The sequence below is a fragment of the Panthera pardus genome, unplaced genomic scaffold (assembly GCF_024362965.1).
Source record: "Panthera pardus isolate Hobbes unplaced genomic scaffold, ASM2436296v1 HiC_scaffold_2, whole genome shotgun sequence".
Classification (NCBI taxonomy): Eukaryota; Metazoa; Chordata; class Mammalia; order Carnivora; family Felidae; genus Panthera; species Panthera pardus.
Window position 1 is genome coordinate 31,403,936 of NW_026526765.1, and position 247,144 is coordinate 31,651,079.

Here is a 247,144-nt window from a genome sequence, read left to right on the forward strand (position 1 = left end):
TCTTTCTCAGTGCTTTTCTTAACACAGCTGCTACCATATAGGGTGAAGCTCTGACAAGCATATCATGTTAGCTAAAGAACAACAACCTAAATTTAGGGGTGCCTGGGTGACTCGGTTGATTGAGCATCCCACTTTGGCTCAGGTCATGAAAGTCTCAGGTCATGACCTCGCGGTCAGCGAGTTCAAGCCCCACGTTGGGCTCTATGCTGACAGCTCAGAGCCTGGAGCCTGCTTAGGTCTCTGCTCCTCCCCCACTCACGCTCTGTCTCTCTTTCTCTCTCTTTCTCCCAAAAATCAATAAATGTTAAGAAAAATTAAAAAAAAAGAACAAAACCTAAAATTTCACCCTAACTTAAAGAGTTTTACTCTCAATATTACTCCTAGAAGTATGATGGAGACTCAAGCTGCCATAAGTGATGGTGAGGGTAAGATCATGAGTTTCAAAGGGAAGAGATAGTTTACATGCCTGAATAAGATTCTTCATTAACTTTATTAAAGGTTTTGAAAAATACTACAATATCTCAAAGATCTGTTTCTAAGAACTGAAATGAGAAGGTGGTCGTAGAAGGTATTTCTTTGTTCTTTGTTAATAAGAACCCGGCCACTAATGGTCTGTATCAGCCATTATTATTCTCAGTTGGGCATGTCCCAAACCACAATTTGACTTTAAATTTCTGTTTCAGGCCATGGCATTTGCAACATATCAGATGCTAAGAAGTTAGTATGCAAGCAGCATTAGTTTTTTTTATGATTATATTCCTGTTAGACCTCTCAATGGCATTCCGTGCTTCTAACAGAAATGTAATCTGGCTGTCCTAGACACTAAATAAGGTTTGTCCATCACTCACTCCCACAAAAAGGCTCCTTATTATTGGCAGGTTGGAGAGCTATAGTGTGGCCTGTGCTTCATCTGATTTATTTCGCATCATAAATGGCTGATGTTGCAGAAAAATGGAAAAATGTATGTGTGAGAGGAAACAGGGGAAGGGAGGCAGGGAAGGTTGGAGGAGCCATCAGAGAGCAATGCAAGTCTGACCTTAATGAAGAGGGGAGGGAAGAATGTCAGAAGGAAGCATCTCAGAGTACTATGCAGCGTAGGGAAGTTTTAGCAAGGCTGTTGGGGAGTCTTCAAGCCACAGCCCCACTACCTGAGGTCTTCTGTATCTTTTAGGAACAGGACTGCTATGCTCAGCCATCGGCTAGGAGCAGTCTATGGGAAGCCTGGTGTCAGCACAAGTGTGGTGATGGGTTTCAGAGTGTAGAAGGTGGGATCTATGGTGAATTAAGCTCCCCATAGTTGCAGGTCTTTGAAGCACATCTTTCTGGTTGTCAAATGTTCCCTACCATTTTAAGACGATGGGATGAGAAAAGAAAGATAGAAATGGGCTGTAGTTAGAGAGATATTTAGATTCAAGGCAAGGTTTCTGTTGGTTTTTTGAATGGGAAAGACTTCAGTATGCTTGTAAGCCTAGAGGAGGGAATCTGCAAATTGCGAGAAGTTAAAGAAGAGGAAGGGAAGAAGGGAAAGGGCAAAAGATGGGTGGGGACTTTGTGTGTGTATATGTGTGTGTGTTTTTTTGGGGGAGCAGGGGAGAATGAGAATGAATTGTGAAGGAAGAAAACTCCAGAGAAAGAGGAAGAAATTGGACACAAGTTGTAGCTTTGAGGAGTGGCATCTTATTCCCTGGGACAGTGTCTGAATATGATTAAGATTGGACATTGTTGGAAGTTGAAGGGAATTGTGTTTGATTATTTCAATTTCATTCCAAATAGGAAGCAAAGTATCAGGGGCAATGGTGGAAGGTTTAGTCTTGAACAGGAGGAACAACATCCTCTGAGGTTAAAGCAAAAAGGTAAGATTGGGCTTAGAGAAAGACTTGCAGATGTGGGATGAAAATATGGGAGAGAAAGGCTGATGACCTCAATTTCTTGATGAAGTAGGAGGCAAAGTTATCCATGGAAGGTTTTATTTATTTGTAGCTCTTCTCATGTGACAAAATTCTATACACAAAACTATAAAAGAAATAATATTTGGTATATTAAAATTAACATGTCAAATATCTTTTATATTAAGATTATTACCTATTACATTAATCTTTTGTAGCAATGTGTGTGTCTGTTTCTTGGTGTATAACCCAAAACTCAAATATTCTCTTGATTTAATCTGGAATTTTAAAAAGTGACATTGTATTGAATTTATGTTATTCTCAATCAGAAAAAATTACCGGAAATACACTGTCAGTGTATTATGTATATTTACTACCAAATTTAACAAAACGAAACCACTTTTGAGCTATGTAATTTAGTATTAAAATAATTTTATCATATGAGCATATACTGGCTTACTCCATCAAAAAGTAGACATCAAAGTATTTCATAATTGGGAGGGGACTTTGACATCATTGGTTTCTAATGTGGGGAGTCTCAGACCTCCAGAAATCTATAAATTGAGTAGTAAAGGTTTATGATCTATTTTCAAATCTCAACACACCAAATGGAAATCCCACTTCACCTATATGAAGGCTGAGGTACAATTATTTCTTTTAAAGTTTATGTATTTATTATTTTGAGATAGAGAGTGTGAGTGGGGGAGGGGCAGAGACAGAGGGAGAAACAGAATCCCAAGTAGGCTTTGCGCTGTCAGCTCAAGCCTGATGCAGGGCTCGATCCCATGCATGACCTGAGCCAAAATCAAGAGTCAGATGCTTAACCAACTGAGCTACCACCCAGGTGCCCCTGAGGCTACAGTTATTTGAAATGATGTCAATTCAGTAGGGCCACTCTTCAGAAGCTCCAATGGGCCTTTGCAATATTAATCATTAATCATTTATCATTATTCATGATTAATTTAATGATTAATTCATTAATCATTAAATTAATCATTAATCATTATTTAATCAATGAGTTTTAAAAATAAACAAAAGCTTCTGAAATATGAGGTTGGGGCTGGGGAATGGATTATAAAAGTTTGAGGTAACTGGTGTTGAAAAAGTTTGGAAAAACTGATTTAATCTAATTCTATAATTTCCAGATGAGCAAACGGGGCAGGGGGAGATAAATAAATTACCCAATCTCACATCACCATTCATTACTAGTAAAGCCAGCATTATGATTTGCATATTTTGGAAGTTGTGAAAAAATTACTTACCATGGGATTTTCCTGTGTGTTAGGGTTTTGCATTTTGTATCATGGTGTTTAGTGTTCTTAGCATTTGGAACCCAAATGCCCCATGTTTTGTTTTGGAGATGCTTTGGGAATGAATATGTGAGTAGGGAACACCCTACTCCAAACAGTAGGCCAAATTTACTGTAAAGTGGTTAAAAAAAAAAAAACAGTTCCACAGAGGTAATTGAAAAACAAAAACCTTCAAACGAGGCTTTGTAGTAAAGAGGTACCATAAAAGTCTAATTAATTTCAAAGTCCGTTCTTCCATTCTTCATAATTTTAGGGTAGCCCTCATTTATATCTACTCTAGTTAAAACAGTACTTTAAACAGAGCACATAATTAAACTGTTAGTGGATGAATCTGCAAAAAGAAAACTTATTTTTGACTCTTCTACAGTTTTAATCTTAAATGTGCATACTAAATGCATACATTCTTATCAAATAATTAACATATATTCACAATTAACAATCAGGGGCAATCTTTATACAAAAATTCTGCTACAGCTATAATTTTTGAAAACATTTATCCCTCCAGCAAGTTCTACCTTTTTCAAGATAGATACTTTGAATGAAGAATATAAGATACAATCATAATTAGCGGTTCAAACAATGGTTTTCCTTCTTGTGGAATGTCTTAAAATTTCCTTCCTTATATTTCTTTATTCTTTGTCCTCATGTTTCTTTAGACAACACAGTCATTTCTTCTTCTTCTTTTTTTTTTTTTTTTTAGGAAGGGGAGGTCTACTGATGGTCTCAGAGAAGCGCCTTCATAATTGTTGCTGAGGCAGAAATGGAATATTTAATAATTCTACATCTCATTGACGCAGTCTTCCAAGATGTTAAGATCATTTTCTAAGCCCAAAGTTTCAAAATTTCGTAAAGATAATCAGAATTTTAAAACAAATGGTAATAAGTCGTTTCGGAGTTCATTTTCTGTGATATCCAATAATAGGTCAGCTAAAGCTCAGATTTCATACTGGCGTCAAATGAACACGGCAGAATGAACATAGCTGAGACCTAGTCATTGTCATAGATGCAACCTGAAAAAAAACAACAAAAACAACGAATTTCAATGTAGTTATATAGAACACATATCTTCTAAGTGTTCCAAGGTTAGAAATGTGGGTGATTCACACTCCTCTGATTTAGGATTTAAAAAATGTAGAACTGGCTCACTTTATGAAAAAGTAGTTAAATGGAAGACCCTATATGTTCATTGCTCGGTATGCAATCCTAACAGAGTTTCTGGATAGATTTACTCTTTATCAAAATTAGACTCAGGAGTATTTTATCTGGCATTTAAATGTACTCTTTGGTAGTTATTCTAATTGAGATTAAAGATGTTAAAATCCAGCAAGAATCATGTTTAAAAGGAAACTAAAAGACCACATGATTAACTCCATGTATCATTTCAGTTGAGATTAATTTTTTAGATCTTAATTTATAAATATGTGATGCTAAGAGAATATTAATGAGCATTATAGGTTATAAAATAAGTACCTACTAATTGGTCAAGTATGCGTATTTTTGTGTATGAAAGTAATTCATAGTAAGATTAATGGTATAATGAATACTCACCAATTATTTTCATACTTCTGTTTTCAAAGAAAATACATAAGATTCTTGCTTGATTTTCAGTCATGTGCAAAGATAATTTTTTAAAATTATACCACGGCATTTACCTTTCCTAACGTTTTCAAGTGATTCAAATTCTGATCAGATTAGAAAGCTCTAATTTATCCAGCAAGCTATTTTTAGTATTTGTAAGAATGAATTCACTGTTACTGTTCTCTGCGGTGGGTGCCATGTGAAACTTACCATCAGCAATATCATCATAGATCTCTCCATCACTGTAAATGCAGAAAATAATTTTTATCTTAAAGAAGGTATCGTCTTAACATTAAGGCAATATTTAGATTAAAAAGTTAATCATATGATTTTATATGACACAATAAAGCATTTAAGGCTGAGAAGTTACATGTTATGCTTTTATAAGTGGGAAAAAACTTCATATTCATTTACATTGTCTTTCGTTGGCTTAGCCTAATCTTCTGTTCTATTCTAAAAATAACCAAAAAACCCACAACTTATTCCATATCATAGACACACAAAATAATGGAAACGTGCCTCAAGAACATACACCATGCTTTATCATCTTTGGATCCAACCATGTGCCTAGCACACAGCTATATCTGGTAAGAAAAACTTATTAAGTTTGTTGAACTGAACAAGCTGAAAAATCATGGCATGATACTCCACTGGGGGCCCTAATGGATTTCTTTAAAAAATGTATTTATTTATGTAATCCCTACACCCCACATGGGGCTTGAACTCACAACCTCGAGATCAAGTCATGTGCTCCTCTGACTGAGCCAACCAGGTGCCCCGTGGATTCTTTATATTTGTTAATATCAGATTTATACTTTTACTTGAACTTCAAATGTTGAATGAAATAGAATACATTTGGCATAGGAAGTAGGTGCACCATTTTTGCATGTTTCTAATTATAATTTGTAAATATTAATTATAAGATATGTAAATATTAGTGACAAAATGAGTAGCCAAGATGTGATTATTATGATGATTCTTATGTCATATAATTCTAAAAATATTTATAGTTATAGGTTACATGCATAATAATAGTTCTAGCGACTTTTACATATTTTGGTTTTACTTGGTCCTGAATCTTTGTGAAATATTCTATTTTACATACCTACTGAATCCCTCCTATATACCAGGAGATATAAATATGAGTGAGATACGGGTGCCTGGGTGGCTCAGTTGGTTAAGTGTCCGACTCTTGATTTCAGTTCATGCCATGATCTCACAGTTCGTGAGTTCAAGCCCCACATTGGGCTCTCTGCTGTCAGCACAGAGCCTGCTTCAGATCCTCTGTCCCCCTCTCTGCCCCTCCCCTCCTTGCTTGCTCCCTCTCTCTCAAAAATAAAAATAAGCTTAAAAAATAAAAATAAAAATAAAATAAATATGAGATACAAGCTTTGATTTCAAGAAGCTTACAGTCTAATGGAGGAAATAATGATATATAAGTAATTAAAATAGAAAGTATTATAAATGCTAATATAACCTTGAAGTGTAGGCTACAGTTTCAAAGTTCAGAAACACAAGGTGACTGTCAGACCAGACCCGTTTTGGGTTCCTGTACTGCCTCTGTGCTTTTATCATGGAAGCAGCAGCAGGCCCTCCAAGTTGGGGCTACTATGGCAGATGCTATGAGTTGCCTATGTCTTCTGTTTGGATCCTCTGAGACTGAGGGAGAGTTTGGCTCTTGGAAATCTGATATAAATGCAAAGAGGACAGATTTTCCTATCATTCATTCAATAAACATTAAGTATCAATTCACTTCAATAGATGGTGAACCAATAATTACTTAGAGTATACTTTCTAAATTCTCTCTTAATCATCCTGTAATAATCACTGATGAAGATGTGGTCCTATGGTTTGCCACATATTCTTTCTTGAAATCTGTATCTTTCATAAAATAGAAAAGTCCCTTGCCTACCATCGTGATTAAGGTTCTGAGAAAAATAAATATATTATGATTATCTTTCTTTTGACTCTTTACTAGTTTTCTGACAAAGCATTTGGCATTGATTTGTCTCTTTCTGATTAGTGTCGGTTGTTTATGGATATACTTTGTGAACCTTCCTTGACTTTATTATAATGCAGAATTCTGTAAATCTTTATGTTGGCATATGACCTGATAATGGAGGTCATTTCTTGCACTGATATGCTTGGAACAGTATCTTATAACGTTTGAGGGGGGACTCTAACAGCACACTGGTAACAGGCTGTGACAACATCTTATTCATAAGAATAGAAGAAACATTGACGACTATCTTTTTTTGGGCATGCTTCCAAAAAGACAACTTAATACTCTACTATGCCTAGTGTGAGTAAAGAAAAGCCCTCAACTGGGGGCCAAATTACTAACAGGTGACATTAGCACCTATTGTGTAGATACTAATTGGTCCCTGATTAATTCAATTCAACCAACTGCATTAATCAATAAGTGAAAGGCAAAATACTTATGAAAGTGTTAGTGGTTTTGACCTGTCTCCAATGTTTGCCATGTCTGTCTCCAATGAATGTGAACTGTATACTCATGAATGAGAAGGGTTCTTGTCTATTTAGAAGAGTAACACTTTATGAAAACCTTAACTTTATTAGGTATTACGATATTGACATTAGTATAGCATATTGTTTTAAAATTTATTTATGATAGTTTAGTAGGTTGTATTATTTAAATGATATTAGGAATCTTTCTTAAAGAAGAGCACAGCATTCTTTTTATAAGTATAGTAGTAGAAGGAAATGAGCTTACTTATCCACCAAGTAACTCCGAAGAACATAACCATCTATGAAAAAAAAGAAAAGTAAATTTTATTAATAGTACAGCATTGAAAAATCTTTACTGTTTCTTTTAAGAAAGTGAAAAAGAATGGAATAACTAATATGATGTAATGTGATCTGATAACTGAATAATTAGATCTATCTCCAAATATGATCTATTTTTCTTACTTGTGTCCACTTTTCTCTCCTTCCTTTCTTCTCCTTTTCTAACTTTTCTCTCTCTCTCCTACACCTCTCTTTTCCTCCGCTTACACTCTTTCCCCTTAAAGAGAAACAAACTATCTTAAGTTACTGCAAGTTGGCACACAAGCCTCTTCCACATTTCCACATTTTACCCTATTTCTTCGAGGTGTTATCCATGTGCCCCAGTCTTGTGAAGAATATGCAGTTTCTCCAAATACAAAAGTAGTTCATAAATAGGTATTCCAAATACCACCGATCAGAACCTTAACTTATAAAATGTGATTAGGTTGAACGGAGTCAAAACCGTGTTCAACTCCCTTCTCAGCTCAGCAATCTGGTGATTACTTGGGGGAGGATGGAATGGTTTGTATGCCCAGTGTGGAAGATCTTCCACTGCTGCTTTTGCCATTTGACCATGCCTTTTCATCTTTCGTGAATCAGATCATTAGTTTTTAAATTAAACTAATTTTTTATAGAGAGTCAGTGAGCGAGCCAGAGTGGTAGAAAGAGAGAGAATCTTAAAAAGTCTCTACACCCTTTGCAGAGCCTGACACAGGGCTTGATCCCATGATCTGAGATCAGGACCTGAGCCGAAATCAAGAGACAGAAACTCAACTGACTGAGCCACTCAGGCACACCTCCCTTTCTTAAATTTAATTTTGTTTTTGAAACAAATCATTATTAGAAGAACACAAACCAGGCAGTCTAGTGATTCCCTGTTAAATAGAAAATAGACCCATTTTATGCAAGAAAGCAAAGATTTTTTTTGAGTACCTTATCTGCGCCTCTATTGTGCAAAATAATCCTAAGAAAAAATATAAACGATTTTTCCTGAAAAAAAAAAAATGTCTGTTGACATTTAATTAGTATTACTAACATTTGGAATTCGTAGTTTTGGATTGGCACCTAAACACTACTGTATGCTTGAGATTGGTACCATTTACTGCCTTGTCAATATAGCCTCTAAATTCTTTCACTGAATCAATCTATTGGGCTTGGTCCACTTTAGATATAAGTTTTATTAGAGTAAATGTGTAAAAAATTATAAACCAGGAAACTCATAGACAAAGATTAATACAAATAATAATAAACTTACTTAGACACACTGATGTCATATTGCCATTGACTTAACATGCAAAAACATTTTTTAAAAAAGCTGGGATCATACAAGTGAAACTCTAGATTAAAACTTAAGAAAATGAATTTTTCCTTGAAATATTCCAGGGTAAAGAGAACTCCATCGAAATATTTTACCAAGAAATTCACCACTTTTTTAAGAAATATTTTTTTAATGCTTATTTATTTTTATGAGAGAGAGAGAGAGAGAGAGAAAGAGGGAGGGCACGTGCACATGAGCAGGGGAGGGGCAGAGAGAGAGGAGGGTAGAGAATCCAAAGCAAGCTCTGAGCTGTCAGCACAGAGCCTGACATGGGGCTTGAACCCACGAACCACGAGATCATCGCCTGAGCTGAAGTTGGATGCTCAATCTACTGAGCCACCTGGGCGCCCCAAGAAATTCACCACTTTTTAATGAAAACTTTATTAAAATCCTATTTGGAAAAGGAAAAATCAAGGTTCTCTTTGAATTCTTGTAGTATGGAAATAATATAGCATACGTCAAAATGATAAAAGAGCAATAATGTAATATTTTCCTCAGAGTACGAAAAGTCAGACCTTGTTATACCTTCCTTTTTTATTTCAGTTAAAGCAAAAGTAGGAAAAATTATTAATGTAAGAACATCTAAAATTAACATCCTTGGTTTCTTTTATATCACAGTTCTTTTATCGATTTCATGTTAACAGACTTCTAAAAAAAATTAAGGTATATATCATAATTTAACACCATTTTTAAAGGGGAATAAGCTTGTCTCTCACAAATTCAATCTATATGTGTCTCTCAAAAGAGAAAATCTGTGCAGATAACAAGTTTTTAGAAGAAGTTGTGGATTTTGTGTCAAGGTCCCAGTAGCTGAAATCTGTCTGTACCTGTACTGATGTTTGGGGCTAAAATAAAATGTGAAGAGTGCTCTATAGGCAGTAATGGTCACAAACTCCCCACTAGTTAAAATTGGTGGTTCTGCTTATGTTTGAATTTTTTTCCTTAGAATAGAGCGGGAAATAGGGGCGCCTGGGTGGCTTGGTTGATTAAACATCCAACTCTTGGTTTTGGCTCAGGTGATGATCTCATAGTTTCATGACTCTGAGCCACCCCCCATCGGGCTCTGTGCTGACAGCACAAAGCCTGTTTGGGGTTCTCCCTCTCCCTCTCTCTCTGCCCCTCCCCTGCTCACACTCTCTGTCTCTCCCCAAAATAAGTAAATAAACACTAAATTTTTTTAAAAAATTGGGAAATAAAAGAATACAATAATAAGTGTTCTCATGATATATTCATGTTTAAATTAATAATTTAAAAAAATGACATGTATGAGCTGAAGCTTTTACAGTGGAGGTAATCTCATTGTGAGCTGTTCAGGCTTTGCAAAGTCTCTGAACTAAAATTAGAAGATACAAAATTAGGAAAATGTTTAAGAGATTATAAACGGCTGCCAGAGGTTGGACTTACTCCAGCATTGAATATATTTCTGGTTTTTTTTTTTAGTCTTTATAATATTAAAGGAAATAAAGAACAAAACAAAGAGAATATAATCACCATTTTTGGATCTTAAAGTTTTCTATTTTCCTGTGCTTTTAGATAATCTACTTTCAAAAACTCATTTATGCTAAAATTTATAAGTAAGCAATAAACAGTCCTTCACATGACCAAAGTTAGTAACTCATGATATACGGCTTAATAGCCTGTCTTCACAAAATTAATTATAAAATACATATTCTTCTAGATTCTAAAGCCCCTATTACATTTCCTCCTATATCTTGCCTGTGTGAGAGCTCTAAGGAATGGCTTTCTCTTTTGTTGAATGCTCTGCTGTTGCTGTTGCTTGTGTGTGTGAGATAAATAAATATGACTGATTGTGAACATTATCTCAGAAACATGTATCAAGGAGATGCGGTGTGGGATGTACTGTATTCCTCTATTTTAGCTTTCTGAAGTGATGTGATAATTTGGGGCTCATTAGCTGTAAAATTACTATTGTATAGCATCTTTACAGGGTTAATGACTTTTAATAGAGCATAGGTTTTGATGTCTAGTACCTTTAAAAATCTCTAAAACTTCATTCTCTTAAAAGCATGATTCATGACAGTGTAAAAACAAGTGACTTACCATGAATTTTTATATTTTATATAATCTCCCCATTATAGTCCCTAGAAATAATTTTTTTTTGCAGTAGAAAAATGATCTCCTTGCTTAAATGTTCCATGTACATCCATTATAAGGAAAATTAATGAAAAATATGAAGGAAATGAACAAAAAAGTCATCACGGCTCCATACCACGTAGAATGGTCGCCATGTTTACTGTGGGTGCTGGCGTACCACGGATTCTCACACAAAATATGAATTTATTATTTGGAAACTTCACATTCATAAAGCAGAACAGTGGCTTGAAACAAATGTTCTGAATTATGCGGTGGGTTAGAGCTAACTGAGAAAGTAATACCCATGCCTTACATGTGCCAGTTCTCAGGATTGACTCACCTTCCAGAAGGTTGTTGTGAATAAAATTATGAAGGAAATACAAAATCATCTTTGGAAAAGTAGAAAATATCTTCATTCTAATGTTTCCAAATTTTTTACTTAGTAATAAGCAACAAAAAAAGTAATATTTTTTATTATTTCATTTGTTCTAACAAGTTCAGATATAAAGTTAAATTTACTCAACTTGGCTTCACACAGTTTAAAAACAATAAAGTCATGTTGCATAGATTTACCTCAGCAAATGGAATAATATCTGACTTCAAGGAAACATGGTCATAATATAACAGACAGAAAAAAATGAAACACTGTGTATAAGACTAGATATAAATTATTAGCCTTGTGTTATAGAAACATTCTCTCTCCCTCTCTTCTTTCTCTCTGTCTCTATTTATTTCTAGGGCTTCAAATCAGTAGACTTTTAAAATTTCTGAATTAAAAAAATTTTCTTCAGTGAGCATGTTTTATATTAAACTGAAAACAAAATAACTTAAGGAAAGAAATGATCAAGTGGATTTGAGAAAATCCAAACTCTCTTTGAAATTCCCCTTTCTTAGATGCCCAAAGGAAATGGAGAACATTTTAACCACAAATAATTCAGTTCATGTCTCCTTCCACACTTTTTATAGAAAATTTTTTCTCTGGTGACAGGAGGTGGAAAAACCCACAGCTTATGAGACATTGAGTTGTGGAATATGTGCAAATATTAGTGAGAAATTCTAAACATTGGGGAATGTGCCAGAAATACATATTTAAGATCTCAACACCTCTGCGATATGTGTTTCCATAAGTCAGTGGGTGAACTGATCAAATGTGATAATGCTTGTGAAAGTGGCTTGTACTCCACTCCACAATGGGAAGAGATTATTGTTCATGCTTTCACCTCTAATTCTACCATTACAAAATAAGTTGAAGTAAACTATGCTTTCTTTTCTCTGATGGATTGAAGAATGGAAAGTAAGAAAATGTTAGGGTTACCATGGTGTTGGATTGCAAATGCCTTTATGGCGGTCAGATGTAGAAACAAGGAACTGAAAGATTTAAAATCTCCTAAATGATACATAACAAGCAAACCACATCACTAAAGCTAAGATGGAGAACTTCTGTCTTCTAACAAGTGAAACTATTCCATAGACTTCTTCCTGTGTGTGTCTATATGTCAGACTTTCATCTGGTTTTCCAACTGCAATCTCCAAATTGTTATATTCAGTTTAGTAAGCCAGCCCTGAGCAAGGTGCCAGGCACCAGATGTACTGGCAATACAATGTTGAGAACATTTCAGTGAAGCTACTCTCAAGCTCAGAGGCTAATAAGAATAATAGATTGGTAAAACGGTAAGGACAATTACAGGGACAAAAGCCATAGCATGGTGGGACAGAGGAGAGATGAACTGTGATTGGTGACTGGGGAGCAGGGAGTGGATGTGCTCCCAATTTTAGATGACAAATGGATTGTTGTTAATAGACAAGTAGGGAGGCACCTGGGTGGCTCAGTCGGTTATGCATCTGACTCTTGATTTCAGCTCAGATCGCGATCTCACGCTATGGGAGATCGAGCCCTGTGTCCGGCTGCGCGCTGAGTGTGGGGCCTGCTTGGGATTCTCTCTCCCTCTCACTCTGCCCCTCTCCCACTTGCATGATCTCTCTCTCTTTCAAAATAAATAGTTTTGTTTATAGTTATTAATAGATAGTTCAAAATAAATAGTTTCTCTTTCAAAATAAAAAAATAGACAGTTATGGACATTCGAAGTAGAATGAAATAGCACAGAAAGATAAAATAGCATGGCATATTCAGGGAATGACAAGGAAGTGATATATATTTTTGGAGTGTCAGTTGCAGATGGAGAATAGTTGATGAGCCTGAAGACAGATCTCAAGAGTTTTATGTATTAGCCTAAAGACTTTGTGTTTTTAAAAATAATATTTGAACAACAGTGTGGCAGGTGGATTGGATGAGAGTAACAGTAAGGTAGACATATCATTTGAAAGGCTATTGCAATAATCTAGATGAAGAAGGGTTAAATCTACACAATTATCCCAAATCCTATAGACGTACATGAAGAATGGATCAGAAATTAGGGAAACTAAGAACATCAAGGATCCAGTTCAAGGAAGGAATAAGCAGGAGGTTTAGAGAAATTAAGAAAAGCAGGAAATTTGGCAAAATAAAAGTGAAATTAAGCAGATATGATAATTAAAATTTGGAATAATGCTTAACATGAAAGGTAACAATAGATGCTCCAGGTGGCCTTGCCCATAGACCTTCACCCTCACCACACCAGTGACTTTGGTTCACTCAACTTTCAACTGACAGCACTTGCATTTTTTTTTTTTAAAACAGATTTCTTTTCTTTGGCTTCAAAGCTCTTCGTCAGCTTGCCCAGTATCCTGAGTGGCTCACCACCTGCCCAGGAGTTAGGCTTCAAATTCACATGGACAGGAGTTGATGTATAAGCATCGCGATTTATTTCCCACTGGGTGGGATAACACTGCCACTCTGAGTTCCTAACTGGAATAAGCTCCAGTTATTCAAGTGGCAACCTTTTCCATAACAAGGCTTTGTTGACTGCCTTTCTCTTCCTGTCCACTTTTCCACTTGCGCATGATTTTTTCCCAGAATCACCTCCTAAATGGGGAAGCCAAGCTAAGACAAAGCCCAGCCAAAGAAAGTATCTAAATAAAAAGCAACAGGTACACAAGCGCTACTGGTTTAATCATCAGGTTTCCATTCTGTTTGGGATGGACCCCAAATCACCTAAGACTTGAATTAGTTATCAGTGAGCTTAGGAATTGTAAAGTGCACTTGGTATTGCACCAGAAAAAAATGATAAAAGTTACATGGAACCCTTGATTGTTGTCTATCGGCACTTCATGTAATCTTTCCACTTCTCGTTTTTAACTGATGATAAATTCTAAGAGGGTAGTAGCCCTCCCGTATTCATAGCAGTATTCAGAATTAATGTATCCAAATAGGAAGGGATAGCAGATTACAAAATCATCCCTGAGTAGTTACTATTTTCTTCATCCTTTTTTTTTAAAATATTTATTTATTTTTGAGACAGAGACAGACAGAGTGAGAGCAGGGGAGGGGCAGAGAGAGAGGGAGACACAGAATCGGAAGCAGGCTCCGCGTTATCAGCACAGAGCCCGACGTGGGGCTTGAACTCACAAATCACGAGATCATGACCTGAGCCCAAGTCTGATGCTTAACTGACTGAGCCACCCAGGAGTCCCTATTTTCTTCATTCTTAAGGTCCACTGGCTTCTAGGAAGTTAAAGGTCTCTTTCAAATTTCTGTTTCTGGTGCCATATCTTCTTGCTCATCTACATCTATACAAGTTGTTGATGAGGTCATTTACACCTTTGTTACTCAAGAGTTTGTTCCGTGAACCTCAGCATCAATTACCTGGAAACTTGGTAAAATGCAGAATGTTACACCTCATCTCAGACCTACTGAATTAGAATCTGCGTTTTTGACAAGATTCTCATGTGATGTGTATGTACGTTCAAACTGAAGACCATTGCTTTAGATGGGATTAGTTGCTAAAGATAAGAATCTCAGGACAGCGTGGCAAGGTTGGTCTGAGGCTTGTGCCCTGGGGAAAGGGCCACATGACAAGTACTAGGATAATTTTCTCTTATGAAAAAGCAGAGAAAAGAAAACAGGTTCACTTAGGCTCATCACCTCAATCAGCCGCTATTGGCTGTTTAGATAATTTCTTTTATTTACATAATTTTTTGATATGGGTATAAGTCCTATCCCACATGAAGCAGGCTTCTTCCTTCTCTTTCTATTGTGTCATGAGAATTTCCGCACATTAATATCATAGTCATCATGTAAATATTCAGGCTGATATATTAATCATAACTTACTTCATACTTTTTAAAATTTTTAAACATTTATTTATTTATTTATTTATTTATTTATTTATTTATTTATTTTAATATGAAATTTATTGTCAAATTGGTTTCCATACAACACCCCGTGCTCATCCCAACAGGTGCCCTCCAAAATTTTTAAACTTTTAAATATTTTTTCTGACCCTTTAATGCATAGAGTTTTTCTGCATTTAAAGCTATTCCTTGCGTTGCATCCTCACAAATGTTAGTGTGGATGTGGGTTTTCTTTGTCTCCTGGAGCACTGTCTACACATTATCTCCAGTGACCTTTGAGTGTTAATACTACACTACTCATGCCTTTTATCCTTTGTATCCACATTCCATTTTCTCCTTTTGAAAGCCAACCACACCTCCTCCATGATAACTTTAGATCCATTTCCCCAACCTTGAGTCACTGGTTTTATTCTTAAAACTCCCATTTCAGTTCCTGTCCCTGAGTCACCTTCCTGTCATTAAAATTCGACTCAGAGTTCATGTTTCCACACAGACTGGCCAAGCTGATATGGGGCAGCCACGCTGACCATTCAATTTTAAATACAGGGCACATAATTTTGAATTACTCTTCCCCGGACTTTAAGTGAAATAAGCTTCTTTTTAAAGTTTGACAAAAACATTTCCATCTGTCAGTTTTAATAGCTGATAAAGTCAAAGAAGACAGGGACTCTCTTGTGTTCATTTGGAAGAGTATGTTGTATTAAGTGTGTCCACATAGGAAATGAAAACAAGTAAATTTGCAAGGTAGGAAAACTGGAAATTCTGCATGTGACATGTGCTGTATAATTTCAAAACCAGATGACAGCAAGAGCCACTCACTGCTTAGCACAGTGGTTCTTGCTTCAGTATACTTAAGAATAAGCTAGGGATCTTATGATCACAGGTTCCATCTGCCACCCCCCCAGAGCTCATGACTTAGCAGGTCAAGAGTGGGGCCAGGCAACTGTGATTTTAATACACAAAGGGTTTTCTGATGCTGGTGGTCTGTGGGACTGCATTTTGGGAAGTACTAATTTGGCATTACTTTGGCACCACAGTGCCGAATATAGCAGGTGAGAAACGATAAAGGATGAAAATAAGATACGCTGATTTCAGCACCGCAAATCTCTAGTTTCTTAATGTTTTCCACAATTCATAAAGCATAGAAAAAACAAAGTTAATAAAACAGGGGTGATCAGGAAAACGTGTCTGATTATTAAATCCTGGAATGCCATATTGACAAAGAGTAAGCAGTGACTTACATTTCCCTTCTTCATTCCTGCAGAGAACTTTCGTATCATCAGTGCTTTGTATAACTTCGAGAGATTCACCGGGCTTCACCTGTAGATCTCTGGTCCCCCACCTTTTAGAAGTTAAGGAGGGTGCAACTTTGGTTGAATATAAAACTCTAATTTCACCATCATACTGGAAAAATACAAACATTTATATTATTGATTGATGTGTATTATTAAAGTAATCCATTTACTGACAGATTTATTAAGAAAGTCTTTGCTAGGGCACCTGGGTGGCTCAGTTGTTTAAGCATCTGACTTTTGTCTCAGGTCATGATCTCACGCATGGTTCGTGAGTTTGATCGTGCATCGGGTGAGCTGGAGCCCGGCCTCGGGTAAGCCCTGCTTGTCTCTCTCTCTCTCCCTCTCAAAAAACAAAAAAAAAAAACAAAACAAAAAAGTCTTTGCCAAACAAGCAAAAAATAACGTAAAAGCATTACAGAAAAATTTTCGAGAGAAAAGCTACTCATAATCTCACGAAACTAATATAATCATTATTTTTAAAATTAAAAAAATTTTAAGTGTACACGTGTGTTGATTTGATACATTCATACGTTGAAAAATGATTAGCAGTGTAGCTTTACCTAACACCTCTATCGTTTCACATGGTTACCACTTTTTGTGGTGAGAACACTTAAGATTTACTCTCTTTACAACTTCCAAGTATATAAGACAGTATTGCTAACTATAATCACCAGGCTATACCTGAGACCCCTAAAGTTCGTTCATCTCAAAACTGAAAGTGTGTACCCCTTTGACCAATATCTCCTCCATCCGCCCACCCCAGCCTCTGGTAATTATCACTGTACCTTGTTTTTGTGAGTTTGGCCTTTGAAGAGTCCACATATAAGTGATATTACAGAGTATTGTCTTTCTCTGACTTACCTCACTTAGCATAAGGCCCTTAGGGTTGTCACAGTGGCAGGATTTCCTTCTTTTTCATAATTAATATTCCATTACATATACATCATATCTTTGTTTTATCCATTCTAGTTTTAGATTATCCTCTTACTAAAGTTCAAAGAACAACTAAATGTAAATGATTATTGCAGCATATATAGTGCATGTATGAGAGACTTCACTTAATTTGTTATAAAATAAATTCAAATCTAAATTTTGTAGTAAATAAAGGAGTTAGGATGGATAACTCATATTGATAATTACACTTAAAATTTTTTTTTTAGTTTATTTATTTTGAGAGAGAGAGAATGCTCACATGAATGGGGGAGCAGCAGAGAGAGAGGGAGAGAGACAATCCCAAGCAGGCTCCATGCTCTTAGCTAAGAGCATGGAGCCTGACGCAGGGCTTGAACCCATGAACCGTGAGATCATGACTTGAGCCAAAACCAAGAGTCGGATGCCCGACTGACTGGGCCGCCCAGGTGCCCCTATAATTACACTTTTTTTTTTTTTAATGTTTATTCATTTTTTTTGAGACAGAGAGAGACAGAGCATGAATGGGGGAAGGTCAGAGAGAGAGGGAGACACAGAATCTGAAACAGGCTCCAGGCTCTGATTCATCAGCACAGAGCCTGACGCGGGGCTCGAACCCACGGACCGCGAGATCATGACCTGAGCCGAAGTCGGACGCCCAACCAACTGAGCCACCCAGGCGCCCCTATAATTACACTTTTAATAAGTGCATTGTGGTACTTAAAAGTCATTGTTTTTTTCATTAGCATTTTGTACTTTGTCTAATATTTAAATATGACATACTTTAAACTTTTTCCTGAAGTCTTTCTCTTCTTTTTCCTGCTTTTTTAGCTTCTTGGGGTCTTTTTCTTCTGTCTTAGCCTTGGCTCCTTGACTAAGATGGCAGAACACACATAAAACAACACTTAGTTTAGTTTGAAAAGAATAGTGTACAACAAAGACTTTATCCATCACTTAACAATTCTGTTAAATTTTGTTTTTAGTTAGTTCCCTTTCTTAGAAGTCTAGTACATTCATTGTAGTAAATGATAATATTTCATACACGGAAGAGATTCTTCACAAGAATATAGTTAAAGTGGAAGTAGTGATTACTTATGTTGAACCACTGAAATGACTGAGGTATAGTGTAAACATGCTTACACATCAGAGGTTCCATATAATTCAACCTGTCTATTGTCAAACTCCCTATATATTTTCAGCCCTTCCTACGTAATTACGTGGCCTGGCCAATGTCATAGAAGAGGCTTTTTGAAAAATAATGTTTTTTAAAAAATTGATTTTTATGTCTTGAAAAGTTTATCTATTTAAAAATAAAAAAGTTTAAAATTCTAGTTGAATTTTCTTGAGCGGTTTTTCATATCTACTTAAAATGGAGCCAGGCTGGCATCTCATAGACACCAAATGGACTCCAGCTGATTGACATTAGAAGGGTGAAGAAGCCAAAGATAGTGATTCTCCAGCCTGGACACATATAGGATCACCTGGAAGTTTTAAAAAAGTACCACTACTTATGTCTAATTCTTAGAAATTCTAATTAAATTAAATACATTCTAATTAAGTAGAACTGAGTGAGGTCTAGATACTGACATACATACTTTATAGCTCCCCAGATAATAGTAATTTGCATCCAAGGTTGAGGGACATTTGCTAGGGCTGAATGTCTATGTTAGGGAAAGGTTGGGAATCTCTGAAGGAGGGAATGTTAAAATCAGAATTTTTGTGTATAATGAAAAATTCTAAACACTGATATTAATTATTATCTGGCTTACCTAAAATAAAGTTTTGTTTGCAACTGATTTATTGAAAATGTTTGATTCTTTAACTTTCGAGTCTTGGGATTTAGTTCATCTACTGTGAAATGGATTAGCACATTATCCTTCCTTGGGTTCTGTATCCTTCCTCAGTTTCTCCTGTCTTATGGTCCTCTAGGCAGTAGTGGAATTGCTGTCCCAAATCAGCACTTTGGAGCCATCGGGACATACACGAGTGTTCAAAATGCCCCATGAGCTCTCTTTGAAAATACCTTACTGAAATTTAGATTTAGCTAAAAATAGAATATTCTGTTAGAGAACATAAAATAGTCTTAAAGTCTGAAAATAAGCAGCAGTAAGGAAAACGGTACCTTTTTATCACATCAAGTTTAACCAGCTGGGGTTTATTCTACTTGAAGAAAAGGTCCAGTGCATAACCAGGTACCTAGAGAGCTGTTTAATGGAATGTGGTGGCATTTTTACAGGAATATAAAACAGAAAAATGCATTTAAAAATGTCAGGGATAGAAGTGACTTCCCAATGGTGAGGAATTTTCAAACCAAACGTATCACTGAAGAAGATTAGATTTTCCTTCCAGAAAAAAGGAGAACAATTCTCTTTTCATCTTGCATGTTTGTTTTGCCTGTGGAACTTGATCTTTACATAGAAATGATAACATATTCTCCCTTCAGTTTCTTTGATCTTGAAACTTTCATTCAGTAAAATTAGCTTAACGGTGTTGGTAAAAAATAAATGCTAAATGAATACATGCTCATGCACTCTTGCAGCATAGCTTAGAAGACGCTATGTATTATCACCGGTTTATGTCACTTTCAGCCTTTAACTAATCAAGACCAAGATCTTTTTATTCATCCTTTTCTCCTGAGAAAGCTACAGACGTGTTCTTGCTTTCATACACAGTATGTATCAGCTCATCGCTTGTGTTTATTGGAATATAGAAAAATCTTACCATGTTATTTCCTATTTCAAAAGAAGTTTCTTTTTTTAATTTTTTTAAACAATTTTTTTAACGTTTATTCATTTTTGAGAGACAGAAACAGAGTGCAAGTGGGGAGGGGCAGAGAGAGAGGGAAACACAGAATCCAAAGCAGGCTCCAGGCTCTGAGCTGTCTGCACAGAGCCCGATGCAGGGCTCAAACTCACGGACCGCAAGACCATGACCTGAGCTGAAGTTGGACGCTTTACCGACTGAGCCACCAAGGCGCTCCTCAAAAGAAGTTTCAAAAGAGACTCCTTTTGTACTAACTGATCTTAACAGATTTTCATACAGTTTTAGCCTCAAATGAAATTGAAACCTTAGGTGAGCTGAAGAATGTCACTATTCACCTTGAACAATTTTTTTTTTTTAAATTTGAATGGAACCTTTGAGAATCTGATGCTTTTGTGAAAAAGAGACATAACAAAGTCCTTTTAAAACACAAATCATTTTTTTTCATAAAAGGAAAAAAAATCTTGTGGCGGACAGAAGAGATTTGAAGAAGTTAGGTGAGGGTTGAGACGTAAACTAAGAAGTGCATTCAAGACAAAAAGCTTTTAGGAAAAGGGTAAAAATAAAGGGAGGAGATGAATTGGTGAGATCAGTCATGATCAGGCTCTCAAATATTTCCCCAGTGAATGAATATTTGAATGAATAAATGAGTGCAGACATCAGTGAGTCACAGGGCAGGGGATAATCAGGGGACCAGCAGCAGAACTACTGGGAGAGGGGGAGGGGAAGAGGGAAAAGCAAGGGAGGAGAAAGGAGAAGGGGGATCAGGGCTCTCCACCCACAAATGGAGCAGAACCCTTAGAGCTTGGGTCAGAGAGAGGACAGAGCAAACAGGAGCGAACACAGGAGATCCATAACCCACTGGGGTTTTATTCTAGTTGAATTTTCTGGAGCAGTCTGATTTCTGTTTCAAAATGAGGACATTTTAATTACCTCAGCTCTGCTGGTGGAGCAGGGAAATCAGACGCATCCACATCGTCATAAACTTCATCTCCCATGTCTAACAAAAGACAAAATACCAAATGTTGAAACACTTTAGGTTTGAAGTTTTAAAATTATTATTATTATTATTTTTTAATTAAGTAGGTGCTATGTCCAACATGACCCCGAGATCAAGCATCACATGCTCTACTGACTGATCCAGCCAGGGACCCCAGTTTGAATTCTGATATGAACATTCAGTCATGTTTTTAATTTAAAGATTTTTCTTTCAAAGACAACAAAATAAGTTTCCCTGGGGTCTCTGTACATTTCTCCTGGAGGTAGTGTCTATTCCTTCAAAGGGAGAGGTTTTTCTCTCCCTAGATGCTTCTGTTAAATTTCCCTCAAGAAAGCCAGTGACCATGGTTATAACTAGCATCACCAGGATAAGTCCCCCCAAAACAGTGACTGAGATTATTTGAAGATCCACACTTGTCATGAATGGAAGATAAGTAGATTGCTGACAAACAAATCAATATTACAGCCCATTGGCAGTAGGCAATAGAGATTGAAATCAAGATTCCTAGGGGATTTAGGATGCTAAGATAATATATATTATTTTATTTATATGTGTGTCTTTGTCTATGCCTGTCTATCTGTCCATCTGTCTATCTATCTATTTATCTATCCATCCATGTATCATTCTTTTTTATTCACTGATCTGCTTGCTCCTTATTAACTTTTAATTTATAGCAAAATTAGGTGTGGTATCACCTTAAAATAGAAAGAATATTTCTGTTAATAAGACAGAGCTGGTACCAGCAGGTATTGAGAACCAGTATTGGTGGAAAAGTGGCAATGACCTTAACGAGTACAATGGCTTTTCCAATCCATAGATACTTTTCTTCCTTCTAGAGCTCTTGTTAATAAAGTCAGGAGGATTGCTTCCTCTTTGTACCTATTGAGTTGCTCCACAGCAAATTAAGCTGAAGAGATGAGTTGAAGAGAGTAAAATGTTTTAAGGAATGATTATCATAGAAAGTTTAAATGCTCTCTGCTAGTGGCAAGGATCTAAATTCCTTTAAGAATTCCTCCTCTATCTGTAATGTAGAGAGTATATACATATATGGTATATACATATACTACACACACATGTGTCTGTGTGTGTATTCCTCCCCCCCCCCCACTCAGGTAATTAATTTCACAGCTATGTGAAGAATCCATAATTAATATATAAAAATATGACATATCATTGGTTTCCAGAATGGGAAATATTACTGTTCCATGCACACGCACTTAAAACACACCTGAGAACAAAAGAAAATGAAAAAAAAACCATAGTTTTTACTTAACTGATCACATTTGTTTCATTTTATACCTATCCTTTGTGGAGCTAAGATTCTTGAATGCTTTTTTTTAAAAATTTTTTTTAACGTTTATTTTTATTTATTTTTGAGACAGAGACAGAGCATGAACAGGGGAGGAGCAGAGAGAGAGGGAGACACAGAATCTGAAACAGATTCCAGGCTCTGAGCTGTCAGCACAGAGCCCCGACGTGAGATCATGACCTGAGCCGAAGTCGGACGCTTAACCGACCAAGCCACCCAGGTGCCCCACTTGAATGCTTTTTGAAAATTATACATTAAGATATAAGCTCATTATTAGCTATTGATCAACTTTTATTAGTGCCTTGCATACTTTCATATTGACAACTGAACACGAGGTCAGATAACCAGTTTGGAAAAAGAGATTATCTGTGTATTTAGTTTTCTCTTTCAATTTATTTATAAATTCAAATAAACTTTTTGAAAGACCCTGAATATTCTTTTTTTTTTTTTTAATTTTTTTTAACATTTATTTATTTTTGAGACAGAGAGAGACAGAGCATGAATGGGGGAGGGGCAGAGAGAGAGGGAGACACAGAATCGGAAGCAGGCTCCAGGCTCTGAGCCATCAGCCTAGAGCCTGACGCCGGGCTCGAACTCACGGACCGCAAGATCATGACCTGAGCTGAAGTTGGACGCTCAACCGACTGAGCCACCCAGGCGCCCCAAGCCCCTGAATATTCTTATGAGACATTTTATTTTGTTCAAAGTGAATTTAAGAAAAATCTTTTAAAGTTCTGTCTCAGATCTTTAAATTAAAAAAATAAGCTGACGGAAACTGTACAAAGAAGAAACTGTTTTATATTTAGCAGTGGAAGAATTTCCAAATACAATATAAATGATACATTTAAAAAAAATCAAAGAAATTTAGATTTAGAAGGGCCTTGGTGGCATATAATCTGGTATATTTTTAGAAATCATTGCACAGAGGCCCAATATATCAAGCTCTACTGAATTGGGGTGGATAAGAGATGGGAAATATCGATGTCCATCCCTGCCCACTTCTTTATTTCTCCTTTGTGACCCCTATGACTGGGTGAACTGTTTAAAAACCATCAAGATGAAAAATTCTCCTCTTCCCACTCTTTCACTGTTGAAGAACTGTGGAACAGTTACTTGACAGCTTTACACAAGTTATTTTTTCCAGAGTCAGAACTTTAATCCAGACACCATGACTATATCCAGTGCCTTCCCACCACCCTATCTGCAAAAAAAAAAAAAAAAAAAAAGATATAAAATATATACTTAATTTTTGTTACTTACCCAATTGTTTAGGAGGAGCAGGAAAACTGGAAAGAAAATGAGAACACAATTATAATCAGACCAATCTAAACACAGAAATTGAGTCCTTTATCTAGGGATAGGCCTGAACAAGTAATAGCCCGGAGGCTTATAAAGGCCAATTAATCCATTGACTATCATTCCTTTCTCATCCTCCATTTTTCCACAGAGTTTCAGTTTCTGTCCATCAATTTGGAATTTCATGAGACTTTTTGTTTTTAAACTCCAATGGTGGCCAAAAAAGTCAACAGTCAAGACATTCAGTGGTTTATTTTGCCCATGGCCATTGGACCAGTATTTTCAGATTTGTCCTATGGGGTTTGGGCATATTATCACATCAGAGTAAAATAAATGGACTCAGTGTTTTGGAGTCATCGTGGCATAGCTCAGGCCAAAAGCTTTTACTTGACTAAAGGAGTAGAAATAGAGAGCTGAAATCAACAAAGGTCATAGGACTCTTTGCATGACTACGTTTTCCCAATATATGTACCCAAACAGGAGAATGGTGAATAAGAGAGGAATATCCACCAAAACTACAGAGGGGGAGCTTATTAATAGAAGTGATCCTAATAGAAATTAGGACTGGGTGGCATTTAGTTGCAAAAGAAAAAGACCTTTGCTTTTATTACTTTTTGAACTTTAAACACACACATAAACACACATTATTGGCAGAATGGTGCACAGTTACACTGAAGTGTGAGAGGTCATTAGTTCAGATGATTTAAAATCAAAATTAGGAATGTGCAGGTGGAGCAGGAAAAATAATCTCTGCTTTTATTTCTAAGTAATGTCTGCATTTGAATAATTCTGCATCGAGAGGATTTATTAAAAAAAAGAGGATTTGTTATGTTTACTTATAATTTTGAGTGTCCTGTTCACTAACTGTTGTTTTAGGTTTCACAAAAGAGTTTATAATGAGGAATTCTATGTGGAATTAACATTTTAGAAGGACTGTAATGAAATATGGAGACTCTAAATTTAACTACAAACACTTTAAATACTGTATTTAGAGAAAAGAAATTCCAAATTGCATCCTTATTTCCAGAAAACTAATTTTTAAAAGAGAATGTATATTTTGAAGAGTAGTCACTATATTATATAACGTGGCATTGGAATTGTGAGCTTTTAGATATGACGCTGCAGTTAAAAAAAAGTCCTACTCAATGGAGTGTATGTGTATGAGTGTGTGTGTGTGTGTGTGTGTGTGTGTGTGTGTGTGTGTGGTGTGTGTGTTCATTTGTGTGTCTTATCTGTGCATGTTTGTAGGGAAAGCAAAATATATCTTTGAACCATATGACAATTTTTGAAGACTTTGTGCTCTTCTGTAAATGTCTGAGTGTAAGGGTGACACAGTAAATAAGGCTCAGATGACTAATGGAAAATAACACTGAAATCACTTAAGCCTGTCAGAATTTGGTTATTGGTTATAAAATATTAGTAGCATTTGATTAAATTAATATTAGTGTAGTTATTGTGCACTGGATTTGTTTGGTTGACTCTTACGATGAACCTTCATTATTGTCTGACTCAGAGACTTTAGGTTTCTCTCGTATACTTTTCTTTTTGTCATCTTTTCCCTTTAACATCTTCAAAATCCCCCAGGACCACGAATTACTCTTCTCTTCAACCTGTAGTGTGGAGCTTAGGAGCATGCAGGCATTGATCAGAATGGAATAATCAGCGGAACACGAAGACATTGGGTGGACATTCAGATTTTTTATAACTATACTGCATTGATCATGCAGGCAGGAAGTTACTCATTGTAATCAACAAGATGATGCTTTCAGGTTTATAGGCCTCAGTCTTTGAATACTGCTGCTGCTAGGTTAAGTAGTAGGTAAGTTACTTTTTTTCTATTTAGTGAAATTTCTTTTAGTTTTAAAATAGAAAGCTAAGTCAAAATTAAGTTTTAGACATCAATTTTGCTTTACGTTATGTTTAAAATTAACTAATTAACAGATCTTAAAATTTAAAATATGCCATTATAAAAGTTTAAGCAAGTACAGAATTAAGTCTTACACTGGTTTTGCCACAGATAGCAGATGGTCTCAGTGCATTTGGATTGCCTGTAACTATGATCATTATATGGAGGATAGCCATGCATCAGATAAGCTCTCCAGAGATTACTGATTGATAAATAAATGATTGGGAAGAGTTTCAAAAAGAATCTACAGCATTGGTAATTCTTTATTCCTTTTTCATTTCTCTTTTTTTGTTGGGGTTCTTTCAAACAATATACCACTTCATCTGAAGTCTTGTGCAATTATACTTTCTGACTTAGGACTGCTATTAATTAAACATTCAAATAATTTTTGGTGTTATAATAAGGAACACTATATTTTGCTTTTTATTCTAACCAGAAATCAACATTAAATTTCAGTGTATCCAAAAATTTACAAGGAAGCAATTCACTGATTATTCTTACCCATCATCAGTATCTTCCTCTTCAATCCCATCGTAAATATCATCATCTGGGGGAGGTGGGAACATCCCTTCATGTGGATTGGCCAAGGGGAGAGAATCTTGTGTTAATTTTATAATTTTGTCAGGTAATAGTCACTCAAATTTGATAGTAAATCCGCCTTATTTAACTGCAGAAAACGTTTCTTAATAACCATGTAACTAAAAAATAACTTTATGTTCCTATTCTCACATAGATAGTAGGTAAATGAATTTTTTTGTTGAATATTTTTAAAGGAATTCTTAGAGATGAAATTTAGTGAATGTAGAAAGAGTGCCGAGCTTTGGAGATAAAAGGGATGGAGAAGAATAAATATGAGAAAAAAATTAAATTGAATAGAGTGTAGAGTTAAATACTGTGGAAAAGAGGAGGGAGGAGGCGATAAGAAAATTTTAATTAATAGTGAGGAGACATTCAGGAAAATATACTGATCAAGATATAAGTGAGGGAAAACAAATAGAATGAAAGGTGAATTTGTGAATATTGGTAGTAGCTCTGGTTCATTTAATCAGAGTGATATTTTAAGGGATAAACCCTTTGTTGTAAACCCTTAGGAACCTTGCTGTTTGACAAATATTTATTTAACAAGTGTTTATTGAATACCTCCTCAATGCAGAAATGTGTACAAAGAACTTGAAATCTGACTTTTAGGATGAGTATTTTAGCACTGTAAATTAGTGCTAAAGGTATTAGTAAAATATCTTTATTTTGGTGATGAGCAAATGAGGAGTCTTTATACGTTATCATCCAAATAAGGATACTTCTGAAAGTGAAGGGGGACGCTATTAATAACTGTGCTCAGACAACTGGCATAAATTAAGATTGCCCTGGGCACGCTGGAAATGGAGTCACCCCATGACCCATAACAAACTTGGAAGAGAGAAGTGACTTGGTTAGGGTCACTCAGTGACCAGGACTGGAATCCAGGTCATTGGCTTCCAGTCCAGTGGTCTCTCTACCACTTAAAGATCTTCTTCATTATTTGCAGACAAAAGCATCTTGTAGTGATGACTCGAAGAAACTGCTGATAAAAGTTTGTGGCTTACCTCCACTTCCACTCTGACTGTGGCTAGGAAAAAAAAATAAATTAAATTAGCATATGAATTATGTAGCTATTGGGAAGAGAAGTACATGTATTGAACAGTTATACAAAAGAGAAATAACATTGCAGTTAAAAGTTACCAGAATGTTTTATGTGAAGAGGAAGAGACATTGTTCCTTATCACAATAGATGAGTAGTAACAAGGCAAAAACAAAACAAAACAAAACAAAACAAACCTAATAAGGATCAGATGAGTACTACATAAAGTTTTCAAAACAATGTTAATGTTTGCTTCTAACATTTCCCATGAGGTAGTTTTTAGCTTATACTTTATTGCACCATTCCGTACATGGATAGATTTATGAAAAACAACCAACCAACCAACAGTATTATTCCAGGAATCATACAAAGCCATTAGTTTTTTAATGCTTTTTATATTTTACTTATTTTGAAAACGCGAGAAACAGCATGGAGGAGGGACAGAGAGAGGGAGAGAGAATCCCAAGCAGGCTTCATGCTATCAGTGCAGAGCCGGATGTGGGGTTCAAACTCCCCTCACAAACTGTGAGATCATGACCTGAGCTGAAATCAAGAATCAGATACTTAACCGACTGAGCCACTCAGGCGCCAGGAACCATTATTGCATTCAATTCAATTTTCTTTTAATATGTTATCGCCAGAGCATTTAACTTTTAGCCCAGTAGCATTATATTCTTTTTTAAAGGGAGAATTTCTAAAAAAAATGGAAATCTTACTCATGAAATATTATTCTTATTATTACATATAATGTGGCCCTGATTTTCTAAATTCAGATTGCCTGTACTTTTTGTTTATTTCTAGAACATTCTATATTTTCCCCATTAAAATTTTTTTGATGTTTATTTATTTTTGAGTGAGGGAGAGAAACAGAATGGGGGGGGGGGGGGAGGAGCAGAGAGAGAGGGAGACACAGAATCCGAAGCAGGCTCCAAGCTCTGAGCTGTCAGCACAGAGCCCAACGTGGGGCTCAAACTCACAAACTGTGAGATCATGACCTGAGCCGGAGTTGGACAATAAACCGATGGAATAACCCAGGCACACCTATATTTTGCCTATTTTATAATCATCTATTTTCTTGCCTCAGTCTCCCACTAAAATGTGAGCTGTGCTACAGCAAAGGAAGAGTAGATTGTGAGAACTGGAAAAATCTCAGAAGCCTGGTTTAATCCCCTTGTTTTGCAGAAAGGAAATGAGAAATGGAATGACTTGACCAAACTCACTTCTAATTAACTGAAGAGCTGAGATAGGAACCTTGGTGCCCTGCCTTCCTGTATAGTGTTGTTTTGTCTATACCTCACTGCACTCCCTGTAAGCACCATTTTCGACCTTTGGATAATCTGCCTCCAACAGGTATCAGTCTGATATTACAACCATACATTATTAATTATACACTCATATCTGATTCTTCAATCTTAAGGTCAGAGTAAAGGAAATTGGCCTGACACAGATCTATGGGTTAATTTAGAAATAAAACCTGCCCTTACTAATGGAACTCTGTAGCAAAGCATGCTATAAATGTCCTAATATATAAATAAGGAGTTGATTTTTGATGAAGTTTAAGTATATTCTCCACTTGCTTGCATACTGTTTTCGCATTCATTTTGTCTGACACTTCCCTTTGAGCATGAAGCAAGCAGTCAGGATTATGCGAAAACTTGCAGTTTTGGTTGGCTGCCACTCCTGGCAAATAGAATTCATCCTGGACAATGAATACCAATCTCATACCAATCCCCAAAGAACAGGGTTTTAATAATCAGGAGCAAAGCTGCCGCACATCATTTTCTTTTGAGAGCAATTCTTCAATTTCCCAGACTTGTCTGTTTGGAATTCAAAGCACTTACCAGCTGAAGTGGAGGTAAGGAGAGGAGAGGGTGAGAAAGAAGGGAAGAAAACAAGGGAAGGAGAAATGCAAGGAAAAAGGTTGGGGAGCAGGCAGAGAAGCAAGCTTGTCACATGATGGGGAAGTATGTGTGTGTGTAATTTCCTTTTCTTCAAGGCCTCGTTAGTTATTACAGAAATTGCTTTAGTTGAGAAAAAAAGGAGAAAGACAGCGGTCGGGACCTGTGTTTCTAAGCCTCTTGTCTGCTCACAGAGTCTGAAGTTCGAAGTCAGTTCCCCCTTCTCTGGAGGAATAAGGGAGAGCAGGGTGCGGGGACAAAGGGGGCTTCTGGAGAAGGGGAAAGAGGGGATGGTGCTTTCTCCAACTCTAGCTGGGGCAGCTCCCGGCTGTCCTCAGCATCTTTCCTTGTTCTACTGAGGACAAAGCCTGTTCTGTTGTGAGATCTCACAGGGAACAGCTGTAGCTTCAAAAAAAGAAAAAAAACACTTGTGTTTTCATTTTCTCTTCTTTCGTTTTCTTATTAAATATGCATACGGGGGTGGCGCCTGGGTGGCTCAGTCAGTTAAGCATCCGACTTTGGCTCAGGTCGTGATCTAACCGTCCGTGAGTTCGAGCCCCGCATCAGGCTCTGTGCTGAGAGCTCAGAGCTTGGAGCCTGTTTCAGATTCTGTGTCTCCCTCTCTCTGCCCCTTCCCGCTCATGCCCTGTCTGTCTCTGTCTCTCAAAAATGAATAAACGTTAAAAAAATTTAAAAAATATGCATACCGGCTGCAAGATGCTAGTATATTCTCTGGGGCTATATTTGTTTAAGATATTGAACATTAAAACCATGCACCTCCTCCAGCTCCATTTCATTAAATGGAAGATTCTTTTTCTGCTGCATGCTTACTAATCAGAGCATGTTTAAGAGTTGTTGTCTGTATGGACTCGATACAATGGAAAAAGTAATAGTATTAATTAGGGGAAATAGTTGCCACTTACAGTTAAATAATATTTCATTTTAAGAACATCACCCCTTTTCACGGATTTAGTATTTTTTCTTGAGTTTGTATATCATAAATATGTATTTATTAATATTACTGGGGTTCTTTACTCTCAAAATATGAGAATTTTTTTAAATAAATAAAGCTAAAGTATATACATTGATAACAGACATGGAATGACATACGTATGTACAGGAAATTTTGTACGTCTCAATATGGCCTTTTAAAACTTTGACCTCAAAACTGGCATTTACAAACCCCTACACTAGGTCAGAGTGTTTCTGATTACTAGAGCCAATTTATGATCTGTAAACTCCAGGGCACACGTGGCATGTTTTGATATGTGTTGCATAATTTATGGAGTATTTATTAAATGTACCACAAATTGTGCAACATATATCAAAACACGTTGAGAAGACATTGCAGGTCTATTTAGAAAGACAAAACTGCCAGAAAGCAACATGACAAATTTAACTGATGACATGAAGTGAGCAACTACAGGAAGGAAATGGAATTCTTCCTACATTTTATAAGTATATTACTATTTTGATCATTTCACATTTTAAAAATGTTTGATAATTGAAGCATTTTTTTTTGAACTTTGAGTTATGAAGAATGCAGACCCATTTTTACCCAAGTGAAGAGCTAGCCCAGATTGTGTGTTTTGAGATCACAGTGGATGTTTCCCAATTCTACAAAATGGGCACAGAAAACAAGGATTCTTACGTGGGCTGGAGATTTTCATCTTCCTTTACCTTCAGCTTGAAGGGGTTATGGATTTACCAAGAAAAGGGAGATATTGGAGGGAGGAAGGAATGAAAGAAGGAAAATGGAAAAGCAAGAAGAAGAAGAAGGGACAGGGAAGACCAGAGCTGGGAAAAGGAGCCAGAGAAGGAGGGATGGAGAAAGGCAGTTGAGGAACTGAGAAGGGAAAAGACGGGAAGAAAAAGTGCATGGGAGATAGCCAATCTCCCCTCCTGCCTCCTCCAGTAAGGATGTCTTGTGTTCGTCTGCCCCAGGAAGACGTTCCCATAATTCCTACAGGGAAGGCCATTCCAATCTACTGGAATGAATGGTCCAGGAAAAATAAATTGGACCCTTTGCTGATTCACAGCGATCACAGAGAATTGAGCTTTTGCTTTTTATGTTTAAAATTTCCTTTTTAAATGTTTATGTATTTATATTTTTTTGAAAGAGAGAGAGAGAGAGAGAGAGAGAGAGAGCATAAGCAGGGGACGGGCAGAGAGAGGGGGAGACACAGAATCCGAAGCAGACTCCAGGCTCTGAGCTGTCAGCACAGAGCCCGTCGTGGGGCTCAAAGTCAGGAACCATGAGATTATGACCTGAGTCGAAGTTGGCCGCTCAACCGACTAAGCCACCCAGGCACCCCTTACGTTTTTACGTTTAAAGAGCAAAGTAGGGGGGTGCCTGGGTGGCTTAGTTGGTTAAGCGTCCGACTTCGGCTCAGGTCACAATCTTAGGGTTCATGGGTTTGTGCCCCGCACTGGGGCTCTGTGCTGACAGCTCAGACCTGGAGCCTGCTTCTGATTCTGTGTCTCCCTCTCTCTCTCTGCCCCTCCCCTGCTCATGCTGTCTCTCTCTGTCTCTCAAAAATAAATAAATGCAAAAAACGTTTTTTTAAAAATAAAGAGCAAAGTAGAGCTGTATTAAAATTCATTCTTTTTTCTGTTATGTTTTCAAATAAGAACAACAAATACATTTAGACTCAGATTTCAGAGCAAAAATTTTTATATTTTTAGAGCTGAATTTTATATCTCATGCTTCATGTTTTTATGAAATCATATTTACTTTAGGCATAGCCCTAAGATCAAATCAGAATGATTATTATTAAACAGCATTTTGGAATGCTAACACATTTGGCAAGACCTGGCAAATGGACTATTCTTTTTTAAGTAGTATTTGATACATACAACCAAAGAGTAAAGTAAAAGACTACAGAGTTTTAAATTTTTTTAAATATTTATTTATTTCTGAGACAGAGACAGAGCATGAGCAGGGGAGGGACAGAGAGAGAGGGAGACACAGAACCAGAAGAAGGCTCCAGACTCTGAGCTGTCAGCACAGAGCCCAACGCGGGGCTCGAACTCACAAACCATGAGATCATGACCTGAGCCAAAGTCGGTCGCTCAACCGACTGAGCCACCCAGGCGCCCCAAGACTACAGAGTTTTAAATGACCTTTCACCCCTATTGGAATACCTGTAGCTGTAAAATGGTATTCAGGGATAGCAAGCAGTAAGAGACACGGAAGGTAAAATTTTAGGATCTTAAAACACATCATCTCTGACGAGCCAGCAGTCTGATGTGTTTTACAATTTGTATTTGTCCATACCTGCTAATATCATCCTGCTCTGCGACATCATCATATACCTCCTGGTCATCTCCAATCGGTCTTGATGAAAGAGCACCGAGAGAACTTTTCTTCAGCCTCAGGGAGTCGTAGTCAATCTCCACGGCAGTTGTTTTAATATAGCCATCTACCGAGAGGAAGAAGGATTTATTGTCAGGCAACTGTAGTTTCAATATCTCAGAGTTGTAGACAGAATATCAATTGCACATCTGCACATCTTTCCCTTCATTTCTTTGCTTGCACTCCTGATTTATAGACTTCCGACGCAGACACATTTGACTGGACTTCGTCAAAGTCTTACGCTGTTGTGGTTTGGGATAAGCCTAGAGTCTATTTTAAAGATTCCACAGTGACTCACAGGACTCATTTTTTCACCTTTTAACATCAGTGAGGAAACCAATGCCCTTTGTTTCTCCCTGGAATAAAACAAATATTTACACTGTTCCCCAGTAAAAAGACAATGCAGATGAAATGAAGGTATGTCAATGTCATTTTCAATCTTCCTATTTTTGTCCACCCTGTAAAATACTCCTAACTTAACAGAATGTCTTAAAAAAGAAAACAACAACAACAACAACATTTGGAGATGTCATAGGAAAATTTGTACTCACATGACCCCCTGGCGGTTCTGCCCAGCCATTTTCCTTCAGGGTTGTCTGTGATGCGGATTATTTCAATTTGCTCTCCTTGCTTGAAGCTCAGTTCATTCTTTCCTCCTTTGACATCACAGCAAGCTTTTGCTTGATGGATGACTTGAATAGGGCCTGTTAGCTGCAAAGAAGGGGGGACATCACAATAGGCTTCCTTACTCTTCGGAAAATCTTTTAGGAATGGAGTTTTGAAAGCAACTTGCCGACCAGCCTATTTACAACATTTATGGTTTGAATTAGACACTGAAGGTGAATATCATCTAACGAATGTTCTTATAAGACGTGGTAGGGGAAAATCACAGTGGTGAGGCAGAACCAGCAAAGGACAGGTAAGCATGTGCTTGGGGTCCAGGAGAGAGTAGCAGTCATCTGTTGACCTTAGAAATCTGTGAAAGGGTTGCAGAGGAAGCCACTAATAACGGAATACGATTTATGTAAGACAATACACACTGGATGCCATGGTTTTTATGGGATATGATGGTGGTCTGCTTGGTAGATGGAGGTTTTTCCATGTTTGCATTGTGTAGTTATTCTGATGGCTATTTTCAGGCTTCAAACAGCAGAGGGAAGGGAAGATGGTGAGTGGTTGTGGGCTACACTTATGGGAGAAGCATTTTTTTTTTCTTTCTTTCTTTCTTTCTTTCTTTCTTTCTTTCTTTCTTTCTTTCTTTCTTTCCTTCCTTCCTTCCTTCCTTCCTTCCTTCCTTCCTTCCTTCCTTCTTTCACCTTGCGGTGTTGTCTGTCTATAAACTTAGAGTAGACATTACCTGCTATAAACAAGATAACATTCTAGAAATAGCTTTGTAAATAAAAAATAGCAAACAAGTGTTATGTGAAGTTTTAACTTTTTATTTATTTTACTTTTTAAAATGTTTATCTATTTATTTTTGAGAGGGAGGGAGGGAGAGAGAGAGAGAGTACAAGCATGAGCAGGGCAGACAGAGAAAATCCCAAGCAGGCTCCACAATGTTAGCACAGAGCTCAGAGCAGGGTTCAATCCCACGAACTCGTGAGATCGTGACCTGACCAAAAATCAAGAGTTGGACACTTAACTGACTGAGCTACCCAGATGCCCCTGTTATGTGAGGTTTTTCAACTTAATATCCTGGATAGTATAGTGGTTTCTTGACAGCAGAATGCAGTACTCCTCCCTTGTCTGTGGTTACATTTTCTGGGGTTTCAGCCACCCATGGTGCACCATGGTCTAGAAACAGATGATTGCCCTTCTGGCCTATTGTCAGAAGATCAGTAGTGGCCTAATGCTATGTCATAACGCCTAAGTCATTCACCTCACTTCATCTCATCAAGTGGGAATTTTATTGTCTCACGTCATCATAAGAAGGGTGAGTGGAGGACAGTAAGATATTTTGAGAGAAGCAGATGGACCACATTCAATAACTTTCACTACAGGAGAGTGTTACAATTGTTCTATTTTATTGTTAGTTATTGTTCCTTTCTTCCTGTGCCTAACTTATAAATTGAGCTTTATCATAGGTATATGTGTGTAGGAAAAAACATAGTATATATAGAGTTCAGTACTATCCATGTTTTCAGGCATCCACTGGGGGTCTGGAAATGTATCCCCTTGGATAAGACGAACTACTATAATCTAGTTTAGAACATGAATCCTAAACTCCTAATCCTAAATGTGTATCTTTCCAACATAATTTCTTAGATCTTTCGATATGCAAATATGCATTGTGATTTTTGAAGTTCTGCCTCATTTTATTGAACTCATGATGCTATGAATTGTGAGACATATCATCAATTTCGTATCACTGAGAAACAGCTTAATTTAAATTATGTTACACCAATGATGTTAAGATGCATTATTTCAGAATTTTAAAATGTGAAATATTTTATACTTTAGAATTAATGAAATATGGTGCTGTGTAACAGTTCTCACATTTAATTTCTTTAATTTTAGCATGTATTAACATTTTTGTGGAAGGAATACAGCTTGTGAAGTCCTAGTCTTTACAAACCTTGAATTCATATTTTAGTGGTATGATTTCCATACTGTATTTTTTCTTACTAAGAAATTTTATTTGAGTGAATGAGTGAAACAATGCAAAATTGATTTCTCCAAAGGAAATGCAAGAAAAAACTTCACGTAACTCTTTCAAAATTACAAAGTACCTTCCTAAAAATGTGTTATGAAAAATTTTTTAAGTTTATTTATTTATTTTGAGGGGAGGGGAGCGGCAGAGAGAGAAGGACAGAGAGAATCCCAAGCAGGCTCTGCACTGTCAGCACAGAGTCCAACATGGGGCTGTAACTCACAAACTGTGAGATCATGACCTGACCTGAAAGCAAGAGTCAGACACTTAACTGACTGAGCCATGCAGGTGCCCCTGTTATGAAGACTTTTTTTAAGAAATTAATTTTTCATATTTGCCACTTGGAATATATGAACATTGGTACCCATACGTCTGTATGAGTTAAATGTCTTAACATTCATATTTATTCATACCTAATTTTACTTATATATAGTAGGCTTTTTCAAAATTTAATGAGAACTTTGGTAGATATAGTGCCTTATGTACGTTATTTTATTTAATTCCACAACAAACTTTCAGGAGAGATACCATTTATTCTAAGAATAAGAATCTGAGATTCAAAGACATAAGAATCTGAGATTTAAACAAGTTTAATAATATGCCCACAATCACATAATTCACATGTACAACTGGAATTTGAATCCACATCTGTCCACTTGACTCTAAGCTGCTTTATGTTTTTCTTGCACCATGCTGTTGAACCTTTCTTTTTTTTTTTTTTAATTTTTTTTAACATCTATTTATTTTTGAGACAGAGAGAGACAAAGCATGAACGGGGGAGGGTCAGAGAGAGAGGGAGACACAGAATCTGAAACAGGCTCCAGGCTCTGAGCGGTCAGCACAGAGCCTGACGCGGGGCTCGAACTCATGGACCGCGAGATCATGACCTGAGCCGAAGTCAGACGCTCAACCGACTGAGCCACCCAGGCGCCCCGAACCTTTCTTTTAATACAACAAATATACTGGGGAGTTATATAGAAATCAAAATTTTTATAGCTGAAACCATATATTAAATGTTCCAGGGGAATTAAATGTTTAAAAGAACCTTGACATGAGTCTTTTTTATAGTGAAGAATAGTTCGGTAATACAGTCACCTTATGTATAGCTGACACACCAGACCCATGCCAGATGGGCCATATCATCAAAGACAGTGTAGACAAAAGAGGATAGCCTACAAGCTTAGTGATGGTGGTAGAAATTTGAAATCAGGGGTCCGAAAAGAGAGAGGTCAGAAATCTAGGTGGGAAAAGAGGGATGGGAAATAGCGGGTATCAGAAGTCAACAAGTACATAAGCTAGAAATAAAGGCAAAAATGTAAGTCAGGTCTAGATACCAGCAGTGGGAGTAGTTCATAGAAACTTTATTCTGAGACAGGTCTGATTCATCCAGAGACATTTACGTCCCTTATACCATTGTGATACCTGCCTCAAGGATTCTTACGTGTGTGGTCCAAGCTCATAGTATAAGTAGGTTAATAACAAATATGAAATCTTGAGAGCCAAGAAGCGTTTGAGCAATGAGTATTCACTCACTCAATCAACAGAAAATTTCCTGGGTGCCCACTAATCATAAGCCACCATATTTTATCTTATTACATTTTTAGTGCAGGGATAAGGAGGCATATTGGGTAAGATAATTACTGTTGTGAAGATAGTTACTTTTTAAAATTTTTTTTAACGTTTTATTTATTTATTTTTGAGACAGAGAGAGACAGAGCATGAACAGGGGAGGGGCAGAGAGAGAGGGAGACACAGAATCCAAAGCAGGCTCCAGGCTCTGAGCCATCAGCCCAGAGCCCGACGCGGGGCTCGAACTCATGGACCGCGAGATCGTGACCTGAGCTGAAGTCGGACGCTTAACCGACTGAGCCACCCAGGCGCCCCAAGTAGTTACTTTTTAAGGAAACAATAACTAAGTAATTCTCCCACCATGTAAGTTTTCAAGAATGGTGTGGTGTCCCTTTTGCGTGAAAATCATAGAGAGATCACTCTTTTTTTACCCATCAGCAAGCAAGCTCTTACTTTAAATTTCTTCTTTATTTCTTGTTCTTTCTTTTCTCGCTCTTTCTGTTCCTTTTTCTCCAGTTCTAGTCTCTTCTTTTCCTCCTTTTCCCTTTTTTTCTCTCTTTCTTTGGTTGCTTCTCTGTGGATAAAAATTGTTAAGTTGTTTTGGCACTTGCGAGCGTTGATGTGTTATGGCTCACATATCCAGGAGACAGTATCTCAAGTATAGACGAAGGTGAAAAGCCAGGAGTTGTCAAAATTACTGAGCGTGTGAGATTGTTCTTAAAACCAGTAGGAGGCATACAAGTGGGGATACCTGCCAAAGGCTCTGTTTCCACTTACACCCTGTGCCAGCAAGCGGAAGACACTGCGTATATATAAAGACCCTGTTCTTTCTGCATATGGGCATGAATAGAATTGATCTCTGCCCCCCCCCCCCCCCCCCTTCACGTGCATGCACTCCCAGGTACAGGGCATGCACATGGACATACATGCAAACCTTAGCTCAGAAACTTTAGTGAGAATTCATTGCTTAAGAACTAGGTAGAGCAAATTAAGATATTTGAATCAACAAGAGAGAAAATAACATATTTCTTTCTCCTTTCACTCATTTTCCAAGAAATTTCTTAGTCCTGGGCTATGGGGAAGCCTGTTTTGGAGCTATTCTTTTAAACATCTTTCTGCTGTAGCAGGTTGACACTTTGTCATCTGATGCTGTGGTAAATTATTTCTCAGAGCACCCTGGTGAGGTGGAGCACTGCCTCGATGGGGGAGTTGTAACATACAAATGAATTCATTTGCCCAAGGACACACTGAGAACAAGAAATACAGATTCCTAGCTCCGTGATTCCCTGCCTGTGGTCTATCCAGTAGCTGCAAGTCTCTGGCCTCTCACAGAACAACATTTTTAAGAGTCTTCCATGAAATTCTTAGGCAAATAAAGAATCTTTAGTCCTTTGTATTGAAATAAAGGTTATCATTATATGCCAGTCATTTGAACAATAAAGCTTTTTCCCCTTAGTGTTGAATATCCATCTATTCTCCCTCATACAAATCATAATATTCATTTTAGGCAGAAAAATCACGGTAAAAAATGTAACCCATACATGTCTTCATAGGTTTCTCCTTCACTGTCTTGTTCCTGCCAAGAAAAACATTAATAATGATTAATTTTAATTCCTAAAAAAGGGAACATACACATATTACATTGATCAAATACGTAGTAAAACAATCATAAATGTAAGTGTATGTAAATTTGTCTTGCTTAAAATATTTTTTCCCTTAAAGAGATACACTGGAAAAGTAAGCACAAAAAGATCTTATTTTATATTCTGCTATATAATTCAGATGTCCAGCCAGACTTAAGTTTACGTTCAGTGCTAAAAAATTACTGTGAGTCAATGTAATGTTTGGTGTTTAATGTCCCAAGAATTTTAGATGAAGTAATATTATAAATTGAAAAATATCATTATTACCCATAACAATTTTGATTTGCTGGTTTATATCAATAGAACATAAATCACAGGAATGGTTAAATATTTTAGTTAAGCAATATAATATAAGAAGGGGGAAAAAAAACTGACCTCATCTAGGTTTCCAGTACCTAAAATGTTTTAAAAAAAGAATAAAATTCAATATACTTTAATTAAAAAGCAGTTTACTACAGAATTATTAGACATAATCTATCCAAAACTGTTCATAATTTAACAACTTCTGCTCTATAAAACACATAGAAGTACAAAATAGAATATGTGGTTTAGATCTTTACTATGGCCTCTTTGATACTTATAATTTAATTGTAAAACCATTTCATTGGCTTTCATAAAATAACACAAAAGCCAAAAAATAATGAAGACATTTTAACCTCTTTGTGAAAGGCATGCACATTTGCTTTTGTGGGCTAATGTGGAACAAAGGTATTACCAGAAAATCACAACTGGTTTGTTCTTTTTGACTTATTTGTTCCCAAGGATTTGTTTCCATGTATCAAGAAAATAAAGTTAATTAAGTTTTTTTTTAAACTGATAGCTTCTTCTTCTTCTTCTTCTTCTTTTTTTTTAATGTTTACTTATTTTTGAGAGAGAGAGAAAGAGAGCACAAGCAGGGGAGGGGCAGAGAGAGAGAGGGAGACACAGAATCTGCAGCAGGCTTCAGGCTCCAGGCTCTGAGCTGTCAGCACAGAGCCCAATGCAGGGCTCAAACCCACCATGAGATCATGACCTGAGTTGAAGTAGGATGGACGCTTAACCCACTGAGCCATTTAGGTGCCCCAAAGTTAATTTTTTTAAAAAAGATCCTTTACTATCCAAGTGTTTAGTAGTATCACCTAATTATTAGATATTAAGACATAATCTAGAGCAACAATAATAAAAACAGTGTGGGGTTGGTACAGAAACACATAGACCAATGAAATACAGCAGAAAACTCAGAGACGGATGCATAAATTTACGTATACTCTTTCATACACATGTATTGCCCACACAAATACACACACATACGTGCATAGACATATACACACCTGTAGAGTTAATGGAATATAAAGATGGCATTAGAAGTTATTGAGAAAATGATGGATTTCGGAATATGGTAATGGGAAAAATGGTTCCCTAGGTGAGGCAATAAATCTGGATTTCTACTAATTCCTCAAAGGTGGACTGCAAATATAAGGAGAAAAGACTCAAATATAAGGGATAAAGTTCATAGAATAAAGAGGAAGATAATAGTTTTATTTTTTAGGGATAGGACTCCTTAAGTAAAACTTTAAAACAAATTACAATGCAGAGTTTAATTAATTTGATTATATCAAAATTTATTTATGTTCAGTGATGGGAAGCTTGGGTTAATTGACAATGGATAGGATGAGAGAAGACAGTTGCAATTTCTGCAACCGACATGAGATTAATATCTGAAATTCAGAGGTGCTCCTGAAAGTCAGCCAGGAAAGGATACCAACTCTAAGAAAAAAGTGGTCAAAGGATATGAAGTGGCAAGTTACAGAAGAGGAAAACACAAAGGCCAATACACAACTGAAGTACCCAGACTCAACTGCAAGCAGAGATATGACAATGAAGTGAGATATTATTTTATACATATAAGACTCAAAACAATTGGAAAGCTAAATAATACCAGGCACTGGTGAAAGGTAGGCATCTTGGAATCTTCATGCCCTGCTGATGTGAATACACACAGATGCAGCTTTTCTGGAGAGCACTCTAGTCCTAATTCCATAGTACTAGAATATTCCATGAATATTCCATAGCTTACAAACAGCCATTCCACTACTAGATATATATACTTTAAAGAAAGCCTCTTGGAGGTCCACATGGAAATACGGACCAGAATGTACACTGAATTATTATTTGTAAGTACCAGTGAACTGGAAGTAAAATGCAAATGCATAGGATACATATCATGGAGTACTGTACAGTAGTTAACAAATTAAATATACATATAGCAACATGGGTGGGACCCGTAAAACATATTATGCTGAGTGTAAAAAAAAAAGAGCAGAGTGAGTTCTAACATACTGTTTATGTAAATTCAAATATATACACACATACAACAGTATGCAAAGAATATGTACAAACAGACACACACACACATTAAATGTATTAAAATATTTGTCTCTGGTAAGGGAAGCAGAGGAAAGGGAAGGGATCATGGAGATAAAAGGGAATACACACATAAGTAAAACAAGAGAGTGGTTTTGCAGGGACCAGTGATGACAATGGCCCAATAATGATCCTATCCAAATGATTAACTCACACTTCTGTATCTGAGGTAACAAATAAATAAATAAAATATCTTTGTCTCTTACCATCAGAGTGCATGACACTATCTTGATTTTCTTCATTTACAGCGCTTCTGAAAACAAGAAAGAAGAAAAAGTAAAAATGGAGCAAATAGATGCTCGCCGTACAATGAAAAAGGAAAAAGACTAAAAGGATCATATTTTAAATTATTCTTTTGTCTTTAACTTCAGCTCTGATTTAAAACTTCAGAAGTTATTAGAATGAGCTTTAGCCTCATATTTATGCTGCTACTGAGGCAAAAAAAAAAAAAAAGAATAGGGGAGCTTGAGGACAATTCTGTCCATTCACAGTGGACACATATAATCAATCCATTGCCTCAGGGTAGTAATATGTCTTCTGTTAAAATGGAAGTATATAAATAATTCAATTCTGGGATTCTGAAGGCATTTGACTGGTTTTATGGTATAGATGCCAAAGAGAATCAGTTCTAATCCTTGACTCCTTCTTTCCAGAGGTTCTCCTTCTGGCTTTACTTCCATCATTTGTGTCTTGGACTCTAAGTGTCACTGCACTCCAATTGCTCTTCACAGTTATCAGTACCTGGGCCCCACAAATCCCTAATGATTGATGGAACCATCTATATTTTCTATTTTTTATTCTCAGGTTGATTAGCATAGCTGGAGAAAACTGCCATTTCACTGATTCTGGATATTACAAATAATTGACATTCGATCTCAACTTTATCCTCAACACTCTTCTGTAATTTCATATACCTTTTCCTAATGAACCTTCTTTCCCATCATCCTTCTCAAAGGCTATTCAAAACCGTCACTACTTTCCTTAAATCTCCTGTCCCTCTCATCTCCCCTATAACCAGATGATCTTGTTTCTTATTTCACAGATAATAGAGCAAGAAAATATATTCTCTTTAGAAAATATATTCTTAAGAAAATATATTCCTTTAACCCAAACTTATGCTTACCTGCTATCTACCAAAGTTCCTTCCACCTGTGTTCTGAATTCTATCTAAATTATCAGTGTTTTGCCCCATTTCTTTCTTCTGTATGTCATTGTATCTTTTATATTATTATTATTATTCTTCTACTTTCATTTCCCATTCCTAAATATCTCATACTTTGCTTTCTCTCTCAGCCCCAGTTACTCTCATTCATAAAGTCCAAAATCTTCTCTTTACCTTTCTCAATTCTCCACATTACCACAGATACAGATAGTCCTTTCTTTCCCAGCCAACATGGAGAAGGCTGTATGGGCTCACAGACTGGACTTCTTTTTCTCTTGCTCATTTCTTCATGACTACGTTCTGGCTTCTTTTGCCAATCCTTCGCTGAAACCACTCTTAAAGAACTTACTTACCAAATCCACTGGATACCTCTCCATGATAATCTTACATGATTACTTTGTGGCCCTTAACAATATTGGCCATTTTGCTTTCCTGGAGTCTCTTTTGTTTCCGTAAGAGATCTCTCCCGGCTCACTTGTGTTTCTAACCACCATCCCACAATTTCCTTTGTGGGTTTACTTGCCTCTGACTTCCCCCTTTAAGTGATGATATTCCTTTGTGTTCTGGTCTTGGTTTCCTTTCTTTTTCCACTCTACCCCTGTCCCTGAATGGCCTCACATATGCCCACAGCTGCACTTATTCTCTTAGTGTTGGTGACTTCCGTATTGACATCTCCAGGGCCGGCCTCTCTTCCGAGTTTCAGACTCACATACACACATCTTGGATATTCCACAGCCAGTGCTACATTAACATCGCAGAAACAGAGGCTTTCCTCTTCTGTCCCAGCACAAACCTGTTTTTCCTACTAGGTTTCTTATCTTAGTGAATGGCACCACGATTCCACATATCCACCTAAGCCTTAAAGGCATTCTCTTGCTCACTCTTCTTCAGTCCCTTACCAAATTAATCATGTTCTGTCAGTTCCATATATTTAATGTCTCCTCTAATTCACGGCCCCACTCTCCATCTCTCTCCTCTTTCCTGGTGGACAGGGGAACAGAGTTCTATTATCGCTAGTGTGGACTCTTGCAGTAGCCATCTGCCTTGGCTTCCAGTGATGAGCATTGCTCTCCATCTTCTCCATCCTTACAGTCCCTTCTCCACACCACTGCCAACATTTTCTAATGCAGATGTGATCATATCACTCTCATGTTCACTACTCAAGCCACTTAAAGAACCCAAGAGATGCTGGTTACAAAGCCAACCCCATTGAAGAATCTGGGCTGGAAATGCCTCGTTATCCCTTAGATCATCAAACAAGCTCGGTGGGCACACTTGAGGCTCAGGAAGAATTGTCATAGATACGTGTCTCAGTCTCCACCCGGGATGGTAAACATATGTGGTCATCGATTGTTGATCCAATAAACTTACTTTTTAAACAAATTGAAATTTAAAAATTTAACTTATATATGCTTAGCTTTTAATTTAGGTTAAGTGTAAAGGCCCAATTAATCAATTCATTAACTTGATGGTGACAAGACGCTTGTTTCCCTTAGTGATTTTTTTTTTTTAGTCCTTGAAAAATTCAGAATAAAACACAGAAATGATGCAGTAAGTCAAACCCGTGGTACAAAAATTTGTGAAACAAGTTTTACAGTCATGGGGACAATGAACCTATGTTCAATATTATTTATTTATTTACTTATTTATTTACTTACAAATGTTTACTTATTTTTGAGAGAGAAAGAGAGAGTGAGAGAAAGAGAGAACACAAGCAGGGGAGGGGCAGGGAGAGAAAGACACAGAATCCTAAGCAGGCTCCAGGCTCCGAGCTGTCACTGCAGAGCCCAACATGGGGCTCAAACTCACAAACCGTGAGATCATGACCTGAGCTGACATCAGATTGCCAACTGACTGAGCCACCCAGGTGCCCCAGTGTTCAATATTTTAAATATTTGTAATATTTAAGATATTTGTTACACTAGCAAATATTTAATTAGATGTGTCAAACTAAAATTTGTTATTTAGACTTTTTAGTGTAGTTGAAAAGTATGGATTCGTGTCAATATTGAGTGTCAATGTCTTCTCATAACAAAAAAGGAGAGTCAACCAGACTTTACAGCCTCCTGATAAAAGAATATACCATCACCTAGGAAGTAATCTGACCAAAGAAACTAGAACTAAATTTGGTCAAGCTACCTTTACCTCCAACTACCAATTTATAGGAAATAGAGGAACATACAAGCTAAACTATAGGAAAGCATTCAGCAAGATCTAGACTATGGATAATTATAGTCCCCTCAAAGAGCTTGATTTCTTCAACAAATAAATTGCAATAAATAGATAAATATAGTTATAGAGGGTAGACTAGTAGCTTCAAAGAGAATTACCAACGTATAAGCCAATGAAAATGTGCAGACTTTATATGGATTCTTCTTCAAACAAATTTAAAAAACCATACACACACTCAATTTAAGAGACAACTGGAAATTTGAACATGGACTTGATTTTTATATTACTATATAAAGTCTAATTTTTAGGGATACCTACTAAAATATTTATGAATATTTGGTATTAGCTTCAAAATAATATGAAAGAGGGAAGTGGGTAGGGGTATTGATGAAACAAGACTAGTGATAAATTTATAATTGTTGAAGTTGGTGTAGGGGACATGGAGGTTCAGTTTACTCTTCTCTCTGCCTTTTACATATTCACCTTTTATAAGTTTTTTCAAACTAAATATGCTTCTTAAAAAATATAAGAAAAATCCCATAGAAAATACAAGTGAACATTTAAGAGAACTGGATGTGCTTTAACAGATTTGTAAGAGTCACTTAAGTTCTTGAGAGGATTTGCAGTTATTAAATTTGTTCAGTCAGGTTTTTGAAATGCTTAAAAAAATTCAATATATAGATTTATCCATGCAACATAAAACATGTAAGGGGGTAATTAAAACTGAATTTTTTAACGTAAGTATCCATTTGAAAGAATTTAACCTGAGTTGTCTAATCATTAATCAATGATCCCCCTGAAAGTAATTGTTCTTATTAAATAAAAATTACTAGATGTATAAATAAGATAGCAAGTTATATTATGTGAACTTAAGTACCTAAAATAAATTAGACTTTTGCCTCATTAACTTTAATGAATTGAGTATTAATTAAAAGCACAAGACATAAATACCTTAGACGTCAAAATATATTGACATTCTACAGAATAAAATTTACAGCCCTTTCATGGTATACAAAGTTCTTATGCCCAGCCCTATTCTTTTACAGTTTTGTTTTTCCTGTTTCTTCTTCCTTTTTTAAAAAATAGTTTTTAATGTTTATTTTTGAAATAGAAACAGAGACAGAGGGTGAGTGGGGGAGGGGCAGAGAGAGAGGGAGACACAGAATCCGAAGCAGGCTCCAGGCTCTGAACTGTCAGCACAGAACCCAACGTGGGGCTTGAACTCATGAATCATGAGATCATGACTTGAGCTAAGTCAGACGCTTAACCAACTGAGCCACCCCAGCGGCTATTTCTTCTTCTCTCATCTTCTTTTCATGTATTAATACCGACTCACTCTCTGAACACTCTCTGGTTTCTTGTTGCTCTGTGCTTAGCTCGCTTTCTTTTCCTTTTCTAGGATAATCTTTCTTCTCATCATCTGCTTATGGCCCTCCTTCATCTTTAAGGCTCTGTTTAAACATTCCCTCCTCTGTGAAGTTATCTCTGATGCCTTAAGCCCACATGGTTGCTGCTTCGATGTGTCATACATTGCTTCATTATACTGATTATTCTGTGTTACTATAATTATAAAGCAATTGCTTGCAAGTGTCTCTTCCTACTATGAGACTATAATCCCCTTGATGAAAGAGATTGCCACTTTGCTAGTTTATTATTAGTTTATTATTATTATATTATTATTATTATGACTGACTATCATTTTTAGAAAGCTATTAGAATAATTCCAGTCATGAATAAGACTTTGATTTTTTGTGATGAATTAATTTTGTCCCCATTAACTTTTGTTATGAAAGTGAATTGTTTATTATCATTAAAAAAATTTTTTTTAATGTTTATTTATTTTTGAGAGTGAGAGAGAGACAGAGTGTGAGTGGGGGAGGGACAGAGAGAGAGGGAGACACAGGATTGGAAGCAGGCTCCAGGCTCTGAGCTGTCAGCACAGAGCCCAATGTGGGGCTCGAACTCACGAACCGCGAGATCATGACCTGAGCCAAAGTCGGACACATAACCGACTGAGCCACCCAGGCGCCCCTGTTTATTATCATTTTTGAAAAAAAAAATTAAGTCAAAAGGACTACTGGACTTGCAGCTTACTTCCTAAAACACTTGGGTGGATGAGTAACAAATATGTGCAGAATGGAGAGTAGCTGCATAGCACTTTCATACATATGCGGCTGCACGTTTATACAAACCATTAATCACTTACAGATAATGTTTGCATGCACACATTGGTTCATAGACCTAACACGATAGCGTGTAGATGTTAGTTTACATAAGTCTGAATTCACCATCTATAACATGCAAATGTTCAATAGATATGAAATCGTATAAGAATGAAAGTGAAGAATAAAAGGGAAAAACACGAGGTAGGTGAATGTCATGAATAAACCGAGATTAAACTGTTGCCGGGTCGAAAGGGTGGCTCAGTCAGTTAAGCCTCGACTTTGGGTCAGGTCATAGTCTCAAGGTTTGTGAGTTCAAGCCCTGCATTGGGCCCCTCGCTGTCAGCACGGAGCGCACTTCAGATCCTCTGTCCCCCTCTGTCTCTACCCCTCCCCGGCTCATTCTCTTTCTCTCTCTTTCTAATAAATAAGTAAAAACTTTAAAAAAATAGTCACCAATTATTTAAAAAACAAAAAAATAGTGCTGCAGGCTCTGAGAAACTCTGCCCCTGGAGGCAAACAATGAAACCAGTCACAACCCATAGTGGCACAGACTGTAAGCAGAGGGAGCAGGTAAAGGAGAAGAAAAGGAAGTTTATCGGTTGTTATAACCCTGTGTCTGTTCACGAGGACCTCTCACGAGTTCTTTAGTTTCACACTGTGGCGTGCAGAATTACATAGGAAAGGCAAAGTTAACTCAGTATCAGGTCCATCATTTTTAGAAAGCTCTAATGTGCTCTATTTCCTGACTTAAAGATGTAAAGCTGTTGACCTTTATATCTTATTTGCTATTCATGACTTTAGCTTTTAATTGTTGGTTTTGTTTGTGTTTTTTAAAGAAGAAAGTCACACAACACTTTGTTCTATACCTGCTGTTGCTGAGAATAAAATCTCTGTGAACTTTTCTCTGGAACATGTCTTCCTGTATTGAACGCAGGAGGACTTATAAAAAGTACGACTCGCTTCAGCCAGTGCTTTCTAAATGGAGCTAGGTAAGCCCACCCGGGAGTGCCCGTCTGATAGGGCAAGTCTCAAATTCCAGAGAATGTTAAGAATTTATAACTAATAAAATGTTATAATGGTGTAAGTTCTGACTTTTCGTCTGATTTTAGAGCCAATAAACTCTGAAGCTGGCTACGAGTGATCTCACAGTAAGAACTGTTGAACTTCTCCCTCTTCAAACCTTAGTCACTTCCCATTATTTATTATTTCTTATTACTTCACTTTTCCTGTCTCGTTGCTATTAATAATCATGGAATTTGTTTTGTATACCAAAATATTCAACTGTTGGTTCTGTCTTCACATGAAGAATTAGTTATGCTGTTAAAATTATAGTTAATCTGGGGCGCCTGGGTGGCTCAGTCGGTTAAGTGTCTGACTTCAGCTCAGGTCACGATCTCGCGGTCTGTGAGTTCGAGCCCCGCGTTGGGTTCTGTGCTGACAGCTCAGAGCCTGGAGCCTGCTTCCGATTCTGTGCCTCCCTCTCTCTCTGCCCCTCCCCCTTGCATGCTCTGTCTCTCTGTCTCAGAAATAAATAAACATTAAAAAAAATTAAAAAAAAATTATAGTTAATCTTTAACGATGGTGCCAAGAAACGTGTTACACAAAAAGATGTTGACCTGAACACTAATAATGATACATGAGCTCTTTCGACGGGTTTCAGTTTCTCTTCAGATGTCTGAGTAACAGCAGAAAATGTAGCTAGCTGACTTCTCACCACTAGGTGGGGAAACAGTACAATTTAAAATAAAATAGAACTTTGGTCGCAACTACTGTATTGTTAAAGATGATTATTATTTCTGATTCTCATCTGCCTCCAATCTTCTACATTCTTAAGGCATCCTGATCGGAATGATGTCATTACAAGTGTCTTCCTGGGAGGTAGGTGAAAAAGGCCACCCTATCTCCTGAAATTCCTTCCCTGATACCAATTAAAAATTCGCTTTTTTGCCTTAAGCAACACAGACTCCACCCTAGAGAAGATTGTAAACCTTTCAGTTCTTTATTCCTTTGGGAAGCCACTCCCTCACCTGAACACTACTTCCCAGTTGCTCTAGTCTTGTTTCGAGAATTCTCCCCTGGCCGCCATTATCATTTTCCTCTCTTTACTAGATCTTTCTCACTGCATACAGACACGCTGCTATTTCTTGCATCTTAAAAAAAAACAAAAAAACTCAATTCCTTTTTTCCCAGCAGTTACCGCTCCATTCATTTGCTTCCCTTTTCTCCTTGAGAAAGAGAACAACTCTTCAAATAGAGTTGTTTACCGTTGCTCTTTCCAATTCCTGTCCTTTCTTGGTCTTCTAAAGCTATTTCAGTCAAGCTCGATTCCAGGAGACTTCACCCACACTGACCTTCACAGTCCTCACTTATTTGACCTTCTGCAGCAGCTGACACAGTTATCACTGCCTTCTCCTTGGGAATACTCCCTTTACTTGGCTTCCAGGACACCACACTCTTGTTTTCTTCCTATCTTATTCGTTGTTCCTTTTTATCCCCCTTTGCTCATTTTTTCTTCTCCGAGGCTAGTAGAGTTGGAGTGCCCCAGGCCTCGGTTCTTCTCTCTAGTTATACTCACTTCCTTGGTGATTTTTTTTAAGTTTATTTATTTTGAGAGAGAGAGAGAAAAAAGTAGGGGGGCAGACAGAGAGGGAGAGAGAATCCCAAGCAAGCTCCGCACTGTCAGCGCAACCCACAAACCGGGCGATCATGACCTGAGCCGAAATCGGGAGTCGGACACTTAACCGACTGAGACACCCAGCCGCCTCATTTCCTTGGTGATTCGAAGTCTCATGATTCTAAGTGGGGAATATATGCCTATGACTCCCTGATTTATTATGTTTTTAAACGAGAACTTTCTCCTAAACTCTTCACTTCTTATACCCAATTACCGCCTCAATATCTCCACTTGGATGTTTAAAAGATCCTCAAGCTTAAAGTAGCCATGACTTCTTGATCTTCCCCACTCCCAAACCTGCTCATTTTTAGCCTCTCTCATTTCAGTTGAAGGAAACATCATCCTTATAGTTGCTCGAGGCAAAAACCCCGCAGCCCTCTTTGATTCTCCTTTCCCTTCAGACCCCAGATCCAAATTCTGTTGTCTCTACCTTCAAAATATATTCAGAATCTGGACACCTCTCTCCATCTCCACTGCCACCATTTTGATTACAGCTATCACGATATCGTGTCTGTCTTTCAGCAATATCTGCCTGACTAGTGTCTCTGTTTCATTTGCCTACTGTCTCTTTTCATACAGTTGTTAAGGTGATCTTGATAAAACATAATTTAAAACATCACTGCTCTGCTCGACCTTTTTCAGTGGTTATCATTCCACTTAGAAGAACCACGATGTCAGCCATGACCGGCAAGGCCCTACACAAGCTAAATCTTTTCCTACTCTTCCTTTCCTTGCTCACTCTACTCCAGCTCCAGTTACCTCCTTCCTAGTCCTTGAACATTCTAGGCGTTTATTCTGTCTGTTCTCTCTGCCTGGAATGATCTTGCTTAAGCTATCCGCAAGCCTACCCCTCTCATTTCCTTGAGTCTTTGCTCAAGTATAACTGCCTATAACGGGAGCTACCCTCACCTTTCTTAAAGTTGCCACATGCTGTCCCTAACCCCACCCTCTCACTACACCACCTGACCCTGCTCTCTTTTCTCCTACCTAGTATTTCCAAACAGACTATCTCCTTGGCCTGTTTATTATTTTTGTTCTTTTTGTCTGTTGCACCCTGTTCTATGTGGGCAGGAACCTTTACTTTGTTCACTGATATTTCCTGAACTACTATTACAAAAGCACAAAGTAGTGGCTCAAAAGAACAATTCTTGAGTGAAGGTAAAAAAAAAAAAAATCTATTAGAGCTTGACCTGAGAGTGGCCTTTGACCAGTGAGGGGAGGAATGGCATTTGCAGGCTGGTAGAGAGAGCCTCTGGAAAACACCCATGCGTGTGTTTTAAAGGGTGGCAGCAGGGGGAAAAGCACAGGAACACCCCTATCTCACAATTTTACTTAAAGATTTATCCTGTAAATTTCCCTCTCACATGAAATATGAGTTTTTGAGCCTGAATATCAAGACTCATTTTGCTCTTATTTCTTCTTTGTATCTCATCTAACTTCCCCTACTTGGGGGTAAGTTTCTGACCCAGATATTTCTTCATTTTGGGATTTACTTAAGCTCTCTGATGGGAGTCTGAAAGTCTTTCACTACACACCACATTTTTACTTTAAAAAAAAATTGTAAATGTCCCTTAGCTTTCATTCACTCTAATCTCTCCATCTGACAATTAACTTTCAGATTCCCCAATAATTGTTTGTCTAGGCAGTATAACATCCAAGAAGACTCTTGTTTCTCTTCATCTTTCTCCTGAGTGTATGCATTTTGTGGAGTCAGGAACTCTTAGACGAATCCAACTTTCTAATTAGGAGTTCTTAATAGGGATGAGGTAACGCTTATTACAATTGGTGGATTTTGCTAATTTCTGATGCAAACAGTATTACAAGAAAAAAATTTGAGTCTTGTTGGTTGGAAGACCCCTTTCAACTTTTTCAAGAATTTCCTGAAAAACCTGAGAAATTGACGAGCATTCTTATAAATTTGTAGTACAGGCTATAGGACTATTCTTGAAATCCTTTCTTCTGTAAACAACTTTTTATTCCCCACCATATCAAAATGGATTCTGGAGTAGGTATGGATTCTGGAGTAGGTATGCCAAAAAGAATTAATATCGCAAGCCTGAAGCTACTCATTCTAGAAGAATCTGACACCATGATTGGCCCTTGGCTTGCATCTGGGAATTCAGCTTCTAAAAAATTCTCTACACTGATATGAAAAATTGCCTGATTGATAAGAGTGATTTGTTGTGCCTAGACTGTATAGACAATGTGACTTAGGGTGAAAACCTCCTCTCCTTCTAGAAGTCTGGTATTTCGGTAGTGAATAGGCAAAAGGTGTCTATGTGACCAACTCTCAATAAACATTTGTCTCTAATGGGCTGCCTGGGAAGCAGCATTACACATTTGCAAAGCTGGAGAAAGGAGAAATCTCAGCATGTCCCTCCCAGGCACAGAAGGACAGTGTCACTGTGATAAATCTTAGCCGTGAGTACTACTATTTGCTGGTCCTCTGCATCCTTTAAACGAATCATCAAATATATGGTGGCCTTGGTAACTCCCCATATAGCAAGAATAGTGCTGAATACTCCTCTTCTCCACAGTTTCTTCAATCACATAATTATCCGTCTTCATGTCTTATATATTTTCAGGGATTCATGCTTAGGGTATTTATTAAAATTTCTCACTAGAATTGGATACAAGTGAAGCCAGTAACTGGGATAGGTCACATAATAATATTCAAATGTACTAAGATCATGATCTAATGGATTACATTTATCAGACTAGGAAAAAAATTAGGGAAAAGAAACAGAATTTTATTTATTTACTTATTTTTTGAGAGAGGGAGTGAGGGTGAGTGAGAGAGAGAGAGAGAGAGAGAGAGAGAGAGAGAATCCTAAGCAGGCTGCATGCTCAGCGCAGAGCCCAACACAGGGTTCCATCTCCCAAGTGTGAGATCATGACCTGAGCCAAAATTAAGAGTCAGATGCTTAACTGATGAGCCATTCAGGCACTCCAAGAAATGGAATTTAATACATGTGAAAGCAAAATAATTATAGAAGTCAAGTGTATGTAAGAGCACATGTTAATTAGTTGTTTTAACTAATCAAATATTTATTTAGCATTTACATGTTAGTAGGCAGATGGCTTAAACTCTTATTTGGTAGCAAGATATCATGGGGTATTAGAGTCTTTCAACTAGAATTCTTAAAATCAAATGCCTGGAAGGCCACGAAGGCCACGAAGTCAATATAAATGCATATTGCGGGCCACAAATAAGATAATAGCCACTATGCTGCTCTAACACTTTCTAGTTTCTGCATTTATACTCCAAACAAACACAATAAAGTGAAACATAGTGGTGGCTACCTATTTTCAACCTCTGCTCTAAACTATGATCATTATCAATAAAGGAAAGCTGGCAATCAGGCATCGATATTGACAGATTCTATTATATAGATTATGGATATGAAGTACTTTCAATATAAAGACATGATTAACAGATTCTATTATATGGATTACAAATATTAAGTACATTAAATGTAAAGAACATCAGTCTGGTAAAGAATTGAAGTGGAGGAAAAATTAACTGTTGCCAAATATTTTGGGATATTGCTTATTTGTGTTCAAGGAGAACGAAGTAAAGCAATTTTCTAGAAGATGAAAAGGAAGATACAGTCTAACTTGCCATAAGGATTTATACTTGCCGTTATCCAATTATTTCCTTTTAAAACGGCATTCATTCTAGTCCAACTTTCTGTTTGCTTTTTCTTCAACCAGCTATTCTGGTCAATCATGGATAAAAAACTTGTGCATAGCAACCCATACAGTCTTGACCTTTCTAGAAAGCACCATCTAAGAAAAGCAGGAGTGGGCTTGAATAACAGTTTCTTAGTTTTTAAACACACTGCCAAAAATCTGAAGCCTGAGAGAAAAGCTGCGCTTTTTGCTTAAAGAGGTTATTTAGCAGAGTGGTTAAAAGCACATGTTTACTTTGGACTTAGACTGACCTTGCCTCAAATTTCTACTCTACGTTCCCGTGTGATCTTGGAGAAGTTACTCAACCTCTGTAAATTCCCATTTCTTCATCTGTGAAATGAGGAAAACATTTTTCACGTATATATATAAAGTTCCTAACAAGTCATAAGTAGTCAGTAAATTGTGGTGCTGGTGCTCATGATAATAGTGGTGACGGTGTTGATAATGCTGGTGGTGGTGATGGTGGTGATAATGGCCATAGTGGTGATGATGGCGGTAGTAATGATGATAATGGTAATGCTGGAGGTGATTTGATGGTGGTGATGATAATGGTGGTGACTTTAAGGATGGTGGTGGTGGTGCTGGTGATGATGATGGTGGTGGTGGTGGTGATGGTGGGGGCAGTGGTGGTGATGGTGGAAGAGATAGTTGTAGTGCTAACCTGAGGAATGTTTCAAAACTTTTAAAAAGGCGCTGGAATTTTTTTTCGAATGAACTCCTAAGGAAAAAAAAAAACCACGGTAAAAACATAAAACAAGAGTTGCTCAAGGAAGTGGGGGTATGAGAGCAGCCTGCTCAGCCCTTCCTTCTCCTTGCATCTGCTCACATGTGTGGCCCACGCAGTTTACCACGGAACTCTCAGCGTTCAGCCAAGCATAGTTTGAAAATCTATGGCAAGAGACCGACAAAGAAATAGCAAAATAATCTTTGCTTACTTTAGATCTAAGGGAGGCTTAATGTTTCTGGGAGGTAGACTTGGGACTGGCGGTTGTGTTGGGTGAGATGCTGGCAATGGTGGTTGGCTGGCTGGATGGGGCGGTGGAGGTGGTGGGAGGGAAGTAGTTGAGTAACACATTTGGCCTTTGTTGGTACCTAAGAAGCAGAGGAAAAAAATACCATGAATTAAGATAAATCTTCAAAACACAAGAGCCGGCTATTCTGAGTATGCAGAAATGAAGATCTTAAATATAAAAACGTAAGAAATGCATCCTAGGTTGAATTAATGCTTTAAAGAATCTAATATTCTAAGTACCACAGAACGTGGCATTTAAATTTTCTATTTTTTTCAGATTTATTGAGGTATAATTCACAAGTAAAATTATCAGATATGTAATGTCTATAAGAGGATGATTTGATATATGTATGTATTTTGAAGGGTTTTCCCCATTGAGTTAATAAACACATCCATCATCTAACATGTTTATCTTTTTGGGGGGCAGAGGGTGAGAAGACTTAAGTTCTACTCTCTTCACAAATTTCAGTTATACAATACAGTGTTAACTATAGTCACCATGCTTTACTTTAGATCTTCAGAACTTACACATCTTATAACTGAAAGTTTGTACCCTTTGAGCAACCTCTTCCTAGTTCCCCCACCCTAGCCCCTGAAAACCACTTTTCTACTCTCTGTTTCTATGAGTTTGACTTTTTGTTTTGTTTTGTTTAGATTACACGTATCAGTGATACCATGTGAGCTTTGTCCTTGTCTGGCTTTCTGGCTTATTTCACTACCATAGTGCCCTTCAGATTCATCCATGTTGTCACAAATAACATGATTTCCTTCTTTTTTTAAGTGGAATAATATTCCACTTTATATATCTACCACATTTTCCTTATCCACTCATCCATTGATGGACACTTAGGTCGTATCCATTCCTTGGCTGTTGTGAATCATATTGCTATAAATATGAGAATACAGATATGTCTTCAAGATAATTATTTTGTGGCTTTTAGATGTATACCCAGAAGTGGGATTGCTGGATCATACGCAGTTCTACTTTTAATTCACTGAGGAAAGTCGATACTGGTTTCCATAGTGGCTGTGCCAGTTTATATTTCCGACTGTGTAGACAAGTGTTCCCTTTGCTCCACTTCCTGGCATTTGTTATATCTTGTCTTTTTGATAATAGATATCCTAACATGTGTGAGGTGATATCTCATTGTGCTTTTGATTTGCATTTCCATATTGACTAGTGATGCTGTTAAATATTTCTTTTTTTTTTTTTTTTGAGATAGATAACTTCTTTAATTCCCATTATTAAAAGGACTTTCTCTACTTCGCTTAGGAAAAGCTTAACAATTGTTAAATCTAGGTATTGAGTATATGGGTGACAAATTTCATAATGAAAAGTGAAACAAAACAAAACAAAAAAAGAACCTTACTTTTTTGAAACTTTTGTAACTTTTAGTTTTAATATTCTGGACTTTATGAAGAAGCCTACATCAACTTTAATATGACATTCTTTATGATTTAAAACATGTAGATGGTTTTTCATCAGACTCATTATTTTAGACGAAAGACGTTTAGTTTTTGTGTCTGATACTGGTAACACATTCTTACTTGTTTTCAAAGATTTCCTTGAATCATTAATGACAAGATGTATTTTGTTTCATGTGTGATTTCTCAATATTGAAGTTTATTAAACAATCTCACAAGTAAATCATATATATAGTAGAGGTTATAATATAAAGACAAGCAAAATCAAACAAATATAAATCACCCATAAAATCATCACCCAGCAATAGCTACTGAGTTCCATGTATTTTAAAACATTTTAGTGTAAACACATACTTTTATGGCAGAGGAGCAAAATGGGACCATTTTGGTATTTTGTTATCAGTTTAAAATTTTTCTCATTGTTCATAAATATAATTCCAGGTTAATATAACTACAATATGATTTTTAGTAACTAGACAATTTTTCTTTATGCAACTCTACCATGATTTAAAAAAAAAACACACTAAGGCTCTAATATTGGATATTTGCATTAATTCCTTTCTTTTTTGCTATAATAAAAAATGGCTTAGTCTTTGCACATATTTAAAGTTTTTTCTTAGAATGGATTCCATTAAGTGGAAATGCTGGGTCAAAAAACTTTTTTTAAGACTTTGATACAAAATACAAATTATTTTCTGGAGTGATACCAACTGCTGGCTCCATCACTTAGTATAGGAAAGTGCTGATTTTCACATATTTTTGCCAACATTGGCATCATATGTTTTGAAGTTGACAATAGTATGGAAAACTTCTACCTTTTGCTTTAATTTCATTTTATCAAAATATCAATATCAAATACCAAAACTTCCAACATTTTAGATGTTTCTTTTGCATTTGCCTTCATATACAGACACACACACACAGATACACATAGCTACTGCTTGAAAAAATTATTGATTTTCGATTTGCTAGATGTAGGTATTTTCCCTCCTCCCTTTCCTTTTCCAGCGTAGCAAAAGAATAACTTTTTTTTTTTTTTGATTAAATCCATGTTCATGGTTTTCATTATCATGACTAGGTAAATATTGTGCTTCTCTGAATCAAGTAGGGTACTCTAATTGCATTTACTTATTCATTCAACTTACTGTTTTCCTGGAGTTAACAGCTGTCTTACTTTGTCATTTACAAAGATTTTTCTTACTTCCCACAATTTCCAACAGTGCTGTAAAATGTCTGTAAAGATTTCCTACAAAACCGAACCTGTCAGATAATGAATCGGTTCCAGCATAACTATCATCCCTGTCCACTTGTTCTAATGTGCGGTTGCTTGTAAAGTCTGCCACATATCTGACATTCGGAGATGTCTCTTTGTCAGCGTCATGGCTCTGATGCATTGAGAGAATGCATCTCTCAAAAGGGTCCAAGATCTGGAGCCAAAGTGCTCAGGTTTAAGTTCTGGCTCCACCACTTACCTGCTGGGTGACTTGGGTAAGTCACTTCTGGTTTCATCTGTAAAATGAAGATCATAATAGTGCCCCCTCATAGGGTTGCGGTGAGGATGTTAGACTTAATACACATAAAGCACTTAGGACAGTACCTGGCATATAGTAAGTTGAACATTTTTTTTTTATTTAACAAGTATTTATTGAATGTTTACTGTGTGTCAAACTCTGTTCTAGGCACTAGGATACAATGGAGGAAAAAGCAGCCGCACATTTCTGCTCTTACGGATTTGAGGAGATAGATAAGAAGTAAATACATATAAAATTATGAGAAGTGCTAATAAATGGTGGAAAGACCATCTAATGGTATACTGTTGGCATCTCTTCCCTATTCTGCATTCAGTGACCTCACTATGGTAGATTGAACTTGGGCATAATGGGAGTAGCTAGGTCGTGGAAATAAACGAGAACTATAACTTTCATTATTGTTCTGTTGATTATTAGGTATAAGAAAGTGATGGAGGAAATGCTTATCATGCAGATTAAACTTAAAAGCATGTTGTTTCTATACCTATTACATGGTAAATAGCATAAAACATTCAAGAAATATTTTCCAGTATTTGAAAGCTATTATACAAACTCAGCAAAATATTCACTCACATCATTGACAAATGAGTGAACTTCTGACATATATCTTTGTTTCTCATTCATCTTGTTAACATAAATGAAAATAATAATCAACATTCAGGTTGGAAGACACTCATTGCTTAATGTCAACCATAGGTTAGCTACAGACACAAGAGACTGGCAAAAATCAACAATTGGCCATATGGAATTATCAATAAAGAATATTGTATAACTTATTCTTATTTATATATTATGTGCCATGCATCTTTAATACCAAAAAATTTAATACATGTATGTATATAAACATTACACACATACACACACTCTTTCTTAGAGAACTAGTTAAAAATTTACCAGCATATCATGCTTATAATTCGTAGGTTCTTGTGGCTATATCATGAATAGAATGTCTCTGTATCTCCCCAATTTGCATTGACCCTTTCTGATTTTATACATTATGCATTGGAATTATGTATGTTGCCTACTTTCCCGAAATATGCGGTTTGTTTTTCTTGTCCTCCTAATTTTGGGGCAATTTTTTTGAGAGGAAAAGGGGATGCATTCTTGAAAAATGTTTTCCTTTAATGTTACATGTCTTTGAGGTCCATCTTTTCATTTTTATAACCATTTTTCATTTTAATTGTATTATCTACTCAAATCCTTTGGCTGTTTTTATTTTATTAAAAATTTTTTAATGTTTATTTTTTGAGAGAGACAGAGAGTAGGAGCGGGGGAGGAGGAGGGAGAGAAGGGAACAGAGGATCTTAAGCAGGCTCTGTGCTGACAGCAGAGAGCCTGATGGGGAGGTCGAACCCATGAACTGTGAAATCATGACCTGAGCCAAAGACAGAAGCTTAACCGACTGAGCCGCCCAGGCGCCCCACTTTGCCTATTTTCAGAATAGTATTTGCTTTTTCTTAGTGGCTAGTAGAACCTCTTTATTCAGGGTATTAATCTTTTTGCCACTTATATGGACAAACAATATAAGAATCAGGCTGCTATGGCTCCTGCTTCTGCCTATTCATACCAAAAAACTCCCAACAACAAAAAGGAAAACAAACAACTAAACAAACCACAAAACATAAACCAAACTATGCCTCAACCAATAAAACCAAAAGTCTTCAAAACCTTTGAAGGAAATATAGTACTTCACTGTAAATTACCTTAAAGGGCTAATGGCAGGGTTTTAAATGACATATAAAAAGCTTCTTTGGCTGGTAGAGAGAATTAGTTCCCCTGCAAATCTGATAAATAAAATTTTCCAACTGATTCTATTTATGTTAGAAATATTTTTCCATCCCATTTTTGTAATCAGTAAAGTTAAACTTGTTTGATATATAAGACTTACTGCCTTTTCTCTGATTCAGTGAATAAATTCTTTTATATATAACTTCTATCACTAGAGTTATGTTTAAGAAGGCCATCCCTGCCCTGAGAAGACATAATTATTTTTTAGTTTATTTTTAAGGATTTTATTTTTAAGCAATCTCTATGCCCAATGTGGGGCTCGAACTTACAACCCAGAGATCAAGAGTTGCATGCTCCACCGACTGAGCCAGTCAGACGCCACAAGAACACATAATTATTAACCTTACATTGTTTTCTACTTCTCTTTGGACTCATTTTTTAACATTCAACTCTTTGAAACTATGAAAAATTTATTTTGGGGTTAGGAGTTAGGTGTGAGGTTGGGATCTAGTTTTATGGGTTTTGTTGCTACTGCTGTTGCTTTTAAATCATTTACCAAATGTCTCATCACCATTTATCTAATGGGCTATTACTGACTTGAAATGACTCTTTTATCATAGAATAAACATTAAAAATTCTAGTGAATTTGGGGCGCCTGGGTGACTTAGTCGGTTAAGCGACTAACTTCAGCTCCCATCATGATCTCACGGTTCATGAGTTTGAGCCCCTGTGTCGGGCTCTGTGCTGACCGCTCAGAGCCTGGAGCCTACTTCAGATTCTGTGTCTCCTTCTCTCTGCCCCTCCCCACTTGTACTCTGTCTCTCACTCTCTCTCAAAAGTAAATAAACATTAAAAAAATTTTTTTAAATTCTAGTGAATTTCACAGACGAAAATGACATTTCAATTTATAAATAATATGGTTTGATTGATTCATAAGTGATTTGAAAGCTGTACGCATGGAGAATAAGCCACTATAGGTGGAAATTAACAAGTTGTTGTCTAAAAAGAAGAAAAATGTTTTTCATCCATTTGTGACTTATCTTTTCATGGAAAAGATTTTGACGACCTGGGGGCATTACCATCTGAAAGTGATCTAAGGCTTGGAGGTAAGAAGTTATAGACATGGTTGGGGAAACAATGCACTGGAAACACTAAAACGTGACTTATCCCAAAACCCATGTACTACTTTTTCATTTTTGCACAGGCTTCTGAGACTTTCTGGTGGGGCGTCTGTGACAGGCCCCTGACCTTCTGCTTGCTTGGCATCTATTCTCCTTTCCTTAGTGATAATAACTTGAGCTACCCAGAAAGGGGTGTGCTGGCTTCCCCCTGGACTTGGACCTTCAGGGAGGGCCCCTGGCATTGCCCTCTAACCACCGCCAGGGAAGGGTTTGACTGAGGATGTGGTGGAACTGGGGCAAAGTGCCCCTGAGAGACAGAGAGGGACTGGTTGGATTTTTTAAAAATTACCTTTGGAAAATTGCCAGAGATAATTTGAAAGGCTTAATGAGGCACTAAATTAATTATTCAAGTGTTCTGCTCCTCATCAAACTTGGGGGAACCTAAACTAAAGTCTTCCTATATTACACTAGTATTTAGCAGTGAAACATTTTGCTTTGCAAAATCTGCGGTCACTTTCAAATCCTACAAGGGATATATTTGCATGTATACAAAATAATTCTAAGGAAAAGCATCTTTGTTTTTCTGGGGAAAAAAAACAACAACAGGAGGCTTACCTTAATGTATGGTTGGCTTTGAAATCTCTTTCTGGACTTTTAAAGTATGCTAAGATGTAATTAATGATATTGGAATTCTCAAAAGCAAAAATCTAGTCTGTTGTTACAGAAAGCAGAGGGTGGGTATTGAATTATAATAAAATAAAGAGGAAACAGAAAAAAGAAATCTATAGGACATTTCTGAGACTGATAACAACAACACTAAGTAATCACTTTTTTTTTTGACCCAGCACATTCTAGACATTTTACATATTTAATCTTATTCAATCTTTACAATAAATCAATGGGGTTCTTCTCTAGTTTCCATTCAAAAGTTAAGAAAACTACACATGTTCAGAGAGTTTGGAAGCAACAGAAGTAGGGTTTAAATGCAGCCAGAATTTGAACTTTAGTCAATTTCTATGCTGTCTACACCCTTTCTGCTATGTTCTGTGGCTCCTCAAGGAAAGGAAGTAGACATTACTGGTAAGTTCCAATGCACGTATTCACATACTTTCCAAAGATCTGAGTGTAAGTCTAGGTTTTCTGACTGATACCTTTCCTCATAGTGTGATTTTGTACAACTATTTTCAGTTTCGTGTAGGGCAGAACTAACTCTGGAAAATGTAAAGTAATTCTGGAGCATATACTCACATATTTGGGTGCTTTAGATGCTAAGTTTATAATTTATACCAGAATTTGATTTTGGAAACCAGATAGCAGGAAAGTGGACATTCAAGAGCTAGTGGAAGATGGGCCCCCAAAGATGGATGACTGACACAGACTAGCAAGGAAAAAGTCTCAAGAAATGGAATTGAGGAATTCAAAATAAAGTCATAAAAGGACTTAGAAGATATGAAATAAATAAAATAAAGGAAAAGACCAGTTTAGAGTTTAGTGTGCATTAAGAATTAAGGATACTGGGTGCCTGGGTGTCCCAGTTGGTTAAGTCTATGACTTTCGATTTTGGCTCAGGTCATGATCTCACGGTTCATGAGACTGAGCCTTGCACCAAGCTCTGTGCTGACAATGTGGAGCCTGCTTGGAATTCTCTCTCTCTCTCTCTCTCTCTCTCTCTCTCTCTCTCTCTCTCTCTCCCCCTCCCCTGCTCATGCTCACTCTCTCTCAAAAAAAAAAAAAAAAAAAAAAAAAAAAAAGAATTAAGGATGTAAGCTGAGAGATAACACCCCAAAATGATCTAATATGGGTCTTATCCCCGAAGGCTCAGGAGGTGTTTGTTGCCTGGGTGATCTGTGGTTTTAAAATACTAGATCTGACAAGATCATTTGGAATTCCTCAAAGAATGATAGGATCGTGCAGGGATATGGGCCTCCTAGGACTGCTCTCCTGGACAGTTCAGAATGACTCAGTGGAAATTAAACTAATCAGGTGAATTTGCAACCTACTGCCCACTCTCATCCCAACTCAGAATCCCCAGAACTGTGTTCCTGGACATTTTGGGAGTAGCTCAAGGCTTCAAGAAGGAGATATGGGGCATTTTGCTAAAATGTCAAGTGGGAGCTTGACTGGCATCTTGCTGTAACCTTTGAACTTTCACCAGAGATGTAATAATTTTAATAATGAAATTCTTTTTTTAATTAAAAAAATTTTTTTAATCTATTTATTTTTGAGAGAGAGACAGAGTGCAAGCGGGGGAGGAACAGAGAGAGAGGAACACAACAAATCTGAAGCAGGCTCCAGGCTTCAAGCCATCAGCACCGAGCCCAACGCAGGGCTCGAACTCATGAACTGCAAGATCATGACCTGAGCTGAAGTCGGATGCTTAACCGACTGAGCCACCCAGGCACCCCTTAATAATAAAATTCTTAACCGTAATAAAAAAATGTGACTAATGGCAAAATAAGAGAGAACTGATTATTTTTGTAAAAGAGGACAGTTCATACTGGTTACAAAAAAAAAAAATGGGAAGGGTTGGGAATGAAGGAGAGGGATGTAAAAACACGAAAACAACTCTCAAGAATCTGGGAGGTTATCAACCTTTGGTTCAAATTCTCATCTTGTTTAATTTTGGAACCTCAGAAGAAGCCTTGCACAAGTCAAACGCCCCTGCTCAGGCAGGCCTGAGTGTGTGCCTGATGGTTGGAACGCCAGCACCAATTACCAGGAAGAAACGACTAGGCCCTCCGTGAGTCAGTGGTGCACAGGATTCTCTGGTTCTGCCCTGAATGCTCCAGATTCACTGAAACACAGGCTGCCCAAAGGGGTGACATTTTGTCAGGATCTAAAACTCTCAAAACTAGCAAACAAAAAGAGAACTGAGGGGGAAGAAAAATGGGGTAGGGAGAAGGTGAGGGGGTAATTAACAAAAGACATAGTGAGGGTGGCAGTGTCCTCCTATTATGGAGAATGGAACAAACAAAAGTATACAAACTTTACACTTTGCAGTTTTTTTGCGAACGAAATACTGCTTCTAGATATTGTCACAATACTCTTATAATACGAAGATGTATGAGGTCTCAGGAAATCTACCCCAGAGATTCTGACATTTATGACTTTTGACTAAGAAGGTACCTATTGTCTTCGTGTCCCATGGGGTCTGAGGAGCATGTAGCATTGTGGTTCTTGATTCCCTTTTTAATCTATGGATTCCTTTACAAAACCAAGGACACTGTATCATACTTGGGGGCCTGCAAGTGCACCCAAACCCTGACCCTAGACCAGGTATTTTTAACTTTGGTTTTCTTGGGATGTCTTGAATTGGGCCAGGTATTAAAAAACTTTGATTTTACCACCAGCTCCATCACCAAAGAGCTCTTTGTCTTTGGCAAATCAGTTAATCTTTGCGTTGAATTAGTTTTTCCATCTGTTGAGTGGTAGTAATAGGATCTCAACTACTTCACAAGGGTTTAAGGGTTAATGAGCTGATAGGCATGAAAGCATCTTGAAAAGCCCAAAGTATTGTATAAACGTAAAAGATGGTCCCACAAGGATGAGGGGCCTGTAAATAAAACCATTACCAAGTTACCTTGACTTAGCATACTTTGAAATCCTTTATAAAGTTCATCATTTATTTATTTGGGAATTATGACATGCCTGCCCCAGGATTTAGCCATTGGACTGGCAACTCAGAATCTAGACTTTTATTTTCTTTGGGCCTGGGCAGGCACATAGCTACTGCCCACCCAAGAGGGAAGAAGAGCGCTAGCAGCTCTTTGGTATTTCCAGAGTCTGAACTGGCGAACCCTACACTAGGTAATTTGTACAATACTAGGTGCACACTTAATGGAACCCCTAGCAGCTGCATGCCGATGCACATTCATTTATACCTAACTGAACAGGAACTTTCTCAGGACCAAATATCACTGAGATCTTATCACATTTACCATAATGGCTGTTTCAATGCTCCCCACATTCCTGGACCTCACCCATGCCTTCCTCTTTCACCACAGATAACTTTACTTTTTATTTTACTAAGAATAGGCAGAGCACTCCAACTGGCCCTCCCTACTCATCCTTCATTTTAACTTTTTAAAACCTCCTTATATTCTGCTCACTCTTTTTTTTTTTTTTTTTTTTTTTTTTTGCCCCTGGTTCTCTGGAAAAATGTCAATCTTTCTTACTAATATTAACTGGCATTCTTGGCTCTTATCACTGCCCGCGTCCTTCTAGACCCTGTTCTGTTGATTATTCACTCCTTCACTGGCACTGAGTACAACCATTTAGTAAGCACCTACTATGTGCTCTGGACTGTGTGTTTCAACCTTTAAGGAGGACTTTTCTTTTTTTAAAAAAATTTTTTTTTTTTTTTTAACGTTTATTTATTTTTGAGACAGAGAGAGACAGAGCATGAACGGGGGAGGGTCAGAGAGAGAGGGAGACACAGAATCTGAAACAGGCTCCAGGCTCTGAGCTGTCAGCACAGAGCCCGACATGGGGCTCGAACTCACGGACCGCGAGATCATGACCCGAGCCGAAGTCGGACGCTCAACCACTGAGCCACCCAGGCACCCCAGGAGGACTTTTCATCTTAAACATGGTCAATCTTGTCTACTCCAAAGAAACACAACAATAGCCTCTCTTATCCTTGTCCTCCATTCTACTACCAGCTGCTTTTCCTTCTTCCCTTTATAGCCAAACTCCCCGGAAAAAAAGTCTCCATCGGCCACTTCTCTATCTTTATTTTGCTTGGGTGGCTTCATGACAGGACAAAGAATGAACAGGTTTGGGGAGGTGTGGGTTTGAGTTCAGATTCACCACACTTATGAAAACCTTCAATTGCTTATTACTCAATCTGAGGCCTTGAGTAAGTTGCTTGATTTCTCCAAGTCTTTATTTTCTCATCAGTGAAGGAGTCATACACACCCACCTTGCAAAAGCACCTGACCACACTGTAACGCTCAATGAACGTTCCTACTCTTTTTAGCTCTTACTTGAGATGGCTACCTCATTGATACACTGCAGTCTAGCCACCTCAGCTGTAAACAAAACAAAACACCCTTTCCCCAAACCGATCATGCCAGTCCTGGTTCTGTTAGGATATCTTAGAATGAATGAAACATCAGGAAGTTTAACTTTAAATCCTTAGAACCATCGAATTAGGTACCCAAACAAACAAACAAACAAACAAACATTACTTTCACTTTCCTGGTTCCTTTAAAAATTTTTTTTTAAATATTTATTTATTTTTGAGAGGAAGAGAGAGGGAGAGACTGAGTACAAGAGGGGGAGGAGCAGAGAGAGAGAGAGGGAGACACAGAATCAGAAGCAGGTTCCAGCCTCTGAGGTGTAACCTCAGAGCCCTAGGCAAGGCTCCAACTCACGGAGTGAGAGATCATGACCTGAGCTGAAGTCAGAGGCCCAACCGACTGAGCCACCTAGGTGTCCCTCACTGTCCTGATTCCTAAACACGCCAGAAGCAATTTTCAACATGGGAAGAGGAATGGTTTGGTAGAGGGAATAGTTGTGCTGGGGTCATTCAAACTTGGGTTTGACTACCAATCCCATTCAGCACTAGTTGTGTTACACTGGATGACTTATTTTTGTTCTTTGGGTTTTCTATTCCTTGCCTACGTTGTATTAAGACTACAGATTCCTAACTTGCAGGATGGCTATGAGAATGAGGAATAATAGAAAGGTGTACCTGTCCAGAAAATAACAGGTGTTCTACTTATGAATTATCCTAGAACCTGCAACTGTTGTGTTTGTTCTATATGGGACAGGCTCTTCTTACACGTTTGAGGGCACATTTGTTTCCATCTGTGTAGAAAGAATAGGATAATCATACTCTAACAACTTAAAAAAAAAGTTTTCTAGGGGTGCCTGGGTGGCTCAGTCAGTTAAGCATCTGACTCTTGATCTCAGGGTCATGAGTCAAGCCCTGCACTGGGTTTCACACTGGGAGTGAAGCCCACTTAAGAAAAAAGTTTTCTAAACTACCATTTTTGCCTGAAACCACATGCTAATTGCCATACATCTGACCATTTTGTGGAAAGAAAGCTTTTGAAAGGCCACCTGCCCTTTTAAATGTAGTGTGGTTGCACTGCCCTTCTGTAGTGTTAACACTGATGCAACCTAATGTCGCTCAGAGAGCTCTCCATTTGTACACAGAGCACGCACAGGTGGTTTCTTACATTAATTTTATTTTCTTTAAAATTCCCAAAGTTTATCATCTGTGTGTGTATCTATGTATCTATGTATCTATGTATCTCTGTATCGATTTGTTTTTTTCCTGGTTCCACAGTGAACTTCTGCGGGTGGGTCTCCACTGTCAACATCTGTGTGTACCCAACACTCTGTGTCTATTTACTTGGCAGGGCATTTAATGTTCTACTGATTTGGACATTCTTTTTCCTTTACTCTTTTCCCTTTAGAAAAAAACAAATAATAATTTGGGGCACCTGGGTGGCTTAGTCTGTTAGACATCTGACTTTGGTTCAGATCATGATCTTGTGGTTTGTGGGTTTGAGCCCTGCATTGGGCTCTGTGCTGACAGCTCAGAGCCTGGAGCCTGCTTCGGATTCTGTGTCTCCCTCTCTCTGCTCCTCCCCCACTCACGCTCTGTTTCTCTCTCTCTCTCAAAAATAAACATTAAAAATTAAAAAAAAAGAAAAAACTGATTTAAAATAGTTTATTGTAAAATAGATATATACATGGCAAATCATTTAAGAAAATAGAAGACGGACTGTTGAAAAGAAATCTCACATTCTAGATCCTGTCTCCCAGTCTCCACCCTAAAGACAACTGTTACCAGTCTTTTAAGAAATGTACATTTTTCAAGAAATACTCCATTTTTTTTCTTACACAAATGGGACCATGGTACATGTTATTCTATATTTTGTTTTCTTCATTCAAAAAAGAGATTATTCTATATATAAGGAAACCAAATTTCCCCCCATAGCTATGGAGCTCTTCCTTGCATAGGTTTACCATCATTTATTTGACCAGTCTTCTTATTGATGGAAATTTAGGTTATTAAAAAAAATAACTTTATTGAGGTATAATTCAATAAACATACTAGTTTAAAGTCTACAATTCAATGGTATTTGTATATTATAGTTGTACAACCGTCACCGTAAACTAATTTTAGAACATACGAATCACCACAAAAATAAACCCTGTAACCTATTAGCAGCTGATCCCTGTCCCTGCTCTCCTACTCCTGCTGTAGGCAACCAATAATTTACTTTTGGTCTCTTTAGATTTGTCTACCCTGGCCATTTCAAATTAATAGAATCATACAATGTGTGGTCTCTTGTGACTGGTTTCTTTCACTAAGTTGTTTTTGGAGTTCAGTCGTGTTGTAGCAGATACCGATACTTTATTCTTTTTTATAGCTGAATAAAAACCTACTGCATGGGTGCCACATCTATTTATCTATTCGTCAGTGGTGGGCATTTGAGCTTTTTCCACTTTGTAGCTACTATAAATCATGCTGGTACGAACCTTCTTGTACACATCTTTTGTAGACATACGTTTTCATTTCTCTTGGATATATGCCCAGAGTAGAGTTGTCTGACCATTGGAGGGACTCTAGGTTGTTTCTTATTCTTCCATATTTTTGGATTATTAGATAATTACTATTATAAAATTATTCTTGTACCTGTGTCTTTGTCCACAAGCATAAATACATCTGTAACATCAATTCTTAGAAAGTGGAATTGGTGGGTCAAAAAAACCAAACATTAAAATAATTTGGTAAATAATGCTATTTAGTGAGATTTTACAATTCATTTGTCTTCTAGCTCAAGAGGAGGATACCGATTTTACCATAACCTCACTAACACTGTGCATTATCATGCTTTTTTAGTCTTTAACAATTTCTGGGGAGTAAAAAAAAATGGTGTAAAATTTTAACTTGCATTCTATGTTTTTGAGTGAGGCTAAGGATCTTTTCAAATGCTTATATGACATCCTATTTGTGTGTGTGTGTGTGTGTGTGTGTGTGTATCTTTGTGTCTCCTTTATATATGTTAGAGGTATACATAGCATTCTATTTAGCTAAATTGTTGAGAAAGAACATTATCTCTTTTATGATTGGCATTTGCTCTCATATAGAATATCATTTACAATACAGACATATAAGTAGATATTGCCATTTATGTTAAATTATCTTAAAGTTTTTGACAAGATCCCCAGCAGCCTTCAAAGGTAGGACTTGAAACTTCTGGGTCACAGGCTTAGAACACCTCATTTTACCAAATTTCTCCTTGCCCTAATTCAAAGCCATCTGTTCTTATCTTCAAAGGATTTGTAAACCCATAGTGGATGGGAAATTTTGAAAACCAATGTAGTTGAAAACAAAGCACTGTAACTATATTAGTAAGAAACACTTTACTTTGAAAGCAAGCCGCCAAGAAAATCATGGCCGGCTTAGAATAGTCCGTCAAAATGGAAAGAAAAGTAATACTGAAACATGTGTGTTTACATTGTTAATCAAAGCAGAAATTTGGATGAAGGTGAAGAAGTAGAGATCAAAACAATATGATCGTCAATTAGAGAAAAATAAGTAAAGAAAGTCTTCATTATCTTAAAACTTCTCTATGTCAGAACTAACTAACATTCAGGGTCTCTGAATATTTTTTCACTCTTAAAACTTCACTACCCCAATAACTTTGTTGACTACTCATTTGTTGTCTATATAATTATTCATATAGTTATATGTCACCATGTATCAAGTGTAATATATTAAATATCAAATGTAAATTGTTTTTATAAATGATTTTATTTTCTATTCATAAGATGAAATTCAAGTTATTAGGTGGTAATTTGACAGAAGACTACTGACTTTTGAATCTTTCCTTTTTGTAAAGACTATAAGTTATAATTTAAAAAGTCAGTATATAGGAAAGATTTATGGGGTTTTTTGGTCAAATGCTCATAATTTACCAAGTGCCTCTTTCTTGCTCTGAGATAGAGCATATTTGAGCAGAAGACAAGAACTGTATTTCTTTTCTTCAAATACTAAAAGGTGTTTTAAAAGTATACCAACAACTTACATGGGAGCAAAGAAAGTACTAGAATTCAAGTTTTAGAAACATTTGCATGTGAACTACTTTATATGTTGAAGGGATAATGAATGTTCTGGAGAAATTAATACTTTGAAAATAAAATCAATATAACCCAGATACATAACATCTATGAGCAGAAAAGGAGTAAATTTTGATGCTGCAGAGACACTATCACAGCTTTAGAATATGAGCAAATAGAGGAATAATTAAAGCAGGGGATTCAAGGTCAACTGTCATTGGAAGCCAGGTAGGAACATGCTTGTGCACACTGAGGTGGAAATGTGACTTTGGAAGATTTCATAGAAAAATCTAGATTCATTCGTCACGTATTTACAATGAGCTAGAGTCTCGCAGTAGCCACCCCATTGAGACAGGGCACAAGTCTCCTGTTTACCAATTTCTGAATGTTGGCAACTAGGTAAACAAAACAAAATAAATAAATAAAACAAATAAAAATCTGAAAAATTCTGCACACCAAACAAAGCACAATTATAGGCTATATTAATTTGTGACAAATCACCTTTGTAAGTTAAGAAACAGGAAGTGCCATAAAGAAAAGTTTTATTAAGGGAAATTGATCACAGGTTCATCCAGGAAGCCTTTTTTTCCCTGCTAAAACTATGGCATTTGGAAAGGGGTAAATTGGATTGTCAGACCAGGTAGAGAGGCATAGGAGTTCAGGAAAGAGGACAGAACTGCCAACAAAGAAGGAAAAGCTTCCCTGTAGTTCCTGGACAGAACAGGTGTTCTGGTGAGACTCCAAAGGAAGAAGCATTGGAAAAACAAACGTGACTATAACCCCGTGTAACTGCAAAAAGCACGACTATGTAGAAGGTGGGTGTAAATAGAAGGTACTCGGTTCAGTGAATGCCTACCTCTTCCATGACAATGACTATTATTGTCATTGCTGTTTTTGGAAGATCACCTAGGGAAAAGAAAGGTGGGATTCTGAGTCAAGAGCACAAAAGCATCAGATGATAAATCATACCTAGAGAAGGGGGCACCTGGGTGGCTCAGTCGGTTGAGCATCTGACCCTTGATTTTGGCTCAGGTCATGATTGCATGGTTCCTGAGTTTGAGCCCCATGTCAGGACAGAGTCTGCTTGTGAGTCTCTCTCTCACCCTCTCTGCCCCTCCCCTGCTTGCAATCTCTCTCTCTCTCTCTCTCTCTCTCTCTCTCTCTCTCAAAATAAATAAACATTAAAAAAAAAAAAGACCTAGAGAAGAGAAAGACATAGAAGACCCAGAAAAGTCATAGAGAAGCTCCTATTAGAGGTATGATCTTATGCAACTTTCTCTCTTCCTTCTTTTCTTAAAAAAAAAAAAATAAGTATTTTTATTTACCCAAATAATATATTAAACATTTCTGGAAAAAGTTTTACGGCACAGATAAAGTAACATTTCACATGACCTCTCACCCTCTATTCTGCTCTTCTTCCCAGAGGCAATTATTGTTTACCTTTGCAGAACTTTTTCTATGCATTTACTCACCTATGAATGTATGCATAGCAATATTGAGTTAAAACCTCAAATATTACTGTACTCTGAATACCATATTACATATACTGGGCCTATGTCATTCTTTGTAACTCTGGCAGTGTGTTGTGTGATCAGGACAATCCATGGTTTGTTTAGTCTTTTCCGCTTTGCCTACTAACAAGGGGCAGTGAGCATCCACAAACATACTTCTGTGTATATGTGACAGTGGTTTTCTAGAAGAGATGTCTAAAAGTAGAGTTGCTGAGATAGAGGGACTTGCACATTTTATATTCACAAAAGTCCTGTCAAATTGTCCCCCAGTGGCTGTCACTATAGACTAGCTGAAGTCTTGTCTCTTCATAACCTGTCTACCACTGGACGTTTTTAGCCATTTTTCAATGACTTCATCTTTCTGAGCCTCTGTTAAATCTGTAAAATGATAAAAATCCCACTTCACAATAATTTATGATAATTATGTTAGTTAACAAAAGTGCCTACCCAAGTACCTAGCTCACAGTAGGTACTTCGTTTAATGTTCATTCACCTTCCTTATTATGGATCTGTGAGGGAAAATTTAGTTAAATTAGGTGTATTTGTATAACTTTTTTATGATGCTAATAAATCTTTGCAATTATTAGCATGTGTTTAACCATTGAGTAAACCCACTTTTTAGTTCATATTCATATTCTATTTTCTTCATATAATATTTTTTAATGTTTATTTATTTGAAGGGAGGAGCAGAGAGAGAGGGAGAGAGAGAATCCATGCTCGGCGGAGAGCCTGACAAGGGGCTCAATCTCACGATGAGAGATCTCACAATCTGGGCTGATATCAAGAGTCAGATGCTTAACCGACTGAGCCCCCTAGGTGCCCTGTCATATCCTATTTGCATTTACATTAATCCTAAAAATAGGATATCCTATTTTTAATTAAAATGATCTAATTAGGAATATTCTTTCGAGTTTAGTGTCGCTGTAGTTTTGTCTTGTGTTATAACTCAATCTTCCCCACTATATTTCTTTTTCTAATTACTGTGAAATCTTTGTTTTTATAGTTCATGGTGACACTGTTTGGCCTTCATTTGTTCCTTTATCATTAGTCTGAGGCAAATAAGAGTGTACTTTAGTGAAAATTAATGTAAATCCAGGCTTATATTATTATTAATTTTTTTAGTTTTTCACTTGACTAAAAACCCAATTAAAAATTTTGTATAGAAAATTTAAGATCTCTAAATTTAAGGACCTCTAAGAATGTCCAAAGACCTCAGATTGAAATACACTGTCTTGACTGTCCACAGCTCAGTCAGGCTTACCAGTTGGATGTACACATTTCTCTACCTCATTGATCTTCTCTGTATGCTTTGCTTAATTATTCTAAGCAAACAATATGTACCAAGTTTTACAGTCCCTAAATCGAATTGATAAACTCCAGGGGCACCTGGGTGGCTCAGTCAGTTAAACATGTGACTCTCCATTTCAGCTCAGGTCATGATCTCACAGAGACTGAGTCCTGCCCTGAATGGGCTCTGCGCTGACAATGAACAGCCTGCTTAGGATTCTCTCTCTCTCCCTCTCTCTCTCTCTTTCTCTCTCTTTTTCTATCAAAATAAATAAATATTCCTCTTTTGTTTTTCTGACTCATTACACCCAATACGTGAGCAATTCCTATCAATGCTACATCTGAAACATTCCAAATTTATCTACTTCTCTCTCTTCCACTGTGCCATTCTGGTCCAAACCACATTGTTTCTAACCTTAAAGCCTTCTAGCCAGTCTTTCAGCTTAATTATTATCATTATTATTATTTAAAAATTTTAAATGTTTATTTATTTTTGAGAGAGAAAGAGACAGACAGCATGAGCAGGGTGGGGTAGAGAGAGAGGGAAACACAGAATCTGAAGCAGGCTCCAGGTTCTGAGATGTCAACACAGAACCCGATGTGGGGCTTGAACTCACAAACCATGAGATCATGACCTGAGGTGAAGTCGGATGCTCAACTGAATGAGCCACCCAGGTGCCACATTATTATTATTATTTTAGACAGAGTTGTGTGCTCAGGGAAGGGCCAGAGGAAAAGGAGAGAGAGAATCTCAAGAGGGCTCCACACCCAGCACTGAGCCTGATGTGGGGCTTGATCTCACAAGTGTGAGATCATGACTTGAGCTGAAATCAAGAGTTGGACCCTTGACCGACTGAGCCACTCAGGCATCCCTTTCAGTTTCATTTTTATTTGCCTACATTTTATTCTCCTCATAGCAAAAGAAGTCCTAAAATGTAAAGCAGATTGTAACATTCTTGTTCATAATGACTCCAATTTTCATGGCTTCCTTTCACAAATTCCAAAGTATGACTTCTTAGGACCTGTGGGATTTGGTCAGTGCCTGTTATTCTGGCCTATTCCCCCTTCACCTATCATATTCCAGACCACTCTATGTATTTCTATTTTTTTAACCACATTAAGCTGGTTCTTGCCTAAGGAATTTGCCCTAGCTGGTCTCTGCCCAGACATTCCTATCCTATATCACTGTATGGTTGGACACCATAATACTAGTTTTAGTACACAGTAGTGGAATTGAATGTTACAGGGCACTGAATAGAAAGAATTATAGTCAGATATAAGCAGAAGTTGTAATTAGTAGAAATAATAACTTTTAATATCAGTCTTGGAATTGGAATAAAATGCTACCCAATAGAGAAATTCACTAGGTCTAAAATTTATTGAACTTAAAATCAGTGACTTGGCCAAGAGATAGCAAATCTTTGGCAATAAGAGAGCAGGACCATTTGGGAGTACAAGACCAAGACCAAGGATCGTGAATACATAAGAACTGGACTAGTCAAAGGTCAGCCAGAAATGTCAGCCAGGGAGGAGACAAGAATCCAAACTAGTCGGACGTGAGTATCTGTCAAGACCATGTACTTTGGACTTGGAGTCACATCCCTTTTAACTTGTAGAGAACTTCTGCCCTCATCCATTGACTGATCCTCGTTACTTGATTGTTGTGTGCCTGTAGAGAGCTGGTAGTTAATCATTATTACGTAGTTTGTGGTCAATGAAGCAAGACAGTGCTAGTAACCTAGTGAGAAATTGGACATGAAGTACCCATATTAGATCCAGATAATGTGGCTTGCTAAATGCATCTTTCATAACCATGAAAGGTAGTGATGTTGGAGTTTCAGTGTTACGAAACTGGGAGGAAGGATAAGAGTGTTGGTAAGCCCCCACTTTGGGCTTTCCGTATGTTCCAGGACTTCACTCAAACAATCGACGTATGATGGATACCAACCCACCTAAAATCCCCCAGCCTGGTTTCTTCTGGTATGCTTTGCTAAAACTGTATTACTTATACTTGGTAAACTTTGACACCTACAAATTGTGTCACAGTGCTCATTTTCACCAAACCTCCAATGCAGTTTTTTGCAGGACTACATCAAAGGGGCACATGTAACTCAGATTGGTGATAACACCTCGTTGTAGGGGCTACAGTTGCTTTAGAAAATAAAAACTATGTTGAAAGATTCCCTGGTAACTTAGAGAGGTCTAACTAGGATGACATTAAACAGAAAAAAGTACAAGTTAGTTACTCAGTGACAAAGAAACGAGTACATGTTGGGGAAAAATCAACTATGTACAGCAATATGTGTACCTTTATAGGTGTGTACCCTTACATGTGAAACATCAGTAAATTACATAGCATAGTTCTTTTAAAAGGTAAAATGGCTGGGGTGCCTGCATGGCTCAGTCAGTTAAGCGTCCAACTTCAGCTCAGGTCACGGTCTCATGGTTTGTGAGTTAAGCCCCCGTGTGGGGCTCTGTGCTGACAGCTCAGAGCCTGGAGCCTGCTATGGATTCTGTGTCTCCCTCTCTCTCCGCCCCTCCCCCACTCATGCTGTGGGTGTCTCTCTCTCAAAAATAAATAAACGTTAAAAAAATAAAAAAAAAATAAAAGCAAAAGTGGTATTTGTTATTTTAGATACTTCAACTGAAATATGACTCCTAGTTTCTGGAAAGAATCCTATTTTAGGTTCTTATTCGATTTTCAGAATTCAACTGTTCAGACCTTGGTTATTAGCCTGATTACTGAACTTAGATCTATAGCAGTAGTTTTCACAATTTAGGGTGCATAAAGATCACTTGGGTGCTTATATAAAAATAGGTTCTAAAAACTCATTCCTTAGACATTCTGATTCGGGTGCTTTTGGAAAGGGCTCAGAGGTCTGTCTTCTTGCTTAGAATCTTGGGGAGTTCTGATGCATGTGGTCTACAGACCACACTTTGAGTAACACCGATTTTTTTTCTTCTCCTTTAAATGAAATAAATAGTGAAAGTCAAGTCAGCTAATGCTGGCATTACTGAGCTGGTAAAAGGTTTAGATTAAGACATAAAAAGATGTTTTAAGTAGATTGTTTTATTACTTATTTATTTTTTAACTTTATTGATTTATTTTGAGAGAGAGAGAGCACAGGAGGGGCAAAGAGAGAAGGAGAGAATCCCAAGCAGACTCTGCACTGTCATCATGGAGTCCAATGTGGGGCTCGATCTCATGCACCATGAGATCATGACCCGAGCCAATATCAAAAGTCGGACACTTAACCAACTGAGCCACCCAGGAGCCCCTAAGTTGATTGCTTTAAAAAAAAAAAAAAATTAAATAACCTGAAGACAGAGGCATCTAGGTGTCTCAGTTGGTTAAGCGCTGACTTTGGCTCAGGTTGTGATCTCACCATTGGTGAGCTTGAGCCTCGCATCGGGCTGTCTGCTGTCAGTGCAGAGCCCGCTTCAGATCTTCTGTCTCCTTCTCTCACTGTCTCTCCCCTGCTTTCTCTCTCTCTCTCTCTCACACACACTCTTTGTCAAAAATAAACATTTAAAACAAATAAAAAAAAAATAACCTGAGGATAGCATTTGTCCATTTTAAAAACAGTAGTTTTTGAAATCTGGGCCCAGTACCAATAGCATCAGCATCACCTGAGAACTTACTGGAAATTCAACTTCTCAGGCCCCATCCCAGATCTACTGAATTAGAAACTCTGGGGCTGGGACTCAGCAATCTGTGTTTTAATAAGTCTTCTAGGTCATTCTGACATACACTAAAGCTTGAGAATCACTGGAGTAGAATAAATGGTGCTATACCTTGTCCTATTCAAAGGTCAATATACAAATGTAGAAGACTGTGAAGAGAATGGTAACTTTAAGTAGTCATTGCACTACTAAGGTGTGCAACTTGTTGCCTGCAATGTAATATTATCACAACCTCCTTTTTCAGCCTTAAAATGCAGGTTGTTTATTTTTGACCTTCAATAATATTGTATCAGCTACTAGCTGACAGTTCTAGTTAGTACTTCATTATCTGAGAGTTCCTTCTGGTTATGATTTGCCCTTTCCACAAGGACCAAACCTTATATGATCCCACCAAAGTTGAAGTAAGAGAACTTGGTGATTATGAATTGGGAAAAGACTCATTGAAGATGCCCGGGGCACTACCCCATTGGTAATTGGATGGATGGGGAAGTGACAAATAGAAGCGGAGGGTGATGAAGGCAATCGGGAAAACCAGAAGATGACGTTAGGAGATGTGGCAGATTGAAAAGATTGGGGAAAGGAAGACAAAGTGACGAGGAACACTCTTTAATATACTTTTTATAGAATGCTGACGGCCAGTTTTCTATCCAGAAAGGGAATGGAACCAGGCAAAGTGGATTCATCAAGAAGGCAAGATGCCTTTGACCACCTACCCTATACCACTTATGGGGCAAATGACCAAGGAATAAGAATCTCTGATCCTAAGGACGGAACCATAAAACTGTAGAACTGAACATTCTTGTGAATCTACTATTCCAGGGTAGTTCATCAAGTTTGACATAAATAGACCTTTATGAGGCCATCTTCTTGCTTCTACATAGGACTTAGAAACACAGAAGAAGGGAATCACTTAGTCTTAGGATGATATCTTATGTGATGTCCTCTTAAAAATGTCCTCCATTCTGATCAAAGATAAGAAATCTGAGGTCTAGATAAGTTTAGTGATTCACAGAGCTTAAAATCAGGAGATTCAGGGACAAGCATCCTGTTTTCCTTATTCAAGTCTTATATTCTTTCTACCATTCCATGAAACCAAAAACTGTGCCCTCTTTCTCTTTGTGTCTCCTCATCTCATTTGTTTGAAAGCTCTAAAAAGGTAAAAGCTAAACATCTTCCTTTTGAGAGTTTTTTCAGCATCTCATTGGTGAAATAACAGAAAAAATACATGCTACTCTGTAAAATGAAAGAAGCTAAGGAGGGACTTGGCAAAACCAGAAAATCAACAACTGATAAACTAAGCAAACATGCAGGTAGAACTCTTCCCCCCATACGGAAACAGTTTCTCCAAGTGTTTTGTTTTGTTTTGTTTTGTTTCTATGAAAAGGAGTACCTTAAAATTTCTCAGAAGTCATGGCTGTATGTTTGCTTGCCCATCCATGTGTTTGCATGTGTGCATGTGTGTGCTGAGATGATTCTAGGGGTAAGCAAGAATGATCGCTAACTTCCCAGAAAGGAGGGAAATTGTTGATAGTCAAATCTCTGAGCTAGGGGAAAGAAAAGGGGACCTGAGGTGGGAAGAGAGAATAGGGAGGACATTTCCCAGGCAGACTCTCTATTGACTGTTCAACCTTTATGGAGAATCCAAGATAACATTAAAGAAGCGACCCATTTGGTGGAGTGGGGAGTACGTCAATAGCATGTGGGTTAGACATCTATTTGATAGGGTTTGGAGAAGACTCCAGTTGATACAATCCAGCCATAGCTGGGCGGATTGAATCAAAACTGTTTGGAGATGAGAGTGGCTGACATGGGCTGGAGTGCGGGAGTGCCTGATTGTTGTCACTAGTGGGGGCTTCTTTTGACCTCAGTGGGGTAAAAAGCCCTGCCTTTCTCTGGACATCACAAGAAAAGAAGGACAAAAGTTTGCTGTGAAAGTATGTGGAATTGCTGCTTTGTAATTTCATAATGAGTTCAACTGTTAGGGCACCTTTTTGTGCAGCTTTCTTACTATGTAGGATGTTTCTATGAGGTGTAAAACTGTAGTCTTATGACTGCTCACTGTTTCTCCTGGCCAGTCGTTATAGGATGCTGGGCAAAAAGGAATCTCAGGATATATCTGCTCATGGTTCCAAGTGGGGGTGGGACAGTACCAGCTTCCAAGGAAGCATTTGGAATTAGGGGTGGGAGTGGAGGAGGGACTGGTTTTCGGTTGCTGCGATGGCTCATGAGTGCCACCAGCTTTCCAGTGGCTAGAAGTCAAGGAGGCAAGATAAGCAAGACAGTTGTGTTCAGTGAGGAATAGTGTGTCCTCAATGGCCAGTGGCATTTAGAAGAACCGAACAGCTCATTTTATTTATGAGATCCAGGGGTTATGTGCTCCAGAGGCAGGTACGGAGCCTAGATCAGCTCTCTCTAAATACAGCAATGCAGTGTCCCTTCTACCAGAGCTCATTCTGCTGCCCCACCAAGGCCTTCTCATAGCTACCATCTTGTATGCAGAGAAGCCCAAGACATTTTTACATCCACCTAACAACATGATTGGAAAGGCAAGTTACTTTGACTATACTCGACATCATCAACAAAAACAAATCCATACTTTCAAACAACTGAACATTTAATAACTTGCCGCTGTGAATGATCTTATGATTAGTCTTCTTCTGGCACCGATGATCATGAGCGGCTTTCCTTTGAATGTGCCAATCTTTCAAAAGATAAATGTTGTTTATCTCTCAAGACAATCATAAATCGTGCAAAGACAAAGATGCAAACATCGGAGTTTTTCAGAAATGTGGTTTTTTGTTCAAAGTAAACTAAAAATAGCAACACAACTTCTTGATTTTCTGATTCAAGTCATCTCATGTGCTAGTCACTTGGTTTGGTTTCCCAAGCCCACTCTAACTGAGATGGTGTAGGCAGTGAAAAAAGGGGCACTGGTAAATGTCTCACGAAGTTTCATCTTGAAAGGTGGGACTTAAACCAGAAAGGTAAAAGGCTAGCCTAATTTCCAGAGACTGAGTGGTTACAATTTCAATTAGGCATTATACACCCATAGAGGAAGGCAGTTCTCATTCTCATATATATTGCATTTCTGACATTGAAAAATGTGGACTCTGTCTCAGGAATTTTGCCCTGGCAACCCTGGAATAGAGGTTTTTGACAGCTGTCATTATTTCCAGGCCTTCATGGCCCACAATTACTGGTTCAGAACCATCACCCTGAATTTCATAACATTACACAGCAGCCTGCAGGCTAGGGCCTAGACACTTTTCTGGTTTCCTGGGGGCTGTGGCTAACCTCCAGCATTTATTGTTTTTTATCATTTTCTTGCGGCCTTCTTACAAGGCCCCTGCTATCCAGAGAAGTTTCTATTTCCTGGGAATTAACATAAAGAAGAGGTATGTAACCTACTTCTTTCAATTTCACAGATCTGTAGAGCTGGAAGGTGCCTTAGAGGTGGTCTAATTCACATTCTCTTCCTGTTTTGCAAATGAGAAGGTAGTCAAAGAAATTACTTGCCAAAGTCACCCAAAGTTGATAGAGTTGGGCCCCAAATGGAATCTCTCAACATTAAACACAACTACATTGTCCCATTCAGTATCTGTGGGCTGATGAGGTTCGCTACCACTCAGAACACTCAAACTACCCGTTGTCATATAATTAGGGAATCATTCGGAATACAAAACCATTTCTCCCCCCCGCCCCAGCAACTTTTTCAAACTTTGAAATTGCTTTACTTCAAATTTTTGAACCTCAATCTGTATATCACAAAGGGTGCCACCAAAATCCCCAACACTCTTCATCATCTTGCTCATGTTCTTGGGGTTGTAGGTGTGTGTATGTGTGCTTTCCGAGGTAGGATGTCTTGCATCTCTGGCTCTGAACAACAAAGTGGCTGAAGCTGTTAGAAGCTGCAAGAATGCCCACTTCCTACTTGACTGGTGACATATTTTTGCAAAGCTGTTCTCACTCAGCTTCCCCATATCAAGCAAATTAAGATTTAGAACACTGACTTCAAGTTCCTTTTTATGCTGTTTCTGTTCTGTACAGTAAAACAACTTTTTTCACACACGCAAAATATTTGTCACCAGTGAATTTGAATTATAAGTATTATCTGCCACTCTGCATTTACCTCATACAGAATGTCTTCCATCATTAGTTCCTGGTAATATTGGTCCTACTGAACTACTTTGAGAGAAAAAAAAAAAAAAAGGTCTATGGCCAAATACGATTTGGAAATTGCCTTAAGCTATACTCTCATTAAAAAAAATTTTTAATGTTTATTTATTTTTTAGGGAGGGAGAGAGACAGAGCATTAGCAGGGGAGGAGCAGAGAGAGAGGGAGACACAGAATCTGAAGCAGGCTCCAGGCTCTGAGCTGTCAGCACAGAGCCCTACGCAGGGCTCAAACTCGTGAACCATGAGATCATGACCTGAGCTGAAGCCAGATGCTTACTGAGCCACCCAGGCACCCCTATTATCATTTTTGATATTTATAATGCCCAGTAGTGTATTAGAGACCTTACAGTTAACAACGAATTTAACTTTGTTTAACCCAGGATTTCCCAAACATACTTGAATTACTTTTTCCCTAGAACATTTATTAATATCCTACAGAACTCAATGTCAATGGGCAATTTTGAGATATCATCTAGCCTTTATTGACTGTGTTCTGCATGCTTTACAGGGTTCTAAGCACTTTATGGGAATGAAATTTTGCTAAGGCTCAAATATCAGAGTACAAATTCAGACTGTAGTCAAAAGGCTCAGGGTTCCATTTTGGTTACATCTCTTACTAGTTGCATAATTTTGGCCAAATTACCTAATAATCTCTGAGCCTCAGTGTCTTCGTTGCAAAATGGGGAGAATAAGAATATATTGATATAATGTGGGGAGAGAAGAAAGGAAGTACTGATACAATATCCAAGTTGAAGAATAGTGATACTTAGATTTTTTTTTTAACTGAACCAAGATTAAAAAAGAAAACACAGAAGTCCTGTCATTATGTTTTTGATAACTGAGGCTAATTTTTTTTTTTAAATCTTTAAAGAAACTTATCTTTGGGTTTTTTCTCCAAATCTTTTAACATATTGCAATAGTTTTCTGATAGATACCTGAAACTTTTTTCATAATCTTAGGAAATCCCTTATTTTAAGAAAAATGTCACCTTCTGTAACACATAGAAAACTTAGTGAGGTTTTTTTTTTTTTTTAATTTTTTTTTTTATTTTTTTTTTTATTTTTTTTTTAAAACTTAGTGAGTTTTAAAACCTTCTTCCTAGCCCTGATTCTCAGCGGGTTGGGGCACAGAAAAGTTTGTAAATTGCTTCCCGGGGAAATGTACGCTAAATGTTGATTTCCTCATTAGCGAACAAGAGCCTTTTTAGTTCAAAATAATAACAACAGATAACCTTTTGTAGAGTGCTTACTAGGTGCCTGGCACTAAAAACTCTACTTATGGAAGTATTCACGTAATTCCTCCAAAACTGTAGAAAGTAGGTAGCATCATTGTTCTCATTTGTAGGTGAGGAAACAAGCAAATTATTAAATTGCCCCGAGGCTGGCAGCTACTGAGGGACAGAGTTGGGAATGAATGAAAGGCAGCCTGCCTGGCTCCAGACCACGTGCAGCAGCCCACCCTGCACCAGCCCCCGTGTTGTAGCCCGGCAGCAGGATTGGTTTGGATTCCTGTGGAGGAGCAAGAAACATAGGGTAGAATAAGAAAAAGGGGAAAAAAAAAAAAAAAAAAAAAAGATGAGATCTTTTCTAGTTCTAGGGGACAGGGAACAGTATGTAGACTATCTTTCCAGCAACCTTTTCACTTCCCACACTTCTCTGGCCGATACTCTAAGTTACAGAAAACTGCACTTTGGCACTGCCAAGCTCTCACTTCTGTCCGGACGTCTGACCTGCTCATCCGTTCTCCCTCAAGCCCCTCTCCTGGGCCTCTTTCCTCTTTCTTCACTGGTCTGGGCAACACCTACCCTTGGGGCTTAGCTTAGGCATCAGCTCCAATAGGAAGCCTTCTCCTTAGACCCGCCAGGAGTACCTAAGTCTCCCGGCACCCAGAACCTGTGTTCTTCCTACCTTACGGCTTATCGGTGGGCAGTATAGGTGCCCACTGACTTGCTCCTCTTACACGACAAGCAGGGAAGCAGAGATGCATTCGGCTCACCTCTGTTGGATCTCTAGGGTCTAGTGTGGCACCTAGCACATGCTTGGTGATTCATGATGATTGTTACTATCCACAAGCGTACCATTTCCCAGTGGTTTACCATGTCCAAAATACTGATTCTCACCTACAGTTTCCTCTTCCTAGTGCAAAAAGAGGACAGTTATTTCAGACCCTGTCATATGGCTGGAAGAAAGAAGAAGGGGTGTGTTTCTCCTCAAGCTTTGCCTATTCTATTTTCCTGTGCCTCTTCTTCCTCCCAAGCCTTCCATCAACACTTAATTCCTATTCCAGTCCTCCCATCCTTAGGTGTGATGAGGACATCCTTTGCAGAAGCATATGGAGGTTGGATGTTGACTAAGACTCTTAGGGAAGTCCCTATTGTGACACTGACCAGTACCAGGAAGACTATGTGGGTAGAACTCTCACCACAACTATGGCTGTCCGGCCAGCAATTTTGACCCATTAGAGGCAGAACTCATGACAGAGAGAAGCAGAGATGTTATAGCAACAGACACTATTGCTGCTGTTGTCTTCACGAAGTGGCAATGGGTGGTAGATGTTACGCACTGAATGCTGGTCTGGTTCAAACTGACTGCAGTAGGGGCAGAAGGCAGCTTGGGAGAACACCTTCTACTTTCTATCTCTCCTTCCTCTCCTCTGATCATGTTATAATTATGTGTGATAAACTCTCATATGAAGCTCTCTTATAAGCCAGGTTATATTACTCTGATTTTCAATTTTTAGTAGCTGTATCATCAGCATAAAATCTAAGTAAGACATACCAAAGTGATTATTTTTCTCTTTTTTCTATATGTTTTTGAAACAGAATTTTAGATATTGGCTTACTCAGTTACTCATTTATTCAACCAGTGCTAGCTAAGCATATAGTACAAAGTACTTGCTAAGCACATTGTGAGGGGCTTGAGAATGAGTAGGGCATGGTCCTTGCTTTTATGGAACTCACAACACACAAGGGTTCAGGCACAGAAATAACTAAAACCATATAGAATGTAACTGGTATGATATTGCAGGAAATGTTAATTCAGTTTCATAGATGTAGCTGAGAGACCAGCAGGTCATTAGATTAGCACTGTTTGGTAGAATGTTCTGGAATGATGGACATGTTTAGTATCTGGGCTGTCATGTACTATAATCATTAGACGCTGTTGGCTATGGAGTATATAAAATGTGGTCGGTGCAACTTAGGAACTGAATTTTAAATTTTAATTAATTTCAATTTTAGCAGCCCCCTGTAGCTAGTGGCTGCTGTAGTGGACAGTACAGATCTAGATAGTAGTCTATCAGATGAAATGCAAAAACTTAGAAAAGCACTGGGTCGCAAGAAGCAGGCTGACATGTCAACAATGTAGAGAGAGAACTCAAGTTCTTATGAGCTCCAGACCCTTATAACTACCTGTGTATTTGAAACACCAAAGCCTTTTCTAATTGAATACATTCAAAATAAAAATCATGGTCCTCCCACAGAGCTAATGCCTCATTTTCTAATCTATCTATTCTCTTTCCTGATTTCTACTGCCACCTGTCTAGTACAAGCCCCTGCCTGGATTACTGCAATGGTCTCCGACTACTTTATATTGTTTCTAGAACAATCCTTCCCAAATACCAAATCTGACCAGATCACCCTCACACTTAGTAAAAGCTCCAAGTCCTGATTATGGCCTATAACAGTTGGTCCCTGCTTACCTCCCAGTCCCACCTTTTCCTGCTTTTTTCCCTTTATCTCCATTGCAACCTCATTTACCTTCTTATTGTTCATTAAACCATGGGGGTGTGAATGGAGAGCAGGTGGCATGTACAGATGCGATTAACATGCATGTGTGTGTGCATATGTGTGTGGTGTGACCAAATATTATATACCGCTATCATGTGGTTTCACCAAAATTTGAGGAAGCTTCCAGAGGCACTGTGCAGGTGCCTCTGAGCAATAAAAATAGATGCTTTTGCTTGGGCCTAAGTTCTGTCTTTGTTTAATATAAGCTTTGATTAACTAGAAGGCTTTTAAAGAGACTCATGGACATCATTTTACCTGGGTTAGTGTGGCCTATGCAAGTACAACATGGGAAAACAGAGTTTATTTCAGCACTATCGTGTCCCTTGCTATCTAGGTCATCACAGATCCAAATCAGAGAGAAGATAATGAGCCATAGCTAAAGCCCTTCAAAGGTCAGGGTCCTTGGTATGTGGGTGATGTCAAACATTTGGCAGAATACAGTGTCCAGCTGGAGGTACAGAAATGGATAAGAGAAGGCTTTCTTTATGCCACTACTTTCTTTTACAGCAGTTGGTATCTGGGTCTCGCACACTTTTGTGGTGTTGTTTCTTTTTCTATTTGTTGTTATTAGTTTTTCTAGGTGTTTCAGGAAAATTTCATTAACCTCAAGTGTCACTGAGGCAGAATTGTCTTCCCAGGAAAAAAGGAAACACACTGTAGGCAGCCCTAGCTCTAAGCCAAACTAAACTGACAGAGTCTGTCTTCCAAGACCCTATGCCTCCTCTTGATATGTTTCCCTCTGTGGGTATTTCCAAACTCTGGTCCAGGAAGGAAAGTGGTCGTATTCAAGGTGTTGTTAGTTACAGCTGAAAACCAATGTCATGTGAGCATTTGGTCTGCCAGGACCTATCTTAAGGGTACCTGCCTCTTACAGGAGGACCAGCTGGGCTCCCCAGCGTGATGGGAGAGTCAGTGCTGTCCAGGAGTCGTCTGTGATGCTACACAAGTCCACTGCCAAATGCCAGCTCGAGCAGCACGCCAGGACAACCCAATGTCCTGACAAGATAATCTGGCATGGTTGCAACCAGCTGTCTGGTTTTCCTTGATATCTCCCCCCTCCGATCCCTACTCCATCCCGGGCTTTCCTAAGGAAAATGAGTTCCTAACACCACTTGAAACAATCTGTTCTTGACTTTGTAAAATCTAAAATGGTAGTTGCCATTTAAAGAAAGACTGATTTGAGTTCGTTTTTTTTCTATTGTCAGGTTCATAAGAATCTCCTGGGCGAGTTATTAAAAATGGAGATACATAGGCCCCAAAGCCAGCAGTTCTGATTCAGCAAGAGGGCTATGGTGGTGATGGAATTGGGGGTGGGCAGCAGCAGTCTTAAGTTTTTTGAAGTGTCTGAGCCTGTTCTGGTGTAGACGGTTCACAGGCCACCCTGGGAGAAACAATGCCTTGAGAAACTATGGGTAAAAAGAAAATTTTATAATAGGTGTCAGGTGAGATATTTTGAAGTGCTGAAAATTTACTTCATCTAATGTCAAACTTAGTTGTATTTAGCAACTTAAAAGAAAACCCAATATTCAGCGATTGGAAAGAACATAGTAATGTAGTAAAAACTCATTTTCAAGGCGCCTGGGTGGCTCAGTCAGTTACGCATCTGACTTTTGATTTCAGCTTAAGTCATGATCTCATAGTTTGTGGAATTGAGCCCCATATCAGGCTCTGGACTGACAATGGGGAGCCTGCTTGGGATTTTTCTCTCTCCTTCTCTACCCTACCCCTGGACGTGCATGAGTGCTTTCTCTCTCTCTCACAAAATAAATAAATAAACTTAAAAAACTGTATAAAAATGAATTTTCTAGGCTGATTTTGTGGCTATATCAGAAAATCTGATTATATTTTTCATAAAACTATCTAAAGCAGATAGTTTCCAAAATTTTGAGGTGAATTATAATTCAATGAATTGATCAGTGAAATCTGAAACATTTTGCAGTGCTGTACTTGAATAGAATAACAAAAAGTTACAATAATAAACAATTGTGGTTGGATTTCTGCACAACAAGAATTGAGAGAATAACGAGGAATCTGAACAGAGCTGCAGGCGCTGCAATGTCCAGGAGGGAGGGGCCGTCCTTGGCAAAGACTAGCCAATTCAATTATTTTAACCAAAAGAAAGTTTGGTGATTTTCTTCTACAAAGAGGTATACCTATCTTAATAAAATCAATGTTGTTGACTAAATTAAGTTACTAAAATATGAAAATTTGAGAACAAAAGTTAAATGGGTTATTTTGAGACATTTCAACATGAAAATCCTAAACTATTGGGTAATATGTATAATTGATACAAATGTCTCTTTTTTCTGTTCACTCACAGACTACAAAAATGTTAATTTTCTTGCTTTTTCAAGAAAATTTCCAAGGAATTTTCACATTGAATGATTAGTCCATTTGAAGGAAAGACTAATTTTGTACTTGCAGAGTGTGCTATTAAATGTGCTACCATTATTGAAAACTGGGATTTTCCTTTAATATTCTTTGTTGAATCAAGATGCTGAAGTAACTTACATCAATTTACTGGTGTGGAAAAAAAATCTCTTCAGTAAATGTATACATTTCTTGATGGTTCACCCTTTGCCCTCAAATTTATTTTAATGGTGTTATAGAGAGATACTTGCTGAATATAGCTTCTGAGCCAGTGCTTTCTCTCAAAAGTGAGAGATGATACACAACCTGTTCTGACATAGTTATAAAAATTTATAGAAATCACCTCTAGCTCATTTATCAGAAGTTAATTAATCTCTATCCCATGGACATCTTTCAATACCAATTTACATTCATTTTTTTTCCCCACTAAATGGAAAACACTTTAAGTAAAAGCAGTATTGACCCAGCTTTAGTTGACTTTGATTCCAGCTTATACTCTGCTAGCATTTATACCATAAGTCTGGAATCTAAGAAAAACCTTTCTCTGAAGAATATAAAACTTTTTAAATTCCCAATAATAAATTACATGTCATTTAAAGCACTCAGCACTTTTCTAGAAGCTCTATCTTTAGATCTAATAAATTCTTAGGGATAGGAAAGAAATACTCATTAATGTAAACATTGTTTTTCTTGCAACATAGTTCAAAAAGTGAAAAACCTATACAATTTGCTTCTTTAGGACATTTATCTTATTTTTTATTACTAGATGCAAACTCTACACTGACATATACATGCTACCAATACTTGTGGATGGTTGTATTTTTCAGTTTTTTTTTTTTTTTTTTGCATTGTGTAAACCCAAACATTAGGTGATTCCTTTAAGATGACCCGTTGGGTATTTTTTCTGATATTGATACTTTATAATGGTTAAAGGTCCTATTAATGTTTTTCCTCTTAGATACATGATTAAAAGTTCCCAGTCAAGATGACAGGCTGACTACATGCTATAGTAAGCTCTCTTACCTCAAATCTGTAGAAATATTGGAAAACGTGATAACAAACACATAAGCAAACCATAAATATACTGGAAAACAAGAAAGTAAATCCACAGTGAACTAGAAGCCATGAGAAATCCCTAAAAGACAGATTTAAAGAGAGATCAGCTCAAAGAGAAAACAGAAGTCCAAAAGGAAGACAAGAGAGAGGGTGAAAAAGAGTGAGAGCCCACCCAGAGTGCTCTATACCCAGAGATGGAGAATGCTGGGGATAGGGAGGGGCTCAGAATGAGTACTTGGGGGAACAAAGCATGTGAAGTAAGGTGGTTGGATTTCTGCACAACAGGAATTGAGAGAATAAGGAGGAATCTGAACAGAGCTGCAGGCGCTGCGATGTCCAGGAGGGAGGGGCCGTCCTTGGCAAAGACTAGCCAATAAAGTGCCCTCCCTACAGCACACTCAGCCACCCTCTTGCTCCCCTGAACTTGGGATCTTCACCCAATCTGGCTGCACAAACAGAAACACCAAACAATCTAACTGAATCTCCAGTACCCCACGCACACAAATGAAGAACCTCCGCATTTAAGAAAAGCCCGTACCAACAAAGGAAAACTTGAGTCAACAAATAGTAGATCTCACACGGAAAGAAAGAGTAATGTGGCAAGAGAGATGCAAGGAGATACAACATCTCAAAGGATCAAGCTGATATAGTGATAATGAAAATCTTTTACGTGTGTTTAAATAAATCACAGTGGGATTTAATATTTGCGACAAGTGGGCGACATTGTGGCTGGTACTGGCTGATACCTGAGGCAACTCTTGATGGCCACCATCTACTACTCCTGTATTTATCAATGGGGTCTTTATTTGAGCATTTCTCCTTTCCCCCTTTGGCAAATGTAATTAAATTGATGCCAATGACTTGAGCCTTTAGGCTATATCAGGAACCATACTAAATATTTGTCATGCATTTCTGTTTAATCCTCACAATAAGCCAACAGCAGAGTAGACTTATCTCTATGAAGAGATGAGAAAACTGAGGTGGAGGGGGGCTGAGGACCTTCCTTGGGGTCCCACGGTAACTGTTGAAGCTTTTACTGGATCCCGAGGCTCTCTTAACAACAAAGCCTCTGCTCTGAATGCTCCCTGATCAAAAATACTCGTGTAAACTGTGCTTTTCAAAACCAAAGAGTGTTCCTGTGTTAAAATACACCCCACTTCTCCTAGATCACTCAGTGCTCATAGGGCTTCCTGAAGGCTCTCCAATCAACTTTGCAGCAAGATTAAAAACAAGTTTCCAGCTCACAAAAATAGTGACAAGCCCTAAAAAAATACCCGTTTTTATCTATGCCACATTCACCCACTCCTTTTCTCGTTAGACTCACAGACGCAGGAATTTGTCCCCAGCATCAAAACTTGAGAGCACTTTTCTTCAAACTTGCATTCCTTTGAAGATCAACCAAAAAGCGGTAGAGAGGAAATGCACCCTTTATTTTTGGACAACCACCTAGCTTTCTTTCTCATTGGCTTAATTTTTTTGAAGTACTATATTAACATAGGACTATTTTAAAGATTAGATTCGTAATACCCTAAACATTGTTGAAGAAAAAGATGAACGTTGTTACCAAGTGATGTTATCTCCATGGTGGAGAAACTAGGCCAGTACAGTTGCACTTGAGTGGTGACCAGATTGAGAGCATAGAAACATCCAGAGCTTCTGATTCTGCTCTTTCCTTAGAGCTCCTGGTCAGTTTGGGTGGAGGGGAGAGTGAGGGCCCTCAGCAAGCATGGGGACATCCAGAGGGAACAAGTGAAGTCACCTTGGGCAGAACTGTGGGCTCCAGGGTCATCCTGGCCTCTGTCAACCAAGTGGCAGTTTTTACAATGGCACACAATTATTCAGGCTTGCTTTCTTCCTTTCTTTCTTTCTTTCTTTCTTTCTTTCTTTCTTTCTTTCTTTCTTTCTTTCTATTTATTCATTTTTGAGAGAGAGAGAGAATGAGCATGAGTGGGGGAGGAGCAGAGAGAGAGGGAGAGAGAGAGGATCCCAAGCAGGCACCATCCGCACTGTCAGCGCAGAGCCCGACACTGGGCTCAAACCCATGAACTCTGAGATCATGACCTGAGCCGAAACTGAGAGTCGGACACTTAACCAACTGAGCCACCCAGGCGCCCCCATTCAGGCTTTCTGAGTCTGTTCATCTTAGGGAGCACTTGTGTTGTTCTTCTTTGCCTTTCAATACTACCTGTAGTGCTAAATATGGGTGTTTAATTTAATGAATACTAATTATATGTGCCAGGTGAAAAACACTGTGCTGAGCTAACCTGAACGCCACTGGATGGCAGAAGGGGAGAAAAGAGATGAAAACAAAAGGGAATAGAGAACAGAAAAAAGGAAGAAAGGAAAGAGGGGGAGAGAGTGGCAGAGTCCTTGCTTACAGGTGTTCTGGGGGGGCCGGGGAGCACTACACTACTCCAGGCTGACAGTCAGGGCCAGCTGGTGGGCACCAGTCAGCTGATGTATACAATTTAACCACCAGCTGTTAAAAGAATGAACTAGCTAAAGTCCTCCAAGGGTTCCACTAAGTGTAGTGACCCCTGGACCTCTTTGTGATCCAGCAACTAACAGGTCAATGCCTGACACAGTAAAGAATTTTCAGGATTTTGGTGCCAGCCATCCAGATGTTAGATATTTGAATATCTATCACCTTTGCACTTTCCTTAACTAGGCAAATTTTTAAGATCAACCATAGGATACTACCTGTTTGCTTAAACAGATCACTCACTCATTTCCATGTTTGGATATAATCACTGACTCTCAGTGTCCTGCTTCAGTGGTATAGCATTTCTTTTGTTTTTAAAAAAATACCTATGGCTTAGGAAGAAGCCCTTCCTCTCCCCACCATTCTCCTTCCCCTCCCCCACTGTAACAGCTCTCCCAGCCTGCAGTATTTCTTAAGGTGGTCTCAGGACAACCTGCATTAGAACCACTTAGTGACGTTGATAACTATCCTAATTCCTGGGTCCCATCCAGCTTCTTGAACTACAAACTTTGGGGTTTTCTTATGCAACTTAAAGTTTGAGAATCTTTGAAAGAGTAAGACCCAATTTTGATGTTCTCTTGTTCCTTCTGAGTATATGACACATACACTGTTGATTAGACCATCTACCCATTTTGGCCATCTTTCTCCTTAGAGACCCATTTAGTGTCAGAATGGTGAGGAAAACGTGTAAGGAACAATTGATTTGCAAGGGTGTCCTTGTAATATTTTAATTCAGGAAAGAATCTGAAAACTTTCAAATCCCATGTGTGATAGAAGAAAGCCATCTCTAGCACTTCTGTCTAAAAATAGAACCTATTTTTTAAGGATCTTTGGTCATCAGTCACTGGAAATTGATGGGAGGGGGCACCTGGGTGGCTCAGCCAGCTAAGTGTCTGACTTCAGCTCAGGTCACGATCTCATGGCTTGTGAGTTCAAGCCCCGCGTCGGGCTCTGTGCTGACAGCTCAGAGCCTGGAGCCTGCTTTGGATTCTTTGTGTCTCTCTCTCTCTGCCCCTCCCCTGCTTGTGCTCTGTTTTTCTCTCTCTCTCTAAAAAATAAACATTAAAAAATTTTTTTAAATAAAAAAATAAAAGAAAATGGATGGGAGGATCAAACAATCACAACAATTGGAACGATTTCGTTCTCACACTTCTAGTAGCATCACCCTAACTCCCCTGGGTGTATTCTATTTATTAGCAGCTTGTTTCTGGTAATATAATGGCCATTAATAGCAATACAAAATAAAACCACTTCCTCCCCACTGGCCATCCGTCCCACCAATGTCTTCCACTTTCAAAGGAAATGGCATGGAGACTTTTGAATAAAGAACTTCTGTTGATATACAAAGGAAGGTAATAGTTTAGTGTAAGGGTTTGGATCGCAGACAGCCAAACTATCCTGAAAAAGAAAACAGAATGTTCTCTGGGCACCTGGGTGGCTCAATCGTTTAAGCGTCCGACTTTTGATTTCAGCCCAGGTCATGGTCTCATGGTTTGTGAGTTTGAGCCCTGCATCAGATTCTCTCTCTCCCTCTCTCTCTGTGCCCCCGCATCTGTCTCTTTCAAATAAGTAAATTAACTTAAAAAAAAAAAAAAGAAGAAAGAATGTTCTGATTCTTCTTTGCCCTTAGGAAAGAAAGGTCAAAGAAATAAGGAAGGAAAGGAGAAGGTGAACAGCAGAGGATGTGAGGGGAACCTGAGGTATAAAATCCCTAGCTGCCAATATTCTGTTTTAAATTTCTGGCTTTGATGCAATGTAAATGACTCCAGTGTCTGACACCTTCACTGAAGTCTGTCACGCACAAAAACGTCTTCGGTGAGTGGTTTGTGGTGAAAACTGAGGAAAGGCTACAAGTCTCGTCTGGGTGACTGCAGTACAGCGCAGGGCCAGAGAGGCGGTTCCTAAACTGTGACAAGTTAGAAGAGGCAAGAGCCAGAAACCTGAAGTGACCTTGAAAATTCAAGTGGCTTTGTCCTTCATTGATCGGATTCAATTTTTCCACGAAACACGGGCTGGCATTTGAAATTAACTTTATCTAGATTAAAAAAAATGTTTTTACTTATTTTTGAGAGAGAGAGCGAGAGAGAGAGAGCAGGGCAGGGGCAGAGAGAGAGGGGGGCAGAGGATCCAAAGTGGGCTCTCTGCTGTCAGCACAGAGCCCAACGTGGGGCTCAATGTGGGGCTCATGAGATCATGACCTGAGCTGAAGTTGGATGCTTATCCCACTGAGCCACCCAGGTGCCCGACTTTATCCAGACTTTAAGGAGCACACCAGCAGCTTTTCTATTTTCTGCCTTAGGTTTTCCATTTCAAAATCATGTTGGCCCATGTAATTAACCATGGTTTCTTAGTAGTTCAGAACTCAGCAGCCTCTTTGGTTGTCATGCCTCCATAAAGCTCAGCATTTTCTGTAGGTTCTACTAATAGGTTTCATTGACCCAAAAGAAAGGAGATTTGCAGTGATGGTACGGAGGAATGGAAAAGAATACGATTGAAAACATAATCAGAGCTTAGAAGACAAGAATGCAGAAGAAAGCAAGAGAATAGGAGGGAGGCAGTTGGGTGCATTGTGGCGGAGTACCATTTGCTAGGTTGAATGTCACAGGCCATCTTCTATACACTGAATGCATCCCTCAAATTCAGGTGTTGAAATTTAATCCCTAATGTGATGGTGCTAGGAGGGCGGCCTTTAGGAGGTGATGGGGTCCTGAGGCTGGAGCCCCCATGAATGGGATTAACGCCCTTACAGAAGAGATGCCAGAGAGCTCCCTCATCCCTCTGCCATACCCACACTGTGAGAAGACAAGCAGGAAGTGGGTTCTCACCAAATCTGCCAACACCTTGATCTTGGATTTCCCAACCTCCAGAACCGTGAGACAGAAATTTCTGTTGCTTCTAAGCCACGAGTATTTTTGTAACTAGCAGTTTGAGCTAACACACTGCCTCACCTTGTAACAGTCCACCCAACCAGTAGGTCCATTTAGATAATCACTCAGAGTTAGCGAAGAAAGCAAGAGTTCCCAACTGGCAGATAGAGATCTGGCAGAAGATCTACAAACCTCATCTGCTTTCATGCCACTCAGCCAGACATGATTAATTTCTCCCCGTGAGGACTAAGGACTCAAGGCTTCAGAGAAATCAAAGACGGCTTCTTTCTACAATATAGTGAGGTTTCCTGCCTGTTAAACTGCTCTATCAGGTCTAGAAAATCTTCTTTATTTTAGAGTAACATGAATGACAAATGTATTTTGTAAACTTGACTTATCCTCCTGCCACATGAGACTGCTTTTGAAGAAGCGGCTGAGGAGAAAGTCATGTGCATGCATGCATGTGTGCGTGCGTGTGTGTGTGTGTGTGTGTGTGTGTGAAGCTGAAGTTCTGGAAACAGGGAGAAGGGGGTCCTGAAGAAGCTGCAGTCCAGATCCTCAGTAACTGAGAGGATGTGAGTACATCAGCTTCTTTAAGGTGACAATTTGGAACAAAAATAGAAAATACTGTACGAGTTAAAAACAAACCACTATGAGGGGGCACTTTTAGTACTCATCCAGGATCCTTTCTCCCCATAATGGAGTTGAGCAACTGTTATTCCCGAATAGGGGGAACGAACACTCGAACACAATCTGGATACCTGTGGTATTTATCCGCCTTGCGCTTACTTTGGAAAGATTTTCAGCCGCCTGGTTGTACTCGTGGTATCACTACACACGATGCTCTTGAACGCCAGATGCACTACGTGATGGTTCTGAGAATTACAGGCAGATCAAGAGAATAGTGGTGTTATGTGGCAAGAACCTTTTCCTGTGCCTCAACAGATCCACTGCCAGCCCTGGAAAAACACACTCTCGGTTGCCAGGAGCGTGCCGCTGGCTGAAGAAGCCGTTGTGTGCAGACGTGCAGCTGCAGAGAGAAGCCGACTGCTATAATAAATACAGATAGTGCTTCTACAACACCCGTTCTTACTTTGGGGAAAGAAAAACCTCATATGGTTTTCTGTTCAAATTTTTTTTTACAGCCAGATGTCTCACCTTCAGTTACTTTTTCCTGATAGTATCTATTGCTATTGGCTGTTGTACGTGTTTTTTCTACCTTTGCTATGCCAGACAGAATAAAGTACAATCGTTTTTCTTTAGTGGCAATTTAAACGGAAGAGAAACATGTTTTTGTGTGTGTGTGTGTTTGCTAGTGGTGAATATGGCAGTTAAAGTCTCCGACTTCTAGAATCTTTCTTCCCTGTTTCTCAGATGCTGGAAAAACAAACAATCTAGTGCTCTAGGTGGTTCTCGGGGCTTTAGAGCCTTGCCATAACTATCATGATGGTGTTTCTTCTAAAAGAAACGGACATTTCCAGATATATTTGTAAAAACAAGCAGCTGGATTTCTCCTCCTGAGGCATAATTTGTTCTTTCAATAATTGGAATTATTCATGTGTCATGTAAGTTAATTTCACTTTGGTTTGAAAATAAAAAACATATGCACAAAGAGGTGTCATTAGCATATGAACCCATAATATTCAGAAATAATTTTCGTCACGGCCAAGAAGGAGCATTTAGTGGCAAATGCATATGGTGGAAATCCAATCCTTTAAAAAAAAGGGTACTGGCTTGGAAATAGTTTTAGCAGATTATATGAAGCAAGGTATCTCCTGCCCAGTGAGCAGACTGAATTATAACATTTACCCAATCTTTCTATCTAGTCTTTAAATTTCTTTTTTAGTTTTTAAAATATTTTAATGTGTGCAAACACAATTGAAAGTAAATCAGGAAGAGTATGTATTTGATTATTAGACTCAATATGTATTTGTATTTGATTTTTAGATTTGACTTTCTAATTTTCCTTTCTTAAGTATTTGACATTTCATTTTAATGCTTTTCCCTCTATGGGTTACATGACTATTTTAAGACTTAAATAATTTTAATCAAATTTGGTATATACTAAACATCTCATATGCATTTTATACTTTATTTATGGGTAAGTCAGTCACTATAAAAGAAAATATTTATGTTGTAAGTTGCTGTATCTTCTTTGATCTAGCACAGATCCTATGTTGACATAATGCCACTAGATTAGGCAGTATTTCCGTATTTTATTTTGTAAGCAGCTTAAAAATATACCAACTTGCTGCTTGATCACAGGAAGTTATTACAATAGGATAAATCATGGCATGTTGCTCCAAACTGGGTTTTACAGAAATTTCTCTTCCCTAACTAAGAAAAGCCATAGTCCCTCATACAGATATGGTTGACTATCACTATAAAGAAAATTTCCCCTGCAGATTAGATGACAAGTATGGACCACTGTTGTGCTAAAACTAATATTAAAAGACGAGCTGGCACCTGAACAGTTAAGGAAGAAATTTAAAGCCAAAGAAAGCATGGAGCAAGGAACCAGGAAGCAAAATATGTGGAGGGGGCTTTTCTATGACAAAAATGACTTAGACCCTGAAGAGAGGAAACTGCCTTCCTCAGAGGTCAGCCCCAGTGTCCTCTCCTTCTTCCGGCTCATTTTCCTCTCCAGTACTCCATTCTTCTACTAGTCTCAGTATAAAGTAATTGGCTATTAAAAGCTTAAAATATAACTACTCTCAGGGAGTTTTCAGGTTTTTAGAGGTCAGACACTACCCACACTCCAGAGGTAAACTCCCATCAGGTAGCTGGAACTCTCCCTTGCCCTTCACCTTGATTGTGACCTGAAAAACTCTTCAGGACAGATTCCTGGAGTGGTCATCGGAGTGTCTTTGGCCAGCCAGCATAGTCCAGAGGATACGAAACAAGCAGTGACCATGCACTTCACATCAGTCTCCTTTCTGCCTTGTGAAGGAGTGCGTTGATGGTTCCTTTGGAAGTGTTGCTGATACCTAGATCATAACTGAAATACTTATTTAATATTAAGTAACGAGGGAGACTTGCAGAATCTCCCTCTTCCAATTCCAAAATAAAATAGTAAAACTAAAATAGGGCAAGATAAATAATATCCCAAACTCACTTTAGTGGCCATCACCCATAAAAATAACATAGTTGGATAAACATCAACAACTGTTGGCCTAGGGGAAGAAACAGAAGGTGCCATAGGAGGCAAATAAAGCTTTCCACCTGTTCCCTAGAATGAGGAGCAATACTAGGGGAAAACAGTGATTTGACTTGATTAATTTAAAATTTTTAAAGTTTGTTTATTGAGGGAGGGAGGGAGGGAGGGAGGGAGGGAGAGAGGGAGAGGGAGAGGGAGAGGGAGAGGGAGAGGGAGAGAGAGAGAGAGAGAGAGAGAGAGAGAACATGCCAGGAAGGAGCAGAAAGAGAGGGAGAGAGAGAGAATCCCAAGAAGTTTCCTCACTGTCAGCCCAGAGCCCAACATGGGGCTTGAACTCAAGAACTGTGAGATCATGACCTGTGCCAAAATCAAGAGTCAGATGCTTACTGGACTGAACCACCCAGGTGCCTCCAGAAGGCACTGATTTTAGAAAACCTGTGAGTTCTCCTTAGTACACTCCAGGTTGTAGAAGTGGGCTCAGGGGTGAGTGAACACTCTGGGGAAGGTCAAGGAGAAACCTATAGCGTGAAAGCCCTAAATACCATGACAGAATCATATCAGAGGCAGAAGGGGGATGAGCCACCATGATTGGCCTTGCCCTGGTATAGGAAACAAAATGAAATCTCAGAAAATGGAACAGCATCCAGCCCTCAAGATCAGCACAGCTATCTTTTGCTCCACAGAAGAGTGGATTAGAAGCAACACTCAGAGCTGGTGAATTGATCATACTGGATTAGAACACATGCATTTGTCACCCATCAGCCAGATCTAAAGAAATTGGTGTGACCTCTATTTATATGGAACAGAAAATCCCCCAAAGCAAAGAGGAACATCTCTCAGAAAATACTGACGATGGAGTGACTGACACTAACATACTTTGGCTAGGTTTTTAAACCTTAAAGACAGAGATTTCTTTGGGAATCCGGATAGAAAAGATAATCACGTTCAAAGGGGGGGAAATTCAGGGTGGTCCCAGACTTCTCCACAGTAAATTTAAATGCCAGAATAGGGGCGCCTGGGTGGCGCAGTCGGTTAAGCGTCCGACTTCAGCCAGGTCACGATCTCGCGGTCCGTGAGTTCGAGCCCCGCGTCAGGCTCTGGGCTGATGGCTCGGAGCCTGGAGCCTGTTTCCGATTCTGTGTCTCCCTCTCTCTCTGCCCCTCCCCCGTTCATGCTCTGTCTCTCTCTGTCCCAAAAATAAATAAAAACGTTGAAAAAAAAATTAAAAAAAAAAAATAAATAAATGCCAGAATATAAAAATAAAGACCATATAGATTGGTTATAAAAATGATGAAAACATTAGATTAAAAAATGCCCAAAGGTTACTGTTGGGATAAGGCAGGTTGTTTGTGAGAACAGGGTTTAGACTGAAGAGCTGGTTTATCTTAGAAGAGCAGAAGTTAAGAACTTAGAGAGAAAGATGAAGAATGGGAAGCTCTTAAGTTTTGAACAGTGGCTTGTGGGCTTTTGTGGTTAAGAAAGGGAATGCTCTTTCAGAGGCATTTCTGCTTTATTTTATTTATCTTTTTGAAATATTTATTTATTTATTTTGAGGGAGAGAGTGCAAGTGGCAGAGGGCAGAGAGAGAGAGAGAGAGAGAGAGAGAGAGAGAGAGAGAATCCTAAACAGGTTTCACACGGTCAGCACAGAGCCTGACATAGGGCTCAATCCCACAAACGGTAAGATCATGACCTGAGCAGAGATCAAGAGTTGGATGTTTAACTGACTGAGCCACCCCGGCACCCCAGGAATTTCTGTTTTAGAGTTAAACCCAGGTAAGCTGCCCAATTAACAGTCAATGGTTCCCCAGAAGTTTCAACCTGGAACAGAAGATCCAGAGGTCTTATGGCAAACTGCTTTCCCAAAGACCAAGGAAGGCAAATGAAGTAGAGTGGGCTCAGGATGGAGCCGAAACTAAGAGTGACAACAGCCACAAAATGCACATCAGACACGTGGACAGTGATCTAGCAGAACAACGTGGCCACCTGAAGCCAACCCATGCTTCACTTTCAGTCTGTGTACCATAGAGCTTTGCCTTTAACTTTTCAGTGTTCTGAACTGGCCCAATCTGTGAGATGTTTCAGAAACTGTGCCTGGGTACTGGCACAAAACCAGACACTCAGATCAATGGAACAGAATACAGAACCCAGAAATGGACCCACAAACATATGGCCAACTCATCTTTGACAAAACAGGAAAGAATATGCAATGAAATACAGTCTTTTCAGCAAGTGGTGCTGGGAAAACTGGGCAGTGACATGCAGAAAAGCAAAACTGGACCACTTTCTTACACCAAACACAAAAATAAACTCAAAATGGATGAAAGACAATGTAAGACAGGAAGCCATCAAAATCCTTGAGGAGAAAGCAGGCAAAAACCTCTTTGACCTTGGCCACAGCAACTTCTTACTCAACATGGCTCCAGAGGCAAGGGAAACAAAACCAAAAATGAACTATTGGGACCTCATCAAAATAAAAAGCTTCTGCACAGTGGAGGAAACCATCAGCAAAACTAAAAGGCAACTGACAGAATGGGAGAAGATATTTGCAAACGACATATAAGATAAAGGGTTAGTATCCAAATCTAAAAAGAACTTATCAAACTCAACACCTCCAAAAAAAAAAAAAAAAATCCAGTGAAGAAATGGGCAAAAGATATGAATAGACACTTCTCCAAAGAAAACATCCAGATGGCCAACCAACACATGAAAAAATGCTCAACATCACTCATCATCAGGGAAATAAAAATCAAACCACAATGAGATACCACCTCACACCTGTCAGAATGGCTAACATTAACAATTCAGGCAACAACAGATGTTGGCAAGGATGCAGAGAAAGAGGATCTGTTTTGCACTGCTGGTGGGAATGCAAACTGGTGCAGCCACTCTGGAAAACAGTCTGGAGGTTCCTCAAAAAACTAAAATTAGAACTACCCTACGACCCAGCAATTGCACTACTAGGTATTATCCAAGGGATACAGGTGTGCTGTTTTGAAGGGACACATGCACCCCCATGTTTATAGCAGCACTATCAACCACAGCCAAAGTATGGAGAGAGCCCAAATGTCCACTGATGGATGAATGGATAAAGAAGATGTGGTATACATATACAATGGAGTGTTACTCGGCAGTCAGAAAGAATGAAATCTTGCCATTTGCAGCTACGTGGGTGGAACTAGAGGGTATTATGCTAAGTGAAATTAGAGAAAGACAAATATCATATGACTTCATTCATATGAGGACTTTAAGACACTTAACAGATGAACATAAGGGAAGGGAAACAAAAATAACATAAAAACAGGGAGAGGGACAAAACAGAAGAGACTTAAATATGTAGAACAAACAGAGGGTTACTAGAGGGGTTGTGCGGGGGGGATGGGCTAAATGGGTAAGGGGCATTAAGGAATCTACTCCTGAAATCATTGTTGCACTATATGCTAACTAACTTGGATGTAAATTTAAAAAATTAAATTAAATTAAAAAAGAAAAAAAAACCAGAAAACGTGCCTGGGATCTGTTTTTTAGGTTCCTTGTTCTTAGATTCCAAGTGTACAGTATTATTGCAAATGCCTGTAGAAACTCTGCTGTAAAAAGGTCTACTTACCACCCCCCCAATTTTTAAAATGTGTTTGAGCATAGAATCCCTTTCCCTTGTAATGGTTCGGAACAGCACACATTGATATAATGTGATGTATAAATATCCAATTTTAGAGAGAGATAGTTTAGAGTATATGAAGGAGAATCGTGCCTCCTCCTATCCTTGCTGCTGAAAATAGCCCGGGCACCTTTAGGTTCCAAACTACTGCTGGCTGGATTAGTTGAAGCGATGCATAAGCAGGTATGGAGGGTCAGTCACACCATTAGCCCTTTGCTAACACCCACTGGGACCCTGGCCTTACCTCTTCAATTGTCAGGATGCTTAACTGATCATTCTTAAAGCTAACATATAGAAAGATGAGCTTAGTTTCTCTCCAGTATTAAGAACAAGACCAGAAAAAGGGTTGGATGGAATATTTCCAAGCAGATTTATTACTAACTCCCACATGCAAACCAACAGTCAAGCCAGGGGATCTTAACAACCAAAACTTTGCTGGTTGGGCACACACTGATGCTTAGGATGAACTCTTCTCACCGCTGGCCCAGGAAACAAAAGGAACCAGAGACAAGGTTAGTTTAGAAAACATTTTGATATTTTGGATTTTTTATCTTTTGAAAGTTTAGGCTTTTGTAATCCCAAATGGTTCTGGGGGAAAAAAGTTATTAGCTTCATGTTCAGAAAAACAGTATGTTATATTCGAGCTTATGGTTTACTAGTAAGTAAGCCAAATAGATCTATAATATAGACCCCATGTGTAATATTCATTTCACATGGAACCTCTATTCAATGGAATGCAAGCCTATTGACAGGGGTTATCTAATTCGTTAAAGTAATTGCTAAGCTATAGAGAATATTAATACTAAAATCTGATTAAATAGACTTTGGTGGGATGACAGACCCGAGCAATGAACAAGAAGGTATTATTTCTATGCTCCAAATAAATAATGTTAAGCAGACTGGTGTCTGTCTTCATGTAGCTTACGGTGGTATTTGTAGTTAAAAAAAAAAAAAAAAAAGTTTCAGCCAAAGAAGAGAGAGAGAGAGAGAGAGAGAGAAGAATGAGAATTCTTTGAATATCCCTTATGCCCCAATTATTATCTCAAGATATCCTATGTTTCAAGAGAAGGAGCCTAGCAGGGAGTGTGCTGAGGGGGACCCTAGCCCTGGAATCAGAGACACCCAAGGATCAGCTCTGCCCCTGCTTAGTCATGGTACAGCCTTGGGCAAATTACCCAACGTCTCTGAACTTTAGTTTCCTCATAGAATTCTTATTTCATTGGGTTCTTGGGAGGAGCGAACAGGGTAGTGTGTATCTGGTATGTAACAAGTCCTCAATAAATAATACATATTTTTGATGGGCAATATACTGGACAAAGATGATAAAAGATGGAGAGTAGGTCTGGGGAAGAGGTTTAAGGGGTTGGATATGAACCTGGAAAGGAAGGAATCAGGTAGAAGGCTAAGAAAAAATAGTTTTAGAGCTTTGAAAACCTGCAGAGTAATTAGATGAAGCTTTGGTTAATTCGAACACTATATAGTTTCTAAATCTGGTATATTTTTAACCTTCTTAAGTGGAATGCTAAATTCCTTCGTGTAGTTTGGGAAAAATAGCAGTGGTAGGATCAGGAGTCAGCAGACCTGCCTGTTAGGAAATTCTCAGTGTTCAGAAAATAACATATAAGTCACCTATACAAGCTTATTTTTTGCAGCATTGTTTTGAAGAGAAAAGGTTTGGAAACAGTACAAGTTCTTCAATCGATTAGGTAAGTCATTCATTTACCAGAAGATTATGCAACTCTAAAGAATATTCAGTTACCTCTTATTAAAATATGAAAAGATATACAAGATTTTTTAATTATTTTTTTTAAAAAGCAAGGAACAAAGCATTGCATATAATGTCCTACTTCTTGAGTATAAAGCCAAGGGGATTAATATCTATGTTTACATTTGCGTACATAGACATAAGGAAACTGGATGGACATAGAAATTAAGAAAAGTGGTTTCTGTGGGGCAGAGGCTGAGAAGACCCAGAAAATGACAGACAAGGACTGTATATCATTTTATACTTGTTTTTTTTTTCAGCCAGATGTAATTTCTATTTAAAAAAAATCAGTTAAAAAATTTAAACATTAAAAAAAAATGTGAATGCTTTAAAGGGGTATTACCCACAATTTACAGTTAGGAATCTGCTTGCTTTATCCTGACACTAACCTGAGGTCAGTTCAAATCAAGAAGGACTGAGTTTTGATTTGTGAAAAAGGTGGACGAGGAGGGAACTGCCTCACTTTTGGAGGATAATATATTCCAAGGGATCTGAGTTAGAGGTGGGATACATTATAGGAGGAGTTAGAGTCTAAATTGTGTCGTGGGCACTTGAGCAGTAGGGAGGCAGCTCAGCGTGGGGGAAAGGGAGAAAAGAAGGCAAGGACCCACTCTGCCTACTGGGCAATTTGGCCTCGGTCCCTTGGAACTTTATCGCACTGGTGGTCAGCTCAATACTGACCAATAGTGACAGTCCCTTGCCGGGACTGTAGAGCAGTGGACTCCATTAGCATTTCAACAGCATGACACCAGACAACTGGTTACCACCACCCAAACCTGGGAGTTGAGTGGAAATAAAGATGGAGAACATGGAATAAAACGCCCAAGGATTTCTACTTAACATCACTAAGTCTCCCTGGTTTGATGTTAGAGGTTAGACGGAGGTTATGATAGCTAATTTTTTTTTTTTTAATTTTATCTGAGGCACAGAAGAACTAAGGGAAGTCAGAGGGAATCTTTTAGAAATTGTCACAAAAATAATGTTTCTGAGTTATGGACCAGTATTAAAATGAGAAGGTGACAGATGAGGAGGACACAAATGTGACAAGGCTGAATCCTTCTAGAAGATGGATAATCATGGCGTCATTTCAAATGTGCTTTCTACAGGATAGATTAATGGGGGATTTGATCACTAATCTGTTGATCAACAGCAAGATATTGATCTGAGGAAGATGATAGACTGCAAGATGCTTCTGCAGAACTGAAAAAGAAAAACATACTTATACTTAGAACTGCTTTAATTAGGCCATATTTTTGTAAGGAAGAAAATATGTCTGATAGTGGTGTGGTCACTATTCCACAAGCATCCTTTCTCCACCTTCCCCAATAATAAACAATAGTTGCACATTATTGGCCTAAAATATTAATCATTTCAGGTATAAGTGAGCTTCCATTGTCACTCTGCAGGGTTACAATGACGTGGGAAGTCAGGCCATTCAGCATCAAGTTTTAGCATGTGCCATAGGACTGTAACATCTCTGGAAGAAAATTAAGCTATTTACCCCAAAGGAGACTAAGGTGTCCCTTTGGCTTATCCTAGTTAGGTACTACTTTAGGAATCAGCAAAGTTCAGAAAGATTTATGTCGAGAAGTAGAAAACAGCTGAACTACAAAACAGCAAGTGGCATTTCCTGAGCCCTGTTTCCTCTCTTATTTGAATATTGGGTTTAGGAAACGCATGATGACATTTTGGACATTTAAGATCACTTGGAAGCGGTTTTCTCAAGCTCTGTACTATTGACACTGGGCTGGCTATTTTGCTGAGGCAGGCTGCCCTACGTGGTCCGAGATGTTTCGCAGCCACTCCGGCCTCTATCTGCTACCTGCCAGTAGCAACCTCCGGTAGTGACAATCACAACTGCCTCAAGACATTGCCAAATGTTCCTGGGCATCAGAATTGACCCAGTCTGAAAACCATCAACTGAAAAGTTTGCTCATCTTTTTGTCTAACTCTTTTGTGGTAGTAAGGGGAACACACCTTAGCCTCATCCAACAGAAATGAAACCCAGCTAAGGAAGTAAATGAAAGCAAAACCACTCATCGATCAAGTGGATATATTTCCCTTCCCACCCCAAAAGCGGCCCACCAAGGCACATGCTCACAGAACTAAGGATTTTTGCCTCTCACACCTCCCATACTGAAGCAAAAAAAAAAAAAATGCCAAAGAAAGGTCACCACATGCCAGGAGTCCCGGTGATGGAATCATTCCTTGTTATAATTTTTTTCCCCAGAAGGTAAAACACCCTCTGCTGTAGAACAAAACTTGTTAAATAGTGAACGAGAAAAGAACTCACTGTTTCCAGAAGCGGCTTTGCGGAATCTCGTCAGGTCAACATTTGGGGGTCTGCTGGGCTTTGGTGGCGGTGGGCCCAGGGTGAACAGGGGAGGCAGGGGCTTCTGCCTGGGGGTGGCTGAATTCTTATCTCCCTTTTCCTTCTCCTGACTTTGGCCCCATGGCCCTGCCCCTGTCAGCTTAGAAGGCGTCTTAGGGAACTTGGCAGGAGGAGCCCCAGAGGCTGGGTCCTCCTGATTCATTTTGCTCAGAAAGACGTTCTTAGCAGCATCTATCTTCCTCTCTTCTTTTTTCTCCTCAGCATTTTTGGAGAGGCCTGGGCTTCCTCTGTTCACGGCAGGTTTCAGAACCACGCCAGGGAAAGGTGAACTTGACGTCTCTCCTCCCTGGTCTTTATTTTCTTCGTCATGCCTTGTTGGTTTTAAAGGGGTCATTTTGGACTTGGCTCCAAGGGGGGTCGGGAGGCCTTTCTGTAGAGACGCGTTCTTGGTGGCGTTCTCGTCTTCATGGCTGTCATCGCTACTCAGGGATGGCTTCTGGCCAAAGACAGGCTTGGTTAAGAGGGGCTTGGGGTCGTGGTCTTGGGAGGCTGGCCCAAACTTGCCTTTAACCCCAGCCAACTTGGGGAACACTTGCTTCTGCTCAGTTTCCTGGGCTGGGGGATTAGAGCCCGGCTTGGGGCCTGGTGGCTTTAGGTCGTGGTCTTCGTTTACATTGTGAAGCAAAGGCTTATTCCCATGGGGCCGGGGAAACACAGGTTTGGAATCTTCCTTGGGCACATTGATGGGCTTGGGGCCTACAGGTTTTGGAAATCCCACTTTTACCTCAGGGTCTCTGGTGGCTGAGTTTGCCGGTGGTCCAAATCTTTGGCCCACTCCCGTAGGCTTTAGAAACGGGGGCTTGGGCTCCTTGTCAGGCTTCTCCTCAGATGAAGGTTTCACTGCCAAAGGTGGCTTTGGGGACCCAAACCTAGGTACGTTGCTAGGTCCCGCAGGAGGGCTGGCACTTCCTTGGTTGTTGAATAGGTTCTTTTTAGCTTGTACTCCTGAAGGTGAGCTTTGCCCCGCGACTTTGAAGGGGCGGCTGTTGACAGAGACCTCCTCCGTGGGGTTGCCCCCCGTGTTAAACTTCGCCATGAGGGACTTCACATCTGCTTTTGTGTCCTACAAGCACAGGGAACAAAAACTAACTGAGAGCCAGAAGTCTCACTTGCACAATTTAAAATACTACACTCTAAAGGGCTTCCTGGTTTGAGGCTTGCAGCGTCCCTGATTGGTTAGGAAGACATTGTAACACTTATCTTCCTCTATGGCAAAATATTCTGTGAGAGTTTCTTGAAGGGGAGGGCTGTTACTGTGCATAGAGTGTTTTGTTTTGTTTTGTTTTGCTTGTCTTAGACTGACTCGTCTATTTCTGTTTAAGTTACAACCTACCTTTTGTCTTTCTCCAGCTCTCCTGTTGGATTTCTTCTAAAACTTGGTGTGTTTCTCCTTTGTTTTACTTGACAAAATATGGAAGTGACTAATAAGGGACTTCTTCCATATTTTACAGTCGGGCCTCTTAAACAGAAACTGCACTTGAAAAAATGAAAATAAGTTCTTCTATAAATCCAGCTGGCACGCTTTCTACAGCACGGCCATGTTTAACATCTCTGTGGTTTGCAAGAGGACTTCTGTTCCCATCCACGTTTAAGGTGTTATCTGCTTGAGAACTGAGATGTGGCAGAAAAGCTCATTCATTTGGATAAGTAAATAGTCAGTGAGTTTTTCTACTTATTTGTAAATATGGAGTGCTGCTGATTCAATTGGAACCAGACTAGCAGGCAGAATGTGATCACCTCCCAAACTGGTCCTCTCTTGGGAACCCACAGGGAAGGTGACCAGGAAGCAGTAGAGACTGGCTGGGAAGTCTCACATCCAGACTTGTTGTTTCTCCAGTCTCCTCTCTTCTAGAAGGACATTTAACACTCCCTCTTAGAAGGCCTGCTGCACAGTTTCTGTCCTTGTCTAGAATTAGGATATTATTCAGTAAAGACAACAAATAGTTACCCTTCTCTGAATATAATCCCATGTAGTCTGGAAAAATTCATGGTGTGTTTGCTCTTTCCTTCCAAAGCAAGGATTTGACATTTTCTAGTTCTTCTAGAAATATTTGAAAATCTGGGGCGCCTGGGTGGCTCAGTCGGTTAAGCGTCCGACTTCGGCTCAGGTCACGATCTCGCGGTCCGTGAGTTCGAGCCCCGCGTCGGGCTCTGGGCCGATGGCTCAGAGCCTGGAGCCTGCTTCGGATTCTGTGTCTCCCTCTCTCCCTGCCCCTCCCCCGTTCATGCTCTGTCTCAAAAATAAATAAACGTTAAAAAAAAAAAATTAAAAAAAAAAGAAAAAAAAGAAAATCTGAAGCATCAAAAAAAATCACTGAAGATACACCTGTGGCCGTGACAGTTTCCATTTTTGTGCTTTAATATTCACCTAGAAGATGTTTTATTTCTCTCCACTAACACCTATCTGGCCACATGTCCAAATACATCTCACTTTTCGATGCCCTACTCCGTACCACAAAACCAGATCATGGGCTCAATATATGGAAACTATTATTAGAAATATTGGGGCGCCTGGGTGGCTCAGTCCGTTAAGCGTCTGACTTCGGCTCAGGTCATGATCTCGCGGTCCATGGGTTGGAGCCCTGCGTCAGGCTCTGTGCTGACAGCTCAGAGCCTGGAGCCTGTTTCAGATTCTGTGTCTCCCTCTTTCTCTGACCCTCCCCTGTTCATGCTCTCTCTCTCTGTCTCAAAAATAAATAAACGTTAAAAACAAAATTAAAAAAAAAAAAAAAGAAATATTAAGTAGCCTATTCAAGGGCTCACAGCCAGGAACTGTGAGCACAGGAATGCAAACTCAGGTGTATCTAGGGATCTGAAGTCCACAAATGGTCTCATTCCTTCTTGTATCCCCACAACACGTGGGCTGGGGTCTGAGACCTTCAGGCTTCTAATGCATATTCGGGGAAATAAGGGTTGGCAAGGAGCTGAATGAATACTGTGACTTGCAATTTAAAAGAAGTGGTGCCCTCAGCTGGAGTTTTTCTTTGTTCCAAACCACAATGCATGTGTGGTTGCAGGATGGGGGAAGGGAACCTAGGTGCTAGGAGGAGAAAAGCAGACGAGAACACCATTTTCCAGTTTGAATTTGCTCCTTTAACTTACTACCCTATCTTCAAGTTGCTGAGAACATCTTGTTTTTTACGTTGCCTACCTTGACCACTCTTTTTGTCCCCATGATATCTTCCAATCCTCAAACAATCCCTGAAGGCCTTAGGCAGGAAGACAGCAGGACTAGGGAGAGTTGGGGTGCTGGGGGATAGAATGGGAGAAGATGGGTCCTTCCCTGTGTCCTCCCAAGGAGATCACGGCTGCAGAGACTCCAAACCCTAACACAAGATGCATACAGAAGTATTAACACAAAAACGTGCTCCCCATCTGTAAGAAAGTTGGTCTCCAGGGAAGAACTCCTTTATTCTGGACTCATTTTATATTTTGCAATGTATATTCTAGATCTATAATTTATTCTAGATTTATAACAAGAAGCTACATTGCAGAGTGGTTAATAGCACAGAGTGGGGAGCCAGACTGCCTGGGTTTGAATCTTACCAGCTGTTTAACTTAGGGCTGGGGACATAAGGTCTCTGGGCCTTAGTTTGCTCAGTTCTATCATAGGAATAACAATGCAGCTTCATGGGGCTATTAAGTCGATTAAGCTAATAACTGTAAGCATGCTTATAACATCAGAGGGTCTCCTAGTTTTATACTGCAAGGGAAGCCTTAGGAATCATCTAGTCCTCCTCTCTCACTGCACTGGAGAGGAAAGAGCAAATAAAAGATTACAGCAATATTGTACTTAGTGATCGCAACTGCTTATCTTGGGTTTCATGGGGGAAAACCCATGAAACAAACAAACCCATTGTCAAACTCCACGTCCTGGTTTTACAGTAGAAAATATGGAAGTGGTTGATTCAGAACTGGAACTTAAGTCTCTTAGCTGCCAGCCCAGACCCAGGAGGCTGTGCAACATCATGGTTAATAACCCAGGCTCTAGGATTATTGACTTGGGTTCAAATCTTGATTTTGTCATTTACTGGCCACGTGACCTAACAAGTTACTTAACCTCTCTGAGACTCAGTTTTCTTCATCTGTAAAATGATAATAATAACTCTCCGTTTTTCACAGGATTCTGTTTTTAAATCAAGATTAAATGGATGAATGCATGTAACATTCTTAGATCAAGAATTACCTGTACTGCACAGCCAATGATTGTTTGCCAACCTTATTTTTTATAATTCACTAGTCATATAATATCATTTTCTCCAGGTGATCAAATTCTGAAGTTATAATAGTTCACATTATGGTTTTTTTAAAAAAATTCTTTTTAATGTTTATTTCTGAGAGAGAAAGAGAGGTAGACAGAGTGAGCAAGCACGAGTGGGGAAGGAGCAGAGAGCGAGGGAGAGACAGAATCTGAAGCAGGCTCCAGGCTCTGAGTTGTCAGCACAGAGCCCGACGCGGGCTGCAAGATCATGACCTGAGCTGAAGTTGGACGCTTAACCAACTGAGCCACCCAGGCACTGCAGTTAATGTTATGTTTTAATTTAATTTAATTATATTTATTTTATTTGTTTTGAATTTTAAAATGTGAGTGTAGTTGACACATATTACATTAGTTTCTGGTGAACAACATGGTGCTTTGACAAGTTTATACATTATGCTATATTATGTTCTTTTTTTAATGTTATTTTTATTTATTTTTTTAGAGAGAGAGAAAGTGCATGTGTGTGCATGTGTGTGAAAGGGGGAGGGGCAGAGAGAGAGGGAGAGAGAACCCCAAGCAGGCTCCACCGTCAGCTCAGAGCCTGATATGGGGCTCAATCCCCACAATAATCTGGTATTATCTGGTGAGATAATACCAGAGACATTATCAAGAGTCGATTGCTCAACAGACTGAGCCACCCAGGAGCCCCATACGTTATATTATGTTGTAATTTTAAATCAATGTGACTGAAACACACATACTGCTGGATAACATAATGGAGTTATTGTGTTGGAGTTTGGTTTACCCACACTCTGAAACTTTTCACTGAATGTTGAAAGATAGAGAAAGAAATTGTAGTAAGTTCTTACATAGGATGGACACTTTGAAGAAACAGGAACTGCTAATAAATCTGGCAAATCAATAGCTCAATCTCTACAACTATTTAATCACTTATTCTGACTGCTTAGCTTTAGGAGTTGTTTGATCATTATCATTGTTTTAAGTTTATTAGAGAAGATTTTCAACATCCAGATTTGCCCTTAATCTTAACAATAATAGCTAGATTTCTTGCATAATGGTAAGGATAGAAAGGTAAAAATGATAAAAAAATTTTTTTGACATTCTTTCATCCTGATTTCATTGCCTCACCAGAGTTAACCACTGTTCTCAGGGTCTTATGTATATTTCTAAGCTGTGCATATGCAATTATATATAAACACACACACACACACACACACACACACACACACACACACATTCTTCCTGTCCCCACTTTTTGCACAAGTGGAAACCCTTGCTTTGCAGTTTGCTCTTTTCCAGAACTGATAGTTGCTACATTCGAGCCCAGCTGGATATATCACAAGCAACCATTCTGATTGCTTGGTACCTGTACAATTCCAGTGGTTAAATATTTTCAATATTATCTCTGTCATCTTCCCTTACAGTTGATCCACATCAGTGCATATTATTTGCACAATTTTTTAAAATAGATTTTTATTTTATTTTATTTTTAGAAAGGTTTTAGATTTACAAAAGCACTGAGAAGATGGTACAGGGAGTTGTGTCTGGTTTCCCTTATTAACACTTTACATTAGTTTGCAGAACCTTTTTAACTTTTAATGATTTAAAGATTGGGCCCTACTTATTCCTAAGAAGAGGTATTTAAAATCTGGAAGACCTTTTGAGTTCAGGATATTTTAAGTAAATCAAACATTTCATCTCAAATTACCCAAATTTCTTTTCCAAAGTCATTTGAAGCAATTCATTATGATTTCCCTCTGTACCTACATTTCCATCTACTTATATAATGTTTAGTACAAACAACTCCCGTCTCTTGCTCTATAATCACACAGATGTAACTGTAGAAATGCTCTTGATAGAAATGAATTTCCTTTAGCCCCCATATATTTTTCCCTTCCTCAGAATTGTGTATCTTCACTGGCATAAACTTACCACGCTTGCCACAACCCCCAGGGAGGAGGTTGTGAGTGAAAATGCATTTGCTACACCCGCTGCACTGCTAGTTAACAACTCCAGATTCCAGAAAATCTTTCTTTGCTTTTAGCAACTTATGTGAAGGTAATGGATCAAGTACATACTTAAACAAAGGCTGAGATGACATTTAGGGCAGGCATCAAGAAACTGAACACATTAAGAAAATGTTCCCCTTTGTAGCTAGTTCGTCTACGTATTTTCATATCAAAAATTAAAAACACTTTATCACTGTTGATGATAACAGGGTTTTGCTTAGTTGGGGATTTATTTTTATAGTACTCATACTTTTAAACATATCTTGGATATTAGGTGAATCCAGTGGTTCTCAATGAGAAGCATTTTTGGCAATGTCTGCCAAAATCTTTGACTGAGATGACTGACCAAGGGAGTGTTCTTGGCTTCCAGTAAGTAGAAGCCAGAGATACTGCTGAACATCCTACAATGCACAGGACAGCCCCTCAACAAAGAATTATCGGTCCAAATAGTGCTGCGGCTGAGAAGCCCTGAGTTAATCTATTGCTCCTGGATTATTGAAAACACTTTACCAGAAAGTCTGCTTTTGATTTTTGTAATAGAATATAATCTAAGATCTATAAATACCTGTTTGAAAACTAAATAATACAAAAAAGCTGTTGCGGGGCGCCTGGGTGGCGCAGTCGGTTAAGCGTCCGACTTCAGCCAGGTCACGATCTCGCGGTCCGTGAGTTCGAGCCCCGCGTCAGTCTCTGGGCTGATGGCTCGGAGCCTGGAGCCTGTTTCCGATTCTGTGTCTCCCTCTCTCTCTGCCCCTCCCCCATTCATGCTCTGTCTCTCTCTCTCTCTCTCTCTCCCAAAAATAAATAAAAAACGTTGGAAAAAAAAAAAATTAAAAAAAAAAAAAAAAAAAGCTGTTGCTAGAGATTGTTTTCAAAGTTCCATGTCTTTGAAAGTGTCATCTTTGTAAAGTTTCATTTACAAAGCACACAAAAGATAAAACAGCCATGAATCATGGGGAACTAATGAATTTAAAATAATTGAAGCCTGATTTTACCTCAAGATGTGTTTGTGTCATTTTTGAAATTTTTTTTAGTGTTTATTTATTTTTGAAGGAGAGAGACTGAGCGTAAGTGGGGGAGGAGCAGAGAGAGAGACACAGAATCCAAAACAGGCTCCAGGCTCTGAGCTGTCAGCACAGAGCCCCATGCGGGGCTTGAACTCAGGAACCACGAGACCATGACCTGAGCCAGAGTCGGACGCTTAGCCACCGACTGAGCCACCCAGGCACTCCTCTTTTCTTTTTAAAGAGACTTAATCTTCTATACTCAGTGAACTTGGAAAAGGGAATTACTTTAATCTGAAAACAAACTTTCTTAAAACTATTTATTGTCAGAGACTACTTAATAAAACCACTCTACTTGCTATTAGTTGTAAAGACAGAGTTAATAGAAGTTGGTTTGAAAATACAGTACTTGTTACAACTTCTCACAAGATGACAGACGGCAGGTTGGGCACTAGAGACAGTGAAACTGCAATACGTTTTTTTCATCCCCATTAACACTTTCTAAATATTGAGGTACCTAATGGATTCTAACTTAAGTACACACTGTGTCTACTCTTCTTCCCCAGTGAGTTGTAAAAGCAGGGAACTGTTTTTATTTTTCTTCCTCGAAAACAGCCCTCCTCCGCCACCACTCACCCAAACAAGACCTCCCTAATGCCTGGCACGTTTCTTTCCATAATATCTATCACACATACTGGCTGATGGGCTGAGTTTATTTGAATTTCACCATGATTGAGCCCACGCTTGATAGCTGGGGACATGATTTCCTTAGCTTCTTGAAGGGTGTTGAACCCCTCTCATGAATCTGTTTTTAAGAGCTCTCTCTCACACAGAGTCTCTACCTCATTGCGAATGGGCCGTGATGGATTCCAGTTGGCTGAGCCTCCGAGGTTGGAGGAGCACCAGGCCCCTCTTCAACAGGATGTGGGAACATGCTCCTCACCACAAATTGAGTTCTCGGGGCAAGCTCAGGCTCTGCAGAATGGGCAAGGGCACAGGTAGGAGGAGCTGATGGCGGAAGCGGTGGGGGAGCCCTCACAGGACTGTCGGTGGCTTGTAAAGGTGAAGAAGGAGCTGCTGACAAGCCCGGCAGCCAGCCTCCCGCTGTGAGGTGTAAAGGAGGAAGAAGACAGCACCTGGCATGAGTGGGGTCTCTCTGGGAACTGTGTTGCTTGGATCCCCTCAACACAGGTGAACTTGGCCATTTCGCTTCAGGAGGCTGGCCTAAGTACATTAGCAGAAAACCTCTGCATCATTATTCCCCCTTGTATTACCTCAGGCACCTGTTCTGGATCCTTTCCTTGTTCCTACTGTGTTCTCTCTTCTAGAGGGAATTGGAGTAGAGGAAACAAGATAGTTCAGCAGCAAGTAAAGCTCAGCCAGTGGTGGCCCACTTTCCAAATGTTGTGTCACCTTGGACTCTCAAGGTATATTGATGCTTTAGGCTTTTATGTACCTTCTGTATTTAAAATCAGGCTTGAAAATCACCATCTTTCTACAAAGTAGAGCCTTCCAACCTTTCTGGTTATCCTACCAAATAGCTCCTGCACCAACACGGTTCTGACTTTGTCATGGCTTCTGATGCCTTAAGCAAAATGGATCAGGAACTTCACTGTGACTTCTTATATGTTTCTGAAGTTTGTTCTGCTATAAGTTGTTGACTCCTTGATGCTAATGGAATGGTGACAGGATGTAGAGAATACGAAGTCAGATGTTGGTGGTAGGGAACGACAAACAGCCCCCAAACCATTTATTTTTGTTAGCCCATTTTGTATAGCTTATATAGAAAATTTAACTTACATTTGTTTACTGTATAATTCACTCAGCCTGAGTTAACTAAATATATCAATTAGAAGATAGTCTCTGAGGAATTTACAGTTTGGCTAACAAACTTGTAGGTAATTGAAGTGTTTTCATAGATGTCTTACTAGCGGCTTATTTGGATCTTAAGACAATATTTAAGTACACTCCATTATGTGACAGAACTTCTTTCATTTTTCCTGTGCCTCCAACTCTATCATCTCAAAGAGATCTTAATTTCATTTACTATTTCTAGTGGTTATTCTATTTTTATATATACGTAGTACACACCAGCAAAATAAAACTTACTTTGCTAAAAACATACGAGATCTAAAATAAAAACTCTTGATGGCTGAGAAAGATGCTGTTTGACCTGGGAAAAAATAACATAGAAATGTTCTGCTTCCTTTTTTCTCAGTCTCCATGTTCCCTGCAGCACAGACACAAACACACAGACACACATAGACACGGGAGCCCGGGCCGTGAGTTCTCTCTCTGCACTTGACAGGAAGTTAGAAACCGAAAGTGTATGGTCTACACGGAGTGGGCTGGGGTAGGGAGATGAGGCCATCTATGGGGTTTTCTAGAGACTTCCTTCCCAGCATGTGAAAGTTCTGTGAGAAGAAATCGGCTCAGAAGAGGAAGGTGTTGACAAGCTAATCAAGACCGGTTACAGTAAAGGATCCGGAGTGTGAATGGAGGAGAGTGAACCTAGCCATTAGAAGTGAAGGATTATGAAAGATTCCACAAACAGAAAGGGAAAATTTGAAACCTCACTCTACAGAACATGGCTGTATGAAGCCCTCCCTTCGTGTCCCCCTTTGCATTCCTGCTCTGTCTCTCCTTTTGAACTTTGAAAATAATTCATTCAGTATTTAGTAATCAGGATTTAACAGTGCGTTCACCTCACACCTCTTGCCTCGCTTCTCCTCTCCCATAAGTCACAGTAATAAGACTGTGTCATGAGATGAGCAACTTCTCTCACCTTTGTCACCACGGGACTTGTTAGAGCAGGTTGCGCCCTTTCTTATTAAAATCGTGCTGTTCTCAATTTCAGACTTTTCATGGTGTATATCTTGCTCTTAACACCAGCTACCCTCTTTCCCCTGGTCCCTCATCTTTCCAAGGTGCTTCATGGCTTCCACTGCTCTGGGCTTTCACTTATCCATTCCTTCATACATTCCTTCATTTTCTTCTGAGAGAACTGATGACTCCTTGCTAATGCGCCAATAGTTGTTGGATGTAGCACATAGCCACCGTCTAGTTTAAAATTTGTGCTTATTAAGATTACTCATTTCAGGGTCCAAATGCCCTCAACACCCCCCTCCCCCTCCCCCCCTCCCCCCCCCCCACCAAACTATGTACACTTGTATGGTTAGCAAAAATTTCTAGAGTTTGGAGTTTTATATCTGTTCTAATTCTATTATTAGACCTAATAATCACATTTTAAAACAAAATTTTACATACAATATCTTATTTGATCCTCTCAAAGCTTGATTTATCCCTATTGTCAGAGAAGGAAAACCCAAGCTCCAGCACATGGTAGAAAAGAGAACTAAACCTAGGTTTTCTGACTCTAAATCCCATGTTTGCCTAAATACATCAGAGGAATCATGACTTTCTTTCCATCTTGTATGGTTACAAGTTTGCGTTTGAATCCTCAGCTCACATAGAAGACAAATTTCTCATTCTGACCCAAAACGTCTTCCACCTAACCTTAATGATTTACCTTCTGCCCAAGAACCTTTCATTATGGCAGGTGGTGTGTTAGTACTTGTTCTACCCATGGTCTTGACCATAGCAGATCTGAGATGAGCAAGGAGACAAAGCAAGACAGGGGATATGGGGCCTGAGGCCAAGACATCCTGCTGGACTTTGCAACATCACAGGCCATCTGAAAAGGGTGAGAGAAGACAAAACGAACAATGCCGCTGGCTTTATTTTTGATGTTTGGTCTCGGTGAGTGTCACATCAGGGTGGGATGTTTACTTGGATGACCTATTAGGTCTCTTTTCTCCCCAAACAACTGCCCCCTAGAGTCAGTGACATGAATAATCCAATTGGCAGTTCAGGGGCATTCGGTTCATCCATTGTCCCCCTGGGATGGTGTTTGTTATTCATCTGGCTGCAGAAGGAAGTTGAAGGGTGTGAACTGATCTAGCTAGGGAAGGAGGCTATGATTTGGGAAGGCCCAAGGCAAAAATCAGATTGATAGCAATGAATTCATATAAAATAACTCCTTTTGTCTGGATAAAAAGCAATGTGTGTGTGTCTATATATATCTATATATCCATATATCTATATAACTATCTATCTATCTATATATATATATATAAACACACATACATACTGTTAACATCGATGGTTCATTCAAAGAACAGAAATAAAAAATTAAATACACCAAAATCCCTTCTTGTTTTTATGATTTTTAAAATTCTGTGGTTTTCCTAAAGAATGAAAATACGACAGGGGCGCCTGGGTGGCGCAGTCGGTTGGGCGTCCGACTTCAGCCAGGTCACAATCTCGCAGTCCGTGAGTTCGAGCCCCGCGTCAGGCTCTGGGCTGATGGCTCAGAGCCTGGAGCCTGTTTCCGATTCTGTGTCTCCCTCTCTCTCTGCCCCTCCCCCGTTCATGCTCTGTCTCTCTCTGTCCCAAAAATAAATAAATGTTGAAAAAAAAAAATTAAAAAAAAAAAAAAAAAAAAAAGAAAATACGACAGAGAAAGTCACCTATTATTTTAAAATAAAGATATCCTTTAATTAAAATATTTAACCACATGAGCTATTACTTCACACCCATTAGGATGGCTATTATATAAAAAAAAACCCACCAGAAAATAACAAATGTTGGCAAGAAATGTGGAGAAATTGAGCTCTTGTGCATTGCTGGTGAAAATATAAAATGGTGAAGCCACTGTGGAAAACACCATGCTGATTCTTCAATCCAGCAATTCCACTCAAATAAGTGAAAATGGGGACTTGCACAGATATTTGCACACCCATGTTCATAGCAGCGTTGTTCACAGAAGTCAAAAGGGGGAAGCCATCCAGGTGTCAACGGTGGAGGAATGGATGAAGAAAGAGTGTTATATGCACACAATGGAATGTTATTCAGTCTGAAAAAGGAAGAAACTCTTTAGTGCTACAACATGGATGAGCCTTGAGGACATTACGTTAAGTGAAATAAGCTAATCATAAAAAGAAAAATATTGTATGACTCCACTTATCTGAGGTACGTAGAGTAGTCAAATTCATAAAGAGAGTAAGTAGGATAGTGATGATCGGGGGCTGAGGGTAGGAGGTGATGGGGAATTAGTGTTTAATGGGCATAGAATTTAGTTGGGGAAAAGGAAAACATTCTGGAGATGGATGGTGTTAATGGCCACAGTATAGTGTGAAAGTACTTATGACCATGGAATTGTACACACTTAAAAATGGTTAAAATGGCAAATTTTATGTTCTGTATATTTTACCACAAAAAAGTGGTGTAAATAGTTGAGTAGTATCTGAAAGATTATTAAATTAAATGAAAACTCTTTGTAAATGATACAATTGTTTTGATATTTTTCCACAGTGGGATATTTTCTTTCTTTTTACCCTAGTTTTAGTAAATGGAAGAGGAAAATGAACGTGACTTGAAATGGAGGAGAAAATGATCTTTCAACAAGATCAAGCTTTTTGAAGACATTCTACTGTCCGGATGAAATTTTGTTTGATTGAGAATATTTTTTCAAAACTTTTAAGACGTTTTAAATGACGTACATATAAATGTGGCAAAAATGTCACAAAGGACCAATGTCAGATCTCTAATGTAAATAAAAACAATAAAAAATTACTTGAGTGGTATAAGCACACCTCACTGACTAAAGTTATTTTTGTAACTGATGTGTGAAATAAACAAAGGTGTTTTGGATGGTCTCCTCTGACACGGGACAGGGAAAGTTAGAAGCACAGGATATGGTACAATCACCTTGGGAGATTTTTTTCAAGCAGCTCATGGTATATGACCCATCCTATCCTGCTGTGCTCATCTAAGGGTTTCTTTATGCATAAGACAATCACCAGCCCTGCCAACCATGAGGACAAATGGGAGCATGTGGCATGTTGGGATACCAAAGTGATTATAAACACTAATAATGAACTATCAGAAAGAGAAATTAAGAAAACAAACCCATCTGCAATAAAATATCTAGGAATAAGTTTAATCAAGGAGGTGAAAGTTCTTTATATTAGAAACTAAAAGACAGTAATGAAAGAGACGGAAGAACACAAATAAATGGAAAGGTATTCTGTGTTCATGAATTGGAAGAATTATTATCATTAAAGTGTCCATACTACTCACAGCAATATACAGATTCAATAAAATCCCTATAAAAATTCCAATGGCATTTTTCACAGAAATAGAACAAACAATCCAAAAATTTGTATGGAACCATAAGAAAAAAAATAACCAAAGCTATTTTGAGAAAGGACAAAACCGGAGGCATCATGCTACCTGACTTCAAACTGTATTACAAAGCTATAATAATGAAAACAGTAGGTATTGGCATAAAAACAGACACACAGATCAATGGAACAGAATAGAGAGCACAGAAATAAACCCATGCATGTATAGTCAATGCATTTATGACCAAGGAATCAAGAATATACAACAGGGAAAAGATAGTCTTTTCCATAAATAGTGCTGGGAAAATTGGACAGTCACATGCGAAAGAATGACACTAGACCACTATCTTACACCATACATGAAAATTAACTCAAAACGGATTAAAGACTTGAATGTAACACCTGAAACCATAAAACTCCTACAAGCAAACAAGCCAACCAATTTTAAAAATGTGCAGAAGACATGAATAGACATTTTACCAAAGAAGATATACAGATGGCCAACAGACACATGAAAAGATGCTCAGCATCACTCATCAGGGAAATGCAAATCAAAAGCATGATGAGATATCAGCTCACACCTGTCAGAATGTCTATTACAAAAAAGAAAACAAGAGATAACAAATACTGGCATGGAGGTGGAGAAAAGGGAACCTTTGTCCAGTCTTGGTGGGAATGCAAACTGGTGCAGCCATTATGGAAAATAGTATGGAGGTTCCTCAAAAAATTAAAAATAGAACTACTATATAGTTCAACAATTATAGTTGAACTGACTTAGCCACCCAGGCACCCCTAATTAAGGATCATCTGATGAGATCATCCTATATTATCCAGGTGGCACTGGATCCAGGAACAAGTGTTCTTATAAAATACGGAAGGGAGAAAGATAAGAGGAGGAGGAGAAGGCCATGTGAAGACAAAGACAGATTGGAGTGATATAGCCACAAGCCAGATAATGCCTGGACCCACCAGAAGCTGGAAGAGGCCAGGAATAGATACACCCCCAGGGCCTTTGGAGGGAGCATGGCCTGGTTTACAGCTTGATTTCAGAATTCTGGCTTCCAGAACTGTGAGAGAATACATTTCTGTTGTTGTAAGCCATCTAGTTTGTGATAATTTGTTGCAGGAGCCACAGGAAACTGATATGCCCACCTTCACAAAAGTCCAATATGCTTTGTGCTGTTTTTCTATGAATATCCAAGTGCCTAAATGGATGAAGTTCAGGATGAAGGCCAGAAAGTCTTTTTGCATGATAACCTTGTCTGGGCCACCATACGTTATCACCCTAGAGTAGACATTCCTGCTGGGGTTGTCCCTGACTTGGAAAGACAGAGTGGGGAATCAGTTACATGTTGCACGTGAGCTTTTGTGTCATTTAACCTGCTCTTGGAAGCAAGATCTGACCAACATCCAGGGCGCGGACTCAGCAATATTATTAATAAATCATACATTGAATTTATATACTGAATGGTTTTATTTGTTTCTTGTTCGAGTAAGGAGGCCAGTTAGCAGAAGTAGAAGAACAGGACAAGCCCTGAACTCTCCATATCTATGAGAGAAACCCTCTACTAGCTTCTGATCAGGTAATTTCAGCTTCTAAAATTTCTCATGGGATTTTCATCTCTTCTCAAACACATACATATTTGGTTTATTCCTAGTGGCTGATACAGAGACGATTCCAACATCCACTTCTCTTCACTCAGCAACTATAGAAATACATGCCTGGGACATATTGCCTCTGGGCTTTCACAAAAAGAGAGATTAAAATGGGCTAAGTGCTTGCACTTAACTTTTAGACCACTAGGTGTCAGTGTGACTGCTCGATGGGACCGCCATAACGTTCAAGAGTGAATTTCCCCTAGAAACTCAACTTTATTGAGCTCCAAAGTCCAAAGAAGGGGGCCTATGGGATGTGGGCAGGAGCTGTGGAGCATTTGAAGCTCCTGGTAGTTAAGTGGATGGAAGTGACAAGCAGGCAGCATGAATTTGAGTCTTGTAAATAATTCCCCTAGAGAAATGGAATCCTTCCCAGACTTTTGTTTCTAAAACAGAAGGCTGACTTCTCCCAGGATGTTTCTCGAATACACTGCAATGCCTTTGATATTCGTGATAACTTTTAGTGGAGGATTTTTAAAGATGTGGTTTTACTCGAAAGAATGATGTCTTCCTTTTGCCCCTCACCTGTAACATTAATTTCTCGGTTATTATCATATTTGAAGTTTATTCCTTGCCTTGTATATGCACATGTTTTGGTCTACATAAAACCTCTCCTGACAGGTCTTGCAGCATGGACAGAAAAGCACAGCCATGACTTTGCCTTGTGTTCATAAACCTATCTATTTTTCCACATGGAATAATCTCTACCTAATGCCAAACTGCTTTAAGTGGCAAATATTAACAATCTACTATTACATATTAGTAAACAATAACTTCATATAATTTTATACTTACAACAGCTCTCTGAGGTAAGTACTACTTTTGTCTTCATTTTTTAGAGGAAACTGAGGCACAGAGTGGTTAAGTGGCTCACCCAAAGTCACATAGCTGGTAGGAGGCAGAGTAAGAGGCCCATGCTCTTCTGTGAACTACCTCATCATAACTCTCATGAAAAGGATGGGAAAAGGCCTTATGAATTCTTCAGAAGAGGCAGAAATTCATATAAGAGGGCCAAAGGCTCCAACTGAATTTTGTTTTTAGTTACTGTCACTTTGAAAGATTTCCTCAGATCATTTGTAGTCCTTTGTCATCCTTTGTCCCTGTTTGCCAGGACTCCTTCTGAGATGGCAGGGTTGATGGCGGCCTAGCTTCCTTTCCCTGGTCTGTGTAGAAATTTCACACGAGTCCCCACCCCCTGCCAGATCTTAAGGTTGAGGGGAAATTGAAATTTGCTCCTCCTCATCAAAAGAATGAGCACACACTTGTTAGGAGCCAGGGTGAACTAAATCGTCTGTGCCCAATAGGACCAGGTTTCATGTTCTGTTGTAAGACTTCGTTTAAGAGCAGCTGAACCAGAGGCTGGAACAGGAACATGTGAGAGGCCCTATTCAGTTACGAAACAGCAAGTGACAGACACATTTTTATCTACTTAGCACCCTCTGGCCACAACGAGGCTGTGTTTTAGTGTCTGATGAACACCTCTTTGGCTATTTTCCAGCAGAATGTGTCTTTCTCTTAGTTATTTCAGCTATCACAGTCGATACTGCCAAAATTTGGAGACGGCACCAAATCCTGCTGTAAAAACTCACACGTTTATTTGAAAGAAGCAGTTACCTGACTCCTGCAGAATGAGGTGGGGGGGATGGCCTCATGTGGCTCATCTTCCTGGGGCCAGGGGCTGGGCCCCCTCACTTTGGGCTGTTGTGTCTGCTCAGCATGCAGAGTCTGAGGACTGTGGAACTTTCTGATGCCTGGCAGGGTGATGTCCAGGGGAATGCTTGAGTGAGCCACCCCTCCCTCCCCCCACTAGGCTGACCGAGTCAAGAAAAGTTCTTTTATGTCCTCAGGATATTGAGTAAGAAGGGGGAGAATAAGGGGAACTAAAAACTGTCTGTTCAGCCTGGACGCTTCTGCTGACATTCCCACCAAGCATATGACAGTTTTAAGGACAAATTCGGAACGAGGTTCTCGGGCCCGCCACTCTGGCATGCAAGGGGAGGAGCCAGAAGGCTGTGGTTCTGGAACCTGTTACACACCTGGGGCTGCCCTCCTGCAGGAGGGGTCAGAGAGAGGACTGTCGATTAGGGAGGTCCACTCTGAGCCATGAAGATTTGGGACTTAACTGCATCTGCAACTGGGAGATGAAATGAGTGCTCGGCTCTATGAGCCGATGGGGGTGCATGTGGCGGAAAGCCCAGTGGTTTCACTCTTTTCTGCTGTTGGTTAAACTTTCCTTCAAACTCTGGAAAGACTGGAGTATTCAAGTTACAATCTCTGTTGAGAGACTACCATTGGGACTAAGTGGGGTTTTAACAAATTGCGGTTGTTAAATTAACCTCCTCACCTTCTTTCCATCCATCCATCCATCCATCCATCCACCCACCCATCCATCCATCAGTTGTAAACATTAAGCACCTACTGTATGGGCCAAGCACTATACTGAGACTAGAAAAGTGAACAAGACAAGATTCTTCTTAGTGTTTATAATCTTGTAGCAGTCGCATCAGAGATGGTCACTTCCCTCCCTGTCTGGTTTCCTCCCCTTCCACAGCAGGGGATTGTAAACCATGGCCCATGTGCCAGCTCTGGCCTATGGCTTGTTTTGTATAAGCTAAGCTAAGAATGGATTTTTACATTTATAAAGAGTTTAAAAAAACAACAACCCAGAATCTAAAAAGAAGAACAACAACACATGACAAAGCCTGTATGTAGCCTAAAATATTTACTATCTGGCCCTTTCCAGAAAAAAATTTGCCAACGCCTATTTTATGGCAAGAGAATTCTTGCATTTTTATCCAGGCATATGACTACACAGAAGAAAACATTTTCTAGCCCCTCTTGCCACTAGATGTGGTCATATGACTAAGATTTGGCCAATGGGATCAAAGTAGAAGAGATTTATGTAGCTCCTGGATAGTACCCTTAACCTAGCACGCTTTCCCCTTCCTGCTGGCTGCAATGCTGTGGGGGCCTGAGTCGCTGCCGCTCACTGAAGAGGAAGGAGAGCAATGCTCTAGGGGTGGCAGAGCCAGAAGGGGGCCTGGGTCCTGACATCAGGGGGCAACTCTACTGTCCTGGGATTTTGCCGGATGAGAGAGGGAAAGACAGAAAGAGAAGAAATATTAAGGTTTCAAAGTCAGTCTTAATGTTTTTTTTTCTTGCCCACCAACCTCCCTCTGATGCCAAAGATATCAACAAAACAATATCTCCCCAAACCCAGAACATGCCCTGCCTTCGTGAAATGCATCTCCTCTCTTCACATTTACCTGGAAAACTCCTGTGCGAGCCCCAAAGCCCAGTGTAGATGTCATCTCTATTTGAACTCAGTCCCTTAAGACTTGGCAGGATGTCCTTGCTCTGGCTTCTGAGGTATCTTTCAGTTTTTGGAGACAAGTCTGTCTCTCTCACTAGACCTTGAGCTTTTTAAGGGTGGGGGCTGTGGCTGGTCTTTGATCCATAGTTCCTAGTACAGTGCCTGGCACACAGAGGCACTTTATAAACATTGTTGAGTGAATTAATTTATTACGGGCCAAGGGAGGCTTCTTAGTTTGTGGGGTACTTTTTTTTAATGCATGTATCCCAGGAAAAGTGAACCCAGCAATTTTCACCTCTGTGAGATAGAAATAAATTTTGCTCTAAAATAGGGGAGAAGAAATGTACACATTTACAAAGATTATATTTAAAAATTTAAGTATTTAAATTGAATGGTAGCTATGCTCATTGATAGTGTCTGAAAGGTTTGGAGATTTAATAAAAATAAGTAAAACACTATGAGGTGAGTTTGGTAACATAATGAAATGTTCCTGAAATAAATGAAAAGTGTAAATACTTACCTGAATCTATCTTATATTGAGTTGATCTTATTATTACATAATAATAAACAATTTTTCTCTATTTTTATAATTCTTCACAAAGGAAGAAATATGCAATAATTTATTATTTGATAAAACCATGATAATGATGATACAAATTCCATTTGGCTCTCCCCATGCCCCTCGATGTTATGTGGCTTATAATCAGAACATGCAAAAGTAAAAGCACTTTTTCTGGCCTAAGCCTGTTTTACTGGGTGCTCTGGATACATGCAACGATTTTTGTGAAGCAGCAAATTAACGTAAGATTTTTAAGTCACTGTATAGCAGCAGTATTTTTCCCCTTCATTTAAAGGAAAGAATACAAAATATGAGAGGTATATTTTTCTTCACATATAATCCTTCTTGAGATGGTGCTACCAGAGGATGGAGTCGGAAAGAACTACTTGCATTGTATTTTTAAAGGAAAATAATAGTGTAATATTGCGTTATTATTCAAACACCTACTTTTCATTATTTTTGTAGCTACTCACTAAAGCTTTTAACAAATTACAAGGAAACCTGAGCAATTTCCTAAAATAAAATCATTCGAAGGTTTCTTAACTCAAATACTAGATCTTACATTACATCTGCTGCAGAATTATAGCTAACACCTCAATGCTTCTGGCTCTTTTATTAAATGTTTAGGACTCTCCCCTCCTCCAGCAAGAGCAATTCTAAGCAAATGATGAAGGTCTCAAATGAATAGCCCTTTCTTTGTGGACTTGAAAACCAGGCTCATTCTTCTCCATTATGTGCAGCTCTATTGTGCAACACAAGGAAATAAAATACCATAGGGGGAAAAGTAGTGAGTCAGGGGTTATGTTAGGAGGCTGGAGGAAGTCAGCTTACTCAGCTCGATGCTACCTGTAAAAATACCTATTTAGGATGCCAGAATTTCTGTCTTTACAACCCAGGTAAATTCTTCTACTATTCCTATCTGACCGTCGTCTTCACCTGTACCCCAGGTTGAGAAACCTTACCATTTCTGTCTGCAGCATGGGACTGTTTATACGTGTGGCCTGTCAACGTGCCTGCTTTTCTGTTCTCTAAATTAAATGCTGTACTTAGTGTTCCTGAACTGAGCAATTATAACATTTATTTCCTCTCAATTAAAAAAAGTGACAGTTAACATTCTAGTTCTTCAGGAAGAGACACGAAGCCAATGGCCAGTGGAGCCACCTTTCAAGGAGAGGTGATCTGGTTCTGGTGGCTATGCCGGCTGTGCTGTGCCTTTGACGGTCTCCAGGGAGTTACTTGGAAAACAAATCATGAATGTGTTTGGGAGTGAAAATGATTTGGTCTCAAGTTAGGCTTTAACACAATCCTGATGGCTTCCCTTCCCGTGAGGATCTGGAGATGGTGCGAAGGCAGATTGGGCGGGCTTCGACCTGGCTTGCTCAGCAAGGGAGTGCATTTGTCAGGAGAGCCCCAGCCTCACCAGACTTACCAGACTAAGTAGCCGCAGGTGAAGCACAAATGAGGCCACACCCTCCCCAAACCGGCCCCGCCGGGCTGATGGACTTCCCCTTGTCAGGAGCTTTGTCTTGAAGCCAATCACGTTCTGATCACAGGTTATGTAAAGTGTAAATTCCCAGAGTGAGTTCACTATCTGCTGTCAAAACTCCCCAGTGTGTCCAGACACATTGGTAACTGGTATGAGAATGCATCACATAGGACAGAAGCCAAGAAACAGGTCTGCTTAGTTTCTGTAGCTGTAACAGTTCCCTCCCCTTCCACCCCTCAGTATTCCCACACACAAACCAGACAAACATTACAACCTGCAAGGGGCAGGACTGGCTCCAGATTAGTGTGTGAAAAAAAAAAAGATGGTTTTTCTCTACTTTCCTCCACCCTGGATCCCTCTGACCCCACCCTCCTTCCTCCAACCTGCCCTTTCTTTTTGCTTCTCAGGGAAGCAGAAAACTAGCTGATCAATATCAAAAGTTTTTCCAACGCTCAGCTTCTTAGATTCTACATATGCATTCAAAATAAGAAAAGGTACAAGGACTTGAATAACTTCCAGGGGTTCTGCTGTGTGAGGTTTTGCTAACCGGCAAGACTTTTTGAAAGATGCCAGCAGTCTCTGAGAAGTCGGCATGCGAGACCTGGGCCCATTTCTCATCTTCTCCTGGAGGCTCTCCTTTCTTGAGTTTTTGTCATGCAGAAGAGTGGCCACTCAAGATTTTTGATTATGTGTAGCTAGCAGTAAGATATATTTGAGCATGTGCCCCTAGTAGGTGGATATCTTTTAGTGAGCCTTATCTATCTAGCTAACCGTCCACACACACAAGTGTATTACTTTGCAAATATACTTTACCCATGATAAAGTGTAAGCAAAAATAGAAAAGCAAAGGTGAGATTTTAAAAATATAATCCCGCTAACAATTTCCCTCCTTGTCCAACAAACTGTCTTGAGCCCTCCTTCTGTTGTGTTCACTCCATTTCGGAGACCGCTATTGAGAAGAGTGGAGAGAGAAAATCAATGCACTAGAAGTAGGCAAAGGGCACAGGGGTGTCAACAAAACCATGGGGTTTCGTACTAGTTGGTCGTACCCATTCAAGTGGGCTTACAAGGTCCTTCTTGAGCACACATGTGCGACCCAGCCTTCTGTCTGATCTAGAGTCTGTCTCCCCTCACCATCCTGCCCCAGGTGCATCATGTCACGGTGCATGTGTTCAGTTCTGAGGTACTTGCTTACTCTCCTGGCCAGGTGACCACCTAACCTAAGGGACATCTTCACCTGAATGTCCAACAGGCATCGCGGGCACCTATTTACATGAGACCGAACAGTGAGCCGAGGATCAGCCTTGGACTCGCTTCTCTGACTCCTGCGTGCATGCATGTCTCAGCAGCGTGTCCTGTGGCTTCTGTGAAGTGTCTTTTGAACCCCACTTGCCCTCCCTCCCCAGTGCGCTGCCTGCATCACTGTCTCTTTAGCTGCAGTGGCTTCTTATGAAATTGTTCTGCCTCTAATCCTTTCTTCCCAAGGCTTCCCAGTGTGATCTTCCTATGATGAACTGGATCGTGTCTCCAGAGCCCTTCAGTGGCTCTCCAACCCTTCAGAAAAAAAAAAAAAAAAAATCGAAACTCCTTAACATGGACTATGAGGATTTCCTTCATCAGCTCGTGCCATGTCACATCTCCAGCTGCATGCGGCTGAGCTTCTCATTCTATTTCCATACCTTCTTCCCCTTCCTCTTCACCTGGGGTAACCCAGTCTTCTTCAGACCCCACTCAGAGATCACCTCCCCCACCAAAGCCTTCTCTGACACTTCCTCAGAAGTTCCACTCGAACTTGCTGGCGGGAGGGCCCAATTCTTAATTTATCTCTGTGTCTTTAGAATAGTAGTCCTCAAAGTTTAGTGTTCTGAAGAATAAGTGAAGGTACTTTTAAAAGTGTGATTCCTGGGGCGCCTGGGTAGCTCAGTTGGCTAAGCATCCTACTTTTGGTTTCGGCTCAGGTCATGATCTGAGTTCATGCGTTCGAGCCTCGCATCAGGGTCTGTGCTGGCGGTGTGGAGCCTGCTTGGGATTCTGTCTCTCCTTCTCTCTCTGCCCTTTCCCCGCTTGTGGTCTCTCTCTCTCAATAAATAAATAAACTTAAACAAAAGTGTGGGGTGCTGAAGTGGTTCAGTCAGTTAAGTGTCCGACTTCACTCAGCTCATGATTTCACAGTCTGTGGGTTCAAGCCTGCATTGGGCTCTGTGCTGACAGCTCAGAGTCCGGAGCCTGCTTCGGATTCTGTCTCTCTCTCTCTCTCTCTCTCTCTCAAAAATAAATAAAATAAACATTAAAAGAAAAGAGTGATTTCAGATTTGGTAGGTTTAGGGTAGAGCCCCACAATCTCATTTGTAGCCACTTCCTCTCCCAAGTGATTCTCATCTAATTCATTCTTAACACTAGTCAGTGCTAAAGCCTTCAACAAATGGCAATGAAAGAAAGAATTCTCTTTCTCATCTTTCCATGCCTAATAGGTAAATGCACTAATAAAGACTATATATATACATATATATATATGTATATATATATGTATATATATATGTATATATATATGTATATATATATATGTATATATATATATGTGTGTGTGTATATATATATATGTATATATATATGTGTGTGTATATATACACACACACACACACACATATATATATATATATATATATATGGTTTTGGAAGTGGGACTTTGGATGGACCATACCTGGGTGCAGAGATAGGCCTCCCAGCATGAATCTGGAGTGTGGACCTGCTTTTGTGGCCTGTGTGTACCAGGATGCATACACACACATACACAAATTCATATAAATCATATTCATTAGCAACAATTAAAAATAGTTTTGAAAAACATAAAAAGGTAGGGGAACTCTTCTAGATTAAAAGATGCCAAAGGGATATAATAAAATGCAGTATGTACAGCTTGATTGGATCCTGGTTTGAACAAAACAAAATTATAGAATAATGTTGGGACAACTGGAGAAATTTTAAAGTGGGCAATTAAATGATAAAGAAATTTTTACTTTTCTTAGGTGTGATAATGGTATTATCGTTAAAATGGAGACTGCCCTTGTTATTAAGGTGATGCATGCTTAAATTTTCAGGAATGATTGTCATAATTTGCACAGTTTACTTTCAAATGGTTCAGAAAATCATTCTACATATACGTATAATGTGGCAAAGTGTTAACCTTTGGGTGAATCTAGCTGAAGGGAATATGGTTGTTTGCTGTACTATTGCTTAAGCTTTCTTGTAGATTTAAGGCTTTAAATATATTTAAAAAATGGGGAATGTAAAAACTAGAGTGATTTCATGTAAACATTCAGATTTGTGACTTTCCTTGAAAAGTCTGGTTTCTCAGTGCAACAATTCACTGGAACTTCACCGGGCCTCCATGTTTTGCTGTAACTATTTGGCTCATTGAAATCACCTGTCTGGCCCCAGGAAGCATTTGACTTGCAACCCAAGAGCCTTGGAAATTCTGCTGGATTCTCTTCATTGGGTTGTTTCTCTTGAATTCAGTAAGACTGACCTAAAGTGCCTTTTGCTGGGGAAGGCCTTTCACCTTGAGAAGCCCACATGGGAACCAGAAAACAGAAGGCTTGAGCTGGTTGTGTAGGCTATGTCTGTCCTTGGCACACACACAAAACCTAGGGCATCTCTTCCGGCGTCAGTAACCAGATCTGTATGAAGTGAAAGATCCAGTCAACAGCCGGGGGTGACTCTTAACTGGAGCAGTCACTGTCTCCAGCTTCTGGGGCTTGGGGTCCTGGTCACACAAGTCAGGACGAGCAGAACTGACCTTTGCTAGTAGACAAAAAAGCAACCTCAAAAGAGTCACAGTGAGACCACAATAGAGACTGTCTTGGGGAAGCAACGGTGGGAAATGGAACTGGGAGGGAATGATGACTGACTTCAACTTAATCCTACTGTTTATTCATTTCAGATTAGAAAAGACTTCAAACAAAGATGAGACTTCTTGGTTGATGGACCCATTGGTGTTATACATTTCTTTGTGCTGCTTACTATTATTTTTTTGTATTTAAAAAAATTCTCCAAATGACAAAGCAAAACGTGGCTTCTGCCTCACGAGGGATAGAAAGATTTCCAAAAGTGCTCTACACCACTGACAGGCCAACTTTGGAAATACTGTCACTTACAGCAATGTGCTGCCAGCCTCTTTCAAGAACTGAAGGAAGAGGAAATAGAATCATGAGGCTCCGGTTTTCCTTAATACTAAGAACAACAAATTTTAATTTTAAATCACCAGAGTCAATATTTTTTGATGTGGTATTTCCCCTTAATTCCCCAGAAGCTAAAAAACAGAGGCTAGCAAAGGAAAATACAAGACAAAAAATGTATGAGGTCTTTCTTATATATGATATAATTTCCCTTCTCTTTTTCTCTCTTTTTTTTGACTCCAGAAGTTAATAAAGCAAGATCCCTCACTTATGATGTAATCTCTCTCTCTCTTTTTTTTTTTTTTATTTTGGAAGCTAATAAAATTTAAAAACACTCAGTACTACAATTGATGACTTCTCTGGGATTTAGTTAAATATAGCCTTTTCTCACTATAAAATTAGAATGGTTCTTTTTGTGCATTCTAATCTCAGCAATGCATGAAAATAAAATGGGATAGTGTAGGGGCTTTCCTTTGTGGTGGCATCATGCAAAGCATCTCATTTCTCCACGGGACAGGGTATGGCTGCTGCACATGGACTGGGGTCAGTTCTGATCGAATGTCCCACGTCATGGGCTGGGCTGGGGATTCTAGGAATGTGAACTGGGTCTTTTAGAGGACAGGGGCTGATACTCTCTTACTAAAGGAAAGACATAATGCACCAGCAGGACTAAGGACTGTCCTGGGTTGGGACTCAGGGCATATATCATTCCTTAAGTTGACAAATGGAGACAACTGGTTGTCTGCACATGATGCTAATCTGATTTGTCCCACAGACCTAGCCTGTGTTGTGCGAAGGGAGTAGCTATGAAAGGAGAAAAATCCGAGGAGAAATCAGCCTTTGCCAGAACCAAATGAACAACTAACAACTCTCCTGAGCTGTGTCAGTTTGCAGATGATCTAAGCAGAATGAGTTAGAGCTCTAAGCTCCTTTGAGTCTGATCAAGAGGGGTGAGTTTGGGGTATATCCCTGGAGATTCACTTTTGATATTTACTTTTGCCATAACTTAGGGATATAATTTGACCCACACTATAAAATTCATAATTACAGCTACCTTTTATTGGGTTTATAACATATGCCAGGCAAGCACCCAGAATTTTATATATATATTACCTAATTTAGTCCTTATATAATTATTATGCCCATTTTATAGATAAGGGTACTCTGGTTTGGAAAGGTAAAGTGAGTAACCTAAGGGGCTGAAGAGGCTCTTAAACTTAAGTTTGTGTGATGGTCCACATCCACTTTCTTAAATACACCCAGTGGCTTTCTTTTTTTCCTTTTTTTAAATTTTTTAAATGTTTATTTTGAGAGAGAGAGAGAGAGAGAGAGAGAGAGAGAGAGAGAGAGAGAGAGAACCAGTGTGTGAGCAGGGGAGGGGCAGAGACAGAGGAAGACACAGAATCCAAATCAGGCTCCAGGCTCTGAGCTGTCAGCATAGAGCCCCAGGCAGGGCTCGAACCCATGAGTAGCAAGATCATGACCTGAACTGAAGTGGAGCACTTAACCGACTGAGCCACCCAAGCGCCCCCACCCAGTGGTTTTCAAACATGGCTTCACAATAGAGTAATCTGGGGTACTTTTAGGAAATGCTGATGGCCAGGTCTATGTGGTCCAGTTAAATCACAGTATTTGGGTGAGCGCCTGGGCATTTGTTTTCTTTAAAGTTCCTAAATGATTCTAATGGTCAATCAAGAACAAGAATCTCTGAGTCACCTTACACTACTCCCAATATAACCTAAACCATCTCATAGTGTGGTAGGCAAAATAATGGTCTCCCAAAGATGTCCACCTCTTAACCCTAGATGATTAATATGCTACCTTATATGGCAAAGGGGAATTTGCAGGAAAACAATTAAGTCAAGGATCTTGAGATAAGGAGACTATTTTGGATTATCTTGGTTGGCCCAACGTACTATAAGAGTCTTATGCAGAGAAGAGGGAGGCAGGAATGTCAATACCAGAGTGATGCAGCTTGAGAAAGGGCTACACCAACCATTATTTTCTTTGATGACAGAAGGAAGCCATAAGCCAAGGAATGCAGGCAACCTCTAGAAGCTGGAAGAAGCAAGGAAATGAATTCTCCGTGAGACTTCCAGAAGGAACACACACAGCTTGAACCTTGATTTTGACTCAGTGAGATCTGTTTTAGACTTCTGACCTATGAAACTATAAGAGAATAGATTTATGTTGCTTTAAGATATGAAATCTGGCCTTTTGATTATACTGTAAGTGATATAGTTATATGTCAGAAAATTTTACATATGCTCAGTGGCTATCCAATTGTCCATCCACCTGTCTGCCTATCCATTCAAATGTCTGTCTATCTATCTATCCAGAGAAAATTTGCTGAAAACATACTAAATATGTGAAGCATGGATTGTCATCTCCATTTCACTGATGGACAGACAGAGAAATTAACAGCTAAGGCAGGATTTGATTCCCAGTCTTTTCATCCGTAAATACACTGTTTTTTTGTTTTTGTTTTTTTCTGTACAGTGTTTCCTCTAGAGTTTATAATTACTAGAATCTCAGGCCTTGTGGGTAGGGATTCAGATATTGTTATAGCAGACCAATAGAGGAAATGTTTTAGTGCATGTACAATTTGGTAGCATTCCTTAAGGCATAAAGTTGGTGAAGTGAGTTTGCCCTCCATAGTTGCATGGCTGGGATAGTCCTGCCAGATGAATGTTTGGTCTTCTCCAAATTCTGACCTGTATAGCATAGGATATCTAGTAATGGTTAGGCTGGATCTTACCTCTTTGCTGAGAGTGGTGCCTATAGCAACACAGCACCCAAGGCCTGAGATTGGGTTTTAGAAGATTTCAAGATTTTTAAAAGTTGTAGAAGACTTTCCTCCAAATGAAATTTGTGTTAAAAAAGATATAAGTTAAAACCACTCTAGTAGAGGCGGGGATGGGTATGTGAGAACCTCTTCTTTCCCCTACACAACCCTCTGATGTATATACTTGGAATTGCCTTGCTTGCTTGCTTGCTGACTGACTGATTTATTTATTTATTCAGAGTGAGAGGGAAAGGGGCAGAGAGAGAGAGAGAGAGAGAGAGACCTAGTAGGCTTCACAGCCAGTGCAGAGCCCAACATGAGGTTCGATCCCACGACAGCAAGATCATGACCTGAGTCAAAATTAAGAGTTAGATGCTTAACCGACTGAGCCACTCAAGTGCTCCAGCATCCCACCATTTAAAAATTATTAGGCTATAGTATTAGTGAGAGAGTAGAATGACTGATGGCCTCAGGCAAGCCATAATAAGAATAGAGCATAATCTTGTACAAATATCTTTCCGTCTTAAAAGGAAAATATATTCAAGTTTCATATTCTGATATTGATTGATATTGATTAGGAAGAGGAGGAAGAAAGAAAAGACGAGAAGAGCTATTAATTAAGACTTATGTACTGGGGGAGGCAGTGTGATGAAACAGAAAAAATATTGCCCAGCTCAGAGCCAAAAGCTTCAGCTGCCAGCCCCAACCATCGTCGCTCTCAGATTGCCGTGTTACCTTGGACAAGTCCTTTCATCCAATTCAAGGATTAAATTACACAATATATGCAAAACCACCTGGCACAGTGCCTGGCACATGGCAGGTGTGGAATAAATGTTGGGTCAGTCTTTTGTATCTCAGTACCTTTCAGGCTACGAAGCATTCTGTCTGGTGCTGTGGTCAAAGATGAATAAGACAGAACCTCTGCCCTCAAGAAACTCAAGGCTGTTTGGAAGACAGATGATGTATTTCTGGAAAATTCGTAGAACAATACTATTATAGGGCAGTATATTTCAAATGCAAAATAAGCAGGCCAGATGTGAGAAATAACCATGCATTAGAATGATTCAGAAATGCCACTTGAGGCGTGGGTAGAAAACAGTGTAAATACTGGGAGAAGGATTGTTTGGATTGGATGAAGTGCTAATCCCGAGTTTCTCAAAGGCTACATAATTCTCAAAATTCTTCTTACATGGCTGGGAGGTAAACAGAGGTACAGCCAAATATTTCTCTTTCATAGAGCCAGGAACTGAGACAGGGAAGTCTAAGTTCTCACAGAATCAGCAATTCCCAGCTGTACTCTGTCCAGCTGGGTTCAGTCACTAGACCACATTGCCATCAGCCTGGTGTGGGATGCCTTTGAGATGGCCTCTAGGTAAGATTGGGTCACCCAAACAATAATAGATTGTTACATAGGTGATAGGACTTGAAAAGTGATTTTAAGCAGGATGCAAGATAGAGAGAAGCTACTGAGACACAGAGAAGTATGTTCTCAAACTGGCCTTGCTCTGAGCTCCTGGTGAATGGATCAGTGTACATCAGTCAGAAATGATGACCTTCCTCTGAGCCAAAGATAAGAGTCGTTGAAAGAAGGAGATTTAAAGATACTTGAGATCATACATACATGCATGCACACACATACACACACACACACAGGCATGCCAATGCCCTTTAGTTAAGTCAGATTTTAAAAAATTGGACATTGAAGTATTTTACAAAAGGGACCAATTTAATATAAACTTGCCTGGTATTAGCCCATGTTATCTAAAAATATAAATCATATGACACTAAAACTAATAAGCTACTGGGGACTCTTTTGGACCCTGGTCTACCCATTCTCTTTGCAATAGCCCATGGATGATGTGCATCAGGTCTCAGAAATGGTATCTGTGTGCCACTACCACATATCCAACCTCAGCCCCAGCTGCTGGCAGCACCAACCATCTCTGTAACGTAAAATTGAGTCCTCGTTTGAAACCATCGTAAATGCGGCATTTTAGAGTACATATTGTATGAGAGAAAACAATTTGTATGCAACTGGTAAGAGCTAGCTAATACTTGGCTGGGCAAATGAATGGTTTGGTTTATGAGAAGAGAGTAAAGGAAGACTTAGATGTAGCCTCCAAAAAGCTGTGGGCAATTTAGTTGATTGGATGAAGAACCATGGTCAGCATCTTTAGTAAGAGTCTGGCCAACTTAGAAAGAGTGTTCTATTTGATCTTTCTCTTCTTGAGTTAATCATTGTCTGGGAGCCCATTTATCTTCTATCTGTACTCACCATAGTCTAGAGCAGTAGTTCTCAAACTCTTTGGTTTCAAGACCACTTTGCATGCTTAAAAATTATCGGACGACCTCAAGGAGCTTCCGTTATTGTGGGTAATAACTGAGACAATGTTTGTTTATTGAGTGACTCATTTAAAATAACAGTAATAAGTCGTTACATATTAACATGAATAACACTTTTATGAAAAGTTTGGTTTCCAAAACAAAAAGTTTAGGGAGAGGCACAGCACTGTTTTACATTTTTGCAAATGTCTTTAATGTATGGTGTAATAGAAAACAGCTGTATGCTCATGTTTGGTCTCCATTCAGTCTGTTGTGACATATTGTTTTGGTTGAATTATATGAAGATATGGTCTCACACAGATATGTAGTTGGAAAAGGGAAGAATATCTTAAAAGCTTTTCCATATAATTAGGTAGCCTCTGGAAAATTCCACCGAATGATCATGAAAGAATGAGAATGAAAAGGGCAAATAACATGTTAGTATTATTATGTAGATAGTTTTGACCTTGTGGATGCCCTGGAAAGGATTTGGTGATCCCTGAGGCTTCTCAGACCACATTGAGAACCGCTGCTCTAGCCCTTCTCTAGATTATATGTGCCAGATTTGTTTCCAGGGAACTTGGGCTTTCCTGTTATTTGTGATGATTCTTCAAATAAACTAACTGTGGACTCCAAATGTTTGATGATATCCAGTCTTCTTTCTAGGTACCCTAACAGAATTTTCTACCTAGTTCCATAATAATTACTCCATCATTACATATATATATCAGTCTTATTTTACATGGACTTATGAGGAATCTGAGAAAAGGTCACTCATTAAAATTGTTTTGTTTTTAATTGTAATTAGTAAAATATTATTGATACTTAAAAGACAATTCTGGAAGCGCCTGGTGACTTGGTCAGTTAAGTGTCTGACTCTTGATTTTGGCTCAGGTCATGATCTCACAGTCATAAGATCCAGCAAGCCCGGAGTTGGGTTCTGTGCTGGGCGTGGAGCTTGCCTAAGATTCTCTCTCTCTCCCTCCCTCTCTCTCTGCCTCTCTTACGTGCATGCTCTGTCTCTCTCTCTCTCCCAAAAAAACCACAAAAAACAAAAAAATGAAACAAAACAAAAAATAATGAAACAAAACAAAACAAAACCGAAAAACAAAAACCACTCAATTCCAGTCAAGGTTACACATTTGTTAATCTTCATTAATTTATATATGTAAAAGTATTTATTGATTGTCTTTTATGGGGCCATGTCCTAGGTAATAGAACTGTAAGACTGAATCAAACAGTTCTATTGTGTCAAGAAGCTCACAGTCCTTGAAATACTAAGATAATTACAAAATCACACAGTACATAAACAAAAACTCAACAATCAATTTAAATTCCTTGGAAGAAGAGAGACCAATGTGGCTTGTGTGGCAATGGAATTGCTTTCTGTTCATATCACAGCTACGAATGGGGCAGAAATGATGACTGCCAGAAAGTCTGAAATGAGGAGGGAATAATGGATAACACCCCAAGGAGCAGCTTTTCCTTTCACAGTCAGCACAGATCTTAAAAATATTTTTCTTGAGAAATGAACAAAGGTGACATTTTTACCCTTTGGGCTTAGAAGCAGGTCAGTGCACATTTCGAAAATAAATAACTCTTGGCTGATTTGATGCAGATGTCATCCACAGCTGTCCAAGCAGGGCAGAGGGCTGTCAACGATTTGCCACAGATTTACATTGAGCATTTTGGCAGAATTCATGAAATGTAGACTACTTCCTTATAGAATAGTTTGTTTCTTTCTGCTGCTTAAATCTTTACTTTTAAAACAAATATATATTATGATACCAGGTAACTGAGTAAAGAGCCATCTTTAGTCTACAAACACATGCTAAACATTTTTGAGCACTTATTAGGCACTAGGTGTTACGCTGAGTGCTTAAAAGATGGATGAACACTGGGGTGCCTTGGTGGCTCAGTCGGTTGAGTGTCCAACTTTGGCTCAGGTAGTGATCTCATGGTCCGTGGGTTCAAGCCCCGCATCGGGCTCTGTGCTGACAGCTCAGAGCCTGGAGCCTGCTTCGGATTCTGTGTCTCCCTCTCTCTCTGCCCCTCCCCTGCTCATGCTCTGTCTCTCTCCATCTCTCAAAAATGAATAAACATTATAAAGAAAAAAGATGGATGAACCCCTAATGTATGACAGCTACTTATTGCAGAAACCTATAGCTAATGTATTATCAGCTGCTATCAATTAACCTATAGCTAATGTATTATCAGCTGCTATATATTTCTCAACAGAACTGTTGATAAGTTTCTAGAGAAGTACTGTCCAATAGGATTTTTTGTGATGTAGAAATATTCTTTATCTGTGTTGTTTAATACGGTAGTCATTAACCATCTTCTGTTATTGGGCACTTGAAATGTGGTTAATGCAACTGAAAAACTGAATTTTAAATTGTATTTAATTTTAATTAATTAAAATTTAAATAGCCACATGAGGCTAGTAGGCATGGTATTGGATAGCACAGTTTCAGAGGATCAGACCAATCAATAAACCTTTGTTTCTAAACCTCTCAGACACATAAATTCTAAGCATGCAGGATTTTAAATGATACTTTTATATTAAATAATATTATTCATATTGCTACTAAGGCTCAAATCTGGGTTAATGAGACGATTACACTACTTACTTAGCTCTGAGGTTAAGAATGGATTTAAAAACAAACATTAGAATATGCGATTAAATATCTAATTTAAAGACAAAATATGTCTTGAAAATCTACTGGACATTCTGGACTTTCATAGACTAAAGAAGACACTGGGGCTTTTTGATATTATAACAATCTAGAAATTGAAAAATTAAGGTATTAAGTAACTTTGGCAAAAGAATGAAAGCAAATACAGAAAGTAAAGGTCATTAGTGTCAACCCAATCTCTTGAGGAGGAACTATAATGCTTTGGCAAAAATTCAGAAATTGAGAAATTGAAATGTCATGTCCATAGAGACAAGCAATACCTGAGAATTATGGGGGATACAAGTTTTATAGTCAAAGATTCTCAGCCCAGTTGGACAAATAAAGATAAAAATGCAGACAGCTATGTATCAATGCAAGAATCAGAGAACAAAAAAGAATAATCAGAGGATTATCATATGATAACAAATTATTAATTGTCAAATGAGAGGTTTGTAAAGACATGTGAGTTCAGAGGAAGCCAAACTCACATTGGAAGTCAGACTGAGATTTAAAGTTTTAGCTCTCTACCACTTAATCAATTTTTCTCCTTGGCCAAATTACTTAACGTGAGTTTCAACTTTCTTATCTATAAAATTGGAATAAGGTTGCTATGAAGGCTGGTGCAGTACCTAACACATAGTCACATACTAAAGACTACAAGGCTACTCAAGTGGTTACAACTATTAATTACGACCACCAGGATCTTCTGGAAGCAGAGCAAATATAAGAAGTGTGACTATGTTGGTGATAGTCAATGAGTAAGTTAATTTAACTTGAATAGAGGTTGTTGGGGGAAATAGTTGGGAATAAGTTTAACGGGTAGGATCGGCCCACAGAATTTCTTTTCTTTGAAATCCTGACAAAAGAATTTGGGTTTGACTGTCATTGGTAATGAGAAACAATTGTAGGGGCGCCTGGGTGGCTCAGTCGGTTGAGGGGTCAACTTCAGCTCAGGTCATGATCTCAAGGTCTGTGAGTTCAAGCCCCGCATTGGGCTCTGTGCTGACAGCTCAGAGCCTGGAGCCTGTTTCAGATTCTGTGTCTCCCTCTCTCTGGCCCTCCCCCGTTCATGCTCTGTCTCTCTCTGTCTCAAAAATAAATAAACGTTAAAAAAAAAAAAAAAAAAAAAGAAACAATTGTAGGCTCATGCCAAAAGTACTGAGTAAGTGGCACCACCAAAGATAATTTGAAGAAAGGCAAGGAAAACAGTTAGGAGGATATTATAATAATTCAAGTATGAGATAGTGAACTTGAGTGAAATGGTAGCCATGGAAATGGAAATAAAAGGACAAATATAAGAGACATTTTAAAGAAAGAACGCATTACACTTGAGCTTCCCAGACTGTGTGCCCAGATGTTATAAGTGAGTTGAGATACTGATCATGAACGACTTGGGGACAGTGGGGATCACCCTACGCCTCGCTGGGCAATTACTTCCAGACACAAGCAACTTTTTTTTTTTTTTGGTTTACTCAATGCATCTAATATTATCCTTGCCTGTGCGGGATGTGACATGAAAAATTCTGATAATCACTGAACTCAAGTGCTCAGTACCAGAGTAGATATAAGGAAAGAAGTGAATCAAGAGTTCAAATGACTATAATACTTTTATTCTTCAAGACAACGTGGGTGGTTCTGATAGAAATGGTATTGTGGATACCATTGGAATTGTGGATATTCCCACTCTTGTGATATGGAATATTCATGTAAACAGGTGCTTGGAAAGATAGGATTAGAACAAAGATGAGAGGTTTCTTAGAGATGGTATTGCGTGCATTTATAATGGGATACAGTCAACTGCATCAGGCTAAAACAACACCCACAGGCTGTGGACTATGCTTTGCCATCAACTTGTCTATATTTCCTTTGTCTCTAGGTCTATTTTATTAACTATTTTCATTTCATCTTCATCTTAGAGATAGAGAAGCATTGTGATATTTACAAATCATACAAACATCGGAGAAAAGGCTAATACCTTGGCTGATATAATCAAGTTAGGGGCGCCTGAGTGGCTCAGTCAGTTAAACATCCAATTCTTGATTTCAGCTCAGGTTATTATCTTGCGGTTCATGAGGTGAGTTCGAACCCCACATCAGGTTCTACGCTTACAGCATGGAGCCTGCTTGGGATTCTCTCTCTCCCCCTCTCTCTGCCCCTCTCCAGCTCTTGCATACTTGCTCTCTCTCTCTCTCTCCCCCTCCTCTCTCAAAATAAATAAATAAACTTAAGAAAAAAAGATTCAGAATGAGTTGTTTACTCTAAACCAAGAAGATAAAAATCAACAAGTGTACCTAGTGATGCAAAGGTACTTGGTGCCACTGGACCATACGTTATAGGTAAGAGTACTGTGGGAATGTGTTTCAAGGAAGCCTGAGAAGAAATAAGGGAATGCTTTACCCTTTGTTAGGTGAATTTTTCATTCTTTTCTTCAGGTCCCTTCTGAAGAATTTGCTTGTAACTTGGCAAAGTTCCAAATATCTAATTAAGCTAGGACCGATTTGTTTGCAATACTTGTGGTGGCCAAACCACCTGTCTACTGCAGAAGGGACAATAAAGAGCAGCCATTGTGTGAGGAGAAAGCTCAAGGAGAACAACGAAGCCTCTGTAGTCAAAAATGGAACTACCAGGAGAGAGAAAAAGGAAGCCTCAAGCTAGCCCTTTAAGTATTGGTATGTAATTTTTACAATAGCCCCAACAACTCAGCAGAAATCGTGTCTAGGGCTGATGCAAAATAACAAACAAAAAGTAAGTAACATCATGTAGGCTTAATAAACCCATCGAAAAGCCGAGTGTGTCAGGGTGGGGCTTTGTTTTATTTACCTCTGGCCTCCAACAGCTGAGCTTTCAAACCACTTCCCCTTCTAACACCTGAAAACCACTGTGCTGTGTGTGAGGTTGCTGAATATTTCTGCTGTGTGTGAGAGCGCCCTAGTGCCTGTTCCATCAGCCCCGGGTGCTTATGCAGTCCGGGGTATAAGCGGATCTCTCAAAAGAAAGTGTCACCACCTCAGGGCCTCCTGGACTTTGGGGCCTGGGAGATGGGCAAGGTAGAAAGGGACATAAGCTCCTGTTCCCCTCCCTGGATTGGGAGTTATCCTCAGGTCAGCTTATTCCCTCACCTTCCTGATTATTCCCATCTCCTTCTCTTCTGCTTCCCCTTTTACTTGCTTCTCAAAAACTAAAGTGGTGGAGCACCAGCAACAATAGCCAAAGTATGGAAAGAGCCCAAATGGCCATCGCTGGACAAATGGATAACGAAGATGTGGTATATATACACAATGGAGTATTACTCAGCAATCAAAAAGAACAAACTCTTGCCATTTGCAACTATGTGGATGGAACTGGAGGGTATTATGCTAAGTGAAATTAGAGAAAGACAAGTATCATATGATTCACTCATATGAGGACTTTTAAGAGACAAAACAGATGAACATAAGGGAAGGGGAGCAACAATAACAAAGAAACAGGGAGGAGGACAAAACAGAAGAGACTCTTAAATATGGAGAACAAACTGAGGGTCACGGGAAGGGTTGTGGGAGAGGGGATGGGCTAAATGGGTAAGGGACACTAAGGAATCTACTCCTGAAATCACTGTTGCACTATATGCTAACTAACTTGGATGTAAATTAAAAAACAAACAAACAAAAAACTAAAGCGTTGGAGAGGTAGTAAAAACAGAGGGAAATGAGGTCAAAGTTGGGAGTTGGGGTGGCATTCCATGCTATTTCCTTTTTTCTCATTTTTTTTTTTTAAAGAGAGACAGAGAGTGCATGAATGGAGAGAGGGAGAGAGAAATAGACATGGAGAGAGAATCCCAAGCAGGCTCTGTGCTATTAGCACAGAGTCCGACGCGGGGCTCAAACCCATGAACTGTGAGATCATGACCTGAGCCGAATCAAGCGTCAGGTGCTCAACTGACTGAGCCACACAGATGCCCCTCTCCTCATTTCTAAGGTGGCTCTGTGTAGGCAAAGGAACAAGTCTAGCTAAGTTGATTGTGCCCTGCTGCACAACCAGAGGGGATGCCATTTACAATGTGGCATATGATACAGACCACTTCCCCGTGAGAAATCTACCTTATTGGATAAGCAGGTGCAATAGAAAGGAGCCTCATTTATTTTGGCTCATCTGAATTCATCCTGCTTCAGTTTAAGCTCTCCTTTTTTGCCGGAGGGCACCTGCTTACAACCATTTGGTCAGGGAATTTGTTATTTAAAGTGCAGCTCTCTTATAAACAGATAGTAAAGCCCAAAAGGAAGGTTTCTCAGATCAGGGATTTTCATTAGGTTCCCTCTTGGTCATATTCCCCACAAGTTGCTCTGTCATCCTGAGGGTATACTTCTGAGAACCTTCAGAACTCCTTATACATTGTTTCATATTCCAGAAACGATAAACTTACTTTATCTTTTTCTTCAGTTGAAATAATCCCAACTCTCTTAGGTTGCCTCCCAGTTTTTTTTTCAATCTATTTCAACAATTCTCTTAAAGTTGTCAAATGCTAGACTCCACAATTAATTATAAGTCATGTGCTGTTCTACCACAATTTAAAAAAAAGTGTACGTGTACGCATGAATGGGGAGGCTCTTCTAAGCTGTATGGTGATATTTTCCCAACTCAAAATGAAATATATGGTCGCAACCCCCATAAATCTCTGAATTAATCAGGTAGTTAATAAATATTAATCCATGTTTTTGTGGACAAGTGCATTTTTGGGGGACTGAGGTAGAGGGGATGGAGAACATAAGTTGTCAGGGTTCTCTGAGAGAGAAGCAAGAATAAGATGATGGTTGGTTACATTGATTATTCGGAATGGGTTCTAGGGGAGAATTCTCTGCTGTCTGGCGCATCTCTACAGGCCCTTGGCGCAGGAGGGCAGGGAAGGGAGTTTCTCCGAGGGACAGGTGAGAGAAGAGGCTTTTGGATCAGGATGTGCAGGCGGGATGAGGATGAATAGGCTTTTGCACAGCTTGGCAAGCAGACTTATGAGCTACTAGTGGTCCTTCTCCAAAGAAGACTATGTTGTAAGACTTGGAGATGGGTGCTTTGTTTAGTTCTATGGTGGATTTTTGTTTGTTTTGTTTTAGCAATTTCACAGCAGGGGTGCCTGGGTGGCTCCATTGGTTCAGCATCCAACTCTTGATTTCAGCTCAGGTCATGATCTCACGGTTTGTGGGTTTGAGCCCTGCATCATCAGGCTCTGCACTGATGGCACAGGGTGTGCTTGGGATTCTCTCTCTCCCTCTCAGAATAAATTAATAAAACATTAAAAAAAAAAAAAGAAATTTCACAACAACTCTACTGTGCCACAGAAAGAAAGAATGAGGTTTTTTTTTTTTTTTTCTCCTTCTGTTCTGTTTTGTCCATATCTAATACAGACAGAAAAAGTAAAGCAATGTGCCTCTGTTTGTGGTGGGTGAGTGATCCAGGGAATAAAAATGAGAAAACTCCAAAATAAGGGTGAAGTTTAGAGGCAGATGGAAAGCCACTCCTGTGATGAAGAGAGGCTGTGACCTCAGAGCTCGAGCTCATCACTCTGTCTACTAAACTGTGAAATTGCATATTTTTTAAGCCCGAGTAAAAGAGCTATTTTTTCCCTTGAGTGATAGCCAGCAAATGTGGTGGATGTATATTATCTAATAAAGAGAATTATGTGATTATAATTTAGCTTGGGGCTATTGCCTGTCAATTCATAACAGTTTGGCAAGATCAGCTGATTTTTCCATAACAATATCTTAAGCCCTCTGAGTTCCTATCACACAACTCATCTGTGGGGGAAATGAAAATGTCCTTTCCTTCCACGAGAGATCCAAGTTATGCAGTCCACACACTCTTTCACATGGCTCCTCTCTTATGTCACACAAGTAACAGTTATGAGAGTAGAAAGTGACGTTCATAGTGGAAAAGTAAAAGTTCAAAGTCCACAGGTAGGGTACAGGCAAGACAACACGTCGTGTATCTAGACAAAGGAAATGCCATTCACCTATGAAAAAGATGCTCGTACGTCTATATTAACTGAAAGGAGAGATGTTCATGTTACCAGTCCTGTGACAAAGGCATGGCCAGGAACAGAATGGAAAATGCAGCATCCCATTCACGACAAATAACAGAGAGGTTTAGAGCTTGGCTCTGGGAGCCAGATAGCCTGGGTTTGAATGTTAACTGTGAAAGTTTGGGCAAGTGACTTCTCTGTGCCTCAATTTTCTCATCTGTAAGTAGGAATAATGATGGTGATAGGACCTACCTCATAGAATTGTGTTAATATAGGACAATGTCACACACACAAAGTAAGTCTTAAAATTTAAATACTCCCCAAAAGGATGACTTTCAAAAATGGGTCACTTTCTTACCTAATGGATTATAGTCCCAGATGCTAGTTTTTGAAATGTTTAAAAGATTTTCCAGTTCATATATCTTTATTTGGCTCTGCACAACTGATGATATTTTCCATCATTATATGGTATGTGTATGAAGAATTTATCTCCACATGATAAAATGATAAATCTTTTGACACATGATAAAATCTTTAGTTTGTATTTACAGACACCAGCATTCCATTTGCCTTAAAGTTCTTCCAAGATTGTTAGATATAAAAAGGATAAAAATCATAGTTTTGGTACAATTCAATAAACTGGATTCTTGTCTCCAGATTAGCAGCCCAAGTGGTAAGGACTATGATTAAAACAAACAAACAAACAAACAAACAAACAAACAAACAAACAAAACTCTCCAGGGGTGCCTGGGTGGTTCAGTTGGTTAAACATCTGACTTCAGGCCAGGTCATGATCTCGTGGTGAGTTCAAGCCTGGCATGGGACTCTGTGCTGACAGTTCAGAGCCTGGATCCTACTTCAGATTCTGTGTCTCCCTCTCTCTCTGCCCCTCTCCTGCTCATGCTGTCTCTCTCTCTCAAAAATAAATAAACATTAAAAGAAATTTTAAAAAAATCTCTCCAAATAGAGGACTAGAAATATAACTTGTATGAAATACCATTTATATTGGATATTTCTTACCCCAGAAGTATGTGTACAGACCTTTTTATTTATATGTCAACAGTAATATTTCCCTATTTTTCAGTATAGCAGATGGGGAAGTAAATATATGCACGGTTAGTTTTGGCAAACTTCATTCCCCAAACATTTGCTGAGCATCTAGTATATGCCAGCACCATACTGTGCTTTTAGAAAAGTTGGTACTTATAAACACTTGAAAGTTTGATGTTCTGGCAATATTTCCTTTTGTAAGCTCTGGGTGTGCTTTCCTGTATTTTTTCAGAGAGCTTTCCTGTATTTTTCTTCCTGTAGTTTTTTTTTTTTTTTCCTAAGGTTTTGGAAACTTGGTCCAACAGAATAGAAGGAGTCAAAGCAATCTTCTTGGGTTGCTGAGATGTAGCAAAAGGGAAACTATTCCTATTTAAGGGGGTCCCTACTCTGACCACCCTCTGGTGGGTCAGGAGTCAGGTGGAAGCATTGCATAGAAGCAATCATTTTCCCAGCCTCGGTCTGATTCACATTCACGGATGATATTTGGTTCTTTCCATTTCCCGTATCCCCAGAGAAATCCAGATGTTTCTAAGCATAGTTAGAGAGTAGGCTGTTGCTTATTTTTAAATAAGATTTTTGAGCCCCTCAAAGCCATTTTGAAGGAATTCAAATCCTTTCGATTTTAAACTAAGGTTTAAAAGCATTTTCACTGAGGTTTGAAACATTGTAAAGAACACAAATAACAGTGAACATTCCATGAACACATCTCCTGTGGAAATGCTTTCCTGCAATACTGGCTCATTTGACATGCCTCAGCATCTACAAGGTAGAGGCTATCATTGCCCGCCATTTTATAAAGGGAGAAATCAGGCCACTGAGAGTTAAGCAGCCTGCCTAGGACGAGGCAGGGAGCAAAAGGTAGGACTTGGACTCACACACAAATTACTAGCTCTGCAGACTGTTCACAGCCATTGTGCAATCTGTCAGACAGGTGATCCCAGGACTACCTGCTTGGTAGGAAGCAGGCCAACACTACCTGCTTGGTAGGAAGATGAAAGAGAGACAATCAGATACATAATAGAGCCCTCATCATTCATTATCTTATCCTTCTTTCCCTATGTTCTCTGATCCTACAGGGGTAAGGTATTAGAGTATAAATAAGATACTAGAGCAATACAAAACCTACTTGAAGTGGATCAAAATCATCTGATTTTAAACCTCAACTATTTGAAATATGTCAGTTTTGAGAAAGTGTAAAGCATTTTGCAGTAATTTATCTTAGAGCTCTTAATTCTACACAGGCAAAATAAAAGCTACTAAAAATTATCATTATTTAAGTTGGAACTTCAAAAAGGAAGTGTATGGAAGCTTTGCTTTGATACTCTGAACCCTATAAACGTGTAGTTTTAGATTCTTGCTGACTTTGAAATCCCACCTGACTGGGCTAGATCGCTCAGACTTTCTCAGAGCTGACATCAATATTTTTTGGCTCCTCCTTTTAAAGACTTTTGATTGTTATTTGTGCCAAATGCACTATTTAACCAACTGGGTTCATATCTGTAGAAAACTCAAACTGTAGAGTTTTGTATTGTTTTTAGCATACATAATATTAAACGTTGCTCCAGCTAAATAAAAAAAAATTTAGCTGCGGTAGCTGAGGGTTTTACATAAGCCACAAATAGGCAGTGTGTTCTCCAAAAAAGCAGAATTAACAAATTTCATAGAGGTCAAACGTGTAGGTTTGGCAGAACGGTCATGGATGCCTCATTACAGCTTTTAGAAGAATGTGGCATTTTTGACCCTAAGTATCAAAAATGCTATTATTAAAGTGAATTTTAAAAATGTGTGAACAGAATCATGTTGCCAAGGGGATTGTAGTCAGTTGTTTTTTCCAGAGAGATGTCAACACCTAGTGGAGGGAGGGTGAGGGAGACAGGCTACTGGGCTTTCTTAGCACTTGTGTGAGTGGTCGTTCTTCATTTGTCAAAGAACTATAGATGAAGGAAAGTGATTTACATGTTGAAAAAACTCTGAATGTGACATTGATCAATCTATTTGACCAATATTAATTAAGCTTCTGGCATAAACCAGGCACTGGATTAGGAATTTTAAAGCAGAAACAAATTGAACAGAGATCTGCCTTCAGGAACTGTATCCTGGTTGGGGTAAAACAGAAGTTTCCTGGTAATATGATGGCACAGTGAAAGCACAGAAAGAAGAATATCCACTTCTTTGCAGGGGGAAGGGGGGAGACATGGACATGGGAATTTGCAAAGCCTCCTTAGAAAGGGTGACCCTTAAGTTAAATGAGAGTGTTTCCCAGATGGACACAGTATTCTAAATATTTAAAATACTCCCTTCGTGGTTCCTCAGAAAATTAAAAATAGACCTACCCTATGACCCAGCAATAGCACTGCTAGGAATTTACCCAAGGGATACAGGAGTACTGATGCATAGGGGCACTTGTACCCCAATGTTTATAGCAGCACTCTCAACAATAGCCAAATTATGGAAAGAGCCTAAATGTCCATCAACTGATGAATGGATAAAGAAATTGTGGTTTATATATACAATGGAGTACTACAGGGCAATGAGAAAGAACGAAATGTGGCCCTTTGTAGCAACGTGGATGGAACTGGAGAGTGTGATGCTAAGTGAAATAAGCCATACAGTGAAAGACAGATACCATATGTTTTCACTCTTAGGTGGATCCTGAGAAACTTAACCGAAACCCATGGAGGAGGGGAAGGAAAAAAAAAAAAAAAAGAGGTTAGAGTGGGAGAGAGCCAAAGCATAAGAGACTCTTAAAAACTGAGAACAAACTGAGGGTTGATGGGGGGTGGGAGGGAGGGGAGGGTGGGTGATGGGTATTCAGGAGGGCACCTTTTGGGATGAGCACTGGGTGTTGTATGGAAACCAATTTGACAATAAATTTCATATATTGAAAAAAAAAAAAAAACAAATAAAATACTCCCTTAGTGGAGCGTCTGAGTGGCTCAGTCAGTTAAGCCTTTGACTCTTGATTTCATCTCAGATCATGATCTGATTCTTGAGATCAAGCCCTGCATTGGGCTCTGTGATGACAGTGTAGATAGAGCCTCCTTGGGATTTTCTCTCTCCCTTTCTCTCTGGCCCTTCCTCACACACACACTCTTCTCTCTCAAAATAAATAAATAAACTTAAAACAAATAAAATACTCCCCTAGAATAAACAAAGACACCGTTGGTGACATAGTCTAGCACTGTACTGTCTAATGATGTAGCTCACTTGTGGCTATTTAAGTTTAAATTTCTGTTAATTAAAATTAAATACAATTCAAAATTCAGTTTTGCAGTTGGACTAGCCACATTTTCATCACTCAGTAGCCACATGGGGCTAGTGGCTACTGCACTAGACAGCACAGTCAGACAACAGATCCATCATCACTGAAATTTCTGTTAGATCTGTTAGCAGTGCTGGAAAACTGCTAGCGGACAAGAACCGCTTGAATATGAGGTTTAAGGGTGTGAGTGTGGCAAGGGCTAAGCCTGGACGTAGAGGCTGCACTCAAAGAATGGAGGGCTTACACGTCACACCACATTGCTCAGACTGTATATCCTTTAGGCCAAGCATCAGCAAATGTTTTCTGTAGAGGGCCACATCACAGATATTTTTGACTTTTGGGATCACATAGTCTTTGTCGAAACTACGCAACTTGCTGTTGTAGCATGACATCAACCATTAGACAACACATATGAGTGAATAAGCGTGGCCGTGTTACAATGACATTTTATTTGTATAAACTGCCAATGGGCTGGATTTGGCCTGCAGACCATGGTTTGCTAACCCCTATGCTAGGCCACTAGGAGCCATCTGAAGGGTTTGAAGCAAGAAAGTTGCATAATTAGATATCTGCTGTAGAAAAATCATTCTAGTAGCAGAGTAATGATGAATTTAAGGAATGTGAATTGCAAGAGTGTAATAGTCCAGTCATAGAGGATAAAGGCCTGAATTCTAACTGTAGCCTGTTAAATATGGTTAAAGAGAAGGAAATGTATATGTGCTTTTAAGTTGGGTGGCAGGGAGTGGGTGGCAGTGGAGAGATATAAAATGACATAGAAGTATAAGGATTGGGTGACTGGGGAGATGGTGGTGGCACTTATTGGGTTAGAGAATATGAAGACAGCTCTGGAGAAGGATGATGACTTCAGTTTGGGTCAGGTGGCATTTGAGCTGCCAGACGTGTGAGTCACCAGCAGAGGTACAGCAGCTGAAGCCTTGAGAGCAGGGACAGGCAGAGTGAGAGGAAGGCAGACATGGTACCTTACTTATTTCCAACCAAAAGGCCGGAGTTCCAAGGGAACTGAGAAGGAATTGTTACAGGCATAGGGAGGAGAGCCAGGCAAGAATCAAGGGAAGACTTGCAAGTGTTATTGAGAAGAGTAAAAACATTCCATGGAGTTTGGCAATTAGGAGGCATTTTTGGGATGTTACTCAATAGATTTTCTAAAACAAAACAGAACAAATAATCACCACCAAAGTGTCTGAAGCTTCCTTTTGTGGAATGTGAGGCGATAGCTATGACTTTTCATGTTCTTGGGTTTTCTTTTGGTGTTAAGTGTTAAAATTAAAAGCAAGCAAATGATTTGGGTCCTTGGATCTCACCTCGGAAATGACATGGTCCACCAATCGCTCTATCTGGGGTGAAAGGGCAGGTGAGATATTGTCTGGTCACCACTGAGGTAATCTCTGTGCAAATCTCTTGGGTGAATTTCATGCTGTGGGGGTTGGAAAGTTGCTAGACAAACCTTATAAAATGACATGGAGTTCTGATTTTAGGGTACTTGCAAACAAAAATGAACAAAAATGGTGGACATAAGACAAGGGACCTAGAGTAAATGCATAATGACCACTCTTGATACATAAAAATATTTTATCCTGAAGCCACCTTAATAAGGAAACTAAGTAGTAACAGCTTTAAGATAGAATCATGTGATTTGGAAGTGTTCCATTTCACAACTTAATGGTCAAAAGGATTAGTCATCCTTTCGATGGAGGAGTTTCAAATGACGATTTATAGCCATCTTTGAAGAAGTTTATATTAGGAAATATTTTACATGCTTAGTAGATGAATATATCTTGCTCAAACTTTGAATGATCCACTGTTTAAAATTTTGTCCTAACACATGGAAAAACTCACAGAAATTTGCTCATCATTTTCAAGAGTAATTCTTGAGAGAATTAGAATTTGTTCCTAAAGGAATTGCTTAATCAAAGCATGGAAGTCTGAAAAACACATGTTTCTGGGCATGTTCATTTTACCTCTATCACCACTTTAAGGGAAAAATTAAATTACATGACAGTAACACAGCAATAACAAAAATAAAGTAAGGAATGCTTTCATCCTCAGTGACCAATTGGCTCACCAGGTTAGACAGTTTTACTGTGAGATGACTTCTTTCTCTGTATGAGCTGCTCTCTTCACCTTGGCCAGACTATGCCCTGACCTGAAGAGCCATCCTGGGAACATGTAGGTTACTTGAGGAGGCAGGGAAATCTCTACAGTGGGACAGTAGACTGAACTGTATAGACTGAACTCTATACAGAGAAATGCTAAAAAGGAAAGCTGGATACTATACACTAGTCCTTTCTGTTTTTATTTTTTGATACTGAAAGAATGGCAATTCGAATCATAACTGGAATTTTTAAAGAACTTAATAAATTTGTAAACTTTACTTAGGAAAATTATTTGGGTAAGGACATCAATAAACATTGTGAAAAAGAGGACCCAGGATGGAAGGGATGGGGAGATTAACCCTATTTGATATTAGAATATATTGTGAAATAATAATTGTGAATGTATGATAATAGAAAAATGAAATATAGATGGCTCAAAAGAGACCCATAATGCATGATAATCTAAAAATAAAAAAAATAGGGAAAGAAAATATTAAATAGATATTATTTTAACTTCACCTTTACTTCCTTCCATGAGTCAGAGTAAGTTTCCAATGGACCATAGAGTTAAGAAGGAAAATCAGCAGAGGATAGACTATAGTATTTATCCAAAATGGTGTTGGTTTTTAAAGAAATTATAACAGAGAAAACCAATTTATATAAAGGTGGGAAGCCTGCCATGCAACTACAAACAGCAAAATACAATGGAAAACAAAATGTGTAAAATATTTATATAAATGGGATCCAAATTTAACATATTCTAAACTAAGAATCTACATGTATGAATAGCACATCAATTGGTATCAATTGATAAGACCCCCTGCTCCCACAAATCCTATGTGAGAGGAAATTCAAGTAGTAACCTAATGTAACTGAAAGTGTTCAACAATAAAGGAAATTTATTTAAAATGGTTCCTTAAAATTGCTTTATTTATTCAATAATCAATCTGAGAAAATTAAAAATCCCATTCTGTCAGCACATATATCCATAAAGTAAGAAAAGGAAAAAAACTTGGAGTGCTTGGATGGCTCAGTTAGTTGAGTGCCCAACTCTTGATTTTGGCTCAGGTCATGATCCCAGGGTCGTGGAATTGAGCCCTGTGTGGGGCCCTGTGCTGAACGCAGAGCCTGATTAAGATTTTTCTCTCCCTCTTTCTCTGTCCCTCTTCCCTGCTCACGCTCTCTCCTTTTCCCTACTCATGCTCTCTCTCTAAAGCAAAGAAAAAAAAAAAAGAAAAGAAAAAACTTAATTTCCTTGATCACCTTTAGGGCTTTAAGGAAATCATTCAAAGTAAGAGAACAACTATCAGTTAGATGTATGAAAATATTTGTTGCAATTTCTCTAATTGGAAAAATCCTGGCAGCAACCAAAATATTTAAGTAGATTATGATACCTTAACTGCATGGAATGTGTTACAATCATTAAAAGGATAATGAACAGCATTTGGTAATGTGGAAGAATGCTCATGAATAAACCGTGAGTTAAAAAAATGCTATGATAGTTAAGGACAAATACATACTTATAGATAAAGACTTAATGGTCATATAAGAGAAATCACTGTGACTGTGGATTGTTTCTCTTTTCAAATTTCCTTTATGTATTTATTTATTTATTCTAAGAACAAGTTTTTAATGGTTTATTTTGAGAGAGAGAGAGTGTGTGTGTGTGTGCAGGGGAGAGGCAGAGAGAGAGGGAGACACAGAATCTGAAGCAGGTTCCAGGGTCTGAGCTGTCAGCACAGAGCTTGATTCAGGGCTCAAACCCACAAACCACAAGACAATGACCTGAGCCAAAATCAGATGCTTAACTGATTGAGCCACCCAGGCACCCCTTCAAATTTCCTTTAATATATTTGGAATGACACATGCAAAAAGAAAAAAAGTTCGTTGTGCACAAAAAAATTGGTAAGGAAGCAGAAATCAAGCAGCATCAATTCACCCTGATTTTTTTTAAAGGTCAAAGATATCTCTTAAGGTAAAAGCACATAGAATCAATTTAGCACACTTAAATAATAATCTGGTACTGACCTAGTAAGAGTCACATAGAGAGTTACAGGTAGACTCACACTAAATTTATGAAACAGTAGGTTCCTACTGCACCCTACCTCTAGACCAGTGTAGTGCCTTTTTTCTTTTTGGACCCTAGAGAGTCAGGTAAATGGAATAGTTTAGGCATAGGCTCTAGAGCTATCTTAGTTTTACCACTTAATTTGCTGTTGCTAATTCTTTAACCCCTCTCTCTCTCTTTTGGTTTCCAGATTCGTAAGATGGAGTAAAAGCAATATATCTCTCACAATTTTAAGAATTTAGTAAATTGATATTTTTAAAAACAACAATGTCTGGAATATAGGAAGCATCTAGTTAAATGTCAACTATTGTTATTATATTCCTTATTCCTCAAATGCAAAGTATGAAAAGTGATTTGAACCTTGATGTAGCTCAGGACTGTGCTATAATAAAAGATAGAAACAATCCATTTTTCTATTCCTAAAGACTTTTTATAACCCAAATAATCTAGTCTACTAATATATCTTTGAGATTCCATGAAAAGAGTTTGTAATGCGACCAAGTAAGGTATTTCTATAAAATTAGGAAACTGGTTATAAAATTTGCAGTGCAAGAAAGTGAACTCATGGAAACTCCATGAAGTAGATGTTTTAAAGATACCTCTCAAATATTAGTACAGATACTTCTTTTTACTTTTTAAAGAACCGAAATCTAGTTTTATTTCCATGAAATAAAAATGTTCATGAACATTGCCAAAGCCCGCCTGGAGAGCCTGGAACCTTCCCTACTCTTCAGAGACTGCCAATAACTCATTGTGAACCCATGGGAGATAGCAGTGACAAAATCCAAGTGAAAACTGCATGAGCTGAAGTTGGCTTATGTTTTCTAAACTAAGAATTCTGTGTGTTACAGTTACAATCTCTGTGTTTTCCATAACTAAACAGATATAGATTGGCCTGGATATTCTCATTTCTATCAAGAGCGAGAATTTGGTTTTAAACTGTGTAGTTACTTATTAAGTGAGATGGATGGTTTTGCCTTAATCAGATTAGACTCTTAAGAAATTATGAATCCAGTAGCAAATATGAGGCTTCAGGTATGCAAGACAGCATGATGGAATGCAAATTAATTGGCGAGAAGATACACTTGAATATCAAAGGTGCCTGATGAGAATTTCAAGGCACGGACAAGAAAAATGCTGAAGGCAAAACACTGGCAAATCAAGGGTGATGAAGAGTGGGGAGGGAGTGAAAAGTGAGAGCTTTCTCTCAAGTACAGATATGAGATGTCTCATACTCTGTCTAGTTATATATCTAGAAAAATATTTCCTAAAATGGTAACAGTGGTTCTCATCACATGGTAGGATTTTTACTTTCTCTACATTCTCCTATATATATTTTTTTTAATTCTCATCATCATGCATCTCATATTTACAAGAGAGGAAAATGATGAAGATAGTTACATGTAGAGGGAAAAGGGTTTTGTGTTGATATAGAGTGATACGTGGAGGATGCAAAAGTGCACTGGCCAAAAAGTATGTAGAGTGGAGTATTATGTTAAAATTTCCAGCTCTGTTTGTTCAGTCTGTCTGACACTTAAACTTTCCACCTTACTTTTTATTATGAAAAATTATAAGCATATCCAAAAGTTGAACTTGAAAGTGAACATCAATATACTTAACCTAGATGCTTTAATTGTTATTATTTTGCTATTCTTCGCTTTGCCACATCCATTCACCTTTGGTTTTTGATGCATTTTAGAGTAAGTTGCAGAATTCAATACCCTATTTGATACCAAATTTTTAACAACCTCCCCCACCCCTATACCCACATACAACTCAAGACTGGTTCAGAAACCCCTGGTAGGCTGTTATGCATTTAAATCGGATCTTTTTCTTAAACCTGGACACTGTTTCCAATCCAAACATGTCCAAAATCAGCTGCCTACCCAGAAGGCAAGGCTTACCAAACCTTATCATGACTCTTTCTATATCTAAAACTATGTAATTTATTCCACTCATAGAATATTAAAGCCAGAAAGGGAAACCATCTAATCTGGAGTTGCCACTGGCAGTGTTTCCAGGAACCAAGCAGGTAACATAAAAAGTGGGTAACTCATGTAAAAAATCAAGTGGATCTCATAATGGAGACTGACCAAGCCTCAGTGTGGGAAGGCAGCAAGGAGAAACAAAGCTACCCAGAGTGCATGTGAAAACAGAATTTTCAGTTGGGGCAAGACTTCCAGCCTCAGCCTACTGGTTCCAAGAGCCCTTTATCATTTTTCATGAGGGCAGAACACTTAAACATACAAATTTACTAGAATAATTAAAGTATACTGTTAAATAGAATCCTTCTCTAAAAGTATTTATAAATGCAGTATCCATAGCTGTTCAGTTCAATACAGACCTTAACAATGGAACCAGTAATGTAGATATTACAAATGCAAAGATGTGCTATGTTTCTAATTCTTGCAAATTACTTGCCCAAGAAAGCAATATTCTCTCACCTCTGGATTGACTGCCTGTCTGTAATGAACCCTTAAAGAAGAGAAAAACCAGTGTTTTCACTGATCAAAGAAAGAGTAGTTGTAGCATCACTTCTTAAGAATGTTCTGACAGATTTTTCCTTCCTTCCTTCCTTCCTTCCTTCCTTCTTTCCTCCCTCCCTCCCTCTCTTTCTTTTTTCTTTCTTTCTTTCTTTCTTTCTTTCTTTCTTTCTTTCTTTCTTTCTTTCTTTTTTTCTTTCTTTCTTTCTTTCTTTCTTTCTTTCTTTCTTTCTTTCTTTCTTTCTTTCTTTCTTTTCCATGTCTGTGGCTTACAAATTAAATAGGAGGATTTACCACATGGAAGGGAAGAACAGTGAGAAAATAGGGATGTAGAAGAGTCAAGACATATAGAAGTTATATCTGAGTTTTCTTGTCTAATTAATCATGAAGACATGGTTATTCTGGCTACTTTCTAGAATTTCCTCCCTCCATGCCCCTCTTATCAAATTCAATCAATGTTTGCTTAAGTTGGTTAATTTTTACATCTATTGAGAATTGAAACCATCTAAGCTCTGCATACTCAGTAGCCACAGGTGGACTTTGCTTAGAAATCTGAAGTTACAATCTTCTCTTTGTTTGCCTGATAATTAACAACAGATAGTTTGGAAATTCCCCTGCTCATCCACACCCTAGGTAACTAATTTAAACAGTATGTATCTAAGCCCTATTGTGTTGGAGTGGCTGTGTTCTGCTATTAAAAAAACTCCACCCAGCCCTGAAATGCTGTCTCATGCAGTTGTGGGTACAAGTGATAAAATTAGTTTCTTTCTGGTGAATGTCCTCTGGTGATAAACTCAACTTAACTACTTGTCTTTCAAAGTTGTAGTGATAAAATTGCTGGTGGTTCTTTGGATGATGTTTATACATTCACACCTCAAAATGTATTTACTCAAGTTAAACCTCCCACGTATCTACCTTATTAAAATGTTTTCACCATATTTCACACAAATTCTTTCAGCTAAATATCTGTCATAGATCAAATTCAGCAGATGTTTATTTCAGTTCCACTTCTTTTGACCTCTGCCAGGATTTACATAAGGGTTGAATTTATTGTTGGCTTATCAGTTTATGAAGCTCAAATTTGACTATAGAAAAATGATTCTGAGCTCTGGTTTTATAATTCCACTAGCTGATGTTAAAAACCATATGGTAAAATTCTAAAACATTTTAATGAAAGAAGTTAATTTTTATTGAATCAATATTTTTAAAGAGGATATAACATTTTTGGGAGAAAGTGGGCCTTCTAAAGCAAAGTTTCCAATATGAAAAAAAAAAAAAGAAACATTCTATAACTGCTTTTTAAAAAAATTTTCCTTCTCAAAACACTTATTTTGACAAGTTTATTTTGAAGGTGCTTTGCATGTTTTACTTACAAAATAAATAATTCAGAGAAATTTTGCGTGGCTTTTGTTGTGTGACAGGCATTATTCTGAAGATATTCCTACATCAGCCTATGTAATCCTTACAACAACCCTAGTAATAGGTATAGTTATTCATCCCGTTTTTCACAGAGGGAGAAACTGAGGCATACAGAGGGTAAATTGTTCAAAGTCACATAGCTGAAAATGGGCAACACTGAGATTCAAACCCAGGAAAGTCCACTTCCAGATGAGATTGATTTTCAACTTTTTCACTAGAAGTTTACCCACTTCCATGTAGAATTCCTGAAATACTGGGTAAGACTTGGCATCAGTGATCATTAAAATGGGTGAGTGGGACACGAATAATGCAAAATTGAACTAGATATTTGAATCATTTGCGGGAATTTATTTATTTATTTGAAATCTTAATTTATGTATTTTGAGAGAGAGAGCACGTGTGTGAGCAGGGGAGGGGCAGAGAGAGAGGGAGAGAGAATCCCAAGCAGCTTTCTCACTGTCAGCACAGAGCCCCACTCTGGGCTCAATCCCACCACTGTGAGATCAGGACCTGAGCCAAAATCAAGAGACAGATGCTCAAACAACTGAAGCACTCAGGTACCCCATCATTTGGGGGAATTTAAAAGATAAAAGAACCTGAGCCCTGCCTGAGCTGAATCAGAATCTTTTGGCGAATGGCTCATGCAATTGTATGAAGTTTAACAGGCAATTGCAATGTGCAGTCAGGCTGAGAATCACTGGTTCAAACCTCTTTAGCTAAGTCTTAGTGCAGGAGATCTCAAACTTTTTTATGCATCAGAATCACCTGGAGGGCTTGGAACACACAAGTGGCTGGGTCCCACTCCTAGAACTTACTTAGTCAGTCTTGGGTAGAGCCCAAGAATTCCTATTACGTTCCCAGGCGATGTTGATGTTGCTGGTTTAGGGAGCATACTTTGAGAGCTGCTGTCTTAATAGGTTGGGATAGGAGTAAAAGGGAGAAGTGGAGCCCTGAAGACACTGAACTAATTCTCCCACTAGCTCATCAACCCTGGTGATGACATATTTCTTCCACTTTGTTGATTTACCCAATGTCACTGATCAAGGATGAAGGGAGAGAGGGAGAAAGAAAGATATGAAGCTAAAGGGAAGTGAGGGAAAAGAGAAAGAGAAGAAGAATTAAGTTCTGGTCAATAAATTAAAGTTTTGTGGCTCTCTCACTGACCTAACCTCATGTCAGTGATAGGTAGAATATAAAATGAGAAAATTTAAAGATAAACATTTCTATATCAGAAACATAAGGCTGTGAGTGAGACTAGTGGGCAGGTAAATTGGGCTGTCAGTTCAGGTTATGAAGACATTTGTTACTTCAGCCCTATAGGGTAACCTGAAAGCCAGAGCTAGGGTCACTCTTTGAAACCAAGGGCAAGGACAGATATGCTTTTTTTTTTTTTTTTTTTTTTTTTAGTTATCCAAGCTTTATATAAGGAGACCAGATGACCTGTCACTAAGAATTGCCTTAGGATAGAGCAGCAGTTTTCAACTGGGGGTGATTTTAATAGAGTAATAAATCATGGTGGGGGCATTTTGTAATACCTGGAAATACTTTGTATATTGCCACGATGAGGGGGCAAGGGTACTACTGACATCCAGTAGGAAGAGGGCAGAGATGCTATTAAATATGCCACAATTCACAAAAGTGCTGATTTGAGAAACCCTGGGGTAGACACAGTCCCAGAACAGGAACTGGGCCAAGATGCCAGGTGACTTAGTAATGAATATTCCCAATATTACTGTGAACCTGATCACACGCCAGTCGATATAGACCTGGCTCTGGGCTGGAGTCCTCAAGAAGAAGTAGTGGAGAGAAGCACAACACTAGGGAAGGCAGTTCGGATGAAAAAAACTAACCAACTGAGAAAACCTTTTCAAAATGGGTCTACAACACAAAATTCCAAAACATGGGAAGAAAAATATTAATAAGAAATAAAACCCTAACAAAAGCAACAATTAAAATATGAAGATTTAATCTATTCAATTAAAATAGTAAAGCAATCTGAAAATGACTTTGCAAATTCACAAATAATTAGGAAACAAATATATGAATAACACCCATAGGAGAATATAAGAATATTTGAAACAAATTAGGTAGATATTAAGTGAAAACAATTAATTCAAAGTTGGAAATGAAAACTTAATCATGGAAACAAAAATTCAGTATATGGGATAAAACATGAATTTGGCATAAATAGGGTGAAAAACTACCCTGGCTTGTCTGAGCCTTAGAAATTTCCGGGGCATAAGACTTTAGTGCTAAAACTGGGAAAGCACTGGGCAAGCTGAGAAAATTGGTCATCCTGGACACAGGTGAAGAAAAACTTAGTGGATTGAAAGATGAAGTTGATAAACTGACTTAGAATTCATCACACAGAGACACAGAGATAAAAAATTTGGAGGATAGCATGGGACTTTTATCTAATAGAGATTCTAAACAAAAACAAAAACAAAAACACCCCAAAAACCCAACCAACCAACAAACAAAAACTAGGAAGGACAAAATGATAGAGTAATTGTTTTGAGGAAATAATAGCCAAGAATTTTGCAGAATTGAAAAAAGTTATTAGGCTTTAATTCAGGCAACTACAGCCTGTGGGCCAAATTTAGCCTGCCACCTGTTTTTATAAATAAAGTTTTATTGGAACACAGTCATACCCATTTGTTTATGTATTGTCTGTGGATACTTTCAGACTACAGTGGTAGAGCTGAATAGTTGTGAGAGAGACCGTAAGGCTGCAAAGCCTAAACTATTTACTATTTGGTTCTTTATATAAAAATATTGTAGGCTCCTCATTAAATCAATATGCTGAGTACCAAGCAGGATAAATAAAAATAAATTCACATCTCTATGAAGTGTAGTAAAGCTGCAGAACATAAAGATAAACATCTTAAAGGGAATGACAGAATCTCACCTACAGAGAATGACAGATTTTACAGCACAATTATACCAACAATAACAAAAGTCGGAAGCCAATGGAATAAGTCTTTAAACTGCTGAAAGGGGGGTGCCTGTGTGGCTCAGTTGGTTAAGTGTGATTTCAGCTCAGGTCATGATAAGGTTTGTGAGACGAAGCCCTCCATCTGCTGTCAGTGCAGAGCCTGCTTGGGATTCTTTCTTTCTCCCTCTTTCTCTGCCCCTCCCCTACTCTCTCTCTCATGCTCCCACTTTCCCTCACTCTCTCTCTCTCTCTCTCTCTTTCAAAAATAAATACACACTTAAAAAAATAAAGTTCTGAGGGAAAGTAACTATCAATTTAGAATATTTATACACAGGTAATCTATCACTTAAGAATGAAGTAAAAATGAAGATGTTTTCAGTCACACAAAGAGCAATATACATTGTAGTATATAATATTCTTCTTCCAAGTGGGTCCCCATCTCTACTATTACCCTGAATGCATGATGATTATACATCCCTACATGTCTGTCCTTTCAGCTGAGATATGTGTGACTTATTTTGGTCAATTAAGTGTGAGTGAAAATGACACACATCTCTTCCAAGAAGAAGTTTTAAGAAGTAGGAATAGGATTGGAGGATTGTGTTCAATGAGTAATCACACTATTTTTAGGTTCCTGTTGTGTTGGGGAGAATAATGGAAATCCTCAATAACTGTAGAAATTGTTAGATAGTAGGCAAGAGTGTATATATTAGGGTAAAAGGATATATGAATCCACAGCAGATGAGTAAGACGTAAGACACAAACTTGGAACTTTATGAGACATATTGACCAGTATGACAGAATCGGGAGCCTAGAAGTGGAGTCACTATATACGGCAAATGGACATATGGCCAAGGAGGCATTAGAAAGTGGTAGGAGAAAAGAACAGACTAAAATAAATAGTACTAAATTGGTTACCCACAAGGGAATATATTAGATGACTACTTCACATCACAAGTATAAATAAAATCTTGATGATTAAAGCGAAAAGGGAGAGGTTAGGAAATAGCTTTACTATTTGGGAGTGGGGAATAACTTCTTTAAAAGGACATCAAAACCAGAAATGATAAATGACTTATTTTTAAATTTGTTAGCATTAAGATGTAAAACTTCTCTATAAAAAAGAGACAACAAAAAATAAAGAAAAAAGAAGCCATGGGACATAAAATTCACAATGCACACAATTGACCCATGATTAGCGCCTAGAAATGGGTAAAGATTTTTGATAAATCAACATGAAAAGACGATCTATGAGAAAATGGACAAACCATGTGAAGAGGACAAACCATGTGAATAGTCAATAAACTTAGGAAAACATGTTTCATCTTAGTAATAATCAGGAAAATTAAATCAACAATGAAATGGGGTTTTACATAAAACAAATTCTCAGAGCTCTATCAGTAAGCCTGACAAACTGATATTGGGGATGATATGGATTTATTAAATCCATCAATCCTTAAAGTAGGCTCCACGCCCAGCATGGAGCCCAATGAGGGGCTCGAACTCAAGATCCTGAGATCATGACTTGGGCTGAGATCAAGAGTCAGGTGCTTACCCAACTGAGTCACCCAGGCACCCCAGGGTGAGATGTAAATTGTTACAATGACTTTGGAGAACCATTTGCTATGACATTCAATAACCTTGAAGGTGCCCATTCCCTTTATGTACAAACATACTCATTCTAGTATCATTTGAAATTGAAAATAATGACAACAAATTAAATGTTGAGAGTCTACATGAATGAATTGCAATATAACTACATAACAAGTAAATAATTTGAACCAGACCTGCATGTGACCAAATGGATACATCTTGAAGACATACCAGTGAGTAAAAAGCATACGCAGAAATCATAAGCAAATGAAACCAAGCAAAACAGTTCTATATATTATTTTATAGATACAGGCAGATGAAATAAAAACATAAAAACATGGCAGCAGGTGAGATGCTGCTTTCAGAGCAGTGTCCCTCTACTGTTGGAGGGAGGGACATGGAACTGGGAAGGAGAAAAAGAGAGATTCCACTTTGTCTTTTTCATTTTTTTTGAAAAGATGGCAAAATGGCAATATTATGGCAGAATGGTAATATGCATGAGATCTGGGTGGTATGTGAGAATTTGTTATATGATTTGTTTCATAACATACCATAATATTTTATTTTACATTTTTTGTGCCATAATATTTTAAAAATGAATGACATGAGAGGACAGAGAGGGCAGATGGGATGCAACTTGGAAAATTGGGGAAGTGATACTGAAGTTACCAAATCAAGAGCTGGAGTCCCACACCCGCTTGCCTTAAGAACAAGGCTGCAACACATTTAATGTATGCTAAAATGTGCTCCAAGAAGTGACTCTCATTTCCTCCTATGGGTCTTGATGTGTGGATGAGAAAGATCCTTTAGGATTTGAACTCTCATCCTTGACTTAAAACTTGCTTATCATAGCACAGGATTTTTTTTTTTTTTTTTTTTAACACACCAAGCTAGATTTTGCTGGTGTGTCTCCTTTTGCAGAAGAAGAGGATACAAGCCAGGTAGTGGAGTTGGGGAAAAACATGTAGAGGTGAATGGATTTCCGTTTGGGGGGTATCAGCATATTATTCAGGCCCCTCCGGCTTATGCAATAAGAAAAAGAATCACATTGTACTTGAAAGGTGAGGGTTGGAACCCTAGCTCTTAAAGGGATCCTTCTAGCTCACTTTTTATGTTCTCTGATTTCCCTGGGACACCAGCTCTCAACTGGGCTTTCACTAAAGCCATCCAAATTATCTGAAGGCCCCTAAACCTGTTTCCTTCAGAAACCCTACACTATTTATTCTCTAACTTGGCTGCATTCAAATTAGAGCCAATTTTAAAGGATGAGGGAGAAAGTCAATATTTAAGCCCAAGCATAGTCAAGGCTGCCTGCAGAGTACGAATGTCACTTCAGAAGTAGCCCTCTTCTCAAAATGTAAACCAGACAATGGCACTCACTCCTTTGCTTAGGGGTCACCAATGACTGCTGGGGTGAACAACCTAAGATCGAATCCCTGGGCTGATGCCTCTTCCTTAAAACCATCTCTTGCCACTCTTCTCTTGATTATCCTCTAGCCATTCTGGCATTTTTGCCAATCCAAGCTGTCCCCTGTCTCACATCTTCTGCACCTGCCATTTCTACTGCTTGAAGTGGTTCTGACTGCCTCGTTTCCTGTGTCCTGCTCATTCTCACTGTTTGGTGCAGCAGTTCTCCACCCTCACTGGGCCCCACCTCCCGCCTCAAGGTTTTGATTTAACTGGTCTTGTTTGGCGCCTTGGGAATGGGTATGACTTGTAACTGCTCAAGTGATTCTAATGTGCAGCCAGAGTTGAGACCCAGCGCTTTGGTTTAAATCTCACTTTATCAGGGATCAGAGCCCTAAAGAGGACGTCTCCTTTCTATCTTCTATCTCAGCTCCTATTTACCTCCTTCAGAAGTCACTACCAGGTATTTCATGTGTTTACTTTGATTAACTTTGATCTATCTCTTCTACCAAACTGTGGTTCTCCAAGTGCCTGGGTCAGCAGCAGTATCTGAAAACTTATTAGAAATGCAAAATGTTAGGCCCTGTCCCTTACCGTCCGGGTGATTCAGATGCGTGCTAAAGTTTGAGATCCACCGCCCTGAGTGGAAGCTCTAGGAAGCTGGGACCCCACTTGTGTTGTTCACCCCGCATTCTGATCCAGCCAAACCCCAGCCTGGAGTAGAGGCTCAACAAATCTTTGTTGAAAGGTTGTGTGGGTGATAGCACATTTCTTTTGTCAGTAGCTCACATGTCAACTGAAAGTTGAATGAAAGGAGCAAAACAAGCAAACACACAAACAGAAACTGCAAAACCGATCATTACTGCATTTCTTAAACTTCCAAATGTATTCATAAAAGATTTTTTTCCTCACCCACCATCAACATACAAAAATTTCTGCATTAGATATCTGTTCCACCTTTTTCATCCAGAAAATTAAGCAAATTGAAATGTACCTAAAATTACTTGTCATAAAGATGAGTTTACCCTATTTTTTTCATTTTCACCATGAGGTGAGATAATTTGTCTAAGTTATCAAGTCAATTTCCACAGGGGCAGCTGTTGAGAATTAGAATTCTGTTGCCATGTCCTTCCACTTCTAAAATGTGGAATCACGTACTAAAGAACATGGGCCAACTCTATGCCTTTCTTGAGTAGTGATGTGTATAAATGAATATATTGCCTATATTACCATGAAGAAAGAAAAATAAGAAACAATCTAAATGTCTAACTATATGGAAATGATTAAATCATGGAAAAATGATTCATCATTAAAAATGATAGCATAACTCAGATATTATTCAAGATATTTTAAATAAAAAAGCAGGCAAGGAAATGGCTTATAAAGTATGATAGCACTTATAGAAAATCATATTTATAAAACATATTTTAAAATGATGAAATTCTAAAGGATTTGTATTTACTTCACAATGATCACCCCCAGGTGTTGAAACCACAGAAAACATATATTGTTTCATTTCTGCAGATCTATATTTCTAAGAAATTTTCTTTAACACTATGTGTTACTTCTGTAATAGGGAGACAGTAAACCCCTAAGAAAACATTGCTTATATATTGCACCAAATACACACTATCCAGTTAAACTTTTTTTTTTTTTTTTTTTTTTGGTGTTATTCATCTTGTTTCCCCTGAAAAAAATCTAAATACCTCGGTAAATATCACTTATTTTGGGAAAGGCTATCAGTAATTAAGGTCAAGCATTCTTCTCAGAATCTGAAACCTAAAGGCCCAGTTGGGAACACTACAAGAACTTGTAAGTGCCATCTTGACAGGTGACTGCTTTCCTCTAAGAGTGTGGCTGCAGGTAGGATCCGTGTGCCACCATTTCCTCCATGGCTGCTCATTCGTCCCTTCTATGAGTCCATAACTCTGACCCCGTCTCTTCTCCTCCATGGCAAAGTTACTATCTCTCACCTCTGTAGTTCCCCATTCTGGCTTGAGAGTTTCCAGACTTATAAACACATCCCATGAACCCTTTGCCCTCTCTATCTCAATGCCTGCAGGGCATTCCCTTCCCCAGCTGAGTAGCTGCAGGAGTCATTGTCTCAATCCCCGTCTTTTCACCAGGGGTTGGCAAAGGAAGCAACCCTCTCCCTTATGAGAGAAGGGATAACCCCGTCTCTAATCTTCTGGGAACTGGGGAGTGGTGGAAGGGGTGTATGGGATAGAAAGTTAGCTCTCCTCTAGACTCTGGGAGCATAAGAACACTACATGTATGAGAACACAGGCCATTTTTACAGAGAAAAAATAGGAAACTGCGTAGCACAATACCAACACTGCAGTTCAGCTACATCACGGGTTAAGCTAGTTTTTATAGTACAGCTGGGAACCCAGTCACTATTTTAAATGTGCTCCAAATAATGAGCTTCAATTAACTTTGGGAACACAACCTGTCCCTAAGGTTTGGACTATTTGGGTTTTGTTTGCTTCTCTTAATTAAAATAACAAAATGCATTTTTAAACTAAAGAGCTCCTTTATAAAATCCACAGTGTGGTCAAAATGGCACTCATCGTCAGCAATATTGCCCAACATTTATTATTGGTGTTCTTTTCTGGGATCCAAAATGCTTATAATAGGAAACTTGCCTACATTACTGATTCTGGCACCTAACTTTCTTAAAGTGGCAAAGACAAAGAATGCAGCTTTTCTTTCCGTAAGTCATAGCCTTTCCTCTAGTCTGAAGGGTAGAGTCAGAAAGGGGAAATCCTGAAGCCACAGACACTCAACTGGTATAACACTCAGCAGTTTTATTTGCAAATGGAACAATGGGTCAAGCAAAAATCCCAAAGGCTTGGAGGACCTGGCTGAGAATCATCCCTACCCGTTTCTGCCCTAAGTAGAGAAGATGAGATGTCTGCCAGGAGACCAGGGAGAGTCATAAAATCTATTACTTACCATTTTATTGAAAAGAGTTGATATGCCTGACACACGGCGCCCCTGAAGATGCTGTAACTCGGACAGTGAATGTGCAAGTTAGCTTTGCAGAGTGCACTTCCTATTTTGAACTGTGTGGTCTGTCCAGCCTTCACACATTGATATGTAAGGTTTATTTGCATGTTATCTCAGCCCTCAGAATATTTGTATAACTGGCCAGGTTTATCAAGTTATTATACTTTAGTAATATGAGAACAGGTATTGGTGAAGTTCTGAAGTCCAAAAGATGACATGGAATTTTTAAAGAAGTGCCTGGATATTAACTTTTGTGTACACTATTAACCTGTTTAATATAGAATCTGTATTTGTGAATCTATCTATCTATCTATCTATATCTATCTATCTATCTATCTATCTATCATCTATCATCTATCTATCAAAAAAGGACACAATCTAAAATGTTAACAGTGGTTGACTTAGGTCAGTTTTATTACAAATAATTCTTGTTTTGTACTTTGATGAATTTTTGACTTTTCTATTTTGAGTATATAGTACTTGTTGAAAACATAGCTATAATCTTAAGAGGAACAAAAGGAACATGATAATTTTAATCAACAATCCCAAATGTATTTAACTCTATCTTACCAATATTTAAATGGTAGAGCTATCTACCAGCTTCTCGGATGGCATTCATTAAAAATATAGCCATATGCCAACCTAGCTTCATTGTTAGGTTTTTTAGCAATTTTTATTAGCATCAGATGGCTTAATCCCTCATGCTGGTAAATTAGATACTTTTAAGGCATGGTGTTTGATGCTGAATCCCATCGATTATCTGTAATACCTATCTGAACACATTCTGCTACACACATTTATCACCTTTATTTTGAATATGCAGCCTGACTCTAAAACAATTTCAAGGGCAGAAGATCATCTTTGTTGCTTCTTGAAAAGGGAAAGCAACTTATTCCTTAATTTTGGGTTGCCAATTTCTAGATCTTTTTGTAAGTACCCTACCTTTTTGTAAGTACAGCATTTACCTAGTAGAGAGGCACATTTTTTTCACTTGATGCTAATACTGATTACCACCATGAGAACACAAATCCTTTATTTAAAAAGACGTTCCCTAGTATTTATTCTCTAAAATGGGAAATGCCTTTTCACACTCAAGATATGCTTAGAAATATGGATAGAATCATTGCCAGGACAAAGCATGAAGACAGAGCAGGGGGCAAGTTCCAGGGGTGGAAAAGAACCTGATACTGCCTTGAAACCTGCAGGTATTTTAAAGAGGGAGTGATCAGAACCTATGTGGGTAGGCAGGGATCTGAAATTGCAGTCAGTGGCACACAATAAATGCTCAATGAATAAAAGGAGGATCAAGGTAAGACAGGTATAGGAATGAGGCATGCTTTTAGATATAAAACATTTGTTGGCAGAAGGCCTTGAAACGGAGACATTCTTTAGCCTAACCAGAAAGCCTTTTATCTACTATGTGCTGAAACAGAGTTTTTTTTTTTTCAGTGCAGGTACAGTGTAGGGTCTAAAGCAGTGGTTTTCAACCTGGTTGCCCATTAAAATCACCCGGAATGCTTTAAAAAATCCCAGTTTTCTGGCTTCACCCCAGACCATCAAATCAAAATCTCTAAGTTTGAGACACAGTCATCAGTATTTTTTAGTTTCCGGGAAATTCCATGGTGTAGGCAAGCCTGATCTCCAAAAGGACGAACAGATGACTCATGCCAGCAAGATGGTGAACAGCTCACCAGGCAAGCCTTGCAGACAGAAATGATCTTGATGTTCTGACATGGTTTACTACTAAGTTGAACAACATATTTTCACCATGCAGTACATAATAATTACGTATTCTTGGTCATTCCATGATTTTCCTCTCTGTACCAGTAAGTTGGACAAAAATTGTATCATGAACAGAAATCTAGAAATTTCCCTTAACGATGTAGCAGACCGGACAAGTCTCTGATTAAGAGGACTTTGAATTTCAATTCATTCATTTGAATTCCATTTCAATTTGTACTTATTTCCAAACGATAATTAAGGTAAATTTTAGTTGTTATTGACATAAATTCAGCAGTCTGTCAAAAATATATGTTTAAGAGACGTAATTTGACTAAGAAAATAAAAGGTAAGGGCTGAAGCTCCCAACCATAACTCATAGTCCACCAAGGAGTTTTAATTTTTTTACTTAAAATATATTTCAAGTATCACATATGTGAGTATATTTCCTGTGAAGTGAATTAAGGACCGAAGGCCCTGAGCAGGAAGGTGAAACAGGAAATGCAATGAAGATGATGGACAATATAGAGATACCATCTAAAGAAGATAAAGTTCTATTTTCCTGGTATGGGCACTGCAATTATTTCTGCTAGTGAAGGGCAGAAGTAGCTCAGAGGATGCAAGTCGTTAGAATTCTCTAAATACTTAAGCATGCATTCTCTTTTCATAAATTTGCATTCTACAGGACAGTTTTTATTCAGGCAATGGTAAAATGAGTCTGCCATTTTGGTATTCATTGAAGGTGATGGCTAGGGGGAGACAGTGAGGCCCAACAATGTGGGGTGGGTCACAGAAACCAGCTTCAGTTTTCTTTTTTTTTTCAAATTTTTTTTTTTTAACGTTTATTTATTTTTGAGACAGAGAGAGACAGAGCATGAGCAGGGGAGGGACAGAGAGAGAGGGAGACACAGAATCTGAAACAGGCTCCAGGCTCTGAACTGTCAGCACAGAGCCCGACGAGGGGCTTGAACTCACAGACCGTGAGATCGTGACCTGAGCCGAAGTCGGAGGCTTAACCGACCGAGCCACCCAGGCGCCCCACCAGCTTCAGTTTTCAAAGTCAATTTACAAGATGATGGAGGGAAATAGCACTCACAAATTTAGCTAACACTACTTACTGATTATTATTTAAAAGCATTGTCAGTGTTGTCTCTATCAGTTTCTAAAAGGAGCATGGTCAAAATGGTTAGCGGAGAGGGTTACAATTGCTTACACTCTTACACAATTTCAGCTTTATAACCTGAATGGCTAACATTTTAGAGAAGAAACAAATGATTACTTACTTTATGTGCTCAACACGAACATGCCAGGACAAGAGCCTGAGATAGGAGAACAGAGGGATGTTGAATCTCACCTCTTCCAGGAAGCCTTCTCTTCTGCATACTCACTCTTCTCCCTCTTTTTCTGGCCTCCTGCAGACTGCACCACAAAATGAAGCTCAAAATGGATATGTTTGCCTTTTATGGTTCTCCCATTGTATCGGCTGCATTAAGTTTGGCTCCCTAATTAAATTTCAAACTCCTCCAGTGCGAATTGATTTGCATACTTCCTTCCGTCATCCTGAGATCCTAAGGCAACTTGGATTTTTCTAAACCTGTTTTTTGGGTTCATGGGTTCCTTTCAGAATCCGATAAAAGCAGTATACAGTATGCACACTAATTCTGCATGCGTACAGCCTCCCCTGAAACCCATTGCCTAAGAGAAACTGTAGGAAAACTCAGGGCCAAAATATCATCAGACACTAGGAGATGGTCGCTACATGAGTGCTCTGTGATGATGAAATTAAAGCACAGAAAAGCTAAGTGACCCATCGAGTTTCCAAACTGGGAAACTGGTCAGCTAAAAAACTTCATTACTTTGTAAACTTGTCTCTTTCGAACAGCTTGCATTTGAGCTTGCCAGCAAAGAACAACTCAAACTCACAAAATAGATTCATAGAAATTCAAGGAAATTCTAGTCCCCCTGTTTGGCTAGATATGGAACAGCCAAGTGGAAAATAGCAGGAAGAAAGTGGGATAAGAACAGGCATGTTTAAAAAGGGTGTGCAGGAGGAAATGGGCAGTTCCTTGATTTGGCTTATTTCTCTTTCACTTTTTGTTTTGAGAACAAAATGCATTTTCACTCTTGTACTTTATATTTTTGATGAAAACAGGCTTTAACCCATTCAGAACATTAATGCTCTGGAAGAAGTAACTAATCAGCTTTAGTAAAAAAATGAACTTATTCTTCAACAGAAAAGGAGTTCCCACTATATTTCAACAAGATGAGTAAATTGTATTTAAATTCAAGAAGAGCAGGAAAGAATTTTCTTTACAACTTAAACCCAACCCCAGACAAACGTTTACTGATCTCTAAGACAACTACTGAAACAGGACAATGGAGAAATAATCTAAGCTTTATTTAAGGGGTGTTTTATCAAACCAACTAACTTGGAAAGCAAAGAGACAAAGAATAAAGTTTATAGAATTCTATGTTATATATTAATTTACTTATGATTTCCTTTTGCTATTTTGGCTATAATTTTTATCTTACACTTTCTTGGGCTCTGGGGGCTCATAAGGCTCTTCAGGGTCTGTTGAGTCTTGTTGTTTTCTATTCATGGCTCTTCCTATTCTCTTTTCATGGCTTCTCACCTCTTCAGTCCTTATATAGTCTTCTCGGGGTGGAATCTAAGTTGTAATCCTATTATCTCACTAGGTCTCCAAGACAAAGAAATTCAACTGACATCATCAAATTGCACACTCTCGTTGGGTCGATCATTGGGCTTGATCATTTGTTAGTAATAATTTGAACTTTAATGAATGAAACAAAGGTCATACATGAAAAAATTGATCTATTTCTCCTTTTGTCCTTTCTCATTCTTTCATTCATTCATTCATTCCAGTTTCCTTCCCCATTATTAGGATAGGCCAGAAAAGTTGGAAAATGAACAGATGTGCCTTGGGATTTCACAGACTCAGAAAAGATGACAAAGGGGAAAATAAATCTCTTTGCTATTCCTTGAGTTTGTATTATTTCCCACTGTCAGTTGATTGCAGGTATGAATATATGCACTCATTTTCCTAGTTTGTTGTCTGTTTAATTTTAAAATAGGAATATTTCCATTTTGGTATAGAATAAATATTGGTGAAGCTTTACATTCTTTTTTTTCTTTTTTTAAATACCTTATTTAACAAATTAGTATTTGCCAGGCAAGAAAACTACCTAAATACAAAATTATCTGTCCTAATATAAAATTAGTCAGACCTGGGTGTAACCTAGTGACAATTTTTCTTTTGATCAGAGGAATATAAATGCTTCAGTTTTAAATTCTATAGTATCATTTGGAAATTAATACTACTGTTTAGTAATGTTATAAGGAGGACTTATGAGTATCTATAATGTAGCTATGAAACAAATTTATTAGAACATAATTTGTGAAATGATTCAATGTCATCCTGACCACCTTCTTCTTTTTCTTTTTTAATCCCTTGTAGGCTGATGGACTCTATTAGGCTAGGTTAAAAAATATCACTGATCAATAAATACTGGGAAAACTATATATCCAGAAAGCAAAAGAATGAAGCTGGAACCTTACCTTATACCATATAAAAAGTTAACTCAAAATGGATCAAAGACCTAAACATAAAACCATAAGGTCCTAGAAGAATAATAAACATAAAACCATAGGGTCCTAGAACAATAAAGAACAATATGCTGGAAGATATTCACTAAGTGAAATAGATGCAAAAGAACAAATGTTCTGATTCCACCTCTATAAGGAGCCTGAAATAGTCAAATTCAGAGACAAAGGATAACAGTGGTTATCAGGGCAGAGAAGGAAGGGAATGGAGAATTACTGTTTACTAGGTGCAGAATTTCAGTGTGGTATGATGAAAAATTCTGCAGATGGATAGTGGTGGTGTTTGCACAACAATGTAAATATACTTAACACCACTGAACTGTACATTTAAAAATGGTTAAAATGATAACTTTTATGTTGTGTATTATGTCACAATAAAAAAAATAACTCCTCTAAAAAAAAAAAATCACCGAGCCCACTAATTATTTAGAGGCAAGTACTAAGCCATTCTGCCATAAAACCTTATTCTTAGTTTTCAGATTTAATCTTGGCTTTTTAAATATCATAAGTTAGAGTCACAGTCAGAAGGATTTGTATCAATAGCCTTGCATGATAACAATAGCAACAGCTACTGTTTATTGTTTGTCTATAACGGGCAAAGGTCATTATATGCATTACCTCAATAAATTAACCCAAAAATCCTATGAAGGGAATATTATCACCCCTGGGCATATCTTGGGTTTGGAGGTTTAGTAACTTGTCTCTTGTTAAAAAGCCACACCACTCCCTTCTCTTGAACCATTTCCCTGCTCTTAGCATGGCAGTGGGTAATGAGCATGAGGTGTGGATGGAGAGGTTGGGGGGCTGGGGATGAGCGGAGAGATAGATGTTTGTGAATTCATTATATATGTGTGCCTGTGTGTGACTAAGAGAGAATACTTTCATTTCCTTTAAAATAAACCTAAGGGGAGCCATTCAAAGGGCCCTGGGGAGACAGTGGTGTAAGCCCAGGGTAAGGATGTTGACCCACACCTCAAACACTTATTAGTTGGCAGGTATATGTTGCTGCCTACCAGGTGATCAGTAGAATGAATAAGCTACCTGAATTTTGAGTATAAAAAGGGATAAGTGTAAAAACGTAGTGATTCTCTGAAGCTTCTTTTCCCATTGGGCCCAAGGGAATATGAGTGCCCATCCAGTCCTCTTGATAATGGCTGGAGTTCAAGGTAATAATCAGAATGTATGGCCTGAGCTTCAGAGGGCTGTTTCCCCCCTGTGTTCCTTTCCTTGAATTTGTGGTGTGCTCCCTCAGTAAACACGTGGGGGTGGGGATATACCATGCTCCATCTGCCTGAATCAGGTGATACTATGCCCCATCCGTGTGCCTGGACCAAGCTCTGCCTTTCCTTCTCAGGAGTCTGCTTTCTCACAATCACAATCCAGGCTGAGCCAAGTAAGGCCTGCCTGGCTGCCTGAGGTCCCTATCTCTCCCAGTTTCTGGTGATTCTTCCCCAGTTAAGTCTAGAGACTTTCTTCTAGGAGCTGATGCCTATTGGGTAGTTTCTGGTGTCTCAATGGTGCACCCTGCTGGAAATGCTTTACCAGATAAGTCACTTTTGAAGGGAAGCTGGAGGATCTCAGGATCTACAGGGAACTTGCTCTCCCCCGCCCCCAACCATTTCCAATAGAAGGGGCTCTGACAAATCATTAAGCTGACCCTAGGGAGTCTGGTTGGGGCTCAGCTCATTTGTTGTTTGACATTTATAATTCACAAGAGTGCAAGGAATTCTCAGTAGTTACTATGATAATTCCACTTAATCCAGATTCTCTGCAGCAGAAATCCTCAACAGTGAATTATCTAACAGCTGAGTTCAGTATTTGCATGCGTTTTACAAATCCTAATTCTTTCTGATTCACCTAGATTCTGGGGATAGGGAACAGGAATTCTTTTGAGCTCCCATGGCTATTTTCATATTCTTTAAAAAATTTTTTTTTAATTTAATTTTTTAAAAAGTTTATTTATTTATCGAGAGAGAAAGAGAGAGCACAAGCAGAGGAGGGACACTGAGAGAGGAAGAGACAGAGAATCCGAAGCTGGCTCTGCGCTGTCAGTGTGGAGCCCTATGTAGGGCTCAAATCCGCATGCTGTGAGATCTTGACCTGAGCCAAAATCAACAGTCTGATGCTTAACTGACTGAGACACCCAGGCACCCTATTTTCATATTCTCATGGGCCTGGAACTTCTATTTTTAGAGCTCTATCTCCATATCACACCAGCATATTAAAATGCGTCCCATATCCCAATAACCTTTTTTCTTAGTGGTTTAAAAATTTTTTTCAAAAATCATTTTTAAAAGTTTTGGTTTTGAAATTATTTGCAAATAAATAATTTATTTACCATGATCTTTCAGTAAGTATGTGCATTCTGAATTTGTGCAAAGCGAGAAAAACTAACAAATTTATTTATAAATGCTGGAAATGTTTATGAACAATAACAATGGAGTTGACATGATCATATTATTTATGTTTATTAAATATTTATAAACTTTGATTTTACTTTTTACTTTGTATTTTGAGTATTTTTTTATTTTATTTTTTTAGGAGAGGGAGTATGTCAGACTTTTTCAAAAGCTCTGAGGCCTTAAGGACCACACTATATAATGGATAAAATCGTAAAGCCAGTTCCCTTAATCACTTTCTTACGTGGGCAGCCTTACCTTATACAATTCATAAGGTTAGGTATTAAGTTGGGCCATATGAAATTGCTGGGTGTTTGTTTTTTGTGGGTTTTGTTTTGGTAAAATAAAGTAAAATGGCTGAACAAGAGGCAATTTCACATGATGTCGCTTAATTGTTTTTGGTAACAAAAACAATACACTTCTTCCCTCAGAAACCTAAACTGGAGAGCTAAAACTAACAGTAGCAGAGTGCTATGCCTGCAGGAATTACTCAGTAAGTTATTTGCTGAGTGAATGCACGTAGATACCAATCAATGACCCAACAAGAAGCAACTATGTACACCAGAGTGAAATTGCATGTTACGAACTTAGGGGTAATGGAACTGGTGGAACATATTAATCATACAAAGCCCTTTGGCAATTACTTTAAAAACCAACACTCTCTTTTTAATTTAATTTTGTTTTGTTAGCAAGAGATTGGCATTGCCTGTGGGAGAAAGCAGTTCAGGCATAGTTCACTGCTGACTCCTCATCCAGGAATGAAAAATGGAAACATCATAGGAGTTTAAGGAGGAAAAGAAGCATTGTGGATCTGAGAGGAGATTTCAGAGGCCAATAATATGTTCATGTTGCTTTTCATTTGGCAGTAAGAACTATCTCCAGGGGCAGGATCCTTAATTGGAAAGTCCTGGTGGTTTTACTTTCCTATGATCCCAGGGAAGCCAATAGCTTTATTTATTTGTCTTTTGGCTGGCAAGCCTAGAGAAAGCAAAGAATTATCAAATCTTAATGATTAATAAGACTTCAACTTTGGGTCCATCCATCTATCCATCCATCCATTTATTTATCCCATTATCTGTTGTTACCATTATGTTCCAGATACCGTCTAGGTGCTGGAAATAGAATGGGGTTTAAATTATAAGACACATTTCCAAACTAAAGGGATATTCATCCTGTGTAGGAAGATTAAATGTCACTATTTCTGGAAAAGCAAAGGGAAAGTGCTCAGGGAGCACAGATAGAGAACTGATTCCTTGAGAAATTGGAGATTTCACTGGAGAGATGTTAATTGTTCTGGGTCCAGAATAAAGGTTTATGACCTCGGCTATAGACTAGAGCAACCAGAGGATAGAAGGAGAAGGGGAAGAAGAAGAGGAGGAGGAGGAAGGGGAGAATAGGGAGGGGAAGGAGGGATGGGGAGGAAAGAAGAATGAAGAGGAGGAAGAGGAGGAGAAGGTGAGAGAGAAGGAAAGAAAAAAGAATCATGCTCCAGGAAGGATCCACCACAAAGGTTCTGGTTTAATTGTCTTAAATGGACATCTGTTTTGTTTTTGGTTTTGGCCTAAGCTAACCAGGTAAATCTAGTGAGGATTAGGTTGAGAACCACTGGTCCGGAAGGAGTAGAAACACACAAGGTGAATGAAGGGGGTGGGGGAGGGGGGTGGATTGGTTAAGGGAGAAGAAAGTTGGAGAGCATTCTATTTTAAGTATATAGTATGTTTAAAAAAGGTGATGTTTGGGAGGAGCCAAGTTGGTGGAACAGCATGGAAGTTTTTTGTTTGTTTGTTTTTTAACATTTATTTATTTTTGAGACAGAGAGAGACAGAGCATGAGCAGGGGAGGGGCAGAGAGAGAGGGAGACACAGAATCTGAAACAGTCTCCAGGCTCTGAGTGGTCAGCACAGAGCCAGACGTGGGGCTCGAACTCACAGACCGTGAGATCATGACCTGAGCCGAAGTCGGATGCTTAACCGACCGAGCCACCCAGGCGCCCCAGCATGGAAGTTTTTTGTGTCTCACGTCCATGAAATACAACTAGACCAACACTAAACCATCCTACACACCTAGAAAACTGACTGGAGGATTAACACAGCAATCTACACAACGTGAACCACAGAATTCAACAGATACGCAGCACGGAGAAGTGAACTTGGGGAGTGAGAAGGTGCAGGAAGGGAGGTGCTTTTGTGAGTGGAGAGAGGACGGAGACTTGGGGGTAGAATACAGGAAAAGCACCCCTCCCCAAAAGCAGCTGGAGAGAAAGTGGAAAATTCAAAACAGCCGCAGGGACTGAACTAAAAAGGGAGAAAGGAGAAAGGAGAGGGTTTAAATTCCATTAAGACTGTAAACAAGGGGAGCACAAAGGCTGCAACTCCGCAGCTCCATACCTGGTAGTGCTCTGGTGGGAAGGGCGAATCCCCAGGAACAGAGTGGGGTCCGGGAGGTTCTCAAGCCACACGGGGAAAAGCGGTTCCACTGCTGTAAGGACATTTGGTAGAGACTGTTGAAGCCACCTGGTCCCAGCAGACCCTAGAAAATGGCCACATTCGCTGGTGCTGGAACAAGGTCATTAAGAGTGAAGCCTGGTACCAGATGTGTGTTGTGATTTTCCATAATCTCCGAGATGCTGCTGCTACACTGTCTCGCAAACATTTTCTGGGGCGGGCTGGCATGTGGCTGTAGTCTCGGGGCACCAGCAGCAGCAGGGTCCAGCAAGCGTTCCTGGGTGCAGCCAATATTCCGCCATTGCTCAGTGAGACCCTCCTGCAGAGGGGCGGAACGGGTCAAAGCCGCAGTCCTTCACAAGTAAGGGGCCGGGGAAAACAGCCGCATCTGAGACAAAACCTGGGAGAGAGGTACTGCCTGGGGCCTGGTCACGGAGAGTGGAAAAGCGGAGAGTGGAAGAGAGCTGAAGACGGAGGACTAGTGCGCGATTGCTGACCCAGAAGAACAGACTGGGTGGCTGGGTGGCGCCATTTTTCACCGCTCCCGCGCATGCGCATGCGCACCGATGAGACCCACAAAAATCCACCCCAGTAGGCTAGCAGCGCCATCTAGTGGAGAACGGAGCCATACACTGAGCTCGGCCCAACTGGGCCGACTTCGCTCTCAGGAACACAAGTCTTACCACCGGCTTAGTTTATGGACTATAAAGCACTACATAGACTGACTTCTAGGGGAAAATGAAATAATTTCAGTCCTACTTCAATCTGTTAGCAGGTCTATCTATTCAATTTTCTTTCTTTTTCTCTTTTCACTTCTTTTTCTTGAATACAGAAAGAGAAAAAACTCATTTTTATTTTCAATTTTTATTAAAAATATTTTTCTTTAATTTTTATTACTATATTTTTTACTTTTATATAAATTTGTTCAAATTCTATTTTACTTCCATTATTTTGTTTTAGTCTACTTCAGTGTATTCAACTTTTCAAATTTTCAAACGATTTCCTTTTCTTTCTTTCTTTTTTTTTCTTTTTTGTTTCTTTTTCTTGAATGCAGAAAGAGAAAAACTTCATTTTTACTTTCAATTTATATTAAAAATATTTTTCTTTAAATTTTTACTATATTTTTTGCTTTTATGTAATTTTTTTCAAGTTCTATTTACTTCCACCATTTTATTTTAGTCTACTACAGTGTATTCACTTTTTCAAATTTTCAAAGGATTTCCTTTTTTTCTTTTTTAAAATCTTTTTTCTTTTTTTCATTTCTTATCTTTTTCTTGAATACAGAAAAAGATTCATATTTATTTTTAATTTTTATTAATTTTCTTTAATTTTTTGCTACTTTATTCTTTACTTTTGTGTATATTTTTTCAAATTTTATTCCCATCATCTCATTTTAGTCTACTTCAGTGTATTCATTTTTCAATTTCTCAAATGATTTCCTTTTTGAAATTTTTTAAAATTTTATTACTTTTTCTTCCCCCCCTTTTTTTCTAATCTCTAAAACCACTTTCAACACCCAGACAAAACACACCTAGAATCTAGCATCATTTATTTGATTTTTGTGTGTATGTGTGTGTTTTTAATTTTTTAATTTTAATTCTTTTTAATTTTAATTTTTTTAATCTTAATTTTCCTACCTCATTAATTCCTTTTTCCCTTCAAAATGACAAAACGAAGAAATTCACCCCAAAAGAAAGAGCACGAAGAAACGACAGCCAGGGATTTAACCAACACAGATACAAGCAAGATGTCTGAACCAGAATTTAGAATCATGATAATAAGAATACTATCTGGAGTCAAAAATAGATTAGAATTCCTTTCTGCAGAGATAAAAGAAGTAAAAAATAGCCAGCATGAAATAAAAAATGCTATAACTTAGCTGTAATCACAGGTAGATGCAGCGGCGGCAAAGGTGGATGAGGCAGAACAGAGAATCAGCGATATAAAGGACAAACTTATAGCGAATAATGAAGCAGAAAAAAAGAGGGAGATTAAAGCAAAAGAGCACGATTTAACAATTAGAGAAATCAGCGACTCGTTAAAAAGGAACATCAGAATCATAGGGTCCCAGAAGAGAAAGAGAGAGAAATAGGGGTAGAAAGGTTATATGAGCAAATCATAGCAGAAAACTTTCCTAACCTAACACAAACTTCAAAATCCAGGAGCACAAAGGACCCCCATTAGATTCAACAAAAACTGAACGTCAAAAGGCAGACCTATCCACAGAAACTTGGCAGGCTAGACCAGAAAGGAGTGGCAGGGTATATTCAGTGTGCTGAATCAGAAAAATATGCAGCCAAGAATTCTTAATCCAGCAAGACTGTCATTCAAAATAGAAGGAGAGATAAAAAGTTTCCCAGACAAACAAAAATTAAAGGAGTTTGTGACCACTAAACCAGCCCTGCAAGAAATTTTAAGGGGGACTCTCTGAGGGGAGAAAAGATGAATATATATGTACATATATATATATATATATGTACATATATATACACATACATATATATATGTACATATATATACACATACGTATATATATATACATATATACACATATATATGTACGTATGTACGTATATATATACATATGTATGTGTGTATATATATATTCCAAAAGCAACAAAGATTAGAAAGGACCAGAGAACACCACCAGAAACTCCAACTCTACAAGCATCATAATGGCAATAAATTCATATCTTTCAGTACTCACTCTAAATGTCAATGGACTCAATGCTCCAATCAAAAGACATAGGGTAACAGAATGGATAAGAAAACAAGATCCATCAATATGCTGTTTACAAGAGACCCACTTTAGACCTAAAGACACCTTCAGATTGCAAATAAGGGGATAGAGAACCAGGTATCATGCTAATGGCCAACAAAAGAAAGCTGGAGTAGCCATACTTATATCAGACAATCTAGACTTTAAAATAAAGGCTGTATCAAGAGATGCAGAAGGGCATTATATCATAATCAAGGGGTCTTTCCACCAAGAAGACCTAATAATTCTAAACATTTATGTGCTAAATGTGAGAGCACCCAAACATATAAATCAATTAATTACAAACATAAAGAAACTCATCAATAGTAAAACCATAATAGTAGGAGACTTCAACACCCCACTCACAGCAATGGACAGATCATCTAATGAAAAAAATCAACAAGGAAACAATGGCTTTAAATGGCACACTGGACCAGATGGCCTTAACAGATATATTCAGAACATTGCATCCTAAAGCACCAGAATATACATTCTCCAGTGCACATGGAACGTTCTCCAGAATAGACCATATACTGAGACACAAATCAGCCCTAAGTAAGTACAAAACGATCAAGATCATACTGTGCATATTTTCAGACCACAACGTTATGAAACTCGAAATCAACCACAATAAAAAATTTGGAAAGGTAACAAATACTTGCAGACTGAAGAACATCCTACTAAAGAATGAATGGGCTAACCAAGAAGTTAAAGAGGAAATTAAAAAGTATATGGAAGTCAATGAAAATGATAATACCACAACCCAAACCTCTGGGACACAGCAAAGGCAGTCATAAGAGGAAAGTATATAGCAATCCAGGCCTTCCTAAAGAAGGAAGAAAGATCTCAGATACACAACCTAACCTTATGCCTTAAGGAGCTGGAAAAAGAACAGCAAATAAAACTCAAACCCAGCAGAAGACAGGAAATAACAAAACTAGAGCAGAAATTAATGCTATCAAAACCAAAAAAACCCAGTAGAACAGATCAATGAAACCAGAAGCTGGTTCTTTGAAAGAATTAACAAAATTGATAAACCACTAGCCAGTTTGATCAAAAACAAAAAGGAAAGGACCCAAATAAATAAAATCAAGAATGAAAGAGGAGAGATCACAACCAACACAACAGAAATAAAAACAATAATAAGAGAATATTATGAGCAATTATATGCCAATAAAATGGGCAATCTGGAAGAAAAGGACAAATTCCTAGAAACATATACATTACCAAAACTGAAACAGGAAGAAATAGAAAATTTGAACAGACCCATAACCAGGAAGGAAATCGAATTATTAATCAAAAATCTGCCAAAAAACAAGAGTTCAAGGCCAGATGGCTTTCCAGGGGAATTCTACCAAACATTTAAGGAAGAGTTAACACCTATTCTCTTGAAGCTGTTCCAAAAAATATAAATGGAAGGAAAACTTCCAAACTCTTTCTATGAAGCCAGCATTACCTTGATTCCAAAACCAGACAGAGACACCACTAAAAAGAACTATAGACCAATTTCCCTGATGAACATGGATGCAAAACTTCTCAACAAGATATTAGCCAACCGGCTCCAACAATACATTAAAAAAATTATTCACCATGACCAAGTGGGATTTATACCTGGGATGCAGGGCTGGTTCAATATCCACAAAACAATTAATGTGATTCATCACATCAATAAAAGAAAGGACAACAACCATATGATCCTCTCAATAGATGCAGAGAAAACATTTGACAAAATACAGCATCCTTTCTTGATAAAAATCCTCAAGAAAGTAGGGATAGAAGGAGCATACCTCGAGATCATAAAAGCCATATATGAATGACTCAACACTAATATCATCCTCAATGGGGAAAAATTGAGAGATTTTCCCCTAAGGTAAGGAACAAGACAGGGATGTCCACTCTTGCCACTGTTATTCAACATAGTATTGGAAGTCTTAGCCTCTGCAATCAGACAACACAAAGAAATAAAAAGCATCCAGATCGGCCCGGAGGAGGTCAAACTTTCACTCTTTGCAGATGACATGATACTCTATATGGAAAACCCAAAAGATTCCACCAAAAAACTGCTAGAATTGATTCATGAATTCAGCAAAGTTGCAGGATGTAAGATCAACACACAGAAATCGGTTTCATTCCTATATACCAACAATGAATTGACAAAGAGAAATCAAGGAATCAATCCCATTTACAGTTGCACAAAAAGACCCATAAAATACCAGGAATAAATCTAACCAAAGAGGTGAAAAATCTATACACTGAAAACTACAGAAAGCTTATGAAAGAAATTGAAGAAGACACAAAAAAATGGAAAAAGATTCCATGCTCCTGGATAGGAAGAACAAACATTGTTAAAAATGTTGATACTACCCAAAGCAATCTACATATTCAATGCAATCCCTAACAAAATAACACCAGCATTCTTCACAGAGCTAGAACAAATAATCCTAAAATTTGTATGGAACCAGAAAAGACCCTGAATAGCAAAGCAATCTTGAAAAAGAAAACCAAAGCAGGAGGCATCACAATTCCAGACTTCAAGCTATACTACAAAGCTGTAACCATCAAGACAGTATGGTACTGGCACAAGAATAGACACTCAGATCAATGGAACAGAATAGAAAACCCAGAAATGGACCCACAAACGTATGGCCAACTCATCTTTGACAAAACAGGAAAGAATATGCAATGGAATAAAGACAGTCTCTTCACGTGGTGCTGGGAAAACTGGATAGCGACATGCAGAAGAATGAACCTGGACCACTTTCTTACACCAAACAGAAAAATGAACTCAAAATGGATGAAAGACCTCAATGTAAGACAGGAAGCCATCAAAATCCTCGAGGAGAAAGCAGGCAAAAACCTCTTTGACCTCGCCTGCAGCAACTTCTTACCCAACACATCTCTGGAGGCAAGGGAAACAAAAGCAAAAATGAACTACTGGGACCTCATCAAAATAAAAACCTTCTGCACAGCAAAGGAAACAATCAGCAAAACTAAAAGGCAACCGACAGAAGAACAGAGGGTTACTGGAGGAGTTGTGGGAGGGGGGATGGGCTAAATGGGCACGGGGCATTAAGGAATCTACTCCTGAAATCATTGTTGCCTTATATGCTAACTAATTTGGATGTAAATTTAAAAAAATAAGAAAAATTAAATTAAAAAAAAAGGTGATTAAGGTTTTCAATCCCAATTTAAATGGGATGCTGGAACTGAACATTTTGTAGGAAATGGGTTGTCTGGAAGAGCTTCCTTTGAGAGAAAGATTCAGCAAGAAAGATTGCACCATAATCTAGTGTCTCATCTAGGAACTGGTGGACCATCCTGGGTCAGGTATGAAAAGTCAACCAGAAGACACTAGTGTCCTTAGAACTATCATGTATATAGGGGAAGGGAACTTGATCTTCATTATCCGTTAAACACAAAATATGGAAACTGAATGAAGAAACTTACATAAAAAACTGGTACAAAATAAATGAAAACAACAGGACTTCATAAAAAACAAGTGAACCTTAAGACTACCCAGAGTAACAGGATTCCCACAGGAAACAATTTCCACTGAGGATTAAGCCTGTAATAAAAAAATTACTAAGTACACAAGTCAGAAAAGAATGCCATGAGAATGAATTAGTACACTCAATAGGCAAAAAATTGCAGTTCAGAAATTATATATTCTCGAGCAACTAGAGAAAGACTCCCAAATGAACATGTTTAACATCTTCAAAGAGATAAAAGTATGAAAATAATCCAATAGGGTAGGATTAATTAATTCAAAATGGATTAAGTTCTTGAAGGTGAGATCTGTAACCATAAAGCTCTTAGAAGAAAACATAGGAAACTCCTTGACATGGGTCTTGGCAGTGACTGTTTGAATCTAACACAAAAAGCAAAAGCATCAAAAGCAAAAAAACAAAAACAAAAAACAAACAGAAAAACAAAAACAAAACACAAAACGCAAAAAACAAGTGGGACTACAGCAAACTAAAAGGCTTCTGCACAGCAAAGGACATCAACAAAATGGAAAGGCAACCTACTGAATGGGAGAAAATATTTGCAAACCATATATCTGATAAGGGGCTAATATCCAAAATTCATAAAGAGCTCATGCTACTCAATAGCAAATAATAATAATAATAGCTTGATTAAGGAATGGGTAGAAGAAGATCTGAATAGACATTTCTCCAAAAAAGACATACAGATGGCCAATAGGAACATGAAGGATGCTTAATATCAATGCAAATCGCAACCACAGGGAGATATCACCTCACACCTGTTTGAATGGCTATTACCAAAAAGATAAAAAAACCAACAAGTGTTAGTGAAGATGTGACAAGAGATAACAAGTGTTAGTAAACCCACGCACACTACTGGTGGGAATGTAAATTGGTGCAGCCACTATGGAAAATGTTATGGAGTTTCCTAAAAAAATTAAAAATAGAACTATATGATCCACCAATTCTGGTGGATCTTCTGGTTATTTATCTTCTGGTTATTTATCTGAAGAAAATGAAAACACTAACTCAAAAAGATATACACACCCCTATGTTTATTGCAGCCCTATTTATAATAGCCAAGACATGGAAGCAACTTAAGTGTCCATCAATGGATAAATGGATAAAGAAACTGTGGTATATGTATGCAATGGAATATTATTCAGCCATAAAAAAGAATAACATTTATGCACCTTGAGGGCATCATGGCAAATGAAATAAGTCATACAGAGAAAGAGAAGTGCTATATAATCTCTTATATGTGGAATCTAAAGAAACAGAAAAACAAAACACCAAACTCATAGATACAGAGAACAGATTGGTGGTTGTGAGAGGTGGAGGTGGGGGTGGAATGGGAGAAATTGGTGATCTGTTTTTTTTAGCTTAAATAAAAATGAATAAGTAATAATAATAATAATAAACAATAAGGAAACATCTCTAAGATATATTTTAAGTGATGAAACCAGACATGGATCAGTGTATATACTTTACTACCATTGGGTTAAGAACACAAATTGAGAAGGAAGGTGTGTGTGTGCGTTTCTTATTTGCTTGCATATTAAGAAAAAGATGTAGAGATGAGCATCAATAATAATAATAATACCAAATAGTTCCTGAACACCTTCCCCAAATTCAAGTCTTTGGTTAGTCTTTTACAAGTGTATCTTACTGTGAGTCCATGAGTCCCAAGCACCTTCTGTGCCCACAGTCTAGTGTTTGCTTTTAATTAAAGCAAACATATAAAAACCTTGTTTTAGATAATTGACCCTGCTACTGTGTCCATATATGTTTGAAACAAAAGTCAGTGCCTTGGCAAAAGTCCGCTATATATAGAACAGACATAAGGAAGGCCAGGAGCTTATGCTATCATTAGAAATTCCTCCTATTCGGAACACTATGTATTGGATAATGGAATAATATTCAATTGACCCAACCAGATTTTGTAGCAGATAGCATTTCCTTGGAAAAAGACTCCGAGCATCTGAGTTTGTATGCAATAGATTTATTAGCATGTGTTTTGGGGGAAAATATGTTAGGAGTATGGGGAGCACAACTGGGAATAAGGGGAAGTTCAATTGTAATGCTCTTGCAACAGAGGCTTCAGCAAATCATACAAGAAGCTCCAAAGCTGAATAGTGCTCTAGAGCTGTCCCGATTGACGCAAGAGGGACGGCCCATCAGATACCAACCACATTGACCAGTTATCAGATATGGGCTTCTTTCAGATTGGGAGCATAATCTTGGGCACCACTCCCTTGTTACAGGGCAATTCCTGAAGAGAGACTCAGCTGTGAAATGTCAGCAGGTAACACTCATAGGAGGTGGGGGATGGGTGCTTGATCCTGAAGGCAGACCCGGGCTGTGTACCATGACATCCTCCATAGAGTCTTAGGAAATTTTGAATGCAGAAGGCACTGAGAAAAGATAGTCAGAAGCAGTAGAAGCAGAGGTGATAAAGAGAGAGATAAACCGAGTCATGAAAACGGCAGTGTTATTACAGTATTAACAACAAGATAATTAGGTTGCTACAACAATTTTTGAATATCTTGAGAGGGTTTTGTATCTTTAAAAGTGATAAATTATATTTCAGATCTTCATAAACACGAACTGTAATTGTGGAGGCAATTGTATTGTCTGTATCTGTTTCTTGCAATCCGAAAAAGCAAACTTAAAAGACATAGGTCTTGGGTATTCAACTTTGAAGTGCATCTTATGCAAGGGTATTTATAAGAACATGTGAAGAAACCTTCATTGAAAAATATTAAAAGACTTTTAGGGAGATTAGGAATTTTGCTTACTTGCTTAAAAAAATTACAGTTGACCCTTGAACAATGCTAACAAAGGTTAGGGGTACTGATGCCCCACACAGTTGAAAATCTGTGTATAACTTTTGACTCCCCCAAACCTTAACTACTAAAAGCTTACTGTTGACCAGAAGCTTTATCAATAACATAAAGAGTTGATTAATACACACTTTGTATGTTATATGTGTTATATAGTGTATTATTACAATAAAGTAAGCTAGGGAAAAGAAAATTTTATTAAGAAAGTTGTAAGGAAGAGAAAATATATGTAGAGTACTATACTGTAAAATATCCACATATAAGTGGGCTCATTCAGTTCAAACTCATGTTGCTCAAGGGCCAATCATTACAGTTAAAAAAATAATAGTTCTGTTTAAATGTAGAGGCAGAAGATGTAAAATTGCATGCTAAAAGACCTATAAAGTCTGCTTTTTCCATTTTATGTGTTCACTATTTATCCTCTGTTTACATGGATAGCCTAGACGTTTAATACACGTTAATTTAAGACCTAATTTTCAAATTAAGTAACCTCAAAATGCATAGTTTTGTCCCTAGTGATATAAAATAAGTTGCTCTCACCTTGAGAAGTTTTTGACTTTTTTCTGGTTTCACAGGCAATTCCTGTAAATGCCATTGGGCAGGTACACAGACATTCTCCATCCAGCAGGATCACAGTACCTCCATGTTGGCATGGGTTGCATTTCCTCACATTGAATTCAGTGATATAATCTTCAAGGGCTCTTTCTAAATACTGTTTCTTTAGGTGTGCGTCTTTTATTTTCACTGGAACCAAATTATATATAGGAGACAGCTACAAGAAAGCAAAATATTTAATTTTAGAACTTTTTCTACTGATGGAGCTTGTGCAGTACCATTCACTGAATTATTTGTCCATTCATTAATTCAACAAAGGTTTGTTTTTTTTTAACGTTTATTTATTTTTGAGACAGAGAGAGACAGAGCATGAATGGGGGAGGGTCAGAGAGAGGGAGACACAGAATTCGAAGCAGGTTCCAGGCTGAGAGCTGTCAGCACAGAGCCTAACGCGGGGCTCGAACTCACAGACCGTGAGATCCTGACCTGAGCCGAAGTCGGACGCTTAACGACTGAGCCATCCAGGTGCCCCTCAACAAAGGCTTATTGAATGATTATTATTGGCAGGTATGATGTTTGCTGATAGACTATAGGAGTGATCGAAGCTAGGCATGATCTCTGTGATCATTATGGAGGTAAGGAGGTCACATTATGCAAGCAAGAAAACTGATATTAAAATAATCACACAGATAAAATGGAAACCATGATAGGTACTATATGGGATGGGTATATGTGTTTTAAAAATGGACAATCATGGACTTAAACTTTTCTCAGGATAACATACTGACATTATTTTGTGAATTGTTTATGCTGCCTTTTCCCCTCCTCCTCTCTTCCAACAGGTAGCCAGTGTCTCTTGTCAAACTGGGGTTTTGTGTGCAAGGCCAAGATCAGAAAGCCCCTGAAGGCAAATTCTTTGTTGGCTTTCCCCCACCCATAAAAGCCTGAACTCACTGAGGAATTTTTACTGGGAGAAAGGGTGTGAGAAGAATGCCACTGAGGCAGGAGATTCCTCCTGACTTAGTACGTCCCTCAGGGGACAAGAAACCATAAACTGGGTCTCTGGCAGCTATTTGAGGAAAAGCAGAGAGTCCCTAGAGAAGGTAGGTCCATATCAAGGACTAGGGATCCAGTTTTGCCAGGGACTCCCATGTACAATCTTGGCATAGAAGGCTTGGAACCACTTGACTTCAAGGGAACATGTGAGTTTGAACAATGAGGTTATTAGGGTGACCACCGTGGATTAAATATATACATATATTCCCAGTTCCCCAACTGAAGCATCAGGGTTCTTGTATTGATCTGGGCAATAAGACCTCCCTGAACCCCATCCAACAAATGATTAAAGGATGAATTTTCCAGCAGTAGGAAGGGATGGAATCTCAATACGAAACTTAATTAGAATTAAAGAAAATGAAGTAATATGGTTTCTTCTGCATAAATTCCTGGGGTCAAATACATAGTTGCTACAACTGAATCGAGGAAGCTTGGAAGGGCTTTCCTGAGAAAAATGACCCTTCCGCTGAGATTTGAGGTGCTGGGACAGAAAGAGGAGCATTCCAGTCATACAGAATTTGAAATGTCGCTATGGTGGTGGGGTGCCTGGGTGGCTCACTCAGTTGAGCATCCCAGGGTCCTGGGATTGAGACCTGTATCAGGCTCTGTGCTGAGCCTGGAACCTGCTTGTGATTCTCTCTTTCTCTACCTCTGCCCCTCTCCCCCACTCGCTAGCTCTCTCTCTAAAACAACAACAACAACAACAACAACAACAACAAAATTCTTATGGTGGAAAAGCCATAACATATGTAGAAGGTGTCTATATCAGCAAATTCAGTTGTGTGACTCAAAGACTTCTTTGAGTAAATAAATCATTAGAAACTGAGGTCCTTGTGTGGCATAGCACTTTGAAACAGGAGGCTACAAATTTAAAAGGGACTGGAATCCAAAGACTCAAGAAAGAGATTAAAACAAAAATACTACATGTGGGTAATGATGGATTGAATAATGTCAACTGAACTTTTTTTCTCTGAGGACAATGACAAATAAAACCAAAATTAAAAATCTGCTTGAAGGCCCTGGAGAGTTAATGAGGTAATACATATTCGGCTACGTTCTGGGAGGAGGTGGAAATTCAGGGAGGTGAGCTTAGTATTTTTGGGCCACAGTCCCCTTTTGACACATTTGCCTAATTTGGGAACAGGCTGCAGAGGGACTGAGGTAAAGGAGCACATCACTGGGCTGGTGGGGGTGGGGGAAAGGTTGGTATTCAGGGACAGCAAAGGAAAAGAAGCCATGCTTTGGGTTGGGACCCAAAGCCCTACAGTCCTGGAAGTGAGAGGGAGCCAGAAGTGGGTGGCCTTGCAGAGACTGCAGTCTGGTTCGCATTAAAAAAAATCTTGAATCATTGTAACCCCAGAAGCTTTCCAGATGTAAACATATATTTTCTTTGGAAGAAAAGAAAATCATTCTAAGGCCTCATGCTACTCCTAGAAGAATTTTTAAAGTGTAATATTCAGCCCCCAATAAAAATAACTAGGTACACAAGGAAACAAGGTGACATGAACAAGAACCAGTAGAAACCCTAGAAGCTAAAGCAGAGCTGTGAGGATGACAAGATTTGATCTACCAGACAGACTTTTGAAGCGCTATGTTTACATGAGTCGGGCCATAAGGGAGAAGATCAGCAATTGTGGCAGAAAACCAGAAGTTACTTTTTAAAACAGAGGACTTGGGAAAAATAAACAAAGAGAGATATTATAAGTTGATATTAGGGGTACCTGGGTGGCTCAGTCAGTTAAGCGTCTGACTTCAGCTCAGGTCACCGTTTTGAGGTTCGTGGGTTCGAGCCCTACATCGGGCTCTGTGCTGACAGCTCAGAGCCTGGAGCCTGCTTTGGATTCTGTGTCTCCCTCTCTCTCTTGTCTCCCCCACCCTTGCTCATTCTCTGTCTCAAAATAAATAAATAAACATTTTGGGGGTGCCTGGGTGGCTCAGTCGGTTAAGCTTCTGACTTCTGCTCAGGTCATGATCTCACGGTTTGTGAGTTCAAGACAGCTCAGAGCCTGGAGCCTGCTTCAGATCCTGTGTCTCCCTCTCTCTCTGCCCCTCCACACTCACGCTCTGTCTCTCTCTGTTTCTCAAAAATGAATAAATGTTAAAAGAAAAAAAAAGTTGGCATTAATATGCCAGTTTATGGACTGGTTAAATAGAAGCTGTGATACAACAGAAGCAAAATTAATGAATTAGAATATAGGTAAGGAGAAAATACTGACAATGAAGCATAAAGTGATAAAAGATTGGGAAATACAGAAAGAAGGTAGGAAACATAAAAGACAGGGTGACTGGGTGGCTCAGTCAGTTAAGCATCTGACTCTTGATTCTGACTCAGGTCATGATCCCAGAATTGTGGGATCAAGCCTCACATTGGGCTCCATGCTGGAGCTCTATGTCTCTTCCACTCTCTCTCTAAAGTAATAATAGTAAAAATGGATAGGGGGAGAAGAGAAAAGATCCATATAATTTGAGTCCCAGAAGGAGAGAATATTTAAGAAGCAATATTTGAAGAGTTAATGGCTGAGAGTAAAACAAGCCAGTGGAAGATACAGAGGTACCCCATTAATGAAGAGCAAGGCTATAATTTTTTCTTTTCACACATAGCCATATCAGGGTAAAACTACTAAAAAAACAAAGATAATGGAGTAGATCTTAAAATCATCTAAGTAAAAAGTCTGATATTTGATTTTAATAGATATAATCAATGATAGAAATTGTTCTTGGACAATGAGATATTCATAGGAGATTTCTTAAAAGGTCACTTCAAAGGTTATGTCACTCACAGAAAAACAAATCTGGTTTTATTGTAGATCAAAAAGTAAAAGCAAAACAATAAAGCTTCTGCAAGAAAATATATAGGACAGCATCTTCAAGACCTTGAAGTAGGGAAAGATTTTAAACAGGACATAATGGCACTAACTATAATGAAAGGAAATATATATATATTTGACTATGTCAAAATAAAAAAAAAAAAACAACATTATAATTCCTGATATGATGTACTGAGAAGGACACAACGTCACTTCTGTGGTATCTTTCCAAATGGATAACCTCAATCTTCTGTAAGCCTAAATTGAGGGACATTTGACATAACAGCTGACTCATCAAAAAATGTCAAGGTCCTGAAAGATGAGAAAAGTCTGAGAAACTGTCCCAGAATTGAGGAGACTAAGGGGCCATTACAACTAGTTGCAGTGTGGGATCTTGATTGGATCTTGGAACAGATAAAAGATATTAGGGGAAAAACTGGTGAATTTTAAATAAGCTCTGTAGGTTAGACAATGCTAATTTTCTTATTTTGATTAACTGCACGATGGTTGTGTAGGTTGTTAACATCAGGGGCTGTAGGTTATAGGGTGCATGTGAACTCTGTGCTATTTTTGCAGGTTTACTGTCTGTACTATTTATGCCATTTTACAGTAAGTCTAAAATTATTTCCAAATAAAAAGCAAAAAGGAGAACATCTGTTACAAAAAATATCATTGAAAGTTGAAGGTCCTCAAATGAAAAAAAAACCTTTTATAATACCTTTAAGTGAGACTAGGCTTATATCCAGAATATACCAAGAACTTCCACAGTCAATGCAAATGTTCACCAGCACACTCTTTTATAAATTAGTATATAGGATTTAGATTTTAACTATGTTATATTTATTTGGAAGAAAGTAGCCTCTTACAGACATTGCCACATTGGCATGAACAACATAAGCATGTGGCAGAGTTATTTTGATTTTTGGGAAAAGACATTCATCTTGTTTTACCTTTTAAAGGAAAGTCAAGGCCAGATAATCTGAGATACAGGAAGAGAGGGTCATGGGGAAACGACAATGTGGAAGAAATGCATAAACAAAGTGTTCAAAGAGATAAAGAGGAAGGTCATGTAGTGACCATAATTTCAGAGAAGCCTCAAACCCTGGGGGCAAAACTCCCTCAAGAAGACAAAGAACAATGAAAATGTACTTGGTGAAGTGTCTTTTTCTGATAAACTTTGGCTTTCCATTAGTTAAGAGAACAGTTCTCCTTTGTCTCCTACACTAGCTAATTGTATCTTTCTACTATTTGTAGTCATGAAACATGCTAACATACAAATAAATTGAAATATAGTTTAAAAATGAAGTACATTAAAAAATAATAAATAAAATGAAGTAAATTGAAGTTTCTTATATATACAGAGAGAGAATCCCAAGCAGACTCCTGCATTGTCAGCGCAGAGCACTATGTGGATCTCAAGCTCGCAAACCATGAGATCATGACCTGAGCTGAAATCAAGAGTTGGAGGCTTAACTGACTGAGCCACCCAGGCGCCCCATATGAGTGTTATTTTTATCCCTATACAAGTGAGTTAGGACTGACTTTCACTACATCTTTATAACAGTAATGAGGACAACACAGAGCACCGTGACTACAGGTCCTTGAAATACTTATGCTCTTTAACATCCGATGCCTCACTGCGAAGAGTTGCACAACAAAAATGGCAGGTAAATGATTCATTATTACCTAGGTTGTTCCAGAAAGTGCTCAATATAGCTTGACATGTGGGTGCATAAGATTGGTTAAGGGAAACAAGAGAGGGAGGATGGAGGATAAAAGGCAAGATGAAGGCAAAGGCAACACAAAATTCATGCCAGGAGGACTGACCCATTGGCATGAGGTGGGTCACAAATTTGGGGATATTTTCTAGTGCACTAAGTAAGACAACTGAATTTAATGGTCACATGCATTTAAGAAATATTTACGTCGTTCACAAGAGAAACAAAATGATCCATGAAACTGAGTTTAAAGAGTAATATCTCCCATGAGTGCTCATAAAGGAGACACTGTATTATGTAACATCCTTTTAGTAAATAAAGCAGTGAGTTATATAACTTGGCAAAAACAAAACTTTACAGGAAGCCAATTTGCTACATGCTAGCTATACTGATCTCTGCTGCTATTGCTTTAGAGGAAATAATAAACTTTATATCTCTCAGGCAATCATTAATAAATGTAATTTCCTCAACTGACATTTTTATAACTAGTTTGTAGTGGTAAGCTTAAGAAGAAACCAAAGTTCAGCTATTCTGTTGAGATAAAATGTAGAAATGTTGTGTTAACATTCAGGCCAGCTGGAAATAGAAATAATATACTTTCATGAAAGTTGAAGACTCTGACAAAAGCGAATACTGAAAGTGAGGCTCTTTCTCCTCTGCCTGAAGAAGGGCTGAGAAAAAATTCTTGGGCTGGGTCAACACATTCCTCAAACAGAGGTTTGGGGTCTGCTGAAGCACACAGACAAATGGAGAATCAGAGCCATGAGGTTCTACTTCATAGAGCATGGCCATAGTTACTTTATTTTTTATTTTATTTTTTCTTAGTTCAGTGTGGAAAAATAAATTATGCTGTTATGTTGTGTTGTGTTATATATAACTGCTTTACTTAGAAAATCTCTGTGAAATTCTTTAGAGTAATATAACCTCCCAGTGTTTTCTCCAAGATAAACTGTTTGCAACATAAATATCTAGATAATGGATTTCATTTGCTCAGAGGATTAAACATAAGCCAGTTAATAGTTTAGTGTGGTGGGGATTGTGGGTGGGAAGAGGTTTCACCAATTCTTTAAATAGTTAAATAGAAGGATCAATTCTTAAGACTATCCCTGATGTTTGAAGGTGTCATCCATAGACAATAGAATGCTTCAACTTACCAAAGAATTAATTAGTGATTATAGATTGCTTAATTACCTCATGGAATAGCTTCTAACTAACCAAAAAACAAACAAACAAACAAACAAACAAAAAAAACACTTCTACTGCATTTATAAAATCAAAATAACTTGGAATCTATTTCAAGGTCAAACCACACTATATCTCATATCTCTTTAGGGATTTAAAAGTCATGCAAAGTCGATAAAGAACACAATATTTTAACTGTTTTCTGAACTTTATCTACAAGAAGATAAATTTTAAAAAGTGGTTGCTGGGTGACTCACTATAGTTGCCATTTTCTTAGGTAGAATATTGATCTGAAAAGTCCAGGGTTCCCATGTATGAATAAAGAAGGTTATACAGGTATTTTAGATGGAATGCCTACTAATCTAAAAATCTGGAGGTCAGGGCACCTGGGTGGCTCATTTGGTTGTGTCTGAGTCTTGATTTCAGCTCAGGTTATGACCTCATGGTCATGAGATTGAGCCCTGGGTTGGGTTCTATGCTGGGTGTGGAACCTGCTTGAGATTCTCTCTCTCCCTCTGCACTCCCCACCACTTACTATAAATAAATAAATAAATAAATAAATAAATAAATAAATAAATAAATATCTGGAGTCAATAGTTGCCCTTGAAAATAGGATAACCTATACTTTGCATCCAGCCAGCAGGACTGTCCCATAGAGTTAATGAAGGTCTTTGAATAGTTCTGGTAAATCTAGTAGTAAATCTTCAGCAGATGCTTTATTTACTTGAGATTCTTTAAATTGGCTCTAGAATACACTGGACTACGATAAAGATCAGGGAACAAGTTTGGATCCATACAAGGACAGCTGAATTTAGAGATGAGAAAACAAGACAATTTGTGTCCATCTGGATGTAAACATCTCCCAAATTAATTCTTATTTAAGATTTTCTGACAGATCTATTTTTATTGAGTTTCAAATAATTATTATTTCAAATAAATATTATTTAAACATAATAAAACAAAAAGGATCTCTTCTGGCTTTAATTTCACATATAGACATACAAATTTGGCCAACTTTTTCTCCCTTTTTGTCCTACCTGTGGGGCAAAATATTTGAAGTTTCATAGATATGTCAGCACATTTATGAATGGCTAGATTTCTGCAATCTAAAAGGAAAAGACTACAATTTTCCAGTTTCCGACTTCTTCCCTCTCATAAATGAGATGGTTTTGGTAGCTTCCCTCATTCTTTAAAGACAATAAAATGGGATGAAGTGACAAAAATCTCTAATAACTAGTCCTATCAAAATGCCAACATGACTGTAACTCAGGCTAATCAAACTGAAATTGAGGTAAAAGATAACTTGACCTGAGGGAAAATTTTATAACACACAGGGAAAATGGAAACCTATAAAGGGAAGTAGGAAAACAAATATGGAATAAAGGAAAACACTTACTCTTTTTAGTTCGTTTGGGGAGAAGAATGATGGGGCTAAATGACACTGGCATTTATATCTTTATGATTACAATGCAATGTGTTTCCCCTAGAAATAAGTACTAATGGGTTTATAAACTCAAGACTATAATCAAGATACAAAAAAGAAAGAATTTCTGGACCATAAGAACCGCTCACCCTTGGTCTTATTTTCTGAGACCTTATGCACTTCCCTTTCATGAAGGCCCTTAAAGATTCTCCTGTGTTGGAAGTGGTGGTATGATGCCACCTGATGGCAAGGGACAACCAGGGGCAGATGGAAGGGAACTAACAATTCTTGGGCACCTATTTGGTGCCAGTCTGTGCTACAGGCTCTACACAAGCAATCTTATTAAATCCTCAAAATAAACATGAAGCCCTGGAGAATTTAGCATTGCAGAGGTCAGAAAACTTTACACATTTAGAGAAGGACAGAGAGCTGAACTCATCCTGGGCTGGTGTGATGCCACACGTCATGCCTTTCCTCTATGTCACACTTCTTTCCAGGGATGACATAGGAGTGCATTTGAATGCTCACATCTCTTTCAGAAGAAGTTAACCGTTCATCTGAACCAACAGTTACATTTAATAAGAAAATTTTAAAGTCTTCTATTTGAAAATAAACATTCCTGAAACTAGACCACTTTCTTACACCATTCACGAAAATAAACTGAAAATGGATGAAGGACCTGAATGTGAGACAGGAAACCATCAAAACCCTAGAGGAGAAAGCAGGAAAAAACCTCTCTGACCTCTGCTGCAGCAATTTCTTACTTGACACATCTGCAAAGGCAAGGGAATTAAAAGCAAAAATGAAGGACCTCACGAAGATAAAAAGCTTCTGCACTGCAAAGGAAACAACCAACAAGACTAAAAGGCAATCGATGGAATGGGAAACGATTCTTGCAAATGACATATTGGACAAAGGGCTAGTATCCAAAATCTATAAAGAACTCACCAAACTCCACACCTGAAAAACAATAATCCAGTGAAGAAATGGGCAGAACGCATGAATGGACACTTTTCTAAAGAAGACATCCAGATGGCCAACAGGCACATGAAAAGATGCTCAACGTCACTCCTCATCACGGAAATACAAATCAAAACAACACTGAGATACCACCTCACAGCAGTCAGAGTGGCCAAAATGAACACATCAGGAGACTATAGATGCTGGTGAGGATGTGGAGAAACGGGAACCCTCCTGCACTCTTGGTGGGAATGAAAACTGGTGCAGCCGCTCTGGAAAACAGTGTGGAGGTTCCTCAGAAAATTAAAAATAGATCTACCCTATGACCCAGCAATAGCACTGCTAGGAATTTACCCAAGGGATACAGGAGTGCTGATGCATAGAGGCACTTGTACCCCAATGTTTATAACAGCACTTTCAACAATAGCCAAATTATGGAAAGAGCCTAAAAGTCCATCAACTGATGAATGGATAAAGAAGATGTGGTTTATATATACAATGGAATACTACTTGGCAATGAGAAAGAATGAAACCTGGCCTTTTGTAGCAATGTGGGTGGAACTGGAAAGTGTTGTGCTAAGTGAAATAAGTGAAATAAGTCATACAGAGAAAGACATACCATATGTTTTCACTCATATGTGGATCCTGAGAAACTCAACAGAAGACCAGGGCGGGGAGGAGAAGGGGGGAAAAAAGTTACAGAGAGGGAAGGAGGCAAACCATAAGAGACTCTTAAATACTGAGAATAAACTGAGGGTTGATGGGGGCTGGGGGAGAAGGGAAAGTGGGTCATGGGCATTGAGGAGGGCACCTATTAGAATGAGCACTGGGTGTTGTATGGAAACCAATTTGACAATAAATTTCATATTAAAAAAATAAAAAAAATAAAAAGCTTATGATTATATGCATGTAAACAAAAATAAATTATTACCTTTAAAAATAAATAAATAAAAATTTTCATTGGACCTTATGGAATAGGAAAAAAAAAAAAAGAAAACAAACATCCCTTACTTTTTGACTTATGAGCACTGGAGAATCATTTAAGGAAGTGGCCCAATTTACAAAGTCAGTCATATCAACCGTTTTGGCTCCTTTGAGAAGCTTCTCTTTCAGCTCATATGCATATTTTTGGGTTCCTCCTCTTATGAGTGAAATAACATCATCTATAAGGTTATCACTAGTGATGTTTACTGAGAAGAGAAAGAGGATATAAGTGAAACATTTATAGTTCTGTGACATTTGATCAACATTTATTGAACCTTTTCAAAAAGTATAGCCTAATATATTTATTGAATTTTACTTATATAATTTTTTCACCCAAAATCTCCAAGAGCAGGAGATGGGATTTGGGATGTACTAGAAATTTTTTGTTTTCCGACTTACTTCATAATTACATTTTATATAACTTTGCTTCAAACTAATTTAATATTACTAAAAAAATCAGAGAGTGTAAAAAAGAATCAGGTGAAAAACAAAATTTTTTTTCCATCCTAAATTCCTACTCATCTCTCCTTCCGTTTCTCTCTCCAGACTTTTAACACACTTTTGTGAATCTTATAGAGTTGTAAATTTTTTGAGCTGGAAGGAATTTCAAGAAGATTTTTGTTTATCTTTTTTCATTTTTATAGATGAGAAAACTGAGACTCAGAGAGGTGGAGTGACTAGCCCAAGACTAGCCTGAGGGTCAAATATTGAAATTAGGACTTTCGATGGCAAGTTCAATTTTTTTTTTTGCACTCATCAGTGGTTTCTTATCATGACCACGTTAGTGGTGGGTATGCTTTTAAAAATACTAGGCTTTCCTCTCTCTGCCTCCCCACTATCAGCTGCTTCTCTAAAGGGAAGTCTCAAGCATTTGTATGTCCAAAAATATTCTCAGGGATTTCTGATTAGAGCAAAAATTGAGCACTCCAGCACTATCTCATGCTTGTAAATCTGCTAAGTATTAACAACACAAGCAACATTTATACTAAAGATATTTATGTTTTTAAAAAAGTTATGCACTAGTTGAATGTTAAGGATGGGTTGGGATTACTTCCCCCCCACCCCCAGTTTTATTGAGATATAATTGACACACTGTAAAAGTTTAAGGTCTACTTAGAAAGAATGCTTTGCCATACACATATATCACAAAATGATTACCACCTGCATCACCTCGTACAGCTACAAAAAATTTATCTTTTCCTGGGCTGAAAACTTTTAGTTTCTGCTCTCTTAGCAACTTTCCAGTATACCACACGGCACTGTTAGCTACAGTCATCAGGTTGTACATTACATCTCCAGCACTTATTTATCTTATAACTGGAAGTTTATACCTTTTGACTCATTGGACGAAGGCGGATTAGGGGTTTTGAGCCAGGAGGAAGGCTGAATTAGGGAAATGGTTTCAGTCTTCTCCTCTGTTTATGGTCACATACAGTATGCCACTGGCCTATTCAGAAACTTTGCTAAGATTAGGGGGGGAAAGGAGATTTTTGCTGAAGACGTTTTCTACCATTGGCCTTCTACCATTGCCAGGATAAATGTGCAAATCTACAAAGACTACAGTGTAAGTGTCTTTCCGAGAGCGGCACACTGTGTGGCCTGAGCAATGATGTTTCCAATGAATACATGTCCATGGGTACTTGTGTTCATACCACTGTAAAAATAAAAGTTCTAAATCACTCAAAGGTTTTGTTTGTTTGTTTAGTAAAGAGGATGGACAATAAAGAGAGTTCATAGTGATGGGGCAGTGTTCATTGACAACACCTCCTCCTTTTTTTTAAACTAGTGAGGTAGGCCATACTTACCGGTTCCACCTTCACCCCTCTTTAAACAATCGTTTTTATTGATCTTTCCTGTGAGTTCAGCTCCAGCATTCAGAGAAGCATCCAAACTAAACCCGAGGCATCTCTGTACATCCCTTATTTCAACACCTGTTTAATGTATTTAGTTGAAAATCATTAAATAATGTCTAAATTACTTCAATAAATACATTTCAATTGTACTATTTTGTAAGAAACATACTCGGATTCCTAGACATTATTACTGAACTCAAATGCAAGGTCATATCTGCTCTGCTTTGATGCATAGGGCACTCGTACCCCAATGTTTATAACAGCACTTTCAACAATAGCCAAACTATGGAAAGAGCCTAAAAGTCCATCAACTGATGAATGGATAATATTAGAATCTATTGGCCTCCTTTTGAATTTGCTCGTCAACTTACTAACAAAGGACATATAAATTTACTTCTTGTTTAAAAGAGACATCACTCAGAATAGGGCAGTTACAGTAAAGTCCTTTACTTCTAACATCATGGGAGACAGACTTTGATGTCTAACATATATTCAATGCTCATCATATACCCAAAATCTTTCCAAACATCAATTAATTTAATCATCACATTAACCTTTCAAGGTAAGTTCTATTATCCTCATTTTACAGATGAGGATATGGAACGACAGAGCAGATAAGTTACCTGCCAGTGGGATTCAGCAATTAGCCAAGTTACCATATGAACCAGAGTTGTCTGGCTGTTAAGCACTTCTCTGTATTGACTTCATAATTTGGTCGTGGGATGCATCAACATCTCCGATTCCTCTTTGGAAGACTCTGTTCATTAAGGTAGTGAGTTCATTGCTTTGAGCAGATGGCTTATACATGCGACAACTTTGCTTTGGTCCTATGAATGCTACTTAGTAGACATCAGTTTTGGAAGCTGACTCACTGGTGTGTGGATACTACAGTTACTAGGAAGAAAAATCCTAATATTTAATTCAAGTATATACTTTATTATCTATTTAGCAGAGAAAATGATTATTTTATTACAAGGGTAAACTGCCTCAGTTCATTGACCATGTCAGTTTTCAGTCTTATTTATCATTTCAGAACACACACACACACACACACACACACACACACACACACAAATGCTTTGTGAAAAAGGAAAGGGAGAAGTGAAGTTAGTCCCTGGGTTTCATAATAAAATATAGAAGTAGGGATCTGGGGACATTTAAGCATTCATTTATTCAGCAAATATTTTTTGTTTACCCACAACCAGTGAGAACTTGAAAAATATCAGGTGGATTTCCCTATGAAAGGAAAACGGAGGATAAAAATGGAAGGCCATGCAAGGAATCCAGAATACTAGATTTCCAACTTTAACCTAGGAAGCATAAAGACTTTGATTCCGAAGATGGGTATGAAAATATCTAAGTGATCCCAATGAGCTTAGATTTTCTGCCTCAGCTGTGGGTCTTTTCTTGTCCAGACAGGGTCTGGACATCCCAAATCTAGGTGTAGGACGTGGTTTGGTCCTCAGGTATTGCCAATGAAGAAGCAAGAAGGATGACTTCCTTTTCAAAGGATTGACCTAATGATCCTTGTCTACTAAGGTCAGATGATAAGTAAATTTAAGTGGGTAGGTCTGAGTTACCCAAGATTAAAGATTTTAGCTCATGGAGCTTTTTCACCAAGCCAACTCTTAGCCTGAAGTGTTCCTTGTGTTTTGATCACCGTTGCTGAGCCTTTCTCTTCTGATTTTCAGGTCACTCAAGACACAGTCCTCTTGTGCCCCTTGCCCATGTGATATTTATCAAAATAGCCTGCCGGGCAGGACTCAGGAGGCTTCATTACGCTGTCTCACAGGATATAGCCCTGTGAGGCAGTGCAAGTCAAACAACTTCATATTCCATTTCTCCTGGCAGCGCCTCTACCCGCTCAAGACTAGACTGAGGCATCAAGAGCAGTTAGTTCTGGCTATTCATAGTTGTTTCATCTCTAAAATGTTTACAAACCGTGAGGACAGTGTCCAGCTGTAAGCTCATAGCCATATCCAATTCTTCACTTGAAACAGACAGAGGCTAAGAGAAAGAGCCACGGAAATGTTTTTTGGCAACACTTCCCTCCCTAAGAGACACGCTGAAAACATTTGAGGGCAGAGAAAGGAGATATGCTGGCATCTATCTCCTCTGTAAGGAATATTATAACTAGCCACAATTTCCCACGAAATGAGTAATTAAAACTTATTAACACAGTCACTTTGCATGCACTTTATTCTTAAAAGGCTTAGATGAAACCTTTAGGCCAGTATGGTAATTATGTAGTACATAGGCCTTTCCTGAACCCATGGCAGACATTGATGATCAACCATGGCCTTCTTTCCCATAACTTCAAGTGTGATCAGACATCTGCTCAACGTGGAGTCAATTCAACTACCACCATATGATTAAACTTGTCATTCTATGAGGTAAAACTAATTTTCCACCTTTGCTTTAAGACATTAGATTTACATCTTAATATTACTTTCTCCCTCCTCCCTCAGAGAAAATTTAGAACACTATTTCCCTTCCAATGCTCAAGAGTCCTTTGGAAAAGTATTGACAAACATGTAATGGAACCCATTTATCGATTAAGAAATAGATGATGTGAATTATGTCTCTTGTACTTTTTCTACTTTTTAAGTAGTATTCCACTCAAAGCATCGTCGCCAACTGATCTTAAACTGCAGTATAATTTTGTGCATTTTGTAGTAGTGCTGCTGATCAAGTCATGATCAAGCCATCGTGATCAAGTTCATGATCAAGTCATCGTGTTTGAGGTCTAGAAGTCAATTTGCTATTTGCTGTTTCAACAGGATTTTGATGCCAAAGGGCAGAGAGAGAGTTCTCTCAAAGAAGCAGTGTATAGGAATTTATTTGAAAGCCTTTAATCATTGAAAGAGGTTAGCAACAGGAATAATGATTGGTTAAAACAGCTTTAGAGGTAAGAGCTCTGTTTCTAGGTGTACCTTTCTCTTCCATGGCTGCTTTATCCAAAACATATATTAGTTCATAGAGTCCTCCTAGAGACCCAGAGCTACTGTAGTGGGTTCCGTAGGTTTCCAAAAATGCAAAATATTCCCCCTTTGCGTAGGTAGGTGGCAGAGCTTTTATGTCCTCCAAGAAAGTTGTTGTCAGCATGACATCCCGACTTCTCATCGTAAATCTTCCCAGATGAATTACTCCCTTCACATGCAGGAACACTTTTTCCTTTGTTGTAGAGCAGAAGAAAATAAATATGAGTTTAGTAGCCATTATTTCAAAGTTAAAAATCACAAAATTTAGGATTTCCCCAGGCAATAATTTGTGTTTGTTTGTTTTGTTTTGGTGACCATAGATACTTTAACCCAGTAGGGTGGCAAACTCAGAATGCCGTTAGTCCCAACTGTTGATGAAAGTGTGCAGCACGGGGGCTCTCAAACACTGCCGGTGGGAATGTAGAATGGTCTAATCCCCCTGGAGAACTGCCTAGCAGTTTCTTATAAAAGTAAACACACATTTACCCTATGGCCAGCAATTTCACTTCTACATATTGACCTACGGTCAATGAGAAAATAGCCCACAAAAAGATCCATACAAGACTTTCATAGCAGCTTTAGTCAGAATAGCTTAAAACTGGAAACAACTCAAATGTCCACCAACAGAAGATTGATAAACAAATTGTGGTATGTTCACACAAAGGAATACCAGTTAGCAATAAAAAAGGAAGAAACTACTGATACATGCAATAATATAAACAAATCTTAAAAATAGTACTCTGAATGAAAAAAGTCAAGCACAAAAGAGTATGTACTATGTGATTTCACTCATATGAAGTTCTAGAACAGGTGAAATTAAGCTACAGTCAGAGAAATCTGGAGAGCTTGCTTCTCAGGCAGTAAGGGAGTGGCTGAAAAAGGGCATGACGGAATTTTCTTGAGGTGGTGGAAACGTTCTATATCTTGTATGAGGAGGTGGTTACATGGATGGATACCTACAATAGTCAAAACTCATGGAGCTATAGGCTTAAAATATTTGTGTGTTTTTGCTTATAAATTATACCTCATTAAGTTGATTTTAGAATGTTGGCAATGAAAGAAAAAGTAGACATTATGTATGCAGCCCAATCTCATTTTGCAGACCAAGAAAGTCTGATCCAAAGGTATCAAGTTATTTGCCCCAAATCACAAAAATAGACTGTGCAGTGATTGGTCCTATAAATGTAGGCTTCAGGTCTCCCTGCTCCTTCTACTATGTACTTTCAATTTTTTTTAAGTTTATTTATTTATTTATTCTGAGGGAGAGAGAGAGAGAGAGAGAGAGACAGAGACAGAGAGGGAGAGAATCTCAAGTAGGCTCCACGCTGTCAACATAGAGCCCAACACAGGGCTTGATATCATGAACGATGCTACCATGACCTGGGCAGAAATCAAGAGTCAGACGCTTAACTTACTGAGTCACCCAGACCCCCACTCAATTTTTGGTAATAATAAGGTGGACAATATTTTAAGACCTAAATAGGTGAACAGTTAATCATTCCCAGAGATGATGGCTTAAATTTCCAAGAGAAAACCATAGACTGTCCCAGCCAAAACTAAACTATAATTGACACCTATGGTTTTGTAGATGGTTCGTTCAAGGTTCTTCTAGAGTAGTGGTTGACACATGTTGATTGCATAGAGTTTTAAAGCATATTATTAGTTTTTAAAAGTATATCTTGGTATATATGAACATCACACCAAACTTTCTGTGTTCTGGAAGCACAGTTGTTCACAGTGTATAACTTCACTCCATGTGATGGTCGGTGATTCAGTCTTCAACAAAAATCTTAAAGAAACTTACTCCATATACAATAAATCATATGAGTTCTCCTGATGACCTCCATCATAATTCTCAGTGGAGTCTCAAGGATGCACAAAACATACTTGGATTCCTTTTCGTTGTTGCTAAATTAGGAGTATAACTTGTCAGAAAGACGTTATGTTCTTTGGCCCCACTTATTTTAGAGGTAGATATTAGATCATTTCCATCCAAACATAAAGTTGTTCCTTCTGTGTCAAAACCTCTTGACCTCACTTGTCTAATGATTTGCTACCCATTTCTTTGTCCTTATTAGAAGCGAAATTCATTTAAAAAACTCTCTGTACTGGCTGTTTTCAATTCCTCTCTCCCCATTTTCTCTTAAATCTAATCCAGTCATTCAGCTCTCCTCACTACTTCAACAAAACTTCTCTTGTCAAGGTCACCAGTGACCTTCACAGTGATAAAGCCGGTAGCAATTACTTCTTAGTCCCTCTTCTTTGACATATTAGCACATTTGGCACAGCTCATTACTCCTTTCTCTTTGATAGTTTCTTTTCTTATCTCCTAGGGCAGTTCTTCTCAAGCTGTAAAGTGTGAACACATCACCTGTAGAATCTTGTTAAAATGCAATTCTGATTCAGCAGGTCTGGCTTAGAGGCTGAGGTTCCAGCTTCCCAGTGGTGCTGATGTTGTTGACCCATGGACCACACTTTGAGTAGTGAGGTTCTAGGGCATTATACCTGCCACATCCTGCTGTCCTCTGCTGCTTCTTCCTCTTTCTATTGATGTTCCTTGAGTTTAGTGTTGGATCTTCTCTCTCTCTCTTTCTCTCTCTCTCTCTCTCTCTTTTTTTTACAAAGTGTGTAGTCATTTATTTTGAGAGAGAGAGAAAATTCCAAGCAGGCTCCATGCTGTCAGCACAGAGCCCAACATGGAGCTTGATCTCACAAACCATAAGATCATGACCAGAGCCAAATCAAGAATGGGACACTTAACTGACTGAGCCACCCAGGTGCCCCATCTATCTCATTTGGTAGCAACTTCATCTTTCCAGTTGCTCAGGTGAAAAACCTTAGAGTCATGCTTGACTCTACACTTGTGTCCATCATCACTCACCTGGATTCTTACAATAGCTTTCAACAAATCTTGCTTTTGCTCTTAACTCTCATATTTCTTATCATTTAAATTATATTAGAGTATGTCAATCTTCTATTAAAAAATAATTCTAGTGACTTCCCATACCACTCAGAGAAAAAGCTAAATTTCATGACCTGGTTCAGGGTAACCTTTCTAACTTATTCTCCTTCTGGTTCACTCTGGGCCAATGGACAGATATGCTCCCACCTGACAGGCTCGTCTCTAACAGTTCCTTTTGCCAGGTGCATCATCCCAAATATGACTATTTGGTTATTTCCTCTCCTTCAAATCTTCACTCAGATTTCCTTGAGCTTTCTTTTTAATACTGCCATTTTCCCAGCACTCCTGATTTCCCTTCTGTTACTCTACTTTTCACTTTATTCCATAGCACTTAACACTTTCTAAATACTATGTGGTTTGCTATTTTGTGCTTACGTTTGTTTTATCTATCTCTCTGTGATGAACTTTCAGTTCCATGAGGACCGGAATCTTTTCCAGTTTGGTTCACAAATGTATCCTAAGTACCTGGAACAGTGCCTGGCCATGTAGGAAATCCACATTAAATATTTTCTGCATGACTTAAAGGATTTTCCAACTACATACTTTGGATGGGTATGCATGTTAATATAGAGACAATGTACAGACCCATACAAAACAATTATAATGATTGAGCAAAGTACTAAGAGTGAATTATTATTATTTTTTAAAGGAGGAGCGGGTATCTAAATAAGTGACTGTGTTATCAGAAAATGAAGAAGGAACATTTTACCAGCATCATACTGATTACAGAAAGTATATTCTATATTTATTTCAAAGGGGATGAAACAAAATTCTAAATTGGGATTAAATATTAAAAAACAAACACATTTGCAAAGCTTCAAACTAAAGGTGTGATTACAGAGGAAGCAGACAAGTTTCATATGCTACGTGTATAATTTCATGGCATCATTACTTTAGAGACACTTCATAGTAAGTACATAGCCATCAGTGTAGGGCATTGCAGTAAATTACCAAAATTCCTCAGTATGATTCTTCATTGTAATTCTGAAGATAGCATAAATTGAACAGTCTATTACCACAATCTCAGTCCAAAGGTATGCTCTGAATTCTAAATACGCTTGTTCTCTGTTCGTCACCACCAAACATCTCACCCCCGTATACTACTACAGATCCTGTCAAGTTCTTCTCCAGTCTGCATTCTTCTTCCTGACCTTCTAGCTACATATTTGAGGATTTGTTGACTATTACTACCTCTCTCTCTTTTTTCTCTCTCTTTCCAATGAGCTCTATGTGCTCCAAACACTTAAAAGAAACAGTTTTGGGGGAGTGCCTGCATGGCTTCATCTGTTAAGCACTGACTCTTGGTTTGGATTCAAGTCATGATCTCATGGTTTGTGAGTTCGAGCCCTACATCAGTGTCAGCGTGGAGCCTGCCTGGGATTCTCTCTCTCTCTCTCTCTCTGTCCTTTCCCTCCTCTCTCTCTCTCTCTCTCAAAATAAAAATAAACTTTACAAATAAAGAAAAAAAAATTTTAAACCCATATCTTAAAAAATAAATAAATAAATAAAAGAGGGGGATGCCTGGGTGGCTCAGTTGGCTGGGCATCCGACTTCGGCTCAGGTGGTGATCTTGCGGTTCCTGAGTTCGAGCCCTGCATCGGGGTCTATGCTGACAGCTCTGAGGCTGGAACCTGCTACAGATTCTTTGTCTCCCTCTCTCTCTGTCCATCCTCCACTCATGCTCTGTCTCTTCTCACTCTCGAGAATAAATAAACATTAAAAAAAAATTAAAAAACATGAAGAAGGGGTTTGGTTATTTTGAAAAATATCCCATCATATTCTCTGTTTAAGTGTTTGAACTTACCTTCTTTGAAGAATGTGTCAAAAACAGTTGGTAAGTTTCATTTTTGGAATACCCAAATCGAAGTTTAGCCTCAGCATTTGTAATACCTAGGGGTGCTTTATTGTCAGAAGTTTCTTGAAGTTTACTTTTGGACTGTTCAATTGCTTCCGTAGGTGTGAATTTTAAGTTTATATCTGCGTTAAAATTCGATGTCCTCTCTTGGACAATTTGTTTGAATGCTTGCATCTGTTCTTCATAATATTCAGTTCTGAAGTTTTTATCGGCTTTGGTCTAAAAGAGAATCACGAGATGTTAACAACAACATACAGAAAACCACCCTAAATAAGCATGGAATAAAATAAAAATCAAGCAATGATTTGAAAGGTATTTGAGCAAAGGAGTTAAGAGTGAAGCACTGAAGCGACATGGCTGGACTCCAGTACGGGCTCCATGACTCTTGAGAACAGGACACAGTAACTTCTCTTGTGTGTCAGATTCCTTCCGCGAAATAGAGAGACTCACCAGAGGGAGCCCAAAGGGTGTTATGAGATAATACAATGAGACACCGCATAGGAAGGGCTGAGAACACAGCGAAACTTTCAGATGTTAAATATGTTAATAATTACAGAACAATTTGTGTAACAGATGTGCAATATACTTTCATTTGTGTAAAAAAAAGAAAGGAAGAAAGAAATGATAAAGCTAATCCTGACCAGGAAGGCTTCTGGGCCAGCTCGGTTTTGAATAGTTTCTGCATGTTGATTAATTTAAGCAGGAAGGTTAAGTTCTGCATTGTCTCTTAACCTTTACACTTCTACAGTCTGTTAAAAAGTAAGTAAGTAAGTAAGTAAATAAATAAATAAATAAATAAATAAGGGAAAACAAGCAAGCAAAAAAAGGCTTTTACGTGCATAGGAAATTACTGGAAAAATAGACAAAGCAGAGAGTGTTTGCCCTTGAGAAGGGGAACTGTGGAATGGAAATCTGGAAATCTTGAGTGGTAGCAGGCTTATATTTCCTTGAATAATCTTTTGTGATGTTCAGACTTTTTCACATTTTTTTTATACCATATTCATTTTTTTTTTTTTTTGCATGGAAAAAAAATACCCTGAACTGAACAACCTAGTTAAAAATTAAAACTTTCAATTAAAAAATTCTTAGCCAACTTGGCAATTGTCAGATATGAGTGGGAGGGTTGCTGGTCTCAGTGATTAACCTCTCTTTCCAGAGGTCCTCTGCGATAGGCTGTCGCTCCAGTGTGAGAAAGAGACGCCCGTGTCTTCAGTCAGTGGCTGGGACCAGATTCCCTAGCATATACTGGGGGACTGTTCCGCACAGGGAATGCTATCGTCTGAAACTTTATGTTTCATAGCATATGTTAAAATCCCAGTGCCCGATGTGATGGTAGGAGGTGTGGCCTTTGGGAGGGGCTTTCACAAATGAGATTACTGCTTTCATACCCGTGAGCCCAAAGAGCTCCCCAGCTCCTTCCAGGATGTGAGGATGTGAAAAGTTTGTAGCCTAATAGAGGACCTTAACTCAACCAGATTAGCACTCTGATCTTGGACTTCCAGAACTTCTGATATTCTCATCTCCAGAACTGTGAGAAATAACTTTCTGCTTTTTCTAAGCTACTCTGTTTGTGGTATTTTGTCATACCGACGTGAATGGACTCAGACGGGGAAACTAAAGTTACCATCTAATGGAAATGACTAAAATGTGTACAGTTTTCATTAAATCAAGGGATCCTGGGGAAAGTGCTCAATATAAAGGGGGAAAGTAACTTAACCATGTCACTTCCCTGCTTAAAAATTTTCAGTCTTCCCACTGCCTTTAAGAGGTAGTCTAAACTAGACTTACTCCAAGTTAATCTCTCCCTGAGGGTACTCCAGCCCTTTAGACACTTTTCTATTTCCATAGCCTATGCTTCCTGCTACCAAAGGGCCCATTTATGCTGCTTTTACTTTCTAGAATGTTCTCTGACATCTTTTCCCCCTCCCCATCCTCCCATAAACCAAACACATACACGTTCTCTCACATACACACGCTATACAGCTTGACCTGGTTAATTCCCACTCCTATTTCAAATCTTATCTTAAACATCCCTTCTTCAGTGGGGAGGGGTCTTTCCTAATCTCACAGACTAGCAAATCCATTTTCTATAAGCTGTCATGTCTTTTAAAGTAAAACAAAATGAAAGACCTTTTCTTTTATGATTGCTTATTTAATAGACTTTCAGATGGTAAGTTCCAAAAAGTCTGGAAACATGTCTATCTTATCCACACACCACTATCGCCTCGTGACTTGGTAAAGTGTCTGTCACGTAGTAGATACTAACAAAAATGTATTAAATTTAATATGCAGGTCCAATGTTGCTAACCATAATAGTGAATATTTATTGAGTGCTTACTCTGTGCCAGAGGCTGTTAAAAGTGGTTTATGTGGGATTAGACATTTAATTTCTTATCTTTAAGATAATTTCTGTAATCTTCCCCATTTTACCAATAAGAAAACGCAGGTTAAATTTGTCCAGGGGCGCCTGGGTGGCTCAGTCGGTTAAGCATCTGACTTTAGCTCAGGTCACGATCTCACAGCCTGTGAGTTTGAGCCCCGCGTCAGGCTCTGTGCTGACAGCTCAGAGCCTGGAGCCTGCTTCAGATTCTGTGTCTCGCTCTCTCTCTGCCCCTCCCCTGCTCATCCTCTGTCTCTCTCTGTCTCAAAAATAAATAAAAACATTAAAAAAAAGAAAGAAATTTGTCCAAGGTCACACAGCTAGGAAGTGGTCCATCTAGAATTGAAACCCAGAAAGTCTGATTCCAGGGCCAAGCTGTTAATTCTTATGCTACACTGCCAAAGAGGGCTTGACAAATTCTGACTAGTAAAATAAAGAAAAGACTCACAGAAAAGGTTGCCTTGAACTTAGCTTTTGAAACATGAATAGGATTTTTGTTGCCTTGAGATCTAAGGCTAGTGGAAGTATTGTTGGGTGAGCTGGGGAGACCCCGGGCCCTCAGGCCTTGACCCAGCCCATCTGGAGGGAGTCAGGGAAGGTGACTTGTTGGTCTTGACCTAAGAAAGAAATTGAGGACAGACACTCAACACAGTGGATGAGCGACATAAATGGAAAAGTTTATTAAAGTAAAAGATACATTCTTTATATAGGTGATTAGGTGAGAGAGAGAGAGAGAGAGAGAGAGAGAGAGAGAGACAGAGAGAGAGAGAGATGCACCCTGGGGGTTGGGTTTCTATCTTTTATTGATGGTTATTAACTAAGGGGCAGAATATGGCCAGAAGCAGGGCCTTGTGCTTTTTCTCCCTAATTTGGTCAGGGGTTTCCTGTCATGGTACCTGCCATTTTAGGCCTGTCTGGTTTTATCCAGCTCCATCTGGAGTACTGCCAGGATAGGCCTCTGACCTTCCTGATAGTAGGCCATGGCTTCCTTGTTGTTGATCTTTATCCTGTTAAAACTTGACAATCTATTCTAACAGAAGCAACTGAAGACAATTCTACTCAGTCTTCAATGCTGGGAAGTGGCAAAGCCGAGCAAAATGGCACCAGGAAACTACTCCCTAACTCTCCTGGAAGACTGAGCTCTTCTTAGCTACTGTGTTCTAATTGGCTGCAAGATAGGAGTGGTGTAATCTGTAGGCACCCGCACTTATTCCTGACATGGCTAGAAAGAAAGTGGCACTGGCAGAGATCAGTTTAGCAGTGTGGAGGATTGCTTGTAGGTGTAAGAGAATATTAGCCTTAGGGTGTTAGGGTGCTGTTGAGCAATCCTGTCTCACTATGCCAGGATGACAGTAGTGAGTCTGAAACAGTGAAGGTGAGGTCACTCTAGAAAGCACAGAGACAAAAGCTGGGTTGAAAAAGGCAAAGAAAATATCCATTCATCCAAAAAGAAGTCTGAGCTCAATGCCAGGCATTCAGAGATGGACCAGTATTGGGACTCATCATGAAGAAAGAGCAAAAATCTTTAAAGAGAGGCCAAGAGGCAAGATTATAGAAAGCAGGATGATGCAAGGATAGAAGCAAGGTTCTTTCTTTCTTATTTAATGTTTATTTATTTCTTTTGAGAGCGAGAGCATGCATGCAAGTGGGGGAGAGGCAGCAGAGAGAGAGAATCCCAAGCAGACTCTGTGCTGTCAGCACAGAGCCCAGGGCGGGGCTTGTTCTCACAAACTAGGAGTTCATGACCCGAGCTGAAATCAAGAGTTGGACACTTAACTGACTGAGCCACCCAGGTGCCCCGCAAGTTTCTTTATGAAAACCAAAATAAACAGATGTGGAGAAGCTGAAATTACAAAGAGGGGCAAAGGGTGTTCCAGAAGGCCATGCACATTATAAAGGTCAGTTAAAGCTCTCCTATATAAAGGTTTATCCAGCTGATACTTCTTGAAAAGAAAGAAACATTACTTCTGGCACTGGGAGTGGAAGAGATAGAATACAACCAATAAATATTTCAGAGTTCAAATTGAAAGGGAGAGGTGGGAGAGTGACTGGAAATAGAAGGTAAAGAGATAAAACTGTTAAAGAGGCCACTGAGACTTTGTGCAGATAGATAATAAAAACATCTATTATCTATTATTATTACTAATGCCATCTCTCACTAATTGAGAGAAGGACCTAGAAAGAAGAGACTGACTGCAATCTCAGGAGCCGCCCTCAGCCTAATTGTTTAGCTACTAAATTGGGGGGTAATTTGAAATTTAGCCAGTGTCTTCGAGAGATCATTTTCCCTGCCTGTGTCTTAAATGTTAGCTGTGCTCTAGGACCTCATTCCTATGTTCTTTGTTCTCTCATTTTATGCTTCCTGGAGGATCTCAAGCACTCTCAAGCTTTTAATGATCATCTGTATGCTGATGATTCCTAAATTTCTGCCACCAATTCAGATTGTTCTGTCTCTGCTCACGTTTGTATAATCTACTCTTTGCAAGACAACTTCACCTAGATGTCACACAGAAACTCACACTCAAAATTATCAACACTCAAATCATTATCTTGTTCTTGGAATTGACTTTGACTCTTTTTTTGGCAGACTCCCCCTTCCCTGACTTCCCACATCTTTTTTGGTGGCCTATCATCATCCAGTGGGGGGGGGGGGGGGTTGTGTGTCACTTTTGTCTGTCTGTCTCCATACCTTACACCCATGGTGAGTTTATTTGTTATGTAAGATCATCTGGGAGGAAAATAGATGCCAAAGAACTGGGTCTCCATGGGGCCCAAGAGTAGGTCTGTGGTCTAAACAAGTGTGAGAGCAGAGAGACTGGTCAGTTGCAGTGAGGCAAAGAGTTAAATGTTTGATTTCCTGATGTTCAGATTTTTCAGAGACAGCACTGTTTTGGTGAACACAGGTTAAGGATGTGGATCCAGATGTGAGTAGCTGTCGTAGAATAGATACAGGATGTTAAGAGGCAACAAGAAGTTATTGGCAGCCACAGGATATAAGTCACCCAGGGTTTTGGCAGGATTTGGGCAGGAAAAGATGATTATAATCCAAGTGCATTTTACAATTCTTTGTTGATCTCATAAATCTTACATACTTATGGTGATCCAGTTTAAAGAAAATTGTAATGAAAACCTGAAAGCTGATTTACAAATCATGACTTTCAACAACAAAAGTGGAGAGGACCAGAGGAAAACAAGTGAAAAGGAACTGATTCGTGCATGTAACCATCACTGCTTTTTCCCCACAACTGCGGGCTTCAGTGGTTCTTAGCCATTACTTCTGACTTACAAAGTAGCCAATAAACCTTGACATGTAATGTGACTGTTAATTACACACTTAATTGTAGCTAAGCCTTTTACTAACTATATTCTTAAGAAAGAATAATACAAATATTTATTGAGTGTTTGCTATGTGCCACTAATTTCCTGAGTGTTTTAGATTCATTTATCTTTACAAGGTAGGTATCATTATTTCTGTTCTAAAGATGAGTAAACTGAGGCATGATGAGGATAAATAATATGCCTGAGATCTCACCACTGCTTAGGGGCAGAATTGGGATTCCAACCTATGCAGTGTGTTCTAGAACCAGAGCCACATTTGAGATAAGAGGCACTGAGAGAGTGTGAAGTTATCAGGAAAAGATGACTTTATTAAGAAATATTCTTCATATCATGATAGGCCAGTAAAGTTCTTTCAAAAAAAATAAAAGGCAGTAAGTTATTGTCAATGAATAATAAAATAGGATTTAAACAAATGAATTCATCCAATAAAAATTTGTTGAGCATATTCCATATACATATATTGAGTTGGGTATTAGTATAATAGGATATAAAGAAGTATAAAATGAATTCTTTGCCTTCAGATGGGATATATATATATATATATATATACACACACACACCACACACACACACACACACACACACATATATACACACACACACATATATACACAATGGAATATTACTTGGCAATCAAAAAGAATGAATCTTGCCATTTGCAACAATGTGATGGAATTAGAATGTATTATGCTAAGTGAAATAAGCCATTCAGAGAAAGACAAATATATGATTTCACTCATATGTGGAATTTAAGACACAAAACAGATAAACATAGGGGAAGAGAGGCAAAAATAAAATAAAAACAGAGAGGGAGGCAAACCACGAGAGACTCTTCAATACTGAGAACAAACTAAGGGCTGCTAGATGGACGTTGAGTGGGGGGATGGCTAATTGGGTGATGGGCATTAAGGAAGGCACTTGTTGGGATGAGCACTGGGTGTTATATGCAGGTGGTGAATCACTAAATTATTCTCTGAAACCATTATTATACTATATGTTAACTAACTTGAATTTAAATAAAATAAAACGAAACAAAACAAAATAAAATAAAAATGCATTCTTTGTCTTCAGTTACTGTAATAATATGCATGAAAAAAGAGGTAAAGTATTACATTGAATGTTAGAAAGTGCAAAAAGAAATTCTAAGAAGTCAAAATAGAGATTTCCACTTAGGTTCTTTTCTGTATGGCAGAAACAAATTTGGCTATTTCCCAAGCCTACAACAGATTAGAGTGGGAGCACCAGCAGTTGTAGCGCCAAGAAGGTGATTTGGGGACGTTAGCAAACTCCCAGCCAACTTCATCAGCACTCCTATCAGTTGACACCCACTAAAAATCCAGGTCCACATGCAATGCGTTTGGTTATGGGACGCTACTCCCAGCTCCCCTGGGGGTGTAAGTAATCTATAGGGTAAGCAACACATCTCCTCTGTAAAATCCAAACTACTCTGAGTGCAGAAGCCCCTCTGTTTCCAGGGTTGCAAATAAGAGAAAACACTGTATTTGCTCTCCGAATGTAGCTTCAGGGTCAGTCCCACGCAATGCCCCAGCCCTCACCATCTTGTGTCACTTGCAGCCATTCCTACCTATAGAGGAGCCAAGAGGCTGGTCACAGTGACGACAGGAAAACTGTGACGCAGATGAGAAACAAAATTAAGTAAGACAACAAGCCCTTCTTCCATCAGCAATGACAAAGGTCACCTTATCTTTGGTATGTTCTTTTTTTTAAGAAAGTGGAACATTTGTAATACTCTTTAGAAAGATCGTCTTCCCCTCAAAAAATGTGCTTAAAGAGGGTAAATCTGGCATTGACGGGGAAAGATCAATAATCCAACATGTTCCCTGAAATTTGGGGGGAAATCGATTCCATTCTGGACTTACAGGTACAAAAATATAGGGTGATGTGGCTGCATATGAAAAAAATGCCCTCCAAATAGTTCAGACTTTAAACTCTTTAGTATTTATGGGAAAGCATGATCACTTCAGGTTACAATGGGTAGGTATTGTTTTACAACATTGTCAAAAATAATAGAAATACCAACTGTATTCATTTAAAAGTGTATGTGTTTTTGAAACCATTGTGAGTAACAATAGTAATAAAGGACTCTGTGAAAACTGAATAAAGCAAACTTTATGGGTCATCCATGAGACCATTCAAGAAAACAAATTGTTGTCGCTTCTGGTTCAGAACAAGCCAATTATTGTTCTTTATTATATCTTGCTTAGATCAAGTCTCTCTAAAGGTGATAAATACTAATCTTTATTTTAAAAAAATTTTAATGTTTATTTATTTTTGACAGAGAGAGAGAGAGAGAGAGAGAGAGACAGAGACAGAGACAGAGCATGGGCGGGGGAGGGGCAGAGAGAGAGGGAGACACAGAATCCAGAAGCAGGCTCCAGGCTCTGAGCTGTCAGCACAGAGCCCGACGCCGGGCTCGAACTCACAGACTGCGAGATCATGACCTGAGCCGAAGTTGGATGCTCAACCGACTGAGCCATCCAGGTGCCCCAGATAAATACTAATCTTTTAAATGGACCCGTCCAGTTTGTCATGGTTCTAGAGAATTTAGGTGACTTTTAGGAAGATGATTACGTTTGGGGTGGCATTGTGTAGAGTAAAAGTCATTTTAAGAAATAGCTTTACAGGCGCTAGAGAGGTGTGAGGTTAGTGAAAAGAGCCATTCACATTAGTCAAGCAGGCTTTACCAAGGGGAATATAAAGATGGGTTTTCACTGGTATGCTAGCAAAAAAATGGTCTTGAATAGCATGCAAGCAGTGTACCCAGTACTTAAATCAGCATTAATTTAATTTTTAGTTTTATCAGGATCTTAGATGATTCTCTTTATGGGGTCTAGGTATTTGCCAAAACTCTATTGCTATGTGCACATTACTGAGGATTGGCTGTAGACCACCGTGTGTTTTCAAAAGAGATTGAAGCCACACCCCTTTTTCTTTAAGTCAGTCTTATATTCACATCAAATTCTTATTCCACTGGACTTTTCAAATTATTTAGTGTTAAACTTATTGAAGTGGCTTTTCAGCTAAAAGTTGGGCAATGTGGTCGCTTCTGAGACTTACTTCATAGGCCAGAGAAGCCACGTTCCAGGGCCTGCGGTAGTAGACCAAGGTATTTCCATCCCGAACCCGGTCACAGAATCCATTGTAGAACTCATTGTCAAAAGGTGTGTTTAGGGGATCCATCCCTAAGATGTTGATGCTGAGAATGAACAGAGTAGCATTAGGTATGGCGATACCAGGAGCTAATGCAAGGCAGTCCTCTGTAGCTGGGGAAAGAGAGAGCTTTGGCTCAGCCCCCCGCCCCCAACACATGCGTGATATAATCAGGAACAGAAGCAAGAGCCTGCTCACTTCTGCTTTACATCTCTGGCAGGAGGCACACCTTAGGAAGACCTTATAAACTTCCAGGCAACCTCGGCACTGCGGAGACTACAATGAAAGATATGCAGTAAGTAGGGAGCAAGGGACCATCTGGCTCCTAGAGTCTTAACCCCAGTGTTATAACTCTCAGCTAACTTCCCTTAGTGAACTAAGAGCCAACTCTGTAATACCACCTATTTAAATTATTTGAGAACAGAGCATCTCAGGGGGGCGGTATAACATATGCATGTAATTTTTAATCTACGAATCAACATTGGGGCTCTTTCTCTCCCCATGCTCTTTAAACTTAAGCTTTTTCCTCCATCTGCCTCACTGCTTGTCAAGAACCTCATTCCCTCCAGGCTTATATCATCTGTATTATATTTTCCAAAGGGAAACACAAAAATTTCAGCATCCTGACAAGGCATTCTCAAAAGTTCTACTTTTTCCTCCCAGCAAAATATTTTTATTTGGAAAGGTTCAATTCAGAAATAGAAACCTTATTTAACTTAAAAGAAGTTAAGTTTGAGTTGTAGGGCTCAAAGCAACGTATGAACAAGAAGCATTCTCTAAGAAGAACACTTCTGTTTATTGGAGGAACAGTCATTGCTATCTAGACTGCCTCTGGAATATGGGGTTCTAGACCAAGGAGGCCAAGACGGAGGTTTGATCTGCACAGTTGTAACTGAGTTTGACACAAAAGCAGAAATTCTTCCATTTTCTAGACCACGACCCAAACTTTTGGGATTCGATCTCTCTCACTCTCTGCCCCTACCCCGCTTGTGTGTGATTTCTCAAAATAAGTAAATAAACTTTAAAACAAAATAATCCAAAGACAAATACACATGTGCCAAATGAGCAGCACAGGTAAGTGCTACACAGGTTCCCGACAGGAAGAAACCCCATTTCAGGGTCATAAATAGTTTTAGAAGAAGTAGGATTTGACTTGGGTTTTGAAGGATGGGGATGCAAGGGCAGGAGGAATGGTGTGCATAAAAGCATGGAGGTGGAAATGTGTATGGCATGACTTCACGTAGAAGTGTCCAGATTTTCTGCTCGTTTACTCTATAAAAGATGATGTCCAACTCAGCCTGCCTGCACAATTTTAGTTTGACATATAAAATTTTTCATCTTGGGGTGCCCAGGTGGCTCAGTCGGTTGAACATCCGACTTCGGCTCAGGTCACGATCTCATGGCTGGTGAGTTCAAGCCCTGCATCAGGCTCTGTGCTGAAAGCTCAGAGCCTGGAGCCTGCTTCATATTCTGTCTCCTTCTCTCTCTCTGCCCTCCCCTGCTCATGCTCTGTCTTTCTCTCTGTTTCTCTCTCTCTCAAAAATAAGCAAAACATAAAAAAAAAAAACTTAAAAAGTTTTTCATCTTAAATTTAAGTAGTTGCAAAGGGTATAATTTCTCAGCAGGCTACAAATATTTATTTACACCTTAAAATACAATTATTTTGCCTCTTTTTAAAATAAATCCAATGAAATGCCATAGTATTGGGTGGGTATCAAATCACTGCAATGTTTATATATCTTTAGCAACTAGACAGTTTATGGTATTCTTTTTGATTCCTTTTTTTTTAAAAGACAATTTATTTTTCAGAGAAGTTTTAGGTTCACTACAAAATGAGTGAAAGATACAAAGATTGTTCATATGCACTTACCCCTTTTTATTCTTGAATCCATATTTCTATTCCAATTCCACAGAATTTTCATCTAATGTGAGGTTATTTTAGCTTGGAATTTTTTTTTAATTTATATAATTTATTGTCAAATTGGTTTCCATACAACACCCGGTGCTCATCCCAAAAGGTGCCCTCCTCAATGCCCATCACCCACTTTCCCCTCCCCCCACCCATCAACCCTCAGTTTATTCTCAGTATTTAAGAGTCTGTTAAGGTTTGCCTCCTTCCCTCTCTGTAACTTTTTTTTCCCCTTCCCCTCCCCCATGGTCTTCTGTTAAGTTTCTCAGGATCCACATATGAGTGAAAACATATGGTATGTCTTTCTCTGTATGACTTATTTCACTTAGCACAACACTCTCCAGTTCCGTCCACGTTGCTACAAATGGCCAGATTTCATTCTTTCTCATTGCCAAGTAGTATTCCATTGTATATATAAACCATATCTTCTTTATCCTTCGTCCGTTGATGAACATTTAGGCTCTTTCCATAATTTGGCTATTGTTGAAAGTGCTGTTATAAATATTGGGGTACAAGTGCCTCTATGCATCAGCACTCTTGTATCCCTTGGGTAAATTCCTAGTAGTGCTATTGCTGGGTCATAGGGTAGATCTATTTTTAATTTTTTGAGGAACCTCCACACTGTTTTCCAGAGCGGCTGCACCAGTTTGCGTTCCCACCAACAGTGCAAGAGGGTTCCCGTTTCTCCACATCCTCGCCAGCATCTATAGCCTCCTGATGTGTTCATTTTAGCCACTCTGACTGCTGTGAGGTGGTATCTCAGTGTTGTTTTGATTTGTATTTCTGTGATGAGGAGTGACGTTGAGCATCTTTTCATGTGCCTGTTGGCCATCTGGATGTCTTCTTTAGAAAAGTGTCCATTCATGTGTTCTGCCCATTTCTTCACTGGATTATTTGTTTTTCAGGTGTGGAGTTTGGTGAGTTCTTTATAGATTTTGGATACTAGCCCTTTGTCTGATATGTCATTTGCAAATACCTTTTCCCATTCCATCAGTTGCCTTTTAGTTTTGTTGATTGTTTCCTTTGCAGTACAGATATCTTGGAAATTTTAATTGATTACTTTTTTATACTTTTCTGTACTAAAAAGATATTAAGTGAAATTTCTAAAATTTCAAGATACCTTTTGACCATAAGGTTTAAGTAATTAAAAGTTCCTCTGGATTGAGTTGTTATTATTATTATCAGTATATATAAGTATTAAAAATTTTAAAGTAATAAATAAACATAAGTAATTGGGGGGGGGGAATGGTGTCTCAGTGAAATGAATGGGACTTCTTTTTAAATTAATTGATGAGTTCCTGCCCTTGTGGGTGAATCTTACTTATTGCTAGAAAAAGACGAGATTCATGATCAACTGTATTCCTACTTTCTATTTTTATAGATGTGAATGCTGAGAAACTTTACTCATGTACATAAGTAGATAAGAATAGAAGGAATTTTGCCATGGCAATGTCACTTGATTCTTTGATCTTCTGAGATGTACGCCAAAAAAAGGTCACAGACTAGTTTTTCATTAAAAATTATTTTCATAGCCCATTTTCTGAAAATTGATTAGAATATCTTTCAGTGTTGTTGATAAAAAGAGTGAGAGACCAGTTGACTAACAAGGCGTTGGAGCCCAACTGAGCAGCAATATTTGGAGACATTTCTCGGTTCTTCCACATGGTAAAATTTAGATGGGTAAGGGGTGTATTCTCCTTTTGGAAAGTGAAAGCTCAGTGATTTTAAAAAGGGAGATGAAAGGGGAGAATGGGTTTGATAACCTGAATGCCACGGAGTTGTTAAGCTTATCAAGTTTATGAACAATATATATGAATGGAATCGAAGATTTCCTGTCAGTCCAATAGAGTAGTTAAGCCACTAATAGTTGAGGAAACTACTATGTTAAAACTTACCTGCCCCTTAGAAATTCTTTTTTTGCACCCCATGGTACGCATACCCCACTTTGTAGGTTTTGTTTTACAGAACAGCAAATTGACTAGTTGGCTGCATCCATCTGGAAAGTTACAATGAAGCTGATCCACAGTCTAAAGCACAACTAAGGAAGAAATGTTTCAAAACTTGACTTGGTTCCACTACTACAGAGACGGCCAGTCTAGTCTAGAATGAGCCAACTTTTTTTTCAGCCAAGAAACATGAAAACTTCTCATGGATGGAATGTCATCGCCTGGGAAATTAAAAAAAGCATGTATATTTTGTCAGCACCTAGAGGTGCCTGTTTTCACGCCAGCATCTAGAACCATAGGCAGTTCCAATTTACCAGGTAAACAGAAAACAAAGATCCTTCCACAGAAGTGGTGTTATGCTTAGAGCACATTAAAAAAAAAAAAAAAAAAAAGTAATTCATTGCATGCTGTACATCATTTACAGATGGTTTGGATTTATATTTTTTCAATGAATGCAAGATGAGCTCGGGATTTCCCTAAACACTTCTGGAGAATCTCAGATGCCTACAAGGCAAGAGGCGGAAACATTTGTGATACAAGGGAATTCTCTTGGCATTAAGAATTTAAGTGGGAGTCCTTCAAATGCAAAACACATATAAGTTAAGGACTGTAGGTAATGACTTGTGACTTTCATGTGTAAAAGAATCTGGCTGTGTATGACTGCTGATAAGTCTCAGTGAGAGTTTCCAGAGTGGACTGTGTAGAAGCAGTTTACAAGCATGTTGCTCTGACTAGGGTGTTTACTCCTATTACCTCTATTCGATATATCCCATTAGGCCCTTAGAAGAATAATGGAGATGCATCGTAAATAAATATGTAACATTAATGGGATTGAAGAATATCTCAAATCTAATAAAGCATGTCATTTTGGAAACTCTTCCTAAATATTAATTACTGATTTATACTATTCTTCAATATTCTTAATTCAAAAATGTGGGTAATAAATAGCAACCTAAGGAGTTTCATTTTCTATGGTTAGTTTTACTTTGAAGATAAAGTGTTGATTCATGGGCTTTGCAGTGATGGTGATGTGGGTGGTGATGAGCATGTGAACAGAAGGCCAAGGTGATGGTGAAACAAATCTAGTTTTATAAAAGTCAGAGAAATGTGGGTTTCAGTTCCACTAGAGACTAAATAGTTCTGCTAGAATCTAAAGAGACTAAACTGGTTTTATTTGCTTCACTCAGTTTTTATCTGTAAAATGAATATAATAACTCCTCTGACAGCCTCACAGGATTATTATGGAAAGCTATAGAGAAACAACGTAGAAAAAGGTGCTGAGAAGTTCAAAGTATTATGCAAATGAAAGCTGTTGGAGAGTAATAGGCTTTATGAAGCCTAAATTAGTTATAGGTAATTGTTCATGGTAGTAGGGAATTTAATTAAAAAATGCTGGTGGACTTATTCTATGGGGACCAACCTCATTTTCCAGTTCTGCAGCCAACCTTCTCCTGTAGCTGGGGCCCCACCCTCTTTCTTGGTCTCGAACAGTCAGCCCTCTGACATTCCCTTCAATCAGCCCTTACGGTGGTAAAGCATACGGTGGTGATGTATTTAGGGAGTCCTAGCCAGCTCTCTGGAATGCCTCATCATATAACTTCCTACAAATGCTTTATATGAAATTTTTCTTTTCTCTGAGCAAAGAAAACCAATAGATTATGAATGATTGTTTTTCAGCTAAGTGGGCTACAATTTCTGTATCCTTTTATAAGACAGGGTATAAATTTGCCTTGTGTGAAAATACATAACATATGCAATGCCCACCTTCAAGCCCATCTGTTTAGATTAGAGAGAAAACTATTTCCTGGATCTACAACAAAACAAAACAAAGTGATAATGGACTTTCACCAGGGGCTCACAGTATCTCCTTGAAGAAAACAGCAAGAAGAGTCAGAACTCACTGGAGCATACAGTTATCTGGTTATAAGGTTGCAGACAACCCCCATACCATTTACTAACAATTGTTAAAATAACCTCCTGAGTCTGGAGACAAAAACTATTGGATTCAAGACTCCTACCTTTAGGCTAAAGGCCAAAGACACTTAGTATTAGTGGGCAATACTTGAATGCTGCTAGGATAAGATTTCATAAAGTGAATAGAGGATGTGTGAAATGTTTTATCTGGCGCCTGACTCTTGGTCTCCTGGACTTTTTTCCTTACTGTGATTCAACAAGCACAAGTTCCATCTGGTTTAGAGAGAGAAGACATTTCCGCTTGTAGCCAAACCGATGCGGGGGTCTTACCTTAGGAACTGCCCCCTGCCTTGGTATAAGGTCTCAGTCTGAGCACCAATGACATTGTGGGTCCTGTGCACTGCAGGATGGTTAGCATCATCCAAGGCCTCTACCCACTGAATATCAGCAGTGCTCCTTCACCCCCTGGGTCCTCCATCCCATACCCCACTGTTGTGACCCGCAAAATAGTTTCCAGACATTGCTAAATGTCCTCTGGGAAAAAAAATCGCCTCTGGTTGAGAACCAATACCTTAGTTCCTCCTCTTGCTTTTACCGTCACCCACATCTTCTTCTTTCCTCTCCCTATCCCCATTTCCAGGACTTGAGTCCTGAACCTGAGTTTCCAGGTACCCAGTCTCAATCTTACCTGATGCCAATTGACAGTATTTTAGAAGCACTTATTTTCATTAATCAATCAATTAATTAATTCCTCTATATATCTACCCACCAGTATTTAATGAGTGCCTATGATGAACCAGGCACTGGGATTACGAGGTTGATAAGACACATTGCACTACAGGGCAACGAAACAGAGCCATGTGCCATCTCTGTCAATACACCGCTGGATGTGGGAACAGCTGTCTCTGTTGAGTACAATTTGCCAACAAATCCACCTCAAGTACCTTCACTGAAGAAAGCTCGGAACCACAATTGGAAAGTATGCTGTAGACATTCCTGGGGTGTCCTCTATTTGGAACAGGATAGCACCTGGGGCTTATGTCATTTTTCTAATTCCTAGGGCACAGATCTCTGGGTAATGGTCCTTATTCTGCAGAACTCTGAGTTCTAAACTGTCCAAGACTTCTCACCTGAGCTTAGCTGCCCAGAACTACTATGTAGAACATGGGTGGAACTTCATCTTGTAATGAGAACCAGAGTCTCAACGCCATTGCCATCAGGCATCAGAACTGATTATTCTGCCCTATTCCTCCTGGGTCAACTCTACAAGGCAGGAAACTCCTGAGAACTTACAACCAGGTGTAGATCCGGGACAAGTTCCAGTGGAAGGCAGCCTTGCTGACAATTCAAATATTTGAATTGAATTGCCAGACCAACCACAGGCGATTTCAATTTCAAGTGTTAACATATCACTTTAACATTGCTATGGCCTTCCAGAGGTTCATAAATGAGGTGCTTCATCTCCTGTTGGACTCAAATAATCACCTATCATCCTGATTCTATGGACCCCCTACTAAGGCTGGACAGCGTATCCAAATTATCTGGAGATACTGATTCAGCACTTTACCTTCTTTCAAGCTCAAGCATAATTCAAACAGAAAGCGGACCCATGAGCTACTCTCTAGCTCAGACCCTCCGTCACCCCAGCACAGCAGGGGAGATAGAGGTCACTTTCATCCTCAAAGAGAAACATTTAAGCCAAGTACAGACCCATAGCCTGCTGTCCGGGCCAGTTCGGATTCTTCCACTACTCTGTCACGGCAGGGAGGACGGGGATCACTTTCACAATCATCTTCATCTGAAAAGTCCCCGCAGTCATTGTCACCATTACACAGAAGTCGCCTCTTTATGCATCTGCCTGCAATCAAAATCAAGAAAGACACTGTGGCAAGATTTCATTTTTTCTCATTGCCAAGTAGTATTCCATTGTATATATAAACCACATCTTCTTTATCCATTCATCAGTCGATGGACATTTGGGCTCTTTCTATAATTTGGCTATTGTTGATAGTGCTAAATCTTGCCATTTGCAACAACGTGGATGGAAATGGAAGGTATTATGCTAAGTGAAATAAGTCAGCTAGAGAAAGACAGATATCATACGTTTTCACTCATATGTGGAAACTTAACAGAGGATGATGGGGGAGGGGAAGAGGAAAATAGTTTCAAACAGGGAGGGAGGCAAACCATAAGAGACTCTTAAATCCAGAGAACAAACTGAGGGTTGAAGGGGGGAGGGAGGGGAAAATGGGTAATGGGCACTCAGGAGGGCACTTGTCAGGATGAGCACCGGGTGTTGTGTGTAGGCAATGAGTCATGGGAATCTACTCCCGAAGCCAAGATCACACTGTATAAACTGTATGTTACCTAACTTGACAATAAATTATATTTAAAAAAGAAAAAAAAAAGATACTGTGTGTCTAATGCCAAATTTCCTCTCTTCCTGAAGTTATCAAGTGTACTTTAATGACAGAGGGGAGGGAATGTGCATACATTTGAATTCTTTGTACAACATTTATAGGTGGCCCTTTTACTCGTACCTTTCACACTTGCAACCATAAGCGTGTCAAAGCAGACGTGTTTTTTTTCTGCTCATGAGTGCACACAGAAGCCCACAATGAGCAAGGAGGATGCAAGGATTACCTGTGCCGCATTTAAACTCATTCCCACAGTCTTCCTCCATGTCTATGCAGGGCTCAGTAGGCTCACACAGTCGTCTGTCTCCCACAGCATCCACGCACTTTTGCCCCTTAAATTGCCCAAAGGCCTCAATGTTCCTTGAACGAAACTGCACAAAACCAGCTGGAAACATTAGAATTTCTAACGCCAAAAAGGAATAACGTCTAAAACTACATCCACAGCACTGTAGCCTTCTACTCCCAGGTGAGTCTATGGTTTTACAATGGAAGCCCTAAAAGCAGTCACTAATGCTTGTGACAGTGGCATCTGGCGTTCTAGGGTCGGTAGTCTCTCCTGCAGAATCTGGTTCCTCGTGACACTCATTTAGTACTATCCACCACATTCAGATTTCCAAGCAGGATGAGACTCTTCCCTTTAGATATCCATCTTTCCATCTCAGTTTGGAATTCAGCTGGGGGCTCCCTCCCTCCAGTCCTTTTCCTGGAGATACCGGCAACCCAGTTTCCATTTGGGGACATCAGCCGAGGGAATGACAATGAATACTTACCATTTGTTTGAGGCAAGGGTCACATACTGACCATTCGCTCCAGGAACTCATTCTGCAGTCTATCGGAAGTGGTGTCTCATTCTCTTGTCCGGTCTCTGGGGTAAAACTAAGACAACAGAATGCGTCAACTTCGTGGCATGACATGTGCCTGTTTCCAAGAAGCCTTCACAAGCCAGTCTAATTTCTTTACTACTTTTCTGCCTTGTAAAATCAAAGGATGTATCCATTTACCATATCTCTCATTTGACATTTGATCACATGCTGCTTTGTATTTTCAACTGGTTTTGTTGTTGAATTCTCGTACAGCTTTGTAATTTAACTTTGAATCTAACGATGCCTGGAATCATGGTGATGAGGAGAAAGTGGGTGACGGGCACTGAGGAGGGCACCTGTTGGGATGAGCACCGGGTGCTGGATGGAAACCAATTTGACAATAAATTGTATTGAAAACAATGGTGATGAGGAAAACCAGCAGGTCTTCCCGCTACCTGTTTTACACTGATTAGTCACTTATTTCCAAACAACTTATGAACTCAGTGAAGCACCTTGCTTCACTTTGCATCCCCCAGAGTCTGAGAAAGCCTCTGGTGACCTGGTTCTCTTGAAAATTCCAGCCAGGGGGCCCAGGCACTCTGGGAGCTTGCACCTGGTAGACGAAGACCACCTCCCGCTGCACCGTGCGTGTCCTAAACTGCAAGCCCGACCACTTCACTCTCCGCTTCAGGACTTACCCCTTACCGTAATGGATTTTAAGGCATATATTTTGGCACTTGTAGCCTTCCCCTCCTCCCTCTAGACCCAAAGCTCAGCATCAGCAGCGTTTTTCTGGCTTTGAACAATTCTTTCTTCTTCTGTTCACTATTTGGATCTCTTCTGGTTGCAACACCTCCTTGGATTACTATATCATTCAATGAAAGAAAGAAAGAAAGAAAGAGAGAAAGAAAGAAGGAAAGAAAGAAAGAAAGAAGAAAGAAAGAAAGAAAGAAGAAAGAAAGAAAGAAAGAAAGAAAGAAAGAAAGACAAGAAAAGAAAAGGAAACAAAAGCAAAAGCCACTGAACAAGAATCCTATAAATGTCCTGCCCCCACTTCCCTGAATTGGTACCTACTCTTTCTAGAGCACAGTCTCTTACTCCAGAAGGGTGGCTAGGTAAGGCCAATCCCTCCACAGAGTCTCCAGATTCCAGCACTTCTCTGAGACTTTGACCAATTGTTTTTGTCCTCCGTTAAAACTCTTCCTTGCTACCGTTTTTCAATTTGTTATATATTGTGTTCAAGTCTTTGCTATTAAGCAGAAACAAGCAAATGAATAAGCAAATAAAACACTCTTTCTGAGTCCCTTCCAGGCACCCCCATTTCCCTCCTGTCCTTCACAATGTCACTTCTTATTTAAAAAAAAAAAATTTTTTTTACTGTTTATTTTTGAGAGAGCATGAGCGGGGGGGGGGGGGGGGGCAGAGAGAGAGAGGGGCTGAGCTGTCAGCACAGAGCCTGATGCGGGGCTTGAACTCACGAACTGTGAGATCATGACCTGAGCCGAAGTCGGACGCTTAACCAACTGAGTCACCCAGGCACCCCTCCACAATGTCGCTTCTTAAAGGAATTGTTATAAACATATTTATGTTTCTCTTTCATCAAAAAAAAAAAAAAGTTTCCTCTCTTTCACCACTATGTGTCCCATTAGCTACCTCTGAAATTCTCTCCTCCTTTTATCTATCTTCAAAGAGTAGTTTGCACCCTATCTCCTGTTCCTAACCTCCCAATCACTGTTCAGCCCTCCTGCCCCAAGGACACTGCTCTTGCCAGAGTCAATGATGACAGACAGCTATGTGGCACACTTGGTCCTTTCAGTGCCTGTCTTATTGACTTCCTCACAGCTGTCAATGCAGTTGGCCATTCTGGCTGTTTAAAAACAGCCTCTTCCCTCGGACTGAATGATACTGAACTCCTTTCATTTCTTCTTTCTCTGCTGCCCAGTTCTCCTAGACTATGTAGGCTCCTCCTCCTTAGACAGCCTCTGAAAGGCTGTTTTTCCTCAAGGCCCTGTCTTGAACCTATCTTTTAAAAAATGTCTACACTTTCTCGGGGCTTTGGTTTCCATGCACATACTAATGACATTGAGAGATAAGTCTGCCGTCCAGACACCTCTCTTGGATTTTAAGCTCTTGGATATAACTCCCAATTGGAGGTCTGCACTTGGATTTCATTATGCCCCATTGAACTCACCATATTCTCCAAACAAATTCATTATTTTCCCCTCCTTTCAAAGCTGCTGCTTGCCCTGTATTGTCGTGGTAAATGGCACTTCCATTTATGCAGTCGCCCTGGCCAGAGACTTGGATATTGTCTCACTTAGCCTGCAACCCTCCCTCTCATCTTCCGTATCTAATCAACAACGAAAACCTGTTATTTAGTCTCATAACTAACTCTCAAGTCCATTTGCCCTTCATCTCTGCCAGACACTTTTCTGCTCTACACTAACATTACATCTCTCCCAGATGACAATACTTTTTTCCCTAATCCAGTTTCCATAAATCATACACAAGGATCTTTTAAAAATGCAGGATTTGATCGTATCATTCCCCTTCTGAAAATGTTTATTTACGCTTCCTATCACTTTTATGACAAAGCCCAAATTTTCTAACATGGTGTGGCAGGCCGAATAGTGATGCCCAAAGATGTCCACATCCTGATCCCTAGAATCTATGAATGTTCACCTCACATGGCAGACAGGACTTTGCAGGTGTGACTAAGAGAAGATTATTCTGTATCATCTGGGTGAACTCATTCTAAACATGTGGGTTCCTAAAAAGCAGAAGAGCATATCAGGGAGGTGTGAAGACAGAAGAAGAGGTAGGAGAGGGGCGCCTGGGTGGCTCAGTTGGTTAAGCGGCCAACTTCGGCTCAGGTCATGATCTCGCAGTCTGTGAGTTCGAGCCCCACGTCGGGCTCTGTGCTGACAGCTCAGAGCCTGGAGCCTGTTTCAGATTCTGTGTCTCCCTCTCTCTGACCCTCCCCCGTTCATGCTCTGTCTCTCTCTGTCTCAAAAATAAATAAACGTTAAAAAAATTTTTTTTAAATAAAAAAAAAAAAAAGAAGAAGAGGTAGGAGAAATTCAAAACATGAAAAGGGTCTCCACTGGCTATTGCTGGCTGTGAAGAAGGAAGGAAACCATGAACCAAGGAATGTAGGCATCTTCCAGAAGCTGGAAACACCAAGAAAATGGATTCTTCCCTAGAGCCTCCAGAAAGGAACGTAACCCTGCTAGCACTCTGATTTTGGTCCAGTGAGACCCACTTGAGACTTCTGACCTTTAGAACTGTAACATAATACGTTTGTATCACTTTAAGCCACTAATTTGTGGTAATTTGTCACAGCTGTAGTGGGAAACTAGGACACATGGTCTAGAGAGCTCTGTACAGCCTATCTCCTTCCTCATTCTTCATCCTCACTTTCTCCATCAAAACTTTAGCCACATTGAACTTGAAGTTCCCAAGATAAGCTACTTTTTCTCATGTCTTCAGGCCTTTTGACCTTCTATTTCCTACTTATTACATGATCTCATCTTGGGCATAATGTGTTTTTTCCCCATGAGCATTCCCTAAACTCCTTGTGTAATTTATTTTTCTCTGCACCTATTTGTATATAATCTTGTTCTCTATTATGTCATAAGCATTTTTGCAATGATATATTTCATTTAATTAGCTCATTCCTTCATGCATCCTTTCATTTATCCATTCATCAAATATTTATTAACTGTCTCTATTTGCTAGGCATGAGGGGTATAATGGTGTGCAAAAGAACAAAACAAAATAAAAGAAAAACTATGATCCCTGATCTAAAAGAGATTTTATTCTAAATAACAATATCAGTGAGCTAGGAAACTTTCAATCCTGTTCAGCTTGTTATTGGAATAGGAATGCTAACTGGTGCAACCATTCTGGAAAACAGTGTGGCGGTTCTTCAGAAGGTTGAAGATAAAGCTACCTATGACCCAGCAATTGCACTACTCATTCAAATGTTACAAAAATATTCATTCAATGCACCTAATGTTTACAGCAGTGCTATCAATAATAGCCAAATTATGGAAAGAGTCCAAATGTCCATCAACCGATGAATGGATAAAGAAGATGTGGTATATGTGTGCATAATGGAATATTACTTGGCCATCAAAAAGAGTGAAATCTTGCCATTTGCAATGGGAATGGAGCTAGAGTGTATTATGCTAAGGGAAATAAGTCAGAGAAACAGAAATACCATATGATTTCACCCATATGTGGAACAAAACAAATGAACATAGAAGAAGGGAAGGGAAGATAAAATAAGATAAAAATAGAGAGACAAACCATAACAGAGTCTTAACTATAGAGAACACACAGAGTTTCTAGATGTGAGGTGGGTGCAGGGATGGGCTAAACAGGTGAAAGACATTAAGGAGGGCACATGTAATATATGTAAGTGATGACTCATGAAATTCTACTCTTAAAACCAATATTACACTATACTTTAAGTAATTTGAATTTAAATAAAATCTTGGAAGAAAAAAAAAGGACCATAGTTGATTCTCATATTCATGCAATGTTGGGAAATGATGCTTGGCTACGTCTGGAGGATATTCATGAATCTGAAGGGGTAGAATTCAAGTTAGTTGGGGGGTACCCATTATATCAACAGAACCCAAACTTGAAGCCACCACGAACCTGATAATGTCACTGAGGTACTTTATCATTAATTTCAGGAATTCTTCTAGGTTCTATCTACTAATGTCTGCATGGATCTTTCCAATAACTTTGTTTCTCTAGTATTAGTCCTGTTGCCTTCAACTAGGTTATCTCCTCCTGTTTATCTTTTTTTTATATTTATCACTTACTCAGATGATCACATTAGAATTTTGTCTTAACATCTCCCCCAAAGAGATTATCTCTTGGTTGTAGAAACTGCACTGATAGACCAGGGGTATGCTACTTTTGTCTTTCTCATCTGCCGATGAGATCAGCTTCAGTGAATAACTAGTCCAGAGGGTACAGTACAGACTGAAGGATCATGTACGGGGAGGTAAAATCCACTGCAAATACTCCAGAATGAGTTAGAGTCCTTTGTTGAGCAAGCCTAGGACCCAGCCAGTGATGGGGGCTGATGAGAAAGGTGGTTCATCTATTTCACACATAGGTAGAAAGACCCTGCTCCAAAAATACTGGCATTGCCTATAGACTGTTCTCTACCATCCTTTGCTTGAAAATCAGCACCACATCACACCGATTCCCTTCCTTTTTAGCTTCTAACTCGAGAACTTCTTTTCTTTTTTGTAGATTTAACTCACACTCTGGACTCAGTACAGAGCTCTGCCTTTGATCTTTTATTGCCCCCCCAGACCATGATTTGGATTTATCTCATGAATGACCCATGAATGACCCCATAGGAATGTCTCCTGATGACATCCTTGCCTTGGGAGGAGACTTACAGCCCTCTAGATATCAGGCACAGGGTATTTGTTGGTTTACTGGTTCTGTCATAACCAGATACTACAGACTGTGTGGCTTAAACAATAGAGATTTATTTTCTTACACTTCTGAAGTCTAGAAGTCTGAGATCAAGGTATCTGCAGGGTTGATTTCTTCTGAGGCCTCGCCTTGGCTTCTAAATGGCCATCTTGTCCCTGTGTCTTCACATGGTCTTTTCTCTCTACGGCCTGTGTTCAAATTTGTTCTTCTCATAAGGACTCTTTTTATAAGTCACATTGGATCAGAGCCTCCCCCCCCCCATGAACACATTTTAACTTGATTACCTCTTTAAAGACCCTGTCTCCCCAAACAGTCATTTTCTGAGGTATTGGAGGTTAGGGCTTCGACATATGAATTGGGGGTGGGCACAATTCAGCCCACAATATTCAATAAATGTGTTCTTTTTTCTTATTAAGCAGTTTCTTCTATATGTCTACTAGTTTTACTAGTCAACTTTAAAATCTCATTTTCTTATTAATCTTTCATTCTACCACCGAGGGGTAAATTTGGTAGGTGTTATTAGTTGTCTTTTACAGATGAGAAACTAAAACCAGAATTACAGTACTTATCCAAAGTCGGGCATTAGTGGCAAAACCAGATGGAGAATTTACCTCTCTCTGCTCCTAGTTCACTGCAATCTTTCCTTGTCCCCCATGCTACCTCCCCTTACATCACTAATCAAAGCTTCTTTGAAATGACTTAAAAGGTCATAGCTTAGTCAATAATTTTTGGATGTAATAGTTTAATGATTTTTAGACATTTTGAGATACAGAAAGTTAACAAAAACTTCTTTCCTTCCCCCTTCCTTCCTTCCTTCCTTCCTTCCTTCCTTCCTTCCTAGTATAGCAGTTCCAGGTAAAGCACATTCATTGGACAACTTGTTTCTTTCCTGGATCTATTTTAAGTTTAAACCTAAATGATATGAAATTAGGCAAAAATAAGTTAAAAAGTGTGGGAACTTCTGGCTGTTTTCCCTTCATGCACCAGGTGCCTGGATACTTGGAGGCAAAATATGGCAGGACTGTGGGGAATTATTAGGAGGAAATAGTAGATTGTGTCAAAGGAATGGGCTATGGAAATGAATGCAGTATGCAAATGTTAAGATAGGAGGTGAGTGTTCTTGGATAGGGACTTCTGAGCCTAACACTCCCTCGCAAGCTCCTCTGACTCACTAGGCAGATAATCTCTTGTAGTTCAAGGGCTGTATAGGTACAATGCCTACCACCTGCCTCTCACCCTGCTGAGTTATTAGACTGAGTGAAGAAGTATTTGTAAAGCACTGTCTGGATTCCTAGATGAAATGTGTTTATCAAGTAAAACCTATCTCCAAGTGTTTCAATCTCAGCTTGAAAGTCATTTCCCAGATCAAAGTGATGTATATCAGCATGACAGGAGGTCTAACTCTGGGCCAGAAGTGCATTAAATGAAGGGCCATTGATGTACGCCTGGTTCCATCTCCCAGCCATAAAATATTTCCAGCTTTAGTAGAAGGAAACCTCCAGGAGCAGCTCACACTCCAGGCGAAAAAACACCTGCTGTGGGACGGAATCTTTTTGTCAATAAATAAGACAATGCGGCTCCTCTGAGTGGAGAAATATAAGCTAATTAGGACTGCATTCTTAACCCACGGATCTGCCAGTTTTCTTAGTTCATGCGATTCAGCAAGACGAGAAGACAATATAACAGCAGTGCCCAATGCTAATTTTTTCAGGACCTTTCCTGATTTACCAAGACTTATTTAAGAGCTTGTTTTGTGTGCTCCCAGTGAGCCTATATTGAAGGACCTTTATGGAGGGCCTGCTCTGTGTCAGGAATTGTTCTAAGTGATTGGGGCTACAGGACAATGTTCTTGCCATCATGGAGCCTACATTCTAGTGGATGAGAACAATAACCGATTTCCAATAACTTTGTTTCTCTAGTATTAGTCCTGTTGCCTTCAACTAGGTTATCTCCTCCTGTTTATCTTTTTTTTATATTTATCACTTACTCAGATGATCACATTAGAATTTTGTCTTAACATCTCCCCCAAAGAGATTATCTCTTGGTTGTAGAAACTGCACTGATAGACCAGGGGTATGCTACTTTTGTCTTTCTCATCTGCCGATGAGATCAGCTTCAGTGAATAACTAGTCCAGAGGGTACAGTACAGACTGAAGGATCATGTACGGGGAGGTAAAATCCACTGCAAATACTCCAGAATGAGTTAGAGTCCTTTGTTGAGCAAGCCTAGGACCCAGCCAGTGATGGGGGCTGATGAGAAAGGTGGTTCATCTATTTCACACATAGGTAGAAAGACCCTGCTCCAAAAATACTGGCATTGCCTATAGACTGTTCTCTACCATCCTTTGCTTGAAAATCAGCACCACATCACACCGATTCCCTTCCTTTTTAGCTTCTAACTCGAGAACTTCTTTTCTTTTTTGTAGATTTAACTCACACTCTGGACTCAGTACAGAGCTCTGCCTTTGATCTTTTATTGCCCCCCCAGACCATGATTTGGATTTATCTCATGAATGACCCATGAATGACCCCATAGGAATGTCTCCTGATGACATCCTTGCCTTGGGAGGAGACTTACAGCCCTCTAGATATCAGGCACAGGGTATTTGTTGGTTTACTGGTTCTGTCATAACCAGATACTACAGACTGTGTGGCTTAAACAATAGAGATTTATTTTCTTACACTTCTGAAGTCTAGAAGTCTGAGATCAAGGTATCTGCAGGGTTGATTTCTTCTGAGGCCTCGCCTTGGCTTCTAAATGGCCATCTTGTCCCTGTGTCTTCACATGGTCTTTTCTCTCTACGGCCTGTGTTCAAATTTGTTCTTCTCATAAGGACTCTTTTTATAAGTCACATTGGATCAGAGCCTCCCCCCCCCCATGAACACATTTTAACTTGATTACCTCTTTAAAGACCCTGTCTCCCCAAACAGTCATTTTCTGAGGTATTGGAGGTTAGGGCTTCGACATATGAATTGGGGGTGGGCACAATTCAGCCCACAATATTCAATAAATGTGTTCTTTTTTCTTATTAAGCAGTTTCTTCTATATGTCTACTAGTTTTACTAGTCAACTTTAAAATCTCATTTTCTTATTAATCTTTCATTCTACCACCGAGGGGTAAATTTGGTAGGTGTTATTAGTTGTCTTTTACAGATGAGAAACTAAAACCAGAATTACAGTACTTATCCAAAGTCGGGCATTAGTGGCAAAACCAGATGGAGAATTTACCTCTCTCTGCTCCTAGTTCACTGCAATCTTTCCTTGTCCCCCATGCTACCTCCCCTTACATCACTAATCAAAGCTTCTTTGAAATGACTTAAAAGGTCATAGCTTAGTCAATAATTTTTGGATGTAATAGTTTAATGATTTTTAGACATTTTGAGATACAGAAAGTTAACAAAAACTTCTTTCCTTCCCCCTTCCTTCCTTCCTTCCTTCCTTCCTTCCTTCCTAGTATAGCAGTTCCAGGTAAAGCACATTCATTGGACAACTTGTTTCTTTCCTGGATCTATTTTAAGTTTAAACCTAAATGATATGAAATTAGGCAAAAATAAGTTAAAAAGTGTGGGAACTTCTGGCTGTTTTCCCTTCATGCACCAGGTGCCTGGATACTTGGAGGCAAAATATGGCAGGACTGTGGGGAATTATTAGGAGGAAATAGTAGATTGTGTCAAAGGAATGGGCTATGGAAATGAATGCAGTATGCAAATGTTAAGATAGGAGGTGAGTGTTCTTGGATAGGGACTTCTGAGCCTAACACTCCCTCGCAAGCTCCTCTGACTCACTAGGCAGATAATCTCTTGTAGTTCAAGGGCTGTATAGGTACAATGCCTACCACCTGCCTCTCACCCTGCTGAGTTATTAGACTGAGTGAAGAAGTATTTGTAAAGCACTGTCTGGATTCCTAGATGAAATGTGTTTATCAAGTAAAACCTATCTCCAAGTGTTTCAATCTCAGCTTGAAAGTCATTTCCCAGATCAAAGTGATGTATATCAGCATGACAGGAGGTCTAACTCTGGGCCAGAAGTGCATTAAATGAAGGGCCATTGATGTACGCCTGGTTCCATCTCCCAGCCATAAAATATTTCCAGCTTTAGTAGAAGGAAACCTCCAGGAGCAGCTCACACTCCAGGCGAAAAAACACCTGCTGTGGGACGGAATCTTTTTGTCAATAAATAAGACAATGCGGCTCCTCTGAGTGGAGAAATATAAGCTAATTAGGACTGCATTCTTAACCCACGGATCTGCCAGTTTTCTTAGTTCATGCGATTCAGCAAGACGAGAAGACAATATAACAGCAGTGCCCAATGCTAATTTTTTCAGGACCTTTCCTGATTTACCAAGACTTATTTAAGAGCTTGTTTTGTGTGCTCCCAGTGAGCCTATATTGAAGGACCTTTATGGAGGGCCTGCTCTGTGTCAGGAATTGTTCTAAGTGATTGGGGCTACAGGACAATGTTCTTGCCATCATGGAGCCTACATTCTAGTGGATGAGAACAATAACCGAGGATCCAGCAAATATGACATGCAGTGTCAGTTAAGACGTATGAACTGTAAAGGAAAATAAAGCAGGGTAAGTGGATAGAGTGCCATGGGGCTGGAGTAGGGGAGGGAGGTTTCTTATATGGGGTAGTCAAAGGGCCCTCTCAGAGGAGGTGTAGTGATTTAAAAACGTGTTCACGATTTTTTTTTTTTTTTTTTTGGTCATTCTTCCCATCAAAGATGGGGTCTGTGTACTCTCCTTTTGAAGCTGGTAGTGTTTTTCTTAATGCCTTGATGAGTGGAACACTGTTGAAATGAGCCTGCCTGACTTTTAAGACTAGGTTAGAAAAAGCCATGCAAGTTCTGCTGGCTTATTTAAAAACATTTGCTCTGGGAGCCTTTTCCCACTATGTATAAAACTGACTACCCTGAGTCTACCACATGGAGAGCAGAGAGAAAGAGAGAGCAAGAGAGACAGATTCTCAAGGAGAATCAACTGTTCCAGCCCCTAGCTGTTTGGGTCTTCCCAGCCCGAATGACAGACACATGAGTGAAGAGATCATCATAATAATCCCAGGCCCAGCCACCATCTGACTACATCTGCATGGGATACCCATGAAAACCACTTTACCGGGCCCAGTCAACCCTTGGACTCATGAACCAATAAAATAATTGGTATGGTTTTAACAACCGTCTCGGGATGGTTTGTTACACAGCAAAAACGACCAGAACAGAAGGTGATATTTGATTAGCTACTTGGATGAATTCAGAGAGAAGCTGTGTGAGTGTCTGGAAAAAGAGTGTTCGAAGCTAGGGGCAAATAAATGCAAAGGCCCTGAGGGCGGTATGTCAGAAGCACAGAAGTAGGGCGACAGAGCCGCGTGAGCAAAAGGCAAGGTAGCAGAGGTGCCTGGAGAAGCAGGTAGGGTGCAGCTCCTGCCTTGTAAGCTGTGGTGAGGAGTTTGGATTGGATTCTGAGCTTGATGGAAATTCTTACAGGAGTATGAGACCAGGAGTAACACCCAGAGTTATGTTTTCAAAAGATTTAGAGATGTCTCTGGTTGCCAGATGGAGAGCTGACTGGTAGAGTGTGGGCAAGGGTGGATACAAGCCAGAAATGATACTGATTTGGGCGAGAATAGTCACAGTGGAGATAGCAAGCAGTGGGCAGATTTGGGATATATTTTCAAGACAATATCAACAGATGTGCTGTTAGATTGTGCGTGGGAAGGATACGAACAGAGGAGTCAAGGGTGAGTCCCGACTTACCGCCTGAGTAACTCAGTGAGTAGTGGTGACAAATCAGTGGGTATGTTTTGGACACGTTAAGTCTGGGCCGTTAGATGTTCAAGAGATGCTGACTTAAGTAACCAGACATTGCGCTAAGGGAAGCAGTGTGCACCGTGCAAATAAATGTGAGCGTTGTCTGAATCTAAGTGCCATTTCCCACCATGAGGCTGGATGTGAGTGGGTAGGTCTGGGGTAAGCCGGAGGACTGAGCCAACATTTAAAGGAAATGTTACAACATGTCTGTATGCTGATGGGAATGATTCGGTACACAGGGAGATGTTGATGATGCAGGAGAGAGAGGGAGGGTTAGAGGAGCAAAGTCCCTGCGGAGGCCAGGACAGATGAAGCCAGTGCAGAGTGGAATGGTGAGGCTCAAAGGAGTCCACCTCTCTTAACGCCATGGGCTTCACTCAGAGAACTGGGCTGAGCTTCAATTGCTGTTTATTTATTTATATTCCTTACTAGACTGTCAGCCCAGTGAGGGCAGAGACCCCCATGACATGTTTAGTACTACCCTGTAGCTCCTGATCCAATGTCTGGCCCATGTCACAAACCCAGTAAATATTTGCTGTATTACATGGATGAATAAACAAATGACCGTCCTTGTCCGATAGTAATTGGTAAATAAATATCTGTTAGCTCGTATTGAATATGAATATCAAAAACATTAAAAACAAAGACTGACATTTTGGATATCTTCAGTTTAAGAGTTAAGCCTGGCTTTCCCATTAACAGAGGTGTGGGTATTTGTCCAGGTTACTGAGATAAATTTAATTCAAATAAATTGAATAATAATTGCTAACATTTGGGGCGCCTGGGTGACTCAGTCGGTTGAATGTCCGACTTCGGCTCAGGTCATGATCTCATGGTCCATGAGTTCGAGCCCCGCGTTGGGCTCTGTGCTGATAATGAGGAGCCTGGAGCCTGCTTCGGATTCTGTGTCTCCCTCTCTCTCTCCCCCTCCCTCACTCACAGTCTGTCTCCCTGTCTCTCTTAAAGGTAAAGAAACATAAAAAATAATCATTGCTAACATTTGTGAATGCTTAGTTTATGTCAGAATTCCTCTAAGTCTTTATTCTTATTATTTCACTTAATTTTTACATCAGCCTTGTAAGATATGTTACCAGTATTATCACACATTAGAGATAATGAACTGAGCCTCAGAGATGGTGAGTAATTTTCCTCAAGTTACACAGCAGAGGGTACTTGATAGCCAGGTTAGGATTCAAATTCAGGCAGTTCCTCTCCAAGGGCCACCTACCAAATACCTCTCAGGATTTCTAACTCCCAGTCTAGTGCTCTTTCTTAATTATTTGAAAATAAAGAGTAATATAAATATGAAAATTATAATCACACTAAAAACACACCATGTATATGGTCAAAATACGAATGACAAATTGGGGAAGTGTTTTTAATTCTTACCAGAGACAAAGGACTGGTTTTTTAAGTGGCCATAGAAATTCATAAGAGAAAGACAAGAGGCTCAATGAAAAAATGAGCAAAGGATATGGACAGTCACAAAGAAAAACATACATATGGCCTTCAAACATATGAAAGGATGTGCAATCTTATTGTGGGAATTTTTTGCAATGTATAAAAACATCAAATCATCATGATGTACACCTGAATCTAATAGGATACTGTATATCAATTACACTTCAACTAAGAAATAATAACAAGAAAAGAGAGAGGGAAATTAAAACTATTTGAAGATACCATTTTTTCACCTATGAGACTGGCAAATATCAAAACACTGGCAAGGCTGTGGGGTAATAAACACTGTCATACTCTGCTGGGGAAAGTGCAAAGTAATACCCACCTCCCAGGGCCGTAGGGCAATTTTAGCAAAGTCACAAAGGTACCTGGGAGTTAATCCTCAGGTACAACTATCCACTTGCAAAATGATATAGGAATAAAAGTATTCATCGCAACACTGTTAATAGTACAAGAGATTGCGAACAACGTAAGTGTTAATCAATAAAAGATAGATTATCTGAGGCGTATAGCCACACAATGGAAAAGTGATCAGTTGTGTGGACAATTGATACAGAGAGGTTTCGAGGATATATTGTAAAGGAAAAAGGAAAAAACAAAGTGTAAGAGAGTATGTAAAGGAAAGGGGAGGAATAAGATTATATATGTCACTATGTTTTAATCTACACTAAGAAATTCTGGAAGGATACACAGAAAGCTAACAAAGATGTTTACCTGTGGGAACAGGGTATACTGGGAGAGGGGTAGTATTCTAAGTACTTTATATGCAATAACACAAATCTCTCTCAAGACATTTCAATGTATATATTATTATATTTGTTGGTCTTTGAACCATGTAAACATGTTGTTATTTACAAATCAAAAAGAAAAAAATAATGAGAGCTGCACTCACGGAGCACTCATAGCCGCCCCATCACTGTGCGGGGGATATTGCCTTTATTATCTCAGGAATTTCACCCAGCAAGTCATGTTTGCATTCCCATTTTGCAGGTGAGGAACAGATTTAGAGACATTAAGAACTTTGCCAAGGTCACAGAGCTAATAAACTATGGACCCTGGAATCAAACTCGAGCCCTCTGGCTCCAAGACCAGTATTATGAGCTACGACTCTACTCACGCATTGGTTTTAACATTTCTATCCTACCTTGAGAAACAGAAGAGATGATGCCCTGCTCAGGACCTATTCTCATGGGCACTCTTACGTTTGCAAACAAATGATTATTAATATCCCCAACAGTTCACCAGTAGCAATAACTCACGGTCGCTGTGGCTTCAGATGAAGTATCTGCAGCCATATGATATCCCCTGAAGGCTGGCTGGAACTTTATCCCTCCCTTTACTAACCAGAAAGCATATCAAAGTAATAGCAAGTTATAATTCTAAAGAATATTTCACATGTACTGAGTTTTTACCATGTGCCAGGCACAGACGTTGTAAGTACAATATGTGGAATATAATTAAACTTTCACACAAACCCTTATTAGGTAAGTGCTATTATTGTCACTGTTATGGGGTAAATTGTGTCCCACCCCCCAAACACAAGTTGAAGTTCTAACCCCTGTACCTCCGAATGTGATCTTATTTGGGAAGAGGGTCTTTACAGAAAAAAAAAATCAAGTTAAAATGAAGCCATTAGGGTAGGTCCTAATCCAATATGATTGGCGTCCTTCTAAGAAGAGAAAATTTAGAACGTGACAGACGTGCACAGAGGAAAGGTGAGGTGAAGCTAGCCCTGTGGTGACAAAGGCAGAGACTAGAAGGATGTAGCCATGAGCCAAGGGGATGCCAGGGATCACCAGCCACCGCCAAAACTGGGGAAGAACCCCGTTCAGATTCTGAGGGAGGACTGCTTTGCCAACACCTTGATTTCAGACTTCTAGCCTCCAGGATGTGAAACAATAGGTTTCTGGTGTTCGAAGCCGCCCAGTTCGTGGTACTAGGAAACGAATACAACTCTCGAGGGAACCGAGGTGCAGAAACGTTGAGTAATCTGCCCAAACTTACATGGTTTGTTAGTTAGTAATGGCGCCTTGAGTTGGGGAAGCCTTGCTCCAGAGGAGTGCTCCATTCTGATCAAATGTATGTTTTAAAAAAATCATTTGTGGGGCACGTGGGTGGTTCAGTTGGTTAAATGTCCAATTTTGGTTCAGGTCATGATCTCAGGGTTTGTGGGTTTGAGCCCCAGGCCGGGCTCTGTGTTGACAGCTCAGAGCCTGGAGCCTGCTTCTGCGTCTCCCTCTCTCTCAGCCCCTCCCCCCTCGTCCTCTGTCTCTCTCTCTCTCTCTCTCAAAAATAAAATAAACATTAAATAAATTTTTTTTAAAAGTCATTTGCAAACTCCAGTCCTCTGGCTGAACTATGTGTCTCACTTCACGACTGATCCGAACACTGTGTTTTGACCTCAACCCTCTGTCAAAGGGCAGAGCACAGAGTGTTCCAGACCGGGCAACCCTAACAAACTCTTGAGAGCCTGGCGGTGAGAGTGCTTGAAGCCAAATCCAGCTCAGCGGTGCAGCTGCTGGGAGCTGGGGGGCCCGCCGGGGGCGGGGGGCTTTCTGGTTCCCCCTGAGACAGCTGAGTGAGGCCAGGACCCAAGGGCACAAACTTCAAAGCGGATGTAGCCTTCCTCACAGCCTCTCATTTTTGATCAGCAGGAGTCTCAATCCAGGAATGTGGGTTGTTTGAATTATTTTTTTAACTTAAGAAAGCGTCAGGGTGGAAGGCTAAAGCAACTTGTAGTGACCGCCTTCCCAAATCCCCTTTGCACCCAATGCCCGGTAAGTGAAAATATCTTCCGAATGGAAAAATGCTTTTTAGCTAACGCGGAAGAGGAAGTGAGGGTGCAAAGGGAAGCCTGGTGAAGCTTCACCCAGACCCGTGCTGGTCTGTGCAGCACCTCTGTGTCCCCTTCTGCTGGAAGCTGTAGCCCTGTGAGCAAACCACCGGCCGAGTGGGGCCCAGGAGGCATGGCGGTCCCCACTGGAGCCGACAGGGAGGCAAAGCTGTGCTCGAGATGGACATCAGATCCCAGAATAGAATTTGGTTAAACCAAGAGTCAAACGACCAAAGTGGAAATGGAAGCACGTTGCAGTTAGTGTCTGAGCAGAGGAGACAGTGTTTGGGCAGATAGTATCCCCTGACTATACTGTCAAAGCCAGAAATATTTCAATACTGTCCCAAAATCAGATCATGCCGGATGGCATGATCTACATGTTCTCCAGCAATTTTGGATATGGCGTAGTTGTTTGGTAAGCACATCCTGGCTTGGCCTGGAATGAGCTACAAGTTCCCAAATAGGATCAGAACAAAAGGAGAGAAAGTAAGTCTTTGCCAGAAGCAGGGCTGACAGGTCTGTGCTATGGTGATTCTTCTCGAAAGGAGGAAATTGAGGGTTGATGGGGGTGGGAGGGAGGGGAGGGTGGGTGATGGGTATTGAGGAGGGCACCTTTTGGGATGAGCACTGGGTGTTGTATGGAAACCAACTTGACAATAAATTTCATATTAAAAAAAAAAAAAAGGAGGAAATTAACCCTAGGCCTAAGGTCAAAATGTGTGCCTCTGGACATAACTTTGAATGTCAAGGAGGAAAGGCCAAATGTTTAACCTTTGCCTGACATGGGAGCAAGAAGGTGATATATCCAAAAGTTAAGAGTGCTAGACATTGAGGCAGAATGAGGGAAAGATTAATTTTTTTTTTAATTTTAAACTTCTCATATGTTAGATACTGATAAGCTCAGGTTTATCAAACATACTCTGGTGAAAACCAGCTTTGCTTCATAATTCCAAGTATTTAAAGATTATCTCGGTCTTAACATGTGAATGGCTTGTTTGAAAGAACTTTCTGGAAACAGCAGCAGGTTTCCTTACAAAACTCTCCAAGACACACCCCTGCACTTTTCTCACCCCTTTCCAAAGTTAAAACTTTGGGGCTATCTACCTCAATGTGGGTTGAAATTTTATCTGCTTTCCTGCTAGGAAGTAGGCCTTGAGATAAATATCAAAGCAGTGAAATTCCAGAGACAAACAGAAAAAGAGACTCACCTAGGAGTAGGCCCAGCACTCAGGACACTTATTTGTAAAATGCATATTGCAAAGGCAAACCTCTGGCCGGCAGACATCTTCTCTCTTGAGGCAGCTCCGTGAGGAATGGCCAGACAGGTCCTGTAAGGCATTTATTTGCAAAGGGCCAGAGAACTGTGGGACAATTATTGCCTGTTTTCTGTCAGTATTTTTGTCAAACAGGACTTCCTGGGAGCCAAAGTCCAATCAAAGGAGAGTCATTTTGTAATTCGTGACCTACTGTCCTCTCATATTGATGAGCATATTCGGCCAACGAGATGGTGAGTGCTAAATTGGCTAACGTGAGCGGGAGTGTTGAAAACAAAACCAAAAAACAAAACTCCAGTGTTTCCCGTCTCGGGAGACTCTGGGAGGAAGGGATCAGAGTGTGTAATTTGGGGGGAAAAGGTCTGTGGATGATTCTCATAGAGGCATAAACTCAAAATCAGTAAAAGAACTGCCCTGGCTAGAAAAGGAGGCACGGACATATACGACACAATTTGAGAACGAGCTGTGGGGGTTATTTCCACATGGGTGCAGCAAAGGGTGAAATGTGGTTATAAAGTAGGCTTTCTGTATATGCTTGCGGGATCATTGTGAAGAATCTAGGTAAACTCCCTAGGGCTTTACATTGTCCCACAAGAGGACACGTTCTCCTTATCTCAGAAACACACCCGTCAGCAAGACAGATTCTAAAATGGAACAATTTGCTCCAATCCATCATAAAGGATGCCCTCCCCTTCATATTTTCACTTTCTCCGGGACTTGTGCAAAGGGTAAGATGTTTTTGAAGTGCCAGGGAATGTGGATACCACAACCATTCTTAAAACACTAGTTGTACGATAGAATAGAATGGTCCCCGGGCGGGACCTGTGAAAAGCCACTGATGCCTGCCCACCCCCTACCTGATTCTAATTTCATTGATCTGGGATGGGACCCTGCATCGGTGTTTTTTTTAAAGCTTGCTGGGTCATTCAAATGTGTGGCCAGGGTCGAGAGTTTGAATGACCAGCCTGAGAAACACTATGTCATTACGTTTTTGGACAAATATTTGCTGACACAGGACTTAAGGGGCCTTCATCAATACTCATTAATTACAAATAGGCAGTTTTCAAACATGAGCACATACACAAACTGATGAAACAGAGGGTGGGGTGGAGGGTTAACAGACAGCTGGTTTTTCTAGCACAGTCTTATGTTTCTTCTAATGGTCCTACTTAGAGTGGAAGTTATTTACCCCCCACGGGCTTTCTTGCCTCCCTCTCCTTGTTGTGTGGAGAGTTTTAGGTGTCTAAGGGGGCTAATTTTATTGGTTCCTGAGCTTGCTGTTAACCTGCAGACGGTGCAGAATTGCCAAGTAATGCGGTGATTCGAATGTGTGCAGCAACATTGTCACTATAGCAATGATTAAATCTATGCCCAAGGATGCTTCTTGTAAGTCTTAGCTAACGACAAGGGGGCCAGATACAGTAGGAATTGGCTCTGGACCCTGCCAGGATACCTCCCGAAAGAGGAACTTGGGAGCAGGCAAGATAAGATGATGTTTAATGCTAATTAGACCTAATGCTAATGGGTTAGACTTTGTGTTACTTGACTTGATAATTCAGTGTGAACGGAGATTGAAAACCACCTCTGTCCCTGGAGACTGACTGACCCCCCCCAGGGGCAGGGAGGAAGGGACAAGGGAAATTTCTTACCTGGCTGGTTGAATGCTGAATTGCTCTGTAGAAGTTCTATTTATTTTATTCCCGTGGTTCGGGCTAAATGTAACATAGCAAATGAATTAAAATATAACAACAACACATTAATTATATATTATATATTAGGAATATGTAAAATACGATATACATTACATTTTTTTGTATTTAAGTCTTCTCTGCCCTTGACATCTATGTATCTGACATATTTTTATATTTTTATTCTATTTTATTAAAAAATTTTTTTTTAACGTTTATTCATTTTTTAGAGACAGAGAGAGAGAGCGTGAGTCGGGGTGGAGCAGAGAGAGAGAGGGAGACACAGAATCTGAAGCAGGCTCCAGGCTCTGAGCTGTAGCACAGAGCCCATCATGGGGCTCGAACCCATGGACCAGATGGTGAGATCATGACCTGAGCTGACGAAGTCGGATGCCCAACTGACTGAGCCACCCAGGCGCCCCTCTATTTTATTTTTTTAAATATTTATTTATTCTGAGAGGTAGTGAGAGAGAGCAGGGAAGGGATAGAGAGAGACGGGGGGAGAGAGAGAATCCCAAGGAAGCTTCACAGCATCAGCCCCTGACGTGGGGCTCGGTCTCACAGACTGAGACCACGACTTGAGCCGAAACCAAGAGTTGGGCACTTAACCGATTGCACCACCACGTACCCCTCTGACATGTCGTTAAGTGACATTTATACTTCAGTGTTTATCTAGGAGAAATGAAGCATGCTAGACTAGAGATGTGAAAAGAATAATATTATTTAATATGTAATGGCTTTCAAAGAAAAGAAAGGACAAATGTTTATCAAACTTCTATAATGTGTCAAGCTTATATATATATATATATATATATATATATATACAGCTTCATTTAATCCTCAAAATAATCCATTTTACAGTTGAGGAAACCAAAAAGCACTGAGATTACATCACTTGTCTGGCCTCGCCCATCTCTGGTTGGTGAGAAACTAGAATTTGAACTTGGTGTGTCCAACTCCACTTCTCAGGCTCTTCCCACCACACTTATGTTCTGTTGCTATTATTTTAATTATGTCATGTTAAACACCATGCAACTAGAAAATTTCTCACTAAAGCCTCTCAACTGCATAAAAGGTAAGCTTCTGGTTTAGCTTTACAGATGAGCCTCAGGGAAATATAGCCAAGGCTTCACGTATGAAGCAGGAGAGGTGGGATTTGAACAAACATGCCTTCAAGCTCGAATGTCAGAGTTTTCCACTCTGCCGAGGGCTCACAAGGTTTTCTCTACTCAGGAGCATTAAAAAAAAAACTTTTTTTTTTTTTTTTAATTTCCCTTTGGTTTCGATTTGCTTGGAAACTTTGTGGCATTAAATTATATTTATTGCACAATAATAATACTTTTTAAGGCAGAGACACACACGTGTGCATTAGAATGTGTGACCATCAGGCAGAAACACTTAAGTTTGGCTAAAGTGGTGTGAATGTGTTGAGCATAATTTCCATTTGGCTCTCTTAAAGTGATGGAAACAGTGTTCTGCAAGTTTATTATTAGCCATTTTATGGACTCCCTCAGTGTCCAGGGATCTCAAGTAGGAGCTGCCATCTCATTCCATATCTGTTTCTGACTAAATCCTGAAAGATCCACAGGTCTTAGACCACTACAAATGAAATTGTGGTGCTTTCACTTAGAACACACACACTTGCTGGAGGAAATGAGAACCCTCACATGGCAGGGCCTCTTGGTTTCGGGTGTGCCTTGCTTGCTGCTATGTCCCCAACATCTAGGATTGTGCTTACCACCCATTAGGCTTCAACAGATACTGGGAATTACATGCATCATTCGATGACTACATAAATACAGAGGAGGAAGATGACGTCCGGGATGGGAAGTGACACTACCAAGGTCACACAGTCAGGGGTAGGGGCAGCATCAGATTCCAGCTCTCTTCGCTGCTGGTTCGGTGCCGTTTTTACAGCGCTTTCAAATGAGCTCTTTTGTAACGAAAGAGAGAACGATTTTTCGATCGAGCGGTTCTGGGGTTCTTTGTGAAGGTCAATGGGAGTGATGTAAGTCTGGCGATCCCTTTACAGTAATGAGAATTCCTGTGGCTCAGATCTGTTTACAGTCACATGGAACTACTTAGGGCCCACTAGATTACGTTACAGCACTTCTTTTAAGGAAAGACTCAGTACAATCCTTTCTTCTTTAGAAGTTGACAAGGTCTAGCTGGGTCGCCTTCTACTCTTTTATTTACCAACACTCTCAACTGTCAACATTCACCCAGGACTTTTGACACTGCCTTCTATCTCTCTCCCCGCTCAAACTCCAGCCTTTATTTACTTTAAGTTATTTCAGTGTTCTCTGAAGTACCACCCTGCCTCACTCTTCCTTGATTCCATCATCTCTATGAATATTTATCATAATTCCATCTAACCCACAGTCCTAGTATCATTCTGACGCCTGTAATGGCTTCATCTTTGAAAATGCCAGCATCCTACTGTCTGACCATGATTTCTTCACTCGCATGCTCTCAATATCCTCTTTCTTTGCTTTATTGAGACATCCAGCCCCTTGATTTCTTCATTTTGGTTGTCTCTTATTGCTGTTACCTTTGTTAACCACATTTCCTTTTCAGTCTGTACCAACTTTCTTCCCTTACTACATGGTGATGCTCAACCTATTGCACTTGCCTTTGGCCTTTATTAATCCATTAAAGACTTCTTATTGCTAAATTTGAGCGACACTTCTTGCCCTGATCTTTGTCCCGTAGAGGCATCTGACCTGACTGGCCATTCTTATGCTTTCAAACTGTTCCCTTAATTTTTGTGATGTAACATTTCCTGATCTTCTGCTTCTTTTTTGCTAGCTCCTCTCCCTTGCCCATGATACAAACATTGGTAATCCTCAGGAGTCTGTACTCTACTCTCTCTACTTCTCAGCCTATCTCTTCTTTCCTTACCCACTCTTAAGATTAAACCTACTATTTAAAACTAGAAGTCTCAAAAGAGTGGTCTGTTGAAGTTCCTTTACCAGAATCTTCTGGGTTCTTGTTTTAGAAGTATAAATATCTATAAAAAAGTGATACTTTTCAAAAAATGCAGAACTTAATGGTGTTACTTTCAAGCTTAACAATCTTCAAGTACTTCTAAGAAATCTCAGGGTAGACTTTGATTTGCCCATGGTAATTTGAACTTGCTGTGTATAAAATCACACAAGTAATTCTTGCCCTGTCCCTGTCAAGGAAGCTCTTCTTATATTCCTTAGTTTCGCTAATAAGTCAACATTAACTGTCTTTCTGGTTTCTATATCTGGAAGTCATCTTTGTTTTTTATTGCATTAGTATTTTGACAGTGTGCATACTGCTAAGCAGGTTCATAATGGTTGCTTCATAGTTATTCCATGGTTATGTCATAATTACTGGATGACTGGTTGATTTCACTTGGCTCGGGCATGTTTGGTTTCTGAAACTTGGAACCTCAGCAAAAAGAAACTAGTATTTGAGGACAAAACTATATACAAGTTTATCAATTAACGACATGTAAACCCAAGTAAATATAATAGGGGATGATGCTTTGCAAATCTTAAATTCTTTTTAATTTTCTCTTTTAAAGTTATGTTTTCTTGGTCCTGCAACCTCAAGGCTGAGCCATGAGACTTATTGCCCGGGGAAGGAGATGGTGGGAAAATAAGTAATTGGTCACCTGTGGATCTCAAAGCAGTGAGGACAGCATGGCTCGTGGTGCAGGTAACGTGAGAAGTCTGCCTCTCCAGCTGGAGCCAAGCAGTTGTGAGAGGGAGAGAACAAGAGGCTGGAGAGGCCGGCCTAGAGATGAGTGTCCTCAGTAGTCTTTCAGGCCACACTTCGGAATGGGGCCAGCATGGTAAGTGGGTTGAGGTCAGAGACAGATGTTTCTTTCCCTGCCATCTGTAACTCCGGGAGAGCAACTTCCAGACTTTCCCAGTATGGGGGAAGCCAAACCAGAACAAAAGTGGCTGTGGTGTGTGGTTGGGCAGAGGAAGGACAGTTATTTGGCTTCCTAGGTTTCTTTGGATGCTATGGGCCACAGAAGATACCGAGAAGATCCCTTTGGCTCTGAGGAGGGATAGGAGGGTAGCTGGCAGGTTTGCTCCATCAAGGACAGTGTAACCCTAGATCTGAGTCAGGCACAGAAGCAAAGGCACTCGGGGGCAGATCTCTGGAGTCCAGTGTTGGGGAGGAGGGCCAAGGTGGGGGCCCAGGCCGTGGGGGGAACCACCAGGCCTCTGTAGGCCCATCAGCTGCATGGAGAGGAACAGACTCCGCATTCTTCAGCCAAGAGCATTAGCTACAGATCCCACAAGGTCGTGCCCAAGTAGATGAGACATATGCTGTAGAGACTGGAAGGACCAGAAGACAGTACAAGGACCTGTCTGAGGATCAAGGCCCCTCTCAACATTCTCATTCCTTCATGAAGCTAACCATTATCAAGGAGAAGAGCAGGAAAAAGGGAAAAAATGTGAGACACAGGGCACATAATCAAGGTAGAGTACTTTAGAGGGGTCGAAGGATCCAACTAAATGTTGCCATTCACACCCAGCAGAGTGGAGACTTGTGAGGAAGATCAGATTGGAGAAAGAAAGAAAGAAAGAAAGAAAGAAAGAAAGAAAGAAAGAAAGAAAGGAGGAGGGAGGGAGGGAAGGAAGGAGAGAGGGAAGAAAGGAATGGAGGAAGAAAGAAAAAAGGACAAAAAGAAAAAAGAAAGAAAGAAAACAGAATGTGGATATATTTTTCCCTTTCTGCCCGAGTGTAGTGTAAGCAAATTTTTGACCCAGCTTAAGAACAAATTTTTTTTTCTTCTCCAGACATGTTTTGCTAATCCTTCTTCTCTAGAGAAAGGGCCAGTGGGTAATTACAGATGACTTAACTCAGGAACTTAATCTTGTTTCTGGTCTGGCATCATCTCCTTCATTTTTTCCTCTTTACCGATCTGTGCTTTTCCCTGTCAGGGGGGTTTTGTGTGTGTTGTTGATGGGCTGCAAAGCATCTCTCTGCTGTGTTTACATATTCAGTTTCCAGTCTCTGCAGCGCAAGGGTTTGTGTTTGTCAAATTAGAAGATGAAGAAAGTCATCACCACTGATGGGCTTTTTAAACCCTGAATGACTGACAAGAAGAGAATGAAAAAGTACTGTGTAAAATAAACTGTGTCATGAATGCATAATTTTGATCGAGTTCATTAAAAGCATGAAACTGTTGGACGTTAGATTTTGTGAAACATATATACAACGGTATTGCTGTTATGAAAGCGGGTTCCTCATTGTGGAATGCCCGACTAGCCTGCCTTTGAGCTGATGCAGGATGGTTTGCTATTTATAATGTTGAAGAAATTGGGAGAACAGTACTCAGCCCATCTTCCACTGTGAGCAGCCTGCAGCTTACATTAAGCTGATGGGAAATACCTGAATCAGAAGGCACTGTGTGAAGTTCAATCGATGTGTTGCATTTACAACAACTAGGTAATTCACACTTTTAAGCGATACTTAACTCCTGAAAATGTGCCTTGAAAAGCCCAAAGAGGGGGGATCAACTTGCCTAATTAAAAATAAGCATAAGCAATTCGTGATAGGCACGTTGGTTACAGGAAGCATAAGAGGAGAGAAGTACCATGAAGTGGATACAATCTTGGTGAATGTAAACTAAGCCCACCTAAAGGCGATGGGACCAGTTTCCGGGGGCAATAGGGTGGTGATGCGGTAAATTTGAGGTTAACTTCCAGGACATGGGACACCTCAGCCACTTACTAGCTGGGTGACTTTGGGCAGTCCCTTAAATTTGTGCCTCAGTGTCGTCGTCCATCAAATGATGGTGGTGGTCGAACTGTTATGAAAATTAAATTGCTTATTGTAACACACTCCGAATAGTGTCTGTGGGTGGTACATGCTGGGTAGGTGTTTGCTGTTGTTGCTCAAGGGCTCCTGTGGACCCAAACCCACAACTGCTTTCCAAATTTGGCCGTTGGTCTTGCCATGAAGAGGAATGAAGAATCGTGAAGCACTTTTGCAGGTAGGAGCTCAGGAGTTCTATGGTCCTCCCCCTGATATCTTTCCGGCTGAAATGGCACATCCCTTGCAGTTCCAATTAGGTTGTGCCGACAGTAAGGCCTCCTGTATGGTGGCTTTTAGTTCCCCACCCCCCTTCTAACTGTCTTGTCTCTGGTAATCCTCATGGTACTAACACACATAAACTAGTCCTCTGCATTCTTGAGCTTACACCTTCTAGTCAAGGTACCTTGACAATGGCTTTGCTGACTATGCTTTCCATGCGTGTGCTTCTCTTCTGCCCTGAGGGTGCAATGTAGTCAAAGACTGCTGTGATCTGCATTTGGAGGTGGGCCAACTTTGGGTTAAACTCTCACCCAGGCATGTGGGAGACACATTGGCTAATTCATCACCCATTTCCAAGGCCCTGTTGCCAAGGCAGGTTTCAAGGGCATGTGACCTGTGCAGTAGGACAGTGTTCAGGCACTTGGAAAGGTCCCGTGGTTTGGGTTTAATGCTCCATCATTGCTACCTTGAAATTCTTAATTTTGTGTTTGGACTTTTGTTTTGAAAGCAACTTTGATTGGAAAATGGAACATGCACAGGAGCAGAGGAAGTATGCCTTGTGTCCCTTCTTCCATGCCACCTCATTTGTGCATAATGTTTATGCTGCCCATGAACGTGGAATTCAGGTGGACCCATGATGTGTGGGAGTTCAGTGGCTCAGAGCAAAAGTGAGTATAAGGTAGGTATGTTATGCCTATCACTGCATAAGTGACAGCCCTGAGAGGTCACAATGTCCATTTGAACCAGAACTTCCAACATGAAAAGAGACACAAATGACCAGGAAACACTATTGTATCTTTCTTCCTAGTGTCACTTCCCTGCATTATCCATCTGTTTATGCTGAAAATAATAACAAAGGAAAGAAAAAGATAAAACCACCTGTATTTCTTTGTTCCCCCATTTTTCTTTACTCTTTAGTGAACTAAAGGTAGAGTGTACTGGTAGAATGTGCATGTGTCAAGAAGTGAATTAAAAACAGTCAAGTTAGTTTTGTGCAGTATTTCTACTGTTCCGGTAGGAATGAAATACATATGTTAAATATATATGCATGTATGAGTTATGAAATACAAGTTGTATAATTTTAGTGATCCCACTTACCAGCAAAAGATTAGCAATAAAATTCACACTAAGACTTTAAAATTTTATTTATATTTTTACTTAAAACAACATTAAATAGTAAACAAAACATGCCATAATAACAGAGATTGCAGAAGAAAGGATATGTATATGCATTAATGTCTTTAATAACACTTTTTTCCCCTGGTTTGTGAACAATGGATCCTCTATTTTTATTATGCCCTGGGCCCCATAAATTAACTAGCCAACCATATCTCTCCTTAACTACTTTCACTATAGAAGTTGGCAAAGCTAACAGTTTGATTTCCCAGCTTCCTTTGCACCTAGCAGTGGCCATGTAACCAAATTCTGGCCAATGAAATATAGTGAAGTAATTGGGAAGCCTCAGGGAGAACTTAAATGCCTGATACAAGGAGCAGACTTCAATTGTACTGCCCTTTCCTTTTCTGCCCTCCTTGAACACTAGCACCATATTTGGAGCTGTGCAGCCATTTTGTGACCATTAGGCAATAAACATAAGAACAGAAAGCCAAAAGGCTACAAAAGTTGGAGTGAAAAGCTAAAAAAGAGTCTGTGTCCTTGAGGGCCGTGTTGAGCTGCTCAGTCAATACCAGCAGCCATTGGTCTAGAATTTTTACATGAGAAAAATAACCCCCTACTGATTTTAACCACTGTGAACCTTTCCGTTGAGGTAGCCCGTTGATTACCAATTCATTACCAATGGACGTGTCGGCTAAACAGGTTCCCAGGGTTTTTCATCAAAAAAAAAAGACAACTCCTGGGGTGCCTGGGTGGCCCAGTAGGTTAAGTGTCCAACTCTTGGTTTTGCCTCAGGTCATGATCTCATGGTCTGTGAGCTCGAGCCCTGCATCCGGCTCTGTGCTGTCAGAGCAGAGCCTGCTTGGGATTCTCTCTCTTCCTCCCTCTCTGACCTTCCCTCTCTCTCTCAAAATAAATAAACATTAAAAAAAAAAAAAAAAAGGCCAACTCCTCCTGCCTCCAGCTCTATCATTTCCATCATCAAGGCCCTAGACAAATCTTTTAGGCTAGTGAGGGAGGTGGGGAGGCAATTGTCATATCAACTTTCCGTTCTTCTCCCCCTCCGTCTCCGTCCACTCTCCTCCCCCTCCCTCTCCATTAGCTCCTGGGTTCCCAAACTCCTCTTAGCGGCCCCCAAGCAAAAGCTCTGTGACGATCAATTAGTGGAAGTAGGTACCCGGTAGAGGCAGCCTCAGACACACCCCAGAACATGTGCGGCTCAGCCCCAGCCCAGTCAGCTCACCAGGTAACTTTTACAATGGTAATGATTTCACAATTAAGGTAAAATAACAGTGACTGAAGCTAACCAAGCGAAAAGAGAATTGACAGAACACTCCATAAGTAACATCAGAAGAAAACTTAGTCACGGAGACGTTCAGTCAGGTTGCTTTCTTCTTTTATAACCGCCTCATCTTCGGTCAAGGCGGAAACCCAGTTTCTTTGCCAGTGAGCAGCCTCCACTGTCATCTCCTTGGAGACTGGCACTCATGTGATTTCAGCACA

General features: G+C 39.1%; 2 protein-coding genes and 1 long non-coding RNA gene across 7 annotated transcripts; 1 reads left to right on the forward strand and 2 right to left on the reverse strand.

Moving 5' to 3' along the window:
• Window positions 1-2,045: 2,045 nt before the first annotated feature.
• On the reverse strand, window positions 2,046-166,167 carry FYB1 (FYN binding protein 1). 5 transcript variants are annotated; one of them, XM_053906950.1, is made up of 19 exons: window positions 165,561-166,167; window positions 102,669-103,830; window positions 53,616-53,772; window positions 41,021-41,067; window positions 38,787-38,806; window positions 38,310-38,344; window positions 37,222-37,342; window positions 33,101-33,260; window positions 32,472-32,616; window positions 27,262-27,284; window positions 26,180-26,246; window positions 25,258-25,395; window positions 23,737-23,762; window positions 21,101-21,167; window positions 18,191-18,281; window positions 16,445-16,607; window positions 7,509-7,542; window positions 4,985-5,016; window positions 2,046-4,206 (listed from the first exon to the last, which is right to left on the reverse strand). In XM_053906950.1, the coding sequence occupies exons 2-19, from the start codon at window positions 103,801-103,803 to the stop codon at window positions 4,184-4,186; spliced, it is 2,484 nt and encodes an 827-aa protein (XP_053762925.1). In that variant the 5' UTR covers window positions 103,804-103,830; window positions 165,561-166,167; the 3' UTR covers window positions 2,046-4,183. The 5 variants fall into 5 exon arrangements, 4 of the variants coding, with proteins under 4 accessions (XP_053762925.1, XP_019319771.1, XP_019319770.1 ...); XM_019464226.2 differs by having other exon boundaries at window positions 165,490-166,167; XM_019464225.2 differs by lacking the exon at window positions 165,561-166,167 and adding an exon at window positions 162,434-162,555.
• Window positions 114,269-115,655, forward strand: LOC109275833 (uncharacterized). Its single transcript, XR_002084401.2, has 2 exons — window positions 114,269-115,033; window positions 115,404-115,655. It is a non-coding gene; the product is annotated as an uncharacterized LOC109275833 (long non-coding RNA).
• A 14,729-nt stretch (window positions 166,168-180,896) lies between the features above and the next one.
• C9 (complement C9) lies at window positions 180,897-236,898 on the reverse strand. Its single transcript, XM_019464228.2, has 11 exons — window positions 236,748-236,898; window positions 219,940-220,045; window positions 219,396-219,540; window positions 218,463-218,610; window positions 210,891-211,029; window positions 202,043-202,312; window positions 197,229-197,469; window positions 194,248-194,373; window positions 192,470-192,648; window positions 182,298-182,529; window positions 180,897-181,328 (listed from the first exon to the last, which is right to left on the reverse strand). The coding sequence occupies exons 1-11, from the start codon at window positions 236,876-236,878 to the stop codon at window positions 181,303-181,305; spliced, it is 1,743 nt and encodes a 580-aa protein (XP_019319773.2). The 5' UTR covers window positions 236,879-236,898; the 3' UTR covers window positions 180,897-181,302.
• Window positions 236,899-247,144: the final 10,246 nt, after the last annotated feature.

Bases quoted from the DNA above. Each gene is read 5' to 3' on its own strand.
- FYB1 (XM_019464225.2), bottom strand. The intron at 25,396-26,179 runs GTAAGAATAATC...CATGCTCCTAAG, and splicing joins GAGGAAGATACTGATGATGG to CTCCACACTACAGGTTGAAG. The intron at 18,282-21,100 runs GTAATTAAAATG...CTGCCATCTTAG, and splicing joins GCTCCACCAGCAGAGCTGAG to TCAAGGAGCCAAGGCTAAGA.
- C9 (XM_019464228.2), bottom strand. From the start codon at position 236,878: ATGCCTTACAGGACCTGTCTGGCCATTCCTCACGGAGCTGCCTCAAGA. The intron at 219,541-219,939 runs GTAAGTATTCAT...GGTTTTGTGCAG, and splicing joins ACCCTTGCCTCAAACAAATG to TTTCGTTCAAGGAACATTGA. The intron at 211,030-218,462 runs GTCTGTACTTGG...GTTCATTCTCAG, and splicing joins GCCCGGACAGCAGGCTATGG to CATCAACATCTTAGGGATGG.